At 46.4% G+C, this 287,739-nt stretch overlaps 2 protein-coding genes across 51 annotated transcripts; both read left to right on the plus strand.

Moving 5' to 3' along the window:
• The first annotated feature begins 13,168 nt into the window (after positions 1-13,168).
• On the plus strand, positions 13,169-196,014 carry ARHGEF7 (Rho guanine nucleotide exchange factor 7). Of its 47 annotated transcripts, none has more exons than XR_013407760.1 (22): positions 13,169-13,553; positions 49,343-49,429; positions 94,492-94,576; positions 98,692-98,822; positions 106,862-107,063; positions 122,832-122,920; positions 134,140-134,234; positions 134,466-134,561; positions 158,035-158,157; positions 164,274-164,412; positions 165,219-165,278; positions 166,017-166,163; positions 168,076-168,162; positions 170,754-170,922; positions 171,024-171,163; positions 173,584-173,808; positions 176,598-176,691; positions 178,780-178,869; positions 190,776-190,875; positions 191,547-191,601; positions 193,265-194,120; positions 194,280-196,014. XR_013407760.1 is itself a non-coding variant. In XM_015121452.3 (22 exons), exons 1-22 carry the CDS (start codon positions 13,389-13,391, stop codon positions 193,385-193,387), a joined length of 2,589 nt encoding a protein of 862 aa, XP_014976938.1. In that variant the 5' UTR covers positions 13,252-13,388; the 3' UTR covers positions 193,388-196,014. The 47 variants fall into 47 exon arrangements, 41 of the variants coding, with proteins under 41 accessions (XP_028693158.1, XP_014976940.1, XP_077830152.1 ...); XR_013407761.1 differs by having other exon boundaries at positions 170,754-170,832; XM_015121452.3 differs by adding an exon at positions 182,508-182,684 and having other exon boundaries at positions 13,252-13,553; positions 170,754-170,832; positions 193,265-196,014.
• A 12,689-nt stretch (positions 196,015-208,703) lies between these two features.
• Positions 208,704-233,544, plus strand: TEX29 (testis expressed 29). Of its 4 annotated transcripts, XM_077974058.1 has the most exons (6): positions 208,926-209,124; positions 216,297-216,407; positions 230,650-230,719; positions 231,931-232,106; positions 232,949-233,043; positions 233,395-233,544. In XM_077974058.1, the coding sequence occupies exons 1-6, from the start codon at positions 209,067-209,069 to the stop codon at positions 233,395-233,397; spliced, it is 513 nt and encodes a 170-aa protein (XP_077830184.1). In that variant the 5' UTR covers positions 208,926-209,066; the 3' UTR covers positions 233,398-233,544. The 4 variants fall into 4 exon arrangements, with proteins under 4 accessions (XP_077830186.1, XP_001086375.2, XP_077830184.1 ...); XM_077974060.1 differs by lacking the exon at positions 233,395-233,544 and having other exon boundaries at positions 208,704-209,124; positions 232,949-233,244; XM_001086375.5 differs by lacking the exon at positions 232,949-233,043 and having other exon boundaries at positions 208,850-209,124.
• Positions 233,545-287,739: the final 54,195 nt, after the last annotated feature.

Here is a 287,739-nt window from a genome sequence, read left to right on the forward strand (position 1 = left end):
AGAGGCTGAGGTAGGAAAATCACTTGAGCCTGGGAGGTAGAGGTTGCAGCGGGCTGAGATCACACCGCTGCACTCCAGCCTGAGTGACAGAGTAAGACCCTGTCTCAAAAAAAATTTATAATACAATGTAAAGTATTAACAGCAGAATTGACCAAGCTGAGGAAAGAATTTCAGATCTAAAATATCTGAAAAGTCCGGTTCTCTGAAATAACTCAGTCGACAAAAATAACAAAAAACAAACAAACAACAAAGAAGAATGACCAAAACCTTCAAGAAATATAGGATTATGGAAAGAGACTAAATCTACAACTCACTGGCATCACTGAAAGAGGGAGAGAAAGCAAGCAACTTGGAAAACTTATTTGAGGATACCATCCATGAAAATTTTTCCAACCTTGCTAGACGGGCCAACATTCAAATCCAGAAAATGCAGAGAACCCCTGTGAGATAGTATACAAGATGACTGTATTAGGTGGTTCTTGCATTGGTATAAAGAAATACCTGAGACTGGGTAATTGATAAGAAAAGGGGACTAACTGGCTCATGTTTCTGGAGGTAGTACAGGAAGCATAACATCAGCATCTGCTTCTAGGGAGGTCTCAGGAAGCTTTTACTCATGGTGAGTAAAATGATCCACCCCCATGATCCAAATACCTCCCACCAGACCCCACCTCCAACACTGGGGTTTATACCCCATGATCCAAATACCTCCCACAAGATCCCACCTCCAACATTAGGGATTATATCCTAACATGAGATTTGGGCAGGGACAAATATTTAAATGATATCAATGACCATCCCCAAGACACATAGTCATCAGATTCCCCAGGGTCAAAATGAAAGAAAAAATATTAAAAGCAGCTAGAGAGAAGGAGCAGGTCACCTACAAAGGGATTCACATCAGGCTAACAGCAAACCTTTCAGTAGAAACCTTATAAGCCAGAAGGGATTAGGGGCCTATATTCAGCATTCTTAAAGAAAATAAATTCCAGCTGAGAATTTCATATCCAGCCAAACTAAGCTTCATAAGTAAAGGACAAACAAGATCCTTTTCAGACAAGCAAATGCTAAGGGAATTTGCCACCACCAGGTCTGCCTTATAAGAGGTCCTTAAGGGAATGTTAAATATGGAAAGGAAAGACTATTACCTGCCACCATGAAAACTGACTTAAATACATAGACCACTGACATAAAGCAACCACACAATCAAGTCTGTATAATAACCAGCTAACAACACAATGACAGGATCAAACCTGCACATATTAATATTTAATCTTGAATGTAAATGGACTGAATGCCCCAATTAAAAGGCACAGAATGGCAAATTGAATAAAGAAGTTAAGACCCAACCATATACTGTCTACAAGAGACCTATCTCACTTGCAATGACACCCATAGGCTCAAAGTAAAGGGATGGAGAAAAATCTAGTGAGCAAATGGAAAACAGAAAAAAATTAGAAGTTACAATTCAAATTTCAGACAAAACAAACTTTCAACCAACAACGGTCAACAAAGACAAACAGAGGCATTAGATAATGGCAAAGGATTCAATTCAACAGGAAGACTGTCCTACATATATATGCACTGAACACAGGAAGACTCAGATTGATGAAGCAAGTTTTTACAGACCTATGAAGAGACTTAGATGACCACACAATAATGGTGGCAGACTTCAACACCCCACTGACAGTATTAGACAGATCACTGAGGGAGAAAATTGACAAAGACATACGGGACCTGAACTTGACATTTGACCAAATAGGCCTAATAGACATCTGCTGAACTCTTCACACCAAAACAGCAGAATGTACATTCTTCTCATCTGCACATAACACATACTCTAAAATCAGCCACACAATTGGCCATAGAACAATCCTCAGAAAATTTTAAAAAACTGAAATAATATCAAACACACTCTTGGACCACAATAAAAATAGAAATAGAAATCAATTCTAAGAAAATCACTCAAACTCATATAATTACATGGAAATTAAACAACCTGCTCCTGAATGACTTTTGGGTAAACAATGAAATTAAGGCAGAAATCAAGAAATTCTTTGAGACTAATTAGAACAAAGATACAATCTGGGACATAGCTAATACATTGTTAAGGGGGAAGTCGATAGCATTAAACATCCACCTCAAAAAGTTAGAAAGATCTCAAATTAACAACCTAACATCACACCTAGAGAAACTAAAGAAACAAGAACAAATCAACCCCAAAGCTAGTGGAAGACAAGGAAGAGGCAAAATCAGAGCTGAAGCGAAGGAAATCAAGATGCGAAAAACCATACAAAAGATCAATGAATCCATGAGCTGGTTTTTTGAAATAATAAGATTAACAGACTGCTAGCTAAACTAATAAATAAAAGGATAAAGAAGATCCAAATAAACACAATGAGAAATGACAAAGAGGACATCGCCACTAAACTCACATAAATACAAAATCCCCTCAGAGACTACTATGAACACCTCTATGCACACAAGCTAGAAAATCTAAAATAAATGTATACATTCCTGGAAACATACAACCTTCTAAGATTGAACCAGGAAGAACTGAATCCTTAAACAGACCAATAATGAGTTCTTACTGAATCAATATTTAAAAGGCCACCAATCAGGAAAAGCCCAGGACCAGATGGATGCATAGCCAAATTCTACCAGATGTATAAAGAAAAACTGGTACCATTCCACTGCAACTATTCCAAAAAATTGAGGAGGAGGGACTCCTCCTTAACTCATTCTACAAGCCCAGCATCATTCTGACATAAAAATCTGGCAGAGACACAACAAAAAAAGAAAACTTCAGGCCAATGTCATTGATGAACACAGATGCAGAAATTTTCTGTCAAATCCTATCAAACCAAATCCAGTAGCATATTGAAAAGCTAATCCAACACAATCAATTAGGTTTTATCACTAGAATGTAAGGTTGGTTCAACATATGCAAATCAATAAAAGTGATTCACTCCATAAACAAAGCCAAAAACAAAACCACCTGGTCATCTCAATAGAAACAGAAAAGGCTTTTGATAAAATTCAACATCCCTTCATGTTAAAAACCCTCTATAAACTAGACATTGAAGGAACATACCTCAAAAGAATAAGAGCCATCTATGAAAAACCCACAGCCAATATCATACTTACTGGGCAAAAGCTTGAAGTATTTCCTTTGAGAACCAGAACAAGACAAGGATGCCAACTTTAACCATTCTTATTCAACATAGTACTGGAAGTCCTAGCCAGAGGAGTCAGTCAAGAGAAAGAAATAAAAGGCATGCAAATAGGAAGAGAGTAAATCAAACTCTCTCTGTTTGCAGAAAATATGATTATATACCTAAAAAATCCATAGTCTCTGCCCAAAAGTTCCTAGATCTGCTACACAATTTCAGCAAAGTTTCAGGATATAAAATCAACGTTCAAAAATCAGTAGCACTTCTATTCACAAGCAATGTCCAAGCTGAGAGTCAAATCAAGAACATGATCTGGCCAGGCGTGGTGGCTCATGCCTGTAATCCCATCACTCTGGGAGGACAAGGTAGGAGGATTGCTTGAGCCCAGGAATTCAAGACCAGCCTGGGCAACAGAGGGAGACCCTATCTCTACAAAACTAAAAATTAGCTGAGTGTGGTGGCCTGTGCCTGTAGGCCCAGCTACGTGAGAGGCTGAAATGGGAGAATTGCTTGAGCTCAGGAGGTTGAGGCTGCAGTAAACCATGATCACACCACTGCACTCCAGCCTGGGTGACAGAGTGAAACCCTGTCTCAAAAAAGGAAAAAAAAAAAAAAAAGCAAATGCAATCCCACTCACAATAACCACAAAAAGAATAAAATACTTAGGAATACAATCAACCAGGGAGGTGAAAGATCTTTTCAATGAGAATTACAAAACACTGCTCAAAGAATCAGAGATGACCCAAATGGAAAAACATTCCATGCTCATGGGCAGGAAGAATCAATATTGTTAAAATGGCCATATTGCCAAAAGCAATTTATAGATTCAATGCCATTGCTATCAAACTACCAATGACCTTCTCACAGAACCAGGAAAAACTATTTTAAAATTCATATGGATCAAAAAAATGGCTCAAGTAGCCAAGAAAATCCTAAGCATAAAGAACAAAGCTGGAGGAATCACTGTACCTGACTTCAAACTCTACTACAAGGCTACAATAACCAAAACAGCATGGTACTGTACAAAAACAGACACCTAGACTAATGGAACAGAATAGAGAGCCAAGAACTAAAACCACACATCTACAACCATCTTATCTTCAACAAAGTCGACAAAAACAAGCAATGTGGAAGGGACTCCCTATTCAATAAATAGGCTAGTCATAAGCAAGATATCAAAACTAGAACCCTTCCTTACACCATATACAAAAATCAACTCAAGATGAATTAAAGATTTAAATGTAAAACCTAAAACTAAAAACCCTGGAAGATAACCTAGGAAATACCCTTCTGGACATAGCCCTGCCAAAGATTTCATGACAAATATGCCAAAAACAGTTGCAAAAAAGCAAATATCAACAAATAGGATCTAATTAAACTAAAGAGCTTCTGCACAGCAAAAGGAACTGTCAACAGAGTAAACAGACAACCTACAGAATGGGAAAAAATAATTGCAAACTATGCATTTGACAAAGGTCTAATATCCAGAATCTATAGGGAACTTAAACTAATAAGCGAAAAACAACCCCATTAAAAAGTGGGCAAAGGATGTAAACAGATATTTTTCAAAAGAAGACATACACATGGCCAACAAGGATACAAAGCAAACGCTCAACATCATTAATCATTAGAGAAATGCAAATTAAAGTCACGACGAAATATCATCTCACATCATTCAGAATGGCTATTATTAAAAAATCAGAAAATAACAGATGCTGGCAAGGTTGTGGCGAAAAGAGAGCACTTATACATTGCTGGTGGGAATGTAAATCAGTTCAATCATTGTGGAAAGCAGTTTCGTGGTTTCTCAAAGAATTTAAAACAGAAGTACCATTTGTTGTAGTAATGCCTTTATTGGGTATATACCCAAAGGAATATAAATCGTTCTCCCACAAAGACACATACACATGCACGTTCACTGCAGCACTATTCACAAGAGCAAAGACATGGAATCAACATAAATGTGCATCAGTGGTAGCCTGGTTAAAGAAAATGTGGTACATATACACCATGGAATACTGTGCAACCATAAAAAGAGGAGATCACATTCTTTGCAGCAACATGGATGGAGCTGGAGGCCATTATTCTAAGGGAACTAATGTGGGAACAGAAAACCAAATACTACACTTTTTCTCACTTGTAAGTGGGAGCTAAATGTTGAATACACACGGACACAAAGAAGGGAACAACAGACACTGGGGCCCACTTGAAGGTGGAAGGTGGGAGGAGGAAGAGGATCAAAGGACTGCCTATCAGGTACTATGCTAATTACCTGAGGGATGAAATAATCTGTAAACTCCCATGATATGTAATTTACATATGTAACAAACCTGCACATGTACCCCTGAACCTAAAATAAAAGTTAAAAAAAAGTATGTCCATGAGAATTGACATTTCTAATAGACAAAAAAGGTGGGAACAGGAAAAAATTTAAAAACCCAATTGGCTATTGGGAGGCTAAAATGGTAGGATTGCTTGAGTCCAGAAGTTTGAGACCAGCCTGGGCAATAAAGTAAAAACTGTCTAAACAGAAACAAAACAAAACAAAACAAAAAAACCTCAATGGGGCACAGTGTGAGTCTGAAAAAGTAACTAAAGGGAGGTTTTTTGTTTTTGTTTTTGTAGTTTTGGGAACAATTCTGTGGCCTGATTGTGGTAGTTGTTATAAGAATCTATGCATGTGGTAAAATTTATAGAACTATCTACAAACATAGACATATAGTGCATGTAAAAACTGGTGAAGTCCAAATAATGTCTATAGTTTAGTTAATAGTGTTGTACCCACATCAATTTCCTTATTTTGAAAGCATACTCTGGTTATGTGAGACATTATCATCAAAGGAGCTGGGTGAAGGGCACATGGGAACTCTCTACTTTTTGAAACCTGTTGTGAATATAAAATTATTTCAGGATAAAAAGTTTTTTAATAAAGTATAAAAACTTTTCATAATATAATTTCATATTATCCTGAACACAGTATACACATTTTTTCATAACTTCATGAAATATTTAAAATCCTAGCAAGTTTTAGAAAGTAGGAATATATAGGCTTGATTGCCTAATCTTAATCAATGGCCAAGGAACTCTGAATTCATTGATAATTAAGAAAACACGTTCCTAGATAAAGATTTGGTCAAAGAGGGGGAACCCTCATACACTGTTGGTGGGAATGTAATTTAGTACTGTCACTGTGGAAAACTGTATGGAAGTTCCTGAAAAAACTAAAAATAGAACTACCATACAATCCAGTGATCCCATTGCTGGGTATATATCCCAAAGAAAGGAAATCGAGCCAAGCACGGTGGCTCATGCCTGTAATCCCAGCACTTTGGGAGGCCAAGGTGGGCTGATGACCTGAGGTCAGGGGTTCCACCAGCCTGGCCAACATGGTGACACCCCGTCTCTAATAAAAATACAAAAATTAGCGGGGCATGATGGTGGGCACCTGTAGTCCCAGCTACTCAGGAGGCTGAGGCATGAGAATTGTTTGAACCTGGGAGGTGGAGGTTGCAATGAGCTGAGATCACACCACTGCATTCCAGCCTGGGTGACACAGTGAGACTCTGCCTCAAAACAAAACAAAAAACAAACAAACAAACAAAAAAAACAACAAAAGAAAGGAAATCAATATATCAAAGAGATGTCTGCACTTCCGTGTTTATTGTAGCACTGTTCACAATAGCCAAGATAATGGAATCAACTTAAATGTCCATCAACAGATGAATAAGATTGGGTGCAGTGGCTCACGCCTGTAATCCCAACACTTTGGGAGGCGAAGGTGGGCAGATTGCTTGAGGTCAGGAGTTCAAGACCAGCCTGGGCAACATGGCAAAAACCCATCTCTACAAAAAATACAAAAAGAATTAGCCAGACATGGTGGCACATTCATGTAGCCCCAGCTACTTGGGAGACTAAGGTGGTAAGATCACTTGAACCAAGGGGGTCAAGGCTGCAGTGAGCTGTAATCATACCAGTGTACTCTAGCCTAGGCAACAGAGTGAGACTTTGTCTCAAAACAAAACAAAACAAAAAACAGATGAATGAATTTTTTAAAAAAGTGGTATATATCAACCATGAAATTTTAAATTTTGTTCATCCATACTAAAGAATGACAATTTTTTGTAGTAACATGGATTAAACTAGAGGTCATTTTGTTAAGTAAAATAAGCCAGTCACAAAAAGACAAATATGGTACGCTCTCACTTACATGTGAGAACTAAAAAAGTGGATCTCATGGAGAGAGAGAGTAGACTGGTGGTTAGCGGAGGATAGGAAGGGTGGAGGGGAGCGAGGGATGAAGAGAGGTGCTTGATGTGTACCAAAATATAGTTCGATAGGAGAAAGAAGACCTAATGTTTGATAGATCAGTAGCGTGACCATAATTTACAATAATCTATTACATATTTCAAAATAGCCAGGAGAGAATAATTCAAATGTTTCTAGTATAAAGGAAAGACGAATATTTAAGGTTAGGGATATCCTAATTACACTGACTTGATCTTTACAACAAATCTTTATATGAATGTATTAAATTATCACATGTAACCCCAAAATATGTACATCCATTATTTATCTATTAAAAAAATTGAAAGGATTTGGCCAAAGAGGAAATCAAAAGGGAACTTATAAATCCCCTTGGAAGCAACGGAAAAGAATGTACTTTCTAATAAAACTCGTGGGACACAGTGAAAGTTATATTTAGAAGGAAAAGGGTAATTAAGCATTCATCTTGAGAAATGAATAAAGGCACTGTGAAGAACTAGAATGGATCTGATATTTTACCCTACTCACAGACTAATGCAGTCAGCCAGTTTCACAGATGCTGGAAGAAGACATGAGACTTCTGGGTCAGAAACAAAGGACCATGTGAGCCCTGACTGGGCAGGCAGCACGGGCTTCAGGTTCATACCAGGCTCCTTGCTTCTGAGTCCCCTGAGGCCATGCAGCGGTGGCCCAGGGGAAGGCTGCAGGCATGGTGGGCTTGTGTCACAGCTAAGGGACTCCAAGCTTGGGCAACCCTAGTCTTTAAAGGCACTGCAAGCAAATCTGCTCAAACTCTCCTAGAGACAGAATTTTTTTTTAATCTACTGGTTGGCAAGCACATTTGTCCCCTGCCCAAAAGGGGAACAATATATCTACTTTCCAAGGCTGTTCACTTTAAAAGTCTTTTGAAAAGACAGTCTGCAACAAAAGCTGTCATTATCTCCGCTCAGATATTCAGAAGTGGGAAAGACTCATGGAGAAAGGTCTCCCAAGAAGTCCAAAAAGAGAAATTAGGAAGAGGGAAATAAGAAATGGAAATGCATCAAATGTGTTTTTCGAAGTCTGTGAATTCATAATGATATTCAGAAAAATCACTGGTCTCCTCTGTAGGATGCTGGAGTACCAACTTGTGATGCTGAAAAGTGGTAAACAACAGAAAATGAGTGAGCATTTATTTTGCCTTTCCTGCAGGGACTACATTTCAGAGTACACATATAGTTGATAAAGAACAGCACCTCTTGCAGAATTGTAGCTGAAATATAACTGAAGGACTATCAAGATACGGCAATTCCGAATGAAACACTGAATCCAGTAGGAATTATGAATAGTTGCTGAAGCAAATGGATGATGATGGGTGGAATCGTAATGGATGCATCTGGATAGAAACACCAGAACGCACCAATCGATCATAGTATCACAGAGATCCCAGGACACCACGTGCCTCCTGAGTGATGGGATAGGAATTCCATTTCCCCTTCCTCTCATGTAATATTTCTGGGGCAGGGTCCTGATTTCTCAAAGGGCACTATTGTAAGTTGAATTGTCCCCCAAAAGTTATGTTGAAATCCTAACTCTGACTACCTGTGAATGCAACCTTATTTAGAAATAGGTTCTTCACAGATACAATCATGTCAAGATGAGGCCATCCCAGGTCAGAGTGGGTCCTCATCCAGTGACTAGCGTGCTTATAAGAAGAGAGAAATTCGGACACAGACACAGAAAGGGAGAGAAGACCATGTGAACACAGAGGCAGAGATTAGGGTGATTCATACCCAATCCAAGGAGGGAACCCCACAGATGGCTGGCCACCCACAGAAGCCAGGAGAGAAACCTGCAGCAGATTCTCCCTCTGGGCCCCAGAAAGAACCAATCCTGCCCACACCTTCGCTTCAGACTTCCAAACTTCAGAAATGGGAGAGAATATATTTATTTGAGCCACCCAGCTCGTGAGACTTTGTTATGGCAGCTCCCAGAAATGCATAGGTCCCAGTAGGAATGCATCCCATGTGCCTATAGCAATACCCTGCCATCAAGGCAGCCTTGTGTTTAGCTTCTCCCCTTCCCTGTCCCATCTCCCCACTTTCTCCTTTGTGCTTTTCATGGTCTCTTCCCAAATAGGCAGCCTGCACTGAAGCCCTGGTTCAGGGTCTGCCTTCTGGGACAGGAGAGGACAGACCAAGGCAGATGGTATCAGAGGGGACCTTGGAAAGCAGATGCCCAGGAAGAGAATCCCAAGGCACATCTCTCCCCAGCCAGATGGCATGGCCTTAGGACACTGTGTCAGTCAGTGTTCTCCAGAGAAACAGACCAATAGAATCTCTCTCTGTTGACCAATGGATCAATCGGGACAAAGAGAGAGAGAGGGAGGGGAGCGAGATTTGTTACAGGGAATTGGCTCATGTGACTATGGAGGTGGGCACATCTGCTCTGCAGGGGGCCCACAGGCTGAAGAGCCAGAGAAAATCCTCCCTTACTTGGGGAAGGTCAGTCTTTTTTTCTATTCAGGCTTTCAACTGATTAGATAAAGCTGACCACATTGGGGAGGGCCATCTAATTTACTCAAACGTTCATTATATCCCAAAACCCCCTCTCACAGACACACACAGAATAATATTTAACCAAATGTCTGGGCACCCTGTAGCCTCGTCAAGTTGACACATAAAACTCACTGTCACAGACGCCATTGTTGATGCACCATGAGTGTCAATCTCCCATGCCCATTCTGTACCATCAGAGTGTGCCTCTCATCTGTGCGGAACTGGCATGTGGAGCAGGTGCAGTGGAGGCGCTGGCTCATGAAATAACGCTAATGCCTGCAGTTGAATTGTCCCCCAAAAGATACGGTGGGCTCTGCTGAATCAGAGGTCACTGCCGGGGGCGGCCCTCAATCCAGAGTCCATGGGTAAAGTCAGCTTTCCTGCCCTCTGGCCAGAAGGTGCTGAGACTTTTTCCACTTGTTTCTCAAGGACCCCTAGGGGAACACAGCCTAGTGCTCATTTTCACTCCGACTCCCTTACCTGCTTCCCTTCCCTTCCTCACTGTCCTTCCTGGGGTCACTCCCTAGCAAGCGACTTGCACCCAATTTGTTGGCTCAAGGGTCTGCTTCTAGGGAAAACCCAACCGGGATAAAGGTCTTGTTGGCGTCACGTTTCATAATATACTACACCAGTCAAATGCTTTCTGATCCTGCATACTTCTCCAGCCATATGTGTCGATAAATTAATGTTTCCTGCCTTACATCTTTTAATGTTAGCATTTGACCATATTTATCCCACATGAATAGGACCTTGTTTCATACAATAACACACAGCAGATACAATGAGCTGCATAGAGCCACTTCGTAGTGCGTTCTCCAGTCTAAACGGGGTCCAATTGGATAAAGGCAGCTCTACAGGGAGTGATTACTACCCACTCTAGGTAAATGGTCATCTGCTTGTCCAGCTTAAGTGAGAGTGGATTTTGCCTTATTTTTTAGATTTTGGCATTTTTATAGTGACCCCACACACGCTGAGTTAGCAGGGTTCAGCTGAGCTTTGGGTGGTAAATGGTTTGCAGTTGGGTTTGTGGGTGAACTCCTAACAGTGATGTGGAAGGTGGCTACCAGGCACTAGCAAGCAGCCAGGCTGACATCCTCTCGTTAGAAAGGAGGGACGTGAAGACACAGGCTTGCGTGGAAAGCCGTTCTCCACTCTTAAGGCAAGGCCAGAGCGGAGCCACAGAAAGGGCTAAACTCCTTAGACAATAGTCTTAACTGGAGTTAACCCAATAGCCCAAAAGTGATGGGCACCAGGTTGCACTCCGCGTGGCCTCTGTAATAGGAACTTGGGAAAGTGGTAAGGAAGGTTTAACCAAAATGCCCACTTTGGATACTAAAACAACTCAATTAAGCACCTAAAAGTATCTAGCTTTGAGCAATGTTACTTTCTAAAATCCCTTCCAAATAAACCCTTTTTCTGAAATTAATATATACCCAACATAAAAGAACGCAACTAGTAACCATAAAGTGTTTAAAAGTCTGGGCTTCTCCCCACCAAGGAAAGAGGAGTTGTAATAGCTGGACTGTGGGTCTCCAGTCTGACAAGAATTGGATCTCTGCTCCACTGGTCTCCTAAGGCCACTCCCTAGAATTGGCTTTCTTTTAATTGAGTCTATTTGAATCTTACTCAAGTCTACCAGCTTATAAGTACCAGAACGAACTTAGTAGGATTCGAAATGGTAAGGACTGCATTAAATTATCTCTCTAATTCAGCAGTAAGGAAACTGAACAGGAGTCTCGGTGGACAACCACCCCCCCGGGTTGACATCTTTCCTTCCATGAAGACACTGGGTACAAGCCTTGATGTAGCTGTTAATTGCCCTCCTGTTTCCTAGAAAGCTTGTACGGCAGCATCAGGAAACGGGTTAGGTATGCCTTTCCTGGTAGGAGCCCAGCTTTGGGTCTCATCTCTGCCACTTGTTCGGCATCTGATCAGTAAAAGGGGACCATGGTGGGAGGCGAGGCAGTAGACAGCACTTTGTGAGGGTTCCTAACCAGTCGCTGTTATCACCGAGCACATTGTCCTCGTAATCCAGAATTCAAACTGGCATTTGAATATTTTGCGTATTTGCAAAGAAAATTTTAACTACTTAACTCAGGCTAGAAATAAAAGCAATTAGTGATTGCAAGAGAAATCCACCGGCAGAAGGCAGAGGGAGACGACTTAAGCCTCTGATTATTTTTGGAAGCTTTATATGCTTTCTAGCCTTTGTCATTGAATGGATTAATGTATGTGCCTGGCACAGAGTAAGCGCTTTGCTTGTTAAACTGCCCGCGGGTCACAGCGAGCAAACTGGGGGAGCGCCCAGGGACAGTAGATGGAGTGAGTGCAGGCCCGCGTCCTTTTAAGAAGCGGCTCCATTTCTTCCTCGCATGTCAATGTGTGCGTGTCATCAGTTGTTCGAGGAAGCTCGCGCATGACGCGACACTTGCCGTCTGGGCTCTCCAGGTTCGGCGTGGCGCGTTCACAGCCCAGATCTTCGGCGTCCCAGAGACGCAGCCCGGCGCCCGGCCCGGCCCTCCGCAGAGCCCCACTTCAGGCCGCGCCGTTTCCTTGACCTTCCCCCGGTGGGGTCTGAAGCGTCACGGCCCGTCTAGAGCGGAGTCACGCAGGCCCCTGCCCGGCCCGGTGAGGTCGGCGCCGCGCTCGGGAGAGTCGGTTCCTTCCGATTCAGACCCATCTGGCTGCAGATGGAACCATCATTTGTGTTCCGTAATGACCGGCTTGCAAGGTAGCAAAGGGAAACAAATGTCTGGTTTTCAGCCTCTCCCCGCCACCTTGAAATAAAACCGGCAAAAATAAAAAGAGCATTCTGGGAAGTACTTCATCATTTCAACGCTCACGAATTCAAAACATAAACAAAGGGTTCCCGGGGTCCGGGCCAGGGGCGCGGGGCGCGCGGCGGGCCCGGGGCAGGTGAGCGCAGGTGCGCGCCCGCCCCCCCACCCCGGGTACCCCCGGCTCCCTCCCCACCCGCTCCCCGCTCCCCGCTCCCCTTTCCCTTCCCCGCCCGCTCCCCGCCGCCGCCGCCGCCCCGCGCACGGCCTGGAGCGGAGGCTGCGCAGGGCGCGGGGCGGCGCGGGCCGGGCGCGGGCCGGGCGGACGGCCGCGTCTTTCTTCTCCTGGCGGTGATGTCATTGGGCGACGGCGGCCGAGGCCGGGGGGCGGCGGCGGGGGCGGCGGCGGGCGCCCGCAGGTTCCCGAGCCGCTCCTGAGAAAGCGCCTGACAGCGGGCCGGGGCGCACGGAGGAGCGGGCCGGGCCGGACCTGCTGGGCCGCGCCGAGCCAATCGCCGGCGCCGGCCGCTCCATGGGCGAGGAGGCGGCGGCGGCGGGGGCGGTGGGGGCCGCGGGCCGGGCCGCCGCTCCGAGGTGAAAGCGCGCGCCCCTCCCCGCCTGCCTCCCGGGCCGCAGCGATGAATTCCGCGGAGCAGACCGTTACGTGGCTCATCACCCTGGGGGTGCTGGAGTCGCCCAAAAAAACCATCTCGGACCCGGAGGGCTTTCTGCAGGCGTCGCTGAAGGATGGGGTGGTCCTCTGCAGGCTGCTGGAGCGCCTGCTCCCCGGGACCATCGAGAAAGTAAGTCCCGGCCCGCGCCCCCGCCCGCGCCCCCCGGTCCGGCCCGCTGCGGCCCGGGATGCGCGCGGAGCACCTGGGGCCGGCCGCGCTCGGGGAACCCGTGCGCCCTCCTTTGTACGCGGAGCGGCGGTACGGCCGGCGCCAGGACCGTGGCGGGAGCTCGGGGGGCGCCATTGTGTGCGGGGCAGGGGGAGGGGCGGCGCGGGCGGGGGGTCCCCGGGAAGGAGAGTGCCCCGCGGCGAGGAGACGGGGCTGCTGCGCCGCCCGAACGCTAAGTTGCCCCTCCGCGTGGGGGGCCGGCCCCGCTTCTTGGCAGCAGCCTGATCGGAAGCCGCGTTCCGACGCCGTGCGGCTCCCTCCGCTGGCTTTGTGTGGACAGTTCTTGCCGGCGGCGTTGCGTGAGTTTCGCCTCCCAGGTTAATTGACCGGTTGCTCTGTGTTTTTTAAGATGCACGCATCTGTAGCTGAGGGCTGCGCTCTGAAATGATCTACTACTTTCCCCCTCGAGAAAATTCCCCACCTATCCGAGCCGAGAGGACGGCGGACACAGGGTCTAAGCCCTGGCACTCTTCAAGGCTTGTTTGAAATTCTAGATTTCCTTCTCAGGTCCCTCCCTGGTTCTGAACAGAACCTTTAGTCCTGCAGGCACTGCCTCTCCCTTCCGGCTGGTGGTTCCCAGGCTGGAGCGTGTGAACCCTGACCCGAATCTCTGGAAGTGATTAAAGTTTGTTTTCATCGCCCACAAGCCGGCCAGCAGGGCCGAGGACCCAGGAGAGCTGCTAAAAACCATGTCTCCCTGTAGCTCAAAATACTAACATCTTATTCTCAGGGTGTTTTCTCGGGGAGTGGGGTGGAGGTGGGGGTGGCCAAGATATAGCGTTAAGATCAACAGTTATTTAAAAGGTGTGAAATGTAGAAACTGAAGTGTATCATAATTAGGAAGAAGGATTTCAGTTTTTAAGTGGGGTGTATTGGCCCCCATACAGGAAGACAACTTATAAACAAAATGCCACGTAAGTGACTTGAAAAAGTAAAATGTTTAATCTTATTCATACACATGCACATATTCTGGTGCTGCATTTTAAATGAGGTCAGAAAACATTTAATATGAATTTGGCTTGCGTTCCAGTTTTAGGTATTTTTCTTACTTGGAACATCTTTATGAAAACGGAATCTGCATATTAGAGTGAATGGCTGCCTGCCTGTCCATGAAATAAAAATGTTCCTTAGAAATGAACCTGATGTCACAGTGAAATTACGATTTAAGACAGGAGGACTAAGGAGCAGGATCTGACTTTCAAGGCATTCAAAATACTTTGCTGTTTGGATACTGGTACCTCTGGTAATAAAAGACAGATGTTGAGAAGTGTTGAAATACATGCAAAGTTCACCAAAATAGGCTTAAATAAAATTCTCTTCTATCTCCAAGAGCAAAGTTTTAAGAAACGTCATATGCTGTGTTGATAAAAACGTGTCGCCATCAAAGAATACGTTGTTTGGCATATTAACTGCATTAATATTGATTGGCAGACTTAAATAATCATCTTTTAAATTATAGAAAGATTTTCCTACAAAATGGTAGCATTCATTTCATCTCTAAAACAACAAAGAGAAGAACGAATAAAATGTTGAGCTTGCAGAAGCCAAGTTGAAACAACTCAACATATTCTAAAACTACAGTCATTTGGAAATTTCTTAGGTCAAAGCTGTTTTTCATTCCCCCTGAGCTGTAGTTGGTTTGTTTTAAACTGACTCTGTCACAATGAAAGTTTAATGTCAAGGTAGCATATTGTAGACACAGTTACTGGTTCTCTGGAGTTCAAAGGTAGGTTTTTGGAGTAAAATATTAGCCATTCTCTGCCTCTGAGAGCCCTGCGTTTCAGAAGTTTTGTGAGCTTTTTCCATTTCCCAGGCAGAGTTATCTGGCCGGCCGGTCTTCCTTCCTTCCTTCCTTCCTTTCTTTTTTCCTTTCTTTTTCTTCCTTTCTTCCTTTCTTTCCTTTCTTTCTTTCCTTTCTTTCTATGGGTTCTTGGTATGTTGGCCAGGCTGGTCTTGAACTCCTGGCCTCAAGGGATTGTCCCATCTCGGCCTCCCCAGGTGTTGGGATTACAGGCGTGAGCCACCACGCCCAGCCAATTATCTGGGTTTTTGGTGTTTTCATGCTTACCAGATAATTTATGCCACGAAGCACACAAGCTGAATAACTTTTACTGAAATGTGGGAATGTGAGTCTGAGGATGTTTTTTCCTTAAAAAGAAGCATTTGGAAACTTAACTGAATATTCATGTGGACATGACAGGGGCTTCACTTGACCTCTGCTGCAGGAGTGCCCTGACAGCCAGTGAGTGGAGGGCAAGTGGTCTGCAGCCTTCGCCTCTGCAGTCTCACAACCTGGCATGGGCCATGAGGCTGGGGATGAGGGCAGAACTAAGAAACGTGGCTGGGTGCCTTGGGCTTCCCATATGTCTTTTATTAAGAAACCATGTCCTAATGTGTTTCTTCCATTACGCTCATTTGTTCTGTTTCAGAGTTAGGAAGAGGGTGGAGGGAGCAGAGAGGACGTTCACAGAGTGTCAGATTCTTCTGCTCATTTAAAGGAAACTTTCCACCCAGGTTCCCGCTTTGCTTTCAAGGTGGAAGGTTAGACGGTGAGAAGATGGAATTATAAACTACATGAACAGTTCAGAAAAGAGACGCTTTTCATTATACTGGACAGATGTTTTCTGCTGTAGGGGAGAGGAAAATGGGATTAAAAATTTTTCCCTTCTCTGTATCTGGAGATCCTGTGCTTTGGTTATCCCCAGGAGGGGCCAGGATATTTGGCTGGGCTGCCCACACCTTCGGCTTCCCACACTCCTCTCGTAGCAGACACTCTCAGGGTCGTGGCATCTAGGAGCCCTGGTAGCCCTTTTCTCACAAATTCACTTTAAACATCCCTAAGGGTATTTAGTCAAAGGAGGTGAAATCAAGATAGATGAATTTTAGAGGATGGAAAATTTTATAAGACAAATACAATACATAAAAATCATGGAAATCATGAAATGCTCTTTTAATTTCACTGGTGAATGCAACAAATGAAGTCTCTTAACTCACTATGAAAAATTCAAGGAATTGGTTCTTTCTGTGTGTGTCCCAGGAGAACAGAACACAGAGAACCTACCTGTGTAATCCACGTGACGTGCTCCCGAGAGACCCTGGCTAGGTGTTTGTGGAGCGTAATTGAAAGTCAGACGCCGCCTCTGGTCTTAGCGCTGGATGCGGAGGCATTTGTCTCTCAGCTCCGGAGGCCCAAAGTCTGGGATCAAGGTTCCTGCAGGGCCTTGTGCCCTCAGAAGGCTCCAAGGAGTGGTCTGTCCCAGGCCATTCTCAGGCTTCTGGTAGTTCCTGGCTTGTGGCAACCCAAGTCCAATCTTCACATGACGTCCGTGCTGTGGTTTCTTCTTTGTATCCAAATTCCTCCTTTTTAGCAGGACATCAGTGGAATTGCATTAGGGGCACCCTACCCCAGGATGGCCTCATCCTAACCGATTCCATCTGCATTGACTTCATTTCTGAATAAGGCCCCATCCTGAGATACTGGGAGTTAGGACTTCAAAATACGAATGCTGGAGGAGCACAGTTCAGCTCACGACAGGTTGTTCCTACATTTGAACCAGATCAGTTTATTAGCTATCGATCTGATTGCATGATGCCAGGTGCTAGGGGAGATTACAAAACCTAAATAATAGAGTCTTGGGGGTTCTAGTACAGAAAACAGGAAAGACGAGAACAGCATGAGGCAGTAGAAAGTCAAGAGTCATTAATGTCAGATATGGACGAGAAGGAGCAAAAGAATCAAGGAGCTAAAAAGACCAGCATTCGAGCAGGTCAGACCCGAGACTTCACTGACATGTGGGTAAGAATATGGTTTGCATTTCCCAAACTGTAACCTGGCAGCCCTAGGTGGTTTTCCACAGGCTGGCAGAAAATCAGCAAATCTGATGTCACGTAGGAAAAAGAAAATACTTTTTTCCAGGTGAACTGGAGACTCGCTTTCTGCTCAGTCTTAGGATTCTGGGGTTGGTTAGGGGCTGGGGTGGGGAGAAGCATAAGTGCCCACCTGCTAGAAATGTGCCTTTTCTTAGGTCCTTTGGCCCTAAAAAGAACGTGGTCAGTGATCACGTGTGTGGTAGGGTGAGGTTCTCACTCAGGCCCGTGACCTGTACCCGTAGTAATGACTTGTTGATTGGCTAAATCACTTACAGAGAAAAGTTACAATATGATATCTCCAGACTGTGTTTTTAAGGAGACTTCTTTAAACCCTGCAAACTGAATGCTTGGTTATATCAAGTTGCTTCTAACTAAACTACTCTGAATATGGTTTCAGAATAGTGATTTTTGCAATAATAAACATTTACTTTTGAAGCTTGTGACTTTATAGTCCTGTCTCAACCTTGAGCCAGTGTGATTCTGGTTTGGGTTTCAGGCCTAGGGAAGAAGGTAGCTGGAACTGCATTTGCTGGCTCACTAAAAAGAAAGCAAACAAACTGAAATTCAATTTAAATCAGGAGCGCCTGAAGAGATTTCCTGAGAACCAGACTAGAAACTAGTGTTTATGTTGGCATCACACAGACACAGGAGTGCACACACACACATGCATACATGCACACTTGCACATGCCCGTACACACACATGAACACATGCACACACACATGCATGCCTGCACAAGCATGCACACAAAAATATGCATGTAAATACACATGCACATGCACACAGAGACCCATGCATGTAAATACACATGCACACACAGACACACGCATGTAAATACACATGCACACACACACATGTAAATACACATGCACACACACACAGACACGTCTGGGGTTGAGAGAGTGGGGGAAGGAGTGCTGGCGCATGTGGCATTCCATTTTCTCAGGGGCAGCTGCTCTGTGAACTCTCCAAGCCGAGTCCAAAGGGTGCCGTCTCAGGACCCGGCCCTCACTCTATTAATAGAAGTCACTCCAGAATCTGCCTGCTTGCTTGCTTTCTTTAAGCACTGACTGCCTTTCTATACATCTTCTTAAAAGAGAATAAGATGTCTGCCCAGCATGGCAGGCAGCATGCTCCTCTCGTTTGCAGGCTCTGTCCCTTGCGATCTCCATGCTGCAGATGAGGACCCCGAGGTCTGGCAGTTAGCTTTGCCCCAGGTCATCTGGCTGCACTCCGGAGGCGGAATATTCCAGCCCAAGGCTGTGACCTTTCCCATGGAAAATAAGACTGCTGCTGCCACCTATACGGAACTTAGGGGAAGATTGGCAACCACGGCCTTCAGAAATTTACAGACCAGATCAGGAAACGAGACGGAGGCAGCAGTGTAACCGAGCACCCAGGCAGGACAAAAGTGAAGACTGGAGGGAGTGGCTCAGGTCACCAGCCATAGGGGCAGAGTGGGAGCCCTCAGGAGTGCCTGGAGCCACTGCCGGTGTCCCGCTTCTCAGGACATCTGGAAGCAACTCTGTCCTGCAGTGGACATGACTCCAAAGGTACCCAGGGCAGGGCCCCTTGCCCTGGGGGCACCTGCAGAAGCTCCTGCAGAAGTCTCTGTCTGGGTGCTTCTCCCTGGCCGCAGAACGTGAGCTCAGTGCTCCCGCGCCGTCCGGTCACTCACCGCAGTGAGCCCAGTGCTCCCGCGCCGTCCGGTCACTCACCGTAGTGAGCCCAGTGCTCCCGCGCCGTCCGGTCACTCGCCGTAGTGAGCCCAGTGCTCCCGCGCCGTCCGGTCACTCGCCGTAGTGAGCCCAGTGCTCCCGCGCCGTCCGGTCACTCGCCGTAGTGAGCCCAGTGCTCCCGCGCCGTCCGGTCACTCGCCGTAGTGAGCCCAGTGCTCCCGCGCCGTCCGGTCACTCGCTGTAGTGAGCTCAGCGCTCCCGCGCCGTCCGGTCACTCGCTGTAGGGAGCTCAGTGCTCCTGTGCCGTCCGGTAACTCGCTGTAGTGAGCTCAGTGCTCCCGCGCCGTCCGGTCACTCGCTGTAGGGAGCTCAGTGCTCCTGTGCCGTCCGGTAACTCGCTGCAGTGAGCTCAGTGCTCCTGTGCCGTCCGGTCACTCACCGTAGTGAGCTCAGTGCTCCCGCGCCGTCCGGTCACTCACCGTAGTGAGCCCAGTGCTCCCGCGCCGTCCGGTCACTCACCGTAGTGAGCTCAGTGCTCCCGTGCCGTCCGGTCACTCGCCGTAGTGAGCTCAGTGCTCCCGCGCCGTCCGGCAACTCACTGTAGTGAGCTCAGTGCTCCCGCCCCGTCCGGTCACTCGCCGTAGTGAGCCCAGTGCTCCCGTGCCGTCCGGTCACTCGCCGTAGTGAGCTCAGTGCTCCCGCGCCGTCTGGTCACTCACTGTAGTGAGCTCAGTGCTCCCGCGCCGTCCGGCAACTCACTGTAGTGAGCTCAGTGCTCCCGCGCCGTCCGGTCACTCACCGTAGTGAGCTCAGTGCTCCTGTGCCGTCCGGTCACTCACCGTAGTGAGCTCAGTGCTCCCGCGCCGTCCGGCAACTCACTGTAGTGAGCTCAGTGCTCCCGCCCCGTCCGGTCACTCGCCGTAGTGAGCCCAGTGCTCCCGTGCCGTCCGGTCACTCGCCGTAGTGAGCTCAGTGCTCCCGCGCCGTCCGGTCACTCGCTGCAGTGAGCCCAGTGCTCCCGCGCCGTCCGGTCACTCACTGTAGTGAGCCCAGTGCTCCCGCGCCGTCCGGTCACTCACTGTAGTGAGCCCAGTGCTCCTGTGCCGTCCGGTAACTCAGTGTAGTTCCTGGGCTTCCCTCTGTAGGGCTTACCAGATTTCCACTTAGTCCAAGATTTCGAACAACGTGTGCATCTACACCACACACACTCTTAAAATTCAAGTACTACGTACACACTAATGAATCTCCCTTTAGAGGCCACTGATCACTCTAAAATATAAAAAGTGGAGGCGATGGGGGCTGTGAGGTGGGTGGGGGCAGAGCTGTTTGTTCTTGTGTAGCGTGGATTTTAGCCGTTTGGATTGGAGTCTTGTGTGGGCTTGACGCCCACACGTCTCTCACTGCACGAGGGAGGTGGCAGAGGCACATCATCCCTCTGGGCACGCAGCTCTCCCACATGCATCGCCGGGGGCTGGGAGGATTGGCGTCCCCCGAACCCGCTGGTCCCTGCCCGAAGACACTGGGAGACCTGGTCCTCTGTGTGCTTCAGAGTCAGGCACACCTGGCTTTGTTCCTGCAGCCATTTGCTCTGTGACTTCCGGCACTTGTCTAACCTAGTTTCTTCCTCCTAAAAATGAGATGAGTGATATCCACTGGTGGGGGCAGTGAGGTCGTTAACAGGGTAAATGAGTACATGTGCTGGTCACAAAGTAATTCCTCGGTACTCAGTGGTTACTGTTTTATTGATTGACACTGAAAACCTTCCCCATCATGTCCAGAAGACTCTAAACCAAGATTTGAACCTTGGAGCCACCCACATCCAGGAACACTGGTTAATTCTCACAACAGGGCAGACTCTTACAACTTTCGGGGGCTGGCAGCCTCTGCATCCCACTCTGGACAGACCACCATTGTCTGGGTTGGTGGGCCCACTGAATATGGCTTCCAGGGCACTCTGGTCAGTGCCAGATCTGGGCACAGCTGCTGAATGCACACAGCTGCTGGCTGGGGAGCCGGAGGGCTGAGCGGGTGGACTCAGGTTTCGCTTATATAAAGTTTCATGCATCAGCAGGGCCGGGAGGCACAGATGGGAAGTAAGGGCCAGCCCGCGCCACCCGGTGTCTGCAGAGAGAGGGCTTTGGGGCTGCCCCTGGGTCCACAGCTTCTGACTTCTCCCTCCTTTATCAGTTCTGTCAAGTTAGGTTAGGAGAATTAATCTCCTGAGGTTTTTCTATTTCTGACTTTAGCGTTGAACTTTTGAGGTTTGGTGAACCAGACTGGTGGTTCTTAACCCCGTTTTGGCAGGATGGTGTCATGTTTGCTGGGGTCTCAAGGGGGTGAGGGGAACTGAAATGGAATGTGTGTACAATGTGTTTCAAACACATGTATGTGAATTCATTTAATCAGCCGCTTTGCCAGGTTCCTATTATGTGCATGCTAGTGACCCACATCACACGCATGGAAGTACACGCATGGATGCCAGCCACACCACCTCTTCAGGCAGGTCAGAAGAGAAATGCTAGGATCTTGGGTATAAAGCATTTGTGAGTTCTCAGGATGAAGGAATGTAGAGTCATCCAGCCCAGACGCCTCCTTTTGCAGATGGCTTCACTGAGGGCACCTGCATGTGGTTGTGTAAGCTGTGTACTGCACAGTCCTGGGAGGACCATTCACACTGTAGTCTGAGCGAATGGCTCCAAGGCCTGTGCTGGGAGGCAGCCCTGGGATACTACGTATAGAGGTCAGCCTCCCAGGACACAAAACAGAGTGGAGAAGGGTTGGAGTAGATGACAGAAGTGGCCCCAGTTCTCCCACCCTCCCGTGCCCCTGGCAAAGTGACCTTGTAGTGCCTCCATCAAGAGGTAGAGTCTTCTTCCTACTTCTTGAATCTACGCCATGACTTGTTTTGGCCAATGGACTGTGGCAGAAGTGACCAGTGTCCGTTCCTAGCCCCCTTGGAAAGGCCTGCACTTTTGTGCACTCTCTCAGGCCCTGTGTCTACCCCTGAGGAGACCCCAGGGCTTGGGTGCAGGTCACACAAATGGAGGAGAACTCAGTTGTCCCTGCCTAGGCCATCCCGGACCTATATCCACAGCCAGCCAACCTCAAACACTGAAGAGAGCCCAGCCAGGGCCAGCAAGCTGCCTGCCCTGCCCAGAGCAGGCACCGCTGCACCAGCAGGCCTGGGCCAGGTTGACTCGAGCCAGTCACTGAGGTTTACCATGGCCATAGATAACAAATCACACACACACACACACACACATACCTGTGCCATTCTTAACTAGGGGGCATGCCGACATACATAAATACATTCCATCCCAATCACAAGAGTGCTTGTACCTTTGTTGAAAATACCCTCTATATCCTTTATTTTCTTGATAATTTCCTCTCTAGTATTTTCTCTATTCTCATTTTTTAGAAATCTGATTAAGACTAATCAGAGATAATATCTATTGAGTGCATACTGTATGCCAGGCACTGTTCTAAGGACTTTGCCCATAATAATGGATTTAACTCTCCTCACCACCCTATGAGGGAGGTCGTGACAGGATTGCCCCCATTTTCAGATTAGGAAACGGAGCTCCAGAGCGGCTGGTAACTGTCGGTTGTTGGCTGGTGGGCTGCCCCTCCCTGGCCGCGCCCCCTGCCCCTGCGGCTGCCAGGCCTCCTGGGTTGTCTCTCATTTGCTGACCTTTCCACTTGTACCTTTCTTCTCCTTTTTAAAGACATTTCCTTGACTTTATCTTCCAAGTTTTCTACTAACATTTTTATTTTGACCCTACTTTGGCTATTTTTTTTTAATTTCTAAAAGTGCTTTTTCCTTGTTATCTGGTTTCTCTCTGTTTCTTCCCTTTCAGTCAGTCCCTTCCTGTTTCTGGGATGATTCCTCTCTTCCTGTGAACATTCATTAGTTTCCTTGAAGGGTGATTCCTTCCCTGCAGTCACTGTTTCTGTTTCCTCTGAGTCCTCTTGTGTAATTTTTTTTCCATGTTGGAGATTTTACGCAAACATCAGATAATCTTTCAAGTGTGAGGCCCTCAAAATGACCAGGAAGTCCTGTGTGACTGCTGGGGCTCAGGGACAGGTAGGTCTCGCCACGAGGCAGCCTGGCGATGCCCAGAAGTCTGGACCTGTTGGTCTCTTCTCCAGCAGCCGTGAATCTCTCCAGAGACTCCTCCACCTGCCACGTGTCAGAATGGCGTCCATCCTCACCTTGGCTTCTGTCCATGCTGGCCCTCCCCAAGTTCTGGCCTCTTTGGTTCACTTTTCCCCAGAGAATAAGCCTCGTACCCCTGCAAGGATGGCAAGAGGAGTAGCCAGCTGTGATGGGACTGGGGCCCCTAGGCCTGTGTCTGACTCTCAGACAGGTGGCTTGTCAACCACCTGGGAGGGTGCAGTTGCCACTGGCTACTGGAATGGGACCTTCCTAGTCCCTGCGGAAGCCCCGCCCACCCTCCATCTGCTCCCTGCCTTTGTCATGGTGGCCTGGGGATAGGTGTCTTCTAGTTTTTTTTGTTTTGTCTTGTCTTGTTTTTTAGACAGAATCTCACTCTGTCACCCAAGCTGGAGTCCAATGGCGCAATCTCAGCTCACTGCAACCTCCGCCTCCCGGGTTCAAGTGATTCTCTTGCCTCTGCCTCTGGAGTAGCTGAGGCTACAGGTGTGCGCCACCGCGCCCGGCTAACTTTTGTATTTTTACTAGAGACAGGGTTTCACCATGTTGGCCAGGCTGGTCTCAAACGCCTAACCTCAAGTGATCTGCCTCCCTCGGCCTCCCAAAGTGCTGGGATTACAGGTGTGAGCCAGTGTGCCCAACCAGGTGTCTTCTAGTTTTATTGAAGATGATGCTTGTGTTTCTTGTTCTCCTGGCTGTTTTGGAGGGATTTTCTTTTTTCAAGAGAAGTGAGGCTGAAATCATTTTACTCTACTGCTTTGGACCTGGAATCTTTCCATTATGAGAGAAAGAGACAGAGTGAGAATATATGAATGAATATCCATGTCCTACGCCCTGGGTTTTGTATCTCTTCTTCTGAGTACTTTAAAATTGCTAGAGAAAACAAAACTGAAAGCTGGTTATTTGAAATGTTCTTTTTTTTCTGTTGCTTGGTATTTTGTGCGTAACTTTATTATTACACTTGGAGCAGTTTTTTTTTTTTTTTTTTTTTTTAAGCGGCTGGTGGTTGTCCCTATCTTTTCTTTATAGAAGCTATATATAATTCAGAATCCCAAAAAGTGTATATAGAAGAAATGTAAGCCTCGTCCAGTTTATATTAAATTGCTTTTGTCTGAAATGGGCATCCACTGCTCCAAGTGTGTTTGGATTTGCATGGTCTCTCGCCGTGAAGCCTTGTTCTGACAGTGTGATCTCTTAGCAACGCCTTTAGAGTGGTCCGGTTTTGATTATTTGTAAATATTATGGCCAGTGATGGCTTTTCTCCCTCAATTCTGAGTGTCTCACTACTAAGTTCCTATGCCAGGATTTTCACCAATGGCCTGTCCTTAAAGTCGTTTAAGTTCCTAAGGGACTTTGAAGTACCCATTGGTAGTTAGCAGATTTCTCAGATGTCTTTTGTTAGGAATACAGATTTTCTGAAAAAGCTTTCTGAACACATGCCAAAAGATTGTGGCTTTGTCATTCTCTTTAAGGAAGAATGCTATAGTGATTTTGATAGGAAATTGGGAGACCCAGAGAATATTCCTGGTTCTGATTTTGTCTGTTTGGCTCCTCAGGAGGAGGGAGAGCCTCACCTGCCCACGTGGAATCGGTCCAGGCCTCTGTTTACCTTGAGCAATGTCATTGAGGCTTCCTCTGGTGCTTAGGAAAGTGCCTTCAGACCTGGGTCTGTCTCATTATCTCATAAAGCACTGGCGCTGGTGACAGATTTCTTCTGGTGGAAACACATTTTCTGGTTATAGTCGTCCCTATTTGTTAAGCATTTTTGTTTCTTTTGAAAATAGGCTTCAAGGCTGGGTGCGGTGGCTCATGCCTATAATCCTAGCACTTTGGGAGGCCGAGGTGGGTGGGTCACCTGAGGTCAGGAGCTCAGGTCCAGCCTGGTCAACATGGTGAAACCCCGTCTCTACTAAAATACAAAAATTAGCCGGGCGTGATGGCGGGTGCCTGTAATCCCAGCTACTTGGGAGACTGAGATGGGAGAATCGCTTGAACCCGGGAGGCGGTGGTTGCAGTGAGCCGAGATCGCGCCACTGCACTCCAGCCTGGGTGGCTGAGTGAGACTCTGGAAAGAAAGAAAGAAAGAGAGAGAGAGGGAGGGAGGGAGGGAGGGAGGGAGAGAAAGAAAGAAAGAGAAAATAGGCTTTAACTAAATAGAATATGGTCAAATGCTTGTGACTTGTGACAAAGGTTAAACTTCCAGAAAGTGCCATAGAAGCCATAATTCTCCATGATAAGAGACTAGAATGGAATGTCTTTGAGACTTTATCAATTGATGACAAATGGAGAAAAATAAAAGTTCATTTATGGCACTTCTGAGCAAGCGCATTTCCCTCGATCGAATCTGAGTAATTGCAACATCAGCTATCCAAGGTTGGCTCTTCAAACAAATAACCTGGAGTGGTAAGCACACTGTTTATGAATTGCTCAAATGAGATTCTGGGAGCAAGACACCACTCACCCACTCACCCTGCACCTAGTTAAATCTTTTGTTGCCTGTAATGGAGCTTCCACCTTAAAAAACTAGAAAAATAAGGGCAAATTAAACTCAAATTAAGTAGTAGGAGAAAGACAGTAATAAAGAACAGAATGGAGGTTAGAAAATTACTAGAAAGAACAAACAAAACTGAAAGCTGGTTATTTGAGAAGAATCAATAAAATTGATAAACCTGTTTGTAGACTGATTAGGAAAAACAGGGAAAAGACAGAAATTACCAATGTAAGGAATCACCATGGATCTTACAGATATCGAAAGATAATAAGTAGATATTAAAACATTGTTATGCCAACAATTTCTGCAACTTAGATGAAATGGATAACTTTCTTGGAAGACACGAAGCTCACTAAAGAATAAATTGATAACCTTAATAACCCTACATCTATTACATAAATAAATTTGTAGATAAAATTCTTCTCATAAAGAAAATTCCAGCCAGATAGCTTCACTGGTAAATTCTACCAAGCTTTTAAGAAAAAAAAATAGTAATTTTACACAGACTCTTCTAGAAAATTAAAATTGGGCCAGGTGCAGTGGCTCACATCTGTAATCCCAACATGTTAGGAGGGAGGATTGCTTGAGGCCAGGAGTTTGAGACCAGCCTGGGCAACATAGTGAGACCACCATCACTACAAAAAATTTTTAAAATTAGTAGATGTGCCTGTGGTCTCAGCTACTTAGGAGGCTGAGGTGGGAGGATCACCTGAGCCTGGAAAGTTGAGGCTGCAGTGAGCCATGATCACACCACTACACTCTAGCCTGGGCACCAGAGTCAGAATCTGTCTCGGGGGGGGGGGGGGGCAAAAAAAAAAGAAGGAAGAAAAGAAAGAAAGATTAATTATTGAGGGTGTATTTCCCAACCCATTCTAAGTGGTAAGCATTATCCTGATAACAAAACCTGACAAAAACATTATAAGAAAAGACTATAGGCCAATAACCCTTATGAACACAAATGCAAACCTTCAAAAAAATTTAGCAAATCAATTTCAGCATTACATGTAAAAGGTAAAATATCATAACCGAGAAGCATTTATCCCAGGAAATAAAAGTCAATCAATACAATTCATGATATTAACAAACTAAAAAAGAAAAATCCAGAGGATTTTCTCAATGGATGGCAGAAAAAGCATTCAATCCAATCCAAGCCAACGTAAGCTCTTGATAAACACTCCCAGTGACCTAAGAATAGAAGGAAACTTCCTCAACATGATAAGGGGCATCCATGAAAACCTACAGCCAATGTGAGACTTAATGGTGAAAGATGAAAAGCTTTCCCCCTAAGATCAGAACAAGGCAGGGGTGTTCACTCTTGCCACTTCTGTTCAACCTTACACTGGTGGTCTCAGCTGGTACAATCAAGCAAGAAAAAGAAACCAAAGCCATCCAGATTGAAAAGGAAGAAGTAAAACTGTCTTTATGTGTAGACTATATGATTGTCTAGGTAGAAAATTGAATAGGATCTACAAAATAGCTAGTAGAACTAGTAAGTCAGCTGGATGTGGTGGCTCACACTTGTAATCCCAGCTACTCAGGAGGCTGAGGCAGGAGAATCGCCTGAACCTGGGAGTTGGAGGTTGCAGTGAGCCAAGACTGCGCCACTTCACTCCAGCCCGGGTGACAGAGCGAGACTGTATCTCAAAGAAACAAACAAACAAACAAACAAACAAACTAGTAAGTCAGTTTAGCAAGGTTGAAGGATTAATATACAAAATCAGTTGTATTTCTATATGTTAGCAACAAATGATCAGAAATTGAAATTTGAAATACCATTTACAATAGCAAAGAAATGAAAGAAAAGACAAATGCTTAGGGATAAATCTGACAGAAGGTAAGAAAAACATGTACACTCTCAGCAGCACATGTCGCTGAGTGAAATTAAAGATCTAAACAAATGGGGCTATACATAGCATTCTGGGTCAGAAGTCTTGCTATTAAGCTGTTCTATTCATATTGATCTATAGATTCCACAGAATCACAATCAAAATCCCAGAATTTTTTTGGTAGAAATTGATAAATGATTCTAAAGTGTCTATGGAAAGGCAAAGGGCCTAGAAACAACTTTGAAATGGAAGAAGAAAGTTGGAGGACTTGGTTTCCAGGGTTTTCATAAAGCAACGGTAATGGAGTCAGCAGGACGTTGCTATAAAGATAGAGAAATAGATCAACAGAACAGAATAGAGTTAGAATTAGATCCTTCAAGACATAGCAACTGATTTTCAACAAAGGCGCCAAGACACTTGGCTGTCCAAAGGACACTCTTTTCAATAAATGATACTGGAGCAAGTAGATATCCGCATTTTTAAAGATGAACTTCGATCTATACCTCTTAGTATACAAAAATTAACTAAAAATCATAGATCTATATGTAAAGCCTAAAACTAAAAAAAAGCTCCTAGAAGAAAATATAAGAGAAAACATTTGTGACTTTGGACTAGGCAAATATTTCTTATATATGACACCAAAAACATGATCCATAGAAGAAATGATTCCATATAAGAAAGAGTGGACAAATTGGACTTAATCAAAACAAAAAGAACTTCTGTTACTTGAAAGACACTGTTAAGAGATTGAAAAGACAGTCTAGGCCGGGCGCGGTGGCTCAAGCCTATAATCCCAGCACTTTGGGAGGCCGAGACGGGCAGATCACGAGGTCAGGAGATCGAGACCATACTGGCTAACACAGTGAAACCCCGTCTCGACTAAAAGATAAAAAAAACTAGCCGGGCGAGCTGGCGGGCGCCTGTAGTCCCAGCTACTTGGGAGGCTGAGGCAGGAGAATGATGTAAACCCGGGAGGCAGAGCTTGCAGTGAGCGGAGATCGCGCCACTGCACTCCAGCCTGGGTGACAGAGCTAGACTCCGTCTCAAAAAAAAAAAAAAAAACAAAAAACAAAAGACAGTCTATATATTGGAAGAAAGTATTTGCAAATCACATGTCTGTTTAAGGATTTGTAGCTAGAATTTATAAAGAACTCTCAAAACTTAATAATGGAGAGCCTAATTTTAAAAATGGGCAAATGGTTTGAATAGACATCTCACCACAAAATATGTACAGATGGCAAATAAGCACTCAAAAGGAAGCTCAACATCATCAGTCATTAGGGAAGTGGAAGTGAAACCTGCAAGGAGATAGATGCCACTACACACCTATCATCACGGCTGAAATCTAACAGAGTGATCCTCCTAAATGTTAGCATGTATGTGAGGGAACCAGCAGTCTCGTGCACGGACAGTGGGAAGGTAAAATTGTACCACTGCTTCAGAAAACAGTTCATCAGTTTCTTAAAAGAGTACACATACATCTACCAAATGTTTCAGCTATTCTACTTCGAGATGTCTGTCCAAGAAAATGGAAACGATATGGCCGTACCATGCCTTGCACACAAGTGTTCATAGCAACTGTATTTTTAATAGCCACAAACTGGAAATAATGCAGATGTTTTACAGTTGATGAGTAGATAAACAGATTGTGGCATATTCCTGTAATGGAACACGGCTCGGCAATAAAAAGGAATATTCCATGACATGGATGATTCTCAAAATTGTGCTGAATAAAATAAGCCAGACAAGAAAGTACTTAATATATGATTCCATTTATAGATTTCTAGTGACAGAAAGTAAATCAGTGCTCGCTTGGGGACAATAGCTGGGGTAGGAGAAAGTGATTGTGGAGTAGCTCAAGGAGACCTCTGCGTGAGGAGCAGAGTCATTACCTTGCCTCTTGTGACAGTTCCATCAGGTTGCACTATGTCAAAACTTACCAAAGTGCACAGTTTACATATGAGCAGTTTGTTGTATGTCAGTGATACCTCAATACAGCACATGACAGTCTTTACCCTGAGCATAATTACATTTTTGTTGAGTGTATTGGAGCTTTAATTCATTTTATTTGCTGTCCCCTACTTTTGAACTAATCGTGAATTTAGAAAATGTATAGAATTTTAATGTGCAATGGTAAATTGTGTAATTATGTTTTATATAGGGGAAGGGATTTATTGACAGCTCATTTATTGATTTGTTTATTTTCTCATCAAATCTTTACTATGTTCCAAGGATAGTGCTAGGAACTGGAGATTTGATGATTCGCAGAAATAGACTCGCATACTATTTAGTAGGGGAGAATAACATGAGAATTACACGAACTGATTGTGTCACACATGAGCTACATGCTCTGAAGGCAAGAGACAGATTTCCAAACACGCAGCAGAAGAAACTATGGCCCTTGGCAGATGGGGGCCCAGGGCGGTTTGGGGAAGGCTGTCCTCAAGAAGTGGCATTTGAGTTGCCCTCTGACTGATGCATAGCTGTCGTAATAGGAGGGGCATGCACCCCTAGACAGAGGGGCCCTTTGAGGCCTGGGGCAAGAGGAGGCCTGCTTTGTTGGGAGTGGCGAAGAAAGGCCTGGACGGGTAGTGCTGGAACCGAGGGGACGTGGAGAGTCAGGCAGAGCCAGGCAGCACAGGGCTGGTGGGCCATTAGTTTGTAAAGGTTTTGATACTTTTCAAATTTTTAAGGGGAGAATGATATGATCAGTTCTGTGTTTTGAAAACAATACTCTAGCCATAGCGTGGAGAACAGATGAAATGAGCCCAGGACGGAGGAGGTGAAGATGGTTATGAAACTCCCACAGTTGCCCATGGAGAGCTGTGGGAGCCAGGGCTGGAGTGGAGGCAGTGCTGACCAGGAGACGGGGATGGCACCGAGGGAGCCCAGGAGGGCGCGGTGGCGGGTGGACGGGGGACAGTGCTTGGAGTGACTCCTGGGTTTCTGGTTGCACAACAGGATAGATGGGGGCGGTCGTCTGTGCTGGAGCCCTAGGTGAGGCTTACCTAGGTTTGGGCAAGGAGATCAGGAATGGATTCAGGGTTGGGTGTGTCCTTGGAGGCATCTGCATGGAGCTGTTGGAGCTTAGAGGCCCCCTGGACTGAAGCACACACGTGGGACTTGTAGTACAGAGATATGAACTGAAGCTGAAGGACTTGTGAGGTTTCTTACAGGGCAGTTAAAATGCAAACGTGAGAAGGCCAAGGGCCAGCCTTGGGAAAGGGGGAGATGAATAACCAGGCAGTGCCGATGAGCCTGAAGAGACAGACTAAGGCAGGGTGGTTGGAGGCCATTAGTCAGGAGATGGGCAGTGACCTGAGGTCAGGGGCCGAGGGTGCTGGTGTGTTTCTGAGAGGTCAGGTGAGTGCAATTCAGAAGATTGTCTGCCAGCTTTGGCCTGTGCTGGGTGGGAAGGAGGGTGCTATTCCTAGCTGTTCTAGGACAACCGGCCAGCACGCACCCAGAGCCCACATACTGGAGCAATTGGGGGCATGCCCAGGACTGAAGAGGGGGCTGGCAGAGAGCCTGGCAGGTGCCGAGGGTAGTGGAAATGTTGGAATAGAGTTGTGGAGTATGAGAGAGGGGTGGACTCAGTGAGGGGGTGGACGGTGGGCCCCGTGGAAACCCACCCATGGAAGGGTGCATGCACCTGTAGCGATTGGCAGGGAACTGAGCGGGAGATTAGGGCACTCATTCATTTTCTCGAATGTTTGGTGAAGAGGAAGTGATCTTCAGTGAGGGCCCGCGTGTTCTTCTTGATAAAGGAAGCTCTAGCAAACTGTATCCCTCTCAACAGCTTTAGGGGAGAATGTCTGATATTTTTTCTTTCCTGTCCCACGTTTTGAAGTGTGTTCTTTTCCTTCCTGATGGATGCATCTGGTGGTTTAAGGCCAATAAGTGTTGCGTTTAGCCTGAACAGTTGTTTGTTACTCTGAACACGTCTAAGACTTTCATCTCCAGCTTATAAATGTATTGATGTCCGGTGTTTAATATTTCCCCTTTGATTCATTGGATAGTGAATGGTTTCTGAGGTCAGGATGGGGACACTGCCAAAACCAGCTGCTCTCTGCAGAGTCTGTTTCGCAGGTGACATCTGAAAGTCTAGATTTGATATCATTCAGGCATTTTAGGGATGTCAGTGTATAAGTTTTAGAAAGTTCAGGTGCAAATTGAGGACTATTTGAGAATTTTATGAATACGCTTGTGTCTCTCCTGGGATTTGCTTTTTCTTTCCCTTTAGAAAATGCTCACAGTGTGTTACATATCATGCTAAATGGACGGAGATGAAGCAAATCCAGTGGTGCTTACTGGGAATATAGTTCCTAAATAACTGCAGTAAATGTAAGTAATGTCCTGGGGAATTATTTTTCTAATTCAAAGCATTAAAACATGAACAATTCAGTTCTGTCTCCATGTGTGGGAGAAGTAAACTCACCACTTACTTTTTTCTTTTTAATCCTGTTTTTTGAGAGGAAGGTGGGTACAGAGTGTTATTGGGAGTAGGGGTAGGGATATTGAGGGAAGGGAGAATGATATACACACACACATATATGTACACACATAAGTATACACATCTACACATATACACACATGCGTCTATACACATGTATATACACACGTATATGCATACATATTTGTACACATGCACACATATACACATGCACACACACATGTATACACACATGTACACACATACACATGCATAGACATGCATATATACACATACATGCTATATACACATTTATACACCTGCATATGTACACATGTATATAATGCACACATATATACGTATGTACATACAGTATATACACACCTCTATATACACATAATCTATAAACACATATGCCTACACACATGGATATGCACATATGCAGACATACACATCCACACACATAAGCATACATGAACACGTGCATATCTATACACATCGATACACAAGTGTATATGCGTGCACATATGTACATACGTTTCAGCTTATGGGCTGAAAATATCTGGGTTGGTTTGGTTTTCCTCCTTTTATAGCCAAAAGTGGCAGAGCTGCTCAACACGAACTTTTGTCCATCACATATGGAAATGTTAGCGATGTCACTGACATCAGAACTGGCAGTACATATCTTTCCAAGTTGTTTTCAAGGAAGATGGTTCTTCCATCTTTTTTTTTCTTTTGTCTAGATGGGTATATGGTTTGTAAATTTGGGTGTATGTGAGAATGCCCAACGACCTGTGGAAATCGAGTGCTGGACACCCCCAGAGTTCCTGATTTCGTAGAACTGGGGTGGGGCAGAGAATCTGCTTTTCTAACAAGTTCTCAGGCAGTGCTGGTGCTGCTGGTCCTGGGGCCACGACTGAGAATCACTGACCTAGCCCACTGAACTCATTAGCCCAGCCGCACCATGACCTGGACCAGCCAGATGGTGTGCATGACCCTTGAAGCAGACAGGAGGCCACGGTGTGCTCACCTGGGTGTTTTTTCCATGGGTGGCACAGGCTGCTTGCTCACCTTGGTGTGCCCTCCCCATCCTCATGCTTAACAAGTTTCCTAATTAGTGTCTCCTTAGTTCAAGACAGAGCAGACCCCGAGTGCTGCTTCCGTGTGGGCTTTTGGAGTATTTAAACATGGAGGCAGAGAGAGAAAATACATCCTGCTTGGGTTGGAAGGGGACTCGGAATTTATCTGAAAAATTGGAATCCCATTTATTTCTGTGCATAACTTTTTAAAATAAAAAAGAATGTATTTTTTTCATACAACAGAAGAGAAACAATCTCCATTAAGAGGTGAAGCTCAGGAGGTTTGTACAAGATTTGATGAAATATGTTACTTAAATTGAGGCATGTATGGAGACATCAGTGAAATATTCAAATTAGGGTTGGGAAGAACTATAGCTGAATAAGATATTGAGTCACAAAAAATGACCAGAAGACAAAGTCACACTGTTTTAGGTAAAGATGCTTTTTAATGGCGAGGCTTTTAAAGAAGAGTAAATCAACCATGTGGCCCGGTTGTGGGAACTAAGGGCAGCCTCAGGGGAGAGTCTGGGTTGCCAGTTCAAAAACACAGCTGGGGCCAGGCACAGTGGCTCATGCCTGTAATCCCAGCACTTTGAGAGGCTGGGGCAGGCGGATCACTTAAGATCGGGAGTTCAAGACCAGCCTGACCAACATGGAGAAACCCCATCTCTACTAAAAATACAAAATTAGCTGGGCATGGTGGCTCATGCCTGTAATCCCAGCTACTCGGGAGGCCGAGGCAGGAGAATCACTTGAACCCAGGAGGCGGAGATTGCAGTGAGCCGAGATCTCACTATTGCACTCCAGCCTGGGCAACAAGAGCGAAACTCCGTCTCAAAAAAAAAAAAAAAAAAAAAAAAAAAATTTGCCGGGTGTGCTGGCTCATGCCTGTAATCCCAGCTACTTGGGAGGCTGAGGTGGGAGGATCACTTGAACCCAGGAGGTGGAGGTTGCAGTGAGCTGAGATCGCACCACTGCCCTCCAGCCTGGATGACAGAGCGAGACTCCATCTCAAAAACAAAAACAAAAAAAACAGCTGGGTGAACGGCTGCTCATCAAGGAAGCAGTTCATGTTGTGGAGTTCAGCTGAGCCGTAGCCTCTTTCTGACTTGAGGGGTTGGTGGGTTTTGCCGTCCTTAAATTGGGGATGCCCTTGTTCTCTGAAGGTCTGAAGCAGCCTGCATGGCTCACACTGTCCTTTAGGCAAAACCAGACACATTGCTCAATTTCAGTCCGGCATATGCTTTGCAATTCAGTGGCCAACTGAGGGTCCATTTGTAAAAACTGAATATGGAGAAAATGATGACAATTTTGACAACACCCCACCCCCAAGTCTGGCCATAGGAGACAATACTGGATCATGTAGAGAAAGAGCTGGGTCTGGAGAACTGACTCCAGCTGGCACAGAAGCTCCTTTTCTAGACGGTTCATTCGCTGGTGGCTTTGCTGAAGCCTTTGGTGACCATGGCTGCTTTCATGAATGGCGCTGGAATCACCTGACAAGGATTTCCAAGCAGCCATCATGAAAAGGTCTTAAAAAGCCATGACAGATTCTCTGGAAACAAATGAAACAATGGAACATCTCAGCAAAGAAATAAAACTTATGAAAAGGAAATGAAAATTATAGAACTGAATAGAATAATGGAAATGAAACTCACTGGATGGGTTCAAAGGTACAGTAGAGATGGCGGACGATTGATTAGTGAACTTGATCAAGGACTCGTCAAGGGAGGGGCTCAGTGTGGACAACAGAGAGAAAACAGGCCTCAGAAAGCAAGGGCTGCTGAGGGAGGTACACACTGCAGGACAGCAGACAGCATGGGAGCAACGGCAGGATTCTTCCCTTCCCTCCCTGCTTCCTTGTCTCTCTCTCTGGGTCTCTCTGTGACTCCGTTTCTCCCCTTTTTGTCTCTCTGTGCCTGTGACATCCCCTACCTGTCCGTGTCTCCCTCTCTGTGTCTGTGTCTCTGTCTGTCTCATCTCTGAACTGTCAGAATCACAGGAGGCCTTCAGAGCTTGTTTTGTCCCCCTTGGTAGAAGAACGAAGGCCACTCTGTGAAACCCGTGGCTCTTGCGGGTGCCTGCATGGAGCACTGGCAGGTGCCTGCATGGAGCACTGGTGGTGGACAGGGGCCTGATATGGGCTGCGGGAGCAGGCCAGCTGCTTAGGGGGAAACCCAGTTTGGGGCCTGTGATTTTCCTTAGCGATAGGGAGGCAGGAGCTGTAACCAGAGCTTGCTCTGGGCAGCACTGGCTGAACCAATGCCCATGCACAGAGGAAACTGAGCCGTGGGCCTGCAGGTGGGCAGTCCTGGGAGAGAGCTGGGCAGCCCATGGGCAGCTGGCCGCAGGCAGAGCCGGTGGCAACAGGATGCGGCCATCAGTCTCAATAGGGAGGGGTGAAGCTTTTAAGGTAAAAACTAAGACAAGACAATATTTCATTTATCTCTATCATTTTGTCTACAGTGATCATATTTCCAAGTGTTTTTGGGATAGTTCCTGTCTTAAACATCCAATTCTCACACTAGACCAATTATATTACTTTTTGGTATTTTACTTTTTGCCATGTCAGCATCACTCAGCTTCACTTTTGGTAGCCATAATCAAGTGATTTGTTAGAGTGTCACAGGCACAGGTCCTTGGTTCATTGATTCACAAATAATATACCAAGTGCCTGTATGTATATGCCATCTGTTAAGATACAACCGTCATCCAAACAGACCAAACACGCTGCAGCTGGAGTGTGTATTGTATAGTGCAGGGAGAGATTCTGTAAACACCACACAGAAATCAGTGAGAGAGTACATCTACCAGTGATATGTGTTATGGAGGAAAACAGCAGGTGGCGGGTGGGAAGTGCCAGCACCTAGGGCGGTGGTGCAGGTTTACGTCGGGTCGTCCGGGAGGTGTTACTGAGAAGTGACGTGAACAGAGACTTGATGAATGGGAGCGAAGAAAGGAGTGAGGTGAAGATCTGGGAGGATGGTATTGCAGGCAGAGGGAACAGCTAGTACAAGGTCCTGGGGTAGAAGTCTGCCTGGCAAGTTCCAGAACAGCAGAGGCCAATGAGAGTGGGGAGGGTGGTAGCTGGCTGATGAGGTCAAGGAGGGAACAAGGGAGCAATTGTGTAGCACCTGCTTGGCCATTTGAAGGACTTGGCCTTTTATTATTAACTTTTTTTTTTTTTTTTTGCTTTTGTAGAGGCAGGGTCTCGTTCTGTTGCCCAGGAGGGAGTGCAGTGGCAGATGACAGCTCACTGCAGACTTGAACTCCTGGGCTCCAGTGATCCTCCCGAGTAGCTTGGACTACAGCGTACATCACCATGCCCAGCTAATTTTTAAGTTTTTTGTAGACACAGGGTCTTGCTATGTGGCTCCAGCTGATCTTGAACTCCTGGCTTCAAGTGATTCTCCTGCTTTGGCCTCCCAGAATGCTGGAATTACATATAAGGTCTAGGCATGAGCCACCACACCCAGCCTAGATCTTCTTTTTTAGAGCAGTTTTAGGTTTCCAGAAGAGCTGAACCAAAAGTACTGAGTTGCTGTATACTCCTTTCAGCCCACCCTCTTTCCCCCATTAACACCCTACATTAGTATGATGCACCTGTTAAATTGATGAGCTGATACTGATACTTTATTATTGACTAAAGTTCACAATTTCCTTTAGGGTTCACTGTGTGTTGTATGTTCTGTGGGTTCTGACAAGTGTATAATGACATGTAGCCACTGTATAATAACATGCAGAGTAGTTTCACTGCCCTGAAGTCCTTTTTACTCCGTCTAGTCATACCTCCCTTGCCTCATCCCCTGGCAACTGTTGATCTTTTTACTGTCTCCATGGTTTTTTTTTTTTTTTATTTACATTTACTGGTTTATTATAAGAATATTGCAAAGGCTACAGATGAAGAGACATGTAGTGTGAGCTATGGGGTAAGGGTCGCGCAGCTTCCATGCCCTCCCTGGGTGTGCCCCCTCCAGCAACCTCTATGTGTTCAGCTGCCTGGAAGCTCCAAAAGTTTTGTCTTTTCCAGAATGTCATATAGTTAGAACCACACATTCTATAGCGTTTCTGATTGGCTTCTTTCACTTAGCAATATGCATTTAAGGTTTCTCCATATTTTTGTTATGGATTGATAGCCCATTTCTTTCTATCACTGAATAATCCCATTGTATGATATACCACTGTTTTTTCTCCATTCACCGATTGAAGTACATCTTGGTTGCTTCCAAGCGTTGGCAGTTGTGAAGAAAGTTGCAATAAACAAATGCGTGCAGGTTTTTGTGTGGACATACGTTTCAGCCCCACGTGGGTAAATATAATACCAAGGAGCACAACTGCTGGATCATATGGTAAGCCTACATTTAGCTTTGTAGGAGACTGCCCAACTGCCTTCTAGTGGCTGCACCATTTTGCATTTCCACCAGCAATGAATGCGAGTTCCATTGCTCCACATTCTTGCCAGCATTTGGTGTTGACAGTCTTGTGGATTTTGACTATTCTAATAGGTATGCAACAGCATCTCCTTGTTTTAATTTACATTTCCTTCATAATACATGATGTTGGACATCTTTTCATGTGCTTATTTACCTTTTGTGTATCTTTGTTGGTGTTTTTTTTTTTTTTTCAGATCTTTTGCCCATTTTAAAAACTAAGTTGTTTTCTTCATGAGTTTTAAGAGTTCTTTGTATATTCAGAATACAAGTTATTGATTAGATGTGTTTTGCAAATATCTCCTACCTGTCAGTGGCTTGTCTTCTTGTTCTCTCAAGGACTTTGGCTTTTCCTGCGTGAAATGGGGAGCTTTTAATGGTTTTGAGTGGAGGAGTGACATTATAGGCAAATTATAAATAATGATAGTAACATGAACCAAATAGAATTCTTGTGTATACATTGGCAGCCTTATCTTTAAGTAATGAAGATCAGTGTTTTTAAGTGGTTTTTAAAAAATGCATTTCCCAAGTACAGATTGCTACACATCTTATTCACAGCTATGGCCCTATTTATTTCAGCCCACACTGCTGATACTTGAGTTTTGGGTGATAATGATCTTTTTGTCACCTTTTTATTACTCACAGATAATATGAAAGTCCCAACTGGCCCGTCTTTCACGCAAGAGGCTTTTATAGCCCACGAGTGTCCTTGGCCAATGCTTCCTGTCCTCTCTTCCTATCCTCTTGCCCCTCTCTCAAGGGCAGGCCCAACTGCTATTTATAGAGATGTGCTTAACTGTGGATGTCCTCAGCTGTTTCCAGTATCCTTATTTCACTTCCTTCCTCTGGGTGAATGGCTCCCTCCTGCTTCACCATCTCCTCTCGCAAATGAGCCTGCCTCTTTGCATGCCTTCAAATCCCCCACAAGTTAACACGTGGATGTAAACAGATTTCTTCCTAGGTGGTTGGGTTCAGTCTTCTCTTAGATGGCTCTGAGACTTGAACTTGCATTAAACACAGCTTCGAACCAAAGACTCTTGAGTGGGAAGGGCCAGGAACAAAGCAGTGCAGGACTGTGGAGCTCCCACTGTTGCCCCCTGGCTTCACTGTGTGTGGAGCTGGACGGCAGGAGGACACTTCGGAAGCAAATCTGAGTAGTGGAAGCAAACAAATGCAGGGCCGCCAGAAAAAACCCTAGACTTCTGAGAACACAAATTTGAGCAGCGGAGGAGCACTCGAGACTGCAGGGACAGGAGCTGCCACTCTCACCGCGGTGTCTCGGTCAAGGGTAGGATGTTGGGTTGTTGGTGAGGCAAAGAGTAGATATAGGAGGCAGCATCCCAGCTGAGAGCAGACTGCTTGTGCTGAGGGTGGACATGACCCTGCCTCGTTTCGAAACTCACCCAATGACTACACAGCCAGTACCCACCTTGGATTCACTAGCACATTTCTGTCAGAGACCACAGCCTTCTCCATAGGTGTCTTTAACAATGGGCAGTAAGAAAATAATCACCAACCATGCTGAAGTGCATTCAGTGGGAGAGGGAACATGCCAAAGGGTCGGAAACAGTAGAGCAAGGGAGCTTAACAAGAAAGCGATGAGCAGCTCTGATTCACAGAATGCCATGCCATCATTTACAGTCGGTTTCCATTAGGTCACAAGCATGAAAGTGAAATAAAAAAAGACAGTTATTCCATGTGAACAGGTGGAACAACAATCTTCGACCACAAGACTCAACTTGAGTTGTCTTATGAATCTGTAGTGCTTTGTTTTCTTGTAAGAAAAACTGATCCTTTAAGGGCACATGGAATGGCGGCTGCCGATGGAAGTGGTGAGACGTCAACCATGCCCATCCCTGCTGCACTGACTTCCTGGGGGTCTGCATTGCCGCAGCCTGACCCTGAGGGGTGGCGGGGCACATGCTGTTTCCCAGCTCACTCTCACTCAACAATTAAGATACAACTGCTGCATTTTCATCTAACAATACTGGGAGAACAAAATACGACTCAATGGAGAAATGTATTCTGGGTTATCTGATGAAGTTTTATCTTTAAATATTTTGTTATCCATTTTTGGCATTGGTATGAGTTTGGAACTGTTGCCACCAACTCTGAGGGATTTTAAAATGTGCTTTTGGAGTTTATGAGAACCAAGCCTCAGGGGATGCATGAGTCAGTTGAAGCACTGTAGTCTTGTTGGTCTCTCTTTGACATTTCATGTCTCTGGCATATCTGAATTTAGGTTGGGAATGGGAGGTTTTGTACACTTGTATCTATTACTACCCTTTATAATCTGGCCAGTTCCATACTCATGGAAAACAATTTGTTTGTTCCCAGATGGCTGCAGCATTTCATTTAGAGTTGGGCTTTGGGATTTCTTGAAGGAGGAATGCAAAAGAGAAACATGCTTTATAAAAGGTTTAAATTTCTTCCAGTAAACGACTTACTTAGTATGCTAAAGACTTTTTGGGGGAGCAGCTTACTTATCTGATATTTAACAGTCGAATCCTTGGCATTTCTGCCTGTTGCTTCATGTTTTCCAATGGATTTGGAAGAAGAGTTGTCCTGGAGACTTCCAAGTTAGCTCCACTGACCTACATTTTCACTCCATTTAACATTATTGACTGTGGAATGAGCCCAGAGTGCTGTGGAAGAGCATAATTCCTGATCAGAAGACAGCTGCAATTTAGTTAAAATAAAGCAGTGACTACCATGTAATTAAAAATTAGATGAACCATTGAATGCTAAGCAGACTTTTAGAAGGTGAACTTAGGATTTCAAACCTACCACTGCATCTCGGCATGACATGGTGGAGATCTGCCCTACAAAGACCCCAGTATACTGGCAGCCCAGCTGTCTGAGGACTGTTTTGTGATGGGGGAGTCACGTTGGCCTGAGGGGAAGAACAATGGATTGGGAGTGGTCATCGTCTTCTTCTCTAATGTATTTAATAATACTTGCACATGGGAAAACATTCAAATGGTACAATAAGTAGAGAGAGAAAAGCAAATTTCCCTTATTCTCCTGTCCTCCATGCCCGATTCCGTTTCCCCATAGAGAACTCTTGTTAAGGGTCTGGAATATGCTTGCAGAGATAGCTCCATGCATTTCTAAACACCTACATACATTTTCTTCTTGCTTCTTTTTTTTAAAACACAAAAGGTAGAAATTATTCACAGTGTTCCCCATGTTCCCTACCCCGCCAAACGTAACTTGGAGATTGTAACATATCAGGATATAAAGCTGCCCCTTTTTTAAAGGCCGTATGGTAGTGGTGATAGTCTGTGGAACCATTAGAATTCTTTTAATCTGTCCTCTAGATTGTTTCCAATCGTTTGCTATTACATTGTGTTCTAATTTTAGATGCCACCAGGAAGCTCTCCAGGTTAGGTGCCAGGCAGAAAACAGATAGATGGCACACTGAACAGAGGTGGTTTATGAGACTATTTATGAAGTGAGGGCAGGAAGAAGGACAATCTAGAAGAGATGGATTAATGACTGAAAAGTCGTTAACTCTCTCTGGCCCGGAAGGGAAAGGTCGGGGGAAGCAGGGTTACTCCAGCCAGTGAGAGCTGTAGTTACAGGACAGGCTGTCTGACAGGAGCCACGGTCTTCCACCAGTGGTGTGTTGGTAACTGTTTAACACCTGGCTGTCTGCGAGGGGGGCCCTGGCATGTACTGTTTGCTGATTTCTGTGCTGTAGGTACTTACACCAGGGCTTTCAAGCCACCAGTGTGACAGAGTGAGACCCACACAGCCCCTGTGAGCCAGCACCAGCATCTACCACTCTAGGCCCCTGCTTCCTGCCAGGGCCCCCTGTTGGCTTAACCCCACCAGAAGCCAGAGAGCAGGGCAGCCTGGTTGATGCAGTCCTCAGAGGTCGGTGCAGGTTGGTGAAATCCACAGGCAGTGCAGTTTTGGACACGACATTTCAGCTCTCTGAGTCCCTGTTTTCTCATCTGTAAAATACCAGAACTACCTCAAAAGTCTTCTATGACCCTTTCAGCTAAGGTTCTTTCTTTCTCTTACTCCGTGATGAGTGGATTTGGTGACCTAAGTGGGTTAGGTCATTTAGTGCACAGTTGCTGACTATTTAATGTGAGACATCTGTGGGCCCTGCAGTTAGGGAGCTTATGTCTAAATGAGGGAGATGAGATGAGCACAAGTAGGTCCAGCTATGTTGTAGGTCTAACTGTGGACAGAACCACACGCGTTGAGGAGGAAGTGATCTTTCATAGCTGGGGTGATGAGATTTGATGGCAAAGACCTGGGGTGACGTTCATTCTGTGGTTGCGAGTCTGAATTATTCTCCAAGTGGGAAAAAACCAGAACACTTCTAGATTCAGTCTACATATACCACTGGGTTCTGTAAGTATGGTCCTGGTACCATCAACGTCTCCAGGGAACTTGTCAGAAATCCAAATTCTTGGGTTCCACCCCACCTGCTGAATCTGTGTTACTCCAGGTGATTCTGATGCATGTCGATGTTTAAGAAACACTGAGTTATACCATACCAGTGGTTCCCAAACCTGGCTGAAAATTAGAATCAGATGAAGACTTTAAACATACACACTGACACTAAACTCCTGGGCTGTACTTCAGACCTACGCAGAATCAGAATCTCCCTGGGGAGCTAAATACTTCTCAGACATGACTATTTTCTACTGTTGATCTTAATTGTTGAGGTAACATTGAACCTGTTTAATTATTTGCCTTGCTGATACTGCCTATTATTCCTTCTCTAGTGGTTTTTACTCAAACTCTTTCAAATTCTGAGAGTCTTTAAATCCTGAGAGGTGGCAGCTGTCTTAGTCGCCTCTCTGCTTTGGTTGAGGGTGGAGATGATTGTTCCTGCCCTGGAGTAGTTGGTAAGGACTTGACATGAAAACTGGATAGCTGTAGACGCTTCTGAAGTCTGACCTTAATGTTGCTTTGTGATTAATTTGTAGCAAATATTCATATCACACACACCACTTATCAAATATTAAGTATGAAATCCATACTTTGAAGGAAAATTGTAATGATTCTGGGACTGTCTATGCCTCTGCCTGGTTAGAGTTCTTGAGGGAAAAGCCTGGAGTTTATTACCATGGAGAATTTGGCACAGGATTTCTGAAAAGTGAACTGGACAGAGTTGTTGGTCATTTGAGGCCTCAGTTTTCTGAATATTTCTGGAGACTACATGAAAAAGGAGACTTCCCCGCCCCTTTGAATTGTGAAGGGTTTGCTGATTATAAATAAAGCTATGAACATTGTTGTACGTGGCTTTCAGTGGACCTATGCTTTCATCTCTCTTGGGTAAATACCTAGGAAAGGAATTGCTGGTCTTAGGGTAGATGTATATTTAACTTTGCAAGAAACTGCCAGTTTTCTAAGCATACCATTTACACTCCCATTAGTCGTGTCTGGGAATTCCAATTACTTTACGTAAATCCTTGCCAACACTTGGTATATTGTCAGCCCTTTCCCTCTGATCAGTTCTGGTGGGGTGTAGTGTTATCTGTAGCTTTAATTTGCATTTCCCTAATGACTAAAGAGGTTGAACCCTTTTTCACGTGCTCACTGACCACTTGTTCATATAGCTTCTTTAGTGAAAGATTAAAGAGACTTTCAACCACCTTGTTTACATCATAATATTCCAAACATGTTTTTCCACTGCAGTTTCACCCATGATCTCAGCTGCCTTTTACTTGCCATCCTTGAGAACACCCGGGACTGCTAAAATGGCACACCTTTGAGACGCAGTTCCATCTGCCTCTTCACCTTTCTAGGCCCAACTCAGAGGTCACCTTTTATGCTGGTTAAGCTTCTGGCCCTACCCTATCTCTGCAGAATTTAGGTTTCCCTCTGCCATGCTCCTGTGATGCTGAGTCTACATCTCTGTGGCCACACTTTACCATGCTGTGTGCAAGCTTCTGTGCATCACTGAGGGCAATGCCTTGTCTCACTCTTTGCATTCACAGTGCTTATGCCATCGTCTGCTGTGGACTCTAAGCCCAGTATTGCTGGATTAATTTATTACCCATTTCATCCTCCCAACTGCTCTGTGCAGAAAGATGTATTAGCCTTAAATCAGGGACAAGGGCATAGATCCAAAGGGGTCAAGTGACTTGTCCAGTGTGACACAACATACTTGTTACACAGCCAGGCACTACTTACTATAAAGTTTTGACTCTTTGACATTACAGTTTTCCAAACAGGTATGTTTTAGGTACAGTGTTCTTTGACTTAGCTTGCTACAGGTAGGTACCCATGTACATGTACAGAAATATTTTTCAAGGGATATGCAGGCACAGGATGGTTTTAAAGGAATCCACTTCCAGACCCTCAACTTACATACACAGTCACCTAAAACTGACTAGCCTTAGAAGGTACCTGAAGCCATGGAAGACATGAAGCTGGCTTGGCCATCCCATTTCCCCTCTCACGGTGGCCATTCTCCCACTTCATACAGAAAGGCAGACTTTGCACCTGTCATCTTCCTGAGGTGCACTGTTGCAAGATGGAAAACTTCCAGGCCATGTAACAAAGAGACAATTAGAAATATTGATGGTATTAAGAAGTCAATGACTTTAATGACTGAAATTTTGCAACTCAGGGGTTTCCACTTCCTAGCTTTCACAGAAATCAAAGGAGACCTAATGAAGTTGTTAATAAATGATTTAAAACATTTTTAACTTATGAGAGACCATATTTGGACTTTGTCTATGTAACTCAGAAGGCTTTAAAGAGTTAAGTTATATCACAACAAAACTCCTTCTATTTTCATGTATTTATTTTTGTGAACAAAGTTTTTCAGGGTTTGCATAAAAATCCTCCAAGATAGGAAAACAAGTGATGCTAGACCATACCTCACTCCAGCAAAAAGTGATAGTCATTCATGGGTAAATGAACAAACTAAAAAATAAGCCCTATATATTTCATTAAAAAAAAACATTTCTGGCTGGGTGCAGTGGCTCATGCCTGTAATCCCAGCACTTTGGGAGTCTGAGGTGGGTGAATTGCTTGAGCCCAGGAGTTCAAGACCAGCCTGGGCAACATAGTGAGACCACCATCTCTGAAAAAAAGAAGAAGGAAAAAAAAAAGAAATACATTTCCAGATGAAACTTTGCTTTTTATATGTAATAATTTATAAAAACTGTAACATATTGTTTCCATCATTTGTGTACTCATAATAGTTGTATTAACTCAGTTCAGAAAAAAATCATAGCAATTAGATTCTTATGGTTTAATACTCTTAAATGTAGAATCAGTTATCATTATTTGTGGTAGTTACGTTCTAGAAAGTTACCTTGATCATTGAATTACTGACAAATGCAACATTGCTCTGAGGAGAAATATAGCGTTAGGATCCATGAAGACTCTGACCACATTTTGCCAACCAATCAATACATAACCTTGTTTTATGTGTATTTTTGTTTGAAGATAGTTTATTTAATATAAATTTCTTACAATTAATCATATGCAGTATTTCTTTATAATAAACAATGTTTCAGTTACAGCATTATGTACTGCTATGATTGTATTAGTTTAATTGTCAGTCATAAGTATACACATGCACACAGTACACATATACAGTACTCACATAACACGGAATACTGTGAACATGCTTTATACTGTATAGCACAGTAATAACAAATACATAAAGTCCTGAAAAGAGCATTAAGTGAAGATTGAGCATTTAAAGCTTTATACACATTAACTAAAGTCTTACTGTGGATGGAGCCGCAGGATGTGTGATGGTCAGTGAGTGCACTGTGGTTTACCCTATCAACCTTAGCTTGCCCCATGAAAATCAAAAGAGGCTGGTGGAATTTACTCTGCACAAGAGGAAGATGTCAATAATGGCAGCACATTGTGATCTGGCAGAGCTACCTTAGGAGTTTGTCTTTTGCAACTTGTTGATGGTGTTGGCGACTCTCTCTCAAACTGGCTAGAAAAATTGGTTCAGCCTTGTCTGCCTGGCTTTTCGCCTCAAATTTTTAAGCATCTCAGAATAAGGGATAAATGCAGTGGAAGTGAGGCGCTTAAATGTGAGGCTACGTTCAAGTACAGGGTCACATTCTTCCATGTCATTGAAAATTTTTTCCAAGGCAGAATTCCATTCTCATATTTTGGCTGCTGTGAGAGGGACAATTCTTGGAGTCTTAGGGTGACTTTTGTCACTGACTTTGCTGCCATGTTTTGTCCTCTCATCCAGGTTTTTGTTTGTGGGTTCTGCTGCCTTCTCTGACAAACTTTCCTCCACATCTTCTTCCTTCATGTCGTTGAAACCTTCTCCATTTATTTGCCGTGCAATATGCATTATGTTTTTTTACATTGTTTTTTATATTTTCTGAAACACTTTCAAAGCCTTGAAAAGTTTTCACGGTCTGGCCAAATGTTTTCCCAGCAGTTATTGACAGTAGCCTGCTTGATGCTGTCCCAGGCTGTGCCAAGATAATCAACAACGCTGAGTATAGTGAGTGATTTCCAGTAGTCTATCATGCTGGCTTCCTTGTTGGCATCAAGAGCCTCACAAGCTTTACAATAAAGTTCCCTCATGTAGTGTGCCTTGGAAGTTTGTATTATGCCCTGAGGGGCTGGATGAGAGATGCAGTATTGGGGCATGAAAAGAACTTCTATGTTGGGGTGAACATTTTCAAGTTCGTCATGGCAATGAACTGGGGCATTACCCAAAATTAATAAGACCCGGAAAGCAAGGTTTTTGCCCTGGAGATATCGTTCAACTTCCGGAATGAAGCAGTGGAGGAACCAATCCCAGAATATTTCAGATACCATCCTTGCTTTTCTGTTTTACCTCCAATGGACTGGCATGCAGTTCAGGTTTTTCCCTTTAAGTGCTCATGGGTTGTGGGCTCTGTACACCATCAGAGGTTTGCACTTGAAGTCGCCCTTGCCATTGGCGCACAATAGCAAGGTTGAATGCTATAAAGTCAGCGGCTTGCATGACCATTTGCATTACATAGGTTTTATAAGAATGCCAACATTCTTATAAAACAAGCCAGTCTCATCAGCATTGAAAACCTGCTCTTCAACATAACCCTTTAACCCTTTTCACGTATAACACTTAGCAGGCATTTTAAAAATTCTTCCGCAGCCTCCTTATCTGCAGAACCTGCCTTGCCTGCAAGTTTAGAATTTGATTTCATGCTGTACCGCCTTTTGAAACGTTCCAGCCAGCCTGCACTAGCTGAGAAGGGTTTAACATTTTCCTGACCTTGGGTAACATGGCTGTAAATTTCCTTGACTTTCAGTCTCACAACAATACTGCCCACTACACTTTTTTTTTTATTGGTTGTCGTCTGATGAATCCACAAATTTAGCTGCTTTTCCATCCTTTCCATAGCTTCATCACGCACTATAGATGTTACTTTAGCACTTTCTGGAGCAGCCTCATGTACAGATCAGCAGATCTCCACTTCCTTTTTGTGAATGTACCATATTGTTGATTTATTAACATTGAACTCATGACAACAGTACTATAACTCATGCCCAAACGGAGCTTATCTAACACACGTATTTTCTCTGTAAGACACATCACAGCCTTCTTGCACTTAGGGACATTAGACCGCATTTCAGCACTACGCTTGGGGGCCATTTGAAACAGAGAAGTCACCATCGGAAGGCACAGAAATTTGAAAAACGTGACACTAAGTAGACTGAGAAGAGGACGTATGTTTACAGAATGAGAACTGAAAAAAGGCAGAGCATGGCCTTGTACCAGCTCAGCTGGAAACGTGTACATAAGGTGATACAAATTTTTCACTGTTCTGCATGTGTCATATATGACTGAGAGAGTGCTTCAAGTATTGATTTTTGGGTTACACATAATTTTTAGCAAGTAGCTGAGTTCATAAATACACTCTTTGATGATTGACTGTATTTGTAGAGGTCACTTGTCAAAAAAGAGTGCGTTTCAAGCATAAAAATAGATTTTATGAGGATACAACTTTTTGGGTGAAGTGGAATGAATTAAAGGAGAAACAATTAATGTCTGACTTGTTCAGAAACTTTTTAGATGGAGAAATGGGTATTATGTTTCTATTACATTTAGATTCTATTGGATTTTAATAAACGATGCAATGGTTTAATTTCAAAATGTCAGCAGAATGTCAGAAATTACATCCTTTACAACTATTTAAAACTATGAAGAAAAAAATTATTACCTACATATGTGATAATTTTTAAGAATTATTTTAAAGAGAACAAAATGGATTAGGAAGCAGCTTTGCTTTTGCCATTCCACTGAAAAAATGTACAATTTCGATGGAAACATGTCAGCACTTGCTTGTAGGAATTTTTCAACTATAGAAAGAAAAAAAGCTTCATTTCATCTCTTTTGGCATTGCTGAACACTTGGTTTTGATGTATAATTTTAAAACACCTGAGCACCATGAAATGAAACCACAGTATTCCTGAGGGTAGCCTGGTGAAATGTGATTTTCTCCTACAGTACAGGACAAAAATGCCTTTAATGTCCTCAAATGCTAGAGTTCTAGATGACGCATTAGTTTAAATGTCAACGCTTAATGTCTTCACATGTAATTTGGAACAGAAATTTTCTTACAGTTAAAATAATCCTTGGAGTAAAAACCAAAATAAACAGCTTTTCGTATGCCTCAGGCTTCTTAAAATTTTCTAGTAATTGGTGCTGTTTCTGGTTTCCTTAGTTTCTTGCCGTGGGAAAGGTCCAAACACCTTACATGTGTTGCTGGTGGCCCTAACAATTCTACTTTGGACTAAAGCACCAGGGAGTCTGTAGGCGCCTTCCTGCGCTCCTTGACTGCGGGGGATCCACAATTTCTTCTCAGCTGACTTACTGGTTTTCATGTTAACTGTCTATTTCAGTTAATCATTCATGAAGCACGTGGGATATACTTGGGGAAAGAAAACACTGCACCTTAATCCCAACATGCATAATTTTTGTTGCTTAATTAAGTCATCGCATTAGAATTGTAACTGCGCTCTCCATGAGCCTTGGTTAGAAAGAAGGGAAGAAATCCCAGGTTCTCTCCCAACAATCAGGGGTTACTCAAGCCGCCCAAACTCTCTGGGGCCCCTCTGGGCCGGGCTGTGTCCACTTGGGAGAGGCCGAGGACCGGGCGCCAAGAGGCTGCGGTGTCTGCGCTTGGGGCCCAACGGGTGCGCTGTGTCTGCGGGGCCAGGCCAAGGACCTGGAGCAGGGAGGAGGCCGCGCGCGGGGCCGGGCCTCGTCGGCTGCGTCCGCGGGGCTGGGGCCGAGGCCGAAGACTGGACAGGAGAAGGCGGCGGTGGCCGCGTGTGGGGCCAACCAGTGGGCTCCGCCTCCCGGACCGAGGCCCAGCACTGGGCCGGAGGAGGTGGCAGCTAGCCGGGTAAGCAGGGTGGGCTGCGTCCGCTGGGGCGAAGACCCAGCGCCAGCCGGAAGACGTCCCGCGCAGGCCGGCGGGGGCGCGGTCTGAGTACGTCACTTCCGGCGCCGGGACTCACTTCCTGGTGCGGGAAGAGGCAGAGATTGGTGCAGCCCCGGAGGAAGAAAAAAGGGTGAGGAGAAGCGGCGGCTGAGCGGGTTGGCATCTGTGGCTGCGGGCTCGCTCCAGGCCGTCGGGGGCGGCTCGCTAGCGTCGCCCGCTGTGTTGGGAGCGCGGGCCGTGGGCGTCGCTTGGCCTTGTCCCCGGTCTCCCCACTGCCGGCCACAGCGCTCAGCGCTTGTGCTCTGTGTTGCAGGTCTACCCGGAGCCGCGGAGCGAGAGCGAGTGCCTGAGCAACATCCGCGAGTTCCTGCGTGGCTGCGGGGCTTCCCTGCGCCTGGAGGTGAGCGCGGGCGGCCACGGGCCGAGGGAGGGGCCGGGAAGACGGGGTTGGGCCCGGGGTGGGCGCTTCGCTCCGGCCAGACCTCCCGCCTCCTCCGCGCCCGGGTCCGACCCTCCCCGGCCGCTCGGGGGTCCGGGTTGTGTGGAACGGGGCGTTGTGGGTTTGGGTAACGGCCGGGAGGAGGCGGCGCGCGGGCCACCCTTGGGGCAGGGTGGAGTCTGCGTGGGAACCCCAGACATCGCCCTTGCTCCAGTGAGGAAGAGTGGTTCTGGTCGCTGGTGGTGCAGGTGACACACATTTTCAACAACCGTTTATCAGGGGTGTGAGCCCATTTCTTGGCACCTGCCTCAGCCTGAGCTCTGCTTTTAGAGATTGTCATCTAAGGGCTCGCATCTAGGTCTGGGTCAGGCCTTAGAATCCTCAGCAGGTGATCAGGCAAAGTCGTGCAGAAATAAAATGGGCCAGCCCTCCGCCTGCTTCTCTCAGCCGCACTCCTTTCTCTGCTTTTTCTATCTGAGACCAGAAATTCGGTGGTTTTTCCGTACCCTCAACACTTAATGTTTAGGTTAGAGAATTCACAGTAACCGGTATCTGAGGTTTATAAAACATGCTTTCGGGGAACATACTGGGCGGGGTCTCGATTCCCTGTTGTAAAATATTGTGTCACTTTACTAAACATTGTCTTTTCAGTCTTTCAGTGGCAGTTTCTGGGAATTTAACTCTTTCATTTTATTTTACTATTGCGATTCTTCCTACACTTGGGGTAGCGCTTTAAATACAGAAATCTAGCTTTGCTTTTCTTGGGATCTGCTCAAGCGGTTGCAGTCAGTCCTGTACTTAAGTCCTGCCTTTTATTTTTATGTTGCCACTTTGTCACTCTTAACCTTAGTTTTCTTATCTGTCAACTGAGATGGGCAATATCAAGCTCCCAGATAAGAGTACAGTCAGCCCTCTGTATCCAAGGTTACCCACCCGTGTATTCAGCCAGCCTTGGAAATATCGGAGGAGGGGGAAACCAATTTAAAAAAACCAATATAAAACAACACAGTATAATGATTATTTACATATCATTTATAATGTACTAGGTAGTGTACGTAACCTAGGGGTGATTTAATGTTTACGAGACTATGCCATTTTATATAAAAGACTTGAGCATCTGAGGGTTTTGGTATCCATGGGGATCCTGGAACCAATTCCCTGCTGATAAAAAGGGACAACTGTATATGAAAGCATCTTTGTAGAACCTGTTACATAGGATAACCCAATAGAGATTTCCCTTCCTGAAGGATAGTCTTTGGCTATAGGTTTCTCGGAAAACCTAGAAGTCATCAAATCTGTGAGGGCAGGTTACATGGAAAGTTTATGTAATTGAATTAGACATACAGGAATTCATGAAGTATTACTGGCGTTGTTTATGATTGTAAACACAAAGACATTTGTTGTTGGTAGTATTTCATGTTGGCAAGGAAATTATTACACGTAAGTGAAAGTGCTAGGGGAGATTCCAAGAAACTTAGGGCTCTTTCAAAGGGAAAAAAGACAGTGTTTCAGTACCCTTCGTCGTATCAGCTTTGTCATTTTGTAATCCAGCTGCCTTATTGGCTGTGATAAGGTGCCTTGCTAGTGGCAAGTTTTACATTTTCTTGACCTTTGTGTGGGATTTTATCATATTACCCTCTTGAAACTACTGAGTTTATTTATGTTTAACGTACTTTTGAAACTAAATTTGCACATTAAGATTATCTGACTTTGGTGTAAGACTTCTTAAGAAAGTTTTGTTTTAAAGTAAATTGAGGCTGGGCGCAGTGGCTCACGCTTGTAATCCCAGCACTTTGGGAGGCTGAGGTGGGTGGATCACATGAAGTTGGGAATTCGAGACCAGCCTGGCTAACATGGCAAAAACCCGTCTCTACTTAAAAAAAAAAAAATAAACACAAAACCCAAAACCAAAAATTAGCCGGGCATGGTGGTGCGCACCTGTAGTTCCAGTTACTCGGGAGGCTGAGACTGGAGAATCCCTTGAACCCCAGAGGTAGAGATTGCAATGAGCTGAGATTGCCACTGCACTCCAGCTGGGGCGACAAAGCGAGACTCCGTCTCAAAAAAAAAAAAAAAAAAAAAAGTAAATTGAATGTTAAAAACTTACCATTTTTAGTTTTCCAAAGGTTGCTGCTGACGTTTCGTATGGTAACTGTTGTTTTTATAATTAAGAGTTATTTTGAAGGTTCTCTGGAAGAGAGATTTCCTTAACATATCCCAAGCATCTAGAATAGTGCTTGGCACATAATAGGCTTTCAATAAATATTTGTTACTCACAGAATGAGCTTGAAGGTGTAGTTGATAGCAAGTGAGTTTCACATTAAAGTAAAAAATTAGTTTTGACTTATTTTGTCCTGTTTTTAAAGAGTGGATATCTCTTCCAGTAAATTTAAACAAGAGGCAAATGTTACCTTTTTTCAAGCTTAGTGTGAGTCACACTTGTAATTACCTAGGAGATAATAAAAATGAAAATATGAAAACAGCACATGAAAAACCTGATAAATTGTTCAGTCACTGTGTTTTGGGAAGTTTCCCTGAGAGGTCATTCTGTACGGTATGCGTCCAGCTCTGGCTACCAGCCTTGTAAGCTGATGTGAAGGGACAGGGCTGGGCCCTAAAGGACTTGGTCGTCTGCCCTGCGGGCCACAGTGCAGCAATTTCCCATTGTGTGAGAATTGCTTAGAGAGTGAGGAGGGAAGGGCCTTGCACTTGTGAAATATGTTGTAGGATTTACACATTTCATTTTCACAAAATTCTGAGAGGTGGGAAATTGATAAGAAGTGTTTTGAAATTACAGACACAAAACTTAAAACTGATAGCTTAAATTCTAGATTAGCTTTTGTTCTATAGTTGTAAATGTCAAGGTGCTTTTCTTCCAGGGGTTAGTTTAGACTGAACTGTGTTTCTAACAGATTGTTTTTGGTGTATATATTCTTATTTACTGTCAGTTTAAGCTCTGCTAAGGTTGGTTAAAGGGAAAAAGGAAGTAAATTTGGTTAATATGTCAGCTATTTTGGTGCATACCTTCCTTAATTACCTGTAGAAAATCAGATATTACCCCCTAATTGTTCTGATTATGAAAATATTTTTATAAATTGGTTTTAAAGGAATATTGTGTGAGTTGCATTTATTGGTAAACTTTGAGAAGCACTAGGTTTTAAGTTGGAAAACTCTGAAATTTGGAAAATTAAAAAAATTTAATTAGTGTTGGAAAGCAGTGCAACTTGGGTGACTTCATTTTCTTACAACGTTTTTACTTGGCATGCTGAAATTTTTTTTTTTTTCCAGTTAGGGCAAAAATCCGTAGGCACACAATTTCTCTATTTGTATCTCAAAAACAACCAAAATAATAATTATTAATAAGAATGATGATGATGTTGGCTGGGCACAGTGGCTCATGCCTGTAATCCTAGCACTTTGGGAGGCTGAGGCGGGTGAATCACCTTAGGTCAGGAGTTCGAGACCAGCCTGGCCAACATGGTGAAACCCCATCTCTACTAATCACACCACTGCCCTCCAGCCTGGACAGCAGAGCAAAACTCCATCTCAAAAAAAAGAATGATGATGATTATGTTTGTAGAATTTCACTTGGGGATAAGTAACTTACCGAGGCAAACCAAGCAAGGGATAGGACATTTCTTTGCATTTTCTTAGGTAAATAGCTACAGAGAAATTCAGAGTGATTTCTGTTTCCAGTTTTTTGCTGCATTACTGTGGAATTCCGATTCAAGTGTTGTGGCTGCTGTAGGGTGTGTGTGTGTGCATGTTTGTTTGTTCACTCAAAAGGTCATAATGAATTAGCTTCCAAGCTGTTCCCATCCTATACAACCTTGTCTGATTAGGCATCTGACAACTAGGGAAGCAGGTGAAATGTAACTGGCAAAAGCAGATTTTATGTTTCTAGGAGAAAGCTGTGTTTGGTTAAAGCCATCACACCTGTAACATGTTTACCAGCTTTTTATTTCAAGAGCTGAAAGTTAAGAATATAAGATTCCAGTTGTTTAAATGGTACATCATGAAGCTCACATTAATAATGTGGTTTCAGGAATATTAGCAACAAAATAATTATAATAAAGCTGTGGATTTTAACTTAGTTCTGTTTGAAAGATGTCTACTGTTCTAGATAGTTATATTCATACATAATAGAAAAGGATAATCCTGATGGATGGTTTGATATTAATGAGGCTTTTTTTGCTTAAGAATTGACTGTGGATTCACATAGAGTGTTACCATCACTACTTGAGAGGAAAACAAAACATTTCAGATGAAACTGGGTGAGCCTGTTCTCATAGTTGCCAAGAGGGAATAAAGCCAATTTGTCAAGTGTAAGCAAACCACAGCTCTTTCTTCTCACAGACCATTTCTGAAATAGTTGTTTGATATGATAAGGATGGTAACCCTAATATATTAATAATTGATCTCTCCAGCTCCTTGGCACAACAACTAATACTAAAATTATCTGCAGGTTTCACAGTTGCTGTTCATTTACTTAACTGTTTTTCTGGAAAAGTGGAAAGCATCCAAAGGCCCAGGTGGTTCAGAACAGAAATCTGCTCTTTTCTCATCCTCACCCTTAGAAATTTTTGGTTGGTTTTTTGGTCTCTCAGATCAACAGAGCATGAAATGTAGACCAGCTAGTCACATAAAGCTTGCCTCATACCCAGTTTCTTTTCTTTAATTCTTATATTTTGTTTTTAAATTGACAAATGGTTGCATGTATTTATGGAGTAACAACATTATGTTATGGCATATGAATGCATTGTGGAGTGATTAGGTCAGGGAAATGAACATATCCGTTCATGTCCTCACATACTTCTTTTTTCTTTGTGGTAAGAACATTTAAAATCTCATCTTTTAGCAATTTTGAAATGTACTTTATTGTTAACTGTAGTCTCCTGCTGTACAATAGATTACTAAAATTTATTCCTCCTGTCCAACTGAAATTTGTACTCTTTGACTAACATCTCCCCTTTCCCTGTCTAGCTCCTGTTCCCTCCTTCCCAGCCTCTTCAGCATCTGGTAACCACTATTCTCTTCTCTGCTTCTGTGAGTTCAGCTTTTTTACACTTTGCATCTAGGCGAGATCGTGCAGTATTTGTCTTTTTGTGCCCTGCTTTCTCTTAGCATAATGTTCTCCAGGTTCATTCATTGTTGTTGCAAATAACAGGGTTTCCTTTCTTTTAAAAGTCTGACTAGTGTTCTGTTGTGTATGTATCCCACATTTTCTTTATTCTCTCATCTTTCAGTGGCCACTTAGATTGATTTTGTATCTTAGCTGTTGTAAATAGTGCTGCCATGAAAATGGGAGTGCACACATCTCTTCAACATACTGATTTTAGTTTCTTTGGCTAAGTATATACCCAGTAGTGGGATTGCTGGATAATATGATAATTCTGTTTTTAGATTTTTGAGGAACCTCCATACTGTTTCCCAGAATGGCTTTGCGAATTTACATTCCCACCGACAATGTACAAGGCTTATCTTTTCTCCACATCCTTGCCAATACCTGTCACCTTTCATCTTTTTGATAATAGCCGTTCTACAGGTGTGAGATGCTCTCATGGTTTTAATGTGCATTTCTCTGATGATTAGTGATGTTGAACATTTTCTAATCTGTTGGCCATTTGTATGTCTTTTGAGAAGTGTCTGTTCGGGTCCTTTGCTCATCATTTTTAATCAGGTTATTTTTGTTTGTTACTGAGTTTTTAAATATATTTTGGATATTAGCTTCATATCAGATGTATGCTTTGCAAATACTTTCTTTCCATTCTGTGAGTTGTCTCTTAATTCTGTTGTTTCCTTTACTGTGTATAAGCTTTTCAGTTTGATGAAATCGCATTTGTCTTATTTTTGCCTTTGTTTTCTGTGCTTTTGGGGTCATATCCAGGAAGTCATTGTCCAGATTAATGTCATGGAGCTTTCCATGGTGTTTATTTCTAGTAGTTTCATTGTTTCAGGTCTTACATTTAATAAGTCTTTAGCTCATTTTGAGTTCATTTTTGTATGTGTTGTGGGACAAGGTTTCAATTTAATTTTTCTGCATGTAGATGCCCAGTTTTCCCAGCACCATATGTTGAAACTGCCCTTTCCCGATTGGGTGTTCTTGGCACCTTTGTCAAAGATCTGTTGACTGTATTACGTGAGTTTAATTCTCAGCTCTCTATTCTGTTCTGTTGGTCTGTGTGTCTGCTTTTATGCTAGTGCCATGCTGTTTTGGCTACTGTAGCTTGGTAATACACTTTGAAATCAGGTAGTGTGATGCCTCCAGCTTTGTTCTTTTTACTCAAGAGTGCTTTAGCTATTTGGTTTTTTTTTTTTTTTTTTTTTTTTTTTTGTGATTTCATGTGAATTTCAGGATTGTTTTTCTATATCTGTGAAGAATACCATTGGAATTTTGGTAGACATTGCGTTGAATCTGTGGATCACCTTGGGCAATATGGATGTTTTAACAATACAGGTTGAGCATGCTGATACGGTTTAGTTGTGTCCCCACCCAAATCTCATCTTGAATTGTAATCCCCATAATGCCCACATGTCTAGGGAGAGACCTAGGGAGAGACCTCCGGGAGAGACCTAGGAGATTATGGGGATTACAATTCAAGATGAGATTTGGAGTTAGAGATCAGCCTGGGCTACATGGCAAAACCTCATCTCTACCAAAAAAGAAAAAGTCTATTGGACAGTGCTGGATCCAGTAGAATCCTAGGAGATTGGATCATGGGGGTGATTTCCCCCATGCTGTTCTCGTGATAATGAGGGAGTTCTCAGGAGATCTGATGGTTGTATAAGGGGCTCCTTCTCCTTTGTTTCTCACTCTTCTCTCCCCTGCTGCCCTGTGAAGAGGGACCTTTCGCCATGATTGTAGGTTTCCTGTGGCCTCCCCAGCCATGTGGAACTGTGAGTTATTTAAATCTCTTTTCTTTATAAATTACCCAGTCTTGGGTATGTCTTTATAACAGTGTGAACATGGACTCATATACATGCCAAACCTGAATATCCAAAATATTCCAAAATCTGAAACTCTTTGAGCACCATCGTGACACTCAAAGGAAATGGTCGTTGGAATGTTTTGGATTTTTGGGATTTGGGATGCTCAGCTGGTAAGTATAATGAAAATATCCCCAAATCTGAAATACAAAACACTTCTGATCCCAACTTATGTCACTTCTGAGCATGTTTACATGATGCTGAGTAGCACAGAGCATACTTGTGGCATGGGTGCTGAATGGTCAGCTCGGCACATTCACAGCTAGATCAAATTGCGACTTTGATCTTCAGTTGATTTCTCGTTTTTTGACTCAGGGTTATTGCTCACTCCTGGTAGCTGCCCACGATTATCAGGTGTTTGCTTTGATGGGGATGGTATGGAAGGAGGGAATGTAGTGCCTGACCCGAACTGCTTGACTGGTTGCTGTCCTGCGTTGCCACTTGCCAGCTGTGCCATCAGGGAAGTGGGTATCACATGTGCTTGCCCTTTGTGTCGGTTGTAAGGATTACATGAATTCATGCAAAACTCTTAGAACAATGCCTTGTAAGTTGGAGGTGCCAAAGAGACGTTAGCTGTTATTATCATTTGCACTGTTCTTTCGTGTAGTTGGAGCCACATGGTATATTTTAAATCTTTACCCAGGGTTTCATATTAATTTTATAAACTTGAGTAAATAGAGCTGTGTAAGAAGAAAAAAAGTCATATAATGCTACCATCTAGAGATACCAGTGTTAAAATTAGTATTTCTTTTTTGGTCATTTTTTTTAATCCAATGCAAATATGTAAATATATTTTTAAACTATCCATGCCATCATAGTAATGTTTTATAACATGCTTTAATTTGATCCAGTGTGAGTCTTTTCCCATGTTAAATAATTATTTTACTACTGATTTTAATGGCTGCCTCTTAGTTCCTGGTAATAATCCCCATTTTTGGATACAGAAGTGGATTCTGAGTTTTCACAGTTGTGAACAGTGAACTGTGCAGTGGACGCTTCTGTACCACACCCTTAATCCTTGATTTTCTTTGTAGGACAAATGCCCTGATAGAGCACTGCAAGGCCAAACGTAGGGACTTTCAAAGGCTTTGAACACCTGCTACCGTACAGCCTCCAGAGAACTTTTGCCAGTAGCAGTACATGAGAGTACTCCTTCCTGTCCTGTGGATGTCATGTGGACAGCTGTCTTGTATTTGTTGTATATTTTCTTTCCCTTAGGAAGATGGGAAACCTGTTATGGATAAACATTTTGGCTTTTCTTTTCTTTTTTTTTTTTTTGAGACGGAGTCTCGCTCTGTCACCCAGGCTGGAGTGCAGTGGGCGGATCTCAGCTCACTGCAAGCTCTGCCTCCCAGGTTTACGCCATTCTCCTGCCTCAGCCTCCCGAGTAGCTGGGACTGCAGGCGCCACCACGGCGCCCGGCTAGTTTTTTGTATTTTTTAGTAGAGACGGGGTTTCACGGGGTTAGCCAGGATGGTCTCGATCTCCTGACCTTGTGATCCGCCCGTCTCGGCCTCCCAAAGTGCTGGGATTACAGGCTTGAGCCACCGCGCCCGGCCGGCTTTTCTATCTTATATCTTGCTCAGTGCTTTACATTCTGCGGATATTGCAAACTAAAATAAATGTAAGACACTCAACATTTCCTACCTTGGACTTTTGAAAGAGGATGTGAAAGAAAAGCTGCTAGAATGGAAAATAAAAGTTGAAAACCCCAGAAATTTACAGTGTTATCAGCTGTTGCACAAGTGACCTGGCATGGGACATTCTTGGGCCACTCTGCACGCTGGCTGTAAATGCATCTTGAGACTGTCTGCAAAGGTGAGAGGGCAGGTTTTCATTTTCTCACTTTACAGTCGAGAGGCTTCAAAAGGAGTTCAGGTGGCAGTCCAGGATTGTAAGGAGCTGGGATAATTTAGTGAGTGAGAGGTTTGGGAAGAGAAATTACCTTACCTATTTCTAAAACACTCATTTTCCCTGTGTATTTTTAAAGGACAAATTCTTTTATTATGCTGCTTTGCCTAATGCTCAGTTCTCTTCTAGATTTTTTTAGCTAAGATTGTGATTAGGATTTCACACACAAGAATAGTTAAAAATATTAATACTTTTGAAAGAATTAAAACATGGGAACCACTTGCTGAAACTCAAAACTTGTTGATACAGGCTTAATAATTAATTGCAATAAAAGCAGAAGTAAGTCTATAGTCTGTTTGGGATGGGATGCCCAGCCAAGGGTTGTTTTTGTTTTGTTCTTAGATTCAGACAGATGAGGAGGTAAACTGTTTACTGAAACTTGGCTTTGAAGGTTTATGAGGCACCAAAGATATGTTTGAGGCATTCTTTTTAGCTGGGCACCCTTCTGTACTGTTGATGCCAAGCATAAAACGGTGGGTCACAACATGCTGTTTATTGTCTAATTTATTAAATAAGCTGTTGAAGCTTATTCCTATATAGAACTGTAGTTAAGGAAGTTAAGTAAGAAAAAGATTGTTCGGGAGAAGAAATGAGTAACTATTCCCTGAACGTTTTGTAGGTAGGTTAAAGAAAGACAGTTTCCATTCAGATACTGTAATTGTGTTTTAATTTTACCTGGCAAGAAGTATCAGAGATGGCCCTCTGTCTTGTACCTTAGTGCCTGGCTGTACTGTCTTGCTGGGTGAGCACAAAGTGTTCCTGCATATCCAGGCTGCTTTTCTAGTGTGGACAACTAGACTTCCCCCTTCATTTCAGATCTTTGGAATGTCCTAATTGTCTAGATCAGCACTGCAATAGAAATGTATTGGGAACCACAGATGTGATTTTAAAATTTTTAGTGACTACTTTGAAAAAGTGAAACAGTTATTTTTCATTTTTAAATTTTTATTTATTTATTTTTGAGACAGGGTCTCACTCTGTTACCCAGGCTAGAGTATAGTGGCGTCTTCATGGCTCAATGCAGCCCACACCTCCCAAGTACCTTAGACTATAGGCACGTGCCACCGTGCCTAGCTAATTTTTGTATTTTTTTTGTAGAGATGAGGTTTTGCCATGTTTCCCAGGATGATCTCTAACTCCTGGACTCAAGCAATCTTCCCACCTCAGCCTCCCAGAGTGCTGGGATTATAGGCATGAGCTGCTGTGCCTGGCCTAAAGTTAATTTTAATAATGCATTGTATTTAACCCAGTGTATCCATACAATTACTTCAACCTGTAATTGATATATACATATTATATATCATTATTTTAGGTATTTTATATCAGGTATTTTAATTTCTTCACATTAAGTCTATAAAATCTTGTTGAATTTGTTACGGCCACAGCACGTCTCGGTTTGCGTTAGCCACGTTTCAGTTGCGCAGTGCTCCGTTGTGAGTGGCTCCCGTTTTGCCTGTTGCAGTTAGATTATTTAAGAGCCTGGAGAAATACAGTGATCTTTGAAATGAAATGGGACCAAAGTTTGTTGAGAACAGATTGTGTGTCTAGGCATTTTACTTGTAAGGTTTTGTTTAAACCTCACAATGCCCTGCAGAGAAGATGGCAGTTCCCCACTTAGATAAGGGGTTGAGACTTGAAGTGATTCAGAAGTCCCAGGTCCCAGCTCAGCCAGTGAAGAGATTCGGGATTTGAACTCAGATGCACCCACTCCACCGGTGTGGCTTCATACAGGCATGCTGCTGCATAGTGTGGCTAATGCAGGTGAGGTATTTAACAACATCAAGGCAATACTCTTAGGCTAACTCCTGGCAAGGCCCATGGGCAAGTTCTCAGGAGAACTTACCTGATGACGGCCTGCCTCATGGACGTGCGACTAGTGTTGCCACACAGGGCCCTGTGCTTGGTTTCATGCTCTGCTGTTGCCATCAGAAACTCTTAAGAATTTTTTGACGAGGAGCTTTGCATTTCCAATTTGTGCTGGACCCTGCAGTTGTGTACTTGGTCCAGCCTGCTGGGATTGTTCTTACAGGTCTGTGATCAATAACTGGAGTAAGCAGCATTTTCTGAGTGCTTATTATGGCTTAGGCCCCATTATGAAGTGTGTGTTAACCCAGTCTAAAAGTAGCTGTCTTAAGTTGGTATCATCATTTTGCTCACACAATTATGTCCCTGACCCCAAGCGAGCAGAATTGGGATAAGAATAACCCTCAGCAATCCCTGCTATCCCTTTGTTTCACTTTTTAAAAGTAGTTACTAAAAATTTTAAAATCACATCTGTGGTTCCCAATATATTTCTATTGCGTAGTGCTGATCTAGACAATTAGGACATTCCAAAGATCTGAAATGAAGGGGGAAGTCTAGTTGTCTGAACTAGAAAAGCAGCCTGGATACCCAGAAACACTTCGTGCTCACGCAGCAAGAACAGTGTAAGAATTGCTTAAAGTACTTCCTCCTGATAGGAAGTTAAGATAATTTGTCGTCTCTCATGCATTAAAAATTGCCTCAGCTTCCAAGGCGGCCACCATTTTTCCTGTCGGTAATAAGGACTCGTGATAATATTGGCTGTGCGTTTTGTTTTTCTAAAGGATCCTTTAGGGAAAGCCGTCCTCTCCAGCGTTGGGATGATAAAAGGATGGGAAGTCGAAGTCAGCTTGAACTTACCCATCAGAGAACACGTTGGGGTTGAGTGGAGGGAAGAGCCTCTCCGAGGAATTGGAGAGAACTTTCCACTCACATTACGTCTAACTAGCCAGAGGATGGGCATTGGGACAGTATACTTGTAAGGTTCCTTCAAAGCCTGGCTTGTGTGAGTCAGTGATGCTGCTGCTCTCGGACGAGCTACCAGTTTAATAATAGGACTTAGCTCCAGAGTCTGTTCTCCCTTTTTGACCCTTGACACGGGACACAGATCCCTTAGTAGGTGTTCATGCCTGGCCTGTGTGGGCAGCTGGGTAAGTGTTTCCAGTGCAGCTGGTCAGTCGGTTTCACCCAAGAGTCATGTCACTCGTATCTCATCTAGTTGTTCAGCAAGTACTGGCAGCACTTAATACATGCAGTAAAGTAGCGAGGCTGTTTTGCCACCATAAAAATGCAGTTGAGTTTGCCTAACGTGAAAATATTAAGTTTCTGTGTAGTCTCTGCTAGCCACAACCAGTAGGTTGTGGAGGAACCTTCTTGGAGGAACAAGCCTTCTGGTTTGTTTATCTGCATCTATCCCCTTCCCCTTGATAAAGCAACTGTGAATTTGGTCTTAATTAGCTGTAGTCTGTTGAACCAACTCAGTGTAGCCAGGGTAGAGGCAGAAAGAAGTGTCCTGCACGGCGGTGCAGCTGAGGGCTTCGTGTTCCTGAGTTGTTAGCACGAGAGAGGGATTCAGTGGTCAGCTCTGCATAGTCTCTCATTTTCTAGCAAATAGAATCCAGAGTGGATGGCCTCATATGTGTAAATTCTCATGAGACTCAAATGGAAATTAGTTGTCCCTGAGGTTCTTCATGCTTGGCTGATTGAACTAGATGGTTTGAGAGGGGTATTTTATAAAGTAGAGAGTGAGATTAGGGCTAGGGAGAACAATGGTGGTAGAGTGGCCTTAAAGACCAGCCTCCAGGAAAGCCTCTGGCAGTTGGAGTCCCCACTCCCTGCCATCTGTCACATCTGGTTCATCTTCCTTTTATAACCCCAGAATCTTGGCTTTTCTCTTTGTCCACCACCGTTAGCCCAGGCTGTCCACATGCCTCACCTGGGTCACTGCAGCAGCCCCTGGCCAGTCTATCCTTGCCTTTCTCCAGACTGTTTTTTCTGAAATGCAAGGCTGATTTTGGTCATTTTCCTCCTGACTCTGATTTTACCTAATGTCTTAGAATAAAACCCATGACCCTTGGAAGAGATGGAATAATAGGAAGTGAGGCCGGGGAGTCGCAGGGAGCGAGATCAGGTGGTCCTGTGGGTCCTGTCTTTTCCTCCAAGTGATACGGAGCCTCTGGGGGTGTTTGGGCCGAGGCGGGAAGGGATGTGATATGAGTTTTAACAGGATCATTTTGGCTGCTGTTTTCAGTATAGACTGCAAGACTAAAGGGCAAAAGCACGGAAACCAAAGAGGACAGGATGGCAGCAATCCAGGTGACCTCCCAGGTGATGGTGACTCGAACCACAGTCCTGTCAGCATAGGTAGCAGGAGAGACTGAATTCTAGTTTTATCAAGAAGATAGAGATGAGATGATTTGTGGATGGACCAGATGGGGTATGCGGGAGAGGAATAAAGGAGGACCAAGGGTTTGGCCTGAGCCGTTTGAAGAAGTTGCCTTTGGGATGGGAAGCCTGGCAGGGCCAGATGTGGGTACTCAGCTTCAGACATGCTCCGTTAGGATATCTGTGAGATGCCTCAGTGAAGATCAGGTCTAGACTGCAGGGATGCGGCCTGGGCTGGGAATATCAGCTTCAAACTTCTGCCCAAGCAGGTTCTGATTGTGTAGAGTGATGTTCCTGTTAGTCTGTGTCGTGTGGAAGAGTGTCTTAAACACATTTTTGGGCAGGTGCTGCGGGGAGGAGGATGTCCATGCCTCAAAGAGAATGAAGGAATACCTGGTGAAGGGCTGGGGGAGGAAGTGAGGAGGTGTTAGTCCCAGAACATCCGAGGCCCACTAGACGTGCGTACTGCTGTTGCTCATTTCCTGGCCAAGCTGTAACCACCTGAGTAAACAGTAGGTTTGTTCTTGGGTCAGGTGTATCCACAGCAGTCATTCAGTGCCAGGGTACTTAGGTCCTCTTTATCATCAGAAAATCACAGAGAAGCACCGTGCGAAAATAGGTTTGTGGTCACGTAGCATAAAAGTTGGCAAAGATATGATCTCTGGGCTATTTATATGTGAGCTTAGAAGAAGCCGAGGACACGTTGTCATCAAGTTGTATTTTATATTTCTTTTATCCAGTAAGACTTGTACATAGCTTAAACGATAAATGATACTTAGAGCCTCAAAAGGAAACACAGTGCTCCTGCACTCTCCTTATCCTAGAAACACATTCTCAGCTGGTTTCTTCTTGGTCTTTGCTTCCTCCTTTCCATATTGTATCCTGGCACTGTTGTTTCTTATCAGTTTTGGTTAATAACTGTCTAAGTTGAGGGTGTAGCTCTGTTAATCTCCTCGTATCACTCCTGTCCCCCAGTTCAGGAGAATCATTCTTTGCCCTGCATGTGTGACGTGAGATCCCTTGGTGCAATGTCAGTTGTTTTAGCCAATGTATTTTCTTAGTTATAAATGACATGTGTGCATTCTGAGCAAACAGAGTGTTACAGGCACACGTAAAGGGAAACGCCCACTCCTCTCTCCCCCTCCTAAACACCCTAACCCTGCTTCCCGCAGGAGCCACTGCTGAGCGCTGAGACACACATGGACTCTTTTTCAGGAGTGGAGTTGAGGCCGTACTAGGAATGCTCTTGCGCAGTTTGCCTCTTTCCGCGGAGAACGTAGTGCCTTTCCTGTGGGCACCGCTGTGCTGGGCAGCACGCCGGCGCGAGACAGCTACACGAGGCGCTTTCCAGAGGACGGGATGCCAGAGCCACCCCTTCCTCACGGGACACTTGAACAGTAAAACCGAACCTTCTCAGTGTGACGGTGTGGAGTTCTGGTAGGAGAACAGGGTGACTGTCCAGCCTCGATAATCTTCCCTCCTTGGCAGAGTGATTTCCTTCTGCTCGGTTGGCTTCTTGAGGAGTTGGGCACCGAGAGCCTGGGGAGAGGGTCCTGGCTTACCTAGGTTTTTCCTCTCTTGTCCAGGTCACAGGGAGACGGCCAGGGTAGCTGGTGGAAGGTGCTAGCCCTCGCCTGTGCCTGCTTCTCTGCCGCTCTCCCGCTTGGTGTCATCCACTCTGTCTCTCTGGTGTGCGACAGCTGTGTGAGGCCCCACTGGGCAGGGGTGTGGGTCCCCTCCAGGCCTGCCCAGCCACCCAGCAGCTGTTGCCATTTCAGGCTCAGAGTCCCCGCCTCCTGCAGATTTCTTCAAGCTCTTCATGCGGCCTTGAGGATAAACACGAGTGGAGAGTTGACACTTTTCCTTCCATGTCTTTATGTTCTCAGAATGTTCCGAGAACTTGAAACATTAACAGGAAAATACCGGGGTTTCCATATAGAGGTGGATAAAATAGGCAAGAATTGTTCAGGTTCAGTCTTGAATGGTAATGATGGAAAAGTGATATCCTTATAGATTATACAATTTTGAAGGTTATGAAAGGGTTTCAGTAAATTGTCCATTCTCACCCCCCAGAACAAAATCACAGATTCTCAAACCCTGGGTTTAATTTTTTGAAGCTTGAGAGATGATTTTTGAAGCTAAACAAAGGAAATATTAAAGATGCAAAAATGACATACTTTTGTAGTCTTGATGTGTTAACTCCAAGAAAGTGATGCTGTGCTGAGAGAATAGGTTCCTTGATGACTCATCGCCAGTGAAGTGTTTATGGAAGCCAGGAGTATTGGATGACGTGAGGAGGGCAGGTGACGTTGCTCCTACAATATGTTCTTTGGTGCCTGTGCCAGAGATGATGCAGACAGCAACTCGCTGTTCACAGTTTGAAACAGACCTTATCATTTCTCTTTAAATCAGTAGTTCTGAACTTCTGGGTGTTCAGTAATTTGGGAAGTTGGCTTAGGTAACAAATAATGACAATAGTAGTGGTTAAGTTTGGCGATGCTTACTATGGGGATGTGCCAGGCAGAGGCAAATCTGTTTAACATGTGCTAATTTATTTAATCCTTACAAAAGTCACTTGGCCTTGTTGGGAAGAGAGGAAAGTCGTATGTTAGGAGAGAATTGCAGAGGTCATTACTGCCACTGTGTTAGTCTGTTCTCACATGGCTGTGAATACCTGAGACTGGGTAATTTGTAAAGAAAAGAGGTTTAATGGGCTCATGGTTCCACAGGCTGTGCAGGAAGCATGATGTTGTCGTCTGCCCTGTTTCTGGAGAGGCCTCAGGAAACGTACGATTGTGGTGGAAGGCAAAGGGGAAGCAGACTCCTTTTAACTGGCTGGAGCAGGAGCAAGAGAGTGGGGTGTGCTGCCACACATCTTGAAACAACCAAATCTCACCGGCACACACTCACCATCACGAGAACAGCACCAGGGAAAATCTGCCCCTCACGATGCAGTCACCTCCCTCCAGGCCCCACCTCCAGCATTGGGGATTGCACTTCGACATGAGATTTGGACGGGAACGCAGAACCAAGCCATATCAGCCACAGAGGCTTCTTCCCGGTCATTGCATTGGTAACCAGTGTGGTGCTGAAGCTACGGGGACCTTGTTTGTGAGACATTATTGGAAGATTTTTTGGTGGAAATATATTTTTAACTTTGGAGTCATTAATTTTACTCTAAAATACTATTTATGCTGTTAAATTGATGAACATTTAATGATCACCTCTGTTTGCTAGACACCGTTCTGGTTGCTGGAGGTGGCTTGGTGAGTGAGGGAGGAGGGGCCCTGCGTCTTAGGGAGTGTAATTCTAGTTGGGGAAACACTTAAGCAAAGGAATGAGTGTGTGAAGAAATAAAACGGTCATGAGCATCAACTGCAGAATATCGGGGATGAGGCGAGAGACTGCCTGAGTGCTGACTTAGATTGGGTCGTCAGAGAAGGCCCCTCTGCGGAGGTGACGCTTTTAGGATTTGCTCTTACAGCCAACGTGATAAAAGCTAGCCACTCTTCCTCCTCCTCCTCTTCTTCTAAGCTGGCCACTCCTCCTTCTTCCTCCTTCTTCCTCCTTCCTCCTCCTTCCTCCTCCTTCCTCCTCCTTCCTCCTCCTTCCTCCTCCTTCCTCCTCCTCCTCCTCCTCCTCCTCCTCCTCCTCCTCTTCCTCCTCCTCCTGCCTCCTCCTTCTTCCTCCTCCTCCACCACCAGCACCACCAGCACCAGAGTCTCACTGTTCTCCCTGTTGGAGTGCAGTGGTATGATCTCAGCCCACCGTAACATCTGCCTCCTGGGTTCAAGCAGTTCTCATGCCTCAACCTCTCGAGTAGCTGGGATTACAGGCATATGCCACCATGCCTGGCTAATTTTTGTGTTTTTAGTGGAGACCAGGTCTTGCCATGTTGGCCAGGCTGGTCTTGAACTCCTGGCCTTGTGTGATCCACCTGCCTCCCACCAGTGCTGGGATTACAGGCATGAGCCATCGTGCCTGGCGCAGTCAGTCAATCTTCTGAGGAAGACCAAACATGGATGTCAGAATTGCTCTTCTGTTGACCATTTTCTTCCTTGTCACTGGAATTCCTTCTTATTTTATGTCTTATGTAGGGAAGCTGGGTGAGAATTTATCATGTTACCTGTGTTATCAATGGCCTTGCACAAGGCTGCTCACTCAAGTCTTCCTGCCTTTACTGAATGCAGTGCTGAGTGGCTGTGGAAAGTGCTGTGTGTTACCCTTAGGCCAGATTCACTTTCCAGAAGGTTCTAGAAGGTTCCTTGGGAGATGATGGTGGCTGCCCCGAGGGTCTGGCTCTGCTCTGGGAGGACTTGGGAGAACCCTGCCAACTGATGGTGCCCAGGCCCCTGAAAGCACAGCCTGTTCCTGTGTGTTTGAGGTAAAAATGGGAGACCTGCTTGTTCGGTACTTGGGACAAGAAGTTTGATTTGGGAATTTAATTTATGGCAGATAACAGATAATCAGTCTTGGTCTTTTTTGTTGCAGATGTAAAAAGCAGCAGTGGTTATCTTTAATTTTTAAAAGCATTTTATCCTTTTTCTGTTGTTTGTGTTCATAAGAAAAATGCATGCATACCAAATATCCATCATAAAATAGGGAACTAAGAATTTTGTGTGTACTGGATTTTCTTTTTTTAAAATTATCATTAGAAATCTGTTAAACAAGGGCTTGAACACAAATGAAAGAACTGGCTTTTACTTTAAGCTTAAGCTCACCAGTGCACTCTTAGAGTTACTTTTGTTCAGGGGTCTGTATAACCAAACGGAATTAGCCTGAGGAAGGTACCGTTTTTTCCACATTTTGTTTGTGATGAGGAGGCTAACATATTTTTAACTGTGTGGGCTGGCACTGTTGTCACCATAAAGATTTGAGGTATTTGGGTTTTGGTTGTAGCCAAGCCTAGTGTGGGAGTTGTGTGTGCAGGGGCACAGGTGTCTGAGCAGGGTGTGGCTGTTCGGTGCTGGATGAGGCTCGTTGGTGACAGTCTTTGAAAGCAAATTAAAAAAAAAATAGAGTGAAAAGCATTAAAAATAATCTCACTTTGTTTATAGAGTTACACTTTAATATTGCTCCAGGTTGCATACTTGAATGTACAAGTCCTTCCCCTTCACGCTTTGCTGTTTTACTTGAGGAAGTTGGCTCATTGTGTATGTGTTCAATTTGCATGAGCAGTTTTTACGTGATGGAGTAAACATCAGCGTAATCTTTGAAGTTCGCTTGGTGAATGCTTTTCTAATTGGGGAAAGCTGTTAAAGTTTGATTTCAAGAGAAAAAGGAAGAGATAAGTCAATGAGCCTCTAAAAACAAAGCTCTTCTGTGGCTGCCATGGTCTGAATGTTGAAATCCTAACCCCCAAGGTGACAGTATTAGGAGATGGGGCCTGTGGAGGTGACCAGGCTCATGAATGGGGTTAGTGCTCATATAAAAGAGGCCTCAGAGAGACCTCTGCTCTCGTGCGGTGCCATGTGAGTTTGCAGTGAGTCCAGCTGTGAAGAAGCAGGCCTTCACCAAGTACCGTATCAGTCCGTGCCTTCATCTTGGACTTTCCAGTTTCAGAACTGTGAGAATATGTTTCTGTGGCTTATGAGCCGCCCAGGTTATGGTATTTTCTTAATGCAGCCTGAACAGCCCAAGGCAGTGGCAGAGAGCATCAGTACACCGTACCCTGCGAGAACATGTTCGTAACCTTGACGAGGGGCTGGTACTCTAGGTACGTAAGTAGCTGTTATAAGCCAATAAGGGAGATTAGAACAACATGAATTCAGTTCCTTAAATGGAAGCACTCACTGAGTCAGTGCTCTAGGGGCCTTTAGAGCATAGTCTCTGTGGAAATGTGGTCCTGGAAATATATATTCTCTTAATGTCCCTAACGAAATAAATTCAGTTCTATAAAAATAAACTCTGTTCTATAAATGGAAGCACTCACTGAATCAGTGCTCTAGGGGCCTGTAGAGCATAGTCCTGTGGAAATGTGGTCCTGGAAGTATATATTCTCTTAATATCCCTGAAGTCGTGGCATCCTCCAGTTTCACGTCACGTGGTGGTGTCACTCTCCAAGGCTGCAGGAAAGTTTGTAATCACCTCATCCTGTCACAGTGTCACATCCTCTCTGACTGCTTCTGACCTTCACACTTTTTGGGAACCATTTCCTCAAAGGTGCCCCAAGCCATAATAAAACTTGGTTTTAAAAAGCCTTTTTTGTCTTGCAGTAGATTTGAACTGTCATTTGCACACTTAGTGAAAGCACCCTGCAGACTGGGTCAATAGTAGAGAGAGAGGGGTCCTGGTGCTGTAAAGCAAGGCTTGGCAAAGTTTTCTGTAAAAAGCTAGATAGTAACTATCTTGTGGGGGTGGAGTGGGGCAGACCTCTGTTAAAGTTACTCTGCCATTGTTGTGTGACAGCAGCCAAAGTTGGCATGTACAAACTAGGCATAGCTGTTTTCCAGTCAGACATTATTGATTCTGCCTTTTTCTCCCGATTATAGTAGCTATGTGTGTAGACAGGTTGATCTTCTCAAATCTGAAGATTCGAAATCTGAAACGCTCCTGGTCCCAAGCATTTCAGATGAGGGATACTCAACCTGTATATAGAAATAAAAACTGCAGAAAAGTGTATGGAAAAATAACCATTCCACTTGTATCATTAATAAGTTACCTTTATTAACATGTTGCCATATTTCCTTCCAGCATTTTTTAATGCCACATGCTCACTCTCAACACATACCCTTTTTCTTTTCACAGAGTTGGTGTCAGAGTGCACACAGATCCTGCCAGTTACTTCCCCCAGAACATGTTGCGTTTCTGGGTAGAAACAGCCTAGCCATGGTTGGGGTGGAATGCGTACTGCCTGGGAGGGCTGGCCGGTCTCAGAGCCTGGCAGTCTGGAGGGGTGGTGTGCTTGGCTAACTTGTCTTGATATTTTGCCCGCTTTTAAAGGTTTCCTGTCACTTTTATCTTCACACAGTAGCAGGGTCAGATTGGGGAGTCAGAACCAAGAAAAATATCAGGAGTTTGACAAATTCCAGGCCTTTGTGTCTGTCTTGAGGATGCTCCACCTTCGTGCCTACTTTGTGGCATCAGTTGGAGATGCTCTGTAGCGTAAGCTCAGCCCCAGGATGCGGAGGGACAGGGCAGAGTGGAGTCAGGGCGCTCACTGGGGACACAGTGTATTCACTGATCAGAAGCCTGTGACATTTCATCCACGGATTGCTTTCCCAGGAGGTTGGCAATTTGGAAAGCACATTTTGGATGTGCTGTTAGGGTCAGCTTTAAGCCGGCTTGTGTTTCATGGCTGCCAAGTGAGCATGGAGACCACTGCCTCTCCCCACATTGAATGGAGATGTCTCGTGTTTGAGGATGTCATGTGCTGCCTGCAGCACCTGGTCTTGGAGTGTTGGGAGGTCAGGGGCTGGGTGGGGTGTGCCCGTGAGACAGGGTGTCTGTAGAGGGATGTGGTGCCATTCAGTTCTATCAGGCTGCCTAACTGCTTGTGGTAGTGTTTGCATTGCAGTGACTGGGTCAACTTGTGTAGTGATTACTTTGATAAAACAGTTAATTTTCAAGACAAATTTGTAATCTCGCATTGGTATTAATAATTCATAAGGTAAGTTTCCCTCCTTTGTCTGGCACCCCAGCCCTCCCCCTGTACTGTTCGGATAAGATAAATGAAGCACCTGAGGTAAACAAGGTAGAATCAGTGTTAGCTTATTTCAGTGTAAAAGATTTGTTTTGAAAAAAAGGAATGATATTTGCTGCTATTTAAAATCTAGGTAATGTTTTATAGAGAATACTTGACATATTTTGGGGTTGAGGATAATTAAAATTGGTTACTATTTTGTTTCTCAGAGCTTATACTCTAAGGTCATGTACTGATTTTGACATTTAACTACACTGGTAAAATGTCCAGACGGTAGTGCCTGTGGAATCCCTCTGTTGGCACCTGTTGTGTATTGGCATCTTCATCTCTTCCGAATTCTTGGAAGACTTTATTCTCCCCCTTTGGTCCTCGACAGATTTCTGCCCACCCAGTGGGGAAGAGGCCGTCTTGCTGTCTTGTGTCATGTCCTTGTCTGTTTCCCTTTCTTGCTCTTCCTTCACCTTTTCCGCAGTCTTGCTCTTGCATTTCATGACTTCCTGGTCATTACGAGGAGCTGGGAAATGCCATGCATTGTCTGGGCATAAGTGGCTTAGTTCACTAAGTTTTCCCATAGTGCTATTTTGAGTTCACTGTCTTGCCTTAGTTAAAGCAGACGTCTGGACGGCCACTTTGCTCCAACTTTGTGAAAACACACCTTCTGGGTTTGCCATGCCCTGTGTCCACACACTGTGCCTCAGCTGTGCCAGCGGTCTGGTTCGTCTGTACCCTGGGGGTCATAAGCAGAAAGGAGAGGAAACACCGGGAGGTCCTTGCAGCTCCTGGGAAGCAGTTTGCCGATCACTCAGCTGGAGGTGCAAGGACTGGAGGTTGCTGACAGTCGCTGGGTTGGTTTTGTGCAGCGCATGTGCTTGTGTTGTCGGGTGAAACCTAAAGGCTCCATCCATTGCGTGTCTCGGGATCTTGATGTCTCCTCCTTAACCGTCCTCCTCTGTTGGGAGCATACAGCAGTGTGAATTTGACTCTTCCCTGTTTTAAGTTGAATTAAATTAGATTGTGGCCTCTCAGAAGGTAGAGCTGCCTTCTGGGAGTGGGACCGGCTTCTCTAAATGGAATGTTTGTGGTAAGCTGTTCATTTCTTTTCATAATAGTTCACTGAAATAGCCACTGTGGAGTTGGTGGGATAATTCAGCAGCTGGGCACTGAGTGCCACTGTGGGTCCCACACTGTCTTAGAAGCTCTAGAGACGAGGCCCACACTTGTCTGGTTCAGAACGTGCAGAGGACACGCATGTTCATGACAGAATTCCTGGTGCTGATGGAAGCCATGAAGAAGACAGAGTGAGGGGAGAGTGAGGGAATGGGAGAGGGTGGGAGAGCAGGGCTGCCGTGTGAGACTCAAAGCCTGGGAGCACCTCTCTGGAGGCCCTTTTAGCTGAGGGTGTTGCCCTGTGAGTGTGGGGAAGGGCACCCAGGCAGAAGAGTGGCTGGGCAAAGGCTCTGAGATGGAATTGAGCTCGCCTGCTGCAGGCTGGAGCCTGCAGTTGGGTGAGTGAGTGTGTTGGGGAAGGGCTGGAGGCCCCAGGGGTGGGTCTCCCAAGCTGCTGGCTCCTTACTGGGCTTCCTCTGTTCCAGGCACTTTGAAAGGTATTGCCTTAGACATCCTCATAGCAGCTGTGGGAGGTGGGACTGCCCACTTCTCTTTGTGGATAAGGAAACTGAGGCACAGGGGTTGAGTCTTTGTGAATGTGTTAGTCCATTCTCACACTGCTATAGAGAACTGGCTGAGACTGGGTAATTTATAAAGGAAAAAGGTTTAATTTACTCACAGTGACACAGGGCTGGGGAGGTCCCAGGAAACTTACAGTTGTGGCAAAAGGGGAAGCAAACACATCCTTCTTTACATGGTGGCAGGAAGGAGAAATGCAGAACGAAGGGCAGGGAAAAGACCCTTATTAAACCATCGGATCTTGTGAGAACTCACTGTCACGAGAAGAGCATGGAGGTAACCGCCCCCATGATTCAGTTACCTCCCACTGGGCCCTCCCGTGACACGTGGGGTTTATGGAAGTACAAGTCAAGATAAGAGTTGGCTGGGGACACAGCCAAACCCTGTCAGCCACACAGGTGGTCTGTCACCAGCACCATGCTCTGCTCAGGACTCTGAGCCCCCTTCTGTAGGTTGATAGAAGTGTGGATTTTAGTCTAATGATGGCCAGAAGCTGCCAGAGGATTTTAAGCCTGATCTTTTATCTATAGAAAATACGACCATTGCTGCTATTTGGAGAGTGACTGTAGGTGAGCAAGATACTTTTCGCTGTCAGATTGCAGTGTTTGAGATGTGTAAGGCAGTTTCTATTCCCTGAGAATTGTGCGTGATGTGTCCCCTCCCCCTCGGGCATCCGGCTGCCGTTTGTGTGGTGGATCTGGTTAGATGGCCGGCCCCTGGGACTTGTGTTTTGCTTCCTTCTTAGGTCCCACTGTCTCCTTTCTCTTCACTATGTGCTGTGTCCTGTGGGGTGACCCACGCAGCCCCTGCCTGCCTGCCACCTTTCACTGCCTAAACACCCCCGGGGAAGTTTCCCATCAGGTAGGGTCACATCCAGGAGCCTAACCATGATGAGTGGGACCCCCGTGTGGGGACCTTTGTCCTGCTCTTGTCTCCCATCTGCTCTTGAGCTTTCCATTCCGGGCATGTCACATGATCTGAGATGTCCCTAGGTAGTGTTTGCTCATTGGTTTATTTATTTATATTTGAGACAGAGTTCACTCTTGTCACCCAGACTGGAGTGCAATGGTGGATTTTGGCTCACTGCAACCTCCGCCTCCTGGGTTCAAGCGATTCTCCTGCCTCAGCCTCCTGCGGAGCTGGGACTACAGGTGCGTACCACCACGCCCCCCTAAATTTTGTATTTTTAGTAGAGATGGGGCTTCACCATGTTGGCCAGGCTGGTCTCGAACTCCTGACCTCAGGTGATCCGCCCGCCTCGGCCTTCCGAAGTGCTGGGATTATAGGCGTGAGCCACCACGCCCGGCTGATTGACTTATTTTATAAATAAGTGACATGTATTCTGTGCTAGGCATGGTTCCAGTGACTTCACAGAATTAACTCATTTAAACCTGTAACAGTGCTGAGGAAGCGGGCATCACTTTAGGGGAGAAATGGAGGTATTGAGAGGCCTGGGAACTGGGCCAGGGCCACACAGCTGGTGCACTGTGGCCGGGGCTGAGGCTGGGTCTGTTGTGACGTACTTCCTGTCTCTGTGCCTGCGTGCATATTGAAGAAACACACATGATGTTGTATTATCGTCCTTTTGTCCCTCTACCCTCAAAGGAGTCCACATTCTTCCTGTTGCAAACTGGTCAGGGCCCGTTGGTCGTTTTGGGAGCTGAGCTCGGGTGGGGGATGAGACGTGCTGTCAGTGGAGTCAGCGTGTTCTGCACGCGGCGGGAGCCTGAGGGAGGGTCACACCCCCTGAGAATGTGTTCTCAGTATGCCTGAGCCATGTTGGTGAGTTTGCAGGTTCTCACACGGTAGTGCTGGCGGTCGCATTAGGCCCTGCTGCCCCGCTGCCGCTTGTCTGGACTAGCTCAGCTGACGACGTTTGTCCCTGGGACTGGGAAAACCGCTCACACGCCTCAGACAGAGTGGCCCAGAGTGGGTAAAAGGCAAGTCTTTCTGGGTATGAAATAGGTGTTACCTTGAATATATTAGGTCATGTGCATTTTTCAACATGCTGTTGAACAAGGATGTTTGATGTTGGCCAGATGGTGGGAAAAAAGTGTTAAGAAGGGTATATGTTTTTATTTTCTAAAAGTCCTTGTGAAAAATGAAGCAGAGACAGTCATGACCAGTGAGTGGGAGCAGTGTGAAGCTTGAACTCGCACACAGTGTGATCCTGAGAACCCTGGAATAGCACACCGCCTCTGCTCCACGCACGGGGAATTCTGTGTTCGCTCAGTGCCTATCCTTTGACCTCCTTCCTCTCCTAAACTTCCTGTTTCTCAGCTTGACTAAGGCTAGTAAAGCAGGGTTCTTTGATCATCTTTTAGTCATTGCTTTTCTATTTTCATTTAAAAACAAAGCAAGAAAATGCCAGCTGATTTTGTAGGGATGGGAAGTCCTGTCTCTTTCTCTTGACAGGCGCTTGCCCTGAAGCACTCTTGAGTTCCTGAGGAGTTCCCTTGTGTCCTGGGAACCAGCAAGAGAATAGGTTCCCAGTGAGTAATTACAAAAACACAAAACCCTCAGTTCTTCTCAGACCATATTTAGATGTACAGTCTACATTTAATGTGTTTTTAAAAATAACTTTCTTATCCAAAATATGTATTTTTGGCCAGATTTTTGTCAGTTTACCTTGTGTATTTTCTCTGATAGTTTAGAGAAAGGGCGTGGTCTTCAGTTCACAAGTGATACAGTATTCCGATGGAATGTTCACTCTTGACCTTTAGGGAAGTTTTCAAGGTTCAATTGGGTGGTATCCACTTGGGATTCTGAGATGGGAGTGTTTTTTAAAAACGCTGACCCCAGCGTCTCTCTGGAGAGTTTCTGACTGAGTTAGGTTGGTACTTAGCACTGTCCAGCTGGGCTTGGTGAGGAGTGCCAGCCATCTGTCAGGGAGGCAGCTGCTGGTACCCACCCAGCTTGGAAAAGGCAGGGAGGAAGCCACACTTTTCTCTAACCGTCTCCTTGTAGAACTGGACCAGCCCAGCTATGCCGAGAGTTTGAGGGGAAGATTAGTGTGGCAGTGACTGAGATCTTTAAGAAATGTTGGACCCGTCAGAAGGATTGTTCTTGTGGGTGTTCATTTGCACGAAAGGCCCACAGATGATGAGTGAAATGCTTTATTTTTCTCCTAGGCTATGGATGGTGAGCGGATGCTAGAGAGAGCCACTTAGTGTGCTGTCCCCCATTTTTTTAGTTTTGAAAAGTTTAAAAGTAACAGAAAGTTTGGGAGACTAGAGTGTGGTAAACATCCGTGTGCCCTTATCACAGATCACCAGCATTCTGAATTCAAATGTCAAATGCCTGTTTCTGTTTTTTGTTTTGTTTTGTTTTGTTTTTCTTTGAGACAGAGTCTTGCTTTGTTGCCCAGGTTGGAGTACAGTAGTGCAATCTCAGCTCACTGCAGCCTCTGCCTCCCGGGTTCAAGTGATTCTCGTGCCCATCTCTCCCAGCTAATTTTTTTTGGTTTGTTTTTAGTAGAGACAGGGTTTTGCTGTGTTGATCAGGCTGGTCTTGAACTCCTGACCTCAGGTGATGTTCCCGCCTGGGCCACCTGAAGTGCTGGGATTACAGGAATGAGTCACTGCACTCGGCCTCAGATGCCTGTTTCTACTTTATTTTGCCAACTATTTAAGTCATGTTGTAGATCCCATGATCCTTACCTCTGAATACTTCAGCATGTGTATCTTAAAAATAAGAACCTTCTCCTATATAACCATGGTGTCATTATCACACCCAGAAATTTAATATTGTTGTATTGCCATATGCTATATCCTGTAATGTTATCCCTCATGCAATCCATATTCAGAAAACTGCGGTGGTCCCAAAGTGACGTTTATGGCTTTTCTTTTTGTTAAATGTAGGATCTGAACAAGGGTCATGCATTACATCTGGTTTGTCTCTAGTTTCTTTTCCTGTAGGATCGTTTTTCTGCTTTATATCACTTTAACGTTAGGGTTTGACGCTTTTGGAGAATCTAGGCTTGTTAGTGTGTAGCATGGCCTGCAGTCCGGACATGATTTGGTTCGGTTTAGGCATTTCTGGCGTGAGCTCTGCGTAGGTGATGCTCTGTACTTCCCCCTGGGTCCCGGTGGAAGGCACTTACTGGTACTGGGCTCCGTCGCTGCTGGTGCCGCGTTTGGTCACTAGGTTAAAGTCATGTCCACCAGATCTCTGCTCTGAGGGTGCCTTTCCCTTTGTGCTTGATCCGTGGATGATACTTTAAAACACGTGACTCTTCTGCCCCCCCAAACCTTTCACTGATGCTTCTAGCATCCACTGCCGATCCTTGCCTGAGTTACTTCCTGTTGTGGTGGTTCAGGTGGTTCTCAGGCCCTTTCATTTGAGGTTTTCTTTAGGGCCTCAGGCTCCTGTTGATGAGGCACTGGAGGGTGGTGTTGGGCATCTAAGCCAGGAAATTGTGGTATGTGGGAGAGGAGAAAATGTTACTTTGCTTTCAAGAATCCGAAGATTCTATAACATTTGTGAACTTAGTCATTTACTTCTGAGGTCTGTTTTACTTCCCTTGCAAGCTTTTCATTGCCAAACAAAAAATCAGTCTTTGACTCAGACTGAAGCCATGAACTGAATTTTATCCATGTGAGCTTCAGGAGTGAATAGAAAGAAGTTGATTGACAAGGAACACATACAGATAGGATGTTTTCCATTTTATGAGAAGTAATGGTGGAAATATAGAAGAGGTGGAAATGTAAGATTCTTTGAAAAATGCATAACAGCAGCTTAGTAGTAACAGCTGCTGCTTCCAGAGGAGCTTCTCAGTACCGGAAGCCCCACGAAGCTATGTTGTAAGGCAGAGATAGTGATCGCATTACAGGAAGGAGAAACTGAGATGTAGGGAGGTTAAGGAAGATGCTCAGTGTCTAACAATTACTAGGTGGCAGAGTTGGCATTTGAATCCAGGTTTATGGTGATTTCAGAACTTCCAAATTGAGAATTAAAGATCAGCTCCAGCAAGAGAATGGAGAGCAGTACAGTTGGTGGAAGATTATGGACACCTGGAAATTTAATCTTTATGGGGAACTACACGCTGTAGCGTCCATAATGTTCTGCATTTTGAGTTTTTAATACATGTGTTTATATAGATAATATACATAATCTGCATCATGCAACTGGAAGGACATTTAATTAAGATTTAAGATGTCTGATTGCAAAAATGTTAGTGTTCAAAATGCCCCCCATCATTCTGGGCATGATGTGTAACTCAGTGAAGGCCGTTGAGTGAAGACTTACTACTTGGAAAATAAATTGAAGCAGGTGAATGGCAACTTTAAAATTTGAGTAGCTTCTGTCCTTGTATTTGCTAATTGTTTATCACTTAATGGTGAATTTATTCAAAACTCAAACTGTTCAACAACTTTATGGATTCTGTGTGTATTGGTTATAACGTGAAATGCATTTTTTAGTGTGGATCATGGTCAAGAGTTTGAACATTGATCACATGGGGGTCTTAGAAGGATCAGGACTAGGCAACTTTGGGATTGGTAGATTTGTGTATTAAGGGTTTCAGGTTGTCCCAACTTCAAATTTTACATCCCTTTGCTGAGAGAAGACCTGGAAACCTACTTTTATCTTGTTTATGGCAGTTTATTGGAATCTTAGTTTAGAACTGGCCCCTGGAAGAGGTGGAGGTCATTTCGTAGGACTTGGAGCATGCCCAGAAAGAGGTGGGACAAAGTCATGAGATCCTTTGGGGCATTTCTTAGATAGATCATGTTTTTTTTTTTTTTCCAACAACAACAACTGGGGAGCATAGTCTGGATTTCATTGTGGTGGAGAGCTTGGAGTTTTTCTTCAGGTGCTGTTCATCAGTTTGCACTTGGTTCTGAGGAAGTGTCGTGAGCTGGGTGCCTTGCCCTGAGGGAGTGTACAGGTGAACAAGCTGTCTGTGCCCTGAGGCATCATGGAGCAGTGCATTGAAGGGGAAGGAACCCATGTAACCTGGATAGGGGGCAGCATCTGTGTTTCAAGAGAGGTGCAGCTGTCATGGGGTTGGGATTTAGAGAGGGGAAGAAACATTCCAGGTGGAAACAGGCAAGAGCTTCAGGTAGGAAGTGACCTTTGAAAGGGCAGAGGGCCCAGACATCATGCAGGTAATGCTGCTGCTTGGTTGGCCTGTGAGCTTTTCCGGTTGATGTGTTGAACTGAACCAACAAACCGTTGTGGATTTGGTGAGGTGTCCTAAATGTGGAGTCAAGGGAAATCTGAAGTGCCTGCAGCATTGTGCATCCTGACTGCTAGGGGATGGAATAACTTGAACCTGATGTTTGTTCAGAGGAAGCTGGGAGGGTTTTGTTCACAAGAGTGGCCTTAATTCACAAGAATTGGAGACCGGGAGGGTGAGAACACTGCCATTCTGGATCGCAGCAGTCTCGTTGGTCTTCATGGTGTCGAGCATGCTGGTGTGATGTCTCCATATGACAGGTCCCTGTTCGCCGGAGGGTTCAGGACTTCCTTGGGAAGCATTTCTGAGACCCCTTTTCTGTACCTGATGGAGCCTCCGTGTCCTCTGGCCACTTCCTTCCACAGGGTTCTGAGTTGTTACTGCCCCGTGTGTCATACCGTGGACCTTCAAGCTGCCTGTGGTGGTAAAAGCTTGTCTGCACAAAAGGCTTTTCTCCAGTGTGTGAGTCTGTCCGCCTTTAAGTCTTAGGAGCCCGAGAGGATGAGAAGGTCTTCCCACACCTTGTGCATCTCTGTTGCTTGGCTATGGGCATGGCTGGGCCTCTTAACAAAGGTGGCATGCCCAGGGGTGGGGGGAACACGGCCTGGGTTCTGACGAATACCAGGAACTTCAGCTTTGACGGAGTTGGCTGGGCTCTGATAAACTTGGAGACTGCTCCCACCTTCCATCTCAGTGTGGCTGCTCTCAGCTCTGCCCCCGCCATCGGGAGACTTGGACTTGATGTTTAGAAAGCAGTTTCAGGGTTCAGAGAAATTGGGCCTAGCATCTATAGGCTTATACAGATACGGTTCATGACCTCCAGTGGTTCACCTTACATGATTATCTGACTTTGCCATGGTGCAAAAGCGACACACATTCACTGGAAACAGTGCTTCCAGTACTCACGCAGCCGGCTTTTCAGTATTCAGTACCTCACACGAGCTGTTCAACAGTGTGTTATAAAATACACTCTGTGTGAGGTGGTTTTGCCCGACTGTAAGCTAATGTGAGTGTTCTGAGCACGCTTCAGGTAGCTAGACTGAGCTGTGATGTTGTGTAGGTGAATCAAATGTATTTTCACCTTAACAATATTTTCCAGTCTACAATGGGTGTACCCCATTGTAAGTTGAGCATCTGGATGGCCCTACAAGGTAGAAGCAAGGTGTAAATAGTCAAGAGTTACAGGAAGGCAGATTGCTAGCAGTCACATTATACACATGCTATGCATTGTACTCGTGCTAGCAAGTTTTGTTAAATGGCGCTTATTTTGAAATACATATGCAGTGGGCATGTACTGGGAATTGGAAATTAAGTGGAGAAGGCAGACAGAGGCATTCTATAGCATTTAGATGGGAGTATTGGCCCCTTTTTCTTTTTTTAAACAAAAATCTTCTCAGTGAAAATGTGGTTATAAGCTTATTTTTTTCTATTTGTCTCAGAAGCTGTCTGACAAATGTTTTGATTCTCTGGATGTTTTTTGATGGGGTCTACTCTCAGGTCTCCAACATCATCTACGGCTTCGTCTCTTCTAATCACTCAAACCTCCTTTGAACTTTTCATGTTGTCTGCTGAAAGTTACATTTGCATAGCATCAAATAGTGCATAAACTACATGTACGTTGTCATTTTATCAATTATTATAAAGTCCTGTGGATTTTTACCTATGAACCCCCTTCTAATCCATTTCTTGTCTTTCCCATTATGGCCTCCTTATGAGGGAGGGAATTTAATATACTCGCCCTGTCTCTCACCTTCCCCACAGCCCCTCTAAATCCCAGTTTTTGCTAATTGTACCGTTTTATGGTTTTCAGTTTCTTTAGTAGTCACCTTTTAACTGTATTTCTTGTATTTCTTGACTTGTTGTCTTAGACTTCTCTCCTGTGTAAAAGATGAGGAGCTCTGTAAGTCTCCACCAGGCCTTGTGGGGAAGGGTTGAGGGGGTCACTTGCTTATGGCCGGGTGGGGGTGGGACTGCATTTTTTAACCCTCTGTGTGGTTGGGGTAGGATGGTGTTACGGTGTGATTCTGTCCGCACCCAAATCTCACCTTGAATTGTAATAATCCCCACCTGTCGGGGTGGGACCAGGTGGAGATAATCGAATCACGGGCAGGTTTCCCCAGTGCTGTTCTCACGATTGTGAATTAGTTCTCACGAGAGCTGATGGTTGTATAAGGGGCTTCCCCTTTGCCTGGCACTCATTCTCTCGCTTGCTGTCCTGTGAAGAGGCTCCCCTTGCCTGGCACTCATTCTCTCGCTTGCTGTCCTGTGAAGAGGTTCCCCTTGCCTGGCCCTCATTCTCTCGCTTGCTGTCCTGTGAAGAGGTTCCCCCTTGCCTGGCCCTCATTCTCTCGCTTGCTGTCCTGTGAAGAGGTTCCCCTTGCCTGGCACTCATTCTCTCGCTTGCTGCCCTGTGAAGAAGTGTCTTCTGCCGTGACTGTAAGTTCCCTGAGGCCTCCCCAGCTGTGTGTAACTGTGAGCCAGTGAAACCTCTTTCCTTTATCAATTACCCAGCCTTGGGCATTTCTTCATAGCAGCATGAGAACGGACTAATACAGGTGGTTATTGTGAAGGTTTTTGACCTACTAGGCTGCCCTGTCCTGGTCCTTTAGCTAGAGAGGATAGGTTTTTCTTGAGGCTTTTCGTCTGCACCTGTTGGGGTTGCTGGCTTGTTTAGCACTCAGTTTGGAGCATCTGAGGCAAAAAGAAAACCCAGAGAACCCGCTGGCATGGTTCCCGGCCCTGAAACCCTCAGCCGGTCTGCTCCTCTCTCACGTTCTAAGGCTGACGTTTGTTCTGTAGGCAGCACCCAGGTCTTTTAGCTGCGCTCAGCTGGAGGGAGGGGGAGATGCATCTTCTCCATCTTTTTGGGAGTCATAGGTCGGTTCTGTTTGTGCTGTGCTGTTATTTCCTATCAGGTGTGGCCTTGATGGGTTCTTCCTGTTTGTGAATAAAAGCCCAGTTGACTGGCATCAGAGTGGAGGGGACCGTGCAGTCCTGTGTGTGGGTTGCCGGCCCCGTGGGCTTCACTGTGCCGGTGGTGTGTCTGGGAGCAGGTGGGGAGAACCGGATGGAAGGCTCTAGAAGCAGCTCCACGAGCAGAGCTGAGGGAGACACTTTCTCTGCACCTGTTTCCTGTGTCACACTTCAGATAGGGGATAGTCCAGGCTGGCGTGAAGCTCCCGGGGGATTTCACTTCTGGGTAGAATTGCCTTTGTTTTTTTTCCTCAGAGACTGTTGTGTGGGCCTAGTGGTGCGTCAGGTTCCAGTTAGAATCCAGTGCAGACAGCAGGCTTCTTTTTAATTAGAGAGGGTCAAGTTCACCTCCGGTTAGACTCAGTGCAGGCAGCAGCTTCTCTTTAATTAGAGAGGGGTCTGGGTGCCGGGCTTCCCATCAGGAAGAAGGGGCTGTGGTGCTGAAGTCCGTCGTGTGTCCCCTTCCTGTGTTAGAAAACTGTCTTTGGTGCTCCTGGGGCTGCCCTACAAGTGCTGCTCTGAACTGTTAGGTCGTTCAGAGTCCACTTGCGTCCTGTCCCCAGGAATCTCCTCAGACCCTATTTAGACTGCTCATAGACTTTCCCTTCCTTTTTTGCACTAAGCGGGTTCTTTCTCCGTTAATTTTTTAAAGCTTTTTCTTTCTGTCATTTCGGCGGCACCGGGAGGGGTGGGAGTTAGATAGGTGTTTGTAGTCGGCCGTCTTGAGAAACTTCTCAAAACTGGAGGGTTGTAACTGCTTGAGTTTTGAAGTTAATGGAATGGGCGCATTGCCTTTATAACTGTACATGTTACTGCTTCACTTACTGTTAGCCCAAGCCGGTGTCTTGCATCTGCCCAGATCCTTCTTTGTGGTACGTGCTCACTTTTGGCGACAGCCCGGCTGTTCTTTGCAGGCGTGTGCTCCTGGCAGTCGAAGACAGAAGTCTGGGGGCCTGTGTAGGCTGTATGGGCTGCTGTGTGTGTGTGCCGTGAGTTGTGTCTGAGACCACCCCTGCTCCCCTGAGTGCTGCCTGATCTGCCTGCATGACCACAGTGGGACACCACTGTTCCCTGGTGTCCTTTCCTGGCTGGCAGTGTGGTATTGTGGGCAGAGCCAGGCTGGTGGGCTCTGATCTTGGTTCTGCCTTTGTAATGTTTGTCACACTGTCTTTTGGGAGCTCGTTTTGTGTGTGTGTGTGTGTGTGTGTGTGTGTGTGTGTGTGTGTGTGTGTGTTTTCTGCCTGTAAGATAAACTGGCATGCAGTCTACACTGTGAGGTACGGGCTGTGTGCGGGCCAGCACAGCACGCTGTGGTCCTAGGCAGGGAGGTGTCCTTCCTTTCCCCTGCCTGGTGGGGCTGCCCTTCCCTGCCTCGCGTGGAGGTTGCTCCTGGCCTGCAGAAGGCAGAGAGCATCTTGGCAGGATGAGCCCTGCCTGCCTTCCCATTGCTGTGCTCCTGCCTCCCCGCTCTGCTCCTCCCTCCCCTTCCTGGAAACTACCTAAAATACTTGGTTACTTCTTTTTTGAAGCTGTGTTCTCTGTCCTGGTGTTTGGGTGTTGATACAGTGGAATCCACAAAATTGAATAAGATTTGATTCTCATTTTAAAGTGAAATAAATCATTTGGGTGCATGTTGGGTGAAAGTGCCGTAATTGATAGCATTCATCATCAGACTTTAATTTTATCCCTGGGGTGTAGGAGTAGGTGGGATTAAGTACAAAATCTACAGAAGCAGGGAAGGCGAAAACGTACTGCTGGATTTCTGTGTTTCACATGTCCCCAGCAATATGGACCATTTGCATTAAACTTTTAATAGCAACACTTATTTAAGATTCATTTTTTACTCTTGCTCTGAAATCACAAATTCCATTTGACAGTGATAGGACAAAATTATAGTTTTAAACTTTGCAAACCACACTCCAGAGCTGTGCCAAAAATAAAAATTTCTTGTGTCAAGAATAACTTCCTCATCAAGTCACCGGAGGAGGCGAGCTGACTGGTGGCGATGCAGACCGCTAAAGCTTCAGTGAGCCCAGAAAGCGTGCGCTCCACATTGCAGGGACCTCTCTGTCAGTATTGAGATGGTGGAAAGTGAGGAGAAGCAAAAAGATGACTACTTCTTTCCCCATGCCCTGGTCTGGGTTTTTTGGGGTCTACGTAGAGGTGCATCAGCCAGCGCTACCATGGAGGCAGGAGGCATTCTTTCTGCTCTCGCGTCAGTACTGACGGGGTTGCAGAAGGTTGCTGTGCTTGTTGGTGAGGGTATTGCGAGGGTGGTGTGAAAGCAGTTGGGCTGGAGTAGAGCTGGTCACAGTGTGTCCTTTTGCCTGGGATCCCCTTTGTTTACATTTGTGTGGCCCTAGTGCTACAGTGATGTCACTTAGCTCTGGGGGACTGTCTGAAATTTTGTGCTCTAAATTATTAATACATGTTTATGTGTGGGTTTGCTAGAATGCTGTGTCCATTATTGTTGGCTCCTTGCACAGCTCGCCTTGTTCTGCCTCACTGGCTGTGAAATTGGCTCATGTTGTGGACTCTGGGTCCAGCGAGATGCATCTGAGGTGTTGACCTGGTGGTGTGGGCCTGGGGCTGCCAGTGGTCCCGTTGCCTGATGAGGGAGACCATTCCTGAAACTGTAGCGCACACTCAGGAGAGGAGGAAAGGCGGAGAAAGCCTCCTGGTTCTGAGCTTGTGGCTCTTGCTATTCTTGACTTGTTTGTTGTGCGAACCTTTTTTTGTTTAAGCCAATTTGAGTTGGGTTTACTTACTCGTAGTGGAAAGGTTCTGACACAGGATCTTTATTATATGAAGTGTTTTCATAGTGTACATTGTGTTGTTCACACAATCTTGTGATGTAGCTTGCTTTGCCATTTTTATTATGTGGAAGATATTCCTGAATTTCTACACTTCCTATGAATTTGGAGGCAGGGTGAGGCAAAGTCACTAGTATCAGGGTATCAGTAGGGGAGCCTTTCAAATCTCAAACATTGAAGTGTTCTTCTGTGACCTGTTTCTTCATCAAGTTGTGTCTGCTCTGCAGAGTGGCTGTGACAGCTGACATCCAGTGTGAAGGTGTGGTCACTCCGCTGGAAGAGAAAAACCTAGCACCCTGAGAGTGGGTGGATCTGCTGGTGATTTTTCAAGCAATGTCTTCCCGTTTTTGGACGCTCCTCCCTTCTGTAGGTGGAGCCTTGTTCTCTTTTCATTGAGTACAGGTGGGGCTGATGACTCATTTCTAATGAACAGAGCATGGCCTGCCTGACTGCTGAGGCTAGCTTATAGGATTCCTGAAGCTGCAGGCCCTGGTTTCCTTTCTGCGTGTGCCCTGGGGTCACTCACTCTGTGGAGTCCGTTGTCCATGCTCTGAGGACTCAGGAACTGAGGGCTCCTGCTCACAGCCATGCCGTGGAGCTGTCTTGGTAGCACCTCCTCAGTCCCGGCAAGGCCTCAAGGCTGCCAGAATCCTGCAGCTCCAGCTGACATCTCAACGACCTCCCGTGAGACCCAGAGCCACATTCACCCGGCTAAGCTGCCCTGAACGCTGACACGCAGAAACTGAGATAACAGATGCCTGTCGTTTGGGCCACTGAGTTTCAGAGTGAGCTGCCTGTAGAAATGGATGAGCAGCATCTGTGCACGGAGGTGAAGGGTGGAGCCAAGCGCATGTCTGTCAGACTCCGCTGCCATCCATCCTTTCCCTGCCTGCCTTCCTCCTACGTGGTGCTGGATCAGCCGAGAGGATCAGCAGCCGAGAGGCTTCTGTGAAAGAATGTGCTCCTTCAGGGCCGACTTGCATTTGTGTCTTTTTTTTCTTGGAGATTTCTGTAAAACAGCCGTTAGCAGTTATGTGATGACTACGTTTAGAATTTGGGAAGAAAGGGAAAACCTTGTTTGCCATGAAATAAGTACTCTGTTGATAAGTATTCCTTATTTTGAATAATGGAGAATTCTCTGTGTCTTAGCCAGTTAAGAGTTATTCACTTTTATGTTGTGTTAAAATGATAAAAGTTACTCCAGTGACCTGACTGCTTCACTTAATGAGTTTTGTTTTTGTTTTTGCAAGATGCATTTCCTCTCTTTCAGGAATAAGTTCTGTTGGGGAAAATACGGAATATGGACATGTTGCCACCTCCTGCTAGATGATGGCGTGTTAATAAACAGTTCGTACATCTCAGCATTTTACAGCCCCCAAAGGTTTATTATGTCGTATGTGTTAGCTGCAGATAAGGTGTTGCTCTGCTCCAAGTGTCTTCTTTCGTCAGCATCCAGGCTGAGAGAATAGCTCCATTTTGAGCCTTGCCATTCTTATTTAAGGGAAAAGGATGGGAGGTTGGCTGGAACCCCTGAAGGCTCCCAAGCCTTCTGCTTAGAACCAGTGTGCGTCCTTTCTGCTCAGAGCTGGTGTCTGCCTCTTCTGTCATATTGTGTCCGAAATTGGTTCCTTCTGGTGGGTTCTTGGTCTCGCTGACTTCAAGAATGAAGCCGTGGACCCTCGTGGTGAATGTTACAGTTCTTAAAGATGGTGTTTCTGGAGTTTGTTCCTTCAGATGTTCAGACGTGTCCGGAGTTTCTTCCTTCTGGTGGGTTCGTGGTCTCGCTGACTTCAGGAGTGAAGGAAGCTGTAGACCTTCATGGTGAGTGTCACAGCTCTTAAAGGTGGCGCATCCAGAGTTGTTTGTTCCTCTGGGTGGGTTCGTGGTCTTGCTGACCTCAGGAGTGAAGCCGCAGACCCTCGCGGTGAGTGTTACAGCTCATAAAGGTAGTGGGTACCCAAAGAGTGAGCAGCAGCAAGATTTGTTAAGAACGAAAGAACAAAGCTTCCACAGCGTGGAAGGGACCTGAGCGGGTTGCCGCTGCTGGCTCAGGTGGCCAGCTTTTATTCCCTTATTTGGCCCCACCCATGTCCTCTGATTGTTCCATTTTCCAGAGTGCTGATTGGCGCGTTTTTACAGAGTGCTGATTGTTGCTTTTATAAACCTTTAGCTAGATACAGAGCACTGATTGGTGTGTTTTTACAGAGTGCTGATTAGTGTGTTTATAAATCTTTAGCTAGACACAGAGTGCTGATTGGTGCGTTTACAATCCTTTAGCTAGACAGAAAAGTTCTCCAAGTCCCCACCTGACCCAGAAGCCCAGCCGGCTTCACCTCTCAGTATCTCACTGGCCAGAGAAAGTCGTGTGGCCAGGCCTGCCCCTGCCTGTAGGAAGCTGATGGATATCACTGGACCCAATGCAGACTGTCCCTTGAAGGGCAGGGGGAGTGAATGAAAGCAGCCGTAGTGTCTGCTGCAGTGAGCCCAGATTAGAGAGGTGGAGGAAGTTGGAACATAGTGTACTGAATGTGAAAATTTTAGGTTGGGTCGATATCAGCTCTTAGAACTTGTGCCTGTTGAAGCCTTCTTATTTTACAATAATACTCTTTTTGATTGAAGCTATCCTGGAAACCACTGTGGGTATTTCTGCTAATAGTCGTCCTCTGGTCAGAGGTTTTCATATTTGGGAGCAGGGGTGACTATAAGCTCCCTGATGTCGCCTGTGCATACACGTAGGGTCATCCTAAGGGCCTTAGCCTGCCAGATGGATGCTGGTGACCAGCCGAGCCCCATCTTCCTCATGTCCAAATGAGTCCTCCTTTTGTTAGGTGTTAGTTCAGGAACTAAACTTAATAATAAATGTGGCTGCTTTGGTGTAATCATAAAATGAGGAATATGCCAAAATCAAATTCCTTTGGAGGCATGCCAAAAATTAAGGCTGGAAGTTGAGTCTGGGCCAGATTGTAGAGCCTTTGATGACTGGTTCCAGCACCTTTGGCTTCAGTTTCTTCTATGGGGTTAGGAGTCAGAGAGCTGGGTGCCCAGGAACAATCAGCCTGGGCCTAGAGACTGGACAGCAGTGGGGAAGGGACACCAGACAGCGACCTCCTGATACGCCTGTTACAGATGGTGGCCTCAGGTCCACATTTGCATGGGCTCACCCCTCTTCCTTTTTTCTGCTCCAAAGTCTGTACCTCCATTGGGAGCACACACAGTTATCACCGTCTCTGAGAAGCCCTTTCTGACTCACATTACAGGTGCTTGGTTTCTGCCACCATGGACTACTCGATGACTCCTCCTCCTCTCTCAACACGCAGGGCGGCTTTTCCCTACCGTCTTTCTGTGTCTGGGGACATCACCTCTCTCGGCCCCTAGGTGGGTGGGGTCCTGACCAGCCCTGGGCAGCGGCCTCTCTGGGGAGAGCCCAGTGCCCTCCCTGCTGTGTCCTTCATCTTCCTCCTGGTCGTCTCCAAGCCGAGCCTCCTTCCTCTGGAACCACGTGTGGGAGATGCAGTTCCGGGACACAGGAGTGAATACCCACTCGCCTTAACTCATTTTTTTTTCTCTTATTGTCCTGTAGCCAGCTGCTGAATTCCTCACCGCGCATCTTCACCCTTCTCTCGTTTTCTGTTCAGCCAGCTCTCTTGACCCTGCTCCTTCTTGCTTGAAATCATGTCTTTTTTTTTTTTTTTTAAACAATACACTGTGTCAGAGGAATCCTTGAGTTTTACAACTGGAAGTGACTTTAGAGGTTAGCTGATTCAGCTTCTCTCCCTTCCCAGGTGAGGAACGGGACAGCCACAGCTGTGGGGAGACTTGTCCACTCTGCAGCTGCCAGCTGTTTAGGGATGGATGCCCCCTCTTGGGTACTGAGTGGCCACATCCATGTTTGTCTGGGATGGTCTTGCTTTGTGTCCCTGTTCCCAGGTGAATTTCTGACAATGTTCCCTTTTTCTCTCAGCAGAGATCTGGACGGCTGGTGAACTGCATGAGTGTCCTGCGTGGACTGCCGTCGTCCTGTGGCTTTAGACTTTATGGTGTCTTCTGTGCCGTCCTTGTGTTAAAACCACCCCTTTTTTTCCCGTCAAGTTTGTTGTCAAATTGTATCTCATGTAAGATGATAGCCAAGACCGGCTAGTGTTATTAAATTCCAAGTGAAAACAGCTAAGTCTTCATTAGTATCTCTTGGTATTGGCTGAGTTATCGATGCATTCTTTTGTCTGTGAAGATAATTTTAACCCTCTCTATGGATTATGTAATTCTAGGTTTTTCCCTAAACTGAGGAATAGGATGTATATGCTTGTGAGAAAAACTGGTTTGAGAGTTCCTCATGGGTGTTGAGTGTTACAGTCACTCAGGACATTGTTACTAGTGGACTGCCTGTGCCCTGCCTTGAATTTAGCGACGCTTTAAAAGAAAAATTGCTGTGATACTTTAGGAAGATTATAGCAGTCCTTTCTTTGATTCAAGGGGAATGGCATACTGTTGATCAAAGTTCATTCCCACAAGTTGCAGGCCTAAGGGCACTCCATTTTCAGTCTGTAGAAGTGGAGGGAGTCTGGAGGATCCCACAGTGGGTGCCCGGGACCTAGACGAGAACTGGGCGTGGGTGGCCTGTGTGCTGCTGCCTCCACAGTGCACCCGAGTCAGAGTGCACCTGGGGGGCCTGCTGCAGACCTGGTGGCCAAGGTGCCCCTTCCACATGGGAGAGGCAGGACCCCCTGCTCTGAGTCTGAGACTTACATTTCTTTCCCTCCAGTTGCTGGTAGGCCCAGTCTACGCAGCCAGGGTCTTCGGAGGAAGGGTGTTGGTGGTGTGTTGGGTCAGCACCTCTTCCTGTTGCTCTGAGGTCTGTGTGGTTTCTGTCTGCCCTGCATGAGCCCCCTTGGCCAGGCCTGCTGTTGAGGCTCATGTTCCTGACACTCCCCTTCACGGGCATTGCTGTTTGATTTTGCGATTATGCATTGTCCATACTCTATTAAAAATGGCCTTAAACTGGTCATGATTACCACTAGAGGTTATAGTGTGAAATGGTGCTAGGCTGTTCATTGTTGTGTAGACAGTGTGGGGAGTGACAGTTCTGCATCCGTGGCCTGAGAATTCAGGGGAGGGAGAGGCAGGACAGTCAGGGTGCTAGCACAGCTCCCCGGAATCCCGAGCGAGCCCCCAGAGCAGGCCGGGGAGGCTGTCTTTTTTCATGTTGGTGTCTGTAATCCTGCTGTGAGTCTTGGGGTAGTGAGGACAGTTCGGGCTCCCATGACTGAAGGGTGAAGTCGGTCATTCAGTGTGTGCTAGGGCAGGAGTTTGTGGTAGAAGCAACTGCTTCAAGACTGTGGCTTCTGGATGGAGTCAGGTGATCTCCCAGGGGTGTGAGCTGGAGTCTTGTTGATGGAGATCTGTGGAAGGATGGCGCCTGTTTGACATTGAAAGCTGTAGAGCTGTAGAAGTCATCCCGTGTGCTGTGTTTGCAGTGCATGGGTGTGCAGACATGTGGCCCATTCTTGCACAGTGGAACTGGGAGGTGTGTGGGTTCAGGAAAGAGCACTGGATTAGGAATGAGGAGTCTCCTGGGACCGTGGATGAGCTACTGCACCACTGTGGCCTTGGCTCATCCGTGCCTGATCCCTGTCTGCAGAGGGAGCTGCCATGGTGTTGGAGCCATCTTTTTGTCTGAGAAATGTCAGTAGCTGGAAGAAAAGCTTTAGCAGCTCCCCATACCGTCTGTTGCTTCCTCCCTTGCCTGGAACACCCCCCCACCCACCTGGCCACATCCTGTGTCCCTTTCCAGACTTGACTGCTCCTCACCCTGCACTGCCTCTGCCCTGCGGCCCCATTCGCTCTCTGCCTTCCCACTGAGCTGGAAGACCACAGCCTCCTACGTCTGCTTTCTAGCCTGAAAGTCCAACTTTTTCAAAAAACTTATTTTGTGTTTTTGAATATGCTGACATTATTTTAACCTGGGTGATATTAATCATGAAGTTATGCCCCTAAATCTTTCAAAATGACCTTTCCAAAAATAACTCCATGTTCCCACATAGCCAAAATTGTAATGTCTGTCATACATGACAAGGTTAGTAATGATGTCTCCACACCATCTGATACGTAGTCTGTGTTTACGTTTCCCCAGGTGCTCCCAAGTACACTTTGTCGATGGTTTATCCAAAACGGTCCAGTGCAGGGCCCCTCATGGCATGTGGAGTCTCTTAATCCAGAACAGTCTTGTTTTCCGTGGCCCAGAATTGTGGACAGACTTAATGTCTGGCTTTTATAGCTGCCCAGGAACTGTTTTTTCAGTGAAGGCACAGAAAAGACAACGGGGATGAGACATTGAAGACATTTTTTTCTTCTTTGGTTCAGGGGGGATTTCCCTCAGTCTTAAATATTAATGATGTTCGGCATTCAATTAAAAAACTATGCCCTTGGTCCTCCTCCATGCCGTTGTCTTCTGGACGTACAACTTGATCCCCAGGCTTGTCGGCTCCTTCCAGTGTCTCCCCAGTGTTTGTCGAAATCCCCCTCATCCCGCTTGTCCCTGTGGCTGAGGTTCTCCGACCTACGATTGCAGAAATCTTCCTCAGATAGTTTCTCTGTGTCTCACTATTTTCTTCTATGGTCTGTATAGTTTAGTACCTTGTAGCCATTCTATTTTATGCCCAAATTGCTTTATATATGGCCTGTGTATTTCATAGAAGGCAAGATAATTTTCCTAAACAGTGCCAGCTACAATTCAGCTTCCTAAGAAGTGATTTCTGCAAAGCATTGCAAGAGAAATGAGGTCCAACAAGCATACTCTGCGAGAATAGAGTTGAGGAAGTCGTTGTACTTGGGGGCTTCATTTTTATCTCTAAATGAGAGGATTGACCTGTAAGTCATGTAGATGATTCTTCTCTCTGGTAGGCTTTTTCTTGTGGTTATTTTGAATTTTTTAAAAGTGGGAGTTTTCCTTGGCAGAATGGAGTTATCTATAGGTCTGTTTTGATAAGCCAGATTTGGTGTGCCCTTTTCTTTTTGAAGGCGTGGGGCATTCCAGTTGCTGCTTCCTGTCCTCAAGCGTGTTCCCCTTTCCCTGGTGAAGATGAGCAGTCTGAGGCCCGAGGGGCCCAGTGCAGGGCTGTAGCAAGCAGGTGGTCAGGGAGGCTCTGCTCCATAGACCCAGCCCTCTTCCTTCTTCCGGCGCTGCTGCCTCCTTCCCACAACGTGCTGCCTTGTGTTGTGCCATTTAGTGTTAGACCGTGGGAACTCCCCTCCCCACTCCCCTTTTAAGAAGGTATTTTTCTATCCTTGTTTGAATACTCTGGGCTTCTTTTATCCCTGATTTGGTATTGTATTTCATTATGTAATTTCTATTGAGAGTAAAATATCAAAAATAAACTAAGTAATTTTAATGTTAATTTTCTGGTGGAAAACTGGTAGGATGATTTCATTTTGGGAATATGGGGTCATTCTACTGCACATTTAATTCACTTAAATGTAAAAGTAAGTGTGCGTGTTTGAAATAGGTTTTCGAAATGGATAGATCCTAACGCGTATTTTGGGGCGAAGTGTGTCTGTGCAGCCACTCTTCCCCAGCATGGTGCCTGTGCGGGGTGGTCCAGGTGGCAGGAAGTGTGCCTGTGCCGGCGTCGAGCCTGCTGCTGGGCGGGATTCCTAATGACCCTCCTTACCTCACCGCGAGCGCCTCTCACCCTGGGCTGTGTGTTGGAGTCACTTGAAGAGGGTTGGCATTTTGATTTTGAGTCTCTCCAGAACACTGCTGGAGTATCCTGCCCTCTCACAGCCCCCCAGGAGGCCTTAGCATGCAGCTCCTGCTGAGAATTGCAGCTCCTGAGGCTGAGGCTTCCAAAAGGAGGCCTGGAGACAATGGAATATGGTTTGTACTTCCTTCCATCCTGCTGCTCCTTGCCTTGCCAAGAGCGGAAATACTGCTAAAGCACCCAGCAAGTCGTGGTGGGGAATGAATGAATCCTGTCTAAGACACTTGGCTTAATAACCCTAGGGGAACAGTTTAGTATGTTAAATGTCATGGTAATTCTTATATACACACTGATTTACTTTTTGCAGAGATATTTCTACAAAAGTTCTGAGACTTCCCTGTTATTCCCATAGTACAAAATTTCTCTGTACTCAGATTTTTCTGTTTCTGTTTTTTGTTGAATAGATTTCTATTTTAGGAAATAGTCTGTTACCTTTCTCCAGAGAAGCACTTCAATGGAAACATTCTATTGGCTGAGAATGTGCATTTTCCCCCTCTCAGGGGTAAGGATTTGCCTCATCTCATTGTCTAGCTTCCTGTTGAGAAGTGTGGTGTGTGTATTCACTTAAGCGCTGATGTCATATTGAAGCCCATTGGTGGGCAATTTCAGCCAATCAGATGCTTCCTGGTATCCAAGTAAGAAAGATATATAGTTCTGGAATAACAGGAAACTTCACGTTTTTCACATCCTGTTATTCTGGGTTTTGTGACTTGCTGCCTTGCCACTATGAAGGTTAGTAGAAATTTATGTATGTATTTCTTTTTGCAGTATACCATGACTTGAATTTTCCGAGCTCTAAGATTACATCTGTGGAGCTGAAAGACATTCAGATCTCCTATTTAAACATTTTATGATGAAGAGAAATTTTATGTTTTGCATATAAGGAAGCTGAGGCCTAAAATGTAATTCCTTTTTAAAAATGCAGCTTAACCTGTATTTGTTATAGATGGTTACGTCAGCCTAATGCTGCTGTCATTGGAGTTGGGATTTCTACTTAAGTAATATCACAACAAATGTATTCTGTACTAAAGATGATTCTAAAGACTGTCTGTTCTAAGGACTGTTTTTTAAAGGAAGGATTTAGCTTCATGAAATCAGTTATATTTTGTGCTTTATTAGAAATGGCATCCGTAAGCACATAGAATGCTTAAATGTGTTCACAGCTTTCCTTTTACGTTTTGTGGTTCCTTTCGATATTTCCTTGTGAACTTCAAGAAAGTGACCTCTGGTTTTCAGCTCCTTTCTTGACTCTCTTAGTGATTTGCTGGCTTTTTCTCTTGAGGTAGTTTTTCCAAGTCTGGTTTTTCTTATGTTTAAACATCTCATGACTATTTTTACTTATTTGAAAAATTATAGACAGAAGGCCTTTAGCTGAAGATGAATTTTGAATAATACAGCAGGACTTTTTCACATTTGGTGTCACTTTTCTTAGCTTCTCTTGACGTGAGCTTCATTACAGCAGCATGCAGCGCCTGCAGGGTGGGCGGCTGTTTGGATGCTGGTGCACGTCTCCATTCGGATGCTTCTCACTGTGCACCAGTCTCTGCTGGGTGTTGGGAGATGTACAATCTGCCACTGCAGCTTTTTTAGTCTAGGAAGGCCTGTAGACATCCACCATCAAATTATCATGACACATGTTCTGGGGGAGCCTGGCTGGGGACCTGACCGGGCGTGGTGGGGGCAGCAGGGCTGTCAAGGCCGGGCTCTGCCAGGAAGCAAGATGAATAAGGATTAGCCAGGAAAGGGAGGGGACCGAAGGCAGGAAGAGGAGAAGTGGGGCTTCTGGCAGGGTCTGCTAGAGGTGTGGGGAGAGGGCAGGACTGACAGGAGGGGAGGATAGCCCTGGAGAGAAGGTGGGGCCCTTGTCCACTGATGCTCATTTCCGGTAACCTCAGAACATAGGGCAACAGGATACACGTTTTGCTATTTAAATACATCTTTCTGTTATTTGTACCTCTGAAAGAAATTGTTTCTTAATTTTTCTGGAATATAGTTATGGATGATTTGACTCTTAAATTTATTTTTGCTTGAGGTTATTTGGTGACCAGAAGCCATATGTAGTCTTTGAGCAGTATCTGAGAGCTGTGTTTGTTTTGACACGGCTGTGTGTGTGCACACGCGTTCTAGACTCTAGTTGCCGTATACCTAGGCAAACCAGTGTGCTTTATCTTTCCAAGTTCCAAGATGAGTGGTGGGAAGTGCCTGCCAGTGGCAATGTGACCAGCTCCATCATGGTCCCAGGGCTCCAGATAGCCCTGGATTGGAGGGGATGTGGTTGTGGGCTTGCCTGGTCCTGGCCTCAGAGCTCTGAGGGTGGTGGTGTTCTCTCGTCCCTACCCCTTTCCTTTCTGGGATCTGCTTCTTCTGTCTTTCCTCCTTTTTCCCTCATATCCACTCTGCTCTCTGATGTCTGCATTTTCTTTTGCTGCTGTTAGCTTTGGAATTGGCTGTCATTTTCCCTTTTCTGTGTCTAGGAAAGAACATCTGTAGCACGCCTTGCCTGGGGCCTCTGTGTTAATCTAAGGAGAGGAGGATTGAGCAAGCACCTCTGCTTACTTGCTGAATGCCAGCAGCCTGCTGCCTCTCCCGCCGCCCCCCTGCCCCCACTGGCCCTGTGAATGAGCTCACACTCCAGCCTGTAAAGAGGGGCAGGGGCGGGTGTCGGGTAGGGAATTGGCCTAATGCCGAGGGGGGACCCTGCGCCTAAGTAAGAGGATTCTGATTGAATTCTTACCCCAGGACTCAGAGACTGAGCGTGCTGGTCTCCCTGTCGCAGGTTGTGTGGTCTCCTTAGGATTTCAGGCTGAGCATCGTCACGTTGCTGGGAGAACATAGTTCATCCTGCACCCAACGTAAGACTCTACTAATTTTGCTTGTTTAATTTTTCCTTTCAGACGTTTGATGCAAATGATTTGTATCAGGGGCAGAATTTTAACAAGGTCCTCAGTTCCTTAGTGACTCTAAATAAAGTAACAGCAGGTAAGACTCTTTTTTTATTGAACTCGAGGGGGCGGGAAGACATACGGGCTGACACCTTTGGTTTTCTGGTTTTACCAAGGCCAGGGGAGCGTTACTGAATTTAAAAAATAAGCTTTTGTTGCATTACATTTTGATTGTTCCTTTTGCTGTGATATTTTATTTTCCTTGTTAGAATAGAATCTTCTTTAAATGTTCTGGTATGTATCAGGTGTTTTCCTTTTTGTGGATGGAGAGATTTCTCACCTGAAGGTATAGCAGGAGAAAAGTGTCTGGTTCTAATGGGAAGGCTCATGGGCTGTCTTGGAGCTAGAAGCACCTTTCTCTGAGTTTTTATTGAGTGTATGCTGATTAAAATTTGTATCTAGTGAGCAGAAGTTTTGAGCTGTGACCATGATAAGAGAGTGGCTCGTGGATTGGCCTGTGAAGTCCACACCACCTGTCCAGGGCTCCTGAGGGCTATGGCACCCAGGTACATGGTGTGTGTGGTCCTAGCCCCTGTTAGTACTGAAGTGGAGAGGAGGTTTTGGGGTCATGGTGTGCCCCTCTCATGGGCCACAGCGAAGACAGGAGTCGTTCAGACAGGGTCCTCTGAGGGAAGGTGCATGTTGTCCATGATGCCAAGGTCCCCGGACGAAATGCTCCATGAGCCCCGAGGAGCTCTTTCTTGGATCCCTGTGTGGCTCAAAAGGAAGGAACTTTTTAGTTGCTTTTTTGTTTTTAATTAGAGTAACTTTTTTTTTTTTTAACTTAACCTTCACGGATGTTAAATATCAGATCTGTGGGGGAAAGTGACATGTCCTTTTCAAACAGAAACCTCTTGAGTTTATTTTGTCAGGGTCACTTCCCAGTTTGGTCTGGCCCTTCGGAGGGGGTGTATCTGCCTCGCTGCCCACCGAGGAGAGACTGGGGTTACGAACGCTTTGGGGCTGCAGTTCCTGTCTCTGGGAGGCTTCATTGGTGGTGCAGGGACTGTCCTTGGTGCTGCTCCCAGCACGTGTGTGCTCTGACTGTTGTTTGGAAGCTGCTGCTGCTGCTGGTGCCCTGGCGGGAGGCACTGGCCCCCATCCCTGGGAGCAGGGGCAGACCCCAGGCAGAGGTGTGGCTGTGGCTGCGTGTTCACAATTTGACTTCTGAGGTTTAAAGGGCTGTTCAGATGAAAGCATCTAGGAAACAAAAATTTACATGGCAGGATTATGAAGATGGATATAACTAATGAAAATTGTCACATTATTTAATGCCTTCTCTGTCTCTACAGTCTAAAAATGATTCTTTAATATGAACAAACGATACACGTATCGAAAGTTACGGATGACATAGAAAAGGACATACATTTACAGTAGATCACTGGAATTTAATACAAGAAACACTGCAACAGATGATGTACAGAAGTGGCATATTCATGTGTCCTGACCACATGGGGGATCTGCCTGCAAACTCATATTCATCCATGCCTCAGAGTTTTGAATGACTTTTTATGGAGACAGGGTCTTGCTCTGTCGCCCAGGCTGGAACACAGTGCGTAATCTCAGCTCACTGAAGCCTCAGCCTTCTAGGCTCAGGTGGTCCTCCCACCTCAGCCTCCTCAGCAGCTGGGTTTGCAGGTGTGTGCCTCTGTGCCTGGCTAATTTTTGCATATTTTGTAGAGATGGGATTTTGCTGTGTTGCCCAGGCTGGTCTTAAACTCCTGAGTTCAAGCTATCTGCCCGCCTTGGCCTCCCAAAGTGCTGTGATGACAGGCATGTGCCACCATGCCTGGCCTCAATGATGTGCCTTATAATTAACGTAGGTCTCTGTGGCAGATGGGGCAATAGCACAGATATGTAAAATCTACAAGTAATCCTTAATTTGACTCTGGTCCCATCAAATACTTTTCTAGAGCTTGCTCACAGGAGCAGAAGATAGTAACTTTGAATTTCACTGTGGATGTTTTCTCTGCCTTCGTTGTAAGTGAGGGTGCTAATTAGGAAGAAGTGGCTTTAGAAGATGGCTTTAATTTGCACACTCAGTCTTGGGATGGTCAACTTTCAAGGTTTGAGATGGTAGGATTTACAAGTAAATAAGAGAAGTCAGAATCCAGTGACTCTCGGGCTATTGGTTTTTACCTCTACCTTATGAAAATGTATTTCGTATATGTTCTTGGGTGTCATTGGCTATATGTTGGATGTAAAATAGTTAGCTTTGTTCTTTACAAAGACAAATTTGGAAGTTATCAGATAAACTTTTAAGGTTTTAAACTATAGGAATGACCCCTCCTAGATGGAAGGAATGTTTTGCTTTTCTGTTTGCCTTTTGTTTTTGTTTTTGAAGTCAGTGGGAAGGCAATGCCCGTATCTTTTCTTTTCTTTTTGAGACAGAGTTTCGCCCTTGTTGCCCAGGCTGGAATGGCATAATCTTGGCTCACCGCAACCTCCGCCTCCTGGGATTACAGGCACACACCACCACACCTGGCTAATTTTGTATTTTTAGTAGAGACGGGGTTTCTCCATATTGGTCAGGCTGGTCTGGAACTCCCAGCCTCAGGTGATCCGCCTGCCTTGGCCTCCCGGTGTGCTGGGATTACAGGCGTGAGCCACCGTGCTCGGCCTTGTATCTTTCTAGATTTCAACTTTCCTTGACTGGCGAACAGTAAGACGGCTGCAGCAACCACTGTTACTGTGGACATTCTTAGGAAGATGTCTTTGTCTTTCTGCTTCTGTCACTTAAAACCGTATGTGTTCTCAAGGCATTTAGTTGACTGTAACTGGCCTTTTAATTGGATAGAAGAAAGCTTGGTGATGGGGAAGTACAGAATGTCTTCAGGATGCCCTCCTCATATGAGAATTTCCTGAAAGGCTGGGGCCAGCAGAGTGCTGCAGCCCATGGCAGGGAGCCCTGTAGAATTTGCTGGAAATGCCCTTTTAGCTGGTTTTGTGCTGCAGGTTGCCTGAGACCCCTGTGTCCTCAAGTAGAACGTGCTCTATAGAGATTACTCATAACCTGCCCTCAGCAGGTCCTGGGAAGTGTAGGGTGCATGGGCCTGAGAAGAATTTAAGACCATTAGTATAGCAAGCCCACGTCTGTGGGGTCAGGCAGGTGGCGTGAAGGGAGGAGCTGGACGGAAGGGTGTGGGTGCTGGGTCCTCTCAGGACAGCCCCTGCCCAGCTCTGAGCCAGCTTTACCTGAGGGGATATAGACCTGGTGTGGCCACATCCTAAATGTGTTAAGAGCAGTGGGGAATCTGGGTTTTTGCTAATACCTTCAGACTTTTAGATGTTGACAGTTTAATTCAGAATTTTATCAGATGCTGTGTAAGCCAATCCAAACACTCGCGAGGAAGCTGGGACCTGGAGACTTAGGGTTGCTTTCATGGAAGGCTCCCTGGAATTTAGGACATGGCTGGCACGTGCCTCTCAGAACAGCAATTTTCCCAGCAAACTTTTTCACAGCCTTGTTCTCTCTCTCTCTTTTTTTAATTGAGTCACTTTTAAGAATAAGTTGCTATTATTTGTTGGTTGGCCTTTGTGGAGTGTCTTATGAAGGGGGATCCAGAGAATAGAACTAAGCCTCTTAATGTCTGTTTAGTTTGATTCTGTCAACAACTTCATGAGGTGAGTAGAGCCTGTGCTGCCTTAGTGTTGGGGAAATAATCCTCAGAAGGTTCTCTCTGGCTGAAAAATACAGCGGGATTTTCTCTTTTAAATAAAAGTCTTTTCCTTCTGTTGCTTATTGCATGACACATCGTCCCGGAAAAGTGGGCACGTGGTGGTGGTGCGTTGGAGAATCAGTACTTGGTTGTTCTCTGTTCCATAATCGAATTTGAGAGGCTTTTTTTTTTTTTTCCGGGTGAAGGGAAAATCTTAAGTTATAATACATTTCACAAACTTTTAGAAATTTTGCTAGAGAAGAACTGATTAATAGTTATCTCCAGATGATTTCTGGAAAGGTAGTTGGGGAATGAATGCAAGTCATTTATGTAGCAAAGAATTTGTTCTTTGTTTTCTGCTTAAATGGACTGCTTTGTTGTGGTCTTTTGGTGTGTCCCTCTGTGCTGCCCTAGTTTTAGAGTCTAGTGTGTAGTGTGGGTGCGTGGTATCAGGCGCTCTCAGCTCTCTTTTCTGTGTGCATGCCCTTTGCAGACATCGGGCTGGGGAGTGACTCCGTGTGTGCCCGGCCCTCGTCTCACCGCATAAAGTCTTTTGACTCCCTTGGATCACAGTCTTTGCACACTCGGACTTCAAAACTGTTCCAGGGCCAGTATCGGAGTTTGGTAAGTTTGAGAGATTTTGTTACTTAAATATGTTTGGGAAGGATATGAGTGTGTATGGATATATCTGGAAAGATACATAAGCCTCCATTAATGGTGTTAAACAGGGCGAAGTTAGCTGGACTTTGCCTCTGCTGCTCCTGTAATCGGGTTTGACATTTGCTCATTACCAGATTATCCAGATATTATGTCTAATGAGTGCTTTTGAGAAACGCGTTTGTTTTTAGGTTGTATTGTAAGACTCATGGCTCGCTATCTGGAGTGATGCGTGCTTTAAAATACATCCCTTGTCACTTGCATGGCATTGTCAGCTATGCACATGTACAGAAATATGAGAATAAGAAATATATATATGTAGAAATACTCAGCTCTGTAAAGAAGAGATGGTTAAAACTAAAGAATCTGACTTTTTTTTCTCTTCATGAAAGCATGGCTTAGTGTGCTTTACTAAGGCAGGATTTAGTTTACAGAGGAGGGAATCCCTTAGAATGGCTGATTGGGATGCAGAGAAAGAAACTTAGATGATTGAACAGTTGTCGTGGAGAGTGAAAAAATACTCTTTTATAAATGCTCAGGATACAGACTGTGAGGAAGACCCACGGAATGTAATAGTGAAGCTGAAAATGAGAAATTCAAGCCCTTAAAGCAGGGCTGCCTGGAGAGTGTTGGGGCAGAGCCAGGGCTGCTACTCCGTAGTCCTGCACCCTTCTCTGAGCTGCAGGCTGGCGTGCAGTGACTGACTGGCTGCTGGGGATACCACTGCCTTCTCGCGACGTCTTAGTACATTACTTTGTTGGAAACATAGTGATCATGTAAAGTGAGTCTAGAGAGAACCCTATTCTAGAGTCATTAAGGGTCCATGGATTTTCCTCTGCCTTAACATGGGAATATTGCTAAGTAAGCTGGTGGCGGTCCTCAAGAAATAAAAATTAATTTAGATAGAGTCGTGTTTTGTAGAGGGAAGTAAATTAGAGTGGTTTATGAAGCGTGTGTTAAAAATGGAAAGATACGCAAGGAATGTGATTTTTATGTTTCTGAACTTTTTGACCTCAAGCTCGCCATCATTGCTGTGTCTCCTCTTACAGGACCCCTGAGGGGTCTGACTGCTCCCGGCGCGGTGGGCGGTGGGCTGCGTGGCCTGAGTGCTGCAGTCCTGACAGCGGCCCCACGAGGCCTGGCTGTTGCTGTTTCCTGCTTTGCAGGAGTCTGCACTGGAGGAATTCTGTGGACTACCATTGGGAGCATTAGAATTCCACGTTAAGGAGAACTAAACAAACCACTCTAAACACACTTGAAATTAGCTCTGTAAAACACCTGAGGAAAACATAAGCGATATCAGCACGCCTTGGGTAAAGCCGTGATTTGCTGTCTCACCCGTTCATCTGATTTTTTTCTTTTTGAGTAGAGGACTGGATTACAAATGTATAATTTTAAGTAAAATAAAGTTAAATGTAGTGTTGGTAATCTTACTGAGATCCTAATAAGTACAGGATTAATTTTTCATTAGCTGCAGAAATTTCGTTATGCTAGAAACAAGACTCGCGCGCTCTGACCTGTGTGAAGTCTTTCTGGGGCTGATTGATGTTTTGATTGGGTGCTAGTGAGCTGCCTGCTCTTTGGTGGAATGTGCCAAAACCTCTCTCAGCCAAGCTAGGTAAGAATGAGTGTTTCTTTACCTTAGGTTTTTCTGTGTGTAGTTTATCAATAGCACTTTGAGGTAGTTTCCTTGGATTAAAAATTAAAAACTTATCTTGAAACAAGAATGGCCAAACATTCCTTTGAAGCTGGGCGGTGGATGCATGGAGGGCCACCTGTCACTCTCTCCTTTTGTGTGCATTTGAATATTTCCATGATAGAAAGTTCAGCTAAAAGGCAACTTGCAGTTTCTTGAACATCAGTTTTGAGATCATATTAAACCTCAGCTTTGAGATTGCGTAAGATGCTTCCATGCCCCAGACGAGGATCTGTGTTCTGAGGGGCTGGTGCTGTTTACGCCCCTTTGCTCTTGTGTGGTTCCTTCATTGCCTGCCTCCCTTTCAGTGTAAGAATGTGTCCTCCAGCCACCACTGCAGTTGCTGGTTGTTTTTATAAGCTTGTTTTTCATCTGTGAAACCGTCAGCCCCCTGCCCCAGGACAGGTTTCCTGCCTCGGGATATAGGCAGGCTTGAACAGTTTGATGTTGTGTTTCCTGCTTTGCACTGCAGTGGAGGTTTTCTCTTGTCTGTGGTGCTTCTCCACCATTCCAAGGAAAGAACACTCGGGAGAGTTCTTACCCACTTCCAGAGGCTGAGCTACATCGAGCTCTGTATCCAGCTCGGCTCTGTGATGGGCCTCGGCGGTAGGCGCCAGCTGTAGGTTGAGGTATGGCTTTCATCAGAGATAAGGCGTGAGTTCATACTTCACTCTTCAGAACTTTGATCGACACCGCTGGAGTTCCTGGTGTCTCTGCTGTGCTTTTTAGTCTTCAGCTGCTGAGAGGTCCAGCCCTGAGTGCTGAATGCTGTTCTCAGAGCTTGGGGATGGCGTTTGTGAGGTGATTGTGCCCATCATCCTTCATTTCTGGGAGAGGTGACTTGATTTCTTAAAGTGCTTCTTCTGCTTCTGGAAACTAGGGACCTGGATGTCTGGCACAGTCCCGATGCTGGCAGGTAACCTTGGCTTTGGACCGGTCACTGAGTGTATTTCCAAGACATGCAAGAAATTATATCCAAATGTGTTGTACACATTGTTAAATATTTGTCAATTCGAAGGCTTCTCTTTTTAAGTCATGTTAACACATCTGGAAGTATGTGTATCTTATAGTTGATGGTATGCCATAATTTAATTGACAGTATTTGGTGGAATATAAAGGCATTGTCAAATTTTTGGCATCTTACGTTGGTTGACATATTATGAGGAAACTGAAGCTTGGAGAAGATATTTACACAAGATCACGGCACTCAGAAATAGTCAAGTGGTTTTTTTTTTTTTTTTTTTTTTGAGACGGAGTCTCACGCTGTTGCCCAGGCTGGAGTGCAGTGGCTCGATCTCGGCTCACTGCAAGCTCCGCCTCCCGGGTTCCCGCCATTCTCCTGCCTCAGCCTCCTGAGTAGCTGGGACTACAGGCGCCCGCCACCGCGCCCGGCTAATTTTTTTTTTTTTTTTTGTATTTTTAGTAGAGACGGGGTTTCACTGTGGTCTCGATCTCCTGACCTTGTGATCCGCCCGCCTCGGCCTCCCAAAGTGCTGGGATTACAGGCTTGAGCCACCGCGCCCGGCCAGAAATAGTCAAGTTGGTGTGAAAATTGTCTCAGTCCTTTGACAGACATTTCTCCTTCTGTGCAGGCAATGACAGGTGCCCTTAGAGAGTGGAGGAGAGGGTAGAGTTGGTGTGAAGCAGCACTCCAGAGCGTCCTGGTTTTGGATTGTTAGGATCATTTCAGAACACGGGATACAATAAAGTAAACAGCTGATTAAGATGCAAGATGCTGGTGGGTGGTGCTTTGGCTCTAGGCATCAGAGAGAGGTCGTTAAGGAGCATGGTGGGCGTAGATGACCGTACCCAGCCAGGTCACGTGTGCCTGGATGGGGTCTCTGTTCCCTTTGGGTTAGGGCAGTGGGGGAGCTGTCTTCACTTCTCTCCAGTTACTTTTCCTGACATGTAACATCCCTAGAAAAACAGTTCATGTGTTGTGTGCATACAGCGTCGTGTATTGCATGATGAAATTTTATACATGGAACGTTCCTGTGTAAGCAGCACCCAGATGAGGCAGAGCATGACCAGCCTCCAACCCCTCGATGGGGCTCGCGTTCCCCAAGGTATCTGCTGTCCTGATGTCTAATGGTAAAGACGAGTTTTATCCATTTTTTGTATTTTTTTAGCAATGGGATTCTGTGGCATATCTTTTTTTTTTTTTTCTTTTACAACTGGCTTGTTTTTCTCAACTGAATGATTTAGACTCCCTTAAGTGTCATGTTGAGTCCAGACAGGTGACAAGCTACAGTTTCAGGAGAGCTTTTTCAAAAAGGGGGAAAAAATCCCACAATGATAAAATAGTGATGAAATACATCTCTTCCAGCTTCCTGTAACACTATTGACACTGAACAGAGCCCTCACTCAGCTGCCATGATTTTAGGCTGAACTTGGTAGTATAGAGTGTGTAGTTGGAATATAGCCTTTCCTAGGACATCCTTTCCCAGCCTGTCCCATGCATCTTGCGCCCTGATGGAGCACTTGTTGGCATGTTCTAAGCAATCTGTCTGCAGAGTAATAGGCAGAAAGAGTATTACAGAGCCCACGTGTCCTTCAGCGTAATGACTGCTGAAGGATGGAGGTATGTTGTATTGGGACGTTTCACCTGGATACCTGGATCTGAAACGGCTGCCTGCCCCCCGTACCTTTCCTTGGATTCTCCCCTCTCTTAGACGCCACCCTTCCTTTCTGGGGTGTTGCTTTGCTGAAGTAATGTCAGTAGAGGTGCCTCCCTCATCCCTGCCTTGAGTGTAGAGCGTGCCTGCATTGGCACACTCATGACTGTCATCCGTGCCTTGAGTGTAGAGCGTGCCTGCATTTGCACACTCATGACTGTCATCCGTGCCTTGAGTGTAGAGCGTGTCTGCATTTGCACACTCATGTCCGTGCCTTGAGTGTAGAGCGTGCCTGCATTTGCACACTCATGACTGTCATCCGTGCCTTGAGTGTAGAGCGTGCCTGCATTTGCACACTCATGACTGTCCATGCCTTGAGTGTAGAGCGTGCCTGCATTTGCACACTCATGACTGTGAGGTGGAACGCCGCTGCCTCTTGATCATACCTCATCTCCCCTCTGCTTCCGTTCAGGCCCGCGCTGGCCTCGGCCGTGGTGCTGGCTGGAGCCTCAGGGCTGGCCAAGGGTGACCCTGGGCACCTGACCTAGGGAGGGGCCTGCTGCGCCTGTGTTGCTTTGCTCACCACAGTTGTGTTGTGGCGTTGGAGCTGGTCACCAGGCTGCATGCACTGTGAGCCTGTTTTCCACAAGGCCAGCGTGCCCAGGTGACGTTGGATTACTCACAGGAGAGTGTGGTGGCGATCACAGCAGACAGCTGGTGAGTGGAGATGGTGGTTTTGCAAAAAGAGAACTTTACGTAGCACAGTGAGCTCAGGTCACGTTTCACCACACAAGAGCAAGCAGCACGTGGCAGTTTCTGGATGGGAGCTTCACTTGTGGTGGCAAACTTGACCCTGCCCCTTGGTGGTCACGGGGCCCAGGGAGCTTTGTGTCTGCTGGTGACTGTTCGCCGGCGCTGTTGTTGCCAAACAGTGAACGGGGACTTCTTGATTAGATATGAAAAATGCATTAAATATTTCACTTACAAATTTGAATTATTAAATATATATTTATAATTAATACTTAATCTGTAAACACATTTAAATAGATAAGTATTAAATATTTTTGGAATATTACAGCTACTCCTTACTGAGGATCTGTTGTGACCTCTTTGATGCTTTACCTTTTAAAAATGTTTTTTTCGGTGATTTATACATGCACTTAGTTTAAAGTCAAGTAATTCTCTGAAACCTGCTATTAGGAAAAAACACAGTAGATTTGGCCACTTTTAGTTTTTTTCCCCTGGTTCTTTCTTCGTTCATTTTTATGGTACATAGTACATACGTATTTATGGGGTACACGAGCTGTCTTGATACAGGCATACAAGGTGTAATAATCGTATCAGTAACTGGGGACGTCGTCCCCTCTAGCAGCCGTGACTTCTGAGTGCTGGTTCTTAAGAAGTGCTTTCTGATGTGGATAGTTGTTAGTTTGGAGTCTGTGGGGCTGAGGGGGCGACCTTGCTGGACGGTTCTGTTTGGCTGTCTTGCTCCTCCGTTGGTGCTTTGTAGGTATTTGCCTGTGTGTCTCTAAATAAAGTGCCCCCCTTTTTTTCTTAATTTGAAGTGATATCAATGTGGATTCCCACAGAGAAAGAGGAGCTGGTGCTGTTTTCCTCCCCTGGCCCCCTTTCCTGCATAAATGCCTAGGCCGGTCATCCCCATGGCTGAGTTCCACCATGCTTTCACTGAGATCTGTGTTCAGGGTAACATGACGAGGCGAATGCTATTCAGAGCAGAGCCACATTGTATGCTATGGCTGTTCTTACCCATAGCGTTTTGTTTTGGAGAATTGGTAATTCTCATTTCTTTAGTTTTCTGTGTACTTTTTGCAGGTTGCAGATCTAGTCCTTTGCGTATTTCTAAGGGTCTCTTTGACATTCAAATACGTTATTTTTTTGTCTTCTCTTCCTGATTAACACTCTTGGAGCCTGTGCCGTACTTTAAACTCCCTTGGTCGTGAGCCAGGCTGGCCGCACAGCTGCTGCCTCTGAGCCGCCTTCCGTTGTCACCTGGGACACTCCCCCTGACTGTGTAGCTCTCCTCTACCTCTTTCTCTTCAGTTTTTTTGTTGGTTAATCCCCCTGTTTTGGAGAAGCACCTTTTTAACTCCTTGAGAAAGGGGTGCATGGGAAGTAAATTTTTGAGATATTGTATATCCGCAGATGTCTGTTTTATTAATTAGTTTTTTGTCTTTAGTTTTCATAAGTTTAATTATGGTATGAGTTGGTTTGAATTTCTTTAAGTTTATACTATTTGGGGTTCACATAGATTCCTGGATTGGTATATTTATGTGTTTTGCCAAATTTGGGATATTCTGAGCCATGTTTCTTACCCTGCTTTTCAGCTCTGCCCTCTTAGACTCAGCTTCTGAGACTGATACCAGTCTTTGAAGTTCTGTTATTTCCCACAAGTACCTGGGAGTGAGTGTTGCTGGATGGGGGGCTGATGATGGGCCTGCTAGTGGTAGAGCGGGGGCTGAATGCTAAGAAGTGTGGGTGGTCTCAGGCCTTCCCTATGGCTGGGTGGAGGGCAGGGAGAAGCCGGTGTGGGCAGATGGAGTCGCCTGCTGCCCCCTGGTGGGGATGGAGGCCTGGACTCTCTGCTCATGTCACTGGTGCTCCCTGGAGCTCTGCACACTTTGTGCATTTCGTGGGGACACTGTGTTGCAGGTGGGCTGGGCTCGCCCACTGTCAGTGGTAGGGAGGTGGAGTGGGCCAGGGCTGAGGTCTGCCGGGCAGCCCTTTCCTTGCTCCTGTGCCGGCACGAGCAGGCTTCTCCTGGGGTTGTCAGGCTGTGCCCTTTGGTAGTTCTGCGTCTCCAGCCTCTCCGGAGCTCTGTCCAGGGCGGATGGAAATCAAAGAGGCCCCAGCCCCTCTACCTTCCTCTTTCTACCTTTCAGAAATCTGAAAATATGTACAGTTTTTGAGAAAAATGCAAATTAAAATATGAGGTACTATTTCTTCTTGTCAGTTTGGCAAAAAATAGGAATATTTGGCAATATTGAGTGTTGGTGGAAGTTTGAAATAAGAACTTTTAGATACTGTTGGTGGAGATGTTGCTTGGTGTAGTTTGTAGAAACCTTTTGGAGGACAATTTAAAAAAATGTATTAAAAAGTTAACTGTAATAAATATGTCTTCTGACCAGAATTTAATATATAGGCTTGTTTACAGGTATATTCGAAGGTAGACATACAAATATTTTTAATGCAGCCTTGTCTACACAAGGAAAGCACTGTCTATGGTATATGGAAATATACTGGAAATAAATAATCTGAAAATCCACTAATGGAGAGTGGGTTCCATAATGAATGCTGTAGTCATATAGCATAACATGAAGTGTTAGGTAAGCACCAGTAAGTACTGCCAGAGAAATGACCATGTTGTCTTAACTTTTGCAACTTGTGGAGAAGTATGTGTAGTGTGACTCTGTCTCCACGTACATGGATGTGTCTGATTATGTAGGCGTCACAGTGGCAGACCAGGACCTTTGAATGCTGTGAAGAGGGTGTTCTCTGGGGGCTGGAGTGGTGCTAGTGGTGGTCATGGTGCACTGGAAGGGAGGAAACTGAAATTTCTCTAAATGTTTTTTTGCCGTTGGGCAGTTATGCTACCTTTGTACTAGTAAAGTATGATCTGTTTTATAATGAAGTAGACTGTTCTTGGTATAATTTTTCTCCCACTCTTCCCCTTTTAGGACATGACCGATAATAGCAACAATCAACTGGTAGTAAGAGCAAAGTTTAACTTCCAGCAGACCAATGAGGACGAGCTTTCCTTCTCAAAAGGAGACGTCATCCATGTCACCCGTGTGGAAGAGGGAGGCTGGTGGGAGGGCACACTCAACGGCCGGACCGGCTGGTTCCCCAGCAACTACGTGCGCGAGGTCAAGGCCAGCGGTAAGTGGCCGAGCCTGTCCTGTGTGTGGCTTTTCTTTGCCATGAGCAGAAAGAAGTAAATATACTTGACATAGCGTTTACTCTCCAGCTGGACCTGTGCAAATGACCTGGTCTTAGGATACGGTTTTTTGTTAGATGTAATGGATTTTCATCTCAGCCCCACACTGGGGCCCGGGCATCAAGGGCTCTGTAGTTACCAGGCAGCATTTCCTTTCGTCCTGGCATTTTTCAGATGTGAAGAGAAACATCTCAGATCTTTAATCGTTGCAGTTTTACTGTGATAGAATTGATCCTTTTTTTTTGGGGGGGGGGCGGAGGGCGGGGGGCTAGTGTCAGGACTTGGAGTTGGTGATCCGCAGGCTGGATTTAATTTTTGTGGCTATGGGTGCTTTTGGCAGTGGCGTGCAGTGAGGTAATTTCTGTCATTTTCTTAGTACTAGTGATACTATTTTACAAATGCATTGCTTCCTTATGTTTTGTAGCTGTTCACATTGTTTCACCGGCTTTCCGATTTTGAGGCTTGTGTTCTTATGAAAGAATAGTGATCCTTGGCACGTGGCTGTGGCTGTCGGGCTGTCGTGCCTGTTGTGGAAGCGTGTGGATGGGTGGGCAGAGGTGGGGGGTGGGATTTGTCAAGGGGGCGTCATGTGTGTAACTTGCATCCTGCCCTGTGGTTGAAAAACACCGTTGTATACTACCGTTCCTCTGATTCTGCTGGGGAAAGAGTGACTTAGAGAGAATAGCTGATACACAGGGAGGTGTGGAAAGAACGTGATGTAAATTTATAGCTCTGCTCTAGGGCTTGGGTGACTGAGCCTCAGAGCCACAGGTGTTTCAGATGGAAAATGAGGATGATCGTTCTCCCTTGTGCGGTCTTGTGGGGTTGAATTGTTAAGGTTTGTACTATGTATGGAGTCTGGCAGAGTAGGAGCTAAGGGAATGTTAATGGCTGCTATTGTTTTTCTAAGGTAGCAAGAAAAAAAGAATATGGGAATATGACAATTTTGATGTAAAAATATTTTTTCAGTGACCTCAGAAAACAAGTAAACTTCTCTGGTAGAATTTCTAGGAACACATGCCTATTCTTTTTCTATTGTGTGTATACATACACATATATACAAAGCAGTTTGCCATTTTTAAATGTACTGTTCAGTGGCACTAAGTACATTCACATTTTTATAACCATCACCAGTGTTTATCTCCAGAACTTTTTTCTTCTCAAACTGAATTCTCTTCCCATTAAACAGTCCCCTTTCCCCTCCCAGACCCTGCCCTCTACCATTCTGCTTTCTGTCTCTGAATTTGATTACCGTTGGTGCCTCATGTAAGTGCAATCATTTTGTCTTTTGACTGGCTTATTTCACTCAGCATAGAGTGCTCAAGGGTTTTCCATGCTGTAGCATATGGCAGAGTTACCTTCCTTTTTAAGGCTGAATATTTCATTGTATGTATGTACAACATTATGTGTTGATGGGAACTTGGGTTACCTTCACCTCTTGGCTGTTGTGAATAATGCTGCTAAGAGCATGGTTGTGTAAGTATTTGAGTCTTTGCTTGTCAGTTGTTCTCTGTTTTCTGTATATACCCAGAAATGGAATTGCTGGGTCAGATGCTAGTTCTGTGATTAAGTCTTGAGGAACTGCCACGTGGTCTTCTCCAGTGGCTGTGCCACATCACGTTCCCACCAGCAGCGCACAGGACTTCTGCTGCTTCTGTGTTCTCGCCAACTTGTTTTGTGTGTGTGTGTGTGTGTGTGTGTGTGTGTGTGTGTGTGTTTAAATAATAGCCATGCTGTTGAAAGTGAAGTTGCTACTGTTTTTGGTAGTTGTTAATAATAATTTAAAAGGCAGTATTTTTTATTGTAATAAGTCGACTTGGGCAGAATTTTTTTTCTGGCTGCTTGTTATGTTCCAGTTAATGTATAAAGTACTTTCCATTTGCAACTCGGTTCTCCCCATAACCCTTGAAGACAAGTATTGCTGGGCTATTAGGAAGCGGGTAGGTTACAAGTACATGACATCCTTTAAAAAAATCTGTCCATGTGTAGAGCCCACTGAGAGCGTGGCACTGGCACCATTCTGAGGGGTGGAAATGGCAACTTGACAGACATCGCTGTTAGGAAATGCAGTTTTGTCTGTGACTCAGTTGGATGGCGCTGGCCTGCATGAGCCTGCCTGGAGACCTAGGGCTAGGGCAGGCCCAGTCCATGCTGTGAGCCCATCTCCTAGCCCGGCCCTGCCAGTTGGAGAGATCTTTCTTCTGGGGACCAATGAGAGCAGCCCTGGGCCAAGAGGCCTGAGATGGCGCCAGTGGACTTTCCAGGAGGACACTTGAGCCAAGGCAGAGGAAGGAGGACCTCGTTGCTCACCTTTGCCAAGGAGAGTTGAGGTTACAGAGCTGCTGAGTGGACGCACCTTTGGAGTAGGGACAGATGCTTGTTCCAGCTGGTCTTTCTTTAATTCTTAAGTGAACTCCTCCTTAAGTGTGAATCCTGGACTGACTGAAGCACAGTAAGAGTGCAGGTGAGTGGGTTTTCACTTTTCATGTATTTTTCCTGGTGAATTTTTTAGAAGTAACCCAGCGTAAGGAAATTACACTGAAAAAAATGCGGTTTGTGGATCTCAAAATCCTCTCCAGTGGGATGTGGTTTTCAGACACATTTGAATGTTGTCAGTGTCATCTGCCATGGGAATTTGTCTTGCAGTGTGCTGTTACCTCTGATAGCCCACAGGAAGGCATCGTGAGCTCCCTCTTTGGAGTGGATTGTGGGTGCTGGAGCTGGCAGCAGCAGAGGACGCTCTCCAAGGACCAGCAGGGCGTGTTTAGAAACACGGCTCTTGTGAGGAACGGTGCTCTCACTTTGTTCTACCCGCCCCCACTCATGTCTTATGTGTGTCTGAGCGTGTATGCGTGCCCGGTTTAAACGTGTGTGCGTGTACATGGTGTGTTGCCATCAAGGAGCTCTTTGCAGGGGTCACACTGAATCCATAGGTGTATTAGGGTTCTTCAGAGGGACAGAACTAATAGGGGATATATATATATATCTCAAGGGGAGTTTATTTTATATATTATATATATAAACATGCGTATATAATAAACATGTATATATATTATATATATAGGAGTTTAACTTACATGATCACAAGGTCCCACAATAGGGGAATGTATAAATACGTACATGTGTGTATATATATGTATATATGTATATACACACATGTATATATGTATACTATATGTATACATACACATACACGCATGTATATATGTATACTATACACATACACACGTTTCTGTGTATACTATATATACGCATGTATCTGTATACTATATACATGTATGTATACTATATGTACACATGTATCTATGCATACTATATGTACATACACGCATATGTATGTATACTATATGTATATACACACATGTATATATGTATACTAAATGTATACACACACATATGTATGTATATTATATATGTATACAAGGTCCCACAATAGGTCATCTGCAGGCTGAGGAGCAAGGAGAGCCAGTCCGAGTCTCAAAACTGAAGAAGTTGGAGGCCGACGTTTGAGGGCAGGAAGCATCCAGCACAGGAGAAAGATGTAGGCTGGGAGGGTAGGTCAGTCTCACGTTTTCACATTTTTCTGCCTGCTTTATATTTGCTGGAAGCTGATTAGATGGTGCCTACTAGCTTAAGGGTGGGTCTGCCTTTCCCAGCCCACTGACTCAAATGTGAATCTCCTCTGGCAACACCCTTGCAGACACACCCAGGATCAATACTTTGTGTCCTTCAATCCGATCAAGTTGGCACTCAGTATTAACCATTACAATAGGTTTTGTGCCAAACTGAGACCTGAGTAACTTTGGAAAATTTCCTTTTTTCCTGTTTATTTTTTTAAATTCAAGAAATACCATTTTTGAGCATATCAGTGATTAATAAGCTAAACTTTATCTGATGGTTGAACCAAGGGAATAACCTTCTGTCCCTGTTGTTCTCTGGTTACCTGAGCATATTGTATGGAAAGTCCTGCTAGTTTTATTTTAGCTTATTTATTTTTAATTTTATTTTACTATTTCATTTTGAGATGGAGTTCCACTCTTGTTGCCCAGGCTGGCGTGCAGTGGCTCTCACTGCAACCTTTGCCTCCTGGGTTCAAGCGATTCTGCCTCAGCCTCCCGAGTAGCTGGGATTACAGGCATGCACCATCATGCCTGGCTAACTTTTGTAGTTTTAGTAGAGACGAGGTTTTACCATGTTGGCCAGGCTGGTCTCCAACTTCTGACCTCAAGTGATCCACCCGCCTCAGCTTCCCAAAGTGCTGGGATTACAGGCGTGAGCCACCATGCCCAGCCTAGTCTGATTTTAAACGGGGGCATTTGAGGCAAGTGTGAAACCACATTTTTTTACCATGTCACTCTAGAGCAGTTAAGAATAAAATTCTAGGATCACAATTACATTTCAGTATAGCAGACTTCCGTCTCATCTCTGGCTTTGCTTAATGTGGTTACAATTACCTGTGGTCAACCCTGGTTTGAAATAGGTGAGAACAATACAGTAAGATACCTTGAAAGAGAGACCACATTCACATAACTTTAGTTATAGTATATTGTTATAATTGTTCTGTTTCATTATTAATTGTTGTTAATCTATTATTGTACCTAATTTCCAGATGAAACACACATAGGTATGTATAGATAGGAAAACATAGTATATATAGGGTTGGTATATATACAGAGGTATAGCCGCAGTTTCAGACATCCAGTGGGCAGTCTTGGAGGTGCCCCCGTGGATAAGGGCGGCGGCTGTATTGCATGTTTTCTAGTTGATGAGGCTTTCTGATTTTGGAATTAGGTTTCCTTTTTTGAAGAGTGTGTTTAATGTATTTTGATTTATAGTTAATTAGTGCTTGATTTTTCTAAAAACAAAATTGTGCCAGGTTCCAAACTTAGAGACTTCTCTGACCATCATGTTAGGATCATTTCTTTATTCCTGAAAACACTGACTTCCTTTAAATTGAGGGTTTCTCTTCTGCATTATATTTTAATTCGATGTACAAATATTTTTACTGAGTAAACAGGAACTGAAGTTTTTCTCTAAATGACATTTTATTAGGCTGTTTATCTCCAGGTAAATTGACCAGATGGTCTAGTTCATCTCTCCTGCTTCCTGGGGAAGTGTAAATAGCCGTTGGTGGTTTGCCCTCTTGTGGTCGGAGATGGAATTGTTCTTATCAAGATTCGCCGTTGTTTGTGCTTTTAACCCGTGGTGTAGGATTTCTTGTTTGAATAGTCCCTCTTTGGAGACAGATATTTTCCAGGATTCTGTAATAAGGATCTTTCTAATGCTTGTATCAAAAGCATCGTATATTATTCCTGAATATGTACAGTCTTATGGAAGGTAAATAATTGCTACTTAGCATTTATTTTCTGTGCACGTTTTTTGGTTAGGTAAAGCCCATGGATTTCTACAGCATTTTTTTGTTTTTTTGTTTTTTTTTTGAGATGGAGTCTTGCTCTGTTGTCCAGGCTGGAATGCAGTGGCATGATCTCAGCTCACTGCAACCTCCTCCTCCTGGGTTCAAGCGCTTTTCCTGCCCCAGCCTCCCGAGTAGCTGGGATTACAGGTGCCCGCCACCACACCCGGCTAATTTTTGTATTTTTAGTAGAGACGGGGTTTCACCATGTCGGCCAGGCTGGCCTTGAACACCTAACCTTGTCATCTGCCCGCCTCAGCCTCCCCAAGTGCTGGGATTATAGGCATGAGCCACCACACCCAGCCTCTACAGCATTTTTCACAGGCTGATATGTATTTGTGTTTTTCACCCACCTACCCTCACTCTTACTCTCTTGCTTCAGAATTTCCTAAATTTAAGGGAGAGGGTAAGGAGAGAGGCAGCGAGGTCCATTCTGGAAGTGAGTGGTGATGGTGGTTGCTGTGATTAAATAGAAGTGGAGACGTTCAGCCGCATGTGGCCACCGTGGCCTGGCGCACACAGTTAGCAGCTGTGAGAACACACCTCGTGCTCTGTGTGCCTCCAAGACCAGTTTTCTGTGTGTACATGTGGACTCAGGCTTTTTTAGATGATTATTTCTAATGTGCTGACTTCAGTAATTCTCCTGTTTCTGGACAGCTTATTATCTGTTGTGCAGTAAAGACATTTCTTTTAAATGCTGTTTTGGGGGCTGGTTAGCTTGAGATGATGACTAACAATCTGTGTTTGGCAGTGATGTGAGAACTTAAATAGGGCTGTCATTTGCTGATCCACAGATCTTTAACGACTGTTCACATTGCCACTTTTTAAGTTGGTCACTTTTTAATATTTTTGACATAAAGCAACATAACATGCAGCTGAATTTTGGATGTTGTTATTTATTTAGCTGTGGAGGAACATTGTTTGAGGTGAGTATAATCTGTGCAGGGAAAAGGACAGAAGTACCACAGAACCTTGCTTTCCTTCATGCCACTGGGTGTGAGCTTGTGCCATAGTCCTTCCTCCTCTCCAGTGAGGACTGGGTTTGGACGGGACACATGAGGCTGCATTACAGGATGGTCCTCTCAGCACTATTGTTTCTCTAGTTTTTAAACAAGAGAGAAGAACATAAATTAGAAGACATGGGCCCCCCGAGGCAGGTGTAGGGAGCGTATTACAGCATTATGTACAAAGGGGTCTTGGAATAGATGGTTTGGAAATGTTTCTGGCATGTGACAGTGAATATTCTCCTAGATTGGTGTACCAAGCATGTCCTCACTCACATGTGGCTGTCTCCCATCGTCGGTGATGATTACACATCTTCCATTTCAGGGACACATCCCATAGATCAACTGACTTAATTTGGGGTCAGGTTGTTAGTCTTCCAGTGTTAGAGCTTCTCTTTTTTAAAAAAGTTTTATTTGCATTTATGGTTAAGTAATTGTATTACTTACATGCCACGTGCTTGTAGCGTGTGATAGCCAGTGGATGGAAGAGCTTATGTGGGGAAGAGCGGAGGCCTCCCGCTCCCGCGGGCCTGATCCAGGGAGAGGGATTACTCACCTGCTCTCCTCCTCTGCGTAGCCGCCTCACAGCTCTTCACAGGAAGCAGAGACTTCTCTGCTTTGATTCATAGGGTGTATCTCACTTTTATTGCACTTTGCTTGTTTTTTTTTTTTTTTTTTTCCTCTCACAAATGGAAGGCTTGTGGCAACCCTGTATTGGGCAGCACTGTTGGTGCCATTTTTCCAGCACCCTGTGCGCACTTCTTGTCCCTTGCTGCATTTGGGCAAGTCTTGCACGATTTCACGCCTTTTCGTTATTGTATCCATTATGATGATCTGTGATGAGTGATCTTTGGTGTTACAGTTGTAATTGTTTTGGGGTACCATGAACCATGCCCATATAACATGGCGGACTTAATCGATAAATGTTGTGTGTGTTCTGACTGCCCTACTGACGGGGAATTCCCCATCTTTTTCTTTCCTTAGGCCACTCATTCCCTGAGACACAAAAATACTGAAATTAAACTAATTTGTAACCATACTATGACCTCTTAAGTATTCAAGTGAAAGGAAGAGTTGCATGTCTCTCAACTTTAAATAAAAAGCTAGAAATGATTAACCATAGTGAGCAAGGCAACGTATAAAGCTGAGACAGGCTGAAAGCTAGGCCTGTTGCGCCAGTCAGTCAAGTTGTGAATACAAAGAAAAAGCTCTTGAAGGAAATTACAAGTGCTACTCCAGTGAACACATGAATGATAAGCAATGAAACCAGCTTATTGGTGATATGGAGAAAGTCTGAGTGCTCTGGATAGAAGATCAAACCAGCCACAACATTTCCTTAAGGCAAAGCCTAATCTCTTCAATTCTATGAAGACTGAGAGGTGAGGAAGCTGCGGAAGAAGAGTTTGAAGCTGATGGAGGTTGGTGCATGAGGTTGAAGGAAAGAAGCCGTCTCCAGAACACGAAAGTGCAGGGTGAAGCAGCACGTGCTGACAGAGAAGCTGCAGCAAGTCATCCAGAAGGTCTAGCTGAGGTCATCGGTGAAGGTGGCCACACTAACAGGCCGACTCTCTGGTCTGGGGCGAATGTAGCTGGTGACTGAGTTGAAGCCAATTCTCATTTACCATTCTGAAAATCCAGTGCCCTTAGGAATTATGCTCAACCCACTCTGCCTCTCTGCGCTGTGAGTTAGAACAGCAAAGCCTGGATGATGGCACGTCTGCTTGTATCATGCTTTGCTGAATATTTTAAGCCCACTGTAGAGACCTCCCACTCAGAAAAAAAAGATTCCTCTGAGCATGTTACTGCTCATTGACAGTGTAGCTAATCACCCAAGAGCTCTGAGGGAGACGTAGAAAGAAATTAATGTTGTTTTCATGCTGCTGACACAGCATCCATTCTGCAGCTCATGGGTCAAGGATTAATTCAGATTTTCGAGTCTTAGCATTTAAGGAATACATTTTGTAAGGCCATAAATAGTGATTCCTCTAATGGATCTAGGCAAAGTAATTTGAAAACCTTCTGGAAAGGATTTATCCCTTTATATACTGTTAAGAACGTTTGTGATTTATGGGAGGAGGTTAAAATACCATCATTAACAGGAGTTTGGAAAACGTTGATTCTAACCCTCATGGATGACCTTAGGGCTTCAGGACTTCAGTGGAAGAAGGAACTTACCTATATGGTGGGAACAGCAAGAGAACTAGAATTGGAAATGGAGCCTGGAGATGTGAGTGAACTGCTGCACTCTCATGAGAAAACTTGAACGGATGAAGAGTTGCTCCTTATGGCTGAGCAAAGAAAGTGGTTTCTTGAAATAGAATCTACCCTTGCTGAAGTGCTGTGAACATTGTTGAAATAACAAAAGATTTAGACTGTTGCATAAAGTTAGTTGATAAAGTAATAGCAGGGTCTGAGAGGATTGACTCTTAATTTTGTAAGAAGTTGTATGTTTGTAAAATGCTATCAAACAGCATCTCACGCTCCAGAGAAATCTTTCGTGAAGAATCGGTTGATATGGCACACTTCATTGTTGTCTTGTTTCAAGAAGTGTCCATCGCCACCGCAACCTTCCACAGCCACGGATCAATCAGCAACCATCCATGTCAAGGCAAGACCCTCTACAAGCAAAGAGATTACAGCTTGCTGAAGGCTCAGATGATTGTTAGCATTTTTTAAGAAACATTTATTTTTTAACTAAGGAATGTACTTTTTTTACACAGTGCAATTGCAAACTTAATAGACTACAGCATAGTGTAAACATAGTGTTTGTATGCAGTAGGAAACAAATTTGTGTGACTCACTGTATTGCCATGGTCTGAAACCAAGCCCTCAGCAACTTCAGGGTCTGCCTGTGTACCCCGTTTGACTTACCTTCTTCCTCCTACTTTCTTCTACTTTTGTTCTTTGTGATTAATTTGTTCTTCTGTTGGTGTGCTAAATGAGATGCTTTAGTCTTACTTGTATTTTGGTGACATTTGGCAGATACCTCCTGATGCCCCATTTTGTTCCGTGAAGATGCACCTTGACCCTTTTCTTTATCCTCCCACATTCTGCCTTTACTCAGCTATATCTTTCTGTTGCATTGTCAGGGTTGTTCACAATTACACCAGTTTACACTTGGCTCTAAAGCCGCAACCAGCATCCGTTCCACCAGTAATTCCGTTGGTGACCACTGTTGTGGAAACTGAGAGACACAGCAGTGGGAAAACCAAGAGTGTCTTCCCAGAAGTTATGAAGTGCACCTGAGGTGTCCTACACAGCACGTGAGGTAGGGGTGAAGGTCTGTGCTCTCTGGTCTCCGCTGGCATCCGAAAAAGAGGAGGGGGCTCTTATAGAATGAAAGAGACTCAGAGGCACAACAGCCAGATGCGCTGTGCAGACTTTATTTGGTTCCTGACTCATAAGCTGACTTCAGAAAGCCGTTGTTTTGACAGACAGGAAGATCTGAATATAGACTAGGCATTAGATACTATTTAAAAATTATTAATGTCGTCAGTGTGATAATGGTCTGAGGTTAGGGTTTTGAGTTTAAAGAAGAAAACCTCCCGGCCGGGCGCGGTGGCTCAAGCCTGGAATCCCAGCACTTCGGGAGGCCGAGGCGGGCGGATCACGAGGTCAGGAGATCGAGACCATCCTGGCGAACACGGTGAAACCCCGTCTCTACTAAGAAATACAAAAAATAGCCGGGCGCGGTGGCTCAAGCCTGTAATCCCAGCACTTCGGGAGGCTGAGACGGGCGGATCACGAGGTCAGGAGATCGAGACCATCCTGGCGAACACAGTGAAACCCCGTCTCTACTAAGAAATACAAAAAATAGCCAGGCGCGGTGGCTCAAGCCTGTAATCCCAGCACTTCGGGAGGCCGAGACGAGCGGATCACGAGGTCAGGAGATCGAGACCATCCTGGCTAACACGGTGAAACCCCGTCTCTACTAAGAAATACAAAAAACTAGCCGGGCGCGGTGACGGGCGCCTGTAGTCCCAGCTACTTGGGAGGCTGAGGCCAGAGAATGGCGTGAACCCGGGAGGCGGAGCTTGCAGTGAGCTGAGATCCGGCCACTGCACTCCAGCCCGGGCGACAGAGCGAGACTCCGTCTCAAAAAAAAAAAAAAAAAAAAAAAAAAAAAAAAAAAAAAAAAGAAGAAAACCTCCTTTTACTAACACTGAAGTTTTGGTTGGTGGAGATGACCCGTCTCTGAGACTTGCTGATGGTGCTTCTAGCAGAGAACGAGGCGGAAGCGGATGAGGTAGGGTCAATGCTGAGGACTGCTAACGTTAAGAGTGTACATGGTTATTCTCTGTATGTTTATGTATATTTTTAAGTTTCTGTCTTAAAGTTTGGGAAAAAGTAATGGCACAATTATAACATTTTCAGACAAAGATCGAGAGTATTAGCAGATTATCCCTTGAACAACTAGGAGGACGTCACCTGACAGGAGGGCGCATGTGGTTCAGGAAACCGGCAGGCAGACACTGCGGAGCACAGGCAGATGCACACAGGCGGTGACTCCATGAACTCTGAGTGCGGGACGAACAGCCAACAGACCACGCACAGCACCCCAGCGCCGAAGGTCGGAAGAGGACGTGGGAATCCTGAGTTTTCGGGGCCATGTCTGCTCTGGTGGTTGAAGCCAGCGGTGATGATTATCTCTGGACTTTGCTGGGTCAGCGACACATCACAAATGAAAGCGTAACCACCGAAACAGAGGGAAGCGGCCGGGTGGCTTTCAGTCAAGTGGGAGAGGCAAGTGAGGACTCACAGAAGTGTGTTCTCAAAAGAGGCAGAATTCCCAGCCCCGTGATGGTGGAGCTGCTCAGGGTGGGGGAGGGCACCGCACCCGGCTCTCTGGACCTGCCGCTAGCCCAGTTGTGCAGCGTTCCCGTGTGTCTTGGTGGACTCTGGTTTTGCTCGGGGCTGGCTGTACTTCCTCAGCCCAAGGAATCCAGAGCTCTTCAGTTCTGGAAAGGATCTTCTCAAGGACTACTTCCTGCTCACTCCCTGATTTTTCTCCTGATTATCTTACTAGATGTCTTACTTTGCCCCCAGTTTTAATCTCCTTTGCGTATTTGTTTGTTTCACTGTGCTGTGTTGTAGTCCATTCCTGTGCTTGTCAGTTCATTAATTCCCTGCTCACAGTGATACTAACCTGTTTGTGGAGATTCCCATTTTAGTGACCGTATTTATTTCTAGAGATTTTGCTGCCACTTCAGATGTTTTAAATCCTCATAGTGCCTTTTTTATTCCTTGGGTTTGGTCCCAATTGCATCTCTCTCCTGTCATTTTAAACAACAGATGACATTAGGTCTTGATTTTCCTGTTATTTCTACTCTGGGGAACCTGGTCCCTTTATATGCCACGTCTGCTCACACCCTCCTGGCAGCTCAGTACCTTCTGTGGCTGATACTGTTTAATGGTGGCTTCATTCCTGATGGTGGGTTCCTGTGTACACTGGGTGGTAGAAATACGTCTACAGAGAGGAATAACATTTGCTTCTTAGGGGTTCCCGGAGACGTGTTTGTCGCAGGCGGGTCCTGGTAGTCCCGCAGGAGGAGAGCGGCGGTTGGAGTGGTCCTGCTCAGCAGGTGCGGGCTCGGGTTTTGGTTTCCTCTAGCCTGTGCTCCCATCTCTGAGCAGCCTGCGCACTTCCTTGCTGTTTCTCTAGACCAGCGCACAGACGCTTCCAGACATCTTTGCATCGGCTCTGCGGGTTACTGAGGGATCCAGTTTTATTTGCCTGGGTTGGAGCAGGTCTGTTTTCTTCCTGCATTGGGTGTAGCCCCAGCTGCTGCGGCCTGGAGGCAGGTCTGTCTCCCCTCTCCTAGTGAGAGGGTTTCCTCTTTGCTTTTGGCACGTCGTCCCCTCCTTTTCTTTTACACGTCTATATTTAAATTTTCTTGTTTTCAGCATTTTTCGAGTATATTGTAAGGAAGGGAAGACTTGCTGCCCTAGTCAGCCCCTGGAAAGGTAGCACTAAGCTGCATTCTCTTGGTTTCCCACACCTCAAAACCAGTGAATTTTATTAATTTTTAGCTACCAGATGGGCCAAAAATGCTGCTTTTCTTAGGAGAGTAGGGCGGTTGAGTATTTTCTAATCTATTTCCTGGCTGTGTGCTTTTCTATCTGTTATGAATGGCCGTAATTTAGCCTCTCTTAGATTAATTTCAATGCTGTTTTTGGTAGAAGCTACTAGCAGGCTTCCGAGGCTGCCCGGGAGTTACCTGTGCCCCTGCTGCCCCCTGCCCCTCCTGTTGATGGCACGTTTCCTCTGGCGTGACCATCCCAGGAACCTGGACAGTGGTGGGGCGAGCAAAGAGCCTCGCATTGGAAGGCAGGAGTGGCCTGGCTAGGGCGTGGCAGCCAGGGGCTTCCTGTCTCCCCTGCAGGGTCTCCTGGCAGACCCACCTTGGGCGTTGTGGAAATTATGCTTCCTAATTGGAAGCAGGGGCACGTTGTGGGTGGCACACCTTAGCGGTACCCTCTTGTTGAAAACTAACCACAGGGTGTTCTGGGGAACTTGATCTTGAGACCTCCCATTCAGCAGCCAGCAGAATTGGGAGCTCTTTTTTTCTAAGGGAGAAAAGGCAACCTGCCTGGACTTAATCTGATTTGTCTGGGTTTCTTCTGCCTGTTTTTTTATTTTTATGTAATGTTAGTAACGTGAAAGTTTTTCTTTTGAAAACTTTTTTTCTTACAGTTCTTACAGTAAATTAATTGAATTTTATTAACTGTGGTGTTGAGTTGTGAGGTATGTCTTAAGTTTAAAATAACAGAGCTGGCAAAATCATTACTTTTAATATGATTTAAAGCAGATTCAGGGCCACCGTTACCGGCATGCATGCTGACGTGTGGCTTACGATCGCAGGGGCTGTGATTTAGGTGTGGACGGTCTCCCCTGTAATGGTATTTTCTGTCCTGCCTCCAAATTGCAGATTTCAAAGATGAAAAAGTGTTGTTTTTTCTCAAATGAAAACATTTCGTAGTTTTTTCTTCTACAATTAAATTCTGAGCTGTAGAAAAGAGATTGAGTAGGAAAGTGTGCTAGCAAGAATAGATTGGTTTTCCTCCTAGTAGCTCTTACAGTGTAGAAGGGATTTGTTTCCCTGAAGTTTTGTTTTCCATCCTGTGGGCAGGGAGAATTCTTGCAACTTGGAGCAGCACCTTGTCTTGTTGTTTTCGACCACCTGGAAACACTCAACAGTGAGGCATTGAGGGAAGATTTAGGAACTTCCGTGAGGCATCGAAGGAAGATTGAGGTAAACGGCTCCTCAGGAGGAGGGAGGAGCCAAGGTTAAGGAGCATGAGGTTGGTTTGGGGCATTCTGGGTTTCTGTTGCTAGAAGATGGTACAGCTCCTGAGGAGGCAGTTGACGTTAGGGACCTGCAGCCTTAGTGTTTGGAGTTGAAGGCACTGTTTTGGGATATGCTACCTCAGACCCCGGGACACATGGGAGGAGAGGAGAGCAGAAGGGACGGACTATAGACAGGTGCTGCTCACACCAGAGGAGAGGGGTGTGTTCCCACCCAGTGAGGGGAGTCACACGGCAGGATTCTTGCAGTGGAGATGAGCTTTGAGGGAGAACTGGTAGGAACTAAGTCCCCTAGAAAATGCTCATCGGACTTTCTTGGGGGAAGAATGTGGGAAAAAACCTCTCCCTTTCCTTTGTCCCCACTAGCCCCAATTTGATACACCGCCCCTGTAGCCCTGGAAAACCAGTGGTAAACAGAATCCATAGAACGAATGTTAGATGTACAGAATGTAAGAATCAGTGTTAGACCTATCTGCCCACCCCATAGAACTGTTGGTAGATCTGCCCCATGGAACTGTGATAACCAGACACACACACACACACACACACACACACACACACACACACAGAACCAGTGATAGACCCACCCCATAGAATTGTGATAGACACACACTGTCCATCTCATCATTAATAGAAACACACGCACACCCATAAAACCATTGAGAGACAGAGGAACCCACCCCACAGAACTGATGATGGACACCATGCACTGTCTGTAGAACTCATGGTAAAGACACAGACACTGTCTGTAGAACTGATAATAGACACACACACCCCCATAGAACTGGCAGACCCACCCACACACCAGCAGTAGACACACCCACACTGTCCATAGAACCGGTGATAGAGACCCTTCCTGTAGAACCGTCGGCAGACAGGCCCACCCCGGAGAGCTGACGACGGGCATAGACACACCCACACTGTCCATAGAACCGGTGATAGAGACCCTTCCTGTAGAACCGTCGGCAGACAGGCCCACCCCGGAGAGCTGACAACGGGCATAGACACACCCACACTGTCCATAGAACCGGTGATAGAGACCCTTCCTGTAGAACCGTCGGCAGACAGGCCCACCCGGAGAGCTGACGACGGGCATAGACACACCCACACTGTCCATAAAACCGGTGATAGAGACCCTTCCTGTAGAACCGTCGGCAGACAGGCCCACACCGGAGAGCTGACGACGGGCATAGACACACCCACACTGTCCATAGAACCGGTGATAGAGACCCTTCCTGTAGAACCGTCCGCAGACAGGCCCACCCCGGAGAGCTGATGACGGGCAGGCACGGTGCCAGGTTTTGTTTGGCGGGTGTTATGCAGAGTAAATATGTGTTGAGTGGATGTGGGGCGAAAGCGGTGCTGTTTTAAAACATCGGAATCCTTGCTGGAATCAGGACTGCTTCAATGGTTTCGCCTGGTGTGGAAGTGAAGATGGTGTGGGTTTTTCTTGTTTTTGCCCCTGCTTGAGATGACTTTTCTTTCTCGTCCTGTCTTCTGTGAGCGATGGTTATTTCAGGCTCTGAGCCAGATCCTGCTTCTTTAGAGGGACTTTTCCATTCTGAGGGGTCGGAATCCCTAACTTTTAGCCCTGAAGTTTTAATATTGTTATGTATCTGCCAAAATGCCTTTTATTTGGGTGTCTGGGTGATGCTTTATATTTATAATCACACTGTGGAATTGTCCTTGCAGCTAAACTGCTTTGGTTTTGGCTGCCACTCGTAGAGCAGCCTCTTAGACGCCTTCGGCTTGGAACTGGGAGAACAGGGTGGGGATGGGGTGCGGTGATTGGCCTTGGTGAGCCGAGCCTGAGGGACTGGGTTTCTGGGGCACGGAGAGTCACTGTGGACGGCCTTTTCCTCGGCTTGCCGTTTGGCTTGTTAATTAGGCGAGACTGCTGGATGAGTATCCTTGGCCTCTGTGAGGGGCTGGAACTTTTGTCATCTTTAGTACTGATCAGTAAAACTATGCTACGTTTTGATTTCAGAGAAGCCTCTGTCTCCCAAATCAGGAACGCTGAAGAGCCCTCCCAAAGGATTTGATACGACCGCCATAAACAAAAGCTATTACAATGTGGTGAGTAATTGCAGAACGTTTTTATAACTAACTGGTTTTTTGGCTGTCTCTAAAACTCAGCAATGTAGAACGTAGGTGAAGTACCTAGAATAGGAAGAAGGAAATAAAGTTCACTTATCTGCCACACAAATGTAACCACCCTTAAGGTTTTGGTCTGTTTCCTTCTAATCTCTGTATTTTTGTAATTGTATGTTTTTGTTTTAACATCGTGTATATGGAAGCGTCCCTTGTCCCATAACATAGTAATATGGCTGTTTCCTCATGCCATAGCCAGTCTTCAAAAATGATATTTTAAAAGATGTATAATGTGATTTGAAAATTCTGTATGCATTGAGTGCCATTCTGTTTGTATTCAGAGCAGACTGTAAGTACTTTAGACATAGGGCTTCTAATTTATTTTTTCTCTTAATATAGCGTTTCCCAGGATTGATGTGTACATATCACATGGCGTAGAATTACGGGAGCATGTCTAAACGCTATACATGTTAAAGACAGGTGTTTCTGGATCCTAAAATTTGCTGCTTAATATGTTCAGTATGTGATACTAAATCTGTGTAGTCTATTGCTATTAAATCTGTATGGTCTAATGCTATTAAATCAAATGTATAGTCTCATGGTACTAAATCTGTATCGTCTAAACCTTCTTTGTACCTAAGCTTATGTAGCTGTTGCATGCTCTATAGAAATGGAAAGTAATTTATTTTAAAGAATTTATTAAAATTTTAAACTACTCAATATGATAACAACAAAGTAAACCCTCTAAACATATGTATGTTTTGAATTCTGGGGAAAATGTGCATTTGTTTTGTTACTTCTTTCCCTACTCCCAGTCTTTTATTTTCTTGGTGAGGAGATATAAATATGAACCCATGAGACCTTTGAATTGTTGGTGTGAAATAGCAGTTGATTGGTGTTTTTGTGCAGCAGTCATTTTATCGTGAGCATTTGATTTTCTGTGCCTGTGTTGGGAAGCGGTGAAAGGTTGTGGTGAAATGGAATCTGAACAGCCCCACCACGTGGACCTGTGCCACCGTCCTGTGCTGTGGGGCTTGCACTCTCAGCTTTCTCCTGAGTGCCCACCTTCCATCGGCCCCAGCGTCTTACTACAGGACAGACCGGCCTGGGGACCCACTCATGAATAACCGTTTATTTGGTGCCTGCTCTGTGTAGCTCTGTTAAAGGCATCAGGGTGCACGGTGAACAGAATGGCGGGCGGGTGCCTCTCCCCTCGCTGAGCTCGCACTTGGGTACGGGAACACGACGGTCTTCTGTTGCCCCCATTTTTACTGCTTCTTTATCATAATTTGACATCTGTGCACCTTCTTGTGAACAGGTCTCTTCATGCATCATGCCACTTCTCTTACCTTAGTGCCAGTCTTTGACTTCTTTTTCCTCGTATTTGGTCAACTCCAGATCCTTTTCTGCCTTGGAAACCCTTTTCTTTGCTTCCCCTCTTTCTTCCCTTTTTTTTCATTCATCTTCATTTGGCTACTTGGACTCTGCCTTCTATTTCAACTTTGTGGACTTTGAGAAGATCAGACTCCTGTTAGCGCGTCATGTGGCCCATGTTCCCGGGACACCTGCTTTCTGTCATCTCTCCTAGTGCTCTGCATCGCCTTCGTCCTTTGGCCTGTTGGGCATTTGCTCCCGGGATTTGGCTCCACCAGCTTATTTCCTTTTTAGTGTGTAGTGTAGTTGATGTGTAATTTTGTGTACATAGCTACAAAGACAGTAGGCGGGTTTTATGGGTTGTAGGAAAACTTGAGTTTTAACTCCTAGATTTGCCCTTTCCTCTTGCATTCTTGTATAAGACATTGCTTTCCTGGGGAAGGCTTCATGTGGTGAATAACACAGCCACAATCCACAGTGAGGTTCCAAAGGGTGTGTTACTTTCTGTTATGGTCAGGTCCAGATAATTGTGTTAGAAAAATTGGTTAATAGCGTTTAAATTGGTGCCACGGGCATTCTTTACTTTCTTCATTAATCTTCCTTTCGTTAGGCGTTTTATCAAACCAGACAACCATGCTTTTTTAGAAATCCTGGTGGGTTTTACTTTGCATTATATGTTCTGTTCTTCTCAGATTGAAGCATAGTCGGTACCTTTTTCATTTCCTTCTCTAACTATCCTTTTACAGAGGGGATAGCCTGGGTATTGTAGGTGCTCTTCCTTCGAATCAGCCAACTCTCTCGTACAGAATGATGGAGAACGCCTTGACCTCAAAATTACATCTAAATTGTTGTCTATATAAAGCTGCATTTGTAAATAGAACGTGGTAAAATTACAGTTGTTATAGAAATAAACTCATAGAATTCATAGAAAATCATCTTTTGATGTAGTACTCTCATTTTACAATAGAGAAAACAGAAGCTGAATGCCTTGTCCAAGGTCATACGCTGGTTACTGACTAAGCCAGGAATCAATTTCAGCTTTCCTTAATTTTATATTTATAAATCGTACATAAAAATAGAGAACAGAATACAACACAGAACAAAACATGATAGATAATGTGTCAGGCATTTCCACACCCCCTTTTGTAGTTTCGTTTTCACAGAAAACTATAAGGTGTTTTTAACGCCACCGAGAGTTGAAAACTTAATAAAGGGTAAGACCAGTGTGGACCAATGGTGTTAAGGAAAGTTACATGAACGACTTCTCTTAACTTGGGATTAGTATAATGGAGTTGAGGGAAGAGTATTCCATGTGAAAGTACCATTTTGAAATTAAGAGACAATGAGGCAGGTATGAATGGGATGGGTATGTGTCTTCCTGCTACTGTATAATGGTTAAGATGAACACCAAATAGACACTGGGAAGTAAAACGCTTAGTAATCTGTCTGTTATTATGGACCATTCAGTAACTATTTCTCTCTCCTCTCCTTCTGGGACTCCTGTTGTGCAGTTAGTCAGTTACAGACAATATTTGAGCCATTGTCTTCATACTGTCCTTTAATATTTTTAAGCATAATTTCCTTTAGTTTTTTGGACATATTTATAATAGCTGCTTTGAAACCATTATCTCCTAAGTCCACTATCTGTGTCCCCCAGACACAGTTTCTATTGACTGCTTCTTTTTTTCGTGCGTGCGTGTGTGTGTGTGTGTGTGTGTGTGTGGTCACACTTTCTTGCATGTCCTATAATTTTTTAAATTGAAAACTGGACATCTTACACCTATTTTAGCAGCTCTGGATGTTTGAAATCCACCTCCCCTGGGATATACTGTTGCTGTTGCTGTTTCTTGCTCTGTGACTCACCTAGAGCACTTCTGTAGTTTGTCTCCCCATAGTCACTGTTGTCTCTTTTTATTTTTTTTATTCTTGTTTTTATTTTTAATTCTGTCTTTCTAGGATTCACTTTTGGATAGCATAAGTTAGTATTCAGCCAAAGATTGACCAAAGATTGTGCTTAAACGCCTTTAACAGTCCAGGTATTATGGCTCACACCTGTAATCCCAACACTTTGGGAGGCCTAGTCAGGAGGATTGCTTGAGACTAGGAGTTTCACACCAGCCTGGGCAGCATAACAAGACCATGTCTCTACAAAAAAACAAAATTACCTGGGCTTGGTGGCAAATGCCTGTAGTCTCAGCTACTCGGGAGGCTGAGGTGGGAGGATTGCTTGAGCCCTGGAGTTTGAGGCTGCAGTGAGCTATGATTGCACTACTGCACTTCTGGCCTGAACTACAGAACAAGACTGTGTCTCTAAAAAAACAAAAAACACCTCTGAACATTAGGTTTCACTCTTTGCCAGTGATCTGTATGGGGCTGGGGAATGCATTCAAAGAGGGGACTGGGGAGGAGCATGACTTTTTAAAAGTTAAAGGCAGTGGATGAAATGACAATAGGCTACCTAATGAGAGTTTAATAAATTCCTTGCCTCAAACAGTATAAGCCAGATCACAAGTTAATTGGAATATTATTTGCATCAGGTATAATACAAGGTTATCCTTAATGTCTGAAGAGCTCATTAAGACAAATACATTAAGATTAATAGATAAATGGGAAAGGATGTGAACAATTTAAAAAATGGTAAACACTAAGCCTTTGGGAAAAAAAGTTAAACTTACCATAAAAATTGTAATAGCCGTATTTTCTGTAATCAGTGAGAAGAGATTTAAAGAGAGAAACTTTAGTTCTAATGGTGGAAATGTAAACCCATATAGAGTTTCTCAAAAGTAATATGGCAGTTATATATAGAATTCTGAAAGTGATCAAGCTCTTTAATTTAGGGCTTTCTCTTTAATTTCTAAATTTCTTGAAATCCATTCCAGAGAATTAGCCTGAAATATATTCAGAGATGCTTGTGAAAAGGCATTTTCAGGATTATTTGTTATAGTAATAAATTGCAAGCAACCCCAGATAACCAGTATGAGATGAACAGAACCAGAATGATTAAGCGATCAGTGGTTTGTCCATTGTAATTATTAAAGTGTACATGAGCCTTTAAAAATACAGAAAACATATATTTTCATGTTAAGTGCAATAACAATATAAAATTACATAGGTGATACGACGTCGTGGTATTACAAAGTTGACATAGAAGATAGAAGACGTTTTGTTAGAGAATGGTTTCTTTTGAGTGGAGGAATTTTAGCTTCCCACTAATGTAAGGGATAGTGATTATGGGGGAAGTCTTGGCACCACAGTCCAGAATGTGCTGGCGATAGAAACGGGCGGGCCTCTGAGGCTAGGGAGGAACCCAGCGTGGAACATGGCAGGGACACAAGGCCATGGGCTTGGAGAGTGGCAGGGGAAGGGAGAGGAAATCAAGATCTCTTAAATGCAGATCTTTTAATTTCAATTAGTTTTTGTGACAAAGCCAGCCAGTACTCTTGCCTTTATTTTCTCACATACGTACTGTTTGCAGTCAGTCTGTTAGCTGTGTCTTAGGGTGCCCTTGTTGTGTAGGTAGTTGAGCATTAATTAAGATCAAGGCGGCTTGATGCAGTGGAAGGTGTACAGCCTTTTTGTTGAATCATCAGTGCTGCTTAGCCTGGGTGGCCAGGAGCTTTGACCCTGGCTTCCTGAGCCCAGTTATCTCATTTGTAAAATGAGGTTGGTAATGCTGGCCCCGACCTGGTAGTATTAAGTGGACTGGCAATTGGCCTTACGGCCTCCAGCAAAGTGCTGGACTTTAGAGGTTTTTGTGTTTATTAAGAAAAGTATTTAAGAGCATTGGGAACAGAAGGCATCACTGAGGCCACCATACCATTCTGTTTGTAAACTGGAATCCCCGTAGCTTTTGAGGGTGACCCGTGAAAGCTGTAGCCAAGGTGGCCTGATGATATAATTAAAGGAGACAGGTTTGTGACCTGATGTGTCTGAGCTTGGTGGCTTTGACAGTGAAAGCACACTCGTTGTGCCCATGGCATGGTGACCGGCATCTTTCCTGATGGGGATCAAAGGAAGGGGTTGGATGCCGAGGCTGGAGAGAATGATGGTCTAGAGTTGCCTCTCGGGGAGACGAGGAGCACCCCCTCCGTCATTAGAGAATGAGGTTTCTTAAGTCGCTAACTGGGAAGACACAGGCCTTATGGCCTTCCCTGCTCAGTGATACACACTACGGTTGATTTTGTAGGTTCTGTACTAACCTGTTCTCATGCTGCTGTGAAGAAATACCAGAGACTGGGTAATTTATAAAGAAAAGAGGTTTAATTGACTCACAGTTCCACACGGCTGGGGAGGCCTCAGGAAACATACAATCATGGCGGAAGGCACCTCTTCACAGAGCAGTGGGAGAGAGGATGAGTGCCAACAGGGGAAATGCCAGATGCTTATGAAACCATCAGATCTTGGGAGAACTCCCCGTCATGAGAACAGCATGAGGGGATGCGCCGCGTGCCTCCACCCCATCCTGCCCTTGACACGTGGGGATTATTACAATTCAGGGTGAGATTTTGGTGGGACACAGAGCCAAACCATATCACTTTCCCTGTTATTTAGTGCGTAATTGTAATACTATGAATATAATGTAATAGGTGGCAGTCACTCATTTTAATCCATAAAGGTACAAAGCGGTTATATATCCTTAGATGCCATCACACATGTCCTCGGGCCTTTCCTGTGCTCCAGAGAAGCCCCACGCCTGTCTTTTCCTCCCTGCTCCTTTAGTTTCCGATGGCCTTGAGATGCCAGGCCAAGGAGGAAAACCTGAGACTCCTGGTGACAGGGTGTCCTCTGTCTCCATCCATCGGCACTGACCCTAAACCCAGGAACACCTGAGACTCCTGGTGACAGGGTGTCCTCTGTCTCCATCCATCAGCACTGACCCTAAACCCAGGAACACCTGAGACTCCTGGTGACGGTGTCCTCTGTCTCCATCCATCGGCGCTGACCCTAAACCCTGGAACACCTGAGACTCCTGGTGACGGTGTCCTGTGTCTCCATCCATCGGCGCTGACCCTAAACCCTGGAACACCTGAGACTCCTGGTGACGGTGTCCTGTGTCTCCATCCATCGGCGCTGACCCTAAACCCAGGAACACCTGAGACTCCTGGTGACAGGGTGTCCTCTGTCTCCATCCATCGGCGCTGACCCTAAACCCTGGAACACCTGAGACTCCTGGTGACGGTGTCCTGTGTCTCCATCAATCGGCGCTGACCCTAAACCCTGGAACACCTGAGACTCCTGGTGACGGTGTCCTCTGTCTCCATCCATCGGCGCTGACCCTAAACCCTGGAACACCTGAGACTCCTGGTGACGGTGTCCTCTGTCTCCATCCATCGGCGCTGACCCTAAACCCTGGAACACCTGAGACTCCTGGTGACAGGGTGTCCTCTGTCTCCATCCATCAGCGCTGACCCTAAACCCTGGAACACCTGAGACTCCTGGTGACGGTGTCCTCTGTCTCCATCCATCAGCGCTGACCCTAAACCCTGGCATTGCTTCATCTCTTCATCTTCTGTGTTCCCCTTGGCTTTTCTCCACCTTGATGAAGGTTTCTTTCAAATCTTTTGACCCCTGAATCTCTGCTTGGGGCCTGTAGGTGGAGATGGTTGATGAGGAGGGGCCCTGAGGTATCAGGGAGGGTGTGCAGCTTGTGGGATCCCCTCCTTTCCTGGGTGACGAGATGCTTGCTGGCTTCTTGCACACTTGGCTCCCATTGTTTTTCATGGGATTTCCTTGCTGTGTCTGGACTCAGATGATACAGATGAAGGTTGTCAGGTAGGCAGTAGTGGAAGGCTGACACAGAGAGGAGCTCAGTGTTTGGGAGAATCGAGTGGCTTAATTGCAAGAAAGGCTGTCTTGTGAAGTAATTACCTCCTGACTGAAGGAGTCATTTAAGCAGCAGCTCCAAGTAAGACTCCACATTGGGCTAGAAGGTCGAAGGGTGACCGACTAGATGCCTTCCTGCTATAAGCCAAGGACTGGCACTCTTCAGTAACCATCACAACCCTGTGAAATCCCTTTTTGTGAAGAAGGGAAACAGACTGATAGACTTGTCCAGCTGCAGGCAGTCAGTGGCAGAGCGCAGCTGTGAGCCCAGGTCCACCTGTCTGCAGAGGCCAGCTCTTTACCTGTCGCCATGCTGCTATGCAGGTGCCGTTGGCAGTGTCTGCTTCCCCCTGGGGCTGGAGACTTTGCAGGAGCCATTGCCTATAAACCTTTACCATTTGGGAGAAACGCGCCCCAAGACCTGTGAATCTCCAAATTTAAAAGTAATAGAATAACTTTTCTTTCAAAAGATACAGTATCATAAAAGAAAAGCATTTATGTGGTCCCTCCAAACTTTTTTTGAGAGCTAATGTTTCTAGGTATTAGTAAGGACCACCAGTGCTAACACACTACATTAAATCAGTAACTGTGTGTTTGGGGAGCCACTGACTGCCTGATGTCATTGTGACCTGTAGATGAGCCAGCAGGAGCTTCAGGGATTTCTTGTCAACACTCCTTCCTTCCTTTTCCTTGCCCTGTGGTCAGATGTTTATTAGAGGCTACATTGTGTGGTGAACTACTGTCTTGTAATTGACTTTTTGAAAATGTACTTGAAGTGTAAACAGACTGGAATGGAGAACATTAAAGGATGATCTTGTTTCTTTGCAGCAGTGGACAGGGAGGGGCTGATTAGGTAGGGTGTAAGTAGATTTTGAATAATTGTGCCACTTTTTAGTTTTTCTTCTTGGACTTACACATTAGGATTGGGTTATGGAAATTTGGTTTTATGATGATAAAAACTTTTTATCCAGATGAAACAAAAAAATTAGTGTTCTTTGTTCTCTTATGTAGATCAGTTATTTGTTTTTAAAGGCTATGATGACATAAACATAAAACACCTACCAAGATTGGCAGTGAAAGTTGTAACCCATTTGTAAAATCAGGAATACTAAGTACTCCTTTAATGATGCAGTGAATGAAGTGTCTGTGTCTGCGAGGCGCGGCAGCGAGTCCTCTTTGTTTTGCTGTGCTCGAAGGCGGGCAGTGTAGGGATTGAGTGGCACCAGTGTTTGACTGCACTTGCCTCTCCACGCCTCGTGACCCCTGGGAAGCTGGCACTGGCTGAGCTCAGCTCTCTGGGCCTTTCTTCAGCGCTGTGGGTTGTCAAAGCTGCCTTTTCTCTGAAAACTGCGTGCGTCCTCTGGGTTCCCAGCGTTGGGGGGATGGAGCTGTGGCTGCCAGGCTGTGAGGTCTCATGGGGTCCTGCAGCAGCCAGAGCATGCAGAAGACAAGGAGGGGAAGAAAGGTGGTAAGTGGCTCCCAGGGCTGCGCCCTGAGGTCAGGAAGGCCAACAACCTCCTGGCAGAGGGAGTGGGCACCCCAGCTGGAGCCCGGGAGCCAGGCCTGGCTATGTGTTTGAGGAAAAGTTAAGTGTAACTTGCATTGTTTGGTTGGGAGTAATACAGGAGTTGTGTTTAGCACCCTATTTGAAAGTAGTGTTTAAGACTATTTGTTGAATTAACCAACTTAACTATGTTAACGAATGTAGCCTTTTGGCAGAGGCTCTTTGGAGTCGTTTTTGGTGCTTATGGGAAGCTTTCATTTCTACAACTAGTGCTTAGTGCTGTGACGGACAAAAGGTCACTGTATTTTATTCTTCTCTTATTCGTGCTAGTGATAGTTTCTAGTGGCTGCTTTCTTATCTCACATAGGAACATTTTTCTCTTTGAAAATAAGTATATAGGTCTTTAGGTGTGCAATGAGCAGTATTGGTAAGCTGGTATCCAATATTTGTAATTAAGCTAAATCATATTTCCTATCTTTAACACTGAAAAGGCCTTTTCTGGTACGTCTGCGACAGATCTTACTTTATCTTACTTAGCTCGACATCGCATTATGCTTGACTGGCTTCTCCCGTTGCTTTGGAGGACAGGCCTGGTTTAGAGTAGTGTCTCTGGGGTAGGGTGGCTGGCATCACGGTTTGCCTCTGCTCACCAGACCTGTGACATTTGTGTTCAATGGGAATTTCATAGAAGGAAGACATTGTGGTTGTGGGGTCAGCATTTCCCCCGAAGAGCCAGCCCCCTGCAGGGCCCCTCGCTCTGGCTCTCCCACGGTCGTCTCCCATGAATAGATCCCTTCAGGGATGAGCCGGAGCTCCTTGTCACCAGTGGAAGAGCCTCTATTTTTTTTGCCCAAGTAGTTTAGTAAGTGATTTAATCAGATTTGCATTTACTCAGGAATGACTGTACTCTTTCTCAGAGTTTATAGTCAACAGTAGCAAACAGAATAATGACCCGGTTTGTCTTTACTAAAGCTGAAATTTAAATTTAACTTGATGACTTTTTTCTTAAATGTTTAAATTTACATTTGGATTGTCAAAAATTATGGGGACAAACTGAGCATGTTTAATATCTTGATTACTTCTGTACGATTTCTTTTGTATAAGTAATTGAGAATGTATTGTTAGCTCTGGGAGACAAATAGCACATCTTAATGCATGTACTAGATGTGCAGAAAATACATGTAATGTGATTTTCTGATTTAAAAAGCACTAGCTCTGTGACAGAGTTGGGTGGAAAAGAATGGAGGCAAGGATTCCGCTTTCTTCACTTATGTCTGGTCCTTCAGTATCCTCAGTGCGGTCATCAGTCTCATGCCAAAGAAGACAGTGTGGTGCGGCGCAGTGGCAGGAGGACCTGGGGCCGCTGTCTGGCTCTGCTTTTCCCAGCTGTTTGAGTTGGGAGAAGTCAGCTTCTCTAAGAGGAAAGGTTGTGTGTGCACAGCACCTTGCTCAGTGCCAGGAGTGCGAGGAGCACCTGCAGTTCACATCCAGGTGCCTTCTCGCCCCGCCCTGGGCTGGGCCTTTGCTGCAGTGATCGCTGGTGGAAAGCATTCCCGCTCGGTTTCGCCAGTTTTGCACTTTATATTTGTCTGTCAGTTTTTAAGACTTAAATTATTTTGGCTAAATTTGCTACACTAATGCAGGGTATTGGGAACATTTTAATTTTAAGGTTAATTTATAATTATTTTGCTATCTTTAAATGAAGTAGTAAAGATTGTTTACATGGATAAACCTTAGTTTTTAATCAATGTGGTAATAACATGTCTGAGACGGTCATATTCACGAGGGAAAGTCTGTAGTTCGCAGAAATTGGTTTCAACTTTTAGGTGCAATCTAAAGACTAAACTGTTTTTTTTTTTAGTTGAGAGTAATGTTACATATGTTAAAATACATAGATTTTAAAGGCACAGTCCAGTGAGCTTTGACAATGTATATATCTGTTGTAACCGCTACCCAAATCAAAATACAGAACCTATTTATCACCTTAGAAATTTACCTCATTCTCCTTTCCCTGTTGTCCCCGCCCCGCATCCTACCCTTTACCTCTTCTCTGATTTCCGTCACCATAGATTAGTTTTGCCATCTCTTAGACTTAATATAAATGGAATGATGCAGGATGTCCTTTTTGGGAATGGCTTCTTTTGCACAACACAGTGTTGTAGAGATTGATCTGTGTGTCCGTGCAGTTGTGATTCTTGGCGACTTCTCCTTTTTATCTAAACAGACGTGGCATCTGATGATGGAATTCTTCCTTCATCCTACGTATACCTGTGTCAGATATGGTTAGCAGTAAGATAAAGTCAGTTGTGTGGCCTTAGTAATAATTCATTACATGGGTTTAATAGTCAATAATCACAAAGATACTGTGATACTCAATACTTGAGTCTTACATAGAAGTAATAGTATGAATTGAACAATGGTGATGAACTGTCCAAAGTATATAAATCTTAGAGTCAAATAGCAATTGAAATGTCAAATAACACTTATTCATCGTTTATTATAGGTGCTACAGAATATTTTAGAAACAGAAAATGAATATTCTAAAGAACTTCAGACTGTGCTTTCAACCTACCTACGGCCATTGCAGACCAGTGAGAAGTAAGTTAGATGATAAATTGCATTAACTGTAAATAGTCTAAACCTTAGGCTATTCTCTTGTATTTTCAGAAAATAGAGGGTTAAATAGTAAAACAGAATTTAGAGTATCAGTTTGCCTTAGACATCAGCAGTTTATTAGGTTAAGACTTCAATAGGACATTGGGATGGCAAAGGAGAAGAATATAAGTAAAACTGTTTACATATGTTTACTGTTATTTTTCTTGGCTCTAGGTTAAGTTCAGCAAACATTTCATATTTAATGGGAAATCTAGAAGAAATATGTTCTTTCCAGCAAATGCTCGTACAGTCTTTAGAAGAATGCACCAAGTAAGTAAGATGCTAAAAATTTGCAAAACTCAGGTTGGTATAATTGGTATTTAAAGGATTAAGTGTGAAATAATTTTATAATTCACATTTCTAAAGATGCAAACTTATTTTAAATCAAATCAGCTTTTATAGTAAAAGCTGTATTTTAGACTCTCTAGTTTGTATAGCAGGAATCTTCAGAGACTCGACCAGAATGGTGGTTTTTAAGGTGTTCCGTGGAGGAAGAGTAGGGATGAAGAGCCTCTGGGAGAGAAAGGAGAATGGCTTGACATCAGGACCACTGAGGGGACAAGTGACTCAGCTCCTTGTGTGCCCTGGGTGCTGCGCAGGGGCCCTTGAAGGCCGGGTCTTTCCAGCAGCGTCCTGTAGCTTGCCTGCTGTTTCTGGCCTTCCAGAAGCAGTCACAGTGCTTCTTGAAATAACATGTTAGGTTGATGCAAAAGTAATTGTGGTTTTGGACTGTGAATTTTAAACCATGACTAGGCTCAGACACATCTTTATTAATCAAGAACCATTCCAGTCAACACATTTTTGCCAGTGAGAAATAAGTTTTATCCCTGTAGCGTAAAAATCTGTGCTTTGGGATTCGACAAACTTGGAAAGCACTTTCTGCATTCTGCTGGTTGTCAAAGCATTTTCCATGCAAAAAATTGGCAAGATGCTTGAAGAAGTGGTGGTCAGTTGGTGAGAGGTCAGGTGAATATGGCAGATGAGGCAAAACTTCACAGCCCAATTTTTCCACTTTTGAAGCGTTGGTTGTGTGACGTGCCGTCGGGTGTTGTCGTGGAGAAGAATTGGGCCCTTCCTGCTGACCAGTGCCGGCTGCAGGCGCTGCAGTTTTCAGTGTATCTCGTTGATTGGCTGAGCACACTTCTCGGATGTAATGGTTTTGTGGAGGTTCAGAAAGCTGTAGCGGATCAGACCGGCAGCAGACCACCAGACAGTGACATGACCTTTTTCTGGTGCAGGTTTGGCTTTGGGAAGTGCTTTGGAGCTTCTTCTCAGCCCAACCACCGAGCTGTTGTCACTGGTTGTCGTCTAAGACCCACTTGTTGGCGTATGTCACAATCTGATTGAGACATGGTTCATTGTGTAGAATAAGAGGTGACATTTCAAAATGATGATTTTTTTGATTCTCGCTCAGCTCATGAGGGACCCACTTACTGAGCTTTTTCACCTTTTCAAATTGCTTCAAATGCTGATCAACTGTATAATGGCCGATGCTGACTTCTTCAGCAGCTTCTCGTGTAGTTGTAAGAGCATCAGCTTCAGTGATGGCTGTCAGTCGGTTGTTGTCAACTTCCGAGGGCTGGCCACTCCGCTCCTCATCTTCAAGGCTCTCATCCCCTCTGCAAACCACCACTGCACTGTGTGTTCATTAGCAGTTCCTGGGCCAAATGCGTTGTTGATGTTGGAAATTGTCTCCCCTGCTTTATGACTTGGTTTGAACTCGAATAAGAAAATCACTCAAATTTGTCTGTTGTCTAACATCATTTCCATAGTCTAAAACATAAACAGCAAGTAATAAGTCATTAGCAAAAAACCATAAAGCGAAATATGCATTAAAATGATATATAACTACATTTATTTAAGAATGTATTCCAATATCAGATGGCGAATTTCAACAATGCAAAAACCACAAATACGTTTGCACCAACCTGATATAACGTGCTATGTTGATGAACTAGGGCTTTGAGGCTTTGTCCTTTTCCGAAATTTTCCTTTGGAGGGACGGAGGCATGTTCTGAATAATCAGCCATCAGTTTTTTTCTGTGTGACTATTTTATGTTCTTTGTTTACATCAGACATTAAAGGATATTTGTTAATTTCCTGCCAGGTGACTTAAAACAGTAGTGCACATGGAAAGTTTTAGGTTTTAGTAGTCTACCAGGCGATGTTTCTTTACTTGTGGATTTGATGAAGTCGACACATTTTATTTTTAAATTATCTTGGATCTTTAGTCAAATAACCCCAGAAAAGATCACAGTACATTATTCCCTTGGGTTTTGGTTGTTCTCTGGTTTTCCCTTCAGCTTGTGTCTTTAGGTTTTGAACGTGATGAGGGAGTGGCCTTCCTTTTGTGCCACTAGTTGTTGCAGTTCATGACAGTTTACCAACCATGATGAAAATACTTTGTTCCCTTAACTTTTTGGCTGGGCTTTGAGGTTTTGTCAAGGCACTTTATACTGGACTATCGATATGGCAAGGAAAGCTGAATGCCAGAGTAACAGAATATTATTAGAAACCGTAAGTGAATATTCCATAGAACTTCAGACTGTATTTTCAGCCCATCTGCAGGCCATTGTTTTTACTTTTATAGCATTTTTAGTTTGCACAAAGTGGCATTATTATTAATTTTTTATTTTTAATTATACCTTGTGTTCTAGGGTACATGTGCACAACGTGCATGTTTGTTACATATGTATACATGTGCCATGTTGGTGTGCTGCACCCATTAACTCATCATTTGCATTATTTACATGACCATGAAAGAACAGCTTGGGAATCACTTTGATTTTCTTTTGGCGAATGAAGGTCATTTGCTAATAATTTGAAGTCTTTGTAAGGGTTCATATTGTGCTCAAAATGGAAGTAAATGCTTGTCTCCATTTTTCTCACTGGCCGCAGAGAATGTGGTCTAACAAATTATTACAGTACATTTTAAAAACACAGTTTTCAGTACCTCTGTTGGGCATTATATTAGCCCCGTGAATTATTATCCTCATGTTACTGATTAAAAAGCTGAAATAAAGGGCAGTAAAGTAATAGGCTTGAAGCCATATGTTTAAGGCTTCAGTCCTTATATTATCTCAGAATTTGGTATGGCTTAGGTATTATTTTGATCAAGTTTGTCAAATTTATGCTACATGTATACGAGGTGTTAGAGTTCCACGGGGAAATGGAATGTACAGGACAAAGTTTTCCTTCTCAGCTATTTCTCTTCTTTATTATGAATATTCTGAAATTTTCATCATTCCCAGTTTTAAGACTGTTACTTTCGTCTTTTTGTCCTATGTGTGAAATTTCAGTACCATTTTACAGTCTACCAAATGCCATATATATACACACATACATATACGTGTGTGTGTGTGTATATATATGTATACACACACACACACATATATATATGCACATATATATAACAGTTTCATATTCTTTTTTTTTTTTTGGGTACGGAATCTTGCTCTGTTGCCCAGGCTGGAGTGCAGTGGTGTGATCTCAGCTCATTGCAACCTCTGTCTGCGGAGTTCAAGTGATTCTCCTGCCTCAGCCTCCCAAGTAATTGGGACTACAGGCGTGCGCCGCCACTCCCGGCTAATTTTTGTATTTTTAGTAGAGATGGGGTTTCATCATGTTGGTCAGGCTGGTCTTAAGTTCCTCACCTCAAATGAACCACCTGCCTCAGCCTCCCAAAGTCTTGGAATTACAGGCTTGAGCCACCATGCCTGGCCTTCATATTCATTATTTCTTTTGATTTTTTTTTTTTTAATCTCTACACGGGCTTGATTCCTAAACGTCCAGCCCCTTTCACAGCTGCCTGTTGGTTAGATCCAGGAGTTGGCGAACTATGGGCTGGGTCAGATTCCGCCAACCACCTGTTTCTATAAACAAAGTTTCACCGACGTGCTGTACGTTTTCATTCACCCATGTTAATGGCTGTGTTTGTACTACAGTGGCAGCACTGGAGTTGTGATAGAAACTGTCTGGCTCACATGCCTCAAATATTTACTCCGTGGCTTTTTATAGAAAGCTGGCTGACCCAGGTGAGATGTGCTTTCTCCCTTGGGACCTCGACCTGGCCCTAACCTCTCCATTGCCGGTGCGTTCTGAGGCCCACGTTTGTTTTCTCGGTATTTTTGCCATGTAGGATGTCTGTCTTCCCTCCTGAAAATTGAAGTTTCTATCTGGTGTCATTTTTCTTCAGGCAGAGGAACGCTTTAGTTTTTTGTAATTCAGGTGTGTGACTGACAAAAATGATGTTGGATTTTGTTGTCTGAAAATGCTGCCTTCGTTCCTGAAGATTTTTTTTTATTCCCCCTGGATACTGAACTCTGGGTAACAGATTTTTTGTTTCAGCATTTGAAGGCTATTGCTCCACTGTCTTTTGGCCTTCGCTGTATCTGGTGATTGTCTGGTGACAGCCTCCATTCTGTTCCGATCAGCACGATCTCAGATAGTTGTTCCCCTGTCCGCTTCCTAGATTTTGCCTTTATTTTAGGTTTTTGACATTTTGACGGTGATTATCTTGGGAGTGGTTTTCTGACTTCTTGAACTTGAATATTTATGTCTTTTACCAAATGTGGGGAATTTGCGGGCATTATTTCTTCAAATATTTTGCTGCTTTACTGTTTCTGCTCTGCTTTGGGACCCCGGTTCCACACATGTAGACCTTTTGCTGGAGGTCCCGGATTTGCTCATGGCTTTCTAACCTGGTCCCTGCTCTGTTCTTCAGGTTGAATGGCGTCTGCTGTGTCCTAAATGTTCACTGTCTGCCTCTCTACTCTCTTGTTCGTCCCCGTGCAACAGGTTTTTAGTTTGAGAATTATTTTCATTTCTAGAATTTGTTTCAGTTAAACATTTTTAGTTCTTAGCTAAGACTTTATATTTGTTCATTCACTGCAAGAATATTTTTCTTTATATCCTTTAGCAATAATTAGAATCACTGCGTTAAGGTCCCATCTGCTGATTCTTGTATTGTGAGGATGGGTTATGTCTTTGTGATTCTTTTTATTTCTAGTGACTTTGAATTGGGTCCTGTTTACTGTGGGTTGGAGACTCTTGACCATGTTAGGTTTCTAGTGACTTTGAATTGGGTCCTGTTTACTGTGGGTTGGAGACTCTTGACCATGTTAGGTTTCTAGTGACTTTGAATTGGGTCCTGTTTACTGTGGGTTGGAGACTTGATCATGTTAGGTTTCCCTGAAGAGTATTGATTTCCTTGTCTGACAGGTAGTTAACTTGGTCAGGCTCAAATTGCCAACTCTCCCTTTGGCAGATGCTCAAATCTCAGTCCACTTATTTTAGACTCGCTGATCTGAAGTTGGCCTTGTGCAAGTTCCGTTCTGCTGTCAGCCAGAGATTTGGGCAGAATTTAGAGACAGAATTCAGGGTCACACTCACCATGGGTTTCCCCCAACTTCCCAGCGACTCTGGTTGAACCAAACCCTGTGGATTTTTGTGGAAGTTTTAGCTGTTCCACATAACAAAGTTGGCTGCCATTAGCTTAATAGTTGAGAAAGCAGGAGGTGCATTCTTTTTTCCAAATGTCCATCCTCCAGAATACACCTGATGTTAATTAAAAAGTGATTGAGGCAGGTCTCCTTCGACAGAGGTTGATGTAGCCGCAGTTGAGGACGCGCCAGGTAACAGGAGCGTTTGTGCTTTTTCCAAAGGGGGCTTTGAGAAGTTCAGTTTTTAAAGGGGGAAGAGCAAGCAGGAGGGGGAAAAAGGGAGGCTGGGAGGCAGTGAGGCAGATGCTTAACACTCCTGTGAGCCTCCGATGAGCCTCAGTAAGCCTGCATTTTACATGGGAAAGAGGGAGCAGAGGAAAGTCAGCTGTGCGTTTGTCTCAGGGTTCTCTCTCACGGGAAGGGTGATTTCTGCTCTTGTCCTTGTCTGTACCTATGAAGATAAGCTGGTAATTGACATTGCCAGGGTGAGATACGATAGAACTCGGTTTTAGGGCTCGTTTTCATGGGGGATACATGTTCTTATAGATTTAGGGGCTCATAAGAAATCTTGTGAGCACTCTGTGAGGAAGGCCATCTGGGGAGCTATGTGGCCTTCTGTAGTTGTGGGCACCTGGCGTGTGGATGAGGCCATGACACAGGGTTGTGGAATGACAGCTGTCTGTTTGGCAACAAAGGCAGGCAGTACTGCACAATTCAGTTCCTAAGCTTCACTTTCCCTCTGGCATAGTGAGTTTGGGTCCCAAGATTCTGTTATCTTTCATGCTACTTTTGAGTGCCTCTAGGTAGTCACTTTCTATGTTTTTTTAAGTTTTGATGTTATTTGCAGGTGAGTCAGTTTGATAGGAGTAACTTGGCTATAGCCAGATTTATAGAACCCATTTCCTTTTAGTTTTTCAAAAATCACAGTTCTTCCTTCCATCAGCTGTGGAGGGTTCCTTGCAAGCATGCTTTGTGTAGGTTCTCAGTTCAAAACAGCAGAAACTGCAGTCTGCCTTACATGCCCTTGTGCCGTTTGCTGCATTAGTGGCAACACTGTCGTTTGTGTTGTGAGGTTGTGATAGCTGGAGCGTGCCCAGTTTGCCTAGAGCAGCCTTCTCAGGCATGCATACATTCAGTGCTTGTGCACACGCTGCCAACACGTGCCTGATGCTGGCTGGCTGCCGATAGACCCTGTCCTAGTGGAGCTGATGAGGGAGACAGATAATTGAAAAGTGTATAGATAGTTAGAAAGCTACAATTGCAGACATGCTTATGAAAGAAATCATATCAGGCATCAAGAGCAAACTTGAGGGGAAGATCACTGAGCACTGAGGGGTGAATGGGAGGTAACCAGGCAAAAAACGAGAGGAGGTTTTTCTCACACCAGCACTTCGTCGATTCTCTGACACTGAGTTTCCAGTGGTTAAGTTCTATTCTGACAGTTGGCTCCCATGAGACTGCCACATTTCAGACTCAGCTGCAAATGGAGTGCCCAGGCTATTCATACTCCTACCCGACCGAGTACAGATTTGGGGGTTCCCAAGACTCCCCTCAGGTTTGATAATTTCCTGGAATGACCCATGTAACTCAGGAGAGTACTTTACTTCCCGGTACCAGTTTATTATGAAGGATGCAACTCAGAACGCGTTGGGTAGAAGAAAGATGTAGGGTGAGGGATGGGAGCGGAGTTTCCAGACCCACTGGGTGCAGCACCTCCGTGCTTTCAGCAACCCAGAATCTCTCCAAGCCCCTGTCCTTGGTGGTTTCTAATGTAGGCTCTGTTAGGTAGGCATGCATGATTGACTAGATCACTGGACATTGCCGATTGGCGCTATCTCCAGCCCCCTTGTCCTCCCTGTAGGTTGCTGGGTGGGGCTGAAAGTTCCTCCCGTCACGGTGGTCTTTGTCACACCTAGCCTCCACCCTGTAAGCTGTCTAGGGGCCATCCCAGAGTTACCTCGTTAGCACAGACTCAGGTATGACGGGAAAGGCGTTCATGATGGGTAACAAAAGACACTTCTGTCACTCAGGAAATTCCAGGGGTTTTGGGAGCTCTTTGCCAGGAACCAGGGACAGTTTATCTGATATCACAGGGGAGAGAGCACCCTGAGGTGGGTGTTGGCTGTGGCTGGAGCCTGTGAATGGAGAGGAGTGTAACAGTAGGAGCCTGGACGGGCAGGCGAGATCAGGTCCTGGAGACTTTGATTGGATCTTAGGTGACTGTCAAGAGTAGTTGGAAGCCGTTGATGGCTTTGAAGCTTGGCAGTATCATAGTCAGCACTCTTCTGTAAAAGGAACTGTCTGCTTTATGGTGAGTGGTCTGGAGGGCAGGAGGACACAGAGACTCCAGAAGGGAGGATATTGAATTTTGCTGAGATTCTTTTCTGTGTTGAATAAATACCTGTTACCTTAAAAGCCACTGACTTATAATCATTTGGTAATTTCGTGGAGGTGTTTATAAAGTTACTTAGCAAGTCTGGCTGGGCTCAGTGGTTCACACCTGTAATCCCAGCACTCTGGGAGGCTGAGGCGGGTGAATCACGAGGTCAGGACATCGAGACCATCCTGGCTAACATGGTGAAACTCCATCTTTACTAAAAATACAAAACAAAAATTAGCCGGATGTGGTGGCGGGTGCCTGTAGTCGCAGCTACTCAGGAGGCTGAGTCAGGAGAATGGCATGAACCCAGGAGGTGGAGCTTGCAGTGAGCCGAGATCTCGCCACTGCACTCCAGCCTGGGCGACAGAGCAAGACTCCATCTCAGGGGAAAAAAAAAAAAGTTACTTGGCAAGTCGGTTTTTGCTTAGGCGTTGTAGTTAGTGCTTCTGGGATCCACGGCCGGTTGTAGGCAGTGTCTTCTCCTGGAACCACTCCGAACCACGAAGTGGGTCACCCCTTCCACATACACTCGTGCGCACGTGCATTCACTCTCCTGTTTTTGTTTTTCCCCCAGAATGACCCTATGCCTCGACTTCTTTTGTAGCTTATATGACTTTTTCCAAGCATTATTTTATCCCAAAAAGGGATCTGTTTGTCTGTGGTTGCCACTGCAGTTGATACTTCCAAAGTGGGAGGTGTGCCCTGGGGTCTTGTCCTCCTGGGGTCCTTGTGTGGTCCTGGAAGGCACAGCCGCGGGTGATTTGCTCAGCACTGGGGCAGAGGCCTAGATGATGGCATTCCATAGGAAGCACTAGTTAAGATGGCATAAAAGAGTTAGTCTCATTATAAAATATCCAGAAGCTATAGAATAGGACAGAGTGAAAGACCACCAATAAACTTTTCACCCAGATGTGATGATCGCTGATATTGCCTTCCATTTCTCTAGGCTTTGCTTTGTGGAAAACACATGCATAACTAGGGCCAGGGTTGAGGGCCCGCCTCAAGTAAGATGAGAAAGTGAGTGCTCTCAGGAGAGCCTGCCTGTTGCATTTGGGCAGTGAGGTAACCTGATTTGACCTCAGTATGGGGCAGGTGTGAATAGCACAGGCAGAGGCTCCTCCTTCCCAGATGTCCAGTACAGAAGACATTAATGTTTTGCTGCAAATTAAATGATTGCAGATATGAAAAGAAGTTATCCCAGAAGAGAGCTATAAAAGAATTCTAACCGCTTTAATGTCATTAGGAGAGTTTTTCAAATACCACTTTAATGGCAGCTCATGTCTGTCTGATGGTTGCCTTATTATAAATATGTACCGTGAACTTCTGTGTACAGACCTACTATTGAATTCTTAGCGTGTTCCCGGTATTTTTCAGTTGTTAACTCATTTAATCCTTTGAACGACCCCATGAGGCAGGTTTTTAAAGATAAGAAAGCTAGGACACCAAGAGGGTGAGGAATGTGCCCAAGGTCACACAACTGGTAACTGGGGACTCAGATTTGGAGACAGATTGTCTTCATTTGAGGTATGTATGTGAAAGGTTGATTCTGAGAGTCTCTGATTCATAGTTCCACCACTTTCAGTTGGCAGCGCTTTTCCCAGGCCTGGCAGCTTCTTTCCCCACCCTCTGCTGCCCTAAGGCAGCCCCAGTGAGACCCCCCAGCCAGTTAGGTTCCTCTCCCAGCCCAGGCCCAGCAGCAGCTGGAGCCCAGGCTCCCTTCTCCTGTTGGGGGCAGGGCCCCTGCCTCACTTTGGGAGAAGAAAGCCTGTAGTAGGGAGAGAGAAGATAGTGAGTGCTCTCTCAGGATAGCATTTGAAATGCAGTTTTCCTTCAAACTGTTATTCTAAGTGTCGGAGAATTCCCTGTACTACATGATTTACTGTAGACCCTGTTACAGTATGATTTAAAGAGCCTTTGGATTAGTCTGGGAATGTGGAACAGTGGCTTGTAAAAAATTGCTTCTATGGGAAAAATGAATTCTTGGAATCTAATAGTATCTTTTAAACAAGTTTTAAAAACTCATAAGTTGGGAATTTGCTTCTAGTTTATGATAGAAAGGAGGTTAAATTCTGATGAAAATAGAACCTCATAAGTTCTCTTAACGTAACATCCTTCTTGTACCAAGTTTTATTCTTATTTATTTTGATGGTGACTCAGTGGTCTTCTAATACTTTCCCTAAAGAAATACTAAAATACCCAGTAACTCTCCAGCTCTTTGTTTAGATGCCAGCGCATGGGCTGGCGAACAGTGGAGATAGCAGGATTTGCCCTGTTCCCATCTCAGATGTACAGCTCTTGAAATAGTGAGGGTGCCTGGATCACTGTACCTCAGGGTCTCCCCCATGCCTGGGACTACCACACTAAGTGTGTTGTATGTAAGACTGTTGCTGGGGCAGCCGCGACCGTTTCACTATTCCTCCTTGAGTGTTCTAGGCACTTTTTTCCCACCCCGATTCCCCAGCTTCCCCTGATCAATATACTTCGTGCTGCTTTAGTTCCGCTTTAGTGACGTTCAGGGCCACCTAATGACCTCTCACAACCCGGTTATCATAGTGAAAATGTCTCAAAGCATCCTGGCTCTGCTTCATGCCACCATGTGATACTTGGGACGCTTTTTCCTTGTGGAGTTTCACATAAGTTTTTGATGGTTCTGCCATGTTCTCTGGCTATCTGGGAGATTACAGAATGCCACACCTGTGGAGGACTGTAAGGAAAACCTACCCTTTTTGTAGCTAAAGTTGAACCATTGTGGTGCTGGTTCATGGGTGCAGTTAGTTTAGAGGGCAAGGTGGTGGTGAATTCTTTCTCCAATCCTTTACTCAGATAGTTCTCATATGTTGTACATTTTCTGTAAGGTGATAGTGAAAACAGTCCATCAGGAGAAAAATTTTCTTCTCTAGAGACTCAAATTCTTAGCGTGTTTGTTCTTTGAACTGTTTTTTAATAAATCGGTTAACTGCAATGTTTATAATTTTCAGTTTCTATTCTGGTGAGAGTTTTTTAAAAAATGTGATTTTGAATGAAGTTGTTTGAGGGGATATGGGTGCCACTAGCATGAAGGCCAGGCTCAGAAGAGGATTCGGGCTAAGGCGCCGAGTTCCGTTTGGGGTTACTGTGCATTTCAGTTGGAGATGTCACATGGGAGGGTGGAAGCGGAGACTGGGAGCCACAGACTTCCCACCGGGCCTGCTGCATGTGTGGGAAGAGGTGTGGCCCAGGTAAGGGTTAGGTTTGGATTGACAGCTCTCCTGGTCACCTGCCTCGTGTTGCTTGCCCACGTCTGTCTCGGAGTCCCCATCTATAAAGCAGGGGTGCTGGTGTCACCCACCCAGAGTCTCGCGGAGGTAAAGTGGCCTGGTGCTTACGGAACCATCCGCAAATGCTCGGGGCCTTGCTTGGCGTCTGGAGCTGAGTTCTCCTGCAGCCTCTGTTCCACCAGGGCCCTCCCTGTGCACCATTTGTAACTTCAGTTGTGAAAATGTAACTTCCCGCCGGCTTTGGAGGGCCCTGAGTGAGCTGGCTGTTTTCAGGCACATTAGTGAGGGACTTTTTTCCTCGACCCTCCCACTTCTGCAGCTTTGTCTTCTCTTACTTTCACTTTCTGCCCTTAGATTGGGGACATTTTATGACTGTCTTTAACTGGGGGATATTTTTTCTGTGGACGGTGGGGTCATGGTGCTTTCTTTTCAGTGCTGCTTTTCTCTCGGCCGTGTTGTTCGGGGATGTCTGACAGGCAGTTGGCTAGCCATGGAATCAGGTTGGAAGTAGAGAATGATTTCATGAACTTCATGAATGGTGTAATGAATTGGTATGATATTTTATTCATTGTCTGGATCTTATTTTTTAATGTCGATATTTTAATTATTTTTTTTTTTCACAAAATAGTGGGAGGCAACTTACTTTTAACCACCAACCAGTTAAGCCACCATTGCCTATATTTGGAACAGTTGAAAACAACCAAATGTGTCTTTAGTCTTGTTCTTATCCTACACTAACCAGTTACTTGATTAGTAGGCTGTAGCTACGGAGCAGGCTGTAGCTACGGAGCAGGCTGTAGCTACGGAGCAGGCTGTAGCTACGGAGCAGGCTGTAGCTACGGAGCAGGCTGTAGCTACGGCATAAACCAAAGAAGGCAGGAAGGTTTCACTTAGAAGGTGATGGAGAAATAGACCAAACGTGCGGGAAAGAAACGTTTTGGATGATTAAGGAAGCTTTATAAATGGCATGTAGGGAGGTACAGTGATTGGAACTGTGAGCACTTTGATGTTTTTAGCCACCATGCCTCCTTTCATAGAGGGTTACCTGTGGCACGTTCTCCCGGCCCACACTCAGGTTCTGTCCTGAGCCCGCTCTGCTTCTCAGTTGATGCAGTACGGTCTCCACCATCCCTGGTCTTTCAGTGTCACGACCAGTTGTCGGCTCCTGTCTCTGAAGTCAGCCTTTCCGGATCAGATCTTTCTTGATTGTTCAGCTTGTCTTTTCGTGTTTGTGCTGACCTCTGTGGAGACCTTTAGTCAGCGTGCTTCAGGAATTCTCCGGGTCTCCTCCTTCCTTGTCTTCCCTGCCCACTGGCTGTCTTCGCATCACCCACCTGTTGATTCTTTTTAGCAACCTTTGGCATATCTTTAACTCTTCCTTTCCCCCCACCTTGAATCACTTGCCGAGCTGCCTGTTCTGTGCCGGACCCGTCCTGAATGCCCTAGTTCAGGTCTGTTGGGTTTTCATGGTGTCTGTGCACTAACTTAACTGGGTCCTGACTTCTGGTTGGTTCCTGTTCTGTCCAGCTTCTCCACTAGCACTGGTTCTCCTGAAATGATTCATCCCAGAAACTGGGGGTGACACCGCTTTATTCATTTATTTCTACACAGCACTGTTTCACCAGCTGGTCTTCAAGACATTTGGACAAGACCTGTTAAAATTGTGGCAATTTTTACTTCTTGAAAACAGCTAATTTAGATTGGTTCCAAAGTTGTAATAATCTACAGATGTCCCTCTACAGATTGGGCCCCCCTTTTTGACCTCTGTCTCCAGGCCTTGGCTCATGAGCCTTTCTTGTTGCTCCCTGCTGGGGCTGAAAACTGGGATTTTTCCCCCACCCAGCTCTCCTTACTATATTCCCTTTGTTTGGATTCACTTCTGCTCATCTTCTTACTAAAATCCTACTTAATCCTTCAGTCCCAGTGAACTACCAGTTCTTAGTACAGCCTTCCCTTTGTCTCTTGCATTTTGTTTGAATGTATGTCTTGATTTTATTTTAGTGGTAAATGCCTTTCAATGTATTACAGACATTAGTAGATTGAGTTCCCATTTGTTGACTTGTATATGATGGGACTTCAGTGTATCAAAGAAAATATCCAATGTGTTTATAAGTATTTAATGTAATTGTTATAATAGTTAAATATTATGTGATGATTTTGATCAAAAGTTAATTATAAAGCCTAAGATAATAGGGAGGAGGTGGAGCAAGATAGCCGAATAGAAACCTCCACTGATTGTCCTCCCCACAGGAACACCAAATTGAACAACTGTCCACATGAAGAAATTCCTTCTTAAGAACCAGAATCAGGTGAGTGATCACAGTGCCTGGTTCTAACTTCATATCACTGAAGGAGACACTGAAGAGAGTAGGAAAGACAGTCGTAAATTGCTGATGCTGCCGCTCTCTCAACTTCAGCAACAGCTGTGTGGCACAGAGAGAAAACCTGGGCACTTTGGGGAGGGAGGGCTCAGTGGTTGTGGGACTTTGTATTGGAACTCAGTGCTGCCCTGTCACAGTGGAAAGCAACATTGGGCACAGAGGTAGCATTTAGACCAGTTCTAGCCAGAAGGCTAGTCACTGGTCCCAGCAGTTGGAACTTGAGTTCTGGCAAGCCTCACCACCATGGGCTAAAATGCCCTGGGGTTCTAAGTAGACTTGAAAGACAGTCTGGGCCACAAGGACTGCAGTTCCTGGCTAAGACACGGTGTTGTGCTGGGACTCTGAGCCAGTGGCCTTGTGGGGCATGTGACCTAGTGAGACCTCAGCCGGGGCAGCCAAGGAAGGCTTTGCACCGCCCTCCCGCAACCACAGGCAGTGCAGCCTGCAGCTCCAGGACTCCTTCCTTCTGCTTGAGAATGAGGGAAGAGTAAAGACGACTTTGTCTTGCAGCTTGGATACCAGCTCAGCCACCTTAGGATCGGGCATCAGGCAGAGCCCTGAGGCTCCCGGATGACGTTTATAGACATATCTTGGACCAAAAGGGAACCCACTGCTTTGAAGGGAAGTACCCGGTTCCTGTCAGGATCCGTCATCTGCTGACTAAAGAGCCCTTGGGCCCTAAGTAATCAGCAGTGGTACCCAGACAGCACTCACCGTGGGTCTTGCATGAGACTCAAAGACGAACTGGCTTCAAATGTAACCAGCACATTACCAGCTGTGGTGGTTACAGGGAGGGACTCCTTCTGCTTGAGAAGAGGAGACTTTGTCTTGCAGCATCAGCATGGGGAACTGCCAGCCACAGTGAGGGAGAACATCTAGTGGGCTCTTGGGAGTCCCCAGTTTCAGGCCTTGGCTCTTAGACATGATTTTGGAACCTGCCCTCGGCTAGAGGGGAGCCCACTGCTGTGAAAGGAGAGACTCAGGCCTGGCAGCATTCATCACAAACTGACTGAAGAGTCCTTGGGCCTTGAATGAACGTTAGCAATAAACAGGCAGTACTTGCTGCAGGCCTAGGGTGGTGGTGGACACAGGGAGAGGTTCCTGCTTATGGAAAAGGGGAGTGAAGAGTGGGAAGGACTTTTTCTTGTGACTTGGGTGCCCCAAGAAATGTTCAACTGCGGTAGAATAGTGCAGCAGCTAGATTCCTAAGGTTTCAGCTTCCAGGCTCTGGCTCCCAGATGGCATCTCTAGACCTGCCCAGAACCAAGGGGAACTCACTGCCCTGAAGGAAAGGACACATGCCCGTCTGGCTTTGCCACCTACCGATTGTAGTGTCCCAGGGTCTTGAGCAAACATAGGCAGTAGCTAGGAAGTGGTTACCATGGGCCTTGGGTGCAGTGCAGTGCTTTGCTGGCTTTGGGTGTGAACCAGTGCAGTCCCAGTGGTGGTGACTACAGGGGTATTTGTGTCACCCTCCTCTAGCTCCAGCTACTCATCTCACACACACACACCCCTCTCTCTGTCTCTCTCTCTCTCTCTCTCTCTCTCTCTCTCTCTGTTTGGGAGAAAGTAAGGGAAGAGAACAAAGAGTCTCTGCCTGGTAATTGAAAATTCTTCTGGATTTTATTCAGGAACACCACGGTGGTTCCTGTGTGAGTCAGCAAGAGTCTCAGCATGACTGGGCGTGGGGTGCCCCAGTTTAATGCAGATATAGCTGCAGTGAGACCAGAAACTTAAATCACAACACCCAAGTCCCTCTGAATACCTAGAAAGCCTTCCCAAGAAGGATGGGTACAAACAAGCTTACGCTGTGAAGACTACAACAGACACCTAACTCTTCAACGCCCGATGCCCAGACACTGACGAACATCCACAAGCATGAAGTCCATCCAGGAAAATAGGAACTCGCCAGATAAAGCCACCAGTAAGCAATTCTGGAGAGACAGATATGTGACCTTTCAGACAGATCATTTAAAAATAGCTATTTTGAGGAAACAATGAAATTCAAGATGACAGAGAAATCAGTAATCCTATCAGATAAATTTAAAGAGATTGAGAAATTCTGGAATTGAAAAATGTAGTTGACATACCGAAAAATGCATCAAAGTCTCTTAGTAGAATTGATCAAGCAGAGGAAAGAATTAGTGAGCTTAAAGACAGGCCTAAAAATACACAGAGGAGACTAAATTAAAAACAATGAAATATGCCTAAAAGATACAGAAAATAGCCCCAAAAGGGCAAATCCAAGAGTTACTGGCCTTATGGAGGAGGTAAAGACAGACATAGGGGTAGAAAGTTTATTCAAAGGGATAATGAATAACTCCCCAAACCGAGAGAAAGGTATCAATATTCAAGTACAAGAAGGTTATATTAATAAAACACGGAGTAGATTTAACCCATAGAAGACTACCTTATGGGATTTAATAAGCAAACTCCATAGGTCAAGGATGAAGAAAGGATCCTAAAAGCAGAGAGAGAAAAACAAATACCATACAAAGATGCTCCAGCACATCTGGCAGCAGACTTCTCAGTGGAAAGCTTCCAGGCCAGGAGACGGTGGGCCTGACAGATTTAAATTGCTAAAAGCAAAAACCTATTACCCTAGGATAGTATATCCAGCAAAAATATTCTTCAAACGTGAAGGAGAAATAAAAACTTTCCCAAACAAAAGTTGAAGGATTTCATTAACACCAACCTTGTTGTACAAGAAATTCTAAAGGGAGTTCTTCAGTCTGAATGAAAGGATGTCAGTGAGCAATAAGAAATCACCTGAAGGTATAAAACTCACTGGTAATAGTACTGAGAAGAACGCAGAATAGTGTAACACTGTGTGTAAACTACTCATATCTTGAGTAGAAAGGTTAAAAGATGAACTGATAAAAACTACAACTTTTCAAGACGTAGTACGGTAAGATATAAGTAGAAAAAAAAAGTTAAGCACGAGGACAAAGTTAAAGTGTAGAGTTTCTATTAATGTTCTCTTTCCTTGTTTGTCTTATTGTTTATGCAATCAATGTTGTCATTTAAAAATAATGGGTTTTCTTATTTGCAAGTCCATGGTGACCTCAAATTAAGAAACATACAATAGATCCATAAAAAATAAAAAGCAAGAGATTAAAACATAAAACCAGAGAGAATCACCTTTACTAAAAGGAAGACAGGAAGGAAAAAAGGAAGAGAAGATTACAAAACAAGAAAACAAATGACAAAATGGCAAGAGTGTGTCCATAGTTTTGAATAATAACATTGAACTTAAATGAACTAAACTCTGCAGTCAAAAGCCGTAGAGTGGCTAAATGGATTTAAAAAAAAAAAAAAAAAAAAAAAAAGACCCAATGATCTGTTGCCTACAAGAAACACACTTCACCTCTATAGAGACACCTATAGACTGGAAAGAAAGGAATGGAAAAAGGTATTCCATGCAAATGGGAACCAAAAAGAGCTGGGGTAGCTATACTTATATCAAACAAAATAGATTTCAGGACAAAAGCTAGAGACAAAGAAGTCATTATATAATGATAAAGGGGTCAGTTCAGCAAGAGGATGTAGCAGTTGTAAATATGCTTCCAACATTGGAGCACCCAGATAATATAAAGCAAATATTATAACTAAAGAGAAAGATAAACCCCAATACAATAATAGCTAGAGATGTCAACTTGCAGCACTGGACGGATCTTTGATACAGAAAAGCAACAAAGACATTTGACTTTATCTGTGCTTTAGAACAAATCAATCTAATAGATACTTACAGAACATTTCCTCGAGTGACTTCAAAATACACATTCTTTTCCTTAGCACATGGATCATTCTTAAGGATCATATATATTAAGCATAAAACAAGTCTTAAAAAATTTTTAGGCCGGGCACGGTGGCTCAAGCCTGTAATCCCAGCACTTTGGGAGGCCGAGGCGGGTGGATCACGAGGTCAGGAGATCGAGACTATCCTGGCTAACATGGTGAAACCCCGTCTCTACTAAAAGTACAAAAAAAACTAGCCGGGCGTGGTAGCGGGCGCCTGTAGTCACAGCTACTTGGGAGGCTGAGGCGGGAGAATGGCGTGAACCCAGGGGGTGGAGCTTGCAGTGAGCCGAGATTGCGCCACTGCACTCCAGCCTGGGAAACACAGTGAGACTCCGTCTCAAAAAAAAAAAAAAAAAAAATTTTTAAATGAAATTCATCTCTTAAAAATCAAAAAATATAATTTCATCAAGAGTCTTCTGACCATAATGGAATAAAACTAGAAATTAATAATGAGGAATTTTGGAAACTGTACAGACACGTGGAAATTAAACAGTATGCTCCTGAATGACCAGTGGGTCAATGAAATTAAGAAAATTTAAAAATTTCTTGAAACAAATGATCATGGAAACACAACATATCAAAACCTATGGGATACAGCAAGCAAAAGCTGTACTAAGAGGAAGTTTATAGCTATAAGCACCTACATCAAAGTAGAAAAACTTCACATAAACAACCTTAATGATGCATCTTTACGAGAAAAGCAAGAGAAAACCAAACCCAAAATTAGTAGAAGGAAAATAATAAAAATTAGAATGGAAATAAATGAAACTGAAATATTACAAAAGATCGATGAAACCAAAAGTGGATTTTTTGAAAACATAAAATTGACAAACCTTTAGCCAGACTAAGAAAAAAGAGAAGACCCAAATAATGTTTTCTTTTTCATTTCTGATTTTAAAATTGGCACTGCAGAAATTCAGACTTGTTAGAGGCTACCGTGAACAACTGTATGCCAATAAATTGGAAAACTTAGAAGCTTTGGTAGTCAACAAGAGAGGACCTGCCCGAGGCCATGTGGCTCCAGGGGCCGTGTGTCTGTGTGTGTGTCTGTGTCTGTCTCTACCTTGAGTGGGAACAGGAGGCTACTTGTGAAGTCACATCTCTGAAGGCCGTCTGTTGATCACAGACAGGCTGCTGGGTTCACTGCAGCCGGAGATGTCTGTGGAGGTTCCCCCAGCACATTGCTCTGTCTTCATGTGCATCTTGGTTTCCATCCGAAATCACTTGTTAATGAACTGAGAACTTTTCCTCTGTCTAGCTAGCAATATCACTAGGAGTAAATTTGCTAAGGGGGAAACTGCTTAGCATTTGATTTCTCAAATGTTTTTCCTGAGACCCAGTCATCTTTACTCTGGGTAAAGAAAAAAAAACCCTTGGGTACCCCCTTTTACCTTGTGCTGTTGCTGTTACTGTGAAGATGTAGATAGTATGTGTGACTCTAGCTGTCATCAGATCATTCATGGACACAGTGCAACATCATACCTGTTAGATCATGGCTTGGGTTCTGCCAGGAGGCCTGGTGGGAGCAGCTGGCATGATGCGTGCTGCCTCTTGTGACCCATGTGCACCATCCTGCTGCCCAAGGCCTTGATGTAGCCCCCACAGGGTGCCCTGCCTGCACATTATCACACTCTGAAGAGCGGCCTGTGGAGCACAAGAGAGAGCTGAGGGGAACATCCTCTCCTTTAATTCTGAACTCATATTCTGTAGTGGTGATTTCTGCGAGTGGTTGGTTGTCGTGTGAACTCAGGTATCTGGGCAGCGTTATGTGTGGAATATGTTGGCACGTTATGCTCGAGTCCTAGGGCTCAGCTGACCTTTATAAGCTTTATCGGCTACTGAATTAATGAACAAGGGCTTTATCAGCTATGAAACTTCGGTGACAGAAAATTCTTGGAGAATTGGTCTGGGACTGAAAGAGGTAATAAAAATCTAGAGCTTAGGCTCAGTGCAGTGACTGAAATAGGAAAAACCACTCGTACAGTGAATTGTTTGTTTATAAGCTATGCTTATAAATACGACTTAATTTTTGTTAATTGATGAAATATCAGAAATGAACATTTATCTAGATTTTCATTTCTGAATGGATCATGGGCTGTGGCACTGGCCGGGTAGGAGATGAAATCTTAGCATAGCCCAGGGTCCAGCACTGAGCAGTATTTCTGCAATCATAAGAATAACCCATTTTAGGTAGTACATATCCAATAATTTTCCTGTGCCACATCTCTGGCAGTGTTTTTTTGTGCATGCAACTTTGGCATTCCATCATTACCAGTTCTCTTCAGTCCTCCCAGTGGGGCATTCAGGGTTCTGTCATTCTAGAAGCCAGCCTCTTCCCGATGTTTCGCTGTGTGTCTGCATGTGAACGTCACCCGCTCCGATGTCAGAATATTCTCAAAACCTGTGTCTTAAGAACCTGGATTAAGGGGCGTGTCCTTCCTCCTCTGTAGGCTGGCAGCAGTATGTTTGTAGCTTGTATCACTGAGACTACATAATTGTCTTCAGTTTACTTTTGTACAAAATGATAGCACTCACTTTAAGGTAGAGACTGTTACCCTGTTTTTAGTCTGTTCCCAGTGCCTTGTAATGGTGCTGCATACATACAGTAGTTGAAATTAATTTGAGTCAGTGACTATCCTGCAAATGGACAGAACTGTGGCTAATCCCTGTAGGCTATGGAAACCCCGCTTAGCTGTTCACAGTTGGAAATGGGTCTGCAGCAGTGCAGATGCTAGCTTACTTTGCCCTCTGTTGTGTTTTAATAAACTAAACAGGCCGGGCGCGGTGGCTCAAGCCTGTAATCCCAGCACTTTGGGAGGCCGAGACGGGCGGATCACGAGGTCAGGAGATCGAGACCATCCTGGTTAACACGGTGAAACCCCGTCTCTACTAAAAAATACAAAAAACTAGCCGGGCGCGGTGGTGGGCGCCTGTAGTCCCAGCTACTTGGGAGGCTGAGGCAGGAGAATGGCGTGAACCCGGGAGGCGGAGCTTGCAGTGAGCTGAGATCCGGCCACTGCACTCCAGCCCGGGCGACAGAGCGAGACTCTGTCTCAAAAAAATAAAAAAATAAACTAAACAGTAAAGCACCGTAATAACTGCCTGCATGATACATTCAGGATTTGGAATGAATTAGACATTCATTCCATCGTGGATGAATTAGACAAGTGTTGTTAAGAGCTTGCATTGGGAAACGTGCTGTATCTGCTAGACAAACTCCAGTAGCCTCTAGCCAGATGGGGCTGTGAAACTCTGGAAATGAGACTAACGCAACTGAAACACTGAATTTTTAATTTTTAAAAAAGTTTTAATTAACCTTACTTGAAATAGCCAGAGGTGGCTAGTGGCTGTTGGATTTGAGGGTAAAGAAGCATGGCAGAGAAGGCAGGTGGGACAGCCTCGCGTCTGCGCGGAGGTCTGTCTGTCACTGCCACCAGCAGGAAGACTTCTACATCCCTACATCCTACTCCTCAGCCTCCTTATGCTGTGGGCGAGGTCCCTGCTGTTGCAGACCCTGCTAAATTCTGAATCCCTGAAGGTACCTGTTGTGCTTCTGTGAGCTCCCTCCAGTACTCTGGGTGGGGACATGTCTTGCTCGGAGAGAGATCAAGGGAGAGCTAAGAGAGGGAAAGAGATTTAAATATTGAAGGAAGGTGCTGGCCTTTTTTTACACAGCACAGGGAAGAGACTAGTATGTGGAGGGAGCGCTTACATTTGGTAGATGTTCTTACACAGATCAGCCACCTGAACCTGTGTGGGATATTTTTATTACCTACATTTTACATTTCTATTGTCTGTATTATTTACAGTAACTACTTTTGACATCTACATATTGCTATGTTTTTAGAAGCAGAGGTTTATTCTCACCTCTTTCCTGAAGCCCATGTTTTATAAAACTGACATGTTATCTAGTCTAGAAGGGAAGGCCCAGCCAGGCTTGGTGGCACATGCTTGTAATCCCAGCTACTCGGGAGCTGAGGCAGGAGAATCGCTTGAACCCAGAAGGCGGAGGTTGCAGTGAACTGAGATGGCGCCATTACACTCCAGCCTGGGCAGCAAGAGAGAAACTCCATCTCAAAAAAAAAAAAAAAAAAAAAAGAGACAACCTGCTGTGCTGGGAATGCTTGAGAGTCTGAGGAGAGAAAATGGTGGGTGGTGGGATTTGGAACCTCTGTCACAGCATTACTTCCTGTGCTTTTCTGTCTCCACAGCTATTATTGTAGGACGTACTGATAAGAGCTCAGTAAATTTTCTTAAATTGATGAGAACAGAACAGTCTTTTTGAGCACTGGTTAACAGTTATTAAGGAATGAATAAAAAATTGTTGAAAAACAGGGAGAAGACCAAGTCAGCATGAATTTTGAGTGCTCTGTGTTTTGAACAAGAGATTTTTCCTAATACTTGTGACTCGCTGATTCTCCTGACTCTGACTTTCTCCAGCCACTACTTAGCAGCCGCAGTGCGGAAAGCAGTGCGCATGAAGGCGGAGACACCCAGAGACTGGAGGAGAGGTGGAACCAGCTGGGCCTGAGGTGCTGCCTGCAGGGTTGAAAGGCCAGCAGACAGTTGGGAGCCAGAGCGTGCTGTGGTCTGAATGTGTTTCCCCAGATCATCTGTTATTACAGATGATCACCAATTGGATGGTATTAAAAGGTGGGCCTTGGAGGTGGTTAGGTCATGAGGATGGAGCCCTCGTGAATAGGATCAGCACACTTGTAACAGCTGTGAGGGAGCTGTTTTGCCCCTTCCCCCCGTGAGGATGCAATAAGGGACCACCTGCGGGTGCCTTGGTCTTAGGCTTCCAGCCTCCAGAGCTGTGGGCAGTGCATTTCTGTTGTGGGTAAATGACCCAGTCCACCGTGTTCTGTTCCCAGCTGGGGTGGACTGAGGCCGTGTGCTCATCAGAGGGACGGCAGAGCAGAAGCAGTGTCCCCATGAGTTGTAGGCCAGGACCCTAGTCCCGGGCTCCGTCCACCTTTGTGTTGGATGCTGACGTCTTTCCCTTTTTTTTTTTTTTTTTTGGCATTCCTCAGTCATTTTGGTCAAGTGCCTGCTCTGGGAGCTTCCTGAGGAGCGAGTGCATGCCAGGCAGTTAATCCATGTGAGCGCTCACGGTTGACTCAGACGGAGACAGTTAGAGGAAGCGATTTCCGCCCCCGTTTCAAGGGGTGCTTCAGTGTTTCTGGGCTCTGGTGCTGAGGAGGCCCATGCTTTTCCGCATTCTTGGTGTGAACAGGTGTTTCTCACTCAGAGCTCTTTGCATCCTTGTTTCTGGGCTTCTGAATGACTCTGCTGTTGTCTGGGGCCTCGGTTTTCTTTTGACCTCGTGCCAATGCTTGTGGACACCTTCGATCTTGTGCCTTGCACTCTTTCTGTTTAGTCGTGTGATGATTTCTTTGATTGACTTATGCTTATATATTTGGTTTTCTGTATCAGCAACTTTTATTCCGATGTGGAATGACTATAATACTTCCTTTTTCCCCTTTGCTTCTTTATTCCCCCCGCTTTTTAGGCAAATGTATTTGTCGTCCTTTCATGCCTTCTTATAATTAAGGTTGGTACACTGAAAACGCTTTGGAAGTGCTGTCCGAGAGTTGGGACTGGCTGACTCGTGTTTTCTGGAGGAATCTCTGGTGTTCATGTTTTTGGTCACTTTTTCTGTGGCTCCCATTCCCTGGGTAGGAGGATGTAATCCTTCTGGTAATATTGTGGGTATCTGGGGAGCAAAGACAGCCTGGGGTGCAGGGAAGGTGGTAGGAGTTCACGTGGGTCTCCTGTTTTCAGCACACGTGCCCCTGCTCCGGGTTGTTGCTGGTGTCCTCCAGAAACTCTGAGGCCCAGAGAGGTGAGCGCGTACCCCGTTAGGCACACGCCCCACTGAGGCGGCACCACCGGGGGCCCTGATGCCCGAAGCTTGTGCTGACCCCTCATGCAGCTTCCAGTGCTGGTTCTGGTCGTCTCTTCCTCATTCTTTTTGTTCTCGTGAGTTTATGCTTCTTGGAAAAGCCTATTAGCTGTCAGGATGCTGTGGATCTGGGGAGGAGAGGCACCTGATAGGTGGGCTCGCTTTCCAGTCTCTAACCTGAAGGGAAAGGCGGTTTTTGTATTTTTTTGTTAGTCTTGATTCTACTGCTTTGGTAGAAAACCTCACAGACTGAATAACTACATTCAATAATTCTCCTTTATGCAAAGCTGAAGGCTGTGTGACATCTGTTTTTCTCGCTGCCCAAAGAGCTTGGGCCTGAGGGTTGGTCGAGATGCCGTGCACGGTCCTGGCAGTCTGAACACTGCCGGAGAGGACCTGGCAGCAGAGCTGCTTTCTCGGCGCCGCTTCTCCCTGGTGTGTGCTGGGATCGGGGCCTCTTGTTTTCACAGACAGGTGCAAAAGGAGGTTTTCCTTCCTCAGAGTGTTATATGTCTGTCGGTTCGCGGTTGTCCCGTCTGTAAAACTGATGACTTTCCCTCTGTGTTGCGTTTCTCCAGGTTGCCCGAAGCTCAGCAGAGGGTCGGAGGCTGCTTTTTAAACCTGATGCCACAGATGAAAACCCTGTACCTCACGTATTGTGCCAATCACCCTTCTGCAGTGAACGTCCTCACGGAACACAGGTTCGCTCGCCGGGCACCTGGGCAGCGGGGAGGGCGGATGGCTCTGTCCTTCAAATAGTGCATGAAATAGGATGATGCCAATAGTCCCTTGGTTATTAAAGGATATGAATTTTAATTACCCCTCAGAATTAGTGCTTGAGAAGTACTGGTAAGAAGTCTTTGAAATGATGGTATTTCTGTAAAAAGACAAATCTTTTTTGATGTCTTCCCTACAGCCTGAAGCCCTTTGGTTAATAGGTTGAAGGGGTCGGTAAGCGTTCTGGGGTGTAGCCACAAGCTTAGTCAAGGGTCCTGGAATCATGTTTCTCTCCGTTCTTAGAACTGGAAGTACATGAACCCGAGTTACATCAGCTGTAAGAAAAAGTATCCCATTTCAGATTAATATTAGGTTTTATACACAAAACTTTACGTTGGAGACCATTAGCTTTTCAACCTGAAACTAAAAACAAGTGCAACAGAGAATGCACAAATGTTTTGCTTATTTTGTGAGGCAAGACAGTGTCTGCTTCCTGCGAATTGGAGGAAGATGTTTCTCAGCTGTTTCAGTTATTGAGGAGGATCTCGGTTGTTAGTGTTAAGGATTGATTTGTTTGAGGATTGGCTTGGAGGAGACCACACCGGGGCTTAGAGAGCTCAGAGGCTCACTTTCTGCTTCTAAAACAGACCAAAGATTTGTATCAGTGTTTTACAAAACATTTCATAATTTCTTTTGAAAACAGGAATTCACATATTTTCAAAACCATAAATGGAAAAAGTATTGTTTTAGTAGCATGAAGATAAATGCCATTTTCTTTCTAACTTAAATATTTAACTTCAGCCTAACCGAACATTTCAACTTAAAGCCTCTTCAGTGAACAGGTGTTGGTTGCCTCTTTAGAAGCACATTTGGGGCTCAGGTGTGGCACTGCGGGGGTGTCCTAGGACAGCTCAGACATGGCAGCACAGTGGACTCGGCTCTGGCTGCTCCCTTCAGGCTCTGCAGCCTTGGGCAGATTTCCTCCTTCTCTGGGCTTCAGCTTCCTTTCCTGAAGGAACTCATTCACAGGGATGTTATACGCATTCAGCTAAAACTGTCAGCAGGTCAGCTCAGGGTGAACGTGCCAGATGCTCAGTGAATATTTTGTTGTCTTCTATTTTTTTTTTTTTTTTTTTTTGAAGACCCTGGATAGTTACTGTTTCCTGGGTGTGCTCAAATATAAAAAGATTAAGATTTGTTTGAACTTCCTATTTGTTACTAAAGCATCTGCAGCCCAGAAAGGAAACAGCAGCCTTGAACAATGCAGTGAAAGGAAAGGAAGTTAGAACTCACAGCAGTCGCAGAGAAGGAAAACCCAAAGAAACCTCCCTTTGCACGCCCCGTTTGGGAGTGTGGCTGTGTCCGCGGCACCTCCAAGCGTCCGGCATGTTTCCGGTTACGCACTATGCCCCCTTCGCCTGGGAACTTACACATTGAATGAGGTTTCCAGAAAGCACGATGCAAGTGTTAAATTTGTATCTCTGGAAGTTCTTCAAGAATTACTGATGGAGTGATGAGGAAGATGAACAGAAAGTTCATCTTTCTGAGGGCCTGTCCTAAAAATGACATTGAAAGTCACTGGGACTGTTAGTTTCCTAAAATGCAAAGCCATTCAAGAGCAGTGCTTGTGGACGTGTGCTGCGTTTATGCTCTTCTCTGTTATTACCTTAATTAGTGTGTTTGTCAGGTCTTAATGAATGTGTAGCATTTTCCTGAAGTAACCAGAAGAAAGAATACAGGTGGGTTTTTGAGTCAGGAGGGTCTTTGTGCCTCCTTCCCAGGGCTGCCCAGAGAGTGGAGGGGCAGGCTGAGGCCCACTCTGGACAGCAGCCCCGGGGGCAAGTCACTGTTGCTTTAGTGCTGGGAGTCAGAGTTGCAGCGAGAGGAAGGTCCCCCGAGCCAGCAGGTGCCGCCATGGTGGAACCTGAAGCTTGTGTGCCCTCCTGAGGTCCCTGCGCCATGAGAGTTCCGCCTCTGTTGGCCACACATTCCTCCCTACGCCAAAGAGCACGGCAGTGAATTGGGGTCGGGCTTCCCTGTGCCAAGGCTCCTTCCTACTTCCTGCCTTTGTGCTTGGATTCTTTCTTGTTCCTCTTGCCGGCTTTTCCATGTGTGTGACGGTCTTTAAGCTGCCACGCCTGTGGGTAGACTAATCTGCTCATGCCGTGGTATAATTTTTAAGGATTGGTTCAGGTGTGGTGGGTTGAAGTTTAAAGTCTTATTTGCATCTTCACCGTCCTTGTGTTACTTGGATTTAAGTTGTAAGTGTGAGCCCTGCAAGTGCAGAATGCCAACTCTGAGCGTTTTAGCAGCTCTGACCTTCCACAGTGTCCAGGGATGGAGGCAGCACTTGTCCATGGCCAGCTATTTTGAATGAACTATGAGTGCCATAATTTAGTCTGTAAAAACGATTTTTTCCCCAGCAGTTTGTTCTTCTGCGCTTGGCTCTGTGCTTGCGTGTGTTTTGTGGCTGCCGTCAGCCCACAGCCTGTGTCAGTGAGGACTGAAGAGACCCACTATGTACGAGGCTGCTGGCATCAGCAGAAGTGAAGCTGAAAGAGCCATCTTTGGTCAGAGTAGCTGTAACTAGCTATTTCGTCTTATTGTGGCACTACTTTTTTTTTTTTTTTAACCTCAAACTGAAACTAAAATGATGATCCACAAATATTTATAAAATTTCATTTCCTTTTTAACTGTATTTGTTCTGGCATTGTAAGAGTGTCTTGTGGATATTAAAAGGAGTTTTACTTGCACACATTTCACTTTTTTGGCTTCAGGGCTTTTTTTGAGGGAGTGGTGATAAGGGTAACTGTTTAGTTTTGTTAATTTTTCTCTGCTGTACCATAGTTAGGGAATTTCACAGGTAACCCTGAAATACACATAATGACCTGAATGGATTTTTCCTTGATTCTTATTTTGGTGGAAAAGGTCCTTATGTGGATTACATTTTAAGGGGTTGAAATATATTTTTAGTATCGTAAAATTTGATTTTCATGGGACCACCTGATAAATTCTCCAACACCTAGAGAATTGTTGGTAAAATATAAATTGCTCCTGTCTGAAGCCCTCATGTCACTCTATTCATGCTTTAGGAATGGATAGAGTGAGTAGTGGAAAAGGGAGCACTTCTGAGTAAACTGGGCAGAGAGGAGGGACATGTGTGTGCAGAACAGACTGCCCGTGGTCAGAGGGGCTGGCCGTGCCATCCACATAGTGGGGGTCCGCCTTGGGTGCAGAGCATCAGCCGTTCTGCCGGCAGTGATGGCTTGGGCAGTGGCCTTCATGCAGGCTGTCCTCTGTATCACTTGCAGAATTGTAGGTCTGCCCCGCCTAGAGTGATGTTTGGGGCATTGATGTCTGTGAGTGCCTACCCTGGTGCCCAGCATGGTGAGTGGTCCCGTGGCTCCTCTGTCCTTGTGGTCCTGCTGTCCACAGAGTGCTCACTGTTGCCCCAGCTGAGAAGGGGGCGGGGGACAGTGGCTGTAGTGGCTGCGGTGGAGGGGAGTCTGTCCTGGACCTTCCTCAGTTCCCCACCCATCTCCCCGGGTAAGGGGAATAGTGAGGAAAGAAGGCAGAGGACGTGTCCATGTTTAGAAATGATAGGAATACGTGCGGTGTGCTCCCGGGCTCACATCAGTGCAGCCTTACAGCGAGCAGCACACCTTGCTGTGCAGGTGTTACCCACAGCAGGCCCCTGAAGATGGCACTGCACTTTATTTCAGTAACCTCCAGCCTGGGATTGTCTCAAGGAAATGATTTTTGGAAAGCACAAAGTTATAGACAACAGATGTTGAGTTGTCTGTTGCCCACAAAAGTGCACGTGCTCTCGTGCGTGTGCGCGCTGTCTCACAAAAGACACACACCACATACCCACACTCAGACGTACTCTGACAGTTTCTGTGCTAATTTTTAAAACAGCATCAACATGATGGGCAGCCTTACAGAAATAATTATGAAGACTTATATATGGAGTTGATCAAATGTTTCTTGTCTTATTTTTTTATAAGTGGATCTATGCAACATTACCCTTTTTTATAATTTGCTTTAGTGTTGATAATACCTGTTTAAGTGTGTATATGTATTTGTTCATTGAAGGTATTTCTTGTTGGCAAGGACAGACAGAGGTGCTGCACCGGCATTGTTACTGTTTTTACACAGCGTAGGACCGCACCCTGGCCTTGGTTAATGAGACCACCCTGGTTTTGTAGAAAGCAGGTAGACGTGAGTGGCCTTCTCGGAGGGTCGTATGTGCTGAGGAAGGGGAAGGCTGGTTTCCTAGTGACCGTTTGGTTTTCAGGATGGTGTTTGAATTGGTTTCACTGGGGGACATTCTCACCAGCTGCCTTGGCGGGGGATCCACATGGAATAAGGAGGGTAAGAAGCGGGAAGGGCTGGCACCACCCTGGCTCTCAGTCCTCCTTATGGGAAGCTATGTTTAGGTTGAACTCTCTGAAACTGTTAATATTCACTGTTGGTGGACTATTTCCTCTGGGTTAACTTAAACACTGTCTGTCTGTTCCCGGGGAGCCCTTGATGGATCTGGGGTCCCCTAGACCTCTGGCAGTGGCCGGCTTGGCTGTGGTGGTGCATTGGGAGGCTCCTGTGAGACCAGAACCGGAAATTGGCTTGTTTCTCAGTTTTGCTGTTAGGATTTTCATATTTATTTTAGGACATCGTTTACATAATGAGGATGTAAAAGTATCTTTTCCTTTTAAGGGAAAACCTCTAGACTAGGAAAATTTGTTCCTAGGATGAGTGTGCCATGGGTATCATTTGAACCCAGCTCTGCTGACTAGAGACCCCTGTCTTCCAGGATGGGGCGTGGTGACGGGGGGTGGTGTCACCTGGGTCTCCTGGATGGGATGTGGTGACTGAGAAGTCACCCTGGTCTCCTGGACCTGGCATTGGCTGCCAGCACTGGTGCTGCCTCCCCTCCTTTCTGTGGGCTGCACACTGTCAGATGTGTGGACTGATGGCACATGCAGTGTGAGGGACAGCAGACCCAGGGCCTGGCAGAGACCTCAGAGATCGCCAGTGAAGGGGTGTCGCGGTCAGGTGACTGTCAGCCTTAACAGACGTGTGGGTGAAGAGCTGGACCCCTCAGAATCCTGCCCGTGTCCTCTGCCACAGCTGTGGGAACTGAGGACAAAGGTGACGCACGTGAGGACCCACTGTAGGGAAAGCCAGGCGAGGCACCGTGAAGGGAATGGTGAAAGAGGAACACAGGAAGATCTAAAATTTTCTAACTCCTTAATTTTGGGATATGCACTCAGTTTCTTTGTCCACACGCAGGGACCCTTCCGTCCTTACGTGTTGTGAGGATTGAGTGTAACAAAGCTTTTGAAGTTCTGAAGCATAAATCAGCGTTCGCTGTCCGCACGCAGGGACCCCTTCCGTCCTTACGTGTTGTGAGGATTGAATGTAACAAAGCTTTTGAAGTTCTAAAGCATAAATCAGCATTCGCTGTCTGCACGCAGGGACCCCTTCCTTCCTCATGTGTTGTGAGGATTAAACGTAACAAAGCTTTTGAAGTTCTGAAGCGTAAATCAACGTTTGCTCTCTTCTCTTGCTGCTTCTCCCACTCCTCACCCCGAGAGCCATTGTTTACTCCCAGGCTGAGTGCTGGCAGCACCTAGGTGGGGCCTGCTTGCTGGACGAACTCACCTCTGGGAATGACGGCCATTGGCGTGCTCTAGCTCTTTACCGGAGCAGCTGAGTCCTTGTTCTTACCACCTTGAGACTGAGATTACTGGACTCCATTCTGGCTCTGAGCGTGCACGTTTCCATTGGACATGTCTGCATGGCACTGATGTGCCAGAGGGCCTCGGCGTCAGTAGGATCTCATGGAGACCCACACATCCTGTGCTGTGTGTAGTTACTCTTGCTCATATGAGAGCAGGAATGGGACCCCTCAGGGGTGGGAATCCCCTTTGGCATTTCCAGATAAGCAGCGCAGATTTGGGATCAAAGCTGGAGCCTTCCAGATGTTAAAAGCAACACTCATGTTTCATAAATTCTGGCTGTTGCTCGTGGAGATCAGAGAGCCACCATTGCCTCTCATTGCTAACCACAAGTGTCTCCCTTGCCACTTGCTGCCCAGTGAGGAGTTGGGGGAGTTCATGGAGACCAAAGGTGCCAGCAGCCCTGGAATTCTCGTGCTGACCACGGGCCTGAGCAAACCCTTCATGCGCCTGGATAAATACCCTACGCTGCTCAAAGAGCTCGAGAGACACATGGAGGTACCGCACTTTCACTCTCTTACTCGGAGTCCTTACCAAGGGTTAGTGGCATGGTCAGACTTTAACTGTGAAAGAAAGTATTATTCATGATTTATTTTAGAAGCCAGAACCAACAGAGTTTACAAAGAATTTTTACTTAGTGGATTGTCAAAATGATTTTGTTAAATATTATGTTTTTCTCCTTACTCCAGCTCTATTAAAAAACATTTACCACTTATCTCTCTTTTACCCACTGCTGCTGGTTGAAAAGTTTCCAAAAGCTGAAACATGAGAACTGATTTTCAGATAATGTTGAGATGTCTTATCTGGATCATCAGCTACAAACAATGTGTGCATAAGTTATAGGGTAATACTGTACTAATCATTTAATGAATGATTATGCTCTTTTAATTTTGAATAACAGGTTGCATCCTAGCAGAAATTTGGGTTAAAGTTACTCTCTTGGCTTGAGTTGGCAAACCTTTTCTGTAAGGGGGCAGACTGTAGGGTCTTCTTCACAGCTCCACGGCTCTGCCGTTCTAGATACTGCATGTGAGCCGCGGCAGTGTTCCAATAAGACTTTATTGATGAAGCAAGTGTTGGCTTCCCCACCCCTGCTGCTCGTGACTGTTCTCTTTCAACGTATGTTTCCCCCAAGTCTGATGGCTTCATGATTTTCTGAAAGACTGACACTTTAATGCTGAGGGAAAAAGGGAATATTAAGGGTTGAAAAGTATTAGAAAAGTTTCAAGCTGGTCTGTAGAAAGTACCTTTTTAAGAAAAGCTTTTCCTTACGAAAGCTAATTGTATGTTTCTTTTACTCAAAGGATTATCATACAGATAGACAAGATATTCAAAAATCTATGGCTGCCTTCAAAAACCTTTCAGTAAGTGATTAAGCATATTGTTTTTTCCCCCCAGGCATCATTGTGACAAATGAATGTAAAAGAATTATCAACTGAAAAAGTCAAATGATTAAAAAATGACTTGTGCTGACATGAAAGAAAAACAGAGTCGGCATTCTATGGCTGGTAAACTCCTTTTAGCGGACTCTGATAGAATAATTACTTAAAATTTTTAAAATCGCAGTGTAATTGATGTTAGATCTACTTTAAAATTATTTCAAACATTTTTTTACCCTTCATTCGTGTTGTCTTTAATGATTTATTGCAAAACAGAACAATGGTGGTTCCATTTTCTCTGCTGTTGTGTTGTCTTACCAACTGCATTTTCGAAATATATGCCTTATTTTATAGCACAAGTTATGCTTTGTTTCTTCTCTTCAGTCTTCTATATTGGCAAACACTAACAAAACCAGAATGAAAATACAGTTTTGTTCTGTCCACCTTTCTTTTTTGTACAAGTGGCAAAATCTGCTATATTTTTCTAAGATAATACTTAGTATTCCAGAGCAGTTGTGTGCGTTGCTTCTTTTGACTTGATTTCATACTTTCAAGCAAATACTTTCAATTCCGTATAATTAAGTAAATCATTCAACAGATTATCTGTCTGAAGAAGTAAGATATAAAGCAATAATTGTCTTAAGGACGATGCAAAGCAATGTGGCCAGAACTTAAGATTTTGGAAGTTTCTGTCTGTTAACAGTGTTGTTCTGTGTCTCTCAGGCCCAATGTCAAGAAGTCCGGAAAAGAAAAGAACTTGAGCTGCAGATCCTGACGGAATCCATCCGGAACTGGGAGGGCGATGACATTAAAACTCTGGGCAACGTCACTTACATGTCCCAGGTCCTGATCCAGTGTGCTGGAAGCGAGGTACTGCTGCCCACATGTATGCATCAGGGTTTCTGTCCCACTCTTAGGAGCTCGTAACAGAAGATGTTAAAGGCATCTCAGGCAATGAAAAACGTCTAATAGAAGCTCTATCTTATAATTTGTGAGCTACTTTTTATTCTTGACACAGGAGAGAGGCTTATGGTCTGTTAGAGAGGCTTAGAGCTGAGTGTGGACTTGTTGACCAGTTTGTTCCAGCTGAAGTCAGTCTGGCCTGAAACCCACGTGAACTGAAGGATAGCATGCGGAAAGACTTGCCAGGAGTCCCATGCACACATCTGCACGGAGCTGTATGCGCTTATCTGGCCAGCAACTTTGTACCAAGGCTTGCTGTCACAGGGACCTGCCGCTCTCAGTGCTTTCAGGTCATTATACTTTCCTGTGAAAGTATGCTAGCTGACATATGCTTACAGGAGTCACAGTTTTCTTACGGGTTTGGTTTAAGTGAGAGATCAACTCAGATTTTTGGGACATACCCACCCACACAGTGAAAATCGAGCAGTTTGTTTCATGATTCACATTGACATACATTCAGTGGGTCACTAAACAGGCACCTCTTTTTGAATTTTATTCTACCTCTGCAAAAATAACATGATCAAAACATGCTAAATGACTCATTTTTGAACATGAGACTCTAAGGAGAAAAAGAAAACTAAAATTTGAAACTTTCACAGTGTGTTTTCCTTTCCACCTATAAAATATCACCCCTTCTACATAGTCCTGTAGTTTGGGTACCGTAAGAAACCGTGATTGTAAAAACCTCACATCTTTTCAGAAGCAGTTTCTTTTTGAATCATGCTCTTTTAAACTTTAATTTTTAAAATTAAAATTAAATGTGTAAACATTTCCCAAAGTGTGTTCTTTATAATATTAGATCTACACAATGCTGGTGGGTGTTACTTCAGAATGCTTCAGAGTGGTTCTGATCACGACTGAACATGATTAGTGGAAAAGATTCTTTATGACAGAGCTCCTCAGAGACTTGGCTCTCAATGTTCCCAAAGTATGTTGTGAGTCTTCAAGAGGGGGCTGTAGCAAGTCGTTCTCAGTGGCTTCTTTAAAGTATGGAAGACTCTTTTCAAGGTGCTTTGTGTAAGCCTAATGTTCTGAGGAATATACGTGGGGAAACTAATTCCTAGGACCGATTACACTTTTGGGGGCCGTAGTTTAAGTGTCAACATGTGAAAAGGACTGTCTGGCATTTTTTTGTCACTTTTTGGATTCTTAGGAACTTTTTTCTTTCACTTATCGTCTCTTTGGCTTTTATCTTACCGAAGCAAGTGATTTTTAATACATAAGTAATACTTTTAAGTCTGATGTAAACCAGGTGATGTTTATGGGGTGGATGAGAACAACACTGATTTGACATTTGGGAGGTTTGGGAAGTGCCAGGAATTAGTAGTAGACTGAAATTGATTTTAACATTTTATCCTATCCTTCCTTTAGCTTAAAGACTTCACCTGTTCACCCCACTAAAATGTATAGGTTCTCTCCTTTTTCTCTGAACCAGAAAAAGAAAATTTTAGCTTACCTGAAAATAATCACAGAGCTGAACTCCTTAACCAGATATATTTTCAAGATGTTACACAGGCTAATTGTGACTGCAGGATCTTTTAATCATTCAGTTTAGTTTCTTACCTTTTGTTTTTTGAAGAATTTAGAAATCCTTCTCTTTACCTATATGTCAAAGCTCTCTCTTAATCATATATTAAGACTTAATACAGAATTTATCATAATTGTTTCCATTTAATTTACCTGATAAAACTTGACAGAAATACCTAAATGAGAAATACCATGTGATGTTTCATAGGGTCTAGTATAAATAAGTATTTGTGCTCACATTTGTAAGTAGATGTTGTTTAAGAAATGTTTTGGGTTTCTTTTTTTGTATTAGGAAAAGAATGAAAGATATCTTCTACTCTTCCCAAATGTTTTGCTGATGTTGTCTGCCAGTCCTAGGATGAGTGGCTTTATCTATCAGGTAAAACACCATCTAAATTTATATTTTATTGTGGATCTGAGGATAATTTCAAGCTGACTTTGAATTTTGTGTTAAATATTACATGTATCTGTGTATGTGCTGTGTGTGTAATGCCGTATGTTCAGATATGGATGTACGGCTCCTGTTTATGTTTCGCTGTGACTATGCAAGCATATCCTATGTTCATTTTAAAAAAGGAAAGAAGTGTAAATGTAGAGCAACTTCATAAGGACACAGATGACTGTGGCACAAGTCAGCCTCTGTCATTGCCTTCTGTCATTTCATGCAAAATACCTTGCTGCTCCTTGCTATAGTTTTGTTCTGTGAAATGGGTTCAGCTAGGGCTTGTGGGTTAGTGGGGTAGTGTAGACTAAGGTCTTGTGTCAGTGGCACAGCACTGCCCAAATGCATCAGCAAATAGAAAGTGATGTACGTATGTAAGTAGCAGTGTGTGATCGTTGAACCTTTTTAATTTTTGTTTCCCTGCTTTTCTTGGAGAAAATGTGACAGCGGATTTGAGAAGGAGGTGCAAGGGTGAGCAGGGCCTTCTCTGTTATGACAGTGGTTTATAGTGGTGGTATGTGAAGGAGCTGGTATTTTTGCTGTCTAGTAGATGCACTTGGCAGGTTTCATTCTTTTTTTTCTGTGAAGTAATAGAGGCTCATATCCTTCCCATCAACTTTCTGAGGACTGGCCAGTCACCACATAACCACTGCAGCAGAAGCCACCACTTCGTGTTCCCTGGGTTGCGTTTCATTGTAGCATGTGTTGTTTTGTGTCGTCCCAGCAAGGGCGTTAGAGAGCCCTAAGCAGACACTGTGCCTTCACAGAGGCTTTGTCGACCACCCAGAGAGGACTTGTCGTCATACGCTTACTCTAAAACGGGTGCTTTAGAATTGATGAATCACATATATAGGAAAAGACTCAGGAAAATAAGGCTGTAGTTTGTAAGGCCACTGCTGAAGAGAGGTGATCTGTGGCTAAGGTGGTGCCCACTAGAGTTTTCCAATAAACTAGCAGCTACTTCTTTGTTAAATGACCTTGATAAACCTAAATCTCTGTCCTTTCTGGTCAGCACTATCTGGCTTCCTATTTTATATCCCCAGAGTCTCATTCCAGTGGCTGGAGACAGGAGCCTTCTCTAGCCTAAGGGAGAAGAGGTTGCCACTCGTGGCAGGCTTGAGTCTCTGCCTGTGGGACTGGGGCTCACACTGGCTTTACCCTTGACGTGCTGACAGACTGCTGGGGCTCATCTCAACGACAGGATTCTATTTTTCAGTTCTTAGTACAGTGGTGAGCCATGGTCTCTGTATCGTCAGTCTTCATTTCTACCATTGGAACACTGGCTTTGGGGGATGCTAAAAAGTGTTCGATCCAGCCACAGCCACAGTGCTCTGTACACCGATGTTCCGGTGGGCTAGGTTAAACACAGTTGTGCAGTTTCATTTTCTGTAGCACTCACAGCTGTTAAAGTACTTACATGCATTGTGAATCTTGGAAAGGAGTTCACAGTGTGTAGCATTTTTAAAATACGCTTGGCCACAGAAGTGTCCAGCAGTCTCCTCTTCCACCTGCCGTGCTTTAGGATGAGATTTCTCCACCTGGGCACTGCTGACGTTTTGGACTGGATCATTCATGGCCCGGGGCTGAGGGCTCAGTGAGACTGTCCTGGGTACTGTGGGGTATAGGCAGCCTCTCTGGCCCTTACTTGCTGGATGTCTGAGCCCCTGCCAGGTTGTGGCACTGCCACCCATTCTCTGTGGGGGCACGTTCCCCACACCCGTTGAGCAGCACTCCCACTGGAGGTGCTCATGCAGAATCTCGCTCCGCAGCTGATGGAGTGCTCCCCAGGCAGCACGACCCAGATGCCACTGCCTCTTCCTGAGGACTTGGTGGGCCACCGTGTACTGTAGTTTCTGTCAGCTGCGCCAGACTGTTTTGTGTTCACTTCTGATTTGTTTGTAATGATCACTTTGTACCCCGTTTCTGGTATCTTTTCCATTGACATTTCCTGTTGCAGTTACTGATTTCTTCCATTTTCAGGGAGCATTGGTTTGCCAACCATTTTCTGCATTGTGTGCAGCATTTAGCACAACTACTTATTTTCTGTTTGGTGGATTATAAAGTAGAATGTTAGGCAATTCTTGTTCTTGCCTCAATTTCCCACCCTTATTTTGACTTTAAACTTGGAGCTTCCTCTGTATTTCTTTATGAGGCAAATACATGCTGCTTTTCTGCAAAAACATCGTTTAAAACAACTGTTACACGTGGTAGTTTTTAAAAAATCATAATGTGAGATTTTTTGTCCTGGTGTCTGTTTAGTAGCAGCTCATCAGATGCAGTGTGTGTTTGGGCTTGTCAGTCTGTCCCTTGTCGCCAGTTGAGTTTCTTGCTTACAGTATAGTATTAATATGATTTATTATTTGAGATAAAGATTTTTGTATTATACATGCATCTGCTACAAACGAACTCTTTTTGGTTCACAAACAGTTCCTCCACCAATTCTAAAATCATTTAATATTACTTTAATAATGGTACCTTTTTCTAGAAAAGCACTAATTGTTTTTTTTTTGTGGGGGGGTCTTTTTTAGGGAAAGCTTCCAACGACAGGAATGACAATCACAAAGCTTGAGGACAGTGAAAACCATAGAAATGCATTTGAAATATCAGGTGATAGGCACAAGCTGTGTGAGTGCCGTGTCTCGGGGAGGAGAGGCAGCTTGTCCCCGCGTGCAGATTCTTGCTTGCATATTTCAGAAGGTGGTGTTTAAGCGTTGAGTGGAATTCTGGGGGCTGTGTGTGCATGCACGCGCTTTTTACCTGTGTTTCCACTCGGCCTATTTTTTCCTTCTCTCCTCTAGGGAGCATGATCGAGCGGATATTAGTGTCATGCAACAACCAGCAGGATCTGCAGGAATGGGTGGACCACCTACAGAAGCAAACGAAGGTCACATCTGTGGGAAACCCCACCATAAAGCCTCATTCGGTGCCGTCTCATACCGTAAGGACCTGGCGCTTCTTCTCCTTCCAGACTCCAGGCGTGGCATCCCGTGGCTGAGCTGTCAGCAAGTGATCACGTGCTTTAAAACCTGATCAATATTGGGATAAAAATGCAAACGCTTGCTTGATATTTCTCTGAAAATATTTGGCCCTCTTTGTGCAGTAGTGAATTGTTTTCCAATGAGTGTTCTCGAGAAACAACCCTGAATTGTGCCTCCTCACGCACAATTCAGAGGTGCTTGGGTGGGAAGCTGCTTTTGCTCAGCGTGGCCTTAGAAGACTAATTTAGGGGAGTTTTACACTAAACTATAGATGATTTTTCTGAGAATTTTAACTGTTTATTATGCTTCATTTAAGAAAACGAAAATAAATGATTATGATGATGAAAAGGGCCAGATTCATGTTGAAGGCATTAAAATAGAATTTATGACACACTGTTGATTTTAAGAAATTGAGGTGTCTTTTACTTAGAAAAGCTCAGCAACTCTTTGAATTTTTAGAGAATTACAACTTTTCAAAATAGATGAACACTGAATTCGGTTGCAGTGTTTAAACCTCTCCTGGTGTTTTTTGCTCAAGAAGTTGGTATCGGGTTGTTTTAACAGTCGTCATCTTTATCAAGTAATACCGAAAAACTGGGCAGAGCTTTTAAAGAATGAGTGGCGATGACACGGCATTTTCAGCTTGCAGATTCCCTCACATCCTTACTAGGTTATTAGGATCAGTTCTGTCGTGTGCTCAGTTTTCATGTTTTCTTCTTCATGGGAAGGTTGTAGATCAAGAAGGATTGCTGTATTCTGATATTCTCATCAGTTTCAGAGTCCATCTGATTTCTCTCAGCAGTGTGCAGATAACTACTCATTGGCTTTTAGCTAGCATTTCATCTTTAATGGCTCTGCCGTTTTAAAATTCTCCATTCTTTCGTGGAGATCAGTTTATCCCAGCGACATGTGTACACGTGTGTTTATAAAGAACAGTGGATGAGCTGCTTCACTCAGATTTTCAACAGCAGCCTGAAACTCTACTTCATACAATTTTACATCAAGTCAGCTTTTCTCTGCGGCCAGACCCTCCGTCTTAGTGTTTCTTTCACTGGTGGCGGGGAAGGCACTGTGCCTCATGTTTAAAATGTTCTGCGTTCTCCTACAGAGTTTCTTTTGTGGGATGATGTATTCTCCTGTGATCTAACTCTGTCCAACTGAAGTCATATTCTAATTTTAGCATAAAGCATACTTCCTTTGACTTTCTCAAGAAAGGAGAAACAAAACCAGACACTACTTAACTCTGACGTTGTTGCTAGGAGGGATGTCTTACATAATTTTCTCCATCTATACATTATTTCCTATGAAAAGATGACGTTACGGTGGCTTCATAGCATGACCTGTATCTCACACGATTCCCTCCCCCATGCAGGGACTAGAATGTGATCATTGCAGAAAGTTGATGGCGTCTGTTCTTGAAATTGTGGCATTAGCTGCTGTGGGGCCTTCCCTCTCAGCCTGTTTTGAAGGTCGTGTACTTCAGAATGCCGACCCCACTCAGGTTTCCAGTTCACAGCGCCACACAGCTTGTTCTCCCATTAAACGCGCCTTACTATTGTTGGCTAATTTGAAGTCATTGTTGGCTGATTTTGAGACTTACTTAACTTTTCTCATTTAACTGTCATTGTGATGGGATATTTCGGGTTTCCCAGGAATATAAAATTCATTAATGACATACCTCCTCTAAGAAGTTAATTTTCAATTAACTTTGTTTTGATTAAAGTTGAGTTTTCTAAGAAAATAACTGATTTTATACCAGGGTTTGGCAGTGTTCTAGAAAGAGCCAGATGGTAAACATTCTCTGCTTTACAGGCTCAGGCCTCTTGCAGCTGTACTCTGCCCTTGTAACACAGCAGCAGCTTTAGACAGGCACGGGCCTGCTTGTGTGCCAGGAAAACTTTTTTAAAAAACAAAACTAGGCGATTGGGCCTTAGTTTCACCCAGTACTTCATCACCAGGTGAAGAATAATACGTGACCGGGGGGAATCACCTTCCTTCTTACAGCCACATGCCCTGTGTGCTTTTGTGAAATTCTCATCTTTTTACTAGATAAAGTACCTTTTTTTCTGTTAATGTTACTCCGTAGCTAATAAATGTGGCTAGTGGATGTCCGAGTGCTGGGGCGCCAGCTAGAGCTGCCCCTCCCGTCTGGGGCAGACACCGTGGGGGGGTCCCATGCTCAGCCCAAGTGGCGCGAGCTGGTGCTTGGCCCCAAAAACTACTGAGAGCCAGAGATTCGAACGAAATGATAAATGATAAATCCTGGGGTTTATTTCACATGGAGTGTTTAAAGAGCGGAAGGAAGTGCGTGATAGTGCCCTTTCACGGTGAGCATGCAAGTCTCACGTTCTCTGCCCTTCCCGCTCTGTGCCCTCGGCAGCTGCCCTCCCACCCGGTCACTCCGTCCAGCAAGCACGCAGACAGCAAGCCCGCGCCGCTGACGCCCGCCTACCACACGCTCCCCCACCCCTCCCACCACGGCACCCCGCACACCACCATCAACTGGGGACCCCTGGAGCCTCCGAAAACACCCAAGCCCTGGAGCCTGAGCTGCCTGCGGCCCGCGCCTCCCCTCCGGCCCTCCGCTGCCCTCTGCTACAAGGAGGTGAGGTCCCTTGACCACTCAAACAGCCAGACGCCGGTGAGCATGCCTTGGGCCCCGAGTGTGCCGGGCTGGTCCCTCTGTACGCAGCAAAATGCACCCTAACTGCTAGAGAACTGAGAAGGGGTCTGCCTTGGTTCTTCGGTTATCTCCGCTGCTGCTGAGAGGCCTGTGGTAACCCTGTGTGGGAAGGGGATGTGCAGATGTGCAGGGCCCCTCCTGTCTGTGCCATGCAGAGGGGGCCTTTACTGTGCTTGCCGGAGGAATGTGCCGCCGGGGGCCAGGAGCTGGAAAGGCGCCGAGCCCAGGTGACTTTCCCTCCCCGTGTGTGAGGCCGTCGCTCGGCGTCTGCATGCTGTCTGCTGCGTCTAACAACCCCTCCTCCAGGTCGGGGATCCTATCCAGGAGCCCTGCGTTTTGTCATCCAGAAGCCATTTGAAAGGAAGAGAACGTTTACCAATACAAATGAAAAAACACTTAGGCAGTTTCCCCCTTTGATGCATAAGAAATCATGATACAGTCTTTGCTTGTCTGTGTTTTGATCCAGCATTTTTGTATTTGCTAGGTGCAAATAAAGTACGATTCTAATGAATAAATATAAGTATTAACACTTTCTTATACTTTCCCCTAAGCCAGCTTGGATGAGGAAAGGAAGCGTCTTGAGAAATGTGTTCTGAGAAATATTTTCACCTGAGGAAGCCGATAATTGAGATGAGCGTTGTTTTCATAAGCAGTTGAGCGTGCATGGTGGTGAGGTACGAGGAGTGGCGGTGCGAGTATGGGTGGCCTGCGTGCAGATACGAGGAGCGGTGCCCGCTGGTGGGGTGTGAGTGGGCGTGAGGACGGTGATGCGCTCTTGCCTGGCGTCGCGCCTCTGTGTCTGTTCAAGGCCACATTTGCCAAGGGAACTGGAGCAGACTTTTTCTACGCTCTTGCCAGCAGCCCTGAGGGTTTTAAGGCCCATAGGAAAGTACTGTGTAAGAAATTAGGATCTATGCTTTTCATTTTTTGGTCTTACTGAGTCTTTGTTTTTATGATATCTTTCAGGTAATCATGTGTGCAAGTCAGAATTCTCATTTTCTGTCATGGGAAGTTACTTGAAGAATGTTGGTGTTCCTTATTGTATACTTTAGTGTGCACAGTCTAAAGAAAAAGTGAGCTACTGCAAGAACTGGTGGAGACTGAATTACTAGGGAAGAAAATGGGGATAAAACTGTTGGGAAAAGAAGTAGAAAGGGCAAGGGAAGAGGCATTGAAATGAAGATAAACAATTTGATTTTGATAATCTGGCTGCAGTTGCTTTGCCCACTCCACACTGGGAGAGAAGGGCTCACGCCGAGCAGCTGCTGTCCAGTGTTGCTGAGTGCCACACAGCATTAGCGTGGAGAGTGGTCCTGCAGAGTACGAGAAGAGGGCGTGGCGGCTCGTGGAGGCCGCTCTGCAGCCTGCTCTGCCTGGCTCTGGTCGTCGGGTGTGCTGTGTGCCTCATGACCCTCTGTGCCCGCAGGTGCACTCGGAGCACATGGTGGGTGGGCATTGGCTCTTCAAGGCTCTCCATCTCAATTTGCTTTGAATTAGGGAAGCCAGGGAGCACATGTGTATAAATGTGTCTTCTGGAACAGATTGCTACTGCATTTCTAAGAGCTTTACAATTTTTATAGAAAGATTTTTATTTAACTTTTTAAATGTTACTTTAGATTGAAAGTTTGTTACATGGCTGTATTGGGTGATGCTGGGGTTTGGGCTTCTAGGGTACCTATTACCCAAATAGGAAACACTGTACCCAATGGGTAGTTTTTCAAAACTTGCGCCCATCACCCTCCCCCTTTTGGAGTCCCCAGGGTCTGCCATTTCCATGGTCATGTCCATGTGTACCCATGGTTTAGCTCCCAAGAAAAGACTTTTAAAGATAACTTTAAAAACCAGGCTTCGTTTCCTCTGTTTCCAGCCCGGTTCATTCCGTAGCGCATCTCATCTTCTGAGTCTTGGCTTCGCCTGTTAACGTTCGCGATGGTTTATGTCACTGGCGTGGTGCAGAAACCAGCCTTTTTTTTGATATCGGTATTTAACACGTGCTTGATAGTTGACACCTTACCTGCTCTGTTGGACTTGCTTTGCTCACTTTGTATTTTGCTGTCGTCTTCTGTGCTTGTTTGAGAAGCTGTTTGAAGAGGTAAGGGGTGGGCAGTTCCGTTGTGAACTCGCCTCTGAGCTAGTGTGCGTGTGGCCCCTGCAGAACAGCCCCGGCTGAGCTTGGCTGTGCTCCTGGCACTCAGAGTCGGGTAGCTGAGCACTCGCTCCCTTTTCTTCTCCCTGAGACTTTAAATAGTTTCTTAAAGCGATTATTTTTTACTTATCTGTCATTTAATGATGACCTTAGTTTCCTCTCGTCTTTCCAGTTAGCTGTACCGGGGGGTGGGTCTGCCCCCGGGAGCCACTGCTGCCTCCTCCCCTCCTCCCTCAGGAGTGTGCAGGATGTCTGTGCACACCAGCGCCAGCCTGCCTCCTGGGGACACCTCTCATCACCGAACTAACAGGACCCAAATGGCATGAGGGGTTTTATCAGAGTGAAGAAAAAATATTAGCCAATGACTAATACTGAGAATGCCCTATTGATTTTAAAATTAACGTTCAGAAGCTGGTAAAGAAAAATCAAAATAGGAAAAAGCGAGCAGCTCTTATCAGTGGCTATAATAATTTGGGGTTTTATACCTTTACAGCAGCCTTTCTGATACGCCAGTGAAAATGATTGGCTTTAGAGTATGTTAACATTTTCTTTTCTCTTTCCCTAGGATCTTAGTAAGAGTCCCAAGACCATGAAAAAGCTGCTGCCCAAGCGCAAACCTGAACGGAAGCCTTCCGATGAGGAGTTCGCGTCCCGGAAAAGTGAGTAGCTGCGGTCCATGTGGAGGAGGATGTGGCCTCCTGGTCACGCAGGCCATGGCATTCATGGGATGGAGGGAGGCTTGGTGGCTTTCTGAAGACTCCAAACAAAAGTAGGGTTTGCCCCTTGAGGCAGTGGTAGGAATAAGTGGTAGTAAACATAACGTTTACCCAAGCAAGCAGGAGAAGTGCCCTTGTGTCAGTGATGAAGTCTCCGTGCCAATTCCAGCACCACTGCCTCCTAGCCCTTCCTCATCCAGGAGCTGGGGCCAGACCTGGAGGGCTCTCCTGCTTTTCTGGTTCTCCCTCATTGCCTGTAAGATATTCCACCCAAAGATATTCCACCCACACTTCCTGAAGTGCCATCATCTCCCAAAGTGCTCTCTCCATCTGTTAGAAGCATGACCTGCTGTGTTCTCATGTGGGTTGCACCTGCCCGTGCTGTTCTCGTGCTGTTCTCTCCGCTTTGGACCCGTCCTATCTGCTCCTCAGGCCTAGGGGTCCGACTCAGTTCTGGGTTCCTACGTGGCCTCTCAGCAAGTACCTGGCACCTGTTAGGTGCTCGGTAGATAGCTTTTGAATAAGTGGAGCTCTTGACAGAAGTAAGTGATTTTCCTGGGGGTGACTGCTGGGAAGGGGTACCTGTGAACAGATTGCTGTGGACTGATGGGTGCAACCCAGGGAGAGTGAGCCAGCTCTGGGGAAGTTGCAGGATCTGTCCTGCGGGGCTCTGCCCTGCCCCACCCGATGTCTGAGCTCAGCCTATGTTGGTCCTGTGCCTTCACTGCTCACTTCCTCCAGCCTCAGGAGGAGGCCCAGCAGCCGTCCTACACACTCACTGTGCCGCACCACCGCTGGCCTCCCCTCACCCCCACCTTATCAGTCAGCCCTGTGAGGTCACCGTGCTGGAGTGTTCATTATATTCTTGTCCTTGTCACCTGATGTCCATGGCAATATAAGTCACCATCCTGACTGTCTTCCTCCCCAGGTGGTCCAGGCCCCTGACCACCAGGGCCCCTGATGAGATGGTGAGGTCCTGGGGTCTAGCTATTGAAGCGGAGCTGGTGCTGGACGCCTGCTCTGTTGCTTACTGGCTGTGCTGGGGCTTCTCTGTGAGCGAACTGTTCTGTGGGCCCCTTCCTTCAGCAGATCCAGGGGCAGCACTGAGCTGGGCGTGGGGCCGGCTGCAGCTGAGATCATCATTCTTGGGCACGTGCTTTATCAGCACCTTCATGGGCTGGGCGTGAAGGATGCAGTGTGACCGAAAGAGATCCCTGTTCTCATAGAGCCTGTTTTAGTAGAAGGATACAGACAGACAAAACAAGTGAACAATTTATGGGCCGTGGAGTGCCGCAGAGACCCAGTAGGGAGGAAAGGTGGGAGATTCGGTGCCAGGGCGCCGTTTGAGCAGCCTCCTGGGGCCGAGGAAGCAGGCCATGCAGGTGTCTGGGGAGGAGCTCTCCAGGCCTGGTCGCAGAGTCCCTGGGCCGGAACCCCAGGCTGTGCACAAGGGACAGTGTGCTTTGTGGGCCAGAGCTCCCCTGCAGAGCGGTAGGTAACACAGTGCCCTGAGCAGCAGGCAGGCAGAGTCCGGTTCCGTAGAGAAGATGATGAGGCCTCGGCTTTCACAGGACCACGGGCTGCCATGTGGGGAACAGACAGGCACAATGCCCACATCGACACTGAGGGTTGTCGGCCTTCTGTTTTTGTCTGGCTGGCATGTGGAAACACGAAAATGTTTTAATTTTCATTTCTTGTTTCAGTGAGATTAGACATTTTTTCTTAGAACTCTTTTTGTTTTGTGACTTGCATATTCCTATCTCCTGCCCTTTTTCCAATTTGAGAGTGGGGATACTAATTTTCTTACGGGTTGGTAGGATAATCATTTCCAAATGTGTTGCAAATATTTTTAAAAAACTGAAAACCTTTTTGAGTATAACTTTCGTAAATTTTGTGGAAAACAGTCATCTAACAAGAAAATGGCAGATTATCTTACTTGTCATTTTGGTCGAGTTGATGCCTGCATTCATCTTGCCAGTTGCACTAGAGGCCTTTCAGTTCGATTGTGAACTGTTGTGCGTCTCTTGACAGGCACAGCTGCTTTGGAAGAAGATGCTCAGATTCTGAAAGTCATCGAAGCTTACTGCACCAGCGCCAAAACAAGGCAAACACTCAATTCAAGTAAGTTTAACAATAATGGCCTGGAAATTGTGATGGTTTATTCTGTTTAGTTTCAAATTACAGTCTGAAGGAACCTGTTGTGACCCCTTGCACAGCCCATCCGCCTGACCTCCCAGGGGCGGTGTTTCAGTCAGGGGTGGCAGGCAGGACAGCAGCTGAGCTTCAGGTCCCTAAATTCATGGAGTTGGGTCTGAGCTGTGGGCACAATTGCTGTGTGATTTTCTAGATAAAATTGTACTAGGAAATATTTAAATATAAGCTATTGCCAGAATTCATAATGCTTTTGCTAAGAGAAGATGTGTTTAAAAGACAGTGGAAGATTAGTTCAGTTATTTCAGCTATTTAAGCTATTGGTGTGGTACTGGAATTTTTCATTTTTATTTTATTATTTTTTAGTTTCTTAGAAATATCCAAAATGTAAACTTTGAGCAAGGTTTCTTTTAGCCTTTCTAAAAAATAATTGCTTTAAAAATTTTTTTGGAAATTTACAGCTAATTATTCAGTAGATTTCATGAACCACAGGATTTACCTGTGTCTGATGTATGGTGTCTTAAATGAAAAACTTTTTTTGTATTAAGGTGGCTTTTTTTTTCTTTTTGGAGACAGAGTCTCACTCTGTCACCCAGGCTGGAGTGCAGTAGTGCGTTCTCAGCTCACTGCAGCCTCCGCCTCCCAGGGTCAAGCCGTTCTCCTATCTCAGCCTCCCGAGTTCCTGGATTACAGGTGCGCACCACCACGCCCAGCTAATGTTTTTGTGTTTTTAGTAGAGATGGGGTTTCATCATTTTGGCCGTACTAGTCTCCAACTCCTGACCTCGCCTCGGCCTCCCAGAGTGCTGGAATTACAGGTGTGAGACACAAGGCTCGGCCCTAAGGTGCCTTTTTTTAATTTACATTTTTCCTGTGGTGTTGCAAGTGAAGCGCAGCAGGGTGGTGGCTGAGGCAGCGTGCCTGTCATTTACCCTGCTGGCGTCTGCGTGCCCAGAACAGCTGACGTGAGCACATGGTGCAAGGCCTCAGGCCTTTTCGAGAACTGGATGATTCTGTATTTTCTCAGCACAGAAACTGATTTCTCCTCCATTTTAGGACTTGCTGCCCTTTCCAGCTTGACTGTCACTTTTCTCACTTGTTTGTTTTGTTAGTCGCCTGCAGCGTGGTGGTTCCAGTTAGTGTCATGTATTGTTTAACGCTGAGAAAAGGAAAAAGAGGGAAGAGGACTTCTCAGCTGCTTTAGCTTTTATGAAAGACTGCTGCAGCTGTGAAGATAGGATGAGCAGGGTAAACCCTTTGTGGAATCTCGATTATCCAGAAGCTTCTTTTTTTAACCATTTTCAGTATTTTACTGCTATGGTACCATGTCCCGTCTATGACATTAAGACTTTTTGCCAAGGGTCAGCACTGTTGGTTTTTTTTGTCCATACTTTAGTGAAAAATACTCATTCGTAGTGACTGCTTCTCAGAATAGGAGAGAAATAGAGAAACAGAAAGGCGTGGGTAACCTGTCAAAAGGTGGAATAAATACATGTATGATGACACAATAATGTCTGAGTACAAATTGTTATGATGAAAGGTATTACATTTTTATAATTTGATACTGATCATGTTTTAAGTAATAGGCTATAAAATGCCATAAATTTTTGGATTTTGAATTTGAGATTTTTGTTGTCATCTCAATTTCAGTTACTTGAAATAAAATTTTAGCCCAGTAGTCTCAGATGAGCAGAGCAGGTTCAGTTGGCCGCCCGCCTGTGTCTGAGTTCTGCATTTGTGAATCCAACCGACTGCAGATCAAAAGTACCCAGAAAAAAGAAACAGTAAAAAGTAACAATATAACAGTAAAAAAAAAATACAAATAAAAAAATAATTATACTTATAACAGCTATTTATATGCTATTTACATTGTATTAGGTACTATAAATAATTTAGAAATGACTCAAAGTATAGAGCTCTTCCCCAAACAAAGTATACGGGAGGTTGTGTGTAGGTGAAATGGAAGCACCATGCCATCTTCTATCAGGGACTGGAGGGTCTGAGGACTTTGGTGTCTGAGGGGAGTCCTGGAACCAATCCCCTGTGGATGAGGGCTGACATAGTGCCCACCTCATTTCTTCATGACCAGGGTCCTGTGATATGCTGTGGCTTCACAGCCCCTGACTGCCTAAGGGGAGTGGCCCACAATTCCTTTTCTTTTCTTGTCACATTGCTTGTATTCTGTATTTCCATTTCTCCTGTGCAAGAAAAGCATTGAATGATACATTGATTTTTGTTTTTAATTCATATTATGGGCAAACCACTCTGGGCCTCAGGGAGCTGATAGTCATATATACCCTTAAACCGAACACTCAAAACTAGGGAGTAATGGGAGAAATTGCTCATTTGTGCTGGGAAGTTGGTATACTTAAGATGCTTGGAAATGGGATCATAATGAAAGCAGCTCTTTTTACATTAAATGCTTAGTAAAACAGGTTTTAGAAGGATAATATATTTTACCTAAAATGCAGCTCTGTTCAATACACACATCTGGATGCCAAGAAGATTTTGTAAACCAAACTTCCTTGATACTGATTTCTAACTCCAGGAAGTAATGGCCCTCACAGCCGGTTATGACGTAGTTCTTGCAGTCTGGGAACAGAGGGCAGTTTGATAGAAGCAGGAGCAGGGAGGAGCCGGGGCTACTGTGGTTTGCCTTCACTCAGCAAGGGGCACCCCCGCCTTTGCATGGAGGGAGACCCTGGCAGCCCGGCCTGCCTCTCAGCCCAGGTGCCTGGCCGTGGGCAGTGCTCATAGTTGCCAGCCACTCATGATTATTTCTCTCCTGCCATGTTCTGCCACTTCCTCTGTCATTTTCCTTTTAACACTGGGGTATTGCCAGTTCACGTCTCTCTTCCTGACAGCAGAGGGTCTGCATCGGGGTGGCCGGCATTGCCAGCCGACCCAGCTTCCCACTGCACCCTGCCTGCGGGCTAAGCTCTGGCGTGCCCTGGGAGCCAGGGGGTGGGTTCTGGGGCTGTGGGCCCTGGCCAGTCCTTTTCTGCCCTCTGAGTTCTCAGAGTGATTGTTGATTGATCAGGTAAGTCCAGACCCACTCTCAGATTTATGGTCTTGGCAAAGCGACAACTGAAGAAGCCCGTCAGAAATCCTTTGAAATTATTTTGCATTTGATACACCTGTTTACTGATAGGAAACAATTTTTAATTAGCCATATAAATGGTACCTTTCCCAAATGATGTCCTAAATGAGACTATTTGTTAATTGAATGTGGAATAGAATTGGTTAATTGCCTCATGTCTATAGAGTCATCTTTTGGACATGAGTGTAATTTGTAAAAAGATTTCTTAAATGAGGGCTTTAGAGCAATATCTTTTTTTAAAAGAGCGGTTTGGAAACATTGTATATTAATGGCTTAATTAGATAATAATCGATCTAGTTGTATTCTAAGGGTTTTGCTAAGTTTGTTATTGAAACCCAGCCATATGTAAGGAGAAACATGCATTGTTGCCAATTTTTAACAATATTTTCTCTTTTCCTTCTCTTCCCATCACCTTTTGCTTTTGTTCCATGTTTTGGTTGTGGCTCTTCCTGTCGTTCTCCTCCTCACCCCCTGCCTGTCGCGCCTGTCCCTCCGCCCGCCCGTCTTAGCATGGCAAGGCACTGACCTGATGCATAATCACGTCTTGGCTGATGATGACCAACCAAGCCTAGACTCCTTGGGTCGTCGCAGTAGCCTTTCTCGTTTGGAGCCTTCAGACCTCTCGGAAGACTCTGACTATGACAGTATATGGACAGCCCATAGTTACAGAATGGGTTCTACATCTCGTAAGAGCTGTTGCTCATATATCTCTCACCAGAACTAATGCACTTCTGAGCTTTTCTTAACAAATGCTTGTTGTATCGCAGCCTGCTTTTCTTAGATGTTTTCTTGCTGTTCCTTGTCTCTTTTATGTGATATTTTAACAACTTTTGAGAGTGTTCCTGATATTTCCCATTGTACTTTGTGGAGGCTTAACTGCCGATGCGAGTATACATTCGAATGACTATTGGAGGGAGGTGGTGTGTTCCCGTGAGCCTACACCCGAGGGTGCTCTTCGTAAGGGGTAGTTGTTGTTTTATAGCTCCAAATGTTTTTTTTATTCTCAGTGTAGCAACTGTTTGATTGATTTCTGGGTACAGCTGTATGAACACTTTTCTATTTTATACTGAAATCACACAGGTTTGCGATCTAAGTGCCAGAACCATGGAGGAGACTCTGGCCTTATCTGTAAGGACCTAAATTTTTTAAGTACTGTGAACACTGATGAAGTAGTTGTGGAGAGATGAGAAGAATACATGCAGCAAGGGTGCTGTGAGCCCAGTTCCAACAGCTGTGTTCTGGTAATTGTGCCGAACAGCATGTGGGCTCTGGGCCTTGGCAGGTGCACAGACGGGCGGGCGTCACGTGTTCAGAGCTTGTCTCCACCTCACGGCTCTGTGCTCTTCCGTGTGCTGCGTTGTGGCCATGAAGTGGGAGCTCTCCTTTCCGAAGGCAGAGCTTACTGTCATGGCTCAGATGTTCACTCTCATCGTCACCCCAAACTTCCCTGAATTGCAGTGATTTCTGTTATATGGCACTTAGCAAGCCTACACCACTCTATAGTAAAAACTCTACACTAAAAGTTTAAAGCCCAAAATCTGAAGCATTCAGCCTCTGCAAGTGTAGACTACTAGACTGTATCTGGAGAGGCATTTGGAATACTTAAAAAGTCAAGTGCTGTGGCTTCAGTCCCCCCGGCTCCCCACCCCAACATCCATATTTAACGTTGTCTGGAAGAGCCATGGACACATCATTGTTTTCAGCAACCAGCTGCAGTGAAACTCCGTTTACAGCAACCCCATAGTGTAAAACTGCAATGCTTCATTGTAATGGGATATCGAAGTTCACTGAAGAATTACTAGGTTGCCATGTAGCTCACTTATTTAAAAAAAAAAAAATCTCCCCCATTTTCCTGGGATTTGTTGTAAGGAGTTTTCACTGGCCTCACTCAGACCAATTTCTGCTTCAAAAAGAACTGAATGTGACCTGTTGCATTCAGTTGTGGCATCAAATCCACATCTAGTCATTGCTTGAGGGGCCAAACTCTGTTCTCTCCCATGCACGCTCTATTTGGTGTTAAAATGGAACCTTACGGTTGTGTTTTAAGTATTCATTGAAACCAGCTTCAGAAAACAAGATGCCATAAGAAATTGAGAATAACATTTTTTCCTTCTTCAGGGTGGCTGTAATTCCAGGTGGCCGTGATTTCTTTCCTCCCCCTCCACCCACTCCTTCGCCAAACCCACGTATTCAGTGTTCTGATCTTGTTTGTGCAGAGTGAACTCTCTGAGGCAGCATCAGTCTTGTCCTGGGAGCCGGGTCCTGCTGCTCAAGCCCAGAGCTGCCAGGGAGCTCCTGGCAGTAGCACGCTGTTTAGAAAGTTGGGTGGCTTCATTCAGCATGGAACGAGCTAATGGCACAGGAGTCATCAGGGCAGCTGTTAATTCCAAATATTTGTCTGTTCCCAAGTAGCTACTGAAGTGCTCATGCCATCGGAAGAGTTTGTATTTTCATACCAATTAGTAAACATAAGAATGTTGAGGAGCAGTCTTCTAAAATTAGTCAAAGCCCAGTGTTAATCTCCGGCAGAGATAGGGTTTATATATGTTCAGCCAAATAGTAAATGGAATTTTTGGAGAAATAAGATAAGTACAAAGTTTCTATACTTACTGTAAGTGGATTTAGAGCAATTTTGGTTTTGTATTACATATGGCAGTCCTCTGAGTCTGGGAGCACCTTTTTGTTTGCCTCAAGACTACTCATTAGTGCATTGGCTTAGCTGCCTTTGCCTTCTCGTAGGCATGGATTGCCTGTGTCACAGGCTTTGTAGACCACAACACTCAAACACAGTTGCTGCACTCGGATTTTCCTTTAATATCAAGTATCATTTGGTTATCTTACTGGGACATTTTTATTGATATTCTCTACACTAAAGTTTTCACATTTACCATCATTCCATTTTGTACCAGTTAAAGGCATTTTGATGATGCTTTTTCTTGATGCTAAGATCACTGCAGAAGAATAACCTGACCTTTTCTTTGCATTTGTTTTGAATGTCTAACACCATTAGCTTTTGTGACCTGGTTAAGAAGTATTAGTGCCACAAGCCCGAAAAGACAGTTCTCATGTGGCAGTGGTGATATGGCATCCAGAGGGCCAGTGTTTCTACTTTTGTGGGACTTCAGTCATGCTGATAATAGTATCTTCTGTTTATACAATTCTGTAATATTTATGTGTACAGTTAGTATTCTAATGAAGGAATGAAGAGTCTGAACTAGAAGGTAGGTTTAAGCCATCACCAGGCCTTTGCAAATGGCCTAAATGGTGTTCCCTTTGAAGTAACACTTGCCACAAGTATATAATCTATATTAATTGTGTTTTGCATAAAATTGCCAAAACACAGTAAAGTGTATATAGTGGTATAAGATCTTGAAAATAATCTCTATAATTGTGCTCTTTATCTGTGAATGGGAAAAGCCATTTTTAGTAAGTGACTACCATTTGAAAAACTAAATTGGATGTATATCTGAATGTTGCATTGTATTGTACAGTATGCATATTATTGTTTGTGGTTGCATATGGCAATGAAGTGTTTGTTTTATAAAAAAAAAAAAAAAACCTGTTATGTACAGTTGAAATAAATTTTGCATTTGCTAGCCCGTGGCTTTTAATATTTGTTACATGGGGGAGGGGAATAGCATAGTTTGCAGTTTAATGTGATTTGGCTCTTCTACCTGAACGGAACATCTTCCAAAGGCAGGCAGGTGATAGATAGAACCCTTCTCTCTGCCCTGATAGAAAAGCTTGCACTCTCTTAAGTCAGCTGTGTTCTGGACGAGACAAAGTCACACCTTGTACGTGTCTTATTTCATCTCTTTCCCGTTTCTTAAGCTTTCAGTCACTGGCCGGTTTGTCTTCAGAAAGAAGCATTATTTTTTGTTTGTGTGCATAAATGGGAAAAAGCACAACTTCAAAATTGTTTTATTTAGACTAAGGCCAGTTTTAAATTTTTGTTTTATAAAGTGCTTGTCCAGCTAAGAAGAGAGTAATGAAGCAAAATAAAGGGAAAGGAAACGAAGCACCTGGTGGCAGGTATAGTGTTAGGACGAGGTGCAGACAGTAAGCGCAGAACACTCTGTCAGCACAAGGTGGGAGTTTTCCTGAGAAAAGGAAATTAGACCCTGAGAGCCATAAATAACAAAATGGCCTGGATGACTTTTGGAGAGATCTTACTAAGTCGTTTTTCTTTAAGTGTAGTTGTAGTGTGCTCCACGGTGGATGTTACTCGATTTTCAGTTGATTAGAGATGCAGATTTTAGAAAAGGTAATGAATTTAAGAAGAGGAATTATCCTGCCCATGTCCTAGATCACTGGTCAGATAGACAGATGTTCTTTTCTGATGAACTTACCCTGTTTCTAGGCGTTTGATACAGGCAGGCCTGCACACGCATGCATGCACACCACGCCGGTGTCTGGACTGGACAGTTGCGCTGCATTACTCCTGAAGCAGTTAGTTGTGTGTCGTCAGATAAGCCCCCAGAATGGTGTCTAACAGCCAAGCATGGCAGTCGCGAGCCGGCACTCGGGGCCCCAGGGGTTGGTTGATCACCACTGTGTTGCTGCTGTGGCAAGTCGTCTCGTCTATGAAATGGAAATACTGGATTAGATCTGTGTTTCTTAAACGAAGCTCCATAGTTGTCTGCAGATGTGTGACTGTTTGGGGTGGGGGAGGGTCAGTGTTCTCAGACATCCCTAAAATGTTAAGTTTTGTGCTCATGTTAACACACACGTGGACCAGGCTTCCCTGGATCACACCTCTTAGTGAGTGTTGCTGTGGGGTCCCAGTGCCTTCTGGGGTCTCCAGTCATGTGGCGCACAGCAGCCCCTAAGAGTGGAATGGTTGCTGCAGAATTTTTCAGCCCGGGGCGGGCAGACACCGAGCATCTACAGGCACATTCTTGGGTCCTCGAGTTTGAGAAGTGCTGGATTGGTGTTAAGTATAAATTATTTCATTGTATTCATGTTTGTCTTATTCCTACCTCCATATGGAAATAACCAACCAGCTGTTCTGTGTATGTGGTTATAGAAACAGACAGATTATAAGCTGATCTAGCACTTCTCAAAATGTTAGCCACAAAACCACAAGATGTTAATAATGATGTTTAAAAGAAAAAAAGTTCACTCAAATGCATTTCAGAAATGCTGAATTAAAGTTAAGCGAGTGTTTTTATGGCAGACTTCATCAAAGCCTGTATTGTGCTAAGGGTGCACTGTGAATCTCCAAGAAGTATAGCCCACAACGTTTCCCGAAATGATGTGTTGTGGAACCCCTCTCATTTCCCAGAAACAAAAAAGTTTGGGAAACACAGATCTTGACTGTGCTAGAACCATCATGAATGTGTTCATCTATGTCTGAGCCTCTGTTACGGATTTTAAATAAAGTGAGAGAACATTATCTGATAATTCTGCTGTTAAATTGTTTTTCCAACCTAGGTAACTCAGGGAAAAAATGTGCTACGATGCCGCTAAAAACACTTCAATAATTTCTGAGATAACTTATTATATCTGCTTTCTAAAACATTGTTCTTTAAAGAAATAGTCAACTTACATAAACCTGGCCAGAGAACATTCCTTTGTTGTTTTTTGAAGGGCAGTAAAAATTTTTCAATCATTTTAGAAAAACTGTATATTGAAAACTAGGCAGATTATTAGAATTGCATGATTTCTAGGCGTGTTAATAATCCTCATTTACAAGCTGCCTAGTTTGCCATCAGATCCATAAATGGCATTTTTCACATTAGTGCATTTCAGGAATCAAGCAGTACATCCTGTCTGTGATACGTTTTCCAGCTTACATTTGTGTATCGCTAAATCCTTCTCACATGCTTTAAGTGTAGCTGTAGAAATAAGACCTGTGCCATGCATATACAGTAATTGTACCAGTTCTTACAGGCTTAGTTCCTCAAATTATGCTACATAATGGAAAGACTTTTACCTTTATGGGTTCATCTGTTAAAAGATATTTACAAAATACAATATTTAAATCCTCAGAACAGCTCTAGAGAAGCAGATTTGTTGTGCTTTGTAAGTAATGAAATTGAGACTCAGTGCTTAAGTGATGTGCGCAGGTGAACTTAAAAGACTCACCACTAGGGGCGTCCCAGCTCTGGCTGGAGGCAGTGGACACGTGGCTCATGGCCTCACAACTCCTGTAAAGTCGACCCTGTGTCTGACCCATTTCTTTACACAGTTGACATTGTTTGTGATCCTATTTCATGTCATTCGAAAATGTTAATGCTGGAAAGATGATGTAAACAGGTTGTCTAGGAAGCTAGAAGAGACAAAAATAATTGAAATCCAGAATTTAATCTGCCTGATCCGCAGTTACATGACTTTTTCCTGTGTGTCTCATTAGCAAATCCATTTGAAGAAATGTGTTGCAAACAACGTGAGACACACAAGTAATACTTTTGTGAATCTGACTCTGAAACAGTCATCACTGTCTGGGCTCAGAGCAGGACAGCTGGATAACGGGCGGGAACATCAGTTGACTGAAATGTGGGATCTTATCAGTGGACTTCTCTTTGCAGGGAAGAGTAAGTGGAGCCATTAGATTTCTTCACATGTGGTATAAATATCGGAATCTTTATGAGTATTCTGGATTTTCTTTCATTATTTTCTCTCTCTTATTTTCTATGAAATTCTTTTTCTATATCTTTTGGGCAAATAGCACATGAATTAACGTTTTCTGGTAGGAACAAGGGTACCCTTTGCGTTTGTATGAGAAACACTGGCAGCTTCTCCCCCTGGCTAGCACCGCACGCTCTGCTGTAATGTCCCTCACACATCAGTTTCCTTCCTAAGCAGTATCTTCCTGTGTGGCCCACGTGTCTTCTCAGCAGCATTACCTGTTAGCCAGGAAGGGCCCACCACCCTCAGGGTCCTCTCCTGTGGCCTCTTGGAGCACAGGCACCTGGAGTGGCAGGAGTCCTCGCAGCCCAAAGGGCCGTCTCCGCCCTTGTCTCCTGGACCTGTGGAGATTCCTAGGGCTGATACTACCAGCCTAATGTTTTTAAAAACGTCTTTCTGAAATCATATCTTGCAGTCCTGTCTGAATCTTCTGTCTGAAAAGTTATTCCCGAGACATAGGTCACTGTGTGTGCAGGTGGGTGGACTGTGACCCAGGGGACGCCTGTGAAGAGCTGGGCCCCTGCTCCTTCCCTCCCTGACAGGGTCAGGTCTGCTGCTGCCAGCTGGTAGCACAGTGGAGGCACAACAGCATTGAGGGGGAGGGATGGTCGCCCACTTTAACACAGACACAGGCGTGCCAGCCATGGCTTGTGACTGCATTTTAAGTGCTGCATTTGATCCTAAGATCCTGCAGTTATCCTCAGTTCCCAGTATCGGTGTGGCGAGTGTCGCCTGAAGCTCGTGCCAGGTGACAGAGTGGCACTTGGTTGCTTTCCCCAGGACTTAATCTTATGCCTGAGGGGATGAAGGAGCAGTGTCTTGATTTTGTTCAGTCCCTGAACTTCCAGTTTCCCAGGGGTGCCATTCTGAGGGGGTGGAGCAGGTTTTGCACACGCACGAGGGGCAGCACCTGGCCAGTGGCCTCCAGTCCTGGTTCCTGTTGCATGCTGCTGTGGAGATAGCAGCGGTGCCCTCGCGTGTCAGGAACGTCTTAGGAGCCATCTTAAGCTTTGGCATCATCCTTAATCTTGTTCGCTCAGAGGAGCCTAAGCGTGTGGTAAAATGCAGGTGAAGCCATTATTTAAAATCCCATCTTCATAAAACATTCGTATGTATCGAGCTTTCCTGTGACAGTGACGCTGCGTAGCACTGACACGCTTTTAGGAACACACAAAAGGCGAGCCAGAAGAAAGACCCAGCAAGCGCAAGCACCGTGTCCATAGTTAGCATGTCTCAAACACGCGTGTCCCTTCTTCACGGAGAAATGTTTATCGCAGTACCGCTTACAGGCGTTTGTGTTCTGTGATAGAGTATAGCCTTCTGATTTGCATCTGGTATAATTTTCAAAAATATAAATGATACACGTTATACTGTATGACCTTCAAGAAAATATTTTCTTGAAGAAAAGATTTTCTCCCTGCATCATTAAATACAATTTGATTCTTTTCCTCACCTTTTAAAATGAGTATTTTGATTTCCTGATTTCTAAAGTACGTATTTTGCAACATTTATTGAGGGCCTGTCCCATATAAACTCTTGTGCAGGTGTTGGTTAAATGACATAAATGTTCCTCTGACATTGTGAGCAGTTTGCTTTCATTTAGAAAAATGTTTATTTTATATTTTAGGAAATATAAAGTTTTCATAAAGGACCGAATGTTATTTTTTCTAAACCATGTGCTATGATGCTGTAATATCTTGATTATTAAATGTTGCTGTAGAGTAAAATGTTTGTATTGCCAGATCTTGGATTTATAAACACTCACTGTGTATGTTCTGATTGGTCTCGTATGTCTTTGCTGAAACTCTTGCAACAGTGGCTCAAAATGGAATGAATAGCCAGAGCAGTACGGTCACAACCTGTAACCTCCTCCCTGTTGAAAATGCTAAGGTTTAAACAATCCATAATTCAGATTTTAAAAAGGCTACAGTTTCCTTTCCTCTCTACGGCTTTGGTCACGAAGGGGCCTGGGCTCAGTAGACAGGGGTGAAGAAACCTGGTAAAACATGCCCTCCTTTAGCCTGGATGAACATTTTTAAATGCATAGTTGATAGAACTTAATATTTAAGTGATGTTGTATAGTCATTTTTCTTCATTCTGCCATGGTGTTCGCCCGAGGTTGATTGGTTATTTTTTCATGCTCCTAGGTTCACGCAAAGAATCTGCTCCACAAGTTTTGCTTCCAGAAGAAGAGAAAATTATAGTGGAAGAAACTAAAAGTAATGGTCAGACAGTGATAGAAGAAAAGTAAGATGTTTTCCAGTTTTCTAAAGCAGGCATTTGAGCTCTGCAGTGGGGTAGTGGAGTTCAGACAGCTCCCTGAGGGCGGGGGTGTGGCTTCGGAAGCTTCACTTTTTTTTTTTTTTTTTTTTTGAGACGGAGTGTCACTCTTGTCACCCAGGCTGGAGTGCAATGGTGCGATCTCAGCTCACTGCAACCTCTGCCTCCCAGGTTCAAGCGATTCTCCTGCCTCAGCCTCCCAAGTAGCTGGGATTACAGGCCTGCGCCACCATGCCTAATTTTTGTATTTTAAGTCGAGACGAGGTTTCACCCTGTTGGCCAGGCTGGTCTCCAACTCCTGACCTCAGGTGATCTGCCCACCTCGGCCTCCAACTCCTGACCTCAGGTGATCTGCCCACCTCGGCCTCCCAAAGTGCTGGGATTACAGGTGTGAGCCACCGTGCCCAACCAGAAGCTTCACTTTTAAAATGTCTTCATAGACTGAAGCTGCCCTTGACTGGGCTTGAACCTGCCGTGCACAGAGGTTGACAGTTTTTAGTTGTGAATGTAGACAGTACACGGGTACTGCAGAGCAGCCCCGTGTCCTCCACTCAGCATCGTAGTGTCTCCTGGTAAGTTTCCATGTGTCCTCTCCATGCCTCACCCTGTTCATGTGTGTGTTCTGTTTCCTGTTTCAGGAGTCTTGTGGATACCGTATATGCATTAAAGGATGAAGTTCAAGAATTAAGACAGGTATGTCATAATCCATCTTTCAATCTTTTTTTTTTTTTTTCAAATGGGAGAAAAGAAAACAATATTAAAAATAAGCTGGCCGGGTGTGGTGGCTCACACCTGTAATCCCAGCACTTTAGGAGGCCATGGTGGGCAGATCACCTGAGGTCAGGAGTTCAAGACCAACCTCACCAATGTGGCAAAAGCCCATCTCTACTGAAAATACGAAAATTAGCCGGGCATGGCAGCAGGTGCGTGTAACCCCAGCTACTTGGAAGGCTAAGGCAGGAGAATCGCTTGAACCCAGGAGGCGGAGGTTGCAGTGAGCTGAGATAGTGCCACTGCACTCCAGCCTGAGCAACAGAGTGAGACTCCGTCTCATAAAAATAAAAAGCTTATTGTGCGTAAGCAAAAACTAAAAGGAGGTCATGTCTTTGAGAAGTCCAGCAGATAAAACGGTTGTCTATAAAGTGACTTGTTTAAATTCTTTTTTTTTTTTTTGAACAATACTGATTTTGATGTCATAAACCATCGCAAATTCTGTTGGAAGAATAATTTAAAATATCGAAAGTTCTGTCTGGTGACAAATCCTGCAAGGGGCCCTGAGATTAGCCTCTGCCACTGCATGGTCCTTGGCTCCCGAAGCCAGTTTAGCGAGCCAGACATGGTGACTAACCAAGGGTGTTCTGGGCAGTGCACAGAATGTGAGTATGAGTGGCTTTGGTGCTCTGCCCAGCTAGGTGAGGGAAGGTTGGGGTGTTTGTTGCATAGAATGTGAGTATGAGTGGCTTTGGTGCTCTGCCCAGCTAGGTGAGGGAAGGTTGGGGTGTTTGTTGCATAGAATGTGAGTATGAGTGGCTTTGGTGCCCTGCCCAGCTAGGTGAGGGAAGGCTGGGGTGTTTGTTGCACAGAATGTGAGTATGAGTGGCTTTGGTCCCCTGCCCAGCTAGGCGAGGGAAGGCTGGGGTGTCCGTTGCACGGAATGTGAGTAGGAGTGGCTTTGATGCCCTGCCCAGCTAGGCAAGGGAAGGTTGGGGTGCTCTTTTGGCCGAGGAGCGGCCTGAGAAGAGTTGTGGTCTGGGATAGAGAGCCGAGAGCAGGTTGCCGTGTGGAACTGGACGCGTGCTCTGCATTCTAAGCAGTGTCCACAGGGCTTCCAGGTACTGCTTTGCTTGGCTGGCGGGCTTCCGTGTTCACACTTTGCCCCAAGTGGCAGCAGGCGTCCCTTTGTGCCTGCCTCCTACGTCCGAGACATGCCTGGGTTCAGCTGCACAGAGCAGGTGCTCCCCCACTTGCTCCCGCACCCGTCAGTGGCTGTTACTTCCAGTCCTTTCTGTAACTCTGGAAGGTGGTTATGAGTGGACGAAAAGGCTGGAGAGGAGCCGTCCCGTCTGCAGTTTCCAGCCATTTTCTTACGGTATGTTCTATAGAGATTCATTCATGGCCTTAATAAGAGCCATTAGGACCGTTTCCATCCCGGGAGCGGCAGCATAGTCAGGAGCGCTGCTGCCACCCTGTCCAGGTGGTTGAACTTTGCGGACCCCCATGACCTCACAGCCCATAGGCAGCTCACGTGGGATTTCATGAGTTGAGGCCTTAGCTCCTCAAGGATACCCATATGGGGAAAGGAAGCCCTACGCAATGCCAAAGATAGTGAACGTACTGTGGTCTGCTTAATTTACAGGATAACAAAAAGATGAAGAAATCTCTAGAGGAAGAACAGAGAGCCCGCAAAGACCTAGAGAAGCTGGTGAGGAAAGTCCTGAAGAACATGAACGATCCTGCCTGGGACGAGACCAATCTATAAGGGACGTCCTTAGTTCTTTCTGTCGATGACTAGTTCTGAGGTGAAGCTGGGCACCCCTGACCCACGTCGGGGTGCACTCAGGACCACAGGGCAGGGCTGGGTGGGGCACCACCTCACTCTCTGTACATAGAAAAGCTGGAGCTTATTCTGCGAATGGAGACGATCAAACCATGACTGATGAATCCAGACAGGAGGGATTGACTCTGAGGACCTGAGCTGCATCAGTCCCACTCTGTGAACATCTCAGTTACCTCATTCTGCAATAAGTTCAGTGACTGACTAAAAGTCTTGTTTTTCCAGACTTTGAATTGAATATATAAATATTATATATACATGTTTCTTGTAAATATCCCATTTTGAATGCATACCTGTGGTGGTTCTGTCCGGGCTAATCCCCATGCTAGAATGTCCTTTCCAGCTACGTGAGTAAGAAGTCCCATGCCTGCACCCACCGGAAGCAGAACCCGGTGGATGCCTGGTTCGTTCCGCAGCACCAGGGCCTCCACCGCGCTGTGACAGCACCCCCCGTGTCGGTATTTCTGAATAACCTTATTTATACCTGCAGAGATACACGTCAGTCCCATTCGGAAGTCTTCTCTTAAAGCAGCGTTCCAGTCCCAGACCTGCGGGGTTCCGAGGGCAGCTTGCTGGTTGACAGACTCAGTCCTGACCTCAAGGAAGGCCCATACGGCACCGCTGCATCCACCTAGAGGTGTTTGCTCTTGTCCGCTGTGTGAGTCCTGTGATTCTCAGATGGATTTGCTGTGTTTTGGGAGATTACACAGACGTTTCTGTGCAGGCTAGTTCAGTAACAACAAAGTAACACTGTTTTGTCTTCCCTTAAAGAGAGCTCTTACTAGAACCTGTAAATAGAATGTATTATTTATTGTAGGTCACTGCAGCTGACGAGAACAGATGGAGGCCATGCTCCAGACTGATACTGATGGGTGGAGCTTTGCCGTCAGGCCAGCCTCATCCTGAGGTCTGCTCCACCACTGGCTGCAGCCAGCAGGCTTCAGTGCTCACCGAAAGTGAAATCCCCTCCTTCAGCAAGCATAAAGCAATATACACCCTAGGTTCCACTAAGCAACGTAGGCGTAAGCAGGGAGCGTGTCCCCCACTGTGTTCCAGTGCAGAGGAGACGGACGAAGCCTGTCCTCGCCGCGGCTTGCTGGGCCCAGGCTGGCTCTGGAAAGCCTGTGCAGTCCTGGGCGGGAAGCCCAGCCCGTGGGGCAGGTTTTCGTTCTGCTTCAGCAATAAATAAGGGTGACCGCAGGGACTTTGCTTTTGGTTTCCCTTCCCGTGAAGAGGTTGGTTTTAAAGTGAGATACACTTTTCCGTAGAACAAGTGTTCTATCTTTAAACACCAAAATTGCAACGCCATGGATTACTGGTCTCAGAACAGCTCATTTTGCATCAGATTTGACTTTCTGCTTTTCCGTCTATTGGCCAAATTGCCCTTTAACTGCACCTGAATCCTTTGTATACTGATGCCTTTGAGCTGGGCACCCTGGGAGAGTGTTCTGTTACTGTTTACGGTTCTTCCTCGCCCTTGCTAATTACAGTCTCTGGTGCCCAGCAAGCCCCTTCCTGCCTCCTTCCCTGACTCCGGTCACGGGGTCTGCCTGGGCTCAGCATGGACCTGACCCATGCTCGCAGAACCTGGCCTCACCTGGACTCCTCACTAGAATTGCCAGCTTCCTCAACTTAGCAGATCACTCACTCGTGCAGGCACAAGCAAAAATCAACACTTTCTCTCTTGGTAAGCTTGAGTTTTACACGTTATTTTTTGGTGATGCGTAAGACATTGCAGTGGGAAACCATTCACCTTGAGCGTACTGGAGTTTGCTGTTGTAGCAGGTTTTAACTCAGGAACAACTCTCCTCTGATCTCTCCGCCCTCTGCCGGGAGGCGACGTTCGCCGTCCTCTCGGAGCCGGTAGCGTTGCTGTCCGAGTCCCCAGGACGGATCTCCTGCAGACCTGCCTTAATGCTCAGATCGAAGTATTTCACAAGAATACTTGTGTTTTTAACAGCCCTTCCCCTAGACGGTGCGGCCGTGAGGGCCTCATGTGACTGCATTGCCTTTTCTTTCTGTGGATCCAGTATCTTCCTCGGCTTTTTAGGGAGCAGGAAAAACGTGTCTGAGAGCAAGTCTTTAAAAACCCGCCCTGTTATATATAACTGTATCTGTTTCACCATGTGACCTCCCAAGGGGGTGGGAACTTGATATAAACATTTAAAGGGGCCACGATCTGCCCGAGGGTTACTCCTTTGCTCTCACCTTGTATGGATGAGGAGATTAAGCCATTTCTTATCCTGTAGATGTGAAGCACTTTCAGTTTTCAGCAATGTTGGAATGTAGCATCCGAAGCTCGTCCCTTCACATTCGGCAGCGTCTGTGCTTGTCCACATGCGCTGGGCGCCTGGGACCTTGAATGCCTGCTCTGGTTGTGTGGACTCCTTAATGCCAATCATTTCTTCACTTCTCTGGGGCCCCCAGGGCGCCCGTTGACAAGTGTGGAGAAACTCCTAATTTAAATGTCACAGACAATGTCCTAGTGTTGACTACTACAATGTTGATGCTACACTGCTGTAATTATTAAACTGATTATTTTTCTTATGTCACAGAATGTGTCGCTTCATCTTCTTTGATGTATTTTCTGTGTGCTTGTTAGCTTTACAGTTTCTTTGGGCTGATTTAGATTTGAAAATTCTGTCTTCGATACTGGAAGATAACATGTTTCCTTTGAAGTCTAGAGTTTGAGAAAATTTGAAGATTTTTTTTAAAAGACAAGGAAAGAACACTGGAAGTCTTAGGAACAAAAACTAAAGTAACGGGTCACGCTGGTAGGCACAGCCCCCAGGTCCTCGCCCATGCCTGGAAGAATGGCCTGCATGCTGGAGGGCGCTCAGGACAGCGTTTTATGAAGCCAAACTTCCTTGAAGGTATCTGTGGGGTCCCTTTTAGGAGCTGTCATAAGACAAAAGGAAATCGCTCGTGTGTGTCCTCATGTGGCGGTGGTGCAAACGAGGGTGTCTTCCGGAAGGGTGGCTGGGAGGACCGAGTGGGGTCCCCTGTCCGTGGTCCGTATACCTGGCTCAGGTGTGTCCACAGCTCCACTGCATGTCATTTCAGCCAGCCAGAGGTCAGGCAGCCGCACGCAGTGCCCAGCCAACTGGCTTACTGTAGGAGCCCAAAGGAAGTCAGGATCTACACTCTCAAGGACTTTAATCATTTCAGGCTAAAACAAGGAGGCGTTCAAAAATCCATTTCTGTTGGTTTGCATTGTGACAAGAACGTGTGATGCGTAAGACACCTAATGTGAAGTGTTCATCTGATTGGTGGAGTAGGTAGGCATTTGTACTTGGTACCTCACCAGTAATTAAAAACTAGCGTGCACCTGAGCCATGTATACTGTTTTCTAACTGTACACTTAAAAAATTTAAAGGTATACTGGGCCATGTATACTTTATTTTCTTGCATAACTGTTTAATTTTTCCCATAAGCGGTATTATTTTCCTAATTAAAAACTAGCATGTGCCAGAGATTTTAATTGTGAAAACAATACCTGTTTATAGGGAAAATAGAAACAGTATGCCAGGATATAAAGTAAAAAGCTTGTATTCCACCTCCCAGTGCCCTGACCCTGTTCCCCAGAAGTAGCTCCTGTTCTGTGTCCAGGTTCTTCTGTTCATTCTTCTGACCCAATGCCAGTGTGCGGTGTCTGTGTTTAACTTTTTTCCCCGCAAGTGAGGTTGCACTAAGTATATTCTTTCCTAACTTGCCTCTTTGAGCCTTGTCTTAGGTATCTTTCCATATGGGTGTATGTGGTTCGAACCATTCATGGTTTTTGACCACTGCATAAATTTTCCCCTGATTGAATGCACTGCAGTTTGTCACCTATCAGTGGATATTTGGGAGGGAGCAGTGACTCTTGCAGAAACGCTCTACTGAATATCCTTCTGCGTACAGCTGTGCGACTGCACATGCAGCTAAATGATTAACTTCTGGGAACGTCTGTGTGGCTTTGTTTTTTTTTTTTTTTTTTTTTGTTTTTTTTTTTTGAGATGGAGTCTGGCTCTGTCGCCCAGGCTGGAGTGCAGTGGCCGGATCTCAGCTCACTGCAAGCTGCGCCTCCCGGGTTCACGCCATTCTCCTGCCTCAGCCTCCCGAGTAGCTGGGACTACAGGCGCCGCCACCTCGCCCGGCTATTTTTTTGTATTTTTTAGTAGAGACGGGGTTTCACCGTGTTCACCAGGATGGTCTCGATCTCCTGACCTCGTGATCCGCCCGTCTCGGCCTCCCAAAGTGCTGGGATTACAGGCTTGAGCCACCACGCCCGGCCACGTCTGTGTGTTTTTAGCTTTGATAGAATTTGCCGTATTTTTACAAGGTGTTTTGGAAATGATGACCTTGGCAGGCGTCCAGTTCTAGTTTCTCAGAAGGAATGGGGCCATGATGGCAGGGGAAGCATGCTCTTCGTTGCGATGCCTTCTCATGGAAGCCGCTGACTCCAAAACATGCTCTTCATGGTCGACGCCTTCCCAGGGAAGCCGCTGCCCTCCCATGAGCATGGCTTTGGAAATGGGGAAGATTGGGGTGGTGGTTCTTTCCTGTGCCAGGCTCCTTGCTCATCTTTCTAAGGCATATCAAACTCTCCCTTGTCTAGGGTCATGACCTCCTGCCTAGCCTGGCCCCTTCCACACCACGCTGCTCTAAAACATGCGGCGAGTGGGCGGGGCCTTCCTGCCAACTCCTGGGTGCTTTTAGAAAATGTCAGTTCCTGTGTCCCCCACCCTAAGGAGCTGATTCCTGAGGGTGGAATCAGGAATCTGCATTTTTAACACACCCCCGTGCTGTTAGTGCCTGTAGTAACGGTGTACTGGTGCCCATGTAGGTGGGCTGCTCAGTTTAGGTCTTTTGCATGATGGTTACTTAGTGTCTGGGCAGCCACAGGAGAAGGGCGTGTGACCGGCCTGTGTGCAGGAGTAAGCCCGGCACCGCCAGCACTGCCACATGCTAGTTAGTTAGGAGGCCACACCTTCTTTGCCATATCTCTAAGAGCAGTTGCTGCCTGTCGTCATTGGAGAGGGTCATCTAAAACGTGTTCAGGTTTTACAGGTGTTAAAGTGCTTTGAGAATCGGGGGAGTTGAGACGAACTGTGACTTTGGGGGTCAGTCCTGTCTCCAGCTCCCCACAGTGGCTACATAGGGTCTCGCAAGTACAACCCCGCTTCCTCCTCCCTGCCCCTCAGAGGATGTTGGACTGCTTACAAAAAGGTGCAACCCACTACGAGGGAATTGCCTCCACCTCTCACCACACTTAAAAACCTGCCTGCATGTGCCCCGCTGCTCTATCTTGTTTCAGTGGAAGAATTCGCCCAAGCCCCCAACCCCATGGCTTCCTTGCTGGCCTGGGAGCCTGCGTCTCCTCTCCTGCCTTCCCGAAAGCCAGACCCTTCTCTCGGCCACTATGTCTGTTGTGTTTGTTTCTTATGGAAAATGTCATGCTTATATAGAAGTAGGGTAATGAGTGATGATTGCTCTCCGAGATTTGTGAACATTCCAGGCCCTATGACTCCTGGTCTGTTTTAGAATGAAGGAAAATAGCTGGGCCCACCCAGGGGAAAATGCTGTGCTCATATGATGAATACATTTAGTTACAGTTCAGTATCCATTTGTGGAGATGAAACCAATTGCAGACCAGGAATAAGAGGGAATTTCTTCAGTCTGATTGAGAACAGTTACCAAAAAACCTATCAATATACATATAAGAAGGCTAGTAACTCTCACCGGCTATTCCCCAGGGCTTGCTGGTGGAGCAAGGCAAGGAAAAGGGAGAGGGAAACAGGTTGTAAAGAAACAGCTATAATTGCCACGACTTCCCACCTATACTGTTGTTTATGTAGAAATACAAAAGTATCTGCAATTAAATAGAATTCATAATGCTGCCAGATATAAGATGTAGCAATTTTCTCTAAATCAGGAACAAATGGAAAATATATCATTTCAATAGCAAAGATATCAAGTAGGAATAAAATGAAAAATATGCAAGACCTTCATGCAGAAAACTACAAAACACTGTTGAAAGAATTTAGAGAAGGTCTAAATTAACAGAGCGATATGTTGATGGTTAAAGGACTGCGTGGAGAGGCGTCAGTTCTCCGTGTTGATGGTTAAAGGACTGTGTGGAAAGGCGTCAGTTCTCCGTGTTGATGGTTAGAGGACTGTGTGGAGAGGCGTCAGTTCTCCGTGTTGATGGTTAGAGGACTGCATGGAAAGGCAGCAGTTCAATTAATTTCTTGGTGGATTCCATGCCAGCCTTTCAAGTCCTATGAGTTTGTTACCCCTTTTCTGGATCTTGAGAAGCAGGTTACGTGGAAATGCGAAGTGCCCAGAACAGCTGAGAGCCTCGTGCAGACGCAGAGCAAGGCGGGAGGACGTGCCGGGCAGGATGACGAGGCTTAGGCGGACAAGCCAGTGGTGGTGCCCAGGGAGGGACCGCTGGAGGTTACATCAGGGGTCTCGCTGCAGAGCAGTGGGGAAAGGACAGCGTTTTCAGTCAGTAGTTCTTTTTGGCCAGAAGTTTTTCCATGGGGACGAATGTGAACCTTGACTCCTCCCTCACACTGTGCCCATTAATCCTAGGTGGATGTTAAATTTAAATGTGCAGGGGAAGCTGAACGTGGTGGCTCGTGCCTGTCATCCCAACACTTTAGGAGGCTGAGGCAGGTGGATCACTTGAGCTTGGGTTCAAGAACCCGTCACTACCAAAAATCCACACACAAAAAAAAACCAGGCATGGTCGTGCATGCCTGTGGTCTCAGCAACTTGGGAGGCTGAGGTGAGAGGATTGCTTGAGCCCGAGGGGCGGAGGTTCCAGTGCGCCGAGATTGCACCACTGCACCCCAGCCTGGGCAACAGAGCCAGACCCTGTCTCAAAAACAAACAAAAATGTGCAGGGGGAAGCGAGAACCCTTTAGAAAATAATGTAGGAGAACGTCTTCATGACCTGAGAGTTAGGGAAGATTTTTTAACAGGACACAAAGCTCCAATCACAAAAAAAAGGTTAATAACTTTGACTGAAATGAATGTAACCAATGATAAACTGCTTAAACCACTGAGAAGATGCAGCCGCACCATGTGGAGTGAGAGCACTGTAGGCCAAGCGCCACACCCAGCCCGTGTAACAAATCAATAAGAAAAAGACAAGTGAGACAAGGCAAAAGATTTGAAAGACGTGTCACAAAGAATATCCACAATGGCCAGTCAACAGAAAAGGTCTTTGATCTCATTTATAATCGGGGAAATGCAAGGTAAAGGTAAAAATTATACTATTAAAATCTCACTAAAATGATGAATACTGTCAAGTATTTCTGAAGGTGTGGACGCTGTTGGTTGCAGGGTGACTTGGTATAAGCACTTTAGAAAAGAGCCGAGCATTGTCTGCCGCAGATACTCAGCTCCCACATGCCTTCACTTGCTGCTGCTGCTGCTGTGACCAACTGCGTGCCTCACCCAGCACCCCGAGTGTGTGTCTGTCTCGGTGGGTCAGGAGTCTGGGCACGGCAGAGCTGCAGGCCTCCCTCCCAGGCTGACATCAAGGTCTCAGAGGGACCAGGTTCTCCTCTGAGCTCGGGGCCTCTTCCAGGCACGCACACAGGTGACTGGCAGCGTTCACTCCTTGCTGTGGAGAGATGGAAGCCCATTTTCTTGCTGTCCATTGGCCAGAGGTTGCTTTTGCTCCTTGGCTGCTAGTCATTCTCTTCGTTCCCTGCCCTTTAGCCCCTCACACACTCCAAAGCCAGCAGGAGAATCTCTGACTTCAGCCAGGACAGTGCCGCACTTCGTGCCGTAATCACAGGAGCCAGGATCACGCCCACTTTGCCCTACGATGCAGCCTGATCCTGGGCGTGACCCCATCCTAGTCACTGGTCTTCAGGGTGACCCCATCCTAGTCACAGACGCCAGGGGCGACCCCATCCTATTCACGAACCCCAAGGGTGACCCTGCCCGATTCGCAGATCCCGAGGACAACCCCATCCTACTCACTGGTCTTGAGGGCAACCCCGTCCTCATCATGGATCCCGGGGGTGACCGTGTCCTGTTCACAGATCCTGGGGGTGACCGTCCTGATCCTGCCTGGACCTCACAGGGTCGGGGGTGGACACCAAGGGCAGGAATCTTGTGGCATCTTTGAATTCTGCCCACCATACCATGCAGTGCCGCTCTTGGAGTATCTATCCCCCACAGAAATGACCGAGATCGTTTGGATGGATGTGGTGAAAATGCACGTCAGACCAAAGCTCTGCTCCTCAACATGGGTGATGCTCTGAACATAACATTGAATGAAAGAGGCCAGATGTAGAAATACACTAAATGATTCAGTTTATGTAAAGTTTTTTAAAAAGTTGAACCACAGTATATAGTGATACAAGCTTAGGTGGCAAAAGTGTAAAGAAAAACAAGAATGTGATTCCCCTAAACACCAGGGCTGCTTTGAGCTGGTGGAAAATGCCCTTGGGATGGAGTTTTCTGACTTGGAGAGGTGAGGGGTCATGGCAGACACAGGGCTCATGGGCCTCCCCTGTCATGGGGGGACCTCCGACCCCAAAGGGCTGCCACAGTTAGGAACCTTTAAGCTTTTCAAGAAGGCGGGCACGTCACCAATGCCGTTCTCTGAGGAACACGTTGACAGCAGTGGGTCGCCCAGATATGATCAAAGCAGGGGTCAAAATGGACCTCCAGATGGGAAATGCCTCCGGGAGGAGGGTCAGCTCCCAGGCAAGGGCTCGCTTTGCCCCTCCACGGCACCGACCTGCCCGGGCCTCAGCCACCGTGAGTGCTGACTCTTGGGAACTTTGATTCTGGGAATGAGGCTGCCTAGGCCTCAGCATTGCTTTTGTTTACGGATTTGGGGAGAGTGCTGGACTCTGAAACTGTGTACATGAGAGCCTCCTGGAGCATCTATGGCCCCAGAGGAGCCACACGCATCCGTGGAAGGGTAGAGAGGACACTGGGGCCCCTCTGGCTGAGACAGCAGAACAAGAAATGGGGGGAACAATCTCAGATTTCGTTTTTGGGTTGTTTTTTGAGACAGAGTCTTGCTCTGTGGCCCAGGTTGGAGTGCAGTGGTGCGATCTCGGCTCACTGCAACCTCCGCCTCCCGGGTTCAAGAAATTCTCTTGCCTCAGCCTCCCGAGTAGCTGGGATTACAGGCACCCGCCACCACGCCTGGCTAATTTTTGTATTTTTAGTAGAGACAGGGTTTCACCACGTTGGCCAGGCTGGTCTTGAACTCCTGACCTCAGGTGATCTGCCCACCTCGGCCTCCCAAAGTGTTGGAATAACAGGCGTGGACACTGCGCCCGGCCCAAACTGAGATTTGAATTTAGTTTTATTTCTTTGGGCCTCAGCTTGCAAAAGCAGGAAGATTTAACTTGCAGACATTAATTTTCCCAAAAGTTCATTGAGCAAGAGTTCATATTAGGGTGTGTGGTGTCTGCGTGTCGATGACACTGCGTCATCAGAGCATCTCAGTCTGAGTTGTCACGTCCTTGTAGTTAGAAAGGGTCCCACACACATGCCAAGTATCCTATATTTGCTCCTAAGAATGAAAATGGGTTACTTTTGTTCCTTGCTGTGTTCCTGGACACTTTACATCAACTCTGGATTCCAGAGGGCGGTTATTTGAGTTTTGTTTGTTAACATGTCTGGACGAAATCTGTGGTCTGCTCCCCGTCAGTGTGGGGCACACGTGTCGGCACTGAATTTTTGCTGGGAGGGGAATGGGGATTGTTTTAGTTCTGAGTTTTGGTGGGTTTTGCTCTTTGCCTGCATGATTGAGCTGGAGACTGGGCTGAGGCTTGGTTGGAGCTGGTGCTCCCCACACAGCATGGCCTCCACTCTGCTGGGGCTCTGTGGGTGGGCTGGGGACACATACACCTCTTCCTCCAGCTCTCTGAGTATGACCTCTGGGCATGTCCCAGCAGCACCTGGCCAGGGAGGCAGGCTTGGGCCCTCCAGTGCACCTGCCTGCGTCTTCCCCCAGCCCCTCCTCCCTGTCCCCGCCCTGCGGAGTCCTGCAGTGAGTCCCTACCTCTGGCCTCCAGGGCCCCCATGCTTCGCCAGTCCCGCTTTTGGACACCGTGCAGGGAAGCACCCCCAGTGGAGAGCTGGGCTCCACCATGTTTCCACCCCTCAGAGTCCTCGGCTGTGCTGTCTTCTCTTCAGTGCCTAGAAGCAAGAACCATGCTCCTTCCCCGGGGTGGCCCCAGCAAAGCCCCACAGACTGCGTGGCCTAAACTGCAGAAATGTATCATCTCCTGGCCTGGAGCCCAGGGCCTAAGCTCAGGGTGTCGGCAGGGATGGCTCCTTCCGAGGCCGTGCAGGAGAACCCGTCCAGGCCTCCCCTCCAGCTCCTTGGTTCGCTGCCGTCTTTGGGGTTCCTTGGCCTGTAGACGCCTCAGTCCTCTGCACCCTGTGGGGCTGGCCCAACTCGCCCCCTTCATAAGGACACCAGTCACATTGGATTAGGGTTCTGCCATCTGACCTCACCTTCTGAAACCCTCTTTCTAGACAAGGCCATGCTGGGGTACAGGGGTCAAAGCTCCTGGTACTCAGGGTGGGGGCCACAGGCTCTGGTCTGACCCCAGGCCCACCTCCAGTCTCCAACGTACAGACCTGGCTTGCTCCTCAAGCCTTCGTGTTATTTTATTTGGGGTTGTTTTCTGATGGGAATACGGGACAGGTGTTGAAGGTATGGACATACCTTTGCTGTTTATTGTCCCGGTGAAGCAAACACGGTGTGCTTGCTTCCTGCGGCTGTTTTCACACAGCAGCACCCACATGGCGCCAACAGCAGAGCTTTCTTCTCTCTGGCTCTGTGGCCACAATCTGAAGTCAGGACGTGGGCAAGGCCCCTGCTCCCCTGAGGGTTCTGGGGAGGGCCCTCCTGCCCCTCCCGCCCCAGGGCTGCTGGCAGTCCTCCATGTTCCTGGGCTTGCGGGCACCTTGCTCCATCTTCACCTCTGTCGCTGCACAGCCGTCCGTCCCCTCCCCAGGCCTCTGCACCTGCACGTGACACCTCCTGGTGTTTCTGTCTTCTCATCTTAATAGGACACCAGTCCTATTGGACAGGGCCACGCTCACAACCTCAGCTCGATTACATTGGCAAAGACCCTATTTCCAAATAAGCCCTCATCCTTAGGTCCTAGGGGTTAGGACTTCAACACCTCTTTTTTGAGGAAACACAGCTCAGCCTGTAGTGATGGGGTAACTGGACTCACACCCGTCTAGGAGCCCCCCCAGATCCCCTGCCCTCAGCCTGGGAGAGCATCTCTGCCAGGAGTCAGGTCTGAGTGCTTTGCTCAAGTTGTTAGCCAAGTCCGTCACAGGGTTAATAGCTTCATAGTCAGGGGTCCTCAGAAGTAATGGGTTCCTGTGGCACTGGACCTATTTCCAAAGAACCCCACGGCAGCTCCTACATGTTCCCATGGGAAGCCTGCACAGTCTACCCCTGCACACATCTTGCTCTTGGCTAACATTGTGTCTGTCAGTGTCATCACTGGTTATCACGTGGGAGCAGGACTCAGGACCCATACAGACAGCTGAGTCCATGCAGGCTGCTCCGTCCTGTGGCCCACTGGATTTCACTCTTCCACGGCATGGCCTGTCCCTAGAAGCCCTTGGTGAACACCCCTCTCCCCACGAGTCTGGGGCAGTCCCTGCCGCCCCCAGCCAGTGGCTCCCGCAGCTTCCCGGTGCTGGCTCAATCCCGGCAATGACCACACTGCAGGCTCATCTGTCTCCACTCCTTCCCCAGAAGCTCGTTGATGACGTGGTTCTCCAGCCGACTGCTGCCCAGGTTGGTGCCTGCTGTAGGTAAGCACCGTGCCTCTGCCCGGGAGCCCGCACGCAGTGCTGGTGGGAACGTGGAATGGTGCAGCCACTTTGTAAAAGAGCCTGGCAGGTCCTCAGAGGGTGAAACAGAATTCCTGTGTGTCATAGCCCATCTGGGCTGCTGTAACAAAAATGCCACAGCCTGGGTGGCTTATAAACAACAGACACTTTTCACTGACGCTTCTGGGGGCTGGAAGTTCTAGATGGAGATGTGGCAGATTTGCTGTCCTCCGAAGGCCCCTTCCTGGTTCATACTCGGTGCCTTCTCACTGGGTCCTCACACGGAAGAAGGGGCGAGGGAACTCTCTGGGCCTCTTTAATGGGGGCACAATTCCCATTCATGAGGCTTCACCCTCACGACCTCGTCACCTTCCAAGGCCTCGCCTCCTAATCCCATCACCTTGAGGGATGGGAGGACATAAATATTGGGTTCTTCCCACCGTGTGACCCGGCAATTCCACTCCTAGGAATATACCAAAGAGAAGTGAAAATATACGTCCACACAGAAACTTACATTGCGTGTTCCCAACAGCATTATTCATAAAAGCCACAATGTTGGCCCAACCCAATGCCCATCCACAGACGAACGGCTAAACGAAATGTGGCATGTCCCTGCAGTGGAATATTATTCAGCCGTGAGAAGGAATGAAGCTCTGACACGTACGACATGGCGGGTGAACCTTCTGCAACATGGAAAATTCAGACACACAAACCCACAACGCGTGTGACCCCATGGATGTAAAGTGGCGGAACAGGTAAATCTGCAGAGACAGAAGGTGGATCGGGGGCTGCCTAGGGTGGGAGCGTTCGGCTGCCCGAGGGCCAGGCTTCCTTTGGGAGGATGAAAGGTTCCAGTGTGGATCGTGAAGGCTCACATCGCGGACACACTAAACACCATGGAATTGCACGTTGGATGGGTGAGTTCGTGGTGCATGACGTATATTTCAATAAAGCCATCATGAACATCAAACAGAAAGGCAGCCTCGTGTCCTGTGCACGGGTGAAGCCTAGTGTTTGCTGCATGGTGGATGGTGGCAACGCTGCCCAGGGCATTCCTGGAAACCCACCGTGGCCCTCAGGGTCACCTGGTCATGGGCACCGCTGTGTGCTGGGCATCGGGCATGAGGGGGTGCTTGCCGGGGAGACTTTGTCCTCACCCTCCTTTAACACCTGGGGAGGGCTGGTCCCAAGGGGGAGGTCACAGGGCTGGTGACGTGGGGGCCAGAGCCCTGCCTCTATCTCATTGTGTGCAGGAGGAAGGACCCGAGACCCCCCCTCAGGCTGCACCCCAGAGCCTGTGACGCCTGGGCCACGGGCTCCGTACCTTTGGGGCTGACTGCCTCCTGTGCCCCCACCCCCAGCTGCAGCTGCCCCTCCTTCTCAGGATCCTCTCTCCTTCCTGCACCCTTGGCCCTGCAGCCTGGCCTGTCCCCTGGGGTGCCCCCTCCCTCTGGCCTGGAGGTAGGGCCCCCCAACTCCAATTCCATCTCCACGCAGCCCGGTTCCTTGATCCCTACTTAGGGCAACCTCAGCTGCCTGTTCCCGGGGCAGAGCCTTGACTTCCTCCTCATCCAGAATAGAGCATGCACTGCCCCCTCACCCTCAGGACCCCCACTCCAGCTCGCTCCGTCCACCAGGGGCTTAGCGTCCCACGTCCTCTGCTCTTCCCGGGATGTCCTCATGCTCTTTCTCAACTTAGAGTCCATCAGCACCCCACTCAAATCCAGCCTCAGCCCACTTAAATCCAGCACCCCAGTCCTGCGTCGGTGGCCGCCGGGTGTGACAGGTGGCAGGTCACCCAGCAGCACCCTGGCACCTGGCCCCTTAGTCACACCTCTGCCCTTGCTCTAGTGGGTGCCAGCTCTGGCTGGACAGCCCCACTCCACTCACCCTCCTGACAGCACCGACCCCTCCTCCACTTCACTCCCTGAAGCTCCCCCGTTTTCGCAGGCTCACCTGGCCACCCCCACACGGCACCCACTGCCTCCGCATAGCGTCTCTGGCCTCTGCAGCACCATGGCTGCCGGGCCCCGGGCTGTCCCCTGCTCCTGTCACTGGCCCTGGGCTCCTTCTCCAACTGCTGCTCCCCAGGGTGCTCCGGCACCTGCTGGTGGCTTTCACTACCAGCTGCTGGTGTCCTCGTCCACCAAGCCCTCACCCTGAGCCCCCTCCTGGGCGTGTCCCCTGGAGGCCTCTGTCCACCTGACGCCCACAGCACCAGCCTCCAGTCCCCCAGCAGCGTCCTCGGCTCACCATTGACTGTTCCTTCTCTTGTTCTCCACATCCAAGCTGTCTGCCACTCTTATTAATTGATTGGTTGATTGACACAGCGTCTCCCTCTGTTCCCCAGGCTGGGCTGCAGTGGTGCAATCAACAGCTCCCTGCAATCTTGATCTCCCAGTCTCAAGCGATCCTCCCGCCTTGCCCTACCAAGATTCTGGGATTACAGGTGCACACCACTATGCACGGCCCACTCCTTCAACTCGAACAACAAAAAGCAGCAGCCCCTCCAGCAGCCGCCTGCCTTCCTCCTCACAAGTATCCCGTCCTTCCTGCTCACTCACCTCCCCACAGCCGTTTCCAGCACAGCAGAGTGATGCTGTGAAAGTGATTCCATTTCTCTGCACAAAATCTGCTAGTAACTCCCTGCTTTGCTCAGAATAAAGGCCACCATCCTCACTATGACCCACGTGGTTCCATGCCCTGCCCTCCTGCGGCATCCGGGCTCCTTGTGTCTCTCAAGTCGCCACACCAGCCTCCACCCAGGACCTCTTCGTGCTCCCTCGTCAACCCCAGACACACCTTCCTCCCTGGAGGCTGCCTGCCCACACCGTGGCAAGGGGCAACCCCTGCCCTGATGCACCTGGCCCATGGCCCGGGTCTGGTCTGAGGCAGCTACGTCGCTCTGGCCCCTCCCCAGGAGGGAAGGGATTTGGTTTTGTTCCCTGCTGCACCCAGTGCTGGCTGGCAGAGAGGGGTGTCCCAGGAAGGACCAGGACACAAAGGAAGGGAGGATCAGGACTCAAGCGCCTGCACCCACAAACTTGGTGGGCCAGGGGCGGGGGTGTCCGGCAGGGAAGGTGGGACTCAGCCCGTGCTGTCCCCAGCAGCGTCTTGCTCCTGGAACTCCCTCCCTACATCTGTTCATCCGAGTGGCCTTGGTCCTGGATGCAGCCAGTGTTCAGGTGGACACTGCATGGCTCCGAGGGCCTGTGTGACGCCCACGTGACCTCACGGGGCTGTGTGATGTCAGCGCGGGCGGGGTGGGGTGTGCCCAGTCTGGTCCCACAGCTCACAGTGAGCGGCAGTCGGTTGTTTAACCTAAAAGGTGTTTCCCACGTGGAGTGGGACTGAGAGGCCCGGGTGGCTGCAGGGACTCGCCTGGGACGCGGGGCGCAGGTGAGTCGACGAACGCCCCCTCCTGGTGCGAGCCGCCCGCGCCCCGGACGTCCCGGACCCCGCCCGCGCGGACCGCCCCGTGCGCCGGGTGTGCTCGGCCCCGTCTGACCGCCCCGTGCCCCGGGTGTGCTCGGCCCCGTCTGACCGCCCCGTGCGCCGGGTGTGCTCGGCCCCGTCTGACCGCCCCGTGCGCCGGGTGTGCTCGGCCCGGTCTGACCGCCCCGTGCCCCGGGTGTGCTCGGCCCCGTCTGACCGCCCCGTGCGCCGGGTGTGCTCGGCCCCGTCTGACCGCCCCGTGCGCCGGGTATGCTCGGCCCCGTCTGACCGCCCCGTGCGCCGGTGTGCTCGGCCCCGTCACCTGCCCGTGGCCGCGGCAATGAAATACGTGCCGGAAGTGAAGAAGTCGCCGCCGCACCTCCTGAAGCAATTCACAGGTGAGGAGGGAAGGCGCGCGGTGCGGGCGGCGCGGGGAGGAGCCGTTTCAGCCCCTGGCGCGGACGGGGGGTCCCGGTCCCAGGCCTGGTTAGGAGGGAAAGGCAGAAAAATGCGCGTTCAGAAAATAACCTGGGGAAACGCCGTGAAGTCTTCATTTTTGAAAATTGTATTACAAAATACACCTGAATCGGAGGTTTTCTAGCTGAAGAAGCGCATTGAACTATTTCCAGGGGGTTCACGGGTCAAAGGCATTCCGTCCATGAGGTGCTGAAGATCCACTTCAACTAACTTGGTAACTTTTATTGTAGGAGTGACTTTTTTATTAAGGAAAAATATTTATCAGCAATGAAGAAGCTCCCCCTTCCCTTTCCCCACCCAGGAGACTGACCCAAAGGCAGACACTCACCACTGGGGCTGGAAGGAACCACCAGTGTGGGATGTGACTTATCCCACATGTGCTGTTAGTGTGCATAGATTGGGGGGGATGGTGACAGTGACTTACAGTCAGGAAGAGGAAGATTCTGGAAGTTCGCGCCTCCCCAAGAGAGGTGGGAGATGCCACCTTCTGTGGCTCAGGTTTACCTGCAACTTGAACGTTTTTTTCTCAATTGAGCTTGTATTCATGAGATGCTTTTATTATAATAATAATTTTAAAAAAAGAAAAAAAAAGAAAATTGATCGGGTGTGGTGGCCTGTAGTCCCAGCACTTTGATAAGCCAAGGCGGGTGGATCACCTGAGGTCAGGAGTTCCAGACCAGCCTGGCCAGCGTGGTGAAACCCTGTCTCTACTAAAAATACAAAAATTAGCCAGGCATGGTGGCGGGTGCCTGTAGTCCCAGCTACTCGGAAGGCTAAGGCAGCAGAATCACTTGAACCTGGGAGGCAGAGGTTGCAGTGAGCTGAGATTGTGCCACCGCACTCCAGCCTGGGCAACAAAGCGAGACTCCGTCTCAAAAACAAACCGAGAAAATGGAAGAAAAAAAAAACAAAGTAGCTTATTTGGGATTATTACCTCTGCTGGGAGGGTAGGCTAGGGAGCGCCTCTCAGGCTGGCCAAGATGCTGGCAGCCGCTGAGCACCTGCCCACAGCAGCACCCGGCCCTGCAGCTCTCGGAGGGAGAGGGCAGCCCAGGTGCCAGGAATGTGTGGCATCTGCCAGCCTGTGAGGCTTTCCAAGGCCACCCAGCCACCAGGCTTTGTCACACCCGGGGGGCAGCTGCCTCTTTGGACAGGAAGAGGGGTGTCCACAAGAGGGGTCTTTGCAGTTCCTGATCCAGATGCTCCCAGGGCAGAGTGGGAGGCCTGCGCCTGGGGCACCCGAGGGAGCGGATGTTCTTGTGGCCGGCTGGGGTGGCCCCTCTCATCTTCTGGCAAGATGGCCCCGTAGGCAGGGCAAGCACAGGAGGAGAAAGCAGTCCCTCTTTCAGGCCCTTGGGGTCACCCTCCTGGTCTCTGCTTCAGGGCTGCAAGCATTGCAGCTGTTGTGGGTACAAGCTGCTGCTCCTGGGCCTGGCTACCCCGTCTCTGAGGGGCTGCCAGGGGCTGCTGGAGGCTGACGCCCCTTCTCAGGGAGCATGGGGCTGGTGGGGGTCATCTCAGGTGTGCCAGGTCACCCAAGGCACAGCCCAAGGTGACCCTGGGCTGGAGTCCTCTCACCTTGCCATGGCCATGCCCAGGCCCCAGCATCTGGCATCTGCATGTGACACTCCTGTGTGCTCCCCACACAGCCTGTCCTCGTGACTGAAGGACGCATGCAGGGTTAATAAAAGGATGCATGCAGGTTAATGCAGGATGATAAGCGTGTCCTTATCATCCTTTGCAGACTGTGGCGTGGCTGTTTTGTGACTGTTTCTGTTCCTTTAGGGGTGTAGGGAAGCTGTGAAATGACAAGGCCGGCGTTGTCCTGGCCTGGAGCTGGCTCAGATGTCTGCGCCACTGGTGGCCTCAGCGGGCAAGTGGGGAGCTGGAACCTTTAGCTACAGTGGCCGGCCATGGCCCTGCTGCTCAGGCCCTCTCTGCCGCCCACCCCTGGGTCTGAGCCCAAGAAGCAGCCCAGAGGAATTCCTCCTGTCCTTCTCTGCACAACTTTGCAGATGTGGAAGAGGCTGTGTGGTCGGGTGCGGTGCAGACTCTGGCCTCCAAGCCCACCCGCTCCACAGCCTCTCCCCATGTGGCTGCAGAGCCCTGCATGCCTCCCCTTCCCTGCAGCCCTGCTGGGCTTCCCCATGTCCACACTCGCTCATCCTGGACAGGAGGCAGCTAGGCCTCCAGACAGCCCCATAGCAGGTGAGGGCCTGAGGCTGGCTCCCGGGGCACCATGTTCATGGCCCTGGACAGCGGGCGACCTGGGGGTGAAGGAGTGGAAATGAGGATGGGAGGATGACACGCGGTCCCTGGGGAAGAGGTGTGTGCGGGACCGCTCATCCCTGGCTGGAGGCTCTGCCTTACTGGGGTGATGCAGCCTCACCTGCTGTCAACTGCTGCCTAAAGGTTAATGTCATCTCCCTCCCTAAATAGTTTCCGCGAAAGCACTTTTAAACTGTGATACACTTTCTACACCGCTGTGTGTTCTTCTCTGAATGACTTTTATGAAAGAGCGGGGACTCGAAGCCATTGGCTTCTCCTCAGGAGTCTGTGGACATATCCGTGGCCCTGCATGCCCCAGATCCCCATCCATGGTTCACACGCGCTCCAGACAGGAACCGCTACACACATGAGCCTCTGCACACACCACGTCAGCTCCCTGAACCTGCTGTGATCCCTGCCCAGCTTCCTCCTCCTCCTTCTCCTCCTCCTCACCTCTCCTTCCGTGTTCTGATGCTCAAACTCCGGGAGAACTGGCGTCTTCTGTCCTAAGATAACTTGATACGCAGCTTCAAGCTCGGTGTCAAGAAAATGGGTCTCCAGTTTCAGAGATTTTTACGTTGTTTATGACATCTGCTGTGGAGACACATGCAGCCAGATTCTGGGTGGTGTCACAGCTCGCAGACAGAAAGGGGTGTGCAGGCCGGGCCTGCTGAAGGTCCTGGGTGCTGGTGGCAGTCGTGACCGCATGCGTGTCTCTGGAGTTCCCACGCCACATTTCCTGTCACCACTGTACTCAGAATCTTGTGTTTTCTTCCCGCCTGGACTGTCTTTGGAAACCTGTCTGTGGTTGGGTCTTGCTGTCCGTGGCCACGCTGCCAGGAACCCGGAGCTGGGACATTCTACTGGGTCACCGGGCAGTGTGGCTTGGAGGTGTTCCCTGGAGGCCAGCCCGATGCCTGCCTTTCTAGGGGAGCAGCTCCCAGCAGGGAGGCTGAGCCTCAGGAGTGCTGGAAGCCTCCATGGTGCCATGAGGGCATGGCTGCTGAGTCTGCCGGCTGCTTCTCCAGGAGGCTACCATGGTCTGTCCCCTGCTAACCGACTGCCTCTTCGGGAAACCAGGTGGCAGAGGGACTCCGATGGGGAGTTAGATCGAGGACTTGGCGCTGCCCTGAGAGTCTCTGGACTTGGCTCCTTCCCTAGGAAGAATTCCTGCAAGTGTGCATTTCACAGAGAGAGGGGAAGGGAGGCGGATGGAGCACAGGAAGTAGAAACGCCACGGAATTGTCAGCCACATTTAAAATGGTGACGCCTCCCTGCCTGGATCATCAGCCACATTACAAATGGCGATGCCTTGCAGCCTGGATCATCAGCCACATTACAAATGGCGACGCCTCGCAGCCTGGATCATCAGCCACATTACAAATGGTGATGCCTCGCTGCCTGGATCATCAGTCATGTTAAAAATGATGATGCCTCGCTGCCTGGATCATCAGTCATGTTAAAAATAATGACGCCTCGCTGCCTGGGTTGGCAAGCCTTGGCCTCAGATCTGCACCTCTCTGGGCACCATGCCCCTCCTGAACCTTCCTCTCCTGCTGCAGAAGCAGCAAAATGCGGAGTGAAAAGACTTTCCATAGCCTTAGAGAAACAACAGAACATTGACCGCTGCGCGGGCGTGGGCGTGTTAGAAGCCCCAGGTGGTGGCCGGTGGGAAGTGGGATGAGCGAGGGAGTGAATGGCAGCCCCACTGTCCCTGGGGAGCAGTGACTTTCCTGGGCTTGCTCTCCATGCAGATGGGGTGACGGGACAGACTCGTGGGACGAGCTTTGAAACTTCACTCCACGGGCCCCCATCTCACCTGGCCCCCCTGAGCCGGGATGGCTTCTCCCAGGAAGCCCTCTGCTCACTTTAGATTGATTGATTTAACCCCAGTCTCATTTCAGTAGATCAGGAGGAACGCGGTTGCCCTGCCATCCTGAGGCAGCGCCTCCCGGTCCCCACAGCCCGGCCCAGCCGATGGCTCCTTTCCTCCTTCCCAGTCGCGCCGTCATGACTCTGGGAGAGCACAGGGAGAGAGCCAGGCAGTGAGCCCCCGGCTCAAGTTGCCCTGGCTATGGCGCGGGGGGGCGTGGAGGGCCTGCTGGAGACACCACTGCTGGTGCCAGTGGCTGGGCGTCCAGTACCTGTGCAGTGGGCGAGCTGCCAGTGATGTTTCTAGAGGGAGCAGGGAGCTGCATCAGCCCTGCCGACCCCCAACCGCATGGAGAGCTCACCTCGGCCCCTTTGGCAGCTGTGTCAGCCCTGCCGACCCCCCAACATGTGGAAAGCGCATCTTGGTCCCCTTGGTGGCTGCGACCTGGTCCCTGCCCAAAAAGCCTCAGCTCACTCCAACCTCAAAGCCTGTTATGGGTTGTGGAGGAGGGTGGAGGGCCAGGCTAGGAACGGAAATGTGTGAGAGACTTTTCAGGGGCTAGTGGATTTTAAAAATGCATGGTGACGTCGTGGAGGTGCATGTGGGAAAATAACGGTGGGTGTGGAGGGAAAACGGGACGCGGGGAGGAGGCGGGGAGGACTGACCGGATTTGACAGCTGGGCGGTCAGATGCGATGGGGACTGAATTTTTAAAATGAGAAATAACGTATGAACGTTTGTGGAGTGATATTGAAGAAAACAAATCACTTTATGAATAAATATAATGCCTCGTTCAGTGGCATATTTCCTGCCCAGGCTGTTTGCTGAAATTAAACATCCGCTGTCACCGCAAGTCTTTAGAAACCTTTGTTCTCTTGGCTTTGTGAGCAGACGTCCCTGTGCTGCTGGGGCTGCTTCTCCCACGTCTGGGGACGGTGGGGAGGGTGCTGGGCACCGTGGTGAGAGCAGGACCCTGAAGCCAGAGGTCACTGTGGATCCCGGCTCCGCTGCGTCCAAGCTCGTGGGATCTTGGGTTTCATCTGGATCTTCCCAGATGGGGTGTAAGGGCCTTCGGGCATCACGAGCTGGGCACTGGCTGGTGTCTGATGGGGTGGAAGAGCCTGCAGTATCCTGAACCGGGTGCTGGCGGGTGTCTGGTGGGGTGGAGGAGACTGTGGGCGACGCGAGCCTGGCGCTGGCGGGTGTCTGGTGGGGTGGAGGAGACTGTGGGCGACGCGAGCCTGGCGCTGGCGGGTGTCTGGTGGGGTGGAGGAGACTGTGGGCGACGCGAGCCTGGCGCTGGCGGGTGTCTGGTGGGGTGGAGGAGACTGTGGGCAGCGCGAGCCTGGCGCTGGCGGGTGTCTGGTGGCGTGGAGGAGACTGTGGGCAGCGCGAGCCTGGCGCTGGCGGGTGTCTGGTGGCGTGGAGGAGACTGTGGGCAGTGCGAGCCTGGCGCTGGCGCGTGTCTGGTGGCGTGGAGGAGACTGTGGGCAGCGCGAGCCTGGCGCTGGCGGGTGTTTGCTGTGCCGTTGCTGTCATCATCCGCGTCAGAAAGCGGAGGCAGTGGTGGACTCTGAATTCTCCGGGAGCTGCCGGTGGGTGGTGTCTGTGAGGTTCTGGCACTGTGTCCATCCTGGAATCGCACCCCAGGAAAAAGGCCGTGGCACCTGGACGCCCTGGGAGCAAAGCCCTCCTAGTCACCCGCTGTAGACACATGGGCTGCTGCAGAGAGCGTGGGAGACCATCTGTCCAGCCACAGCCCGAGACCAGTCACCCATCGCAGGCCCCTCTGAGCCTGGCTCTGTAGGACCTGCCTGCTGCTGTGGGGCCTCTCCCGGCCTCCCCCGACTGCTCCCCACGTGGGAGGTCAGCGCAAACCACACACAGCCGCCCCATGCAACTGAGGGAGGAGAGGGTGGCAGCAGCCGGTGACTTTGGCCTGCCCTGTGCACTCTACCTTGGCAGGTGGGGCATCGCCTCGGCAGGGCTCCCGTGTCCAGGACGCTTCTGACAGAGGGCGAGGGCTGCAGCCGCGGCTTTTGCAAACCTGGAATGGGGGTGTCTTGGGAAGGAGAACCTGAAAGACTAAATCAACCCCAAGGAGCACAAATGAGGTTCCTCAAGGGTCAGGAAGGCTGGGCAGCTCCCCTCTCGGCCCCTGTCCTGGAGGAACAATTTACAGAGGTGCCGGGGAAGGCCCCCAGTGGCTTGGGTCAGCCTTGGCCTGGGGCACGGAGCCCGGCTTTGTGGTACTGCAGTCCACCCAGCAAAGGTCTCTGTGGGCACTCTGGGTCCTCACCTGCAGGAACCCCCTTCATCATCCAGCCCAGTCCCTCAGGGGCCCACAGCCGATGAAGGGAGCTGCATCCCTTGGGGCTGAACATGTGTGAGGCTGCTGAACTCTGCTGGAAAGGGTCGTCTGCCAGGAGCGGTCCCCGCCCTGCTTCCTTTGCCTCCCAGGGCGCACCACACACTCATTGTCTCCCCTTTGGGTCAAAACCGGCATTAAACTTTCTGTCCTTTTGATTCAAGTTTTAAAATTCTGAAATAATCCTCAGCCCATGCTGCTAATTCTAACTCCCGTACGCTTAAGTGTGAAATAATTACACGTTCCCTCCCGAACTCCCAAGTACCCATTGTGTGAGCCCCGCGCCTTCTGTGGGCTCTGTCGTGCGCCGTGCCTGGCGCTGCTGCACGGAAACGTATTATCTCCTAATCGTTAGAGGGCCCTGCATTATTCTATGTAATTAACTTGACATTATTTTGCTCAGAAATTTAATTCATTCTGGATCTTAGTTTCAAATAAAGATTTGCATGATGCATAATTTAGAAAAAAACAAAACCACAACACAAACCCACAGCTGCTCCCCACACCGCTTTCCAGGTTCTTTAGCGGAGAGCGGGGTTGCTTTGTATTCGGGGGTGACACATGTGTGTGTCTGTGCTTTTGCAGTGTGTGACATTCCTCTGCATGACATTTGTGACTACAACGTCTCCAGGGACCGATGCAAGGAGCTCGGGTGCTGCTTCTACAAAGGCGTCTGCTACGAGAAAGCAGTTCCCAGTGAGTAGGCATCCCGGCCACCCCACGGCGGAAGCTGAGGGAGCTGGTGACCATGCTGACCGCCGCCATGCCTGTCTCCCTTCCCCGGGGTCTCTGTTTGCTGGAAACACCTTTGTATTGTTCTCTGGCCACACTCTTCTGCTCCGTCTTAGTGGGGGCAGTCGACTCTGAGTGGGGTCTGAGCTGGAGGGCCTGTGAATGTGAAGTAAGCCACCAGAGGAGTTCCATTTCCAGATGGGCTGGGCAGGGCATGGACGGGGACGGATGCAGACCCCCTTCGTGGAGGAATTTGGCCATTCTGGGTGGTTGCAGAGGCTGGATTTGAGGAAACAGTGCTGCAGAAACATGTGGTGGTGGCAGGGCCCGAGCCAGTGGCGAGGTGTGGGGTGAGCCCATCAGGGTGGAGTGGACCTTGTCCACCACGGGCTCTGTGAGGACAGCAGAGACGCTTGGCCCTGACTGGGGACTCCGTGGGTGGCTTCAACGTTGGACTAGAAGCCAGACCACACATGAAGATCTGCTGGTAGCCCCTCGAGCCCCTCAAGCAGCACGGGGGTGAAGTGAGGACAATAGACACCCAGTGTGTGGGGTGTGGGGGCTGGAGGCGCTGCCACTCCCCATCCCCATGAAGGCTTCCGGAGGGAGGCGCGCCCTTCAGAGGACCGTGGCTAGTTGTAAAATGTGTTCAAAGGGAGGTGGGAGGAAGTTAAGAAACCAGAATGGCGTGCACATGAAGGGCATTGGGCCCCACCTCCTCGGCATATTCTCGCCTGTGGGCACGCTGGCCTTCTGCGCTGCTGAGGTCTTCTCATGTCCAAACTCTCATCAAGGCCCACAGGAAGCTTCATGTGTTTCCTTCCTTGTCCTGTGGAGGCCCCTCTTGGAAATGAGGGTAAAGGGGCTCTTTGTGCTGCGTGGGGAGGGGCGGACAGCAGCATAGAGGGGATCGGCCTGCACAGTGTGCTCTTGGGAGGGAACAGTGCAGCCCTTGACGATGGAGATGCTGGATGTGGCCGATGATCTCTCACGGCTTTAGGCTTCCTTGGAGATGAGTTCCAAACCCTCCCTGTCCTAGGCCACTCTTTTCTCCACCCCCAGCACCCCAAAGTGAGTAAAGGCCCCTGGCTTTGTGCAGCTCAGGGCCATTTCTTCTTCCTTTTACTTCTTTCTCCTGCATTTCCCGCTAGACTGAGCCCTCAGAGACCAGGCACCAGGTCCTCTTCATTCCCTGTACCTAGTAGGGCTTAGAAAGTCAGGAAACGTTAGTGACTGATGGGAATGAGTGACTGATGGAAATTTCTGAGTAGTGCCCTGCTGATGGAACCAAGCGTGAGCTCGGCTGCTCACCGCTTGCAAAACCCATAACAAATGAAGGGAGAGTGACTTTATTTCCAAAGCTAGCAGTGGGGAAGTGGCTGACTTGCGCTTCCAACTTTAGGCTCGGGAGAGGGGCTTAAAAAGAGGAACTCAGAATGGGAGGCACGTGGAGGGGTGCTACTCAAGATCTGAGGGTCTCGTTCCGGTGGCTGTCTCAAGCTGTGGCCCACCTGGAGCGTGGGGTGGCGTCATCTTGATGGATGGTTGTAGATTCACCACCTTCAGGGGATCTCTGGCATTTTGCAGCTGGGTCTCTACGCTTGGTCTATCTCAAGATGAGCCCCTAGAACTTGTAAGTAAGCCCATAATTAAATACCAGCACATAGTTAGATAGAATGTGCATGGGGCTAGGGGGTGCGTGGTGAGAAAGGGAGACCGTGGTATTGAAAAGAAAGTACATTTCAAGGCTGTATTTTAAGACTAAGGAGAACAAAAGTTTTCCGCAGTAAGCTTTCTGCATTGTGAGACTAGGGGAACAAGAGAAAAAGGAAAAAAAGTTTTAAAATTCATTTTCAGGCTAGACCGTTTGATTACATGGGGACTGCCCAGTCCCACAGACATAAAGCTTTAAGCCAGCTCTTCTGAGATGAAAGGGATATTCTGGGCACAAAATCAGTCAAGAAAGAAAGTGCTGATGGGATTCTGGCTTGCTCCAGGGAGGATGTCTGTCTTGCTTCGTAGTGAAGATTTGGCACCTCATCAAAACAAGATGAATTTTGGCTCCTCAGAGGCAAACGAGAGGTCACAATGGATACCACTGATAGTTGGGAAGGTTTTCTGAGGACGACGGCTCCTGCAGATCTTGGCTTTAGAGACTCAGGACCAGACCCCTTGCTGTCCCAGCCTCCACTTCCAGGAGCCTCTGGGATTCCCGGGATCCCACACCTTCCTCTGACTCCAGATGAAATCAGTTGGAAATTGCTTCATTTATTATTTTTACTAAGATACTATACCATAAAATTCACCTTTTAAAGTATACAATTCAGTGGCTTTTAGTATACTCACAGTGGTGCGGTCATCGCCATTAACTCCAGAACATTTGCACCATGTCAGAAAGAAACCTCATGCCCATCAGCAGTCACGTCCCATCCTTCCCTCTCTCTGGCCCCTGGCAGCTACTCATCTCTCTATGGACGTCCGTATTATGGACATTTCATATAAATGGAACCACGTGACTTGTTCTTTCACTTACATAGTTCTCAAGGTTCGTTCATGTTTTAGCAGCTATCAGTACTTCATTTCTCTTTATCGTTGAGTAATTGTCCACTGTATGGATGTGCCACATTTTGTTGACTCATCTATCAATTTATAGACATTTGGATTGTTTCCACTTTTTGGCTATTATAAATGATGCTGCTCTGAACATTTGTATATAGGTTTTTGTGCAAACATGATTTTTATTTTCTTGGGTATATTTCTAGGAGTGGAATTGCTGGATCATATATTAACTCTATGCTTAAATTTTTAAGGAACTTCCCAACTGTTTTGCAAGGTGGCTAGACCATTTTCCAGGCCAATTAGTAGCATATGAGAGTTCCAGTTTCTCCACATTCTCACCAACACTTGTTGTTGTCCTTTTGTTTATAGCCATTGTAATGGATGTGAAGTTGTATCTCATTGTGGTTTTGATTCGTATTATTCTAATGAATAATGATGTTCACCATCATTGCATTTTTTTTGGGGGGACTATTTGGATATCTTCTCTGGAAGAAAAGTCTATTCAAGTCCTTTGTCCGGTTTTAAATTGGGTTGTCTTTTTATTATGGAGTTGTATGAGCTCTTTATGTATTCTGGATATTAAACTCTTATTAGAAATATGACTTGCAAATACTTTCTATTATTCTCTTATGTCTTTTATTTTTATTGAGTTTCTGTCCATTTTCTCCATTTTTCCTTTTGTTGCTTGTGCTTTGGTGTCACATCTAAGAAACCATTGCCTAATCCAAGGCTGCAAAGATTTATACCTGTAATATCTTCTAGGAGTTTTATACTTATAACTCTTATATTTTGGTCTTTCGATCCTTTTTGAGTTAACTTTTGTATCTGGTGCAAAGAAGGTTTCCAACTTCATTATTTTGCATATGGATATTCAGTTGTCCCAGCATCATTTGTTGAGAAGATTCTTTTTTTCCCATTAAATTGACACCGTTGTTGAGAATCAGTTGCCCATAAAAGTGAGTTTACTTCTAGATTCTCAATTCTATTCTGTTCATCTATATGTCTATCCTTAGCCAGTACCAGTTTTGATTACTGTAGCTTTGCAATAAATTTTGAAATCAGAATTTGTGAGTGCTTCAACTTTGTTCTTCTTTTACAAGATTATTTTGGTGATTATGGGTCCCTTGTATTTCCATACCGAATTTAGCTCATCAGTTTCTGCAGAAAAGAGGTCCTTTGGCAGTTTGATTGGGGTTGTGTTGACTCTGTATGTAATTTGGGAAGTATTACCATCTGAACATGATATTAAGTGTTCTGGTCCATGAACAGGAGTAGTCTATTTATTTCAGTCTTTAATTTTTTTCAATATTTTATACTTTTCAGGGTACTGATCTTGAGCTTCTTTAAATTTATTCCAAAGTATTTTATTCTTTTTAATGTTATTATAAATTGAATTGTTTTCTTCATTTTAAGATTGTCTATTGCCAGCATATAGAAATGTAATTGATTTTTGTATGCTGATTTTGTATATGGCAACCTTGTTGAACTTGCTTACTCTATTAGTTTTCTGGTTGATTCCTTAGGATTTTTTGCATATAAGATCATGGCATCTGAAAATATAGTTTTACTTCTTTTTTCCTAATCTGAATGCCTTTTAGTTCATTTTCTTGCCTAGTTTCTGACTAAAACCTCCAGTACAATGATCAATAGAATTAGGAATGGCAGAAGCTTTGTCTTTTTCCTGATCTTAAGGAGAAACTTTCAATGTTTCACCATTAAATACAGTGGTGACTGTGGGTTTTACTAGATGCCATGTATCTATTAATAGTAAATGCAAGAAACAACTTGGAAACACACAAGTTGAGAAAGCTTCCTCTTCTTCCTGCTTTGTTGAGTGTTTTTATCATGAAAGGGTGTTGGATTTTTTTTTCAAATTCTTTTTCTGCATCTATTGAGCACCTTAATGGTGACTTTTATTACTTCATGTGAATTTGACTTACTGTCTACTCTTCTTTCATTTCATCCTAAAGGACTCCCTTTGGTATTTCTTATAAAGAAGTTTTGCCAGTGATGAATATCCTGACTTTGTTTATCTGGAAGGTCTTAATTTACCCTTCATTTTTGAAGCATAGAGTTGCTGTATATAAAATTGCTGGTTGATAGGCTTCCTGACAGCCCTTTGAATGTTTTTTCTCATTGCCTTCTGGCCTGCATGGTTTCTGATGAGAAACTGCTGTAAATTTTAAGGCTCCTTTGTATATAATGTGTCACTTCTCTCATGCTGTTTTCAAGATTCTTTGTCTTTTGCAGTTTGCCAGGTGTCTGGGTATGGATCTCTCTGAGTTTATCCTACTCAGAGTTCACTGAGCTTCTTGGATGTGTAGATTAATGTTAACCAAACTTAAGAAGTTTTTACCATTATTTCTTCAAATATTCTTTCTGTTCTTTTATCTTTCTTCTCTGCCTCTGGACTTTCATTACGTGTATTTGGTAGACTTTATGGTATCCCACAGACCTCTAAGGCTGTATTAATTTTTCTTGGTTATATTTTCTTTCTGTTACTTAAACTGGATAATCTCATTGACCTATCTTCAAGTTTACCGATTCTTTTGCCTGCTCAAATCTGCTGTTGAGCATCTCCAGTGAATTTTCATTTCTATTATTGTACTCTCAACGCTATAATTTCTTTTGGTCTTTTCGTAATAATGTCTATATTTCTATTGATATTTTCTATTTCATGAATGCATTAGTCATTTTTACACTGCTATAAAGAACTACCTAAGACTGGGTAATTTATAAAGGAAAGAGGTTTAATTGACTCACAGTTCTGCATGGCTGGGGAGGCCTCAGGAAACTTACAATCATGCCAGAAGGCAAAGGGGACGCAAGACATGTCTTACATGGCAGCATGGTTGTGGGGAGGTAACTGCCAAACACTTTTCAACCATCGGATCTCATGAGAACTCACTCACTATCATGAGATTATCATGGAGTAAACTGCCCCCATGAGCCAACCACCTCCGACCAGGTCCCTCCCTTGACATGTGAGGATTACAATTCCAGATGAGATTTGAGTGGGTCACAGAGCCAAATCGTATCAATGAAATATTATTCTTATACTTTTATTTAGCTCTTTAGACATGATTTCTTCTAGTTCTTTGAATATGCTTAAAATATTTGATTTACAGTCTTTGTCAAGTAAGTCCAACGTCTGTGCTTCCTCAGTGATGATTTCTATTAATGGCATTTTTAATGTGTATGGCCATACTTTCTCATTTCTTTGTATGTTTAACATTTTTCTTTCTTGAAAATAGGACATTTTAGGTCAGATAATATAGCACCTCTGAGAATCGGGTTCTTTCACCTCCCCAGGTTTTATTGTTGCTGCTGTTTGTTGTTGTGGTTGTTTGATGACTTTCCTGAACTAAATCAGTAAAGTCTTTATTCTTTATGGTGTGTGACCACTAAAAACTCTTCTTGAGTAGCTACTAGTTAGCTAATGACCAGACAAAAATTTTCTTAGATGCCTGGAAACACAAGCCTCTCAGACTTTGCAGAGGAGTTCTGTGTGCATGCTGAGGCACACCTTCAACAAACTCAGAATATTTCTAGCTCTGCCTTAGCCTTCACTTCCTGCTTATGCAGATCCTTAAGTCAGCCAGAGGTGAGGTCCCAGGGCCACCATAGGTCTTTCCTTGCAAAGCCCACAGCACTGGACATGTCCATGACCCTCTAGATTCCCAGGAATGTGTCAGAGCATTTCAAAGCTCTCTATGCACATCTCATTTCCCAGATTTTCATGTTAAGCTTGTTGGTTAGCCTCTTGTTTTCCCCCAACTGCTACCCACCACTTTAGCCAGTAAAACGATATTCAATTGATTCTGATTATTTATAACAAATGCCTGGGGAAAAAGCTGTTCTCACCGAATGAGCTCAGATCAAATAAAGATGATATTCCAAGGAAGCACCAGACAGATCAAATCATGACAACTCTCTGGCAATGGGGCTTTGAAGGAACTCCCACCCTGTTCTGCCCCCTGCAGTGGCTGCCAGGCTGCTGGATTTACCATGATTACAGACTGCTGATTTTCAAGCTACCATGGAGCTGGAGGGTGGGCAGGAGAGATGGGAACAAGGCTAGATAAAAAGCCCAAGCTTGCTCTTTTACTGAGATTCAGCTGTTTGCCTCAAATAAACAGATTTCCACAAGCTTTTGGTTAATTTCCAGACTTCTGAAAAACTTTCATCTGATGATTTTTACCAGTGTTCTCATTGTTTTTATGGGGGAAGAAATTGGCGGGGTGGGTGGGGGGGTCCTTGCTTTGCCATTTTTGCTGATATCATCTTGAAAGTTAATTATGGGCTTTACTGAAGCCCTAGTCCAGTTGTACATAACCAGTTAATGAGAGTTACAACAACAGGTAGTGCTTTTTCCTGAAGGAATCCATTATCCTTCACCTGACTTACCTGTCTCATTGTAAAACCCATGCCCTTTAGCCAGAATCTTACTTGAGAAGATCTTTTTGGGTTCCAGGCCTTCCGGTGTGGAACAGCCTCTCATACAGCTTCATTCCAGCAGCTCATCCTCTGGGGCATGTGGCAGTACTCCTGAAGCCAAGCTCATGGCAGTGGGTGCTCACTTGGCCGTGATTTGCTGCACTGGCACTTGTCATCATTTTGTTTTTGTTTTGTGAAATTGGGGCTTGCTGCTCACATTGCATATGCAGAGAGCAGCAGATGCTCACAGTCGCACTCAGTTCATTTCCATCATAGAGTTGGACTTCTTACAGAACTCCAGATTCCAAGGCACTTATACCACTTAGTTTTTCTGAGAAGTTTACCATTTAAGTCTCCTAAAAGTGGCAAACATTAGCATCCAAAAGGTATTTAAGTTTATTCTTTCAGTCTTCTCCATATAATAATTAATGATCCCAATTTTCTCACATCCCAATGAAGCAGAGATCCAACCGTGTAACGTGGTGTAAATGCATCACTCCAGGAAGATCACAGCTAGGAAGGGAACGCACGTCCAAGCTGCTACTGCTGCTGCTTTTGCCATCTCTCCCATCCTCTGAGCACCTTTTCATCAGTACCGTGCAGGTGCTGGCCTGTTTGTAAATGTTGGCATGTATGTCGCACATGGCTTTAGTTAGAACAGTCGCCGCATGCCTGTCATCCATTTTTAAAGTGAGTCTTAATCCCTATAGCAGACTCATGACTGGTGTTACAAGAAACCCAGAAGAGAACACAGGCCCTCAAGAATGTTTTTGACTTGGAGAGGGCTCGCTGTTTTGCAAGGGAGTATATCATTTTTGCATGGAAGCAGCCATTAAGTTCTTTCCATCATTCTAACTTTAATAGCTGTGTTGTGTGGCTGTGCTTTTTTTGACTCTTGACTTCTTTCGGGCCTGTAGGAAGAGCCTGGGCAGTGGGCCCTGCCTTGGGGCTCTCACTGTGCCCTCACATTACTTTTCATTTCTTTGACATCTTTCTCATTCAAAATGACGAATGAACCTTTGTACTGTGCAAGTTGTAGTAGTCAGTGACAGGGTATTATGAGCTCTTTGTGCACATAATTCCATGTTATGAAAACCTTTCACCAACTTCTTAAATTGGCTGGTTTGAAGTGCACATTGTGTTATGGCATAATCTGTATTATTAAGAATATGAATTGGGGAATTAGCATTAGATCTTTCAGAAAGAATTGGGAATTCAAAGAGAAAGACTTGCCTTCATTCTTCGGTCTTGATTTAGGGTATGTTATTTAACATGTCATTTCTTCTAAGTATCTGACTTCAGTTTCTTCATGGGACTTGCTGAGATGATTTCAAAACTTTTGTTTAACTATATTTTGGGAACATTTACCAAGACGTTTCTTAAAGACAATAATCCTTTCTTCAATTGCTGCTGTTTCTGAAAGATAAACCAGACTTTGTGGTTCATGATAAGCCAAAGACATGGTCTGTAATAAATAGTGTTGCTAGACAGACACTGTACAGAGCACATCATTGAGGTTGAGTTTCCATCTTTAGGAGCTTGGCATCAATGACGAAGAACGTGAGCACATATGAAGATATGGGAGATATACTGACAGTGGAATACTAAAACACTGACTACATATGTGTGTCTCTTCAACAGGACTTCACTCATATAATTTTGAATTTATTCCATGAGCTAAGACACAAAGTCATACTAAGGAATAAAACATTTCCTGGAGTTCAGGAATTTCAGGGTTACCTTCTTGCCTCATGAACGCTCTTAATTCACCCTTTCACTTTATTTGTGCATTTCGATTCAATCAATTCTGTTTGTTGAACAGCATTTAAGTGCAGATTCTCTGGGCAATCTCTAGGCCACCTCTCAGATCCATCCTCTATTGCTGTGTGACAAATTACCCCAAAACTTTGTGGCTTAAAGCAACTTAGAGGTTTTGCTGGATGGTTGGGTTTGAGTGTCTCGTGAGATTGTGGTCAAGATACCAAGTGAGGCTGCAGTCACCTGAAGTCTTGCTGTCTCAGATGACTCACTTTGCTGGAAGTTGATACCAGATGTTACAGGAAGATGACTCACTTTGCTGGGAAGTTGATACCAGATGTTACAGGAAGATGACTCACTTTGCTGGGAAATTGATACCAGATGTTACAGGAAGATGACTCACTTTGCTGGGAAGTTGGTACCAGATGTTACAGGAAGATGACTCACTTTGCTGGAAGTTGGTACCAGATGTTGTAGGAGGATGACTCACTTTGCTGGGAAGTTGATACCAGATGTTACAGGAAGATGACTCACTTTGCTGGGAAGTTGGTACCAGATGTTACAGGAAGATGACTCACTTTGCTGGAATTGGTACCAGATGTTACAGGAAGATGACTCACTTTGCTGGGAAGTTGATACCAGATGTTGTAGGAGGATGACTCACTTTGCTGGGAGGTTGATACCAGATGTTACAGGAAGATGACTCACTTTGCTGGGAAGTTGATACCAGATGTTACAGGAAGATGACTCACTTTGCTGGGAAGTTGGTACCAGATGTTACAGGAAGATGACTCACTTTGCTGGGATTGGTACCAGATGTTACAGGAAGATGACTCACTTTGCTGGGAAGTTGATACCAGATGTTGTAGGAGGATGACTCACTTTGCTGGGAGGTTGATACCAGATGTTACAGGAAGATGACTCACTTTGCTGGGAAGTTGATACCAGATGTTACAGGAAGATGACTCACTTTGCTGGGAGGTTGATACCAGATGTTACAGGAAGATGACTCACTTTGCTGGGAAGTTGATACCAGATGTTGTAGGAGGATGACTCTCTTTGCTGGGAAGTTGATACCAGATGTTGTAGGAGGATGACTCACTTTGCTGGGAAGTTGGTACCAGATGTTACAGGAAGATGACTCACTTTGCTGGAATTGGTACCAGATGTTACAGGAAGATGACTCACTTTGCTGGGAAGTTGATACCAGATGTTACAGGAAGATGACTCACTTTGCTGGGAGGTTGATACCAGATGTTACAGGAAGATGACTCACTTTGCTGGGAGGTTGATACCAGATGTTACAGGAAGATGACTCACTTTGCTGGGAAGTTGATACCAGATGTTGTAGGAGGATGACTCTCTTTGCTGGGAAGTTGATACCAGATGTTGTAGGAGGATGATGCACTTTGCTGGGAAGTTGATACCAGATGTTACAGGAAGATGACTCACTCATACAGGAAGATGACTCACTTTGCTGGGAAGTTGATACCAGATGTTACAGGAAGATGACTCACTTTGCTGGGACGTTGATACCAGATGTTACAGGAAGATGACTCACTTTGCTGGAAGTTGATACCAGATGTTACAGGAAGATGACTCACTTTGCTAGGAAGTTGATACCAGATGTTACAGGAAGATGACTCACTTTGCTGGGAAGTTGGTACCAGATGTTACAGGAAGATGACTCACTTTGCTGGGAAGTTGGTACCAGATGTTACAGGAAGATGACTCACTTTGCTGGAAGTTGGTACCAGATGTTGTAGGAGGATGACTCACTTTGCTGGAAGTTGGTACCAGATGTTGTAGGAGGATGACTCACTTTGCTGGGAAGTTGATACCAGATGTTACAGGAAGATGACTCACTTTGCTGGAAGTTGGTACCAGATGTTGTAGGAGGATGACTCACTTTGCTGGGAAGTTGGTACCAGATGTTACAGGAAGATGACTCACTTTGCTGGAATTGGTACCAGATGTTACAGGAAGATGACTCACTTTGCTGGGAAGTTGGTACCAGATGTTACAGGAAGATGACTCACTTTGCTGGAATTGGTACCAGATGTTACAGGAAGATGACTCACTTTGCTAGGAAGTTGGTACCAGATGTTGTAGGAGGATGACTCACTTTGCTGGGAAGTTGGTACCAGATGTTACAGGAAGATGACTCACTTTGCTGGAATTGGTACCAGATGTTACAGGAAGATGACTCACTTTGCTGGGAAGTTGATACCAGATGTTACAGGAAGATGACTCACTTTGCTGGGAAGTTGGTACCAGATGTTACAGGAAGATGACTCACTTTGCTGGAATTGGTACCAGATGTTACAGGAAGATGACTCACTTTGCTGGGAAGTTGATACCAGATGTTACAGGAAGATGACTCACTTTGCTGGGAGGTTGATACCAGATGTTACAGGAAGATGACTCACTTTGCTGGAAGTTGGTACCAGGTGTTGTAGGAGGCCTCTTCTCCTCACCATGAGGGCTGCAGTCTTTCCCAGAGCAGTGGCCCAAGAGAGATCAGGGCAGAAGCGCAATGTCTTCTTCACCTGGCCTCGGGGGTTAGACTCTGGCATCTCCTTTGGCTCCAGGGATCAGCACTGTTCAGTGTGGGAACATCTATCTGGGGTATAAATACCAAGAGGTGAGAATCCGGAGGCCATCCTGGAAGCTGGTTATGGTAGCCCCGGATATTTGGAGGTGAGTCTGCCCCACTGTTTCCCCTCCTCAGGTAAGCAAGTTTCCACGGGACAGTCCTCATTTAAAGAAATAAGCCAGTTGATTGGGAGAACCTTCGACATGCGGTTTCCCAGTGTGCTCCTCGGTACGTGCACATGCCTGTTATCTGACAGCTTGCAACCCCAAGCCTCACTCCCTTCCTCCAGCCTCTCCGTGAGAAATTCTCATCGAGCGCCCATTGTGTACTTCACCGTTCCTTACCGAGGTCACCTCGGTATGAGGAAAATCAAAGATCTGGGTTACCCTCACGAGCTGGCTTCAACCCCCTCTCAGTTTTCTGACTTCAGTCCCCATGGAAAGAATCCTGGGCACCTCACCCATTGCTGGTGGCCCTGCGATGAGTCCAGGGAGTACGGATCCCGTCAGAAGCTGGCTCGTGTGCCCAGGAGGCCACTTTTTCTGCACCTGTGGCCTCGCTTCTGGGGTGGGTTGAATTGGGTACACCCAATGCATGTGTTGAAGTTCAGATCCCTGGTACCTGTGAATGTGACCTGATTTAGAAAAAGGGTCTTTGCAGGTGTAATTAGGTAAGATGAGATCACAATGGAGTAGAGTGAGCCCTCTATCCAAAATGACTGGTGTCCTTGTAAAGAGAAGAGACACAGAGACAGAAACACAGAGGAAAGACAGCCATGTGACAATAGGGGCAGAGACTGCTGTGATGCTAGGAAGAGGCCAGGGAGGACCCTTCCCAGGAGCCTTTGAAAAGAACACGGCCCAGCAGACGCTTTGTTCTTGGACTTCTGGCCTCCAGAACCGTGAGATGATCCATTTCTATTGTGTTAAGTCCCCCATTGCATGGTGCTTTCTTACAGCATCCTTGGCAAACTCACACACCATCCAGAAAAATTACATCTGATGGTGTTGTTACTGCTTCACAACTCTTGGGAGTGGTTTAGCAGGAGGGGGAGGTGCGGGAATGGAGGGAAATCATGTCACCTGCACTAGGCATTTGCAAGTCAGCCAGTTTCTTTGAGAGAGTAAGAAAGCAATTAGAGAAAAGACTAATATTGATAATAATAACAACAATAAGAATTACTGTGTATATGTGATTAGTCAAGCACTTAAGAACTTTACTTGCATTCATTAAAAAATTCCTCACATCAACCCAATGGAAGGAATGTAGAAGAACAAACAGTAGATGAGGATATTATTTGACCAAGGACTCTGAGAGGAGTGATGCTCATGTACAAATATTAGGACTTGAGGGGGCCAAGTCCTGAACCAATGAGCCAACGGAGATCCAGACATCAGCCCTCAGTGCTGGGCAGTGCTGCGCCCCGCAGGCCTCTTGCACAGAGAGGGCCCTGCCTGCTGAGCAGTGGGCAGCCCCCCAGAAAGAGGCTCAAGAGGGGGCTGAGCAGTTCCTCCTCCCAGTTACCCCTGCCTTGGAGAGGCTGGGAGTACACTCACGCAGGGAAACCCAGGGTGGTGGGGCTGCCCCTCACGGCCACCTGGGGAGGCTCGACTTTTGCTGAGGGTGGGTTGGAGAAGGCACAGGAAACTTGGGGATTGCAGGAGACTCTTTTTTTTTTTTTTTTTTTTTTTGAGATGGAGTCTCGCTCTGTCCCCCAGGCTGGAGTGCAGTGGCACATCTCGGCTCACTGCAAGCTCCGCCTCCCAGGTTCACGCCGTTCTCCTGCCTCAGCCTCCCGAGTAGCTGGGACTACAGGCGCCCACCACCACACCTGGCTAATTTTTGTATTTTTAGTAGAGATGGGGTTTCATGGTGTTAGCCAGGATGGTCTCGATCTCCTGACCTCGTGATCCGCCCGTCTCGGCCTCCCAAAGTGCTGGGATTACAGTGCTGGGATTACAATGAGCCTCCGCGCCCAGCCTAACAGGAGCCTCTTTTAATACAAAGAAGCCCAGTCAAGACCAGTGGGATTTGTCTATGATCCAATAAGTGTTTTCTTTGTATTCAGTTTAGGGGAGGAATTGACTTGGGCATTGAGGAGCCATTTCCAGGGAGCACAGCAGGAACAGAGGGGCCAGCACCATCTATCTCTCAATGCACCCCCGGGGGTCAGGAGCCAGTGCCATCTGTCCACGCACCCCCGGGGGTCAGGAGCCAGCGCCATCTCTCAATGCACCCCCAGGGCTCAGGAGCCAGTGCCATCTGTCCATGCCCCTCCAGGGGTCAGGAGCCAGCGCCATCTCTCCACGCACCCCCCGGGGTCAGGAGCCAGCGCCATCTCTCAATGCACCCCCAGGGCTCAGGAGCCAGTGCCATCTGTCCATGCCCCTCCAGGGGTCAGGAGCCAGCGCCATCTCTCCACGCACCCCCGGGGGACAGGAGCCAGCGCCATCTCTCCACGCACCCCCAGGGGACAGGAGCCAGCGCCATCTCTCCACGCACCCCCGGGGGACAGGAGCCAGCGCCATCTCTCCACGCACCCCCGGGGGACAGGAGCCAGCGCCATCTCTCCACACCCTCCCGGGGGTCAGGGCGGTCACAAGGTGTCTTCTGGGTGGCACTGACCACCACCTGGAGCTGCCTTTCACAGGGAGCCCTCATCTGCCTGCAGCGGCCTTTGGAGATGTCCACAGAGCTGTCTCCAGGAGACGCTGGGGAGGGTGGGCGAGGAGGGCTGACCATGGGCAGCAGTGCCAGGAGGGCCCACACCCCACTCTGGGAGGGTTGCCTTTTCTTCTTCTTCTTCCTTTTCTATTTACCTGGATCGAAATGACTTCGAATCCCACCATTTTTCAGTTTACGTCCACGTGTTCTCCGCCTTGATTGTGATCGTCGCTGGGGCCTTCGTCATCACCATCATCTACAGGTTGGCCCCTTTGTTCTTCATCAGGAGGGTGGGGAGGAGGGGGCTCACGTCTCCTGGCCGCAGCCTCCCGCCCGACTGGGCTCCTTTGGGCTTGGTGCTGCTGGGGTAACTGAGAACAGCTCTCTGTGAGCCTGGGAATGGGAACTGGCCAGGTAGGGAGGACCCCACTGATCTCCAGAGTGCTTCTTGATGACAATCCTAACCCACATTTAGTGAGCACCTAAGACTCTAAGTGCTTTGCTCAGCCTATTCAGCCCTCGCAGCCACTGACGATGTAAGTGCTCTTCCTGTCCCCAGATTGGGATGATTGACGCAGCAGTATCGAGGGGGTCCCAAGGCTGATGGATGGGGCAGTGCAGCTCTAACTCAGACTCCCAGTTGTTCCAGAGCCCCTGAAGCCAAGGCTGCCTGCACCTCTTGGCCTGTGGCCTTCGTCCTCATTGCAGGGTGTCAGGGTTTGGAGACGTCTCAGAGATGAGTCTACTCCCTCTCATTTTAATGGTGAGGAAATGCAGAACTTGGGGGCCAAGGCAGCAGGTAGCTGTCCCCAGGGCAGGGCTGGAATCCAGCATCTCACGCCCCGGCCAGTCACCTTTGCCATGAGCCCACTCTGTGTCGTGCGTACAAGCCCCTGAAATTATTCCAGTGTCTTTGTCAGGGAATGAGTAAAGCCATTTTCCTACCATGAGTGGTGCTATATGCTGTCTTATGTGTGTTAATCATGAGGATGAACCGGCAGTAGCCTGGAGTGCAACACACACCTTCCCCCGCCCGGAGCTGTTTTTGGGAGTTTAGCTGCCTCATACGATCATCTGTTTGGAGCCTGCACGAGAAACTAAAATGAGGCTGGATGTGGTGGCTCATGCTTGTAATCTCCCAGCACTTTGGGAGGCTGAGGTGGGAGGATCACTTGAGCCCAGGAGGTGGAGGCTGCAGTGAGTCGTGTTTGTGCCATTGCACTCCAGCCTGGATGACAGAGCAAAACTGTCTCAAACAAATAAATAAATAAATAATAAAAATAAGAGAGAGAGAGAGAGAGAGAGAAAGAAACAAAAATGAGAACTATTACAGCAAAGCACTTACCTTAAAAAATAAGTATGCATGGTCAGGAACCTATGTTTTCAGAGGGATGTCCTGGCAGGCAGGAGGGGGGACCTGGAGAGTTTCCATCTGTAACTTCCCTGACTGTGATAAAACCCTCTTCCCATTAGAGTCGTTCGGGAGAGCAGGAGACAAAGGGCCGTCCCTACGGATGTCGCGCTGCCACACAAGTCCAGCAAAAAGGCGAAGGTGGCCTCATCCAGCAGCAAATTAGGGCTGAAGCCTCCGAGTCCTGGGCCTCCGGGTGCTCGGCCCTCAATGAAGAGTGACGCGGACAAGGATGATGGTGAGAAGCTTCTGGAATGATCCTCAGCTTAAGGTTGAGGGCGTGGTTCTGTTCCCTCGGGAGACCTTCCCTGGAAAGGGGCTCGGCATCTACACAGGCCCTTCAACCTCAGCGATCAGTGTTGCAGTTTGTTCAAAATTCGAATGTACCCAACACTGGAGGTTCAGGTTTGCAGATTTCCCTCTGTGAGTGTTGTCCTCCCCCTTCCCGTCCCCTGCTGCCTCTCTGTCATTTCACCCTCTGGCGGGGCCCTCCGTGTTAGTGTGGGAGGCTCCTGGGGAGGGGGCGAGAGTCCCGAAGAACCTGCGCATTTGATCAGGTGACTTCCTGCAGGGAGGCTGCCAGGTTGCTGTGGGTACTCTCTGTGCACCCTGGCCGCGTGGTGGTTGTGGTGGTTGTGGTTTTGAGGGGAGGCTGCAGGGCTGCCGTGGGCACTCTCTGTGGCTCCCTGGCCGCATGGTGGTCGTGGTTGTGAGGGGAGGCTGCAGGGCTGCCGTGGGCACTCTCTGTGGCACCTTGGCCGCATGGTGGTCGTGGTTGTGAGGGGAAGCTGCAGGGCTGCCGTGGGCACTCTCTGTGGCACCCTGGCCGCATGGTGGTCGTGGTTGTGAGGGGAGGCTGCAGGGCTGCCGTGGGTACTCTGTGCACCCTGGCCGCGTGGTGGTCATGATTGGAGAGGTGGATGATCACTCTATGCCTGCCTCGGTTTCCAGGAAGGAAAGTTGCTTGTATGTTGGTTTACCTGCTTTGAGGGCCCTGGGAGGTTGCTGGTTGCTTTTCCTAGATCAGCATCCTGCCAGGTTAGAGAAAGAAACATCTCAAATGGTAATCCTTATCTTCAGAGATGTTTGCACAGGAATACGAATGGCCTGGACTTATCCATTGTTACCAAGTAGACTTGGCTTTACAGGGACCATCAGGAAAAGCAGGAGGCAGGGTAAGAGGGCGACCCACGCTTGATTTCAGATCTGGAATGCCTGGCCCCTAACCGAGTCTGCGTCTGTGCGAATGAGGCTTTCCTGCAGGACAGATGTTTGCCGGGTTAAGGGAGCCTCCTGTGTGCGAGATGATGTGGAAGGAAGAGTGTTTTACTGTCTTAAAAAGATGCTTCTTCCCTGGAATGCACGGAGAAACACGGGGCAGCATATGGCCGTCCCCAAAACTGGCTTTTGAGTCAATCATTGACAATCGGACACCTTGTAGATGGGTTCAAAGACCCTGATGAAATCTTTTTGGGACTGCTGAATATTCCATTTGAAAAAACAATTCTTCTTTTCTAAAAATCTAGTAACAGTGACAATAGCAGAAACCGAAGAAACTGAGGACTGACTGAAACGCATGAAGAAGTGGAGATTGGCAGAATTATCCAAATGAAATGGTACAGCAGGTGCACTGTTAACAGTGTGATGGAATGACCACCCAATGAGAAAAAAATAAAGGTATTTTGAAAATTGCTTCTCGTCCGATGTTGCTTATCCATTGCTATATTTTTATCTTAGGAGAGAGAAAGCCTGTGGGGTAGGAGAGTGGGAGCCGGAACTTTCAGTTTTTAATGGCACTGCTTGTCACTAATATTAACACCATGGGGGCTCACAGCACGGGCTCAAGGTGGTGTTGTCGCAGGGTGGTCATGGTTGTGTGGGGAGGCTGCAGGGCTGCCATGGGTACTTTCCAGAAGGCAGGCTGCACTTTCACCAAGAGTGGGCTGCCACACGGACACAGGCGGTTCAAGACTCTGGCATTTGGCTTTGCTAGGACTTGGTCATGCTGCAAGGGAGGAGCAGCATTTGGATCTGGATCTGAGAGGCCCCAAAGCGTAGGCCGTAGCTTCCTGAGAGCCCCTCATGCAAGGCAGTGCGCTCAGTCCCAGAGTGGCCGACGGATGCTCACAGGCACCCCAGGCTGGCCCAGGGCAGCCCACGGATCTTGGAGGCTGCATTTTCTCACTTCGAAAATGTGCATTCTACCCAGCAACTGTGGCCCTTATGTCCACGCATTGCAGCTTTGAAAAAGGATAATAAACAATCCAGATAGACCAGACACATCCTGCTCCAAGGAGTATATAGATGAGAAATCAGTTTGCATGAGCCTCTGGAAGCCCCTCATCCGCTTTCTGCCTGGTCAACCTTGTTAGCTGCTGATGGGCTTGGCCCAGGGTCTGCACTGCTCTAGGGCTTCCTGCGGGGGGAAGTTATGGGCCTGCTGTTAGCCCCTTTCTTCTCACGGGCACCTCACTGGCTTTAGGCCAATCGGGCTCTTGTATTGGTGTAGATCAGGTGTCCGCACACTTTTTGTAAAGGGCCAGAGAGCCGGTATTTCATAGAGTGCACCTGGGTACTCTCTGTGCACCCTGGCCGCATGGTGGTCATGATAGAGCTGTGCAGATGGGGCTCGGTGGCCCTACCTGGCAGATGTTTCCAGTGTGGCCCAGACCATCCCTTGCAGAGATGAGGCAGAATGGATGCCCCCACAAAATAACACTTAAAGCCCCAGGTTTGTTGAAGGCACGCCTACTTCAGAGCTTTCGTCCGTAGGAGGAAGTGGCGCATGGAGCGGCCTCCCAGCAGTCACGCTTCCTGGCCTCCCAGCAGTCACGCTTCCTGGCCTCCCAGCAGCCACGCTTCCTGGCCTCCCAGCAGCCACGCTTCCTGGCCTCCCAGCAGCCACACTTCCTGGACAGTTGGGTCTTTGCTGCCTGTGGCTCCCCTGATGACTCCTCAGTCACTGGAGAGCTAGTTACTGGGTGGAACACATCTACCTTTGTGGGCCCTTTTGCTGAAGCCCTCAACCCTGCCCCCTTCCCTGAAAACAATCATGATCCAGCCTGAAAAAAGTGCCAGGTTATTGGTGGACTGGATGCTCGTCAGAGACGTTAGGGGTCACCTGGGTCTCTGGTTTGGGAAGCCGCTGTGACTCAGTAGGGTATGGGTGTGAGGTTTCGGGACTGGCCCTGCTGAGGGTGGTGGGATAGGGAATGAAGGAAGGGAAGCAGTTCAGGTTGCAGCTGGGAAGAGGATGGGGCCCTGGGGACTACTCCTGCCAGGGACCCCCAGGAGAAGGGCCAGAGCTCCTAAGTACAAGTGAGGCTGGTGGGCATGTGGCCCCATGAGGGACAGCCAGCCGTGGCCTGGATGTGTGACAACCCTGCACAGGCCAGGGCCCCTGCCCTTGCACAGTTGGTGCCCTGCTGAGTGAGGCGAGGGCCAGACAGAGCTGCCAAGGAAGTGCCTTGCAGGCAGTGGCTTCTCACAGAACTCCTGGCGGGCACCCATGGGCACAGCTAGTCATGGCCAAGCTCAGAGTCAGTTTCGGAGAGGACAACCCAAAGACACAAACAAACAGGCCTGGTTTGTTGGGGTTACCAGATAGGCTACCATAGTCGTACAATATGTCCCTTGGTTAGAGGTGACTTTGCTGGTGTTAGCAGAAGTACTGTGAGCAGGGAAGGCAAATACACACCCGGGATATTGTCTATGGCTGTGAAGATTCAGTGTTGTCCCCTTTGTGATGGAAGGGCCCAATGTACTCAACCTGCCAACAGGTGGTATCTGGCTACCCTGAAAAATGGTGCCACATTAGTCTCTGTTGTTGGGAAAGGTAGGCGGCTGACTGATCAGCCCTGAGAAAGGTCGGGCCATTGAGCCCATGCACAGCCTTTATTCCTGCTGCTGCAGCCGCTCTGTGTATGAGCCCTCCAAGCAAGCCTCAGGTTAGTCGAGGAAGGGCTAGTTGACATTCACAGGACAGCAGATTGTCCATATAATTGTTAAATGCCTCCCTGCAGTGGACATCTTGTGGTGGACGTAGGTTCTGAGAGGTTCACACACGTGTTTCTCACCTTGACCCCTGATAGAGTTTGGATACTCGTCCTCACCCACATCTCATGTTGAAGTGTGATACCCAGTGTTGGAGGTATGGGACCTGCTGGATGGTGAGTGGGTCACAGGGGCAGATCCCTCATGAGCAGCTTGAGCCATCCTCTTGGTGACAAGTGAGCTCTCTCTCTGAGCTCACGTGAAATCTGGTCGTTTGAAAGTGTGAGGCACCTCCCCGCACAGCCTCCCTCCTGCTTCTGCTTTCATCGTGTGATGCGTCTGCTCCCACTTCTCCTTCTGCCATGATTGGAAGCTTCCTGAGGCCTCACCAGGAGCTGAGCAGATGCTGGTACCATCCCTTTGCAGCCTGCAGAACCGTGAGCAAACTGAACCTCTTTTCCTTATAAGTTACCAGTCTCAGGAATTCTTTGTAGCAGTGCAAGAACAGCCTAATACAACCCCCTTGACACTAATTTCCCAGTCTTATTCTCTTCAAGCCCATGGCCAGCTGGTCAACCCATGAGCCACTGCCCACAAGTTGATGTGAATCAGCACCCCAGGGCATGTCTTCTTCCATAGAAAGTGGGTGGTGGATCGTGCCACACAGTTTGCTCACTGGGAGGGTCTCCTTTTATCACTGGGTTTTGTGTGAGGTCACAGCACAGGATCTGCCTACTTGCCACAGGGCTGGTGTAATGTACAGGTCCACCCATGAACCTACACTTTTAAGAACTGGTTTCTACTGGAGCCTAATAGCAAGCCAAGAACTGCTTTTGGAAATGAGATTTGCCAACAGAAGAGGGGAAACCTCACTCAAATCTTCAGAGATTTGTGCAATGATTCTCCTATTAGAACTTGCCACGTGGGTCCCTACAGTTTCTCAGTATGATTCAGACTATTCTCGAGGTCTTAGGCCTGCAGGACAATGCAGAAGACTTGGCATTGTCCTGAGTAAGGTGGTTGTATAATTTATAATCCAAACCTGGACTTTTGAAAGTGAAAGGAAGTGTTATTGATAATTCTGCCAGAACAACAGGTGTAACTGGGCCTTGGCAATGAAGCAGCTCATCAAAGGCATATTGCTGTTGCTGCTACATGAAGGCAGTTTCTCATTTTTCTTTATGGATGCACTGAAATAAAATATTTTTCAAATTGACAGCTGCAAACTGGTTGCATACCAGCTGATTTATTCTAGTAAAGGTAAATGTACAATTGCACCTGCCATTGTCATCAGCACCTCACTAAATCTGCGTAATTTACTGTTACTCTCCAAGACCCATGTGGCTGTCATACTTGCTAAACAGGTGAGTTAAACGAAAAGTGTGACAGGAATCATCACTACATTAGTCCATTTTCACACTGCTATAAAGAACTACCTGAGACTGGGTAATTTATGAAGAAAAGGATTTAATTGACTCACAGTTCCACAGGCTTAATGGGATGCATGGCTGAGAGGCCTCAGGAAACTTACAATCATGGAGGAAGGTGAAGGGGAAGCAGCAAAGACCTTCTTTGGTGGCAGGAGAGAGAGAGAGAGACAGAGAGAGAGAGAGAGAGAGAGAAGTGCCACACACTTTTAAACCATCATCAGATCTTGTGAGAACTCACTATTGCAAGAACAGCAAGGGGGAGGGGGATATCTGCCCCCATAATCCAGTCACCTCCCACCAGGGCCCTCCTCCAATATGACATGAGATTTGGGTGGGGACACAAATCCAAACTGTATCAATCACCCAGGCACCAGGTCTTTGGTGGAGGCACTAATATTTGAAATCTCCTTGGAATATGATACCACTTTTTCTTCTTAACAGCTTTATTGAGGTATTATTGGCATATAACAAAGTGCACATATCTAAAGTATACAATGTTGTAAGTTTGGCATATGAATACACCCATGAAATCATCACTACAATCAAATTAATGAACACGTCCATCACTCAAAAGTTCAATCAGGCTCCTTTGTGATTTCTCTCACCTGCCCTTCTTCACCCTTCCTATCGTGCCCAATAACCGTGGATCTGCTCATTGACACCAGAGATTAGTTTTCATTTTCTATAATTGAATTGTAAAGTATGTGTTCTTTTTTGTCTGGTTTCTTTCAATTAGCAGAGGCATTTTGACATTCAGCCACGTTGATGTGTTCATCAATGGTGCATTGCTTTTTATTGCCGAGTAGTATTCCTTCATGCATATACCACATTTGTTTTTTCAGTCACTTGTTGATTGACATTTAGGTAATTTCCAGTTTTTGCTTATTACAGATAAGACTTCCATGAATATTCACATACAAGTTTTGTGTGGACATATGCTTTCATTTGTTTTGGGTAAAGACCTAGGAGTGAAATGGCTGGGCCACATGGTAGATGTATATTTATTTTATTTTATTTTATTTTATTTTAAGACAGAGTCTTGCTCTGTTACCAGGCTGGAGTGCAGTGGTGTGATCTCAGCTCACTGCAACCTCCGCCTCCCGGGTTCAAGTGATTCTCCTGCCTTAACCTCCCGAGTAGCTGGGACTACAGATGAGTGCCACCATGCCCAGCTAATTTTTGTATTTTTAGTAGAGATGGGGTTTCACCATGTTGGCCAGGATGGTCTCGATCTTCTGACCTCGTGATCCACCTGCCTCAGCCTCCCAAAGTGCTGGGATTACAGGCATGAGCCACCATGCCCAGTTGTATATTTAACTTTTTAAGAAACTGACAACCTGTTTTCCATTTTCAATTCCTAGCAGCAGCTGAGAGTTCCAGTTGCTCCACATCTTTGCTGAGATTTGGTCTGGTCAGTCTTTTTAATGTTAGCTATTCTAACAGGTGTACACTATCATCACATTGTGATTTTAATTCGAAGTTCTCTAATTACTGATGATATTGAACTTATTATGTGGATATAGTTTGTTTGCTTTTATTAGCAAAGTGTCTATTAAAATCTTTCACCTATTTTTTACTGAGCTGTTTTCTTATTGTTGAGTTTTGAGACTTCTGTATATATAGGTACAAGTCTTTTTTTTTTTTTCAAATGACTTGCAAGTATTTTTTTTTTCTCAGTATGTGCCTTGTGTTTTCATTCTCTTAACAGTGTTTTTCAAAGAGATGTTCATAATTTGGATGAAATCCAATATACTCATTTTTCATTTTATAGATCATGGTTTTCTCTCTCTCTCACTCTCTCGTAGTCTAAGAGGTCTTTTCTGAATCCGAGGTCATAAAGATACTGTACGTTGTTTAATTCTAGATATTTTGTAGTTTTGCATTTTACATTTAGGTCTATGATTCATCTTGAGATAATTTGTCCATCAGCTACAAGGTGTGAATTGAAATATAAATTTTGCATGTGGATATCCAGTTGTTCTGACAGTATTGAGAAGTCCTTTCTTTCTTCACTGAATTCCCTCTGTACCTGTGTTGAAAATCAGTTGACCATATCTATCTGGGGTTATTTCTGGACTCTGTTATGTTTCACTATTTTGTCTCTATCTTGATGATGCCATCCCACATTCTCCTTATTACTGTAGCTCCATGATAAATCTCGAAGTCAGGTAGTGTAAGTCTTTGTGAATGTTTTCCAGAGGGCTTTCGGCTACTCAAGATTTTTCCATTTTCATATGAAATTTAGAATCAGTTTGTCTGTCTTGACAAAAAGCCTGCTGAGATTTTGATTAGGTTTGCATTGAATTGGTTGCATTGTACATTGATTGGGGGAGAAATGGCATCTCAACAATACCAAGTCTTCCAATATATGAATACACCGTAGCCCATTTATTTAGGTTCTCTTTAACTTGTCTCAGCAATGTTTTATAGCTTTCAGTGTATGTATCTTGAACATTTATTTGTACATATATTTTATGTTTTGATGCTATCATGAATTGTAGTTTTTAAATTTTTCTGATTTTTTATTGCTAATGTATAAAAATTGATTTTTGCACAGTGATTTTGAACTCACAACTTTGCTAAGCTCACTTATTAGTTGTAGTAGATTTTTCTTGTAGATTTTACTGAATTTTCTACAGAGGCAATCATGTCATCTGAATAAATACAGATTCATGTTATCTAAATAAAGACACCAATATGAGTGTCTCTTATTTCTTGTTCATGCCTTAATGTACTGGCTGGACCTTCCAGTAAAGTATTGAATAAAATGGTGAGAGTGGGCATTTTGCCTTACGATTTTGGTGGAAAATCATTCAGTCTTTAATCATTAAGTAAACTATTAGCTGCTCTTTATCAGGGTAAGAATGTTTCTGTTCCTAGTTTACTGAGTGTTTATGTCAGAAATAGATGTTGGCAATCTGAAAGAGCATAACAAGGAAAAAACTCAATGGTAAAAGTGAGTATACAGGCAAATTTGGAATACTCTAATACTGTCATTGTAGTGTGTAAATCACTTATATCTTTAGTATAAAGATTAAAAGACAAAACTATTAAAGACAATCATAACTGCAATAATGGGTAGATAGGCAATATAAAAAGATATAAATGGAGACATTATAAAGTTACAATGTGGGAGGGGAATGGTGTTAAATTGTAGAGTTTTTGTTTCTTTTCTTTGCAATCAAAATTATCAGTTTAACGTGTAACTATAAGATGGTTTTGTAAGCCTCGTAGTAACCATAAAGCAAAGACCTATAATAGATACACTAAAAATAAATAGCACAGAATCAGAAAATATTACTACAGAAAATAACCACAAAGGAAGATGGTAAGAGAGGAAAAAGGCTTTAAAAAGCAATCAGAAAACAAATAACAAAATGGAAGTAATAAATCCTTATCTACCAATAATAACCTAGAATGTAAACAGATTAAATTCTCCGATTAAAAGACATAGAGTGACTGAATAAAAAAAAGAAACCCAACTATATGCTGCGTACAGGAAACTCATGGCAACTATAGAGACAGGCATAGACTGAAAGTAAAGGGACAGAAGAAATTCAAACGGAAATCAGAAAGGGTAGGAGTGGCTCTAATTATGTCAGATAAAATAGACTTTAAATCAACAACAGTAAAAAAATGACAAGGCCATTATATAGTGATATAGGGGTCAACACAGCAAGAGGACATATCAATTGTAAATATATATTCAACCAACACTAAAGCACCCAAATATACAAGCAACTATTAATAGACTTAAAGGGAGAGATCAGCTGCAATATAATAATAGTAGGAGACTTCAGCACCCCACTTTCCACAATGGACAGGTTATTCAGACAGAAAATCAATGAAGAAACATCCGGGTTAAACCGCACTCTAGACAAATGGACTTAACAGACATCTATGGAGTATTCCATTCAACAGCTACAGAATACATATTCTTTTCCACAGCACATAGAATATTTTCCAGGATAGACCATATATTAGGTCACAAAACAAGTCTTAACAAATTAAAAAATCAAAATGATATCAAGTATTTTTTCTGACCACAATGGAATAACACTAGAAATCAATACCGGAAAGAATATTGGAAACTCTACAAATACATGGAAATTAAAGGACACACTACTGAATAACAAACAGGTCAATGAAGAAATTTAAAAGAAATTTTAAAAATTCTTTGAAACAAATGAAAATGGAAATACAGCATACCCAAACCTATGAGATACAACATTCTAAGCAGGAAGTTAATAGCCGTGAACATCTACTTCAAAAAAGTGGAAAGATCTCAAGTAATCTAAATCTAATGTTACATCTTAACAAATTAGAAAGCAAGAAAAACCTAAATCCAAAATTAGTAGAAGAAAAGAAATAATAAAGATCAAATCAGAAATAAAATGGAGGCCGGGCGCGGTGGCTCAAGCCTGTAATCCCAGCACTTTGGGAGGCCGAGGCGGGCGGATCACAAGGTCAGGAGATCGAGACCACAGTGAAACCCCGTCTCTACTAAAAATACAAAAAATTAGCCGGGCGCGGTGGCGGCGCCTGTAGTCCCAGCTACTCGGGAGGCTGAGGCAGGAGACTGGCGGGAACCCGGGAGGCGGAGCTTGCAGTGAGCCGAGATCGCGCCACTGCACTCCAGCCTGGGCAACAGCGTGAGACTCCGTCTCAAAAAAAAAAAAAAAAAAAAAAAAAAAGAAATAAAATGGAGAATTTTTAAAAATATGAAAGATCAATAAAATGATGAGTTGTTTTATTTTAAAAGATAAAATTAATAAACCTTGGCTAGAGATGAAAGAGAGAAGGTTAAAATAAATCAGAGATGAAAAATGAGATATTAAAACAGATACCACAGAAATACAAAGGATCATGAGACTGTTATGGACAACTATAAGCCAACAAATTGAAATATTTACAAGAAATAAATTCTGAACATATAGAGTCTAATAAGATGGAATCATAAAGAAACAGAAAGCCTGGATATACTAATAATGAGTAATGAGATTGATACAGTAATAAAAAGTCTCCCATCAGAGAAAACCCCAGGCTTCATTGCTGATTTCTTTTTTTTTTTTTTATAACCAGGGTCTTGCTCTGTCACCCAGGCTGGAGTGCAGTGGTGCAACCACAGCTCACTGCAGCCTCAGCCTCCTGGGCTCAGCTGATCCTCAAACCTTAGCCTCCTGGGTAGCTGGGACTACAGACAAACAGCACCATGCCTGGCTAAGTTTTTGCATTTTTAGTACAGATGGGGTTTCGTCATGTTGCTCAGGCTGGTCTCAAACTCCTGGCCTCAAGTGATCTGCCCACCTTGGCCTCCCAAAGTGCTGGGATTACAGGCATGAGCCATCATGCCTGGTCTGTATTCTACTAAACATTTAAAAAAGAACTAATGTCAATTTTTTTCAAACTCTTCCAAAAAATTGAGAAGGAAGAAACACTTTAAACTCATTATACTAGGTCAGCATTTCCCTGATACCAAAACCACACAAAAACACAACAAAAGAAGAAAACTGCAGGCCAGGATCCCTGTTGAACAAAGATGCAAAAATTCACAACACAATACTAGCAAACCAAATTCAATGACACATTAAAAAGAGCATTCACCATGATCAAGTGGGCTTCATCCCAAAGATGCAGGGACAATTCAACATGTGCAGCCTGGGTGCAGTAGCTCATGCCTGTAATCCTAGCACTTTGGGAAGCCAAGTTGGGCAGATCACTTGAGCCCAGGCATTTGAGACCAGCCTGGGCAACACAGTGAAACCTCATCTTTAAAAAAAAAAAAAAATTATCCAGTCATGGTGGCATGTGCCTGTGGTCCTAGCTACTCCAGAAGCTGAGGTGGGAGGATCACCTAGACCACCTGAGCCTGGCGAGGTGAAGGTTGTAGTGAGCCGTGATTGCACCACTGCACTCTAGCCCGACTGACAAAGTGAGACCCTGTCTCCAAAAAAAAAAAAAAAAAAAAGTAACTGTGTTATAATGTGGTTGAAGAAAACCATTAACACCACATTGTATTATAAATAGGGAGAGAGGCCGGGCGCGGTGGCTCAAGCCTGTAATCCCAGCACTTTGGGAGGCCGAGACGGGCAGATCACGAGGTCAGGAGATCGAGACCATCCTGGCTCACCCGGTGAAACCCCGTCTCTACTAAAAAATACAAAAAAAAAAAAAAAACCTAGCCGGGCGAGGCGGCGGGCGCCTGTAGTCCCAGCTACTCGGGAGGCTGAGGCAGGAGAATGGTGTGAACCCGGGAGACAGAGCTTGCAGTGAGCTGAGATCCGGCCACTGCACTCCAGCCTGGGCGACAGAGTGAGACTCCGTCTCAAAAAAAAAAATAAATAAAATAAATAAATAAATAAAATAAATAAATAGGGGGAGAGTAAGGATACAAAAAGGAGGTGAGATTTCTACACTTCCCTCACACAGGTACAGCTGCTCTGGAAACACAGTTTGGCAATTTCTTAAAATTTTAAACATACAGTTATTATATAATTAACAATTGTACCCGCAACATGTATTGCATGGAAATGAAAACTTACGTTTGCATAAAAACATGCACATAAATGCTTGTGTCAACTTTCTTCGTATTAGTAATAGCCAAAACTTGGAAACACAGCCCTACAATAGCGAATAGTGAAATAGTGTGTGGTACATCCATGCCAAGGAACACCACTGAGCAACAAAAAGGAAAAATCAGTGCATGTGATAGTTTGGACAGATCTCAAAAGTCATCAAACAGACTGAGAAAACCAACTTCAAGTCACATACATCAGGTAAGATTCTCGAAGTGACAAAATGGTAGAGAGGGGAAAAGTCAGTGGTTGCAGGGTGAGGAGTACTGGGGGTGAAATGGGTGGGGCGTCTCTGAAGGGTGGCACAGTGGAGGTGCCCATGGTGACAGAGGGTCTGCGTCTTGGTCTTGGAGAGGTCGTGGAATCTGCATGGACAATGAACAGTACGGAACTCGGGGCACATGACGAGCAGTCTCTTGGCTTCGGTATGAGCTGCAGTCACGGGAGCTGTCACTGTTGGGAAGACCCTGCTGTACCACATGTGAAACTTCCTGTGAACTATGGTTGCTGCAAAATAAAAAGCTAAAAAGTGTTTAAAAAAATAAAAGGCTTTCTGATGTAAAACAGAGCCAGTGAAATGCCCATCCTACTTCAGCGGGCACAAGCCTGGTGTGCAGATATTGCAGCTGCGAGTGTGATGTTCCTCTTGAGGGTAAAGGAAAGTTCTAGTTACTGTGCAGTTTGAGAGATGCTGGTTTGAGGAGAATAATTGTACTATGATAAAATATAGACCAGCACCATAATTCCAACACATTACATAAGCGCATGTGGTAGCTACTGTATGTCTCTGTGCTTTCTGGAGTGGAGTTCTGATTTTCACCCTGCCCACGCAACCCTCGAATTTCTTTTAATCAACAATGAAGATCTTTAACAAGACACTGGGCTTTCTTCAATAGTTTAAGGTTTCTTAGTTATCCTGCATCTTTTCTTTTGTATTTTCTTTTCAGTATGATCCAATTTTGCAAAAAAGAAAAAAGAAAAGCCTTTCCACGTTTATGACTATGATTATTGTGCTATCTTTTCATATTGATGAGGCTGATAAAGATAGAGGAATTTAAAAAGACTCTTATATCAAAGACTGGGAACCTCCTGTGTAAAAGTTCCTTTGTCCTATAGCGTTTTCTCTTCCATATGCTCATCAACACAGATGATATCTGCATGCCCAAGGACAGAAAAATCTTGCATATTCCTTTTTTCAAGTCCTCTTTGGTTTCTTCCGTATCACCTAAGTAACAATGGACGTGTATATCCTTACCTTGTCTCTGCTTTCACTAAATTCATGATGAAAATATCAACCTCTGCAGGGTGCGCTGAAGTTTGGCTGCCCTTTCTTTTTTCTTTCTTGGGCTGTGAACTGTGGGTTTATGACACGAAGTTCCCCCACGCTTGTTGATCCACCTTCCCCTACGGCTTGATTCAGCTTCATTCTAGGCCCAACTCAGGTGGTTTATCTTTCCCAGCTTCCAAAATTATTTCCAAATATTTCAGAATAAGTGGACTTTTCTTGTAATTTTTTTTCTGGAAAGTTTTGCTTTAGATATTTTACTAATGAAGCATTAACTTTGCAAACTAAGGTCTGCAAAATGATGGCAAAACCATAGTTGCTTATTCAAAAAAAGTAGTCTTTAAAACGACATTACGTATGAAAAAAATATCAATAAAGACGGAGACAAGAGATTTTGCAAAGCCATTTTATTTGGGTGGACACACTTCAATATAGAAGTTTGCAACATAGAAATTTATGTAATGAGGATAAAAGGATCACTAACAAGGAAATATGCAGACTTCCTTGTGGGCGATTGGAAAGGTGGTGGGTAGACAGGACAGCAGCCGCTTCAACTTGTCATCCCAGAAAACCTGGGGGAGTGGAGACAAAGAGCTAGAATCTCACTGTGCTCAAAGAGATATCCGATGGTGGGAGAAGGAAACTATAGCCACAAAATACCGTATATGACTGAATTTCTGAGTGTTTAGGGAGTGAGGAGATGAAGAGTTTTGTAAATCTTTAGAGTGAGGAGCAAAAGTTGGCTGGATAATGTTTTCTGGGCAGCAATGTGGCTCTGAAGGTTGACTTCCTAGGTGTCCAGGTCCACTGATCATGCTGGCATTTGATTCTGGATGGTGGAACGTCAGCAGTAGCCCTGAGGGTCATGTTAGATCACCTGTAGGATTAGGAGGAACAGCAATTCCTCCCAAAGGTTGGAAATGTCTTGCAGTGTTTCATTTCCCACCTTGCTTTGATTGGTGCACACTCAAAGCCTACAGAGAGTTCAGTTATTTGAAGAATGGAGTGGCTAATAAACCACGTTATTCATTCAACAGAAGAGGGGGAAGCTTGTGCAAAAGAGTCGGCTAGTCCCCTCAGCTTTCTCTGATGCAAGCAACGAAAACAAGGTTGATTTGATCCTAGAGTGTGATATGAGCTCTTACAGCTCACCTCCACGACCTTAATATGCCCTTTTCATAACACAAACACCAGAAGCTCTGGAGGTGTCAAGACTGAATTGCATTGTTGGCCTTGTAAACCCCAAATCCGTAAAGCAATATCACACATCACACCAGCTAGAAAGAATGGTTACAAAATAATGTGCAGTCAGAATAAGCTCAGTAGGAAAGATGTTTCTTGATATAGGAAGACAGTAATATCTGATTTGAAATATTTTCCATGATTTTAAAAACATTTAATTTTCTAATTAACTTTAAATCATACTACGGCTATGTAAATTTGAACAAGTTTATATTCATATTGGCAATAGGAAGTGGAATGGAGTGAATTGATAATGCACTGTAGACTGGATAAAATTAAGACAAAGTTCTTACCCTTTTTGAACTCATAACCTAGGGAAGCAGGCAAGAAAGTAAACAAGATATTAATTATTAAAACCTGATAAATAATAAAGGTGTGGATGAGATACGGTTTGGAGAAGATAAAGCAATAATTCCAATGGTCATCTACTGGCAATATGTGAAGCTTGATCTTCTTCTTCTTCTTCTCCTTCTCCTTCTTCTTCTTCTTGTTTTTGGAGACAGGGCCTTGCTCTGTCATTCCAGGCACCACAGCCTTCCACTCCTGGGCTCAAGCAATCATCTTGGACTTTTATCCAGAGGGAGATTCCCCAATGAAGCTTAAGCACCAGGGTTCTTTGTTAGATTTGAGAGTGGCCCTAGGCGTTCCGTACTCATACTTTTGTATTCTGTTTCTCAGAGAGGGCTCCCATATTGTAAAGTGTTTGGTCCCACAAACCTGGTCCTCTCCCTGCCACCAAGCAACTCCCACAGTCCTCTCTAGAGGGGCCAGAGCCCGGCATTCAGCTGGCTTTCCTCAGTTTTGTTTCTTAGTGAATTGGAATATCTATTATACTTGTGGGTGCAGGAAAGCCCCGGTGGGTGAGTGTGTGTGGTGTGTGTTGCACATGTGCTCTATGTGTTGCATTGTTTTGTGTGTTGTGTGTTGTGTCTATGTGTTCCGTGCTTGTTGTAAGTGTTGCGTGTTCTGTGTATGTTGTATGTTGTGTGTTGCATGTGTGATATGCATATGTGTTTTTTGTGTTGTGCATGTTGTGTGTACTTTATGCATGTTGTGTGTGCTTGTGGTGTGTATTGTGTGGGTGTGTTGGGTTGTGTGCGTGGTGTGTGTGGTGTGTGTATGTTCTATGTGTCATGCATGCATGTATCCTGTGTGTGTGTTTGTATGTTGTGTGCTGTGTGTGTTGTGTGTGTGTGTATGGTGGGGAATATGGGGTCTTTGTGAGGACCCACTTCCCCTATTTCCTGGCTTGACACAGGGATGGCTCCTCTGGTCACTGCTCACCAGGTGGGCAGCTGTGCAGGCCCCAGGCACTGCAGGTTGTGATGTGGGTCGTGAGGCCCCCCAGTTCCTGTGCCATGTGTTCCCTGGCCAGAACTGACTGGGACGCTGCTTGGGACCCTGGTGCCCGAGGTGCGAAGTTCACGTGCTTGCTAGCATGGGGCTGTGTGAGAGAAATCACGGAGCCCACACGCGATCCTACGCGGTCTCATTGCCACGGAGAAAAAGCAAAGCAGACGAAACTGAGTTTAGTGCCACATCCTGTTTAGCCCAGCATATCCAAAACATTATCACCTCAACATACAGTCAATGCCAAAAACTGACTCATGAGATATTTTATGTTCTCTTTGTCTCTCAACATGCATTTTAGAGTCACAGAACATCTGGGGTCAGACTGGCCACATTTCCAGGGCTTGTCAGCAGCGTGTGGCCAGTGGCTGTGGAGCTGGACAGTGCTAGGCACAGAGGAGGGGGCGGGAACTGCAAATCCAGGCAGGAACTGCAAACCCATCTCCACCTGCTCCCAGCCCTGGGGACGGCCAGCCCTGTGTTCTGTGTGTCATGCATGCACGTATCCTGTGTGTGTGAATGCATACTGTGTGCTGTGTTTTGTGTGTGTGTGGTGGAAATATGGGGTCTTTGTGAGGACCCAGCAGTGTGTGCGGCAGGTGACCGTGGACCTCACTGGACAGTCACTGGGCTGACTCAGACCCCTTTTTCAAGGAGCACATCTCTGTCCTAACTGTCCCTCCTTTTGTAGAAAAGACAACGTAAACTCTGGCTTTGTTGAGAAGGTGTATCAGCCAATCAAACCGAGCCACAGATGTCAGTTTATGAGACTGTGCAGCTCCTTAAGTGTTTATCTCCTTCTAAAACATCCCCTGTGAAAATATGAAAAATTCAGAAAAGAACAGAAAAATAAATTGTGCATGCTCCCATGATCCCAAATGACCACTGTTGTTAATATTTGGTTGGAGTTGGTATTTCCTTTCCATCCTCTCCTAACTGCACAGCATTTGGAGTCCAGCCTGTCCTGTGGGACAACAGACACTTGTGCTTTGGCCCGTGTGTAAGAAGAAATTTGGTCTCAGCCTAAAGAGAGGTCTGGCCTTTGTCCCCAGTTCCTGGGAGATAACCTCTAAGGCCTTGGGACTTCCCAGGTTACAGGACTGTCTTTGTCACTCGTGGTGGGTCCTGATGGTTTCTACTGATGGGGTGACTCATGGTGGGCCCCCAGTGCTATGCTAATGACTCAGGATGGGAACAAGCCAGGACAGAAAGACTGTTAGAGGGCTGGGGTTTGAATCATACATCAGTCCAGACTCCTGACCTTCTGAGGAGGGCACAGGGCTGGAGCTGGAGTTCAACCACATGGGCAGTGCTCCCCCAGGCACGCCTCTGTCATGCAGCCTCACCACGAACTCTGGACATGGAGGCTCAGAGGTGCTTTCCTGGTTGGCAGTACACACTGCTGTGTTGTGGGGTGACGTGCCTCGCGGGGTGACACACTCTGAGGACACAGAAGCTTCACATTTGGGACCTTCCCAGACCTCGCCCTGTGTGTCTTCATGGGCTAGTTCTAGCCTTCGTGCTTTTGTTAGAGTGAAAGTGTGACCGTACATGTGGCACCTCTCTGAGTTCTGTAAGTCACTCTAACGACTTACAGTCTAGTCTGGGACCCCCAAATTCGTGGCCTCTCTCTGAAGCGAGGGCAGTCTCCTAGGCACTGTTCCCACAGGCATGGTTTGCAGCCCCCTCCTCTGGAGGGGATTCTGCTGCCCGGCCCCACCTGCTAGCTGGGGTGGGAGAGAGAGTTACAGGCTCTTGTGAAGACCGGCTCTGGTGTCCACAATGGGGAGAATCGAATCCACTTTCTCCGTGGCCCTCACCATGCTGTGAGCGGACAGGCCCAGGTGTCATCACCTCTGCTTTGTAAATTCACAGAAGAAGTAAGTGGCTTGGCCAAGGTCACACCGAGGTTGGGGAGGATGAGGTTCTTGTGTCGGGGGAGCCAGGCTGCTCTGCTCCTAAAGGAAGCCTGTGCTCCGGCCAAGAGTATCCGAAACGCACACTGGCAGCAAATGTTTTCTCTTTTACAGATTGCGTTTCTGACTTGTTTTTGTTCTTCCTTGCTGAAGCCTGTTGTGCTTTTACAATGGCAGAAACTACTCGATACCCCTCATTGCAGGGGAACAATACCATTTCACAATGGGGCTATACAGTACCTGACAGATTATGTAATAATTTTCATTGTCCTCACTTGTCTAAGAATAAAAACATTTTCTTCTGAAAGTGAGGCGGCGTACACTATAATCTGATCTTTTGATGAAGCAAAGAAAAGCTGATTTATTTTTAGATAATGAACTTGCTGATAAGCCTTAATTTGGACCCAGCATGTTTGATTCCGCCCTGAGGCAGCGCAGCCCCTTCCCCCTTCCAAGGGTCCATAGGGACTGATGTTGCCTGTGGGCGCCGCACCCTCCTGAGCCCACCCACGAGGTTGCTTTGAGTCTCACGAGGAACAGTAAAGTCAGAACATTTACTGGGGCTCAGAACTCTCCCTTCCCTCCCATGATGATTTCAAGAGTGTTTTTTTTTTCTTGTTTCTAGGTTTCAAGCAAATAGATTTTTAGAAATGATTCTTGATCTTTTGCTTTCATAGAGTGATTTGAGATATTAAATATGGGTGCTTAAAATAAAGGCCACCAGGAGCCGGGGGTCCCTCTGCTGTGGAGGGTCTGTCTTCCCCATCACACGGGGATGTTTTTCCTCCAGAGAGCGGGTGGGAAGTGCACAAGGCGCCATTTATATCTTTGGGTTGACAGATATATCTAAATAGAAAGAACGACCTAGACAAGTGGACCAAATACGGAACCACGGTGGGAGGGGAATGGTGGCTCCAAGCGCTGCTTGGCAAAGATTCTCCTGGCCATGGGACGTTGGTGGCATTGTAGAAGGGAGCGGGCAAGGCCATACGGCCACAGCTGGGAGGTGGGGGCACAGCCTTTTATCTGGCCCGTGGAAAGCAGCCTGCTTCATGCTGTGTGCAAGCAGCACTTAGTCCACCCTTTTGCATGAAAAAGCAAGCCAGCGTCCATGCAGTGCTGGCTACGGGCCCGGGACTTGGTGAGATGTGCGTGATGCACGGGGCACACCCAGGTGTGCAGGTGAGGGCAAGATTGCCAAAATCCTGCAAGCGAGCCAAGGTCATCCACTGGGAGAGAGGATGGGAAAGAGGCTGTTGTGACAGAATAATGGCCCCCAAAAACATCTGCATCCGAATCCCCAGGGCTGGTGAACATGTCAGTCACCTTACAACTGTGACTGAGGGGCAGGGCCTTAATGGGAGATTATCCTGGATCCTCCAGGTGGCACCAACCTAATCACGTGAGTCCTTAAAAGTGGAGAGCCCCTTCTGGCGGCGCTCCGAGGGATGTGACTGTGGAAGAAATGCAGAGAGCTGCAGCAATGGTGGCTTCGGAGACAGGGAAGGGGCCGAAAGCAGCGAATGAAGCTGTAGATGCTGAAAATGGCACAGAATGAATTATGCCCTAGAGTGCCCAGAAGAAAATACAGCCCCACAGGCACCTTGATTTTAGCACCGTGGACCCTGGGTTGGACTCAGGACTGCGGAACTGTAAGGTACACCCCTGTGCTGTGGTTGTGCCATTACGTTTGTGATTTGCTGTTACCCCAGCAGGAAGCTGAGGCAGTGGCGTGGAAGGTTTGAGGAGAGAGGAGCCCACGTGGGACCTCCCTCCAGGACCTCCCTCCAGAGTGCCAGGTGTGACCTTGGGAGCTCGTGAGAGATGCAGTGACCCGTGCCTCCCCTGATGGTCTCAGTCAATGCTGCATGCTAACAGTGTGCTCAGGTGCTTGCCCTCTCAGGTCTAGGAGAGTAGAGCCTGAGGACCACTGGTGGCCCTAGGTGCCCATGAAGACATGGCTGTGAATTTAAAATGCAACTGATCTCAGCAGCTGCATGTTCCGTTTCCCAGTGCTGCTGCGTGGGTGCGGGCGCAGCCGGATGAGGAGCTTGGCTGAACCTGGGCTGTAGGTTAGCCAGTCAAGTGTGATGCTGGGAGGTGGGGTGGGGGTGACGGGTGCATGTCAGGACATTCTAATAAAAGGAACACGAAAATAACCTGGGTGCAGAGGAGAGGAGGCCACAGCGTGGGCGAGGAACCTGGGAGGAGGTAGGTCCTACAGAGAGGAGCTGTGGGCGGCCAGGGCTGCAGGGCAGAGGGCATGTACAATGGAAATTATGGGGAAGTTGAGGTTATTGGTTATGACAAGGTCAAGAGCCAGAATCAGTTCCCTGTTTGAGTTTAAGGGGAAGACAGGCTTCCTTTATTGCAGAAACTTCCTGAGGGCACGATTAAGTCTGACCCCAATGCTGAGATCAACGATGTCACCACTTAAACGTGTGGGCAACTGTGTCTGATTGTGTAGCCTCTAACTGGACCCTTGTGGTTTAATTTAATTCTATCCACGAAATAATACCTTGAAGTACGATCATACCCATTTTTACAAACAAGGAAACACAAGTTCAGAGGGGCTAAGTAACGTCTCCAGAGTCACACAGCTGGGATGCGGCTGAACTGAGGTGGCACCTGCCACCCTCATCCCCTGGGATCCATGAGTAAGACGAAAACGCTCTGGCGAAGTGGACAAGAAATAGAACAATGTAAAGAATGACTGAAGAGAAGGGAGTTGGGGGGAAGACAAGAAGAACGGGGAGAAAACTCTGTGTTGGCAATTCCTAAAAACTACCCTCCAGCCACAGGGCGTGATCTGAATAATTCTGGTTGTCAGCAGCCATGTGCCCAAGTTAGCTGAATTCCTCTCTCCCACGGGACAAGGTGCCTTCCCTACATCTTCCATTCAGGACTACACAGCGTGAAGGCTCTGGGCGATTCCGTGTCAAGTGGTGGACTGAGTTATGTCGCCGTCCCCAGAGGTTAAGAGTGAAGGTTCCGGGAGGGGAACTCATATTGTTCCTGAGGTCAGCACGGTGATTGGTTCCCCTGAGCCTCCGTCCCACGTCAGGACTTCCCTGCACCTGCCCTTCGTCTCATGCCTTTCCCCCTCTGAGGAGGACAAGTTTCCTTCCCAGCTTCTCTGGTCAAGTCCACAGGCAGCACTGAGGACGCAGGCAACTGGGGCCCACACCTCCACACTGCATAGATGGTGCTTGCCAAGTTTGGCCCACTGCCTACTTTTGTACACGACGTTTTATGGGGACACAGCCACCCCTCTCCGTGTACTTCCACGGCTTCTTTCACAGGTCAGCTGCAGAGCTAAGTAGCTGCGACAGGGACCACTTGGCCAAGAAACCCTCCAGTATTTACTTGACTGCCCTGTGCTTTGGACTCGAAAGAGCTCCTCTCTGGCCCTCTCTGGCCACGATCCTCTCCATGAGACACAGAAGCTATGATGCTTGGCAGACAGGCTTGCGAGCCCACACCCTGCCTCCAGCCCAGGCTCCAGGTACCTGCCCCAGAGTTCCCTGCACAAGTGGCCCCGAGCTTGTGCTGGTCTGTGGGAGTTTCTTCCCTGGGCTGTTCTCCCGGGCCTGTGCAGTCCTCAGGCTGATGGGCAGTCATGGGGAGGCTGGTCCTGCAGGCTGGGTATTCACACACCTGAACACGTGGCTCTTCCTAGTGCAGCATGGAGTCAGGATGGGCCGGGAAGGGCGGCCCGGCTGTCTCGAAAAAAAAAAAAAAAGTTTATTTTCCTTAGAAATTATCCAGTTTTGAGCATTATTTTATAAGCAACAGAAAAACAGAAAGCAGACTAAGATTGACCCCATTCAGGTTCAAGACAGACGCCGTGTTTCCAGTTCAATCAAGGATGCCCATGTGCCCACAGGGCCTGGGTGAGAAGTGCACTCCAAGGTGGCTCCAGGACCCTCAGAAAGGGCCTGGTGACAAGTGCATGCTGACAGGACTCCTGGACCACCAGGCTTCCTCACTGGGAACTTTCCTCACACCTCCCTTCATGGGAAGGTCACTCTGAGGACTGCAGCCCAGTGACTTAGTGCAATGTCCCCTGTGTGGGTTTGTCTGGTGTTTCCTCGGGATAGACTCAGGCTCCGCTCCTCTGGGATGAGGAACTGGAGAGAAGGTGGTGTCTCCTGGCTGCCTGTCCGTCTGAGCAGCGCTGTGGCTGGTGACAGTCACTTTCGTGTTTGATTAAGGTGGCATCTGCCAGGCTTATCTGTGGCACAATTCCTGCTTTCTCCTTGGTTAGGGTTTTGTGTGTTGGGCTTTGAGACGATGCACATCCCCTCCGTGGCCTTCCCGGGTGTATGTTCCTGCATTCTTCATGTGGGCAGGGACCCCCGCGCTCCTGCATGCTGCCGCGCATACACTACGTTACCATGATTCTTCATTTTGATGCTTAAAGTCTCTCAAGTTTGGCCAGGTGAAGCCCTGCAGGTTGGTTCCCGAGTCTCTGGGGCACGTCGCCATCGTTCTCCGAGGACGTTCCTGCTTTGTGACACCATGCAACATCCCGCATCCGGCCCAGCCCTGGGGTCGTCTGTCCCTGCAGGGAGCCCTGGTTCCTGTCAGTGGTGCCCCCTTTATCCCCAAATTTGAGATGCTGGCTTCGGCCAAGCAAGGGGGTCAGGGTCCAGGAGGGGATTTTCCTTGTTTTTTGGGGGAGGAGGCGGCTGCGAGGCCACCTCCATCTGGGCCATTGTTTCCACACTTCTGGGGAAGCCGAGGCCCAGCATGTAAACAAGCCCTTCCCTGGGGCCCTGTCTTCCCCGCCTCCCTCCTCGGAGCGGGAGCTCCGCGCCAGTTGCCAGGGCCCTGCTCATGCGGCTCTGTGGAGTTCTCTTCTTTTCTTTTCTTCTTCTTTTTTTTTTTTTTTTGGTTGATTTTTTAAAAAAACCGCTTATCTATTCTGCTTCAAATTAATCCCCAAATGTTGCTTTATCAAACCATTTGTAGTTGCAGCGGCTGTTGATTACAGATGTACATCATTTCTCCCCCAGCCTTTTTAAAGGGCCAATCACTATGGTAACCACATTACAGAAAATTGCTGCATCTCCTTAAAATACCCTTCAGAAAAAGGTCATTCGGTATTAACATGCTCCAGCTAAACCAGCAGCCTGAGCAGTGCCGGAGGAGTCACCACGCTCTGTGCTTCCGAGTGCCTGGCTTTAGTTGCGTAATTTCAGGAAACTCTCAAAACAGGACGAAAAATTGAGAGTGGAATGAGCTCTAATGCTGCACCGTGTGTGTGTGTCTGTGCACATCTAAAAGCCACACTGAGTTTAGTTCTTGTGCTTACAGGGCAAGGCTTACTGGCTCTGGCTTCCATTTTGCTGCTGCCCGGTTCTGAGTGCACGTTGAGATTGAGAACGCCTTCCCTGCTCAGACCCCAGGCTGACCCTCAGGGCAGGGCGGCCGTGGGCCGGGTGGATGGGACAGCTGCCCCCCGGCATTGGAAGTCTCAGGCCATGGACTTTTTGTTGTTTCTCATGAAACCTCAAGGTTTTGATTCCATTGCTGGTGGGGTTTTGTTTCCCAGAAATAAACAGCAACTCTCCCACCTCTTTCATCTTGCAGGGGAGGAGACAGAAGCACAGAGGCCCCTGAATCTCACCACTAACTTTTGTCCAGATGGTACCAGACGTTCCACCTTCTAATCCTGCGCTGCTGCCTTCTTAAAAATTACTCGCTTGAGTTCACCCACGAGCAGAGTGTAATGAGCAAATAATCCACATGGTTCACAATGAAAAGCAGCAGCCCTCCCCCGGCTCCTGCTCCCCGAAGTGGCCACCGCCACGTGTTTGGGTATTTTCCTCCTAACTTCTAAACAATCTCCTTAATGGCCCCTGAGATCTACTGAAAAGCTATTTCAGCACTCACTCTGCCAGGCTTTCCTGCGGGGGCTTTACATGTTTCAACTCTTCTCTCCGCCCAGTGAGGTAGGTATTGTTCACCCCACGAGGAAGCGGAGGTCCTGAGAAGAGAAGTAGGCAGCTCCAAAACAGGGAGTGAGAGACAGAGGTGGGGTTGGAACCCAGCGCTGTGCCCGCGGCGTTCTTGGTTTATCAGCTTGTATGTTATGCAGGGAGTTACTTCCGTGGAAGATGAAGATGGATGCCCCATATCCTCCAATTCTCATAATTCCTTTCTTATCTTCCCATCTGCATCACTAACCACAGCATCGGCATGTGCCATCTCGCTCTGTTTCTCTGACCCTATGCCTCTATCTCTCTTTCTGTTCTGTTTCTGTTTTACACACACACACTTCTTGAATCATTTGTGAGGCCCCCCACCTGTGTCTCCAGGAAAAAGAGAGCCTCCTGCTTAACTATGGTTCTATTGTCTCCTCAATAAATCATACACAACCCATGATATGGTTTGGGTCTGTGTCCCCACCCAAATCTTATGTCAAACTGTGATCCCCAGTGTTAGAGGTGGGGCCCAGTGGGAGGTGATTGGATCATGGCGGTGGGTTTCCCCTTGGCCCTGTTCTCGTGATAGTGGTGAGTGCTCGTGAGAGCGTGGTTGTTTAAAAGTGCGCGGCACCTCCCACTTCACACTCTTCCTCCTCCTACAGCCACGTAGGACGTACCTGCTTCCCCTTTCACCTCCCAGGATTGAAAGTTTTCTGAGGCCTCCTGGCAATGCTTCCTGTACAGCCTACAGAACTGTGAGTCAATTAAACCTCTTTTCTTTATAAATTACCCAGCCTCCAGTGGTGCTTTATAAGTGGTGCAAGAAGGGACTAGTACATCCCATGTCCCCATGGTGTCTTTATGTATTTTTAAAATCCAGGGATGTAACCCAGGGTCCTCGGGTTTTTGGGTACCTGCTTGTAACTCTTACACCTTGAATTCCTAATGTTTTGGGAAGTTCCAGGAAGAAGCTCAGGCCCCGGAGGGAGGTGAACTTGGGTGAACCCTCCTCATTACCATCCTAAAATCCCCACCCAGGGAGGAGCTCATTCACCATTTTCTATGCTTGTGGCATAGAAGGAAGATCAGAACTTGTGCTGTGCTGCCTTGACTCCCAGCCACGTGCCATGACGCAGCACACCAGCCCAATAAAAGCCCCAATTTTACTTTTTTGAGGGGAGGAACTGCTTTTGGAACTACCCAAGGGCTCTCCTTAGTTGTTGCAAGTAGTAAAATCCCTTTGGGTTGTGGTCATTAGACCGTCGCCCACCCAGTGGTCAAACCCACCTGTTGTTGGGGGACAGGAACAGTTAAAACAGTTAAGGCTCACGAGTTACATTTGTTTCCAATGTCTCCCTAACTGCCTTTAATCCGGAGTGTGCCCACTCCCTCTACTTTCCTTTTAAGACCCCAGTCAACGGCCTGGGGTGCAGGTGCGCTCTCCTGCAGCACGCCCTCAGTATGGTTTGTCTGGTTATTTCCTCGTGATTAGCTCAGCTCACACGTTTCAGCAAGACCTCTCCATTGGTGATGTGATACACTTCCTGTTTCACTACATTAGGAGCATGTGACCCTTGTTAAATTTGATCATTTGGTTAAGGTGGCTGCCAATGTGACTGTAATTGTGTCAATACCCTGTTCTCCAGTAACTTTTTACCTGGTGTTTTCGCTTATCTTAATTATCGAAGCAGAATGGTGTTCTAATTCTATCCTTCCTCCCACATTTATTAACTGGCCTTTTTCTGTAATGAATAACTGTCCCTCTCCCCCCTCCCCTGTTTTTTTAAGCAATTCACTATAGACTCACAGATTCTTTTAATTCGGTGTATTATAATCCACGGCCCTCGTCGTTCTTTTTGATGATGGAGTTGTTTCACGCGTGGCCAGCGGGAGCCTCTGCACTCAGGCTCTGGCCTCTGATGTGCCCTGTTAGTCCTCAAGTGCTTCCCTGCTTCCCAACACAAAACCTGGTCCAGGCTCACTTTGGCCTTTCCCTGCCTAAGACCTGGAAGAGCTGATTTTCTAAGGAGTCTTGGTTACTTTCAGTGGAGAGTGGTATTTGTGAACTAAACCCTGGGTACCGGTTCATTGCCTCTGGGATGTCATTGCTCCTGGTCCTAGGAACGAACAGAGCAGAGGTTTTATATTCTTACTAACTTCTCCAATCCGAGCCAAACACCATTGCTCCTCCTCCTTCCACATTGATATTTCACTTCTTTTATGGTGAGAATCTTGGTTTCCCCAGTAATATATTTACCTGTTGGCTTTCTGCCATGACATGTACAGAATTATCTCAATTACTATGCTGACCCCTCCACCAACAACAGTGTTAAGAAAAATTCAAGATTTGTCATAATTTTTGTCTTTAGAGTATATCACCCAGGTGTGTACAGCCAGAGAACTAGCTTCAAAATTTACTTGCATTGATTCTCCTTTCTGTGTGGTTGTGGTATCAATTTGATATGGCATTAAGTTCATGTGTTTTTCAATTTTAGGGTATGCCTTTTATCTATATATTTGACATTTCTGAATATGTTAAGTTTCCACATGCTCAAAAGACAGAACTATATGAAAGAAAGCATAGTCAGATAATTCTTACTCCCATCCACCACACTTTCATTTCTCTCTCGCCAGCCCCTAGGATAATAACACATTTTTGTCTCTGGTGTATCTTCCTGTATGAGTGTGTATGTGTATATGTATTAGGCATGCCTATGCATAAGTAATGGTTTTTAACATAATACAGTATATGTATATTTCTCATTTAACCTCCTTGTATATGCAAAAGGTAGAATACTACATATAATCTTTTGTATTTTTCTTTTTAATTTAAAATATATCCTGGAAATCATTGTATATCAATATATAGATGTATTCGTTTTTATAGCTGTATAATACTCCCTGCAGCTGTACTATCATTTATATAACTAGTTGCTTATCAAAGAGCACTTGGGCAGTTCTGTGTTGCTATTACCAATAATGCTACAATGAATAACCTTGGACATATCTTTGTGAAAGTGTCTTTTTCAGGGCTAATTCCTAGAGGTGGGATTTCTGGGTCGAAGGCGAAATGCATGTTTTTCTTGGCTGTTGCCAGATTCCACAGGTGTTGAATCATTTCACATTCCCACCAGTGAGTTATGAAAGTGTCCGCTTTCCCTAGAAGGTTTGCCAACAGGGTGTGTGGTCAAGCTTTTGAATTTCTGCCAGCATGATGTGTGTGATATGGAGTCCTAGAGTAGTTTTAATCTGTATTTATGTGTGAAGTTGAGCATCTTTTCATACCATAGGACTTTCTGTATATTGTTTTCTGTACCATTTGTGTGATCTGTCCATTTTTCTGTAGATTTTTGATCTTTTTTCCCCCTCTATTTTTAACAGCATTTTATGTATTAGGGAGATTAGTCCTTTAACTGTGAGAGATATTGTATGTATTTTCTATCATTTTATCTCTTGTTATTTGACTTTGTTTATGGTGTTTTTCAGAAGCAAAAAAAAAAAAGTATAGTCAATCCAGTTGTTGCTTTTATTGCGTGTGGATTATTAGTTTAAAAGGCTTTCTTCACATCTTTCATCTCCAGATTATCTTTAAAAAAATCACCTGTGTTTTCTTCTAGAACTTTTTCCATTTAGAACACTGTTCCATTTGGTGTTTATTTTGGTATATGGTGGGAGCTATGTATCCATTTCTACATTTCTTCAAATGGTTATCCAGCTAACATATTTTATTAAGTCTGTTCTCCAGAGTTTGAAATGTCACCTTTATCATAGACTGTATTTCTATAAATACTTGTGTCTGTTCCTGGACCCTTAACTCTGTACCATTGGCCAGTCTGCTCATCTGTCAACAGCACAGTTTTAACTAGTAAGGCTTTTAGAATACTTTAAAATTTCAGAGGGTAATCCCCCTGCCATTGTTCTTCTTGTAGAGTTTTTCTAGCTTTTCTAGTATGTCTAATTTTTCATTTAAACCTTAGATTCAATTTGACTCAGTCCAGGATAAAAGCTTGTTGGGAATTTTATTTCAATTTTGATAAGTTTATGTATTATCTGTAGGAGGACCCATGTTTTTATAAGACTGAATTATCCAAGAACAAGGGATTTTTTTTGTGTGTGTGTCATTTGTTCACGTCTTTTCTGTGTTTCTTAGAAGTGGTTTAAAATTGTTTTCATATTGGTTTTGCATATTTCTTGTTAAATTACTTTTAAGTACTTTATCTTTTTCATTGCATTTATAATAGTTTCCCTTCCATTGTATATTTTTATTATTTGTGTGCACACATGATTTTTTTTGGTAAATGATATTGATTTTCATTGTATAATATATTCTGCTCATTTTGAATTCTTTTATTTTCATTATTGAATCTTTTGGGTTTCCAAGTATATTATTAATCATCTATAAATGTTTAATTATTTTCCAAATGTTTATTCTTTCAATGGTTTTTTTCTTCTCTAATTGTATACATTATATTTCCAATACAATGTTGAATAATAGTGCAGATAGTGAGTGTCCTTGTTTTATTTCTGACGTTAGTAGGAAATGCTTTGTTTCCCTATTAAGAAAGATGATGGCTTAAAGGTTGATTTTATACATCTACACATACATACATATATATGTATGTAGATATACACGTGGGTGTATATAAAGACGTGGATACATACGTGTGTATAGACACACTCATATCTATAGACATATTTATATATACATACATATGTGTATTCACATATCTAAATATTGATGTGTGTGTATCTTTTTAGTATAATGAAGAAAATTATGCACTTTTTCCTTATGTCTACTATTAATAGGGCAAATTATATTGATTGCCTAATATTGATCTACCCTCACATTCCTAGAATAAGTTTTACTTGGACATGATGTACTGTTTTTAAGCATGTTTTTATATTCTTTTTGCTCTCATTTTATTTAAAATTTTTTGGCATTGGTATTGATACGAAAAATGAAGCTATAATTGTCTTTTTGGGGCTATCTTTATTGGTTTAGATATCAATGTTATACTTGTTTTTAAAAATTTTGGAAGTTTTCTTCTTTCTATATTCTGGGACAAATTATGTGACATTGAGATTATCTTGTATTTTTTTTAGTAGATCCTCTGTGAAAACATCCAGGTCTTGTCCTTTTTTATGGGACAGTTCTTCAATAATTTTCTGTATTCTGTCTGTGGAAGTAGGACTGTTTAAGCCTTCTATATTTATTTGGATCAATTTTAGCAAATTATATTTTCTTAAGAAATCATTTATTTTATCTAAATTTTTAATTTGCATAGAGTTGTACAACATGTTCTTATGAGTTTTTAATGGTTTTTCATGGTTATTTTCCCCTGGTTATTTCTTTTTTATTTTTTTCAAGACAGAGTCTCATTTTGTTGCCCAGGCTAGAATGCAATGATCTTGTCTAGTGAGCATGATCTTGGCTCACTGCAACCTCTGCCTCCAAGGTTCAAGTGATTCTCGTGCCTCAGCCTCCCAAGTAGCTGAGATTAGAGGAGTGTGCCACCACATCTGGCTAATTGTTGTATTTTTAGTAGAGATGGGGTTTTGCCATATGGCCCAGGCTGGTCTTGAACCCCTGAACTCTGGTGATCTGCCTGCCTCTGCCTCCCAAAGTGCTGGGATTACAGGCATGAACATCCAGTCAACCCCCCTGGTTATTATTTTTTTTCTTAACTTTCTTAATTAGGCCTAGTATAGGAGAGTCATTTGTTCATTTCTTTGGAAAGAAACAGCATTTTCAATTATGTAATGGTTCTACTTTTTAAAAACATTTTCTGTCACATGATTTTCTGTTTTCATCCTTATTTATTTTCTCCTGGTTTCTTTTGGTTTATTGTTATTTTTCTAGTTTTTTTTTTAAGTTGAGAACTTAATTCCTTTATTTTTGTTTTAAAATATATTTGTATAATTATTTAAAGGTGTAAAATTTCCCCTTATTGGTAGTTTAGTTCTATCCCATAGATTCTGAATTGTCTTGGATTATCATTTTATTGAAATCTAGTTATAAAAGTTATTTTTCATTGTTATACTGTTTTTTGAATTCCAATTATATGCATGTTAGATCCTCTTTATCTTCTTTATGTATTGTTATATTTGATCCTTTAAAAATCTTTCTTTTTTATTTTAATTCTCTTCTTTATTTTGTGTCCTCAATATTCCTTTTATATATTCAGTTGCATACATTTTTCTCCTGGACATTCAAGAGTTTAATTTTATTTCTTTTTATTCAGTTTTTCTTAAATTTAGCAAATTCTCATTTTATATATTTCAGTGCTTTTTAAAAAGCCATGTTTTGTTTTTAGCTGTTGAATTTTTGATGTAAAGTTTTTTTTTTTATTAATCTACAGTTGTTTGGTTAATAATATTTAATTAGGTTTGGAGTGTTTGTTACAATTCTCCACTGCTCCATATTTTCTTTTGGGTGGAAACTTTTCACCAGCTGAAGTGCCTTCTACTTTCTGGTCATTTTGAAATGTCTTCTATTTTTCTAGACTAGCAACAATGAGTGATGCTATGTGGGCAGTAGTGAGGGGTTTGGTTCAGTTCCAGAACACACTCTTATAGATGGTGCCTTTGCAGGGTGTGAGTCCTTTTTCTTTCCTGTAGGATTTGTTTGAGACAGAGTCTTACTCTGTTGCCCAGGCTGGAGTGCACTGGCACAATCTCAGCTCACTGCAACCTCTGCCTCCTGGGCTCAAGCGATTCTCCTGCCTCAGCCTCCTGAGTAGCTGGGATCACAGGCGCACACCACCATGCCTGGCTAATGTTCATATTTTTAGTAGAGATGGGATCTCATGATGTTGGCCAGGCTGGTCTCAAACTCCCGACCTCAGGTGATCCGTCCACCTCGGCCTCCTGGAGTGATGTAGTTACAGGTGTGAGTCACCATGCCCGGTCTTTCGTGTAGGATTTTTAATTTGCACCACTTACTTCCTCCTTTTCCTTCACCGAAAGTCTACAAGTGATGCCTCGCCCTCCTCAAACACAATGCCTGCTAAGACTGCTACCTCCAGTCCCACACATTTTCATGCCACTTTCTTTTTAGGACTTTTGATTTTAAAATTAGTTTAGATCTTTAGAAGAGGTAAAAAGACAGTACAAAGTGTTCTCATATGTACTTTCACTTAGTTTTCTCTAATGATGACACCTTAAACATGGAACATTTATCAAAACTAAGAAGTTAACTTTGCTACAAGACTGCCTACTAAACTATAGACTTTGTTAGGCTTACCCCAGTTTTTCCACTATTACCACTTTTCTGTTCTAGGATCCAGTCCAGGATACTACAAGTATTTGTTAGGTCTCTTTAGCCTCCCCAGTCTATGGCAGTTTCTTGGTTTCCCTTTGCCTTTCATGACCTTGGCACTTTTGAAGAATCATGGTCTGATATTTTGTAGAACATCCTCAATTTGGCTTTGCTTAATGTTTCTCATGATGAGGCCAAGGTTGTGGTAAGAATACTGCAGAGATGATGTATCCTTCTCATAAAATCATATTCAAGGGACGTGATTATCAATATGACCTATTACTGCTAATATTTATTTTAATCACTCAAAGTGGCGTTTGCCAGATTCCTTCATCGTTAAATTAACTGTTTTTTCTTTTCCACTCTTTGTTCATTATCTTATTCATACTTCTTCATAGTGAGTAAGTAGGTCCAGCCCACACTCAGGTGGAGGGAAAGTAAGCCCCACGTCCTGGAAGTGGGTATCTGAAGATTTGTGGGACTCACATTAAAAACATGATGGTAATGATCACATTTTTGGGGAGATATTTTGAAGTCATGTAAATATTCTGCTTTAAGTTTTGCACATGAATTCTCACATTTATCAATGAATCTTTATTGTAGCAATTACTCCTCTGGTGTATTAGTGGTGATTTTCTATTTCACTTGTTCTTTCTACATGTGTTAATTAGAATTTTTCTCAAAGGAAGATTTGTGTCTTCTTCCACATTTATTTACAAACTCAGTCATTTATGTCAGTATGGACTCATGCATGTTTGTTTTATTTTAGGGGTTATAATTCAGTGCTATCATTGTTTATTCTGTTGTTCCTCACATTGCTTCAGTTTTAGCCCTCATGACTACCCTCAGGTTGCTTCTGGGTCCTTCGGACACACCTTCATCTTGTTTGAGCACTTCCTTACTTTGTGGCTCTGAAAGATACCATATATATACATCCTGTAATTTCCCTGCGTTTCCTGGAATCAGCCGTTTCTCTAAGGAGCTTTCTGACTTAGAGGATGGTGTTAGAAACCAACGTCTGGGTGTGGGATGTACACACGACTTCTGGGGTGTCATAGCCTCCAGTCCCTCTCAGCACTCCCCTTTCTCTGCTAGCCGAATTTCTAGGCACGCACTGGGACCTTCTGTTCAGGACAGTCTGCATCCTGGCACGGCTGTCCTCAGCTGTCTCCCACTGTCCCCTTCCCTGAAGGCTCCTTGTGAAGCTGCCCTGGCTCAGGTTCCTTGCCTGGCTCTTTATTTTCTGCTTGTTCTCTGTCTCCAAGTTGGACAGAAATGTAGATGTGTTTTCCCCAGCTTCCCAGTGGAGGAACTTGGTGTCAGTATTTTTTTTTCTTTTTTCTTTTTTTTGCATTGATCAGGGTAACCAATTTGTTAAGGCTATAAAGTCATATCCTTTGATTCTAGGAAATTTTTTGCTTTTTAAAATAATTTATTACTTTCCTTTAATCCACTTAGATATGAATTTAATAAATAACCCTTATTGGAAGATTCAAATAACTTTTCAAAAAAAGGAACTTTAATACAACATACATAAGTGAATTTAGCTACCATGGAAGTTGATTGTAGATTCTTTTGATCATATTTTATTCATCTTATTTTTTCCCTTCCAGCATCTCATGGCAAAAGAAATTAGTGGAGAGATTTTAATGGTCTTTTGGGTAATTGGTTGTTCTTCCAAACTGGAAGGTTATGTTGGACCCACTGACGTGGTGGGTGAGCAGTCCCACAGGTGTCCACTCAATGTCTGAAAGCACTGGGGTCCTTAGGAAGAAAGTCTGTGAGGGTCTCCTACTGTCTTCAGACACTTCCTCCACTTTCTCCTTGTCTGTTGTGCTGTGTCTCCTTACTGGAGTATGACTATGGATGTAAAATCCCCATAAAGTAACCAGCAGAGCAGGACTGATGCAGATGAAGGTGTGTGTGGAGGCAACTGGTCCCAGGAGTCTGGCTGTGCTCTGCACCTCTGAATATAGTAGGTGTCAACTCAATGCACATTTATTGGTTGAAGGAATAAGGGAGGGCACTGGTGAGTGAGGGGGCTCCTAGGGCCTCCTGCCCCTTTCAGATGGTGAGATAGTCATTCCAAAGTCAAGGATGTGTGTTCTGATGCAGATGCAAACTCTACAGACCTGGGCTGGGGGTGGAAGCTGGGGCAGGGCGAGCTCTGCAGAGGTGGTGGAGGGAGTGGCTGTTCCAGGGCTGTGGTGACTGGGGGGTGGGGTCTGTAGAGATGGTGGTGGTTATTCCAGGGCTGTGGTGACTGGGGGTGGGGTGGGGTTGTGAAGATGGTGGGGGCCAGTTCCAGGGCTGTGGTGATGGGGGAGTGGGCTCTATAGGGACAGTGGGGCTGTTCCTGGGATGTGGTGACTTGGAGCTGGGCTCTGTAGAGATGATAGGGAGCTGTTCCATGGTGGCTGGGGGGTGGGGGCTATAGAGATGATGGGGTGGGGGGCTGTTTCAGGGCTGTGGTGATGGGGCGGAGGTGGGCTCTAGAGAGATGGTGGAGGGAGTGGCTGTTCCAGGGCTGTAGTGACTGGGGGTGGGGTCTGTAGAGATGGTAGGGGGTTGTTCCAGGGCTGTGCTGATGGAGTTGTGGGGTTCTGTGGAGATGGTTGGGGGTCTGTTTCAGGGCTGTGGTAGTGGGGGGTGGGCTCTATAGGGATGGTAGGTGCCGTTCCAGGGCTGTAGTGACTGAGGACTTGGCTCTAGAGAGATGATGGGGCCTGTTCCAGGGCTGTGGTGGTTGTGGGGTGGGGGCCTGTTTCAGGGCTGTGGTGATGGAGGCAGGGTGGGGTCTGTGGAGATGGTGGGGTCTGTTCCAGGGCTGTGACAGAGAAGGGTGGGGTCTGTGGAGATGGCGAGGGGCTGTTTCAGGGCTGTGGTGATGGAGGCAGGGTGGGGTCTGTGGAGATGGTGGGGTTTGTTCCAGCGTTATGGTGATGGAGGTGGAGTGGGGTTTTGGAGATGGTGGGGGCTGTTCCTGGGCTGTGGTGGTTGTGGGGGTGGGGTTGTGGAGATGGTGGGGTCTGTTCCAGGGCTGTGGTGGTGGAGGTGGGGGTGGGGTCTGTGGAGATGGTGGGAGCCTATTCCAGGGTGATGATGGAGGCAGGGTGGGGTTTGTGGAGATGGTGGGGGCTGTTCCAGGGCTGTGGTGATGGAGACAGGGTAGTGTTGTGGAGATGGTGGGGGCTGTTTCAGGGCTGTGGTGATGGAGGTGGAGTGGGGTCTGTGGAGATGGTAGGGTCTGTTCCAGGGCTGTGGTGATGGAGGTGGGGTGGGGTCTGTGGAGATGGTAGGGTCTGTTCCAGGGCTGTGGTGATGGAGGCGGGGTAGAGTTGTGGAGATGGTGGGGGCTGTTTCAGGGCTGTGGTGTTGGCGGGGGTGGGGTCTGTGGATATGATGGGGGCTGTTTCAGGGCTGTGGTGATGGAGGTAGGGTGGGGTCTGTGGAGATGGTGGGGCCTGTTCCGGGGCTGTGGTGGTTGTGGGAGTCCTGCAGAGATGATGGAGGATGTTCCAGGGCTGTGATAGGAGACAGAGTTTGGACTCAGGGCCAGGCACCCCTGGGGATGAACCCAGCTCTTTCCTTGACAACTGGGTTATGGGGGCAGGTCCTTTTGTGTCTGGTCACAAAGAGAAATTCCCCTTCTCAGAGAAAACTCCTGTGTGTCCTCCCACTGCCTCCACAAGAGACTCTCTTGTGTGGAAGATGCTGCTCATCCACCAGGTCCCTTGGGTCAGAGACGGGGAGGCCGTAGGCAGGAGGGGACTTGGGCCACCGCACTGGGACGAGGCCACCTCAGCAGCTGGTTCTCAGCTCTTCTGTTTTACGTGACATTTCTATTGAAAATAGATAATAAAATTCCTAGACTAATCCTTAAATTGTTTCTGTCTTTCTACCTCTGCCTGCTTTTCTTTGTTTTGTTTTCTATTATCTGGGTGGTTTTCTCCATCTCTCTTCCTCCAGTTAAATTAAAAAGTATTTTTCTCAAGTTGTCTTTTTGTTTCCTGAATGATATTTCTTTTATGGAGTCCTCTCCTCATTTCATAATCAACCTCTCATCTCTTTGGTATTGTTAGTTACCGCTTTCAGAAAAGTTTTCCGGTCACCTTGATGACACCTACTTGCTCTGAGTTCATTCTCGATTTTCAGCCTTTCCTTCTCGGTTTATGGGAGGAACTTTTACCAAATGCCTGGGATTTCTGATATTGAGTCCATGTCTGATGCTTGGTTTCTGTGGGTGAGTTATGCTGGCTGGTAGGTGATTGTGTGGGGACTTCACTATTTTGTCAGGAGACTCCTGACCTCTATTGTCTTTCCTTGTGGGCATCGGACGGCCCTCCTACTCACTGATGGTGGCACAGGCCAGGCAGCAGGTGCTCTGAGCACTCGGGGAAGGACGCTGGGCTCCCAGGGATACGGGCCTCAGTCTATGTCCAGGTGGCACCACATCTTCACCTGTGGCTGTTCTGCTTTGCTTCATGCCAAGATCATGGATGCCTCCCACTCAGAGACTTACCTGCCTGCTTCTGCTGGAGCAGAGGGGCTCCATTTCCTGGCTGTGGGGCTGGGAGAGAAGGGACTTGGTGCTCTAAATAGCTTCTCGTTGAAATTTGACGACTGTGTCCTCCACACCCCTCACGTCCCTGCCTCAAGAGACACAGGTGCCCCGGTTCCTGAGCTGCTCCATGGCCCTGGGTGTCACTGATGGTTTCTCAGGGCTCCTCTCACCTGGAGGCACCCATTTCCCTGTGCTCTGTCTGCGTCAGTGGCTGGTACCTGTCTGTCCTCATCATCCAGGGGTGTGTCCACACCTCCCGCCAGCGGCCAGCTCCCTCTCCTTTCCATTGTCCTTGCAGTTGGTGTCTTTCCTCTCCAGTGTGATTAATGTGGGGGGAGTAGAGATGCAAGATGCTTCCCCTGCTCTAAGCAGGAGGCGGTTTCTGCTGCTGTCCAGTCACACCTCTCCTCACTTCCCAGCACACCTTCTTCCTTTCAACTGTCTGCCTGAGATGTTGACACCTAAGAGTTTCTCATTTGTTGTTACGAAAATGATTCCTGCCTGGAAAATTTGAACGTTTCTAAAAACAAAATCAATTGTATTATCTCTCAAGGTGTGAGTTTATTTGTGCATGTGTGTGTGCCTGCATGTGTGTGTATCTGTCTATCTGTGCATATGTGAGCATGTGTCTGCATGTGTGCATATGTGTGTATCTGCATGTGAGCATATGTATAAGTGTATATGTGTGTGCCTGTGTGTATCTACATGTGTGCATGTATCTGCATGTGTGCATGTGTGTTCATGCATGTGTGCATGTGGATCTGTGGCTCTGCATGTGTCTGCATGTGTGTGCATCTGTGCATGTGTGTATATCTGCATGTATCCTCATGTGTGTATCTGTGCATGTGTGTGTGCATGTGTGTGTGTATCTGATGTGTGCGTGTGTGTATGTACATACCCGTGAAGCGGGGTGAGGGAAGTGGTGTGGCAGGATGTTGGGGGAAGGGTACCAGCAGAGGAAGACCTGATGAACAAGTTTAAAAGATGCCAGAGGCACGGCCGAGGCTGGGGTTTCTAATTCCCTCCGATGTGTGTGTGCCACTGATAGCAAGTTATGCGTGTGACATTCTGACACTCTCAAGAAAGAGGAAGAGTGGCGTGAAAGACTTGGAGGATGTTGGTTTAATTGGAAAGCGACTGAGGGCTGAGCAGAGAGGGCTGAGGAGCCACCGTGTCTCTGCACAATGGCGATGGTTGAAGGTTGTATATAAGGTGGCCTTATTAAAGTGACAAGGCAATTTAATTCCTTTGTGCACAATGATTCTACTTCATTGATTTACAATGGGAAGGATATAATTTTGCTAGTGTTGGCAAAAAGCTCAAATGTCAGCCTTTTCAAATCGCCATACTTGCCTTGTTCAGGATGAATAATGAATAAGTCACCTTTTGTCTACAGTTAAATATTCTTGAATAAATACAAAGAACATAAAAGACATAAATGATTGCCTGATTTATATTTAAAATAAAGATCAACATTGTGATAAATGGTTGAAAATGCTGTGTGTGCAGCAATATGACTCTCCTGATAATTACATGATCAATTAGGGAGCAGCCCAGGTGTAGACTGTGGTTGCGTGCACACACCCACTAACCCACAGCCCCTATGGAAGCAGGTCCCAGGCGCTCCATGAAGGGGAGCTGGGCCCTGGTCTCCTCAGACGACTCCACATGTTGCAGACCCCAGCCAGGGAAGGCCAAGGGCTGGGACTTTTCTAGCTCCTCAACAGAGGGAGGAGGGCAACTTCAGTAGAAGCAGATTCACACGGGGCCTGGGGGTCTCCAAAGCCCCTGGATCATTTTCTGTTTGTTACCTTTGAAAGACAGTTTGTAAGAAACATAGGAGAATAAGGAAACATGTTCATCTGACAATTCAGCAAATCCTTGGTTAAAATAACCCTATAACCCGAATTCCAGGTGGCTACTGGAAATGAAGGAGCGGGGAGAAGAATGTCTTATGATGAACAAATTACTATCTCCATATTTTCAAGTGAATAAAGCATGTTTCAGGAAGATACTATTTTTATTACAAATGTGTGTGTATGTATATGTATATATGTGTGTATATATAATATGCATATGTATATATGTATATATACATATTTATGTATATATAATGTATGTATATATACATATATGTGTGTGTGTATATATTAGGGTTCTCCAGAGAAACAGAACCAATAGGGGGTGTGTGTGTGTGTGTGTGTAGAGAGAGAGGGTTATTGATTGATTTTAAGGAATTTGCTTACATGATTGTGGAGGGTGGCAGGTCTGAAGTTTGCAGGGCGGGCCGGCAGGTTGGAAACCGAGGGAGAAATGAATGCGATCGTCCTGAGCCTGAAGATGGTCAGGAGGCAAATTCCTACTTCCTCGGGGAGGTTGACGTCTTTCTCCTTAGGCCTTCAACTGACTGGATGAGGCCCGCCCGCCTTAGGAAGAGGCACCTGTTTCACTCGAAGCCCAGTGATCAAAGATTAATTTCACCTAAAAATACCTTCAGAGCAACATCTAGACTGATGTTTGACCAAACATGTTGACATCAGGGCCCAGCCAAATTGTCACATAAAATTCCACCATCGCAATGTGTGCGTGTATGTGTCTCATTAAAAGAAAACATATCAAAATGCTGACAATGCTTGCCTCTGGACGATCGTTCTTTTCTGTTATATTTGCATTTTCTCATTGTTTTTGCAAAAAATGTGTTTTATTTTTGCAACAAGAAACAATACAATAAGATATATTTTAAAAATATCTTGAGACTCAAATCTGTTGTGTGCAATCCACCCGAATCTTGGCATTTCCGGGATCATGGTCAAGGGCGACACATTCAAGCACTTGATACTTTTCTCCTGCGATGAAGGAGCCCCTCCCTCCCAGGGTGTCCACAGCGATGTTGGCACGGCTGGTCCTGGGAGGGGAGGTAGATCTGGGTTCTGGTCTCAGAGTGGCCACTGAGCAGCTGTGTACCTCTGAGAAAGTACCTTGCTTCTTGGGGCGTGTCTGTCCTCGCATGTCGATGACATGCCTGCTAGGGCCACGTGAGTAGCTCTGACAGGAAGGGGCATTTCCAGGTGTCCTGTGATTGGGAGCAGGCGGAGATACACTTAGCACGGGTTTAGAGATGCCAGACCTCTCTCTGTTCTTACACAGGGCAGTGCCAGAGCACAGAGCTGGTCAGCATCCCACTTGCCCTTCAATATCCTGCTGGGCATCCATGCAGGTGAGAAACTGCTGGGCATCGGCTGGGCTGAGCCCTCACCCAGTTTTCCAACCACAGATGCACACCTGCACACGTGCGCATCGTGATTGCCCTACTTCAGTACACACTCTTGTTTTCTAAGATGCAGCTGCAATGGAAACTGAGGAGATGCTGCACTTTGTGCTGTTTGGAAGTTGCTGGGGCTGTGTGTCGTGGCAGAACCTCAGTGGCTGTGGCTCAGCGTGGTAGCTGCATGTGCAGGCTCCAGACTCAGGTGACTCACATGGTTCCACCACGACATCAGCATGTCCTTAGAATGCCTGTGCATTTGCATATTGAGGCTATTACCTTAATAGAAATGACTTTTGCTTATTATAGTTGCAATATTAAATATGGCTTGAAAGAACAGATGTAGGAAGACCATGGAATCTGTAACTATTTTCGAATGGTAGGAAGGGGTTGTTACAAAGCACTCGTCGTGAACAGTGCACTTTGGTCATTGGATGGGGCAGCACTGCGAGGTGGCACTCGGCACCCACAGCATCCCGACCCTGTGTCACAGCAGCTGAGATACCCTCCTCCGTGCTCTCCCATGTGTGTATCTGACTCCCCTTGGTCCGGGTTTGCAATGGGGAAGGAGGGAGATGACCCCTAGACAACTCTGAACCCACCTGTTTCTCCACCTCTGTTCTGGGCACCTGCCCCAGCGGCTCCATCACTCACCGGATTATTGAAATAACGTCCTGGCTGACTCCAGTCTCCAGAGGGTGAGTGAGTGGAGGCATCTCTCTGCAATGCGGAGCCGCTCATGGAGGCCTTTCTCCACAGTGCAGAGCCGCTCGTGGAGGCATCTCTCTGCTCGCCCGCTTGGCCTGCAGCCTCAACAATGTTGCATTGATCGTAGGATAAAGATCTGCTCGCTTGGTCATGGGGTACAATGTTGATGCCCAGGTTAGGTGGCTGCCTTCAGTTTTCCTTCCTAGCCAGATAAAAGGCTGCGGGCACGTCACTACTTGTGACCACCTGATTGGTTCTGCCATGTCCGTCTGCTGGGCCTCGGTCCAGCCGTGGGCCTGCCTCGCTGTTTATGCAGAAATGGAAGCGACGCTGACTCTGAAGTACCACTCCTCACTCCTCTTTCAGCCGCGATACCACTCGCTTAGGGGCTGGCTCCTGCTTAAACAGACATCACAGGACGGCTGCCCGTCCTCGCTTCCCTTCTCTCTCTTCTCGTTGTCCTGATGGCCCAGACTAAGAGGCACCATGTCCTTTCTCTCCTTGGGAAGACCAGCCTTTCCGTCATGAAACTTTTAGTTTTACTATTCAGTGTGTGAGAAAGAAAGGGTGTGTGTGTGTGAGTTGTATGTGGGTTTGTATTTGAGTGTGTAAATGTATGTGTGAGTGGGCATGTATGTGTCACTGCATGTGATAGTGTGCACGCATGTGTGCACATGCATGCACATTGAATGTGTGTAAAAGTCCATGTGTCTGTGCCTGAGTGCACATGCGAGTGGGCATGTGTAGCAGGAGCAGTGTGTGCAGCTGTGAAGGGCTGGCTCTCACTCTGGGGGACCAGGCTCTGCCCCTTGCCTGGCCCTGGGAGCAGCAGGATGCCAGGGGAAGGACGCAGAGGGTGGCAGGCGGCCAGAGGGCAGGGAGCAGAGCATCCGTCAGGTGTCCGCTGGTCCCCAGTGAGTCCTGCCCTTTCTTCTTGGCTCTGCCGTCAAGAGCAGTTTTTCCAAATGAGAGAACCAAGAAATGTGAAAGTAACCACTTGTGGGGCCTCATCCTCTGGTGGGGGTGTCTCCCACCCAGATCCCGTGCCCTGGGCTGGAGTTATGGTCCAAGACCCGGAGTGGCACCATCCAGACCAGAAGGAGTTGGTGCAGGAGGCCCTCGTGCAGGGAGATCAGCCCCCAGTGCCCGTCTGCACAGGAGGTAGTGGGCGGGCACCAGCGAGGAGGAAATACAGACAGCACTGAAGTCAGAGCTGCTGCTTGATTGGGCGACAGCCTCATGAGAGAGAATGGAACTGAATGTCCTGCTTGGCAGCAGGGAAGTGGAAGGAGCGAGGCAGGCAGCCGTGTGTGAGCCCAGGTGTTTGGGGACATGATCACACGGGCACACACATGTGTACACACAACACACACGTGTGTACACAAACACATGTACGTGCATATGAAGACAGTCCCATGCACATGTAAATGTGTGTACTCGCCTACACAGTATGCACACATGCACACAATATACACATGCACGTGTGTACTCACATGCACACACACATGAACATGAACAGACGGCACACATTTCTCAATCTGGGCCCGTCAGAAAGCTGTGCCTGGCTCAATGCAGACCATTTCTGGGTGGAGGCCAAGGCTGTGGCTGAGAGACTCTGGCTGGAGCTGGAAGCTGCTGGGTGCAAAGGCTCTGGGAGCCAGTGCTGAGGAAGTGCACGGAGCACAGAGGCCTTCGGGTCACACGGCAGGTAGCAGGGAGCAGATCTCCCTGCTCTAGGCGGGGAATAGGCGAGTGTGTAGAAACTAAGAGAGAAAAGTTTATCTATGGGAGTGGCCGCTGGAGGAGGCAGGAGGACTAGAGAGAAAGCTTTGGGGGGTACCTGCCCCACAGCCCTTCTGCTGCCCTGCCACTGCCACCCTCACCTGTCTCTGTCAGAACTGAGGAGATTGTATTCTGTGCTTTGGGCACTGTGGACACGAGGGTGCACACAGCCCGTGTTCAGTCACCTGCTTGTTAGTCGTTCCAGTCAGGTGACAAACAGCCATAAACCCACTGTCCACCTGGGCCGAGGATGTCTTGATACCCCCCTTCCGAGCCCTGCACCCCCAGAGACAATCACCTGTTGGTGCTGTGTGAATCCTCACTTTGACTTTGGAGCAGTTTCTAGCTGGTCCCCACAGGGTGGGGTTGCGTCTCCTCCATCTGATCTGGGCAGGAGACCAGTGCGAGGGGCTGGGAGGCTTGCCCCAGGAGTCTGTGCTGCAGACGGGGCTGGCGTTGGGGCTGTTCTCAACATCTAGCACGCCCCTCTTTTCAGGCTAGAAACAGCTCCCTGGACCCCTCAGGAGTGGGCCACGTGGAAAGTTCTGGCCATGTGGTGGGTAAGAAAGATGTGAGTGTAGTCAGTTCAAAATTCACCGTGCCGGGCAGTCAGGCGGTGAGGCCATGGCTTGGGAAAAGTGGGGCTGGGTGCAGCTCATATGTCACACGTAGCGTTGGCAGGGACCTAGCACAAGGGCAGGCTGCCTGACACAGGCTAAGTGGAGAAGAAATGCACAGATACTACAGCAAATTGGCTCTTTGTCTGAGGAGGTGTGAGGGTTGGGTCATCTGAAACAGGGTGGGACGGGGAGGGCAGCCACCGATCCCGGAGCTGTGTCTGCAATGCATGTGTTGCATGGGCCTGCTCTGTACTGAGAGGTGGGTGCATCTCTTGTGGTGCCCTGTCCTCCAGGACACAGTGCTCCTGTGATGCTCAGATTGTATTCCAACATCTCGCTCGTTCACTCTGGAATGAACTTGTGTTTCAAAGCCATGTTGTGGTGAAACGTGGCAGTTTCCGGGCTGGGGCACCGGTCCCTGGGAGGTGGCCATCAGAGGGAGTGGCTTCCTGCTTCCGTGACCAGCACCATCCAGGCTCCAGCTGCTCCATTCACCTGGGGCTGGTGTCAGCAGGATGGGCCGGTCGGCTGTGGGCAGAGAATACGAGAGAAAGAGCTTTATTTTAAGCCACCAAGATTTTTGTTTCTCACCTTGCCATCACCTGGTCTCCTTAAGTGACACATATGCACATGGTCGGTGTGACTGGCCAAAAAGTTATCTATTAATTCAATACAGTCATCCCCCTATCCTGGGGGTACGTTCCAAGACCCCCAGAGGATGCCCAAAACCACATATAGTACCGAGCCCCAAGTACACTGTTTTTCCTATCCATCCACACCTGGGATAAAGTTTAATTTATAAATTAGGCACCGTAAGAGATTGACAATAACTAGAAAATTGAACAATTATAACAATATAGTCTCAATTTTACAAAAAGAAGTTTCGTTCATACCGGAGATCTTAGCAAACTCAGCGTACTATTTCTTTCTTAAGCTGAGAACTTTCACTTTTCACTTAAAGAAGTATCTTAAGGTTTCTCTTAGGTGTATCCACATTGCCAGCTTCACTGCTCTTGTGTTTTGGGGCCATGATGAAGTCAAATGTGGGTTCCTTGAACACAAGCACCGCACCCCTGTGACTTGATCTGGTAACTGAGAGGGCTCCAGGTGACCAGCAGGGGGTTAAGGGGAGTCGGCAGCTGGACAAAGGGAGGTCCACGTCTGGGGCAGGGTGGAGTGGACAGCTTGAGATTTCATCATACTGCTCAGAATGGCACAGAATTGAAAACTTACGAATTGTTTATTTCTGGAATTTTCCATTTAATATTTTCAGACTGTGGGAAACTGTGGACAGCAAAACCATGGATAAAGGGCCACTATCCTATTTCTCTTCTTCTAATAATTGCCGATATACTGATATCCTTCCATGTAGCCTCAGCCCATTAATCCTTTGAGGACAAACACCAAAGCTCTATATCCCAGTCAACAAAAAGTGTTTGCCGAGGCCGGGCACAGTGGCTCACGCCTGTAATTCCAGCACTTTGGGAGGCCGAGGCAGGTGGATCACCTGAGGTCAGGAGTTCGAGACCAACCTGGCCAACATGGTGAAACCCCTTCTCTACTAAAAATACAAAAATCAGTCAGGCGTGGTGGCAGGCACCTATAATCCCAGCTACTCGGGAGGCTGAGGCACGAGAATTGCTTGAACCCGGGAGGCGGAGGTTGCAGTAAGCGAAGATCATGCCATTGCACTCCAGCCTGGGCAACAAGAGCAAAACTCTGTCTTAGGAAAAAAAAAAAAAAAAAAAAAAAGGGCTTGCTGAGAATTTACTGATTCTTCAGTCCTGCCCTGGACACCATGGAATTTAATGAAGTGAACAACATCTGGAAGTGACCCCCAGATATACTATGAAACATGTGACTGGTGTACAAATAAGGCTCATTTTTAGGAAAGATTTTGCATGTTGTTTTCACAAGTGTGAAACATGATGATATTAAGTTGGTGCAAAAGTAATTGCGGTTTTTGTATTAAAATTAACGGCAAAAGTTCTTGCCTGAGTTCACGCCTTCTTTGGGCCTGTCACAAATGCAGGGCCTTATCTTTCTGAAATGACCAACCCAATATATTGTGTGTAGATTTCTTGCGACATATGGAAGGTGTTTGCAACACGTAGTATTTGATGAATGTTTATCCCAGATCCCTTCCTGGTGGTTCAGAGGGAGAGAGAGATGGAGGAGGGAAAGAGGGGTTCAGACATCCTGGCTCTGAGGAGAAGGGGTCAGGGTTTGGACACTTGAGGGGATGAGAGAGGGAAATAGGGTGAGTGAAAATGCACCAGCTATGCCTGATCCCGGCACCAGGGCCTGAGATGACTGTGGCGTTCTCCTATGTAGAACTTTTCCGTTTATAACCCTACGTGTGTTTTTGGGAGAGCAAATTCGCTGTCCCATGCTGCAGATACAGACCATGTCGGGGAAACTTCAACAACACTTCAGGAAGAATGCAAGAGAATCGTGTTGGCCATTTTGAGCCGGGTCACAAGGCTTCTTCGGCTTTGTTTCTGTGGGATTAGCACTCGTCATTGTTTCTGTGGGATTAGCACTCGTCATCTCTCTGACTGCCTGTTGGTTCTTTCTTCTTCCCAGCTTTGGCATTTGTTTTTTTCCTCTCTCCTTGTGAACCACAGACTTGCCTTCTGGTGTCTGCTGTGCCCTGGGACAGCGAAGGTCCACCGGCCGTCTGCTTCCTTCACTGAGGTTATCTCTGCACTGGCCATCTATGAAGGCTTCATAGCCTGCTTTGACGTGGGTGGAGTCACACAGGGTTATGGCTGCTGAAGGAGCAACGTGCTCCCAGAGGCCCATGGGTATCAGGGCATTACTTTCAGGGGTGGTGGACCCCCTCCTGGGAGTTCTGAGGCCATGCTTCTGCTGGGGTGAGCTGTCCTAGCTGCCAAGTGCCTTGCTGGCCTGAACTGTGGCCACTAGGCTGGGCTCTGTCCCTTGTATCTGACTCCTCTTCCCTCAGCATGCACTGCAGGAGGAGGGGCTCTTGGGACCGTGGGGTCAGGGCCGGGCAGGGTGCATTCAGACACCTCTCTGCCTATTCAGCCCCCTCCTCATCTTTGGCATTGGCACCTGTGTGGGTTAAGAAGTATGTGGAAGTCCCGACCCCCAGTACTTTAGAACGTGACCTTATTTGAAAATCACATTGTTGCAGGTGTAATTAGCTAAGGTGAGGTCACAGTGGGATGGGCCTTGATCCAGTCAAACTGGCGTCATAGGAAGAGACGCGGAGGAAGACCACGGGGAGGAGCCCTGCTGGGGGGGGGGGCGGAGGCGGGGCGGGGCGGGCGCTGCAGCTCAAAGCCCAGGACTGAGGTCCGGAGCAGGTGGGGACTGGAAGAGGCTGAGGGGTGCGGTTTCAGGGTCCCGACACTCCGACCGCAGGCTTCGAGTTGCTTTTGTTTTAAACTTCCGTCGTGTGGTGCTGTTATGGCCACCCTAGGCGTCTCGCGCAGGGCCCCGTCTTGCACGTGGGGACCACTGTCCTTCACTCAACACTGAGTTGTTTAACTGAGACTGACCCCAGCCCAACACCAGGGCTGTATCCCCAAGGTACCACCAACTGAGTGGATGAGTCCCTGGGCTGTGAGGCCTGGGAAGGATCCACCTGGCTAGTGAGAGGCACCTGGGAGTATCTGTGGGCCTGCTGAAAGAGGAGCCCCTTTCCTCAGAGAGTTCTCCGTCGCAGCCGCGGGTGACTGTCTGCGCTGTGGCTGAGGGAGGTGATGCCCAGATGGAGTCCATCAGAACTGGAGGTGAGAGGCCGTCTCTAGTATCAAGTGAACTCCTGGTCTGAAACCTCTGTGTCCGCCCTTTTCCCACCACCTTCTTTTGTGTGTGTATGTGTGTGTTTTTGTTTTTTTTTTTTGTTTTTTTTAATTTTATTTTTTCTTGAGACATTTGATAAGGTTTCAGTCACTTGGAAATGAAAGATACCATGTCTTGGAGATGGCTTTATTAAGTGATCTTATGCCACAAACAAGGGCCGTGGGACGCAGAAAGATGGTGTAACTGGTGAGCGGCAGGCGGAGCCTCCGGACACAGATGAGAAGTAACTCAGCTCCACGGCACTGCTGGGGTAGACGAGGGGTTTGCAAACTGTGCTCCTAGGAACCCTAAGGGTTCTTAGAGCCCCCAGAGACCGAGAGATGGAGGGGCCACCCTGCCTGCCCTGCCCTGGCAGAACAGCGCCCCGCTGTTCACTTAATTTATATATACTCATATTCCATGTGAAAAATAATGCCCTAGATACAAATTTTCACACTTCTAATCTTTTAGCTGGCTGGGGTCAAGAATTATGGTTTGTTCCCTTTTTCATCCCTAAGTGAAAAAAGCCTAAATTTCAAATTTGCAGATAAGAAAACCAAGTCAGAGGTCACATAGGCTTCTGACTCAAAACGCCCAAAATTTGGATACTTGAATACACCATGAACTCTGTTAGTAAATATATCACTGTATTCCTGTGGTGAGATTTAGGGGTTAGAACAAAACATAGCCTGAGTTCTTAGTCCATTGACAGAGTTATTTCCCGCCTTGACCCACACCTTGCATGTTCGGAACAAGAAGAATGAGGGGCGATGGGGCTCCATAAAGGAGCACGAAGGAACTGCGTGCGGCACGTCCTGCTATGGGAACACTCCCGATTTGCTGTTCTCACAGTTGGAACCCTTCTCATGTTTTCACCCGGGCCCTGCATTTAGGTACCCAGAAGGAATGAACCTCAGAAGCTGTAACAGAGGGGCACACGCTTCCCATCTCCACCTCCCATTCCCCAGGCCCCTGCTTTTCCTTTCTCTCCCTCCCTTTCTCATATCGGTTATTTAATTTCCTCAAAAGGGTTCAGTGCTGCCTTTGTCAGGTGCTGTCACTGGCAGGCACTCATTTCAGTGAGGCCAGCTCCATTCTGTAATTAGAGTCTGGGCAGGGAGCATCCAGAGACCCCGGGCAGGATTTAGTGGGAGGGTGAGCCTCACCTCACCTCGAACGAGGGGCTGCTCAGGCCCAGACCGAGAACAACGTGCTGGGAACAAACCCTTCCATTGTTCTCTGCAAGCACCACCCCAGCTCCTTTCAAAATGATTTCTAGAATCACTGAAATCACAGAGCTTCTGCTCACTCCTGCCCCTTCAAGCCAGAGGGCCTCACCCTCAGAAGCAGAGGTCCTGTGGTCTAGACATACCCAGTGGGTAAGAGTAGCATTGCCTGCTTTTTTTCTTTTTTTCTTTTTCTTTTTTGAGAAGGAGTCTCACTCTGTTACCCAGGCTGGAGTGCAATGGTGTATCTCGGCTCACTGCAACCTCCACCTTCCCAGTTCAAGGGTTCTTGTACTTCAGCCTCCCAAGTGGCACATACAGGCATGTGCCACCACGCCCAGCTAGTTTTTGTATTTTTAGTAGAGACAGGTTTCACCACATTGGCCAGGCTGGTCTTGAACTCCTGGCCTCAAGTGAACCACCCACCTTGGTTTCCCAAAGTGCTAGGATTACAGGCATGAGCCACTGTGCCTGGCCTCTTGCCTGCTTTTTAAATGCACATCGGATTAACTCTTCAATATGACAACAGCCATTTACCAAGTGGCACCATTGCATTCTCCACCAAAGTCTAAGGGGACAAGCGGGGCTTCCCCCAACCTGGGCTGGATCTGCACCTCCAAGTAACAAAAATGTGTTCTTGTAACGTGCACCAGGGCGTCCTGTTTTTCCTGATTGGGTTCAGTCTGAAACCACAAGAGGCGGATGATGTCTGGGAGAGGATTTCAGGGAGAGGAGGTTAGGGCAGCAACTGGTCAAACAGGACAGCCAATAAGAAGAAAAAGATTGGTGGTGTTTAAATGGTTCTTCATCAACCTCAGAATAGTCAGGCGGTGGATGAGTGAATGAAATTCCAACTTCAGAGAAAGTGATGCCAGACGTTTAGGATGTGGCCCAGCCTGCCTTCCCAGCTTGGAGTCCCAAATATCCTGCCTCTTGGATGTGCAAACAGAAACGGCAATATGATTCGCACTGAATTTGTGACAGAAGAGATTGGTGGCTTTAGAATTTCAGAATGTTCAGGGCAGCCTCTTCTGTGGGAGAGATGTTGCAACACAGGGGTCTTGTCTCTACAGTGTGTGGATGTGTGTGCAGATGACAGGGCCAGTCGCTGGAAGCAAGACGGGCACTTCCAACCGTCTCAGCTTCACAGGTATCTTCTCGTGGCCAAGCCAGAACTGAACTTAGACCATGGGAGGTTCTGGAGGAGAGAGGCTAGATCAGGCCAGGTACTCCTATAGGACGGGATGAGTGTGAAAAAGCCGCCGTTTCATTGTTTCTGCAGGTGACATCCATCCTGTTATTAAAAAAAAAAAAAAAGAGCCCAAACCCATCGTACATGAGAACAACAATTGTGTAGTTCCTTTCCTTCTCCAATGTCAGGCTGTTCTGTGAACATGCTTCATCCCAGCCCCATCTCTGGGAGGACAGGTACTTGGCAGGAATGATGTTTCTTTCTCTCACAGATGGAAAATTCGGGACATAAAGAAGTGAGGATTCATTCAGCTCATCTCTCTGGCAGAATCAAAAGTGGAAGTTGGGTGTCTGGAATCTGGGTGGGCAGAACTGTCAACTACTGTCCCCGGGAGAGATGGGACAGGGCAGGATGGTCCCTAATGAATGCAGAGATGAGACCGGAAAGACGGGGAGAGAGAAGAGGAGAGGGGGCGATAGAGGGGGAGAGAGGAGAGGGGGCGATAGAGGGGGAGAGGGGCAGAGAAGGGCAGACAGGGGGACAGAGGGGAAGAGACGGGGACAGAGGAGGAGAGAAGGATAGAGGGGGAGAGAGGGCAGAGATGAGGAGAGAGGGGGAGTGGCAGAGTGGGGGAGAGAAGGGCAGAGAGGGTCAGACTGGGGGAGAGAGGGGGAGAGAAGGGCAGAGAGGGTCAGACTGGGGGAGAGAGGGGCAGAGTGGGGGAGAGTGGGGAGAGAGGGGAAGAAGCCTGGAGCTGAGCACAGCAGGGCCCTGTGTCCCCTCGAGTGCATATGTGCTCAGGAGGAGTGGGGCAGACGGGAAGTGGAGTGAGCCCTGCCAGCAGCCAGCGCCCGTCCCCTGCTTCCTCCGTGCAGGCACAGTCCCCACCACAACCCTGAGACAGGTGCAACCTCACCCCGTTTTTCAGTGAGAACCTTAAGGAACCGGACGGTTCCGAAACTTCCCATGGTTGCACAGCTCAGGATTTGTCTCAGCCTTCTCCAAAATCCAGCCCTAAGCCACCCTGCTGCATGGCTCTGAATCTTACTGGCTAGGACTGCCAGGGGTGCTTGGCTCCATCTGAAATTCCCTCCCGGGCCAGTGGAGCAACCCAGGCTCAAACCTGACCTGAGAGTGGGCTGGTGTTGGAGGACAGCCCAGACAGCTGACTCTGAGCCTCCGTCTGCCGAACTGGACCAGGGGTGAGCGCAGGGCTCCTGTGGGAGAGCTTCTGTGCCCAGCCTGGTGTTCAGCTCTAAGCTGGAAGCACCCAGGCGAATTGCACAAACAAGCCTTGGGCTCCTGGCTGCTAAAGTGGGAACAGTTTGGAAGATGAAGCGCTGCCCTCAGGGCATCGTGGCTTAGCTCCCGTGGAACAAATGAGGCTTGACTCTGAACAGGCTGGGCCTGTGGCCCGTTTTTGCCTCCGCTGGTGGATAAGGTCACAAGATGGAGTGAATCAGTAGATGAAATCTGTGTCATTTTTCAGTTGCCCTGGGATCCAGTTTCGATGACCACAGTCTTGCCCAAATGATCTGGGGGCAGAGTTTACTGGGAATCTGCGGTGCCTGCCCCGCCCGGCTCAGGGTGCTCTGCAGACGGCGTCTTCCCGCCCTCATGCTCCAGACACCCATGGTGCACGTCCATCCCAGGCCATCACTCGCCACAGCCGCTTTCCCAACCTTTCCCTCCTCCCTCCTCCCTCCTCTCTCTCCACTAGAGTGTTCCTCCCGCGGACAGCACCTCTTTCTCCATGTTGTGAAGGGACTTTGTGTTTCTTCCATTTAACTCGCACGGAAAGTGCTGCCTTGCATTTAGAAACCTCCAGAGTATTTATAAGGAATTCCTTGCTTTGATTTGGACACAGAAGCAATTCTGGTCCTTTTTTCTAAGCCGTGTGTGTGATGAAGATGGGCACAGCTTCAACACATTGTTCCAACAATTTCTACATCAGGGAACCATTCATTTGTGGTTCTTCTTTCTTCAAGCCCAGCTTACAAGGGTGATTTTGACTTTCGGGGTAATATTCTGATATTTTGGGTAACATTTTCTCTCTGAAAGATACAAGGTGTTTTTGTGATGGCAGCTGCATCCTGCACTTGCAGTGGGCACGTACTTCTCGTGTTAAGTGATCACGGCATGTGTTCACCGCCTCGCCGCTCTCACCACGCCCGTCCTTGGCTCTCACACCATCCCTGCTCTCCCTCTCTGCCCCATGCCGGGATTTCCTTCCGTCTGGATTTTATTTTCCTTCACCTCTCTCTGTTTCCAAATCCTCATCTCTTCTGTTTCACTGTTTCTTTTCATCATCCTCAGATATCTAATTTAGGTTTTTTTCTATATTAACTTTTGTTTAGTAAAAAGAAAATGCCAGAGGTTTTTCTGATATATTCACTGATCATTTCTGAATTGATGTACATTCAGCTATAAGGAGATTCTGAAGCTCCAGTGTGACATGTGAGACCAGATGCGTGTGACTGAGGTCGTGCCAGCACACCTGCAGTTCCGAGACCTGAGAAGCTCCACCGACAATTGCAAACCCCACACCACCTGTGACTGCCTCCCCCACGGGGTAGGACCTCGCGTGAGCAGAACCTGCACCCAAAGTGCTCTAGTTGAAATAGATGAGAAAAACAGAAAGCCGTTAAATAACAGATCTGGAATCTATCTCACCTTTGCTGTGTGCAAAACCCACAGTAGGTAATTTCACTGTTGAGGGTGCCTGGCCTCAGCGATGTCCTAAAGGCTGCATTAGCCACAGAGCCTAGCACCGACGCCTCTGCTCTTCTCCAGCTCGCGCTGGGAAGCACCGGCCAGACCAGGCTGGTTAAATGGTGGAAGCAGATTCTGTCCTAACGCACAAACCAGAGGTCGCTTATCAAAGGCACTTCTGTGTTTCACTCCATGACGCTTGTGGACTTCTTTGGAACAGCTCAACCTGACCTTAGCTCACCTCAGACCACTCCCTGGGTTCTCCCTGACATAACAGCCTTGTTTCCATCTCCAGCAACGGCCCCTTTCCCTCCCGGATGTGGCCAGAGCTCCTCCCCCAACCTATGTGTCCACCCCAGCAGGCCCGCTGACCACCTAGAGCGGCACTGGACATGGCCCTGGACGTGACCCTCCCGACATGCTCTCTAGAACACCTTCCTTCAGGCGTCATCGGCTGCCTGAGCTATGTCCAGGCTGGATAGAGGTGTAGGCTGAGGGAGGCCCCGGATCCTGGGCAGACTCTGTCAGCACACACCAGGGAATACGCTGGTCCCGGATCCTGGGGAGATTCTGTCCGCACATGCCAGGGAAGATGCTGGTCCCGGATCCTGGGCAGACTCTGTCAGCACACGCCAGGGAATACGCTGGTCCCGGATCCTGGGGAGATTCTGCCCACACACGCCAGGGAAGATGCTGGCCCCAGATCCTGGGGAGATTCTGTCTGCACATGCCAGGGAAGATGCTGGTCCCGGATCCTGGGCAGACTCTGTCAGCACACGCCAGGGAATACGCTGGTCCCGGATCCTGGGGAGATTCTGCCCACACACGCCAGGGAAGATGCTGGCCCCAGATCCTGGGGAGATTCTGTCTGCACATGCCAGGGAAGATGCTGGTCCCGGATCCTGGGCAGACTCTGTCAGCACACGCCAGGGAATACGCTGGTCCCGGATCCTGGGGAGATTCTGCCCACACACGCCAGGGAAGATGCTGGCCCCAGATCCTGGGGAGATTCTGTCTGCACATGCCAGGGAAGATGCTGGCCCCAGATCCTGGTGGGACTTTGTTGGTGTATGCCAGGGAAGATGGTGGCAAAAGTGTGAGAGGCCGAGAGCTCCTCTCTCAGTGTCAGCTCAGAAAAATATAGGGCTTCATCTGGGGCTCAGGTCTGCATGATTAAAGTGGGCATGAACGTATGATGGGCATGAACTCCGGGTCCAGAGGGGGCCCAGGGAGTGGCTCTGTGAGGTCTCCAGTCTGCCCTGTGGCGGCATCGCTGTGCCCGTCCTGGCGTCCACCTCGGCCTGCACTGGTTCCCCTCACACTGCCTTCTTGATGTATGCCCCCAGGAGCCACAGCACACCTGCTCCAGCCCCCTTAGCAAGCCCAGGGCCACTTTCATGTTCCCAAACCAACAATCCTGGCCTCATTTGGGATGGGCCAACCCACGTAGCCCAGAGCTGGCGTGGAGCTCGCTACCCCCCGGGTGAGGCGCTGCATGTCACAGGAGTGGGGAACGGAACCAAAGTCGCGTGTTCTCAGGGACTGGGGCGTGGTTGCTTAGGAAGCAGGCAGCAACGGCCGGCACAACGCGCTTCCCGTTATCTCCGTTTCTGCTGGCTCTGCGGAGTCAGGCTCAGTCCGTGCCCCGGGGATTGTGGGCTGGGTGTCTCACCTGCTCTCATCAGAGACTCCAGGGACCTAACTCAGCATCCACATGGCTAAGTGAGCTGTGAGGAGTTCTCCGAGGCCCCTGCACCCCTATGTGACTTACTCTGGTGGTGCGTTAGGCAGCCTAGGGATGTTGGAAATGGATTTTCATTGGCTGGCGAGTGTGTGGATGAGGAAGGAATGTGTTTTGGGGCTGCGGCCCCTGCATGACGGGTCTAAGGGGCCAGTGAGTCCAGCAGCCCTGGCACCCTGGAGTGGGCTCTGTGTTTCCGTCACCAGAGGCCTTGGGAGATGGGCAGCTTGCCCGGAACTCGGCAGTCATCTCGTTGCCTTGGAGGGAGTTCCCTGCAAAGCACCTGGAGCATCTGGGAGATGCTGCCGATTAAAGCAGGTGTGTGCCGGAGCTCCGGTGACCAGGCTGGGGGAGATGGGGTCCTCCCCTCTGCGGTCACATGGGCCACAGGAGAACAAACATCAGGGAGCCGCTTCCCAGCCGGAGTCAGCAGTCGAGTGGGCTGTGGGGTTGGTGAGTTGTGAATCCCACACCTGCCACTTTTTAGCCACATGATGTAACCTCTCTACACCTAAGTCCTTTCTGTGAAGTGGGGGTGATAATGGCACTGGCCTCATGTGGATTTGCTGAGTTAAGATGCCCTGAGTGCTGAGGATGCAGGTGATAGACAGGGCCCCCGGTGCTGGCCAGTCTCACTGTTCCTGATGGCCGCCAGCACCATTCGTCCTGAGCAGCCCGTGACAAGGGTGGTGATGAGATGAGCGAGTGTTGGCCGACACATGTGTTTGGAGGGGCTTGACTGGGTCTCACATCCCCATTCCCTATCTTCAGGAACCGAGTGTGAGCCAAGGGCAGCCCGTGACAAGGGTGGTGATGAGATGAGCGAGTGTTGGCCGACACATGTGTTTGGAGGGGCTTGACTGGGTCTCACATCCCCATTCCCTATCTTCAGGAACCGAGTGTGAGCCAAGGGGAGCAGTGCAGGATGGATACAGGTGACCAGCGCTGGGGGCAGGAAGAGCTGAGGACCCATGGCACAAAATGCCCCTTGGCATGTGGACTGACTCCTCCACTTGAGCTGTTTCCTTACATCCTCAGCCTTAGGAAAGACCCCAAGCCTAGGCAGGCCTTGCTGAAATGCCAAAGGGGTCACACATCGATGGCTCACCTGGGGACACCACGGGGTTCCAATGCTGCCCGGGGGGGTGTGATAAAAACACATACTTGGTCCTTGCTCCTGACTCCTGGCAGAGAACTCCTGAACCCCTTGGAATTCCCTGAGTGGTAGAAGGCAGTGCCTTTCCTTATTCCTTTTTTATTTTTTCCAAGATGGAGTCTCACCCTGTCACCCAGGCTGGAGTGCAATGGCATGATCTCAGCTCACTGCGACCTCCGCCTCCTGGATTCAAATGATTCTCCCACCTCAGCCTCCCAAGTAGCTGGAACTGCAGGCACCTGCCACCACACCCAGCTAATTTTTTAAAATATATTTTTAATAGAAACGGGGTTTTACTATGTTGCCTAGGCTAGTCTTGAACTCTTGACCTCAAGTGACCTGCCCACCTTGGCCTCCCAAAGTGCTGGGATTATGGGCGTGAGCCACTGTGCTGGCCCTTCCTTACTCCTGAGGAACCCCTTTGATGTTGGGTCTGTGCTAAGGAGGTGATGTGTGTCCTCCTGTCCCCACCAGCCACAGGGTGAGAACTTTCAGCCTCACCCTCTGACCTCCAGTGACCTCCTCTCCCCTAAAACCAGCCACAGGGTGATAACTTTTGACCTCCAGGGAGGGAAGAAGCCCCGTCAGTCATGCCTTCGTGATGCGACTCCGCACGGAAACCCTGGAAGGACAGGGCTGGAGAGCTTCTGGCTGGTGAGAGTGTCAATGATGGGAAGGTGGTGTCTGGAGAGGCGTGGAAGCTCTGTGCCATCCTCCACTCCTGCAGCCCCAAACCTTGCTGGCCTCTGCATCTCTTATCTGGCCATGTATTTGTATTCTTCAAAATAAACCTGTCACTTTCCGTGCCCGCCTCCCAAATGCTCCACGTGCTTTGCAGGGAAATCCCTCCAAGGCACCGAGGGGACTGCCGAGTTCCGGGTAAGCTGCCCATCTTGCAAGGCCTCAGGTGACAGGAACATAGCCCACTGCAGGATGCCAGGGCTGCTGGACTCCCCGGCCCTTAGACCACTCATGCGGTGTTTCTCGAGTTCCATAAGTCATTCTAACAATGACAAAACCTGAAGGGAGAGCATGGGAACCCCGGAATTGGTAGCTGACAGAAGTATCGGTGGTCTGGGAGCCAGGAGCTTGTGGCTGGCATCTGAATGGGGGCAGCCTTGCAGGATGAGCCCCCACACCTGTGAGGTCTGTGCTGACCCCCAGGTAGCCAGTGTCAGGATTGAGTTGAACCATTCACTGGACACCCAGGTGGTGTCAGAGTGGAGGCCAGGACACACTGGGTGAACATCTGACGCTCCATGCTCATTATGCCGCTCTCCTAGCCCCACAGCTGCGTGTGATCTTCGTAGTAAAATATGCTTCCCAGAGGCCTCCCTGGAGGCAGCAGGTCGCCTCTGACTGGAAGCAGGAAGGCTGTAGGGTGTGAGCAGAGGTTGGGGGGTGAGCACACATTTCCTTCTTCAGAATTAGGGAGCGTTTTCTAGATGTGTGGAAGTATTTCCGGGGGGAAGGTTGAGTGAGGACAGGTCCCGTGCATTTGGGGGCCCGGTTCTCCCTCTGGGTGCAGGTGGGTGCGGCTGGGCTTTGCACTCTATGACAAGGCATGGGACGGCCATGCCCTTCCCCAGGGACCGCCTGTGACTTTGGAGCCTAAGATGCCTATCACAGGAGCAACATTGCTGGACCAAATCCAGAACATGCTTGTTAATACGGAAGGATTTAAAATAGAAATTTCCTAAATGAGGTAATTTAAACTCCAGGTTGAACCTGGCTCACTTTCTTATTGTTACATATGCGGGAACAGAGGGTAAAGTAGCTCATACCAACCCCAATTCTAATTCTGAATGTGCATTCACCGTCACAAGCTACTACAAAGATAGGGCCAGATTCTCCATCTTTTGAGAACTGGAGAAGGGGGAACAAAGAGAGGGGAACAGAGAAGGGGTGAGCACACAATCCAAGCGCTGATTTAACGTGTCTAGGTTGTAGTTTTGCAGTATGTGGTAGAAGAGGATAAAAGCTAGACAATGAATAGAAAAACGGAGCGGGATTTAATCCTAGTGTAATTTTTAGATTTTCTTCTTGAGAAGTGAATGACAGTTTCACCTGCTTCTTGAAATGTCTAGTGAATCTTGAATGTTTCCTATGA

Source organism: Macaca mulatta, chromosome 17 (assembly GCF_049350105.2).
Source record: "Macaca mulatta isolate MMU2019108-1 chromosome 17, T2T-MMU8v2.0, whole genome shotgun sequence".
NCBI lineage: Eukaryota > Metazoa > Chordata > Mammalia > Primates > Cercopithecidae > Macaca > Macaca mulatta.

Excerpts from the sequence above, each read along its gene's own strand:
- TEX29 (XM_077974060.1), top strand. The coding sequence starts at position 209,067 with ATGAAATACGTGCCGGAAGTGAAGAAGTCGCCGCCGCACCTCCTGAAG. Across the intron at positions 209,125-216,296 it reads CCTCCTGAAGCAATTCACAG|TGTGTGACATTCCTCTGCAT; the intron begins GTGAGGAGGGAA and ends GTGCTTTTGCAG. Across the intron at positions 232,107-232,948 it reads TGACGCGGACAAGGATGATG|AGATGTTTGCACAGGAATAC; the intron begins GTGAGAAGCTTC and ends CCTTATCTTCAG.
- ARHGEF7 (XM_015121452.3), top strand. The coding sequence starts at position 13,389 with ATGAATTCCGCGGAGCAGACCGTTACGTGGCTCATCACCCTGGGGGTG. Across the intron at positions 171,164-173,583 it reads ATTCGGTGCCGTCTCATACC|CTGCCCTCCCACCCGGTCAC; the intron begins GTAAGGACCTGG and ends TGCCCTCGGCAG. Across the intron at positions 178,870-182,507 it reads AAGGCAAACACTCAATTCAA|CATGGCAAGGCACTGACCTG; the intron begins GTAAGTTTAACA and ends CGCCCGTCTTAG.